The 288,358-nt window shown below is 45.2% G+C and overlaps 3 protein-coding genes, 1 long non-coding RNA gene and 2 pseudogenes across 14 annotated transcripts; 5 read left to right on the top strand and 1 right to left on the bottom strand.

Moving 5' to 3' along the window:
• Positions 1-71,115: 71,115 nt before the first annotated feature.
• Positions 71,116-75,754, bottom strand: LOC119865311. Its single transcript, XR_005376729.1, has 3 exons — positions 75,638-75,754; positions 71,578-71,682; positions 71,116-71,255 (listed from the first exon to the last, which is right to left on the bottom strand). It is a non-coding gene; the product is annotated as an uncharacterized LOC119865311 (long non-coding RNA).
• A 1,615-nt stretch (positions 75,755-77,369) lies between these two features.
• On the top strand, positions 77,370-191,893 carry NMNAT3 (nicotinamide nucleotide adenylyltransferase 3). 11 transcript variants are annotated; one of them, XM_038571043.1, is made up of 8 exons: positions 77,370-77,560; positions 77,704-77,774; positions 127,396-127,545; positions 172,084-172,194; positions 179,419-179,602; positions 179,993-180,028; positions 184,720-184,802; positions 190,700-191,893. In XM_038571043.1, exons 3-8 carry the CDS (start codon positions 127,437-127,439, stop codon positions 191,116-191,118), a joined length of 942 nt encoding a protein of 313 aa, XP_038426971.1. In that variant the 5' UTR covers positions 77,370-77,560; positions 77,704-77,774; positions 127,396-127,436; the 3' UTR covers positions 191,119-191,893. The 11 variants fall into 11 exon arrangements, with proteins under 11 accessions (XP_038426971.1, XP_038426969.1, XP_038426968.1 ...); XM_038571041.1 differs by lacking the exon at positions 77,704-77,774 and having other exon boundaries at positions 127,400-127,545; XM_038571040.1 differs by lacking the exon at positions 77,704-77,774.
• Positions 133,903-134,889, top strand: LOC102153606 (annotated as a pseudogene).
• A 14,940-nt stretch (positions 191,894-206,833) lies between the features above and the next one.
• RBP1 (retinol binding protein 1) lies at positions 206,834-228,175 on the top strand. The gene is made up of 4 exons (XM_038571049.1): positions 206,834-207,020; positions 207,840-208,018; positions 225,830-225,931; positions 227,929-228,175. Exons 1-4 carry the CDS (start codon positions 206,948-206,950, stop codon positions 227,980-227,982), a joined length of 408 nt encoding a protein of 135 aa, XP_038426977.1. The 5' UTR covers positions 206,834-206,947; the 3' UTR covers positions 227,983-228,175.
• Positions 228,176-256,757: 28,582 nt separating this feature from the next.
• On the top strand, positions 256,758-257,437 carry LOC100856756 (annotated as a pseudogene).
• Positions 257,438-264,046: 6,609 nt separating this feature from the next.
• Positions 264,047-287,085, top strand: RBP2 (retinol binding protein 2). Its single transcript, XM_038570189.1, has 4 exons — positions 264,047-264,202; positions 276,747-276,925; positions 285,109-285,210; positions 286,803-287,085. Exons 1-4 carry the CDS (start codon positions 264,130-264,132, stop codon positions 286,851-286,853), a joined length of 405 nt encoding a protein of 134 aa, XP_038426117.1. The 5' UTR covers positions 264,047-264,129; the 3' UTR covers positions 286,854-287,085.
• Positions 287,086-288,358: the final 1,273 nt, after the last annotated feature.

The following is a 288,358-nucleotide window of genomic DNA, read 5'->3' as shown; positions in this document are numbered from 1 at the left end:
TCTGCTTGCAGACCCGACCAGACTCGGGAGTCAACCGAAGCCTGCAGGACGCGGGCTCTCCATCTCTCAGCTCTGCCTTCCTCCCTGGGCCCACTTTCACTTGGTCTCCCTGCATGAGGGCTCCCCCAACAGCTCCAGATTTCCAACCTGGCAGTTGGGTAATTCTGGAAGATAAGAGGGCCCTCATGCCCAAGAGTGTCCGCACAAATTCCAGGACTGACTCTGATTGGGCAGCTTGGGATCATCGGCAAAGCAGGATGACAGGGCCAGCGCAAGCCCACCACCTGGCGTAAGAATTTGGTTCCTCCGAGAAGGTGGTTCCTCAGAGAAAATCACAGCAATGCTAGACAAGGGGAATGGGAAAAGTTAGCAAAAGCATCAGATGTCCACCATGTTGGAAAAACCACTGTGCCTTCCTGGGACTCAGTTTCCTCACCTATAACACATGTGATTGGCCGCATCTGAGCAATCTCTAAAATCTCTAAAATTCTTTAAAATACTGATATGAGCTGAAAGTTGAAACAGAGTCTTAAAAATGTTTTACCTGGGTCTGTTTAGGTATCAGGGAAGAGGTAGAGGGAAAGGTCAGGATGGGCAACCACTCCTCCCCGCCGCAGAGCCAAACCCTGCCTAAATGGTAACTTCTGGGGCAAAGTGGTGCATGATCCTCCCTCCCCTGCCACCCCTGCCTCCCTGAGGGCCCTTCCTAACTCATTGCCACTGGGCCTACAGCAGGGTTCTCACTGGGGGTGATGTGTACCCCCACCCCACACGAAGACATCCGGCAATGTCTGGAGACAGTTTTAACTGTCATGATATGCAAGAGAGAGGATGCGGGTTGCTAGTGTCCTTTAGAAAATAAAGCAAATTATCTAGATACTTAGATGTTGCTCAATATCTCACAGTGCATAGGACAACCTCCCACAACAAGGAATTATCTGGCCCAACATGTCTATAGTGCTGAGGCTAAGAAACAGGTCTAGAGGGAACAGTCTAGAGCACCTACTGTGTTTACCTAGGCCTTCACTCCTTAGAGCTGTGGAGCCACACACTGACTCCCCCTCATGCACGGTCACTGTGGCTGCAGGTTTGAGAATGGCTTGAAGACGTGGCGAGAGGGGGGAGGCAGGGAGACCAGTCAGCAGGCAGTTGTTGTAGCCCAGGACAGAGCTGGCCGCCATCACACAGACCCCATGCTTGGAAAGGACCACGCTTGGGTTAGTGCTCTGCTGTCACTGTCTGGAAATGCTCAGCAATTGTTGAACGAGAGGTCTCGCATTTTCGTTTTACCCTGTGTCTTGCAAATTACACAGCCAGTCCTGGGTGAGAAGTAATGGAGCCTGAACCGGGGCATTGGCAATGTGAACAGAAGGGCCTTCCTCCCTGGGAAAGCCCTGCCCACTTTCCCAGCAACCCAGTGTGCTGGGCACTGGCTAAAGTCAGGGATTGGGGTTGCTAAGAATTGACTGTTGCCGGTCTAGCACCAAACAAGGCTGACTGTGTGAAGGGGTCAGAGGTGGAAGGATACACCGCCTACCTCTAGGCAGCTGGAAGGATACTGCCAACGAGGAAGGGGTGGGTCTTGTCCACTTGGCTATGGGAGAGAGACAGATGGCACCTGAGCAGGACCTGTAGGCAATGAGAAGCCATTTCAGGGTTTAACATCCAGAAACGAGAACCCATTTCTCCCCCAGGGGCCATGCACAGGCTGAATGCTGGGCTGCAGCCCCAGAGCTGGATTGACCCCTGTCAGCATCTCAGGTTTTCCAGGGGAGCCAACCAGCTAGTTATGCGTACAGACTCCAGAATCAAAGGCCCCTGAGTACCTATTCACTCCGTCACCATTAGCTCTGTGACTCAGTGGTTTACTTAACCTCTCTGAGCCCCCATTTCTACCAAATGGAAAACCAATAGCCCTAACCTCACGATAGCTGGGTGGATCACCTGAGACACTGTAAAGTCCTTAACTGAGTGCCTGGCCTGGAGCAAGCTGTTTACCTCCCGAAATGTAGCCCCTACGTCGCTGTACTGTGAGGATTAAAATGGATGACTCGCAGGGTACGTGGTGTGTCCAATTGCATTGTTCTCACCATTGCCTGGGCTCACCAACTCGGAACCATGTGCCAGGAAACCTGTCTCTGAAAAAAAAAAAAAAAAAAGAACTGCTCCCGTGGGGAGTATTGAACCTCCGGCCCAGACCCTGAGATCTGGAAACTGTGTCCCCACCCCTACCCCCTCACCCCTGCATCTGCACCTCACTATGAGGAGATGGATGATTTCCTCCATATTTCCCCTGGTGGTGCCCAAAGGAACCCTCAGTTTGTATTTATAACCCTCTTCTTGATAGTGAGATCAGCACTCCTGACCCTATGGGGCTTGGCAGTCCGGCTGTGTGTGTGTGTGTGTGTGTGTGTGTGTGTGCACATGAAATGACCAAGGGGTGATCGCACAGATTCCCGAGAAGCTTCTGTCACTGGCAGGTGACCCACCAGGGACACATGTGTCCTCTCTTACGCTCCGAGTCCACAGTGACCAGCAGCGCTATTGACTGTTTCTATTCTTTGGGGAATGGGTCGATCTGAATGGGTTTAGAAACTTGGGGCTAAATGCTGTAAAATAACGAATGCCCTATGGGAGCTAAGGGGGTCATTATTTCACTGAGAAGGCACTTTTCAGTGTTCTCACCAGAGAAACAGGTAAAGGTGGAAGCTGCTGGCAGTAGGGAGGCGAGCCAGAGGAGCAGCCCGGGAGCCCTCCACCCTAGTTCTCCCAGAGGTGCTAGAGGAGGCCTGGAAAACCAGCTAGTGTGACATTATTGTTTATAACGGTTTCGGCAGGCATCACTTTCGAGCATCGTTTTGAGAGTTTAACATCCAGAAATAAGAACACGTTTCTCCCCCAGAGGCCATGCACAGGCTGAAACCCGGCACATCAGTTTGTGTGCCCGGCAACATGCCACGTTGTGCGTGATCCTCGTAGCAGTGCCATAGTGGAGTGAAGCAGAAGGAACGCAGGCCGTGGAGGTGGACCCCCTGAGTGAGAGTCACCACCTGGGGGAGCTCAGGCAGGTCACATAAGCCTCCGGGGCTCAGTCTCCTCACCCACAGAACAGGGATGACTGCACCTTCCTCTCTCTGTCTCTCTCCCTCCCTCCCGAGGTCTGTTGGATACCAGCTCTCACGGTTTGTGGGGGTTGATCGTGCACCTCTCTTCCCCCAGCTCTGGGATCGATGATGTCAAGCTGGCAGCTTGGAATTAGCCGCAGTGAAAATGTGTACACCGCAGACACTGGCAAACCACACATCAAGGCTCGCCCTTTGTAGAGAGTCCGTTGTTAAACATCCACCAGCACACCACTGCCTACTTCATATGCAGAGACTTAGGAAAATAATGTCTTTCCAGCACTTTGCACCACGCTTGGCACATAATATGTCCTTAACAGTTGATAACAGTAATTACAATTCACATTTTCATATAATAAAACTGATGCTCAGAGCCGTTGCATAATCTGCCCTTGGCCGCAGGACTGATGTGTGGCAGGTGGTCTGGTTCTGGTTCTGTTTGGTACCGCTGCTCGTCCCACTTCTCTGCCCAGCTTCTCACGCAGAGGTGCAGGGACAGTGGCAGAGGGAGGAGGAAACCACGTTGACCTACTTGATGACTCCTTGGTGGAGAGGCAGGGGTAGGAGCGTGAAGAGCAGATCGGGAAGGAAAATGGGACTCAGAGAGGCCAAGAAGCCACTCCACACTGGGCATGACCCAAGCAGAGACACATGATAGGAAGGTGGCCCACGAGCAGAGTGAGGGGCCTGGTGTCTGCCTCCCTCCTGCAGCAAGGACCCAACCCAAGCCAAACTCAGAGCCCTTCTTAGTTCTCTCAATGTTGGCAGAACTTTGAGGTCTGTTGCATTCGGCCTTTGGGCCTTGGGTTTACAGCACCTCCCACTTGGCAATGCGGTCCTCCCCAAAGCCACTGCAACGTCCTCGTCCTTTCTGCAGCCTCCCGGACAGGCCGCTCCAACAGGATCCAAGCTGTGCCCTTTCGTTCCACATCCTCACTATTCAGTTATGTGTTCAGAATTAAATATTACCCAGTTATATTTAAAAGCAATTATTAAGGTGGTTTTTTTTTTTCAAATAAAGCCATCACTGTCATTAGTCATCGCAGCACATGTATGCAGCGTCCTCATCATGTTGTTTAATTCTGTCCGTGAGGTTGGTGTCATCACGCCCATTTGACACATGAGGAAATGGGAGGCTCCGAAGGATTCAGTGACTTGATCAAGGAACCTCAGCTGGGAGGCGGCTAAGGCAAAACTCAGACCCAAGTCTGTCTGCCACCGAAGTTCCTATTCTTCACACCAAGTCACCCACTCTTTTTCTGTGGGCTGTTTTACAACACATTCAGCTTCCTGGCAACCGCCTCTACTGCTGCTTTCCCCAGACAACCTCGCAAAAAAAAAAAAAAAAAATCCAGAATGCACGTTCTGATCAAGTGTTGCTCAAACAAGTAGCTGGTTTTGGAAGGCACCCCAGGGCCTGCAGAATCACCCCCAGCATGACCAGGGGGCTGCTGGGAACACACATTACCTGTTCTGCGCTCCTGCGTGGGGATGATTTCATCTCAGTGAACCTGGGGACAGTGCACCCGCGAATGCTGCCAGCCCCGCGCCGCCCAGGGCCCCCGCGATGCCAAGCAGCTGGTGCTGAGACATACGGGGAGCTGCACGTGAGCAACGCAGCCCCGCCAGGGGCGAGCGTCCCAGGCGGGCTTCCACCCAGCCACTCCAGATAAACAATCAGAGGCTGAGGGCCGGGAGATGCCAGCAGCTGCCCATGGGCTCCTCCTGTCACCAGGCAGCTGGGCCTAATGAAAAACCCACGTGCCCAGAATGGGGACGTGGGCTCGCATCCTGACTACTAATGCTGGTGAGTGACCTTGAGCAAGCATCACCCACAGGTCTCGGGCTCCCCAGCTGTCGAGTGGGAACAGCAGCACCTGCCTGGCCTACCTCCTTCAGGACCACTGGTCATGTAACACAACGCCTTTCTCGAGTAGGTGCTCTTTTGGGGGATTTTCTGATGACACCGGGCCAGCACTTCCCCCCCACCCCCCATCCCTGCACTGCTGAAGGATTTGCTCAACTATTCTGGTTATAAACACAATATCTAATCACTGTAGAAAACCTGGAAAATACATTTAAAAACCAAAAATTACTCATAGTCCTGCCATTTGTAAGTACATGTTCTTAATATTTTATTAGCTTCCATGCTATCCTACACAGATGGTTAAGATAATTCCCTGCCGCTTTGCACTTTTCATTTAATGCTATATCAAAACAAATTCATGTCATTCAAGCATCTTTGTAGCCATCATTTTTATAGTCTGTAAAATATTCTATTGTATGAAAGGGTCGATCTGCTTAATCCTTTCCCTATTCTTGAACATTTAGAAGTCTTCTGATATTTTGGCATTATAAATTGTATTCCATGAACACCTTTGTTCGTGAAGCTTTTTCTTCTCCACTTCTGATCATTCCCTTAGACAGATTTCTAGAAGGGAAACCATCTGGTCAAAAGGTAGCAGCAACATTTTGAAGGCTCTTGCAGCACACAGAAATGTCACAGCAATGTTCGTGCCCATCAGTGGCATGGGACAGGGCCAACCTTCTGCAGCCTTTCCATCATTTATTTTCCTCTCTAGAAGTCTTGCTACTCTGATCCAGATAAAATAGATTCTCGTTGCTGCTTCATTCAGATTTTTTAAATGACTTGTTAGGTGTTTTGCTCATTTTCTCAGTGGGTTTAATTCTGCTTTGCAGATTTGCTTCTTTTCCATTACATAACCTGTACCTTATATCTAATCTTCTGAGAGATAAGGCCTGAACCTACCGTGGTGAACTGAACCAAAATTCTTTCTCTGGCCCTTGTTTAAAGGTTGCAATATGCTCTGTCACTTTCCTGTCTTGACTGTCCATCTTGTGGCTCAGTCTGGCTTCTCCTTTGCTGACTCATGATCTTAAAAGACCTCTGGGACAGCATCACATATCAGAGGTAGGCAGCCAGGAAAGAGTGTTGTGACAGCTTACCAGTCTTTAGCCCCCGTTCCCCCGAGATGGTCCATTTTTTGAGGCACTCTCTGTATCTTTGACCCGTAATAGGAATATCTAACCCCAAACCCCAACCAGAAGCACTACTTAGAGGTGTGTATCCTTCCTCCAGTTCCCAGTCACTCCTGTCAATATATGTGATGAGAGAGACTGGCAAGAAGGGCTAGGTGCATCCAGAGCACAAGCCGACCTCTAGCACTTTCTCCAGTGGGGCTGCCTGCCTTCAAGATGCCCATGCTTCTCCACCAGGAGAAGGGAAACAGGACCTCAGCTGCAGAGACCTCTCTCTGCCATCCCACCTCATCATCCACAATGCTGGTGTTGAGGTCCCTCCCTAAACTACCAGGACTTATCCAGAGGAGGAAAGAATTCTTGGCACCCCAAACTCTGCAACACTCACAAAGGTGGTTTTGTGTAGGGAAAGGCTGTACCAGTGCTCTTGCTGCCCTCTTCTAGAACCAGGTGAGAGGACAGAGGGTTAACAAGTAATTTCTAAAATCCATGAAATTGACTTTTTCTCTTAGACCATTATTTTCCAAATCTGTTTCGAAATTTTGCGGGATATGGTTGGGGGTATAATTGTAAAAAAACATTCTGTGATCAATTTCCATTAGAAAAACGTTGTTAAACAAAGTAAATAGGTTTGTTACCCACCAGACTTCCGGAGTCTTTAGTAAACTAATATATGTTAATGACTTTTCAGGAGGAGGTTAAGGAATGTGTTTCTCAAACTTCCTTGATTTGGTTTTGGCATTATAAATTGTATAATTTACAATGGTGCAGTTGGTTAAATGTTCAACTCTTGGTTTAGGCTCAGGTCATGATCTCAGGGTCTTGGGTCTTGAGATCGAGGTCTGCATCGGGCTCTACACTCAACATGGAATTTGCTTGAGGTTCTCTCTCCCTGTCCTTCTGCCCCTCCTGCTCATTCTCTCTCCCTCTCTCTCTCTCTCTCTCTCTCTCAGATAATAAATAAAAATAAAATTGACCTTTAAGAAACATCCTTGATTTCTAAACTCTCTATCTGGGAGCATCTTACAGGACATGCCCTGGACAACCTGCATTATGCAGCCTAAGATGTCCCATTACCCTACTGCCCAGGAAGAGGGGCCTCTTGTCCAAAAGGAAGCTCTGACCAGTCTCATCCTCTCCTTGTCCCAGTGTATGGTCTGATACTCAATCTGCCTAGATGGTATAGGGAGGAGGTAGGCAAACTTTTTCTGTAAAGAGCTAGATTGTAAATATTTTAGGTTTCGCAGCCATATGGTATCTGTTGCAACTACTCTGCTCTGCTGTCATAGCTTGAAAGCAGCCATAGACAAGATGTAAACAAATGGGCATGGCTGTGTTCTAATAAAACTTTATTTACAAAAACAGGTGGTAGGCTACATTTGGCCCTTAGGGTAAGTTTTCTGACCCTTGGTGTGGGGCATCTCAGAGCCCGAAACTGAGTGTGAATTAGGTTAGAGAGAGCAAAGTCATGACAATCTTCCAGAGGGTAACCCACTCTCAGATGAGGAAGCTTCACCTATAGGCTGCCATAGGTCAACAGATGGGGAAATGCTGCGTGCCCTTCCAGCTTTGGGGCTCTGAGGACATAGCCACCCTCAATAGTGCTGCCATCCTGTGCTTCTAGGGAGACTCTAAACCTCAAAGCCTCAAGGGAAGCCATGTGAGACCTGTGTGAAATCCCCAGCATTCCTGAGGACGTGCATTTACTTGGGTGAACTGAGGGTCAGTGGCCTCATCCAAACCAGATACTTCATTGGAGAGCAGCTGCTGCAGAGCTCAGGGCAGGAGAGTAGAGCTGAATTCAGCTCGCATTCCCCCATGGTATTCTTCTCCTGGGCCGACTGTGGGGAAATGTGAAGGGAATCTCAGGACTGCCAGCAATGTAAACCCCACAACGTTGGACCACGTGGGCTGGACAGGCTTCAGAGACATCAAAACAAGCACTTTTCTCTGTAAATTGGGGCCTCATCCTCCAGCCCATGATGGAGGAAGCCTCTTAGCCTTGCCATTCAGAAATCAAACGTTTTGTCCACAGTGTGAGGGGCCAGACTGGGAGGGGTGTGGCTGCAGACAAAACCAGCCCAGAAAATTTTACCCAGAAATGGAAGCCTGTATGTCTATTGAGAACTTACGATGCATTGGGCATCTTTCATACAACAACCCGGATTCTTGTCTGCAGGGTAGATATAACCCCAACTTACAATAGAAAGCTAAAAATTTTTATGTGAGTTGTCAAAGTTTACGGAGCTAGTAGGGGTCGGAGGTGGGATTTGGGCCCAGATCTGCATGACCCCATTGGTTTTCCACATGCCTCAAGCTGTCAATCTTCTCTCCTTCACTAGTCCTCTCCATATGCTAATGCCGCTTCTAGAGTTATGGTCCTGAGTTGAGTTAGGGGCTCTCCACAGCTCTGTCCATTCCCACCTGTACTTTTTAAGCCATCCTATTCTTGGAAAGGCTAGTGCAGGTGGTCTAATTAATAGGATGTGAGGCTTTACCAGATTCTGAAGTTTCCATGTATAGACATCACATCATGGCATAACAAGAAGTCACTGGCAAAGCTCTGAAAGCCCCCTCTGGAAACACAGGCTCTCCCAATAGTTGCCCTGTTCCATGTTCCCAACTTCCCTGACCTGTGCAGCCCACACATGCACAGTATACACCCTGTCAGTAGGCATTGGGCAGCCAGGGCCCTCTAGGGCTCTAAAGCTTGGAAAGGTCAGCAGCCACCTGCATAGCCTCCTGGCCAAAGGGATTCTATACCCTGGTAATCCTTCTGATGCTACAGCTTTAAACTGGGGACATGCTCTGCTCTATTTTTACCATGAGTCCTAATTTGTAACTCTGAAAATGCACACAGTGACCATATTTGGGGAAATAACTATGGTAACCTAAGGTTGACAATGAATTTGGGAGCTAGTTCTACATGGAGGAGGCTGCCTGGGAGGGTCAGGCTGGAAGATGTAGAAATATTGAACTTCCTGGGTCATCTCCAGAATTAAGGGACTCCAGGGATAAGATGTCTAAAATGGGATTTTGCTAGAAAGACTCATATGGGGGTTGACAAGGCCTTCTTTCTCATTGAACCTTCCACGGATCCTAGCCCAGAACTAGCAACACAGGAGGCTGAATAGACCCCCCCCCCTTTTTTTTTCTCTGATGAATGAAATTAAGAGTCAAATGAGAATCAAATACAAACATCACTGTTGTCTTGGAGTACGCTCCCTAGAAACAGAACTGGAGATGGGATCTATACTAGGGTTGTGCACTCAGGGAAAAGGGAGTGAGGAAAGCACATGGAGCAGAAGAAATGCTGAGCACACTGTGGTCTCAGCCTGATCCCATGGGGATCTCTGAAGTGCAGATTGAACTGAAAAGTCAGTTCCTGCTACAGTCAAGGGGCCCAGCCTTTCATATACCCATCTCCCAAATCAGAGTTGTCTTTGGTAGACAGTCCCTGGTGTAACCTCCTGAACAGGATGGTTCCCTTTCAGCTGAGGGCAGTTCTCTGGGAAACAGGGACTATGACCCATGAGCAGCCAATACACACAGCACTTGGGGTGTACCTACCTGGTAAAGTGGGATTCAGTAGGGACCAACAGCATCCATCATAAATGTCAAAATTAGAAGTTAAATATGCAGGCCAGAACCAATGGGGTGTCAAATGCTTCACAATTAACCAGTCAGAGAAAACTAAATGAAAGCAAAGAGGCCTTTCTGCAGTGTTTTCAACAGGCCTCTATTAAAGACCATCTGTGTAGGAAGCCATCTAGGGAATGTAGGGCAACTAGAGAACTTGCCCTCCAGAAGCTATAATCTACTTAAAGAGTCAAATGGTTAAATAAGAAAATTACACAATTATGGAAAAGTCCAATTATATATCTGAATAAAACCAGATCATTAGGCAGTATTTTGTACCTGGGAATGGGCCTGAATAAGAGAAACAAGCGGACAAACTTTATGAGTTAAAAAAACATTGGGGGGAGAGAAGAATGTGTTCTGGCCAAGTCAGGGAAAGTTTCATGGAGGTTGTCCATAGGCCTGAGCTGGAAGAGACCTTCAAAACTACCCAACCAAGGAAATAATTATTAGACATGAGCCTCTCCTTCAGCCATAGCAGCACTTCTAATCAACCATGGGACTCTTTTCAGCTAAGCCCAGAAATACACTGCTCCAAAGAGAGCATAGCCCATCAATCCAAAATGGCACCCAAAATGAAAGCTGCCGTCATTGGCCATCAACAAGAGAGGAAATGGACATAGCACATCCAGCCACCAAGTTCTCACCCAGGGGCTGAACAAAGGACCAATACTAGAGCCCAAGACCCTGGCACCCAATCCTGGTCTTTCCCTAGCCTTGGGTGGAAACCCTGGGGCCTCCCCAGAATGTATCACATGCTTGGAACCCCAGACCCCAATGGGAGGATCTCCTTTCCTGTGGCAGCTGGAATTCCTCCTTAGCAGAAACCCAGATCTTGAGCAGTCCAGGGAAGTTCTCAGAAATCAAGATGGAACCTCCCCCTGAAGGGTGAGAGCTCTATCCTACCACCCTGAGTGATGAGTGTAGTTCCACAGGGGACAGAGAGGGGTCCCCCTTTTCTGCAGATGTAGGGATATGGAGTATAAAAGGTAAAACAACCATATCTGGCTTTTGTCAATGGGGTTGAATTAGCTCCAGGAGGCGGAAGGCTGAGCCCATCTCCCAGCTTCAGTGAGTGTGGGCTGCTGATGGCTCCTATGGCCCCATTCTCTCCAGGATTGCCCTGGGCTCTGTCCCAGAGGTTACACACCCTCACCTACCAGGAGATGGGTCCCATGATTCTTTGGTAGTCCCTTGGTGGAGCCTAAGTAGAATTAACTAGGCTCAGTTAGCAATGTCACATATATTAAGTCAATGGTCCCAAACTTGAGAACACAGGAGAATCACCTGGGAGCAGGGGCTCTTTTACAAATTGGCTCTCAGGCCTCCTGAATGATGGCCACAAGGGATCACAGTGAGAGCAAACAGTCTAGCCCTGCACGGAACGCCTTCAGCGACAGAACTGGCTGATGGTGGTTTCTATGGTAAAAACCAAACTCCTAGTCTCTGACCTTCAAGATCATTCAAGGTATAGCCCCCACCTACCAACTGCATGTCTCCCCATTCCTCCCCCGTCTGCTCCTGCCACAAGGAACTGACAGGAGCCCTACTTCTTGCCACCTGAGGACCTTCACAAGAGGTGTTTCCTCCACAGGGAGAGCTCTGACCCCACTCTCAACCCAGTTGATCCTCACTTCATATTTCATTTCAAAGCTCATGTCCTTGGGGGCCTTCCTTAATACCCTCTCCCCAAACCAAACTAGATTCCCACCCTGAAAAACTGCACTACTGCCTGCCTTCCTCTCTGGGCTGTAAGCTGCCTGAAGGTGTGAATATAATCGGGTTTTGTTCAGATATGTCGGGCTTTAGCCCAGTGCCTGGAGCAACGTAGGTGCCAATCACAAGTGTTTGGCCAAATAGGCCTTGCCATTAGGCTTTTGTTCATAAATGGTTAGAGCACCCTCCACCAGTCCTCACAAATGTTCACTGAGTATCTACTGTGTGCCAGGAATCAGACTTCTGGTGCCCACCTTCTAGCTGGTATGTGGATGTTTAGCTTGTGGGTACCAAGGCCTTTAGACGTGACCTCTCTGGGATGAATGTCAAAGATTAGAATAAATCCAACCTTTGAGCCTCACCAAGAAACAGGCAGAAACTTTCAGTCTGAGGCAAGGGAATATATCCAGCCCCACCTGACGTTCCCCCCTCCAACATCCCTGTCATTTCATAGGGTGGCTTGGGCAGATCTCTCGTTATGCTGGGAATGTAGTGAGAGAGAACCAGCAAATTTAGTTCAGAATAACTTGGTGAAATGCTCTCTCTCTGCCGGGTTCAGATGAGGGCTTGATACATGTGACATATCCAAATCCTGGTTCTGAAAATTTTCCCCAAGCCTCTTGTTTGTTGGTTTGTTCTCATTTTAAGCCGCCCTAGACCACCACCACTCACAAGGTATTTGTGGCATCCCATGATGCTGGCCTAATCCAAGTCATCTTCCTACTGGGGAATGTCTAAAACACTGTCCACATGTCACTCTGTGGCTCTGGACCATTTGGCCTAAACTCACTCTGTTCTTCTAAAACCAGAAATGAAGCATCATGGCTAAGTCTGTAAAGGAGAAACAAAGGGAGCAGTGCCTCTCTCCCTAGGGCACGGCGAGGATGGGCAGCTGGAAAGAAGAGACTTGGCAAGGCCACGGGAAGGCCAGTGGACATCGATGTGTGAGCACCTCCTGACCCCAGGGATCAGTGCGCATGCAAGGTTGCTGCTCAGGCCGCCGGAAAGATCAATCCAAGGCAGCTAGGGAACGTGAGTGTGGGCAGGGGGTCAAGCATCCCATCAGCCTCACATGCCTCAGCCAAGGCTGGCCTTCTGGGAAAGCAGAGGAATCCACTCCCTTTGGGGTTAGGGTGGGGGTGCAGTGGGGGCCCCCTGTTACCAAACACCTGTCTCTCCAGCTTACTTCGGAGCCCAAAGCTTTCCCTTACATGCTTCTCTGGGCTGGGATTCCCCAGGTCCTTATTCAGACATCAGAGAGCACACCAGGGGAGGTCATTCTTTACTCTGGCAAACCAGTGATGCTTCACATTGACTGCACAGTAAAAACACCTAGGCTAGGGAGATTTTAAAAATCCAGGACAGGCCACACCAGGCCAATTACATCAGAACCTGCAGGACAGGGATCAGGCGTGAGCATTTTAACTCTTAGGTGTTTCCAGTGTGTGGTCAGGTGAGCACACCTACATCCACACCTTGGTGAGGATGCACTTCTCAGGGAAGCCCAGTCTGAGAGCAAGAGGACAACACACAGGTGCGGATGCGGCTGTAAGGTGCCAGCCACCCCACTGATGTAGTCCAACCCCATCTGCATCCCCACAGCAGATGCAGGAGGGGCTTTATCATCCTCAGGACCTCAGTGACGAGTCCAGAGCTCAGGGAAGAGGAGCAGCAGAGTGGGAGGCTCTAGCAGTGGGGTCCCAGAGCCTTCATTCTTCTCAAGATACCACCTGCCACCGGGGTGGCTGACAAGGAGCAATAAGTAACTGGGGACACTCAAGGACACTGTATCAGTCTTGTCATCTGAGGGCTACCAAGGACCTTGGCCAGGCTGGGCTTAGCACTCCTACAGCCTAATGAACAAGGTGAGCAGCAGCATGTTTTCTGCCTCAGAAAAGTCATGATTTGTCTGGAACCCCTCTTTATACACATTGTGCATTTCTTTTGGGTAACACTGACCACCCCCACCAGCTTTTTACAGACACAGAACAGAGGACCTCCTGAACATTGTAACCTGAGAAACAGCAGAAGCCTTCCCATCCCCCTTCCCCACTGTGTGAAGGTCCACCATTAGTAGCACCATGCCTAACAGGTTAAACCACTGGCTCCCAAGCTTTGCTGCACATTAGAATCACTTGGGGAGTTTTAAAACTCCCATCGCTCAGGACACACCCCATATCAACGAAATCAGAATGTCTGGAGGTGGGAGTCAGGCATTGGTAGTTTTAAAGGTCCCCAGGTGATTCCGGCATATGACAAAGTTTGAGAGCCAGTGGGTTAGGCAAGGCTCTGGAAGGGCCCCCTTAGAGCGAAGAGGCCAAGGGACCCTTTACTGCCCCAGTCTGTCACCACCCCCCACCTGATGTCACGGCATCAGGGACATCAGTGGGTCAATCTGTCTGTCCCCTCCCCACTGCCTAGGTAGGTCATGGTTGCTCAAAACACGTTTTTCTCCATCACTTAGCTGAGGCCAGTTCTGAAAATGCTTGTTAGGCTGACATCTATGTCTCTCTCCCCCTCTTTTCTGGAGCAGTGGTTTTCAAGCCCCAACAAACATCAGAAGCCCCTGGAGGGCTTGTTATACACAGATCACCGTGGGCCCTCCCTGAATTCCTGATCTAGTGTGTCTGGGCTGGGGCCTGGGCATTTGCATTTGGAAGGGTTCCCAAGTAATCCTGAGGCTGCTGGCAGGGGGACCACATACTGACAACTGCTCAGAAGAAAGGAAAGGAAATGGGTTAACAGCATAATGGTCACAGGGGCCTGACACAGGAGACCCCTGGGGTACTCCAAGAAATGCACAATGATTCTTTTTTTTTTTTTAAAGACTTTATTTATTTATTCATGAGGGACACACACAGAGAGAGAGAGAGAGAGAGGCAGAGACACAGGCAGAGGGAGAAGCAGGCTCCATGCAGGGAGCCCGAGGTGGGACCCGATCCCGGGTCTCCAGGATCACGCCCTGAGCCGAAGGCAGGTGCTAAACCGCTGAGCCACCCGGGCTGCCCCCAGTGTACAATGATTCCTAATGAAACCTCCTATCTCCAGCTCCTTCAAAGATCAGGAGGGGGAGGCTGAAAAGAGGTGCCAAGTGAGAGATGGCTGGTGCAGGGCGGATCTGTGTGGCCACGGCTCTATGTGATGTGACTTGACACAGGGAAGGGGCCCCTCCTAGGGTGTGAGGATAGACTTTTAGATCTCTTTCGTTCAGAGCAAAACCTCAGTGTAGATCTGGTCTTCCCGGCAGAGGAGGTGCATTAAGCAAGGGGTTCTTTAATTTCCTCTCTGAAGGCAGAGTCTCTCTTGTACGATCAACTTTGTTTTCTGTCACTTGGAGAGGCAGCAATGAAATAGTGCTCAGAAAAATTACATTCCCAGCAATTTCAGAGCGTGCCTGGCTCGTGAAGCATGCACATAATTGCTACTTCATAAAAGTTTGATAAATGAGATGCAAAATATACAGCTACTTTCTCTGAGCAGTGTAGGGGGCCTTATTCCAGGGGTCATTTTAGATAATGAAAAATACAACTAATGAGTTTGATTAAAGGATTCATTAATGGAAGAGAATGTTTAGAAACCAAAAACAAGCTTCTTTTCCTAGGAGTGCCAAGCAAGTCACATCAGCTCAAAGCTTGACTGGCCAAGCTTTTGGAGGAGCCAACTTCCAGGCTGTGCTCAGCCGCCTCCCTCACTGGATGACCTTGGGCAAGTCCCAGCCCTTTGTTCTTCCTCACTCTCCCCAGCTAGGGAGCAGAGAATATGCCCTGTTGATTCTCAGACATTGTTTCTGGGGCTAGAGTTTGCTACAAAAACCAGGCTCTTGGGTTTACCAAAGAGAGCCTGCCGCCCAGTAGGACACTCAGGACAAAGTTAGTGGCAATAGGTGACTTTCCATCCAGATGTCTTGTTTCTGAACACAGTGAAAGAGATAGCCCTGGGAAAATGGAACAGCTTCCATATTAAATGACCATTTTAAATTTCTATAATGATGAAAAATGGCCTAAGAGTATGTGTTTAGGGATGCCTGGGTAGCTCAGCAGTCGAGCGTCTGCCTTCGGCCCAGGGTGTGATCCCAGAGTCCCAGGATCGAATCCCGCATCGGGCTCCCTGCATGGAGCCTGCTTCTCCCTCTGCCTATGTCTCTGCCTCTCTCTCTCTCTCTCATGAATAAATAAATAAAATCTAAAAAAAAAAAAAAGAGTGTTTATCTGAACCTGTGTGGGAATGTGTGTGCATGTATATAAGTGTGTTTCATGACTGTCTGAGTGTGCATGAGTGCGTGAGTGGCTAGATGTGTGTGAATGTGCATGTCTCCGTATACATGTATCAGCGACTGTATACGGGAGCATACAGAAGTGTATGTGTATAAGTTGAGTGTGTGTACAAGCGTGTGAACATGTGCATGTAAAGGACATGAATATGTGTGTGTACACACTTGAGAATGTGTTATGTGAGTGCATCCACGTGCATGTGCGTGTGTCCACGAGACTATGTGTGTAAGGGCATGCATATGAGGTCCTGCCTCTCCCCCTCACAGTGGGTATTGCTTCCTGCTGGTCTTCATGTCCTGTCCTTGGTCACACCCTCACAGTAACCCCAAAAGGCAGTTCAATAATGCAGGCTGAAGGTGCGTGTAAAGCAATTTGTAACTGCCTTTAAAAGCAAATTGTTTTAAGTGAAGACTACAGCATTATAATGGCAGCCCTGATGCCAGCAGGCTGGGTCTGGGAACCCAGAGGGGGTCTTGCAGGACCAGCCAAGAGGGTACCTGGCTGTGCACAGGATAGAAATCAAACGTGAGCCAGCAGGAGGTGAAAGCAGAGTTTATTGAAGGTATAGAGGGAGTACAGGTACAGAGTGTCTGGGAGACTCAGAAGGGAAAGAGAGAGTCCCATCTTTCTTCAGGACCTGGGAGTTTTTATTGAGGATGATAGTCTGGTGTGTGTGTCCTCTCAGGCATCTGGGAATTGGTTAGAACAAAGACAAGGGCCCAAGTGTTATTCCTAGGGGGTAGGGAATTCCCTGTCTCCCTAACCTATTTATATTTTGTTGAAAAAAGAGTTGGTTCTGCGGAGGACAAGGCAGACTGTGGCCCAGAACTGAAGACCCTGTCAGCTGTGAGAAAACAGAGCAGAGTTTATAATTTAGAAAAAGGCCAATTATGTTCATGCCACAAACAGCTACATTATTAATGCTTAACCAATAAAAGCTTTCATTTTTAAAAATGCCTAAGTCTTTTATTAAGACCTGGTCTATTTGACCTGAGTTCATTCAAGATTTAACTATGAGAAATAAAGAGCTGCTTTCAGCACGATGAACTGAAGGCAAATAACCGACCGAAGGCATCCAGACGCAAGGATATTACCCTTACATCTGAGCAAGGTTTGCAGATGTGAGCCAGTCCTCACCGCCTGCCTGGGTTTCAACATGCTCTTTATTAGCATCTGGGACCAAGAATGGACAGATCATACAGGAATGTTCTAGAAAAATGAGGAAAGATGCCCATGAGCTCAGAGGAGGAAGGCAAACTCCCTCAGTTCCAATTTCCAACAGGGCATCTGGATGTAGTAGATGCACACACACAAAAACTGTTTCATAAATTGTGAACACATGAATGGATGAATCAATCAATCAATCAAATAAAGCTAAGGAAGAAAATAAATGAGCCCTTCCTGATTTACAGAACAACCCTTCATTAAGATGAATCCTACCAAATGATGTTTTTTTTTATCTTTAAGCCTGCATGATCCCCAGAAATGACAGGTTTTCCAGAAGAAATTCTAATAGCAAAATAATGATTTTTCAGACACCAATGTCATTGCCAGCCTGAGAGACCAAATGCCATGGATAAATCTACAGCAAATGTTGTAGCTCTTATTGTCACAGTGACTGTTCTGATCATTGCAAAATGGCCTAAAACGTCTTGAAGCAGTTTGATTCTACTAATTTTTATTAAGTAACAAATGTACTGAAGGCTTGGCAGTTCTAATACCTGCCAAAAAGACCAGACCCATTCCTAACTATAGAGCTTCATGGGTCCTTACTTGGCATCTGTTAACTTTTAGTTACCACACAATGCTTGTAAGCCAGGAGATCTGCATTCCAAGGCACAAAAACTCAATACTTTAAGGCAGAAGGTAGATTGCTTAAAGACAGGCATGGTGATGCTGATAAGAAATGGAATCATATATGAAAAAGTTAGAGGGATAAATCTGTATACTACTAGTGAGAAATTTCTAAGATAAGTATAAAATGCAAGGTAAAGAAAATGTACACTATTCTACCAATTATTTACAAGATGAAGATACATGGATTTATATATATATAATATATAAAAATGTATATGCATATATAAATGTATTTGCATATATATATAAATGTATTTGCTTATATTAAAAGTATATCAGGGCTAGATTTTTTTAAAACATACCTTGCTTTACAGATTTAATTTTGGAACCACGTGAATAGTTTACATAAATAGAAAACAAAATTAAATTTTTGAAAAGTAATTCCCTTAAAATCAAAAGCAAAATGAAATAAGTGAATCTAATTCTATACTTAGTTGGTAGCATAACCAACGGAGAGGAATTAATCAGTGCAATTTTAAGGCAGCAATTTGATTCTACATCCATTCTTAGTGGAATATATCCTAAGGACAAAAAGAACTGCAAAAAATTCTTAAACCCATGCTTAATGTTTAAATCCTAATGTTCGCGGTCATGTTTGTATTATTATTCTTAGACTATTGTGTGTACGTTGTACAAGAAAGCACACGAGTGACATTGAGGAATGATATTTTCACAATAAGAAAAAGCATATAGACATAAGATCAATGAGTTTAAGTATAATTCCATCATCCTAAATCTGAATTGGTAGCAACAATATTAACTCACAGAATGTTTCAGCTTATATACACACACACATTTTTCTTATTGTCCACTAAAAAACCCTAGAAACAAGGACTAAACCAGCAACACAAAGCAAACCTCATATCCATTTCCCACTAAAAGAAGCCAAGAATTCTTGTAGAAATGTTCGGTTAAAAGTTCGGGCAGGAATTACATGGGTCTAGGACATCTTGTCATACTTAAACAAAGAAACTCTCAGAGTCTTCTAGGATCACATCAGAAGGACTCAGGAGCAAACTTGAAGAGGCTTCCACTGGGTGGGGTGGCGAAGGGAGGCAATTTGAGTTTCAAAAATGATAAAAATTGAAATAAATTAATAGACCTCAAATAGGTTTCAACCCATGAGCTCATAAAAATCGAAAATAAATGATTTAGTCATCATTGGAAGGCACAAATGAACCAACTAATTATCCTAAAAATTGGTGAAGAGAAGAGGAAACAATCAAGCATCTATCTTGCTTTTTCTAAATGAACCATCCCTCAGGGTAACTGCAGAGTTGATGAAGAGAAGGATCTATTTATAGACATTTCCAGCTAATAAACAAAGATGGAATGATAGAATTGGTGTAGTAACATTTTGCCACTGCCAATGAATGAACAGATCTAGGCAATGAGCATCCCTGTCTTCCACCATGACAGAGAGAGACAGCCAGACACCGTGACTCCTGATGGAAGTACACAGCACCACCTATGAAGGGGTCATATAAACTGAACCTGACTATAATCAAGCCTCTACATCTGACTACCACCTTACAAGACATACAGGCAGCAGAGGAACTTGTTAAACTATGCACATGAATCCACAAAATCCAAAGCTTGATAAACTCTGCAGGACAAATGATCCAGATCAGCCTCTCCAATAAATAAACTGTAAGGGACAAAAATACAGGGGAACCTGTAGACAGAAAGTTCTATCAATCCATCACAATGGATGGACATTATTTATATCATGATTCAAACTATTTAAAAAGGTATGAACCACTCAGGGAAATTTGAGCACAAGTTGGTTATTTGATGAAATTAAGGACCTACTATCGACTTTTATAATGTGATAATGGTATTGTGGCTATGATTTTTTTTTTAGTCCTTATTGTACAGAGGTATAACATGAAACATTTAGGGATGAAATGATACAATATCTGGAATTCACTCTAAAATAGCCTGGAGTGGAGGGGAAGGAAGTGGGTAGAGAGTACAGAGGGAAAAAAGACTAGCTATGAATCGATAATTACAAAGCTGGACGAGGGGCAAATGAGAGTTCACTATGCTATGTCTTGTACTTTTGTATATGTTTGAAATTTTCTGTAATGAAAAGTAAAAGAAAAAAACCCAGCTGACAACCCCATAGTGAAGAGAAGCAAACAAACAAACAAATAAAGAGCAATAAGCAGTAGGCAGTATCTAAGAAGGCAGAGGCATGAAAGCTATTGTGAAAAGAGCCTTCTCAATAAAAGAATAAATCACAAAAGCCACACGAGTGCCATCTAACTGAAAATTTTCATTTCTGGGAGACTTGATCCCCTAACACCACCAAAGGGGATGTTTCACTAATTTTTTGTTTATTATAAACATGCCATTTATATGGCACCCCCTTGGTCTCAAGTAACTTCTGTACATACTCTCTAATTTCATATTTCCAACACCTCTGAGATGATGCCATTAATATTCTTACTTCACAGTTAAGAATACTGAATCTCAGACATAAGTGACTTGTCCAAGGCCACAAAGCTGGTTGGTGCTGGAGCTGGGACCACAGACTGAGTCTCTTACCTTCCTTGCAGAGAAGTTGGTTTTCCACCTACCTATGTTGGCTCCTCTTTGGGAAGGGCGCCAGTGGCCTTTGACGGACACACGGGGTCTCTCCCTTGGAGAAGTGACACCCCCCTCTCTAAAATGGCACACCTGCATGAAGCTAGCAAGCCTTCTGCATCCAATCCATTGGTTCTCGCATTCCCAGAGCACCCACTTTTTCATCAGCATGCCATTGCTGCCCAATTTATTCTAATCTTATTATTAATGTTGAAGGATGTTTTCATTAGTGTTTTAAGCTTCATTGTGCTCGTGAGATAAGAATACTTAGTTGCAGGTGGCAGCTTTCAGCTCCTAAGGGGTCTTGTTGCAGCTCAACACAATCTGGTGCCATGAGGCCTTATTTCTGCAGTGGGAGGTGCAGGATGTCCCCCCGATGTGGACTAAGTTAAAATCACTCTTCTGGCCTTCACTCCTCAGAAAGGAAGTGCTCCTTTAGTTTAGTGGATGTTGGAGCTAGAGAATTTGCACCAAAGGCAGCCAAACTGGCTTAGTTTCTTGATGCAAAGCAGAAAAACCAAAGCCGTCAGCTGAGAAAATTTGCCGCATTGTGTCACCCTACATGCCCAGTGATGTGACACAGGGGTCCCATCAGACCAGGTGTTTGGGGGCTTGTGTAGCATTCTGAGTCACTCCCTTCATCCTCTAGACTTTACATTCCCCCAGCTGAGGGTGATAATCTCCACCAAACTAAGCATATTGGGAGTGGAGAGAGTCATTCAAATGGGTGTCCTCAGATCCCTGATGTGATTATGACACCACGACAGAAACCAGCTCTCAGAGCAAGAACCCCAGTAATAGCAGCCTGCATTCAGCAAGTGCTGGCCACATGCTAGGTGTGGGTTTTCCCACAGTTCATCCTCACAGAGACATGTGAGGAAGTTAGCATTATGGTTCCAATTTACAGATGAGGACACTGAGACACACGCAGAAGGCAAATAAATTGTCCAGTTACCCAGCCAGCAGGTGGCAGAGCTAGGGTTAGACACCAGGTCTTGCTGATGCAAAGCCACACCCTTAATTGTTTGCTTCACTGCCTTTATATCTTTGAATCCTAGACTGGAGGTAATACATGCTGAATATCCAATCAATGCTTCAAGTGAACGAATAAATAAATGAAAGAAAGAATGAGTGATCAGTAGCCTCCTGGTCCCGGATAGAACAGAATAGCATGCATGCTGGTGGGGAAGTGATTGAACTTGAGGCTTGTGTACTGTCATATTGGAGACGCTCAGGGCTTTATAAATAGCATTTTTCTGCTTATAATGGTGATAATACATGTTTGCAGTAGAAAATTAGGGAAGTGCAGAGAAGTATAAAAGAGAAAATAAAACTCATCCATAATCCACCCCTCAGAAGGTAGGTGCTATGACATTTGGGCATATTTCACTCCAGGAAAAGAGAAAATCTTAACTAGTCCAGAGCTGTGGCAGCCCTTGCTGTCACCACTGTGTTCTAGCAAAGAGATTGCACCTCAAGCAAAGGAGTTCGGCCCAATTCCTATTCCCCCCCAACCCCCCACACAGACACCCATAATGATAATAACAAGCTTTTCTGTAGCACTTAACATGTTGCAGACCTTATTCCAAACACTTCGTGTATTAACTCATTTAATAGTTGAAGAAAGAGACATTACACGTGTTAGTTTCCAAGATTTTACAGCATCATAAAATTCAGCCCAATAACCTCAAACTCTTTCTTTTCTCTTCCCTGCCCCTGCCACTCACAGGGAAAAAAAAAAAGAAATCTTTCTTAGTTACTATATGACCAATGACTTATTAAGCAGCTGTTTTTACCACAAGAGTGGTAGGTCAGTGCCCTCATGATGGTTAGGGTCCTCTGCTCCCACAGGCTCCTGCTGGGTCACTAAGGAAATGGCAGGAGCCCACTGAGCAATAATTATCATTTTAGACCAATAGCATCAGCAGCATGGAGGGAACTTGTCAGAAATACAAATTCTCCAGCCTCATCTGGGACCTACTGAATCAGAGACACCAGCGTGGGACCCAGAAGTCTGTGGTTCAACAAGCCCCCCCGGTGATGTGATGCCCACTAAGTTTGGGAACCTCTGCCTGGAGATAACCTAGTCCTGGCATTGAAGGGTTGACGCTGATCACACCAGCTGTCAGACTTCAGCGAGGAGAAGATGCTATTGTAGGCTAGAGCAGTCGGGGAAGCCTTTCTGGAAGAGGTGATGGTGTCCTTACCTGGACATCAAAGAGGCCCTCTTTAGAAAAAGAAATGGGAAGTGAGGGAGCGCTAGGCTTGGATGAAAGGTGGATGAGAGATAAGCGCCTCGCTTTGTTGCATCTGGGGCAAAACAGCCAGAACGTGCGGAAATTGCCCACTCCTGCACCTTCAGATCCAGCCGGTCACCATCAGTCGATGGCTGTCAATGGTGATTACTGTGAAGAGATAGGGAAATGCTGACGGGGCAGAAAGAGAGTGAGAGGTGTGGGCGATGAGGAGCCCAGAGGTGGTGGAAGGTGAGGCCTGGAGCCCACAGGCAGGCCTCATTGATGGTTATATCCCAGGAGGGATCACCCCCCTCCTCCATGTGCTCTGTTACCACCAGGCTGCCGAGGCCAGGACCCCATGGACTCCAGGATGGCACACGAGGACCAGAGCACAAGAGCCAGGATACTCCAGGAGAGTCTATCCTATGGCCAGCCTTAGGCTGGGGTGGGGGCCCATGATGGCTCTTCTCCCTCTCCATTCTGGAGGACAGAGGGGCTGACCCCTCCCTCAGGGCTCCATTTCCCAAGCTCCTGGCTCCACCAGTGAGGAAGGCAGGGGGAAGAGAGAAGCCCGGGTGTGTGTCACCTGCCCTCTCTGCCTCGGCTGGCATCCCCAGCCTAACTGCATAACCTCCGCACCCAGAAGGGGGTGGGCTAACAAGCTTCTCCCCTGTGTCCCGCACCCCACCCTACCTGTGCTCACAGCTGCCACTGCTGCTACAGCTGTTACCATATTCAATTTGCTGCCCCCAACTGGGTGGGGTGGGCTTTCTTTCCCTCCCAGACTGTCAGACCCAGTGCCCCACCATTTCGCCCTCCCACAACACCCCCCAAGGAGTCAGAGCTCTTCCGAGGCTCTCAGTCTTCACACAATGATGCCCAGACTCCTCAGCAGTCCCCAGACCCCACTTCAGTTCATCCCCTTCTCTCCTCTGGCCAAAGAGAAAACCTTGCTAATTTCAGCCATATTTTATGCCCTAGGCCTTGCCCTTTCCCGCATCATCCTGGCCTGCTCCGTCTTACCTGTATTGACCCGTCAGGGCCTCCTCCTTCATCCCGTGCCCGCTGTGAGTGCTCCCTTTTGCAGGAAGCCTTCCCACTCACTCTCCTCTGATCTGGATGGGAGGTTTCTTCCCACCCTCCCTACTCTCCTGGCCTATCTCAACTGCGATATTAGAACACCCATCAGGATTCGCACAGGTCTGCTTCTCCAGCTCTGTGAGGATGGAACCGAGCCACTCCAAGCCTGTTTCCATCTAGTGGTCTTCCTAAAACCATCACGTTCACTGCCTGTCCCTCCTGAGAATGCTTCAACACGCTTGCTGCCCTCAGGATAGTCTTCGTGCTTAGCATGGCCCATAGGCCCTCCCTCATATGGCTAGGCCTGGGGCACGTGGCCCAGATGGCTTGCCTGGTCTTCTCCTCCTTCTGACCTAGTCCCCACCCCACCTGATCCCCTTTATGTTCAGCACCAGACACTTAGGTGCCAACAATATAATAAACAGAACCTGATTCTTCAGTAGGTTTGTTGACCTGACCAAGTCCCATGGGGATTCTAATAATGCTTTAAATCCTTTCTGACTTGCTGCTGGTCTTGAAGAGCACAGGAAGGAGACTGGGGCTGACCCAGACTGTACCCCAGCTCCACCACCCACTGGTCCTCTCACTTCTCGGAGTTTAACTTCCTTTCTGCAACATATGGATACCTCCCTGGAAGGACAGCAAAAGAATCCCAGCATGCTGCCGGTGCCCTGGACGCACTGGGCACTGCATTTTAGTGACTGAGGTATGCCTTCCACCTGACTCGCTGACTCGCTTTGCCCTTGGGGTGTTTGGGTGTATCCTTCTCATAGGAAAACAGATCCTCAGATCCTCACCCATGCACATTGTTGTGAGGGGGCTAGGTCTCTGCTGCTCTCTGTCAGACACCCTGTTTTAAATCTTCCTGCTTTCTTCTTCCCTGAATAGCACGAAGTCATTCAGCAACCCTCCCCCCACCAGTTCAGCCCATCAATAGTTTTTCTACCTGGCAGATTAGAGCACCAAGAGTAAAAATTGCAGTCCTGATGGAGCACTCAGGCATTCCAGAAGCCTCTGTACTTTGGGAATATACCCCACGGCTTGATTCTCTGAGATTCTGGGGTCCTTGCTCCATGTCCCACTGGTCACTCATCCCTGACGGCAGAAGACCCCAGAGTATGGAGTAGAAGCTCAGTGGTTTCTGTGAACCAAGTGATGAAGAGATGTCAAGGACTCATCCTCAGAGAGTCAAAAATGTCTCCTCAGCAGAAACCTCAATTCAGGTTGACAAATAATTAGGAACTGGCTATGATATGCCAAGAACCAGAGAAGCTAAGACTGTAGGGTTTGGGGGACAATGTTTTTCAACTCTGTTATGTCCAGTCCTTGCATAGTATCTGTTCTCAGCAATGTCTTAAGGAATTAAAAAGGGAAGAGGGAAGGAGGAAGCAGAGTTCCCTGTGTGCTGGGATCTGGGATTCAGAGATGAACAGGAAGTGGTCCCTACTCCTGTGGGACCTGAAGAATCCTTATTTAACAGACATCACACACACACACACACACACACACACACACACACACAAAAAAAAAAAACAGACATGACAGCCCTTCAGATGGTCTGTCTCCCACCGCCGCATCACTCGGCACTCTGAGGAAAGACTCTCCCATCAGCTCTTCTCAGCTGGGTCTCTGAGTGCACCTCTGGAGTCAGGAGGCTACCTGAGTGAGATCCAAGGGGATATGAATTCAGCCAAGGGAGAGGACTTGATGGCCAAGGCTGTTGCACCCCTAGACAGAAGGGAAGGTATTCACGTAGTAAATAGAGCAAAAGTATCTCCCAGATGGCTTCCTGGAGGAAGTAAACCCAAAGAAGAGCCTTGGAGGATAGGCTTGCTTCATCTGAGTGGAGAGGGGGAGCAGGGCGTGTGAGCAAATAAATAGACAGGGCAGGAATACACATGGATGCATCAGGGAACACAGAGCAGGGAGGCCATGTTAGCCAACGAGTATGCCAAGTGGAGGTTCCATATAGAAAAATATTAGTAAGTTCCAATACAACTGTTAGCAAAACTGACAGCACTGTTGCTTTTAGCTCTTGAGCACTTGCTTTCATCCACATAACTTCCTTCAATTGTCCCAGTGATCCTCTTGGCCACCATTTGGCCATCTCTGGTTGATTGTTTCTCATATTCTCCTTGTCAACCATTTCACACCCTTCCCATCCTCCTTAAGTTCCTACCACTTCTCATACCCATTTGCTCTCAGCTCTTGTGCCCTGTTCCATACAGAAATGGAGACCCCTCAGGAAGCTTCTTTCACAGCCTCTCCAGCTGAGTTAGATGCCCACTGCTGGCTGCCATGAAGCCCTATGCATGAACACCTATTTGGTGGCTGCCTTTCCTGCTAGACTAGGAGTTCCTTTTGGGCCTGCCTTATTTATCCCCCATCTCTTGGTCGCAGAACATAGTCTGAGCTAGAGTAAGTGCTTAGGAAATATTTGCTGAAAGAATGAATAACTCACTTGTAAGGTGGGCATTATTATTTCCATTTACAGTGAAGGGAAATCAAGTCAGAAAGGTCCATTGAACTGCCTGAGGTTACCCTTCCAGTAAGGGGCAGAACTAACTCCTAAATCCAGCACTTCTGATTGCAGGGTCTGTGCTCATTCAACCCTAAAATTACCAAAAGGAGAGCCCTTAAACCCTCCTGAGATGGGTCATCCTTCCTGCCTGAGCAAGAGACTGCCATATGCACTACTGTCCAAGGTGGCACAGACAGCAGCAATGGGGCCACGGTGACAGCAGTCACTGTAGAGTTGATCTATCTCCTCATTTCCAATCCGTGTGTATGCTTCCCTGCCAGTCATCCTCAGACGGCTCTGGATGAACGGCCAGCTTCTGGGGAAGCTATGTGGGTGGAGAGCGGCCAACATATGGCTCCTATGCCTTCCTGTTTATGCATGTTGATATTTCCCCACTCCGTTTGCAGAGCCCATATCTTCTGTTTGTTTTGAAGTTGGTATAATTAGTGAACTGGGCTTGACTTCTCTCTCTGTGCCAGCTCTTGGCTCCCTTCTAAATGGCTCCACTAGAGGTTTTTCCTGGTGTATATATCAATGCTGTGACACCATCTGCCCTTCCAGAGACATGCCAGCCAACTGCCTCGTCCACCCAGAGAGTGGGCATGACAAGTCAATAGTGGCAGGGCCAACATGATGCAGTGCTTCCCTTCATTTCAGCCTCTCTCTACAACTACAGTTGCCAGAACACAGGACCCCAAAGGGAGTGTTTTTAGGGGCCTTTCAGCACACACAGGCAGCAGTAGTACTTCATGTGACCGTGCCACATCTTGGCTTAAACTAACCCTCAGAGACCCATTTTGACAGGTTCAGATGATATCTCCTTGCTGTTTTGATTTGCATTTCCCTGATGATGAGTACTGTTGAGTGTCTTTTCACGTGCCTGTTGATGGTCTATGTGTCTTCTTTGGAAGAGTATCTATTCAGGTCCTCCATCAGAATGGCTAAAATCAAAAACACAAGAAATAACAAGTGTTGGCAAGGATGTGGAGAAAAAAGAATCCTCATGCATTGTCGGTTGGAATGTAAATTGGTGCAGCCACTCTGGAAAACGGTATGAAGATTCCTCCAAAAGTTAAATATAGAAATACCATATGATCCAGTCATTCTACTACTGTGTATTCACCCAAAGAAAATGAAAACACTAATTCAAAAAGATACGTTCACCCTTATGTTTTTTGCAACATTATTTACGATAACCATGATATGGAAGCAATACAAGTGTCCATCGAAGGTGAATGATAAAGATGTGATATATTATATATATATAATGGATATATATAATATATATATAATTGTATATATAATGGAATATTACTCAGTCATGAAGAGAATGAAATCTTGCCATTATCAACAATATGGATGGACCAAGAGTGTATAAAGCTAAGTGAAATTAGTCAAAGAAAGACAAATACCATATGATCTCATATGTGGAATTTAAGAAAAAGAACAAATGAACAAAGACAAAAAGAGACAAACAAAATAGCATTGGATGTTATTCTGTATGTTGGCAAATTGAACACCAATAAAAAATAAATTTATGATTAAAAAAAACAAAAAAAACAGACTCTTAACTATAGAGAACAAACAGATGGGGGATGGGGGAAATAATTGATGGGGATTAGGAGTACACTTACCCTGATGAGCACTAACTAATGCACAGAATTATTGAATCATTATAGTGTACACCTGAAACTAATATGACACTATTAATATGACAGCTGTCCTGAAGTGCTGTCCATTGCCCTATTGCTCACCCACACTCCGGCCCTTCCCATAGCAGGTGTGACTTTCTGCTCTGCCCACACCTGAGTCATAGTGTAAGCTACCACGTAAAGAGAACTATTATTATATTACTACAAAGTGTGGTTTATTTTTTTTTTAAGATTTTATTTATTTATTCAAGACAGACGCACAGAGAGAGAGAAAGGCAGAGACACAGGCAGAGGGAGAAGCAGGCTCCATGCCGGGAGCCCGACGTGGGACTCAGTCCCCGGTCTCCAGGATCATACCCCGGGCTGAAGGCGACGCCAAACCGCTGGGTCACCGGGGCTGCCCCAGAGTGTGGCTTATTGTTCCCATTCCACAGAGGAGGAACTCGAGGAGTAGAGAAATTGAGTCATCTGTCCATGGTCATGCAGCTAAGTGGCAGAGCTAAGATTTTGGCCTGAGATCCCTTTGACCACAGACCCTTTGCTCTTAAAACCTGAGTATTTCAAGGCTGGCCTCTCATCACTCAGGACTCAGTTCCTGTTTCCCCTCTTTCCCAAGCTCTCTCCTGACCCCTGTTGACTCTGACAGGAGATTCTCCTCTCCCTCCCCACAGCCACCCAGGCAGACTCAGAACGGAGCTCCTAAAAGGGTGTGCAGCACTCTGTCTCTCTCCGCTGAGTGTGCACAGCTCAGCAGCATCCCCACACTTCCAAGGAGTGCTGACGCGCCTGTAGGTGGCCACTACATTCTTTTTAAATGGGCTAATTAATGGGTGATGAAGAAAGCCAAAGCGTTAGCACAGGCAAAGGGTGGAGGACACTAAAACTTTGCCTTCTCGGAGTGACACATCCCTCTCTGGTCATCACAATACCAGAGGTGCTTTTTGAGTTTCCCAGCTTTCTACTCAAAAGGCTTCCAACTTTCCCTTGGATGTCTGTCCTGCACTGCAGTGGGATAACCTCATGTGACATGGGGTACCCCTGTCAGAGGCTGGCTGATGGTTGCTCTGAGCGCAGGCTAGACCATGCATCCCTCCCTCTCCCGCAGTTAGGTGTGGCCATGTGACGGAGAGGCAGGTGGCCATCATGGGTCACCTTCTAGGCTGCAAACACCATATTTAAATCCTATTCCTTAGGGAGAGACTTGCAGAGAACACAGAGTCTGGGGCAGAGTTCTGTCTCTCTCATCGGTGCCTACTTGAATGCTCTCTGCCCTCACGCGAGAGGAGGTCCATGACCCTTCTCTGTCTAGGCCTTGTACAGCTCCTTCACCTAGAAGCCGACCTTGCTAGACTTCCTTTTACTGGGGCCATCCTTCTTAATTTTGCTTATGACTCTTCTTACATATCCCAGGAAGACAACTTCCCGATAATGCTCTTTCTCATCCTTCATCTGCTTGCTGGCAAAGGCAAGAGACACTATGGAGTAGCCCCAGGGGCTGCGAAAAGCCTGATTGAGTGCACCTGGTCCAAGGTCCTTCCCATTTCTCAGAAGATAATTCACGTAGAGTGAAGCCCCCCTGCCCCACAAAATCTGCCCTTCTGGCAGAGGGAAGGCAGGGAGGATGGCAGACATGGGCTGAGTGATCATTTCCTGCTGTCTGCTGCTCCTCTTCCTCACACTTCCCTATAAGGGTGTCACTATCCTATAGCCTAGTTGTCTGGATCCCTACTCCTCCCCACTGTGGTATAAGATTCTGGAGGAGGGGATTTTCTTCTCATCCCCACATCCCCTGTTCTTAAATATCACCACTGTTCAGCAAAAGTTTGCTGAATGAATGAATAAATAAATGTATAAATAAGAAAATGGGTCACTGGGGGCCATGAGTCATTGTCCCATAAGATTTCACTTATAAAAGACAAATTCAAAGATTATTATGAATTTCAAAACAGCGGTCATAGAGCATTAAACCCCTAGTGTGGGACCTTCTAAACAGAGGGCCCTATGTTACTACACCCAGGAAGCTGGCCCTGGGCTGGATGGAGGGTCACCAACCATAGGATCTCTGCAGAAAAGAAAAACAGGAGAAACAGCTTACCAGAGGAAACACCAGGAGGAGGTGAGATCTGGGAAGCCCTGCATAAGCAAGAGGAGGAGAAAGACTGTTACAGCTCACCCCATGCTAGATATAAGAGAGGATGAGCCTGTTCTATACCTATAGTTCTCAAGGTAAGGTCCCTAAACAAGCACCATCAGCATCACCTGGGAGCTTACTAGAAAAGGACATGCTGAGGTCTCACCTCAGACCCACTGGATCAGAAATTCTAGGGTGGGGGCAGCAATCTGTATCACAAGACGACCTCCAAGAAATACTGGTACGTGTTCAAGTCTAGACCAGGCAACGCTTGTAGACCATCAACGCCTAGTGACCCCAGAGGCAGCAAACCGCAAACCTAACAACAGAGGCAGCACAGAGCAGTGGTTCAGAGCAGAGGCTCTGGAGTGAGACTACTTGGGTTTGAGCCCCAGCTCTGCCACTCTCCTAGTTGTATGACTTTGAGCCACTCGGTTAACCACTCTGTGCCTTCACCTCTGTCTGTAAGACAATAAAGATCCTGGGGCACCTGGTGGCTCAGTCAGTTAAGCACTGACCTTTGGTTTCAGCTCAAGTCCTGATCTCAGGGTCGTGGGATCAAGCCCCACATCAAGTTCCATGCTCAGCCCAGAGTCTGCTTGTCCCCCTCCCTCCCTCTCTGCCCCTGTCCCTGCCCTCTCTCTCTCTCATACAAATAATTTTTTTAAAAAAAGCTAATAAAGATCCCACTTCATAGGGTTATTCTCATGATCAAATTATTGTGATCAAGTGCTTGCAAGAGTGCCCAGCACATAAGTGCACAGTAAGTGTCTTTAATAATAATAATAATAATAATAATAATAATAATAATAATAAAAAGAAGAAGAAGAAGAAGAAGGAGAAGGAGAAGAAGAAGGAGGGAAGAAGGTCATTGTGATGGGAGTTAACACTGGTCAAACGTATACTATGTGCCTTGCACTGGGCTCTACTTAGGTGATGATTTATGACATAGTCAGGGAGGGGGGGCGTGTTATTTGCAGGATGAGGTTTCTCTGCCACAATCTCAGCACACAGATGCCAGAGAGTGCTTAAATGCCACATCTCTGTCCCAGCCTCATGAGAAAAAGAGAAAGCTCCCTCCTGTCGTTCCCAAACCTTTCCCTTTGAAGCAGCTGGGGGTGGCAGCCTGGGCTTTCCCCTTGTTTTGGCCATTTCTGCCGTTTTCTCCTCAGAGAAGGTCTATAAATATTCAAAGAACATTGGCATTTAGATGCCCTACAATTTAAGGATGTATTTAAAATTAAGCATGCTAAATAAAAGTCCTTTATGAGGTGTTCTAAACCCCTATAAAATACCAACGCCGACACCTCGGTAAGCGGGTTATTTGCAGCTTCATAAACAGGGCGAGTGGTGGGTGTCTCAGGCACACTTGCCTCTTCCTTGGCTCCCTCTCATAAATGTGGTTCAGGCCCTCGGAACTCTATGTTTATGAGCCTAAGCAGAAGGCTCCAAGCCCAGCCTAGGATTGGGGGTCCATTGAAGAATTATGTCCCGGGACACGGTTAATCTGTGAGCCAAGGGAAAAGCAAACTGAGACAGGGTTTAGAAAAGCCAGCACACAAATCCCAAGGGCTGAAATGTCCTTCCTCCTCCACACCTGCTTTTCTGCCTAGCTGGTGGTGGGGAGCCTGGACGGCCTGCAAGCGCCTTCATCTATCTCCTGCAGGGCTGTGGATGTGGAAGCTGAGACACCCTCACTTCAGGGGCTCTTTGGCCAATGCCTACTCCGGGGCCTTTGGCTGTCTCCACTGAAGCTTTCTCCCTGATTTCTTGGTTAAAACAAAGTCACAGTTCAGAGGGAGAACTATACACACATATTGTACCATCAGAATTTGTTTGGTGCCCATATTGTACCATACTGACAGAAAAAATGTAACCATTAGGGGACACAAAGTGAACATGGGGGACATGAGACATCTTTGTATTTCTTTGCAACTTTCTGTGAATCTATAATTATTTCAAAATAAAAAGCTTCTTAGAAATCAAGGGAGAGCTGGAATGCCAGTGGTTGAGCATCTGCCTTTGGCTTACGTTGTGATCCTGGGGTCCTGGGATTGAGTCCTGCATCAGGTTCCCCGCATGGAGCCTGCTTCTCCCTCTGCCTATGTCTCTGCCTCTCTCTCTGGGTCTCTCATGAATAAATAAATATAATCTTTAAAAAAAAATCAAAAGAGAGGCACCGGTAGTTCAGTTGGTTATGTGTCTGACTCTTAATATCCACTCAGGTTGTGTGATCTCAGGGTCCTGGTATCGAGCCCCACCTTGGGCTCCCCACTCAGCGGGAAGTCCACTTGTCTCCCTTTCCTTCTGCCCCTCCTCCTGCGCCCTCTCTGTTCTCTGTCTCTCTCTCTCTCAAATAAATAAATCTTTTTTAAAAATCAAAGGAGACACCAGTTTTTAAGGTACCAGTAACTTCTCTGCTGCCCAGGGAGTGGCACACAACATGATGGAGCTATCACCATCTGCCATAGGGAACTGTTTCCTAAAAGCATTTGAGTGACTCTGTTTTTTTTAATAAATTGATCCTTTTACTTTAAACTGAAAGAAAATTTAATTCATTACACATTTGCCTAAATGTGAAGTATCCTGCTCTGTGCTGGACTTTGAGTTTAGTTCTTTAAGGAATTTATTAACTGTCATTAAACACCAATACAAAGTGACAGAGAGTATTACATCTTATACTATACTAAGGCCTACAAATCCACACGTAGGCTAGTCCCTTGGTCAGCACTTAAGAAAATTTTCATTGACTAGTTGGCCAATCCAATGCTATTTCTCCTGTATTAGTCTTGATTAATTCCAACTCAATAAACGATTCAACAAATGCCTATTGAGCACCTATGATGTAAAGTCTGGAATTCAACAAATACCTACTTAAACCGATTATGTGCTCAGTGCAATGGACTCACATAAGTAGTTCTTTTTTTTTTTTTTAAGTTTTATTTATTTATTTATTTATTCATGATAGACATAGAGAGAAAGAGAGAGAGGCAGAGACACAGGCAGAGGGAGAAGCAGGCTCCATGCCGGGAGCCTGACACGGGACTAGATCCCAGGACTCCAGGATCCTGGCCCAAGCCAAAGGCAGGCGCTAAACCAGAGCCACCCAGGGATCCCCTCACATGAGTAGTTCTAATTGTGGCCCAACTGTGTCAATCATAGTGATGGTGGTCACAGGGCACTTCGCATGTGTTGTTCATTGCAGTGGCTCTGGGTCATAGGTGGTATCATCATCATCATCATCATCATCATCATCTCCATTTCATAAATAAAGTCAAGAGGTGGAGTAACTTGCCCGAGTCAGGGTTCAAACTCAGCAGCATGATTGCAGAGTTCAAGTTCTTGACCCTATGCTACACCACCCCCTCCTGAAAGATAGAGCTAAAAAGTGCTATGGGATCACCCAGACAGGAAGAACTCACTCTGAGTTGAAGGATAAGAAATGATCTCCTGGAGAAGATGACATCATAGCTGAGTTTTGAAGAATGAGAGTTTGGTCAGCAGACCTGGAAGACAAAGAAAGTGAACCTGAATGTGCTGAGTAGCATCTCTGGTGTGTCCTCCTCAGCCCTGTGTACCAAGCTGTGCTTCCCTTAGCATTGCCTGGTGAGGTCCCAAGACAGCCCTTGGGACCAGGTAGGCCCACCATCAATGCAGCCCGGCCCCGCAGTCCTTCTCTTCGGGAGAACTTCCTCTCATCATCTGGAATGCAGGGCTGTCTGACCTCTAGCAGAATCCCCTGTCTTAGTTCTCTAGGTGGCAATGGCTTGTTGGTGCCCAAATATGGCAATGGTACTTTTAAGTGCTCAGATAAGAATTTGTTTTATTGTGATAAAAAAGCACATGAGATCTAGTTTCTTAATCAACTTTTTCGTGTGCAGCCCAAATGCAGCAACAGAAAAAGAACCTCAGCCACTGTCTTATTCAGCTATCTTCCCAGTGTTGAAAATGAGATATAAACCAAGAGGATAAAGGCAGAAAGTGAAAGATTTTCCTTAAATAAAATAAACTAGCAAAATATACTACGGACACAAGGCCACTTTGGAATCTACAGTGTCACAAAGGTGGGCTGTTTTTCAAAGAGAACACTGTGACTCTGGTCTAATGAGCACTGGACTGGGAGTCCACTGAACCCAAGCCCAAATCCCAGTTCTGCTCCTCAAGTAGTAATATCTGCCATTCCAAGCTCACAAAGATCAACAATAAAAATGAGATACTGCATGAGAAGCCACTTTTGTATCACAGAAGCATTAACACATAAGATATTGTTATTGCTAGTAAAGTAATAAATAGTGCAGCAAGCATTGCCAGGTTAGACGGATTTATTCCTACCAAATAAAATCTCTTAGGGTTCTGATTCTCTCACAAATACTATAGAGTAAAGCTCTAAGTCCTCTTTTTATGGAATCAGCCAAGCCTGTTAATAAAAAGGAGGCCAGCTCTCTTTTGAAGAACACTCCTCCCTGACATATCCTGAGTGATAAGCAGGACGTTGGACAATAACCTAATGGCAGGACAGGAAATTTGCCTTCTCTGGGACAGATAGTAATGTGTCAGAACAAGCAGAGAGGTCTCAGGCCAGACCCTGTTAATCTGTACAACAGGCCCTGAGATGATGTTCGGTGGGAGGTTATGTTAAACACCCCCAAGCTAAAAATATACTCACCTCACATGCAAGAGCATCAAAACATGTTTATTCATTCAACAAACACTATGGAGTCCCTGCATTCCCTGGTCTCCAGCATCCAGTAATTTAATGCAAAGGATGGCAGGAGTGAGGTTAGGAGCTTTCAACTGAGGGCTTTAAATATCATCCCCAAAATTTGCCTGGAGAATTTAAATAGAAGAATGGAAAAGACCAGTCTTGGTTTTCAGAAAGATAGTGGGACTCCCACTGAGATGGGTAGAGCCATCAAGGGCAAGTATCTCAGCAGGAGAGAATGAATTCTAAACTAATAGTGAAGAGAGATGGAAAGAAAGGTGTAGCTTCGAGAAGTAATTTGATAGGAGACTCTGCTGGGTCTGTGTCTGGTAAGACAGGGGTAGAAAAAGGAATTCTATGTTACCAAGATTCCCGGATTGCCATCCTGGGTTGACACTGGTGCCACTGAGCAGGCTGTAGAATACAGAAGGAGGAGCAGGTGGTGAGGATGACCAGTTTTGTTTGGCTTGTGGTAAGTTTGGAGGTCCTGGGGTCAGTGCAGTCCTGGTAGAGACAGGTCTGGGATGCAGGACTTAGCTGGACTGAGAGTTTGCAGCAAGTGAGTGGTAGCTAAAGCTACGGGGTGAGAACTTCTGGCCGCGCAGCAAACAGACAGTGAAGAGACCACAGATCCAAGGCCAAAATCCTGGGGCCACCTGGCCATATGGAAGCAGGAAAGGTGTCATGGGAGACCAAGAAGGACCAACAAAGGAAATGGGAGGAAACCCAGGAGAGTGTGGTGCCAGGCGGTACCCTGCGATCCAGAAGCCCAGAGGTGAGAGTTCAAATTCACCTGGAATAGCAACACCAGCTCTTCATGTTGATGTTGTGAAATCCCAAAAGACGTAAGTAATAGAACGTTTGCTGAGTACAGCCATTTCCTAAACGTCTTCGGGGAGACTAGAGGGTTATAAAACAGAACTCCGCCCTCAAAGCACCTCAGTCCATTGATAAAAATTAGGTTATTACCAAAAGGAGGGCGTGGCCCCTGGGGGTTATGAGGAGTCTGAGAGGGGGCTGAGAACTTGGCAGAACTTAGGAGAGCTCTGTGGACGGGGGGCTTGACGCTTGAAGGGCGGCAACGTATCGGAAGGTAGACAGGGGGCCCACAACACAGGAACAAGGGCCAGGATGGAAAGGAACAAGGATCCGTTTCTTAGTCTAGGGTGCGTGCTGTGTCTCCCCCACACTCCACCTTGCAACCACCCTGACTGACAGGCAGTTCCTCGAAAACTGCTGCAGTTCTGTCGTGCGTCCAGGTTAGACACCTGCTGTGACCAACGGACTGTGACCTCCTTGAAGGCAGAGACTGTATCTTGTCTACATACCTCTAGCTCCAAACGTAATGCTGTTAAATTTGCAATATCACGTTTGTCAAAGAAGTAATTTGCGATATCACATTTGTCAAATAAGTAAATGAATGCTAAGAAACAGCGTGGAATGGGCTGGAAGAGGCAGGGAAGGTGCTCCGAGAAGCAATGTGTTTTTCACCGATTTACCAGGTGTTAGAGTTTATGAATTTACTTTACATTATTTCAATGTGAGATGAACTGACAGATCAATAGATTTTATAGTGGCGGTGCGAGCCTGAATTAGATTTGGAGAGAAGCAAATATCATCTCCAGATTTAGATTTTCTTTTTTTTTTTTTTTTTTTGCCTATCAACTTTTTAACCACAAAATGCATTTTGATCCAAAGCAGACTGGATAATCACTTCTGAAATATTGCAATGTATCAACAACAGCTACTCTGGAGCCTGAGAGCCTGGCTTTATAGAAAGATAAATGTTTCTCTCTTTGACTCCTTGATGTTCAGAGTTACTGGCTTGGGAGAATTCAAGTTGACCAGTTGCCACTTCCTTACGTGCTGGGCTGTGCCCTGCTACCAGCCCCTGCTACCCAGCCCCACCTGAGTGTGCTGACAGGGAAAGGCTTCTGGGAGGCAGGAAGCTCACCAGCCGCTTCTCCTCGCATCCTGGCTGGAACCACTTCTATTTCCCCCACTCATCCAGACACAGGCTTCACAGCCAGACTGCTAGGGTTCAAAATCTGTTTGCTATACCTCCTAGCTAAGGGATCCTGGGCAAGTCCCTAAACTTCCCTGAGACTCAATTTCCTCAATTGCAAAGTGGGGATTACAACACGGCGACCTCAAAGGGCAAAGGTTCTCAACTGGAAGTGATTTTTTGGGGGGCCCTCAGGGGACATTTGACAATGTCTGGAGACATTTTTGATTGTCATGAATTTTGGGGAGTGCTATTGGCCTCTAGTAGGTAAGAGCCAGGGATACTGCTAACCACCCAGCACTGGACACCTTCCTCAACAGAGAAATACCCAGCCCTAACTGCTGAGATTGAGAAACCCTGCTCTCAGGGTTATTAGGAAGCATTCTGTAAACATTAGCCCCCCACCCCCCATCATTCTCCTAGCCTCTAGCCCGTTGTTCGAAAGCTTTCCTCACCTGTGCTCCTTCCCGTCACCACCCACAAATATCCTGATGAAAGCCCACATTTTCTCACACCTGCAACTTCCTTCCTAATTAATTTTCCTTGGCTCCCACCTTGGACCAAAACTCCCCCGTGACGCCGTGAGCTCCTCATGGCCAGGACTTCGAACTTTCCTGTTTGTGTCTTCAGCACCAACCTCAGCCCCTGGCACATGCTATGTGCATGTTTGCTAAGCCTGATGCAAAATGAATGACCTTGCTGAAAGATCAGATCATTTGTTTCACTACCCCCCAGATGCTAGCCCCCAAAAGATAAAATGCAAACATAAAGTCATCTCCTCCAAAGTCCTAACCCCCACTTATAACTTCATTTCCCACCACCTACATGAACCTTTCTTTAAACCCAGACTGTCGTGTTCACTGTCTATGCAGTATGTCTTACCTTGCCTTGTTTCTACACATTTGCTCAATCCATGTCCTCCACCTCGGCACCTTCTCCTTGCTCTTCATGTGATCAAATTCTACCCATCCTTCAAATCAAAACCCAAACCCACCTCCTCCTAAAAAGCTTCCCTGATTACCCCAACCACTCTTATTACTTCTTACAGTTTGAGCCCTTCCTCTGGCCATGTTCACTTTCTGAGACTCCGTTTGTTCATCTGTGAATGAGGCCCTGACGGAGTCTTTTATGGAACCCAAAATTCACACTTTTTCTCCAACCAAGTATTAAAACCATTGAGAAATAAGGCAAAGTCTGAAAAATAACTCTGAATTCTACGTCCACAGATATTATTAAATATTATTCGAGTAGATCACCTAGCTTGCTATTGATTTTTTTCTCATTTAAATTGTCCAATCCTTCCTCATAAATTAAGAAGAGCTCTTTTTATTTAATTATTTGAGGGAAAGGAGGATCAGGAAACACCAAATGGTTATTAAAACCCCAGGCTCTCGCCTCCCTGTGCTCTTCAGCTCCAGGCTCTCTGAATGGAAGTTTGACCATATGTTCCAATAAGCTTCACCCTCAGAAGCTCTTAGCTTCCATTAATAAGTGTAATTGAGAGCAATGAAACATTTGGATCTCACTTTAATAAGTCGACCAAATGTAAATGAAGACTTTGGTTGGCAGGCGCCTTTTGTCCTGGAAAAGGAGGTATCTCCTCTCCCTGCAGTCTGCTATTTAGGGAGATGCTCAGGATGGAAGCTAAGACCTGGGGAGCCTATGTGTGGACAGCCATCTGTAGATGAGATCTGAGGGCCACTGAGAAGCCCCCACACCCCACGCATCTCTGCCATTCATCTGATACTATACCTGAGATCTCATCAATATGGCTCAGTTCATTCCTACCCACAGCAGCTTCTCTCTCAGGGTTCACTCCTAACTCTCACTTTGAGACTGATTCTGTTCCTGATTTGGGATAATTTAATAAGGTTGAGTGAAGAGTAGAAAAAGCACCAGAAACTTTCACATTCTTCAGAGAGCCTGATAAAGTTATCTTCTCTAGCTGTCTTTTTCTTACCTAAGGTGGGAGACAACCCTACAAGGCAAAACCATCAGAGAGAAGCGAAGGAATAGTCAGGGTGCTGCGGGGCTGGTAGCTGCCACAGCAACCCCCGGCCAAAGGGAGTGGTTCTTTCATTCACACATTCAACACCACGTACCAAGCCTTGGGATGATGGTGACTATTTCAATTCTCTGAGATCTAATGCCTCCTAGATTATCTATGGTTGTCCCACTGATTTTATTAATGGAAGGCAGCTTGGAAATATTTAGAGCTTCAGATGTGCACATCCTTGACCCAGAAATCTTACTTTCAGATATTTATCAGACAGACACACTTGCACATGTGCAGGGTGGCACAGATACAGGGATATTTAAGGCAGCATTATTTATAATAGCAAATAATTGGAAATAACCTAAGTGTCCATCAAAAAAGGGATGATAATAGTACAGCTGTGAAAAAGACACTTTTGTGTATACCTAAATGAGAAGCTACCCAACATGTTTTGTTAAATTAAGAAAACAAGACGCAGGACAGTGTGGGGGCGGGGAGAATAATATTCTGAATATCTATCTATGTTTGTAAATACACAGTCTCTGGAAGGACACTCAAGTTGCTGGTAATGATGGTTGGCTCTGGGAGAGAAGAACTGGGTGGAAGGGGAGGTGGAAGGATGGCTTACTCTTTCTTCTTGTTTCCTATGTGAATCCTTTCAAATCTGTGCCAAATGCATGTTTTCAAAAAATAAGTAACTTGACAAAAGGAAAGAAAAGCAGGAGTTTTATATGAGGGTATGAATCCCAGCCTTTCCACCTATCGAGTATCTGGGGTGGGCTAACTCTGCTGAGCTTTAGTTTGCTCAGTTTTTAAGCAGGGATAATATTATCCCCCATATCAGATTATCATGAGGACTGGAGGAGATAATGGTCCATGGTAGGGGCTGAGTAAGTGGTACCCACAGCCACCAGTCACCAACATCACAGCGAAGGAAGAGCACCGAGTGTCAGCAAAAAGGCTGGTCAGTGCCTGGATCAGAAGATGGACTTGTTCTCTCCTGGGCCACAGACTGATCCCTAACACTGGCCAGGACTACCTCCAGCCTTGAGCTCATTGTACTCCTAAGTCCCATTCAGATAGCTCCCAAACTGTGATCGTAGTCATGACTAGGGCAAGGTGTTACCTACACTAAGGGGAGCCTGCAGGAGAGGCAGAAAAATACTGGAGAGTCAGATTATAGGTGTGGCCATGACAATCTTGGTTTAAAAGCTCTCCAGTATAATTCCCCTCACTGCTGGCAGGAGTGGAAATTGGTTCAACACTTTACAAAACTGTTGGGCAATATTGACTAACGCTAAGCATAAACCTACCCTATAACCAGCAATTCCCTTTCTCAACATACTCCCAACAGAAATGATTGCATATGTCCACACAAAGACTTGTACAGGAATGTATGTTCATAGCAGCTTTATTTACAATAGTCAAAACTGATAACCAGAGTGTCCATCGTTGGAAGAACAGGTAAATAGACTGTGGTATATTCATGCAACGGGATGCTACCTGGCATTAGGAAAGAATGAATTACTGGTGGCAAACACAACATGGGCAAATCACAAAGCTATCATACTGGGTTAAAGAAAATCCAGACACAAGAGTAAACATACTGTATGCATGTAACAGCTGGGGGAATTTATCAATGGTGACAAAGTCGAAATAGTCATTATCTTTGGAGGGTAGGTACTAATGGGAAATGGTACAAAGGAACCCCCCCTGGGTGTTAGGCATGTTTAATATCTTGATCTGGATGCTGTTACAGGGGTGTCCACAAAGGGAAAAAAACACCAAGCTATGCACTTTGAGATGTGTGCGCATCCTATGCATGTTATGATAGTTATATCATACCTCAAATAAAAGGGAAAAATGTAATAGAAAACTAAATTAAGCTCTCTCATTAAGTTTTCCCAAGCTTCTCCCCGGACCCACCGATCCAGGCTGGGCAGAAAGTCCTTCCAGTGAACGAACCTGTCATCCCTCCCATGAAAATGGAGCCTTTCCCACCTGGCTCTGGTCACACTGGATCTGGAAGACGTGTCTACCTGGAACGGCCTCCTTTTCGAGTGGCCACCGTGTCCCTGGGGCGTCTGGTGGCAGAGGCACCCTGCCTGTGCCGCGGGCCTGGAGCCCAGGGGGGCCCGCGCCTCCCAGCCACCGAGGAGCGCAAATCCACCTACAACTTCAGGAGTCCTTTGTGTCTGGGGAGTTGTGGAAGCCCGGAGAGAAACAGATGGAAGGAAATCGGAGTTGCTAAGGCTCCCATCTGAGGCCCTGGGAGGCGGTTGGCTGCCACTCGAAGCTCCCTCTGCTGGCTCTTGGGGAAATGCGGCCGCTTGGCAGGAATCTCCGCTGGCACTGGCCTGGGGACGGGGTTCGTACTGGAAAGCTAGCTTCCGCCCTGCCTTCTCCTTTTCCATCTCTCCCCTGGAGCCCCCGAGGTGGCCATCACAGATGTCCTGACCAGTGTCTGGACAGCAGTGCCAGGAGGGCACCACTGCCTTCCCAGGCCCTGAAATACCCAGACTTGAAGGGTGGAGAAGAAGTGGCCTTCCAGTCCCCAGTTACAAGTTACTTAAAATAGGTGCCTCTATTTTCCATCTCTGGGCCCCCCTCCAGGGGATCTTGTCCCTCAGGAATTCTCAGGACTGTTTTTATCTGGAGAAAGCTAGGAGATTTGTGAACTATGCCCAACCGAACATAGGCCTCTGCTTTTGTTCTAACCTAAGGTTTCAGAATTCCCTCCGTGACCTTAAAAACACTGGAGGTGTAATTATAGCGCCTCCACCCACTGACCCCTGGGAGTGGGGTGCGGAGGGAGAACCGGAATGTTCTCTTTTTAGACTCTTCGGCTGGACCCCAATAACAGCTATTTAAAGCCCAGTCAAGCTAACCAGTTGCTATAGTCTTGTCAGAAATACGTCTGTCTTTTTATTTTCATTTCTCCAATCCCTAACTGTGATTAAGTTTAGGTAAAATTTAGTTTTAAAGTCCTCAATGAGGGCAGCCCCAGTGGCTCAGGGGTTTAGCGCTGCCTTTGGCCCAGGGCGTGATCCTGGAGACCCGGGATCGGGTCCCACTTTGGGCTCCCTGCATGGAGCCTGCTTCTCCCTCTGCCTATGTCTCTGCCCCCCTCTCTCTCTCTTTCTCTGTGTGGGTCTCTCATGCATAAATAAATAAAATCTTTGAAAATAAATAAATAAAGTCCTCAATGAATGTTTGAATTGATAGGGGCATCCACATGAAGCGCAAAGCTGGCCCCGGCTCCCCTCTCTGTCTGGCTGATGGGGGCGTTTGCGGCACCTCTGACGTTGGAGAATGCATTTGTTCCGTTCCACAGGACCTGGTAGGACAAAGTGTAAACATGACATCAACCTGGACCCCGAGGCAATATATTTGGAAACATCTGGTTGACTGTTTAAAGTGGTATCCAAATGATAATCCCTATCACTTGTCTAAAACAGCTGGGCTTCATGTTGTCTGCACTTGGACCCACATGATAGGAGTCACATGTGGGCCACATTCCGGGGCAGTTCCCTAGGCCACGTGGGAGTCCATTCCTGACTCCACTGCAAACGATGGCCATCCCCTCCCACTCAAGGAAGCATCTTGCATGCAAGGGAGTGAGTGAGCATGATGCTGTTATGCGGACAGCAAGAAATCTGCTCTAATCTGTTCAAAAGTGAATCTGTCACAAATACAATTTTCAGGGACAGGCTGTGTTGAATACTGGGCAGCCAGAAACCCACCAGTCAAGCCCTTCAGAGACCATCCACATGTATGATCCACCTGACGGGCTCATGGACTCGAGGTTAGTATTGCTCAGCTCCATCTCATTCATCATGCTGACTGTGGCTGGGGGAGAGCCTGCGGGGCTCCATGCTAGGGTGAACGCTGTGGGGCCCCAGGGGCAGGACAGGAACTGGCAAGAGGAGACAGAGGAGGACCCCTTGGGCAGAAGGGCCATCTGAGGAAGAAACTATCTGGGAGGTGGGCATGGCCAAGAAAGGGATGGAGCATGAGGGTAGAAAACTGCCCAACATCCTTTCATCCAGAGCACCCGGGCCGTCCGTGGTTGCTATGCCCAGGAGAAGAGAAGGTTGAGTGGCCAAAGAATGCTTGATTAAAATTAAAATTGCTTCTTTTCAGCAAGACTTGAGGAAGCCTTTAATGTTCCTCTGATGAGGGTTGTAGTTTTTGGTACTTAACACAGCCTGTTAGGTCTCAGATTCCTTTTCTTTGTTTTCCAGAGCATCTGTATAGTGCAATCAAATGCACCATTCTTTTGTTGATTAGGTCAAGTTGGAAGCTGTGTTTCCCAGAATCTCCTCTCTACGGTTCCAAGTTCAAGTTGGCTAAAAGTGGAACTTGCACGAGATTTGGGAAGTAGAAGTGAAGCAGTAACCGTTTCTCTCTGAAAGGTTTCTGAGGTCAGAGAAGGTGACAGATGACACAGAGGTGCCTGATGGGTTCCAACTTGTCATTCCTCGTGAACTCTGTGCCCAGCTCTGCTTCCTCATTTCTACCCTAATCACCAACGGTGACCCCAGGCCCACCATGAGATTCTTGGCAACCACAGGGGTGGCAGCTACAGGTGAAACAGCTGTCCCTAGACCTCTCCATGAGTTCCCCCTTCACATTTCCACTTTAGCAGTGGGACCTGACTGGATTCTCAGATTTTTCCTGCAGGCTCCTGCTTTCTTACCCATATCAGGGCCTCCAGAGGATGGATAGTGACTCTTTATAATCTTCTGACTTCCCTTCCAGACTATATTAGTTTGCTCAGGCTACTGTAACAGGCTGGCTGACTTAGAAAGTTATTTTCTCACAGTTCTGGAGACTGGAAATCTCAGATCACCATGTTGGCAGGGCTGTTCTCCTCTGAAGTCTCTTTCCCTGGCTTGTAGATACGATCTTCCTTCTCTGTTTTCAGACGCTCTTCCCTCTGTGTGTCTCTGTCCTAATCTCCACTTCTTGTAAGAACACAGGTCGTATCAGGTAAGAGTCCACCCTAGTAACTTTATTTAACTTTAATTACCACTCTTTCCAGATACAGTCATACTCTTAGGTACCGGGGATTAGGATTTCGATGTATGATTTTGGGGAATGTAACTCAGCTCATGACACAGACTTTCACTTCCTAGTTCCCCCACAATGGTGGAAGTTTAAGTCTTACAGTAAACCCCCTATTTGAGGACATGCACGCTTCCTAAGTCCTGACACAGAAATTGGTAATAGAATTGTGATGCTATTATAGAGGAACACAGAAACGAGTGGCATTGGCTTGGAGGGTAAATGACAGGCAGTAGCTGAAAAAGTATGGGGTCCAAGGGTTCCCCAAACTGCATCCTGCCTCCAGCCTGCAGAAAGGCAGCAAGGGCTCTAGCCAGGGGTGGGCTGGGGTCCCTCACAGCCAAGCATTCAGGGCATGACCACAGACCAAGACTTCCAAAGCATCCTTGCCAGCCCAGCCATGACTTGCTTTGCTGATGGCTAAACCCAGAATCTGAAGAGGCAGTCCTTGTCAGGGACGTCCAGACTGATCCTGTTGTCGAGTAGAACACCCGACAGGAGCCTCCAACCCGTAGCAAGAGCCATCTTCACCAGATGACAGACTCACATGCAAAGCAATTAGACAACCACCTAAGACCATCTGTAATTATCTATGTGTACACCACAGACAATGCATGTCCCTCCTCACCCCTACACTATGCTCCAGTCAAACCAAACCACTTACAGTTTCCTGAAATGTCAGACTATTTCATGCCTCAAGGCCTTTGTTCTACTGCTCCCTCCTGCCCGGAAGCCCTGCCTACACAGCTGCCTCACAAACATCTATTCATCTTTCAAACATCACCTTTTCTATGAAGCTTAACTTTAGGTATCCAGGTGTCTATCATTTATTAAGCACTTGTCATGTACCAAGGAATGTGCAAAGTACTTCATTTGATCTTCTTGATAGTCCTATGAAATAGGTATTCTTAACCTCTCATTTGCAGGTGATTTAACTAAGATCCAGAGAAATGAAGCGATTTGCCCAAGTTCACCCAGTTTATAGGTGGTGTAGCTGAGTTTCAAACTCAGGCCATTGTGATCTAAGTCTGGCTCTGCATGTACCCATATATACAATATAGTCTGCTCCTTTGCAGGCAGGTTTGAGCTAGAGGCTGAGGCCATCCCGGGTCCTTACTATCATCCTGTTGTGTGTATTACAGCAGTCTAGAGGTCAGCAACCCCATCTGAGAGCAGTCTTGCCAAGCATAGCACCTGTCAGTGTGCAGATCTCTCCTGAACTGCCTGGACAGGACAAAGAAACGCTGGTCTACATCAGAAGGGACACTCTGTGCCAAGGGGCAGCTCCCATGTATGTATGGGAACTTTATAGATGATCTAGGTGGAACCACAGATAAAGAGAGAAAGAAAAGATTGTTTAGTCAGTGATGTTAAGACACTAGCTGGTCATAAGGAGGCAGAGAATGCTACATGGCTGCTTTATGCCAAAAGATTCCTGATAGAATAAACACCTAAGCATGAGGGGCATGTGGGTGGCTCAGTGGTTGAGCATCTGCCTTTGCTTCAGGGCATGATCGCAGGTTCTGGGATCAAGTCCCACATCAGGTTCCCCATAGGGAGCCTGCTTCTCCCCCTGCCTATGTCTCTGCCTCTCTCTCTGTGTCTCTCATGAATAAATAAATAATTTTTTTAAAACACCTAAGCATGAAAAGTGAAACTATAAACCTCATAGAAGAAAATGTTGAATATCTACAATCACATACCCAAAAGCACAAACCATAGGGCTAAAGAGACAAAAATAGGGAGCTATCACAACTTGGTAGTCATGGGGTTTAACGAAAGCACCACAGCCAGAAATAACAAATCAATGACAGACTGGAAGAAGGTATTCCAATATCTAATACAAATAATGGATTAACATCCACTCTAGACTCTACCAGGAACTCCAAGTGATCAAGAAAAAAAGACAGGAAACCCAATATTTTTAAAGAAGCGAGGATATGAATAGACAATTCACAGAAAATGAATAATGAGGTGATGCTCTTATTCCCTAGTAATCACAGATATGCAAATTAAATTATGAATGAGACAGTGCTTTGCAGCCCTCGCAGTAGCAGAAGCGGGGAAAGTGGGTAATTCATAGTTCAGGTGAGGACGTGAGGAGCTGGGAATACTTGTGCACTGCTTGCTGGGAGTTCTAAGATGGTACAGCTGTTTTGGAAAGCAATTTAACAGAATTTAGTAAAATTACGGGTATTTATGTCCTATGATCTGGCAATTCCATTCCCATTATACAACCTAGAGATTTTCCACAGATCTAATAAGAGAACCAGTATAAGGATGTTTGTCAACAGCGTTATTATTTCTAGTAGCAGGAACTTAAACTTGGAGGTCCATCACTGAAGGGATAATTAAGTGAAATGTGCTGGAGAATAAAATACCAAGTAGCAATGAGAAGCTGTGGACTAGATGCCCGTAAATCAATATGCATGCATTAAAAGCATGCATTTGAATGGGCAGAGTCAGAACCAGAATGGGCTTTACACCACAGCACCTTTTATGAATTAAAAACCAAATATGCATAAGACAGACATTTTACAAGGAGACATACAGATTAAAATTTTTATATAAGACTTATTATAGTAAGAACTTCTGGGGGTTGGGGCAGGGGGATGGGTGTAGGGGTCAGAGATGGGAGAGGAAATAAACAGATCTGGAAAGGGTCCCTGTGTGGATAGATGGCGATGGTGAGGTATGAATCCAAGGGCAGGGCAGCCCGGGTGACTCAGCGGTTTAGCGCTGGCTTCCGCCCAGGGCGTGATCCTGGAGACCCGGGATCGGGTCCCATGTCAGGCTCCCTGCATGGAGCCTGCTTCTCCCTCTGCCTGTCTCTCTCTCTCTCTCTCTCTCTCTCTCTCTCTCTCTCTGTCTCTCATGAATAAATAAATAAAATCTTTAAAAGAAAAATTTAACCCAACGGCATAAGGAGCTCACCTCGGGAGCCAACCTCCTAACTGAGGAGGAGAGAGGGAAGCCTCCTGGAGGGAAGGCACAGGAGCACAAGAACCAACTTGCTAGTGATGGCCCTGCAGTGAACTGCCCGGCTTCTAATCCTGGCTCTGCCACTTAATAGACTTGACCTTGAGCAAGTGAGTTCACTGGACTCCGCCTCAGCCTCTTCAGTGTAAAATGGAAATGCTAGCCATACCTGCTTCAAAGGATCGTTTGAACAAAAGCTTAGATGGTGTCTGTGCACAGCGCCCGATAAGTAGCGGGGGCTTGGTGGACATTAGCCATGACTGTTTCTACATCAATTCTGGGTTCCATAGTCCTGCCATGTACTTTAAAGTCCTAAAGTGATGTGACAATGAGGACACATACGGGCTCTTTAATCAGCCCTTGCATGGATCATTTCATTTCACCAGCAGGATAGTCTTTCAACCCTGGACGTTGTTACAACCACGTTCTCCCTGGAAACCACAGTGGCCTCCACTGCTACCATTTTTGTATCAGACAAGATGCTGGCAATGCTGAGAGAGCTGGACAGGAGAGCACAGGAAGGCTCACACTCCTCCCTGGTTTTGTGTCCTGGATCTGCACTCACCGTGCCCATAACCTGTGTCTTATTGTCTTGATCCCTAAATACAGATAGAAATAGTATCCCCACAAAGATGCAGTGAGCATTAAAATGTGATAATTGGGATCCCTGGGTGGTTCAGTGGTTTAGTGTGCCTTCAGCCCAGGGCATGATCCTGGAGTCCTGGGATCGAGTTCCACATCGGGCTCCCTGAATGGAGCCTGCTTCTCCCTCTGTCTGTGTCTCTGCCCCCCTCTCTCTGTGTCTCTCATGAATAAATAAATAAATAAATAAATAAATAAATAAATAAATAAATAAAATCTTTTTTAAAATTAAAAAAGAGTAATAATGTTCAGAAATAATGTCCAGAAAGCTCTTAGAACATATCAAGTGCTTTATTAACTAATAGTTACTGTTACTAGTGCTGCCCAGTTAGCACTCCCAGGAGAGGAGAGGCGAGGCCAGTCTGGATTAGGTGAGAGCACCCTAGCAAAGATGGAAAGATGAGGGACTAGTGTGTGTACAGTCTACTAAAGGGCCCTTAGCTCTGCCTGTAAGTTACTAGCTGGGGTGTGCAGTGGGCTTCCAGGGCAGAAAGAACCCTAATGCTTAAAGGAAAGCATCTGTTAGCAAACAGAGCCCTGGGGATCAGCACCTGCTTCATAGCAGAGCATGCCGGAAAGCAGACACTGTCAGATTGGGGAAATGATTTTATTATTCTTATAAATGATTATTTTACTTCCCTTGGGAACTCAAGAGGAGCTTATAAGAGAGAAACTCAGCTTCCCAATGACGGGGCTGTTTTCAAATCAGAGTTGGCATTTGCATCAATTTTGCTGAGGGTGAGCAATTCTTTTTTTCCCACTCCAGCATGATGGAGTGGGATAAAAGAGCTGGGTCCCTTACACTAGAGGAAAATATGGCTGAAGCTACAGCCCTGGGGAAAAGAAGAAAGTTTGTTGGCCGTGCTGGTGTAATGGGAAGGATGGCTGTCATGAGGAACAGCGTGTGGGGCCGATGGGCTCCAACAGGATATGATCAACTGGTGACTTTGACCAGAACCCCCAGCTTCCTCCCCAAGGCAGCAGTAGGGAGGGCAGATGGCTGGCTGGGGCCACTGTGGCAAGTGCTTCCCAAAACCCATTGGAGGCATCACCTGTTTACTAGCTGGGCAAGTTTCCATCCATTTTTTGTTTTATTGACCTAAGGTTTGCTCTGAGTTTGCTAATTTCTCTGATTTCTCTTCTGAGCCTCCCACTCACAGATATCAGAAATCGTCACAGGGCTCTTGGCTGCATTTGATGGTCCATGGCTAGATACTTCCAGTGTTCCCCTGTGGCCTCAGGATCAGTTTACATTTCCCAGACAGTTCCTGCCTGAAGTCCACTTGCCCAAGAGTGGCTCTATCTTTGCTGGATTTTATTCCTCTCTTTCATTCAAGGACCTCCCTCCACAATCTTCCTCTCTGACCTAGACTCCCTCTCAATCCTCTGCAGACCCCCTGTTCATTCCTGCTGCCATGATTATGTCCATATACCACCCTGAGCTGCCCTCTCCACTCCTTTCTGCCTCTTATCAACAACTCCATTCAGCCTAAGTTCATTGAGCTCCATCCCTGGGCCAGATCATGGGCTGGGGTCCAGGGTCACAGAGAAGACCAAGTCGGAGCTTCTGCTCTCATAGAGCTAGTAAGGGGGAGAGATGACAAGGGAGAGACCAGCCACAAGGACTGGGAATACAGTGTGGTCAGCAAAATAGTGAGAGAGAGCACACAGCACAGTGGGGCACAAAGAGGGGAACAGTCAGCGGAGGCCCAGGATATCCCCTTTCGAGTGCCAAACCTGGCTCCATCCACCACCTCCAAAGAACCACCCCTGGCCCTGCCTGCCTGACCCTCCACAATGCATCCGAACATCTGAGAGACAGTCAGTGTCTAAGAGCACACTTTGAAGGCTGGCTGCCCGAGTCTTGAATCCCAGCTCTATTACATGCTAGCTGTGTGACTTGGGCAAGTTACTTAACCTCTCTGAGACTCCATTTCCTTATCTGTAAAATGAAGATAATAATAGTACCGACCTACCAGTGTGATTATAAGGATTAAGTGATATATATATGTAAAGCACTAAACTTAGAACAGTACCTGGCACAGTGTTAGTGCTACAAAAACGTCTGCCACCATGATCTAGGGCCTTCACGGCACTGTAGGTCTTCTTTAGCACACCATCGCTGCCCCATAAATGCTGCTGGAAGGTGGCATTCAGCTAGGGCTTGGCTTTCATCTCTATCAATACATATATGTCACCATAACACTCTGCTTTTATCTCCATAATGACAGTTCTTCTGTTGATCATAATCTACCTCATTGGCTCACAGATTACCCATTGACTCCCAAAGAGTGAAAATCACATTGTACGTTGATTGGCATTTAAAAAAAAATAATAGAGAAAGAAACTTCTGTCTTGAACGTCTAAGAATAGACTCTGCAGTAAGTCTTCCAGCTTCAGGCCTCGGACAGAATTGGAAGAGGAAGTGATCATTTGTCGTCTTTCTTTATAAGCTGCATTTCTGGCATCACTTCGATGCTAAATGGGACTTTTTAAAAATAGTCTTAACAAGTATTTTGACAGACTCCATTATGGATACCGGAGAATGTAGCCACGGGGAGTGAGCATGTGTGAAATCTGACCCAGCTCCAGCCAAATGGCCAGTGACTGCCAGGGGATGTGCCCGGTGGCAGCAGGGACACTCACTGGCTCAAGAAGACCCATTGGGAATATGGTATTGTTTGACACTAGAGCCCTACATGTCACAATCCAACAGCTGACACTTATTCCCCAGAGTCTGAGGTGGTACCAGCCAGATGAGAGGCCGTTCATCCTGCAGTGCCCACCGCTCTGTTGGGAACTATGAATGAGACCCCTTGGGAATACACCCTAGGGTGGTTCTTTTTTGGAGCCTTGTCTCTTTGGGATCAAGTCCAGGTCAAACTTTCAAATGTCAGTGAATACTGCCCAAGAGACTTGTCCACAGGCAGTGGGCTTGGCAGGAAGGAGGGCCTGTCCAGAGAGGAAAGAGCCCAGCTGGGCAATTGAAGCACAGCATCACGGGTGGAAAGAGCTGGGTCTGCAAAGGCAGATGTGTGGAGCTTTCACAGGGGCCCTTAATCTTGGTACACTCTGCTTCACCATCTGTGGAGTGGAGGTGATGATAATTGCCTCTTGGGGATATGGTAAGGAAGTTGCAGTACCCAGTACGGAAAATGTGGTAGTGATTGCTCTTAGGAGATCACTGGGAGAGGAGCCCCTGTGGAGGCAGGTGAAGTCAATGCGCACCAAGGCCACCTCAGCCAGGTGGGAAGATGTTTCACTCTGGGGAGAAAGACAGGGATGTGCTGGCAGCCAGCATCCCAAAGTAGACACGGCCGTGGCATCACCCCAAAGTGACTACAAGGATAGCTGACTGATGCCCACAGTTTTATGCCTTGTCTTCCCCTCTGACCTCCCTGTAATCCTTCGCCAGATATTGCTGCCAATTCCAGACCCTGTGCTCCACTCCTCTGCAGCCCTGTCCATTAGGGCCTTCTCTTTTTTCTCCTCCCCTTCTCCTCCCCTTCCTCTTCTTCTTCCACCTCCCCCTCCTTCTTGGTTTGCTCTAATCACACCACTCTATCTTGTCTTCTTTCGGCCAGAGGGAAAGTAAAAAATCAAGTTGGGATCAGGGAATGGAAGGGAACATCCTTGACTCAAGTCATGGTGGCCACCAACAGATGAGGGCCCAAGGTCTCCATCTGAGTATGCTCCCATCTGGAAGCTTACCGCTGGAAGAAGACAGAGAGTCCCCAGCACCCAACCTAAATTAGCGCATATGGGAAATGACTGCCCGGAGAAGGAAAGGGATTTGAACTCTTGAAAGCCTGTGGCAAAGCTAATATTCCAGACTCCAAATCAGGATCTTTCCCCTAGCCTCGGGCATATGATGTGCAGGTTGTAAGGCATCTTTGGGATTTAACCTCCAGCCCCTTCCTCCACAGATAAGCAGCTGAGTCCCAGAATCCAAGCCACGGGCCAGGTTATCAACTGAGCTCGAATGAAAACACAGGTCCCTCCATTCCTCACTGCCCTCTTCTCCTTCCCCACCCACTGGCCCATCCGCTTTAGAAGGACCACAGAGGTGGGAACATCTCCCAAACAGTCTGTTTCTTGTTCCAGCGCGTGTGCCCCCCTCCACCCCACCCCACCCACTAGACACAGGCACACCTGTTGATAATGACAGATGTGGGGGATTGTCTCTTTTCTCTCTGCATTTTAAGAGACATGTATCAATTTCTCAATATTTATCAATCAAAGTGAACTTTCTGGTGCTCAGCACTGTGTTTGCTTCGATGGCCGAATGGAAGCAGAAGGTTACCAGATTTACCCTCAAAGAACTCACAATTGGGTGGGAGAGACTAGCCTAGTACCTGACATGAGTCCCAGCAGCAGATGCGCCCTTGCTCGGGAGAAGCCCCTGTGTGAATTCAGTGGCAAGGGAGGCTGTGGAATCAGGACAGACTGCAGTTCTTATTTTTTTATGATAGATTTATTGAGATACAATTTGCATACTATACAATCCACCCACTTAAGGTGTACACTTCAGTGGTTTTTTTTAGCATATTCATGGAGTTGTGCAAACCTTACCACAATCACTCCAGAAAGAAGTCTTGTACCCACTAGCAGTCACTCACTATCCCCCGCTTCCCCAGCTCTAGGCAACCACTTATCTACTTTCTATCTCTATAAATTTGTCTACTTGGATGTGTCATACAAATGACATCATACAGTGGGTGATCTTTAGTGACCGTCTCCTTTCACTTAGCATCATGTTCCATGTGATAGCGTCCATCAGCACTTCATTCCCAGTTATGGCCAAATACCATGCCATTGTATGGATCTACCGCGTGTTGTGTACCCATTCATCAGTTGAGGAACATTTGAGTTGCTTCCACTTTCTAGCTATTATGAATAATGCTGCTGTGAATCTTTGAACACAGGTTTTTGTACAGACGTGTTTTCATTCGTGTTGGTCATATACCCAGGAGAGAACTTGCTGGAGGAACTGTCAGATGGTTTCCAAAGGGGCTGTACCAGTTTATATTTTTACCAGCGGTGTATGAGAGTTCCAGTTTCTCCACATCCTTGCCAACGTTGATCTGCCTTTGTGATTACAGCTCTCCTAGTGGGTGGGAAGTGGTATCTCAACGTGGTTTTGATCTGCATCTTCCTAAAGACTAATTATGTTGAACATCTTTTCGTGTGTTTATTGGCCATTTGAATATTTTCTTTGGGAAGCTGTCTATTCAGATTCTTTGCCCGTTTTTAAATTAGGCTATTTGCCTGCTTGGATTTTAACCCTTTGTCTATTAAATAGACTTTCAGTTCCATCAGGATTAATAAATATTTCAATCCATCAAGTCTAGAAATACTCATTTTAAAACATTTTTGACTCCCACGCCCCAATTGTATTACATTTTTCACATTATTCCAGAGTTTTGTTGGAAAGCAACAGATCGGCAGACAGCTGGGGAACAGACATGAACCGTGAGGAAGACAAACTTAAGCTTCAATCCTGCAAACCAGAGTTTCTGGGTGCCCATTTCTCACCAGACATATGAGGGGGATCAGTGCTGGCCATCTTTCTTACAGCCCTACGAGCAAAGGGGGAACCAGCCTTAGAGCAAGGAGAAGCAGTGCCTGCCTGTGGGACAGAGGCCCAACTTGGTCTAAAGGCAACAAAATTGGAAATGACTCATACCTGGGGGGAGCTTCTATATCCCGCCCCATTCTCCACCCACCTGCCTAGTCCCTCATCCTCAGACAGCTTGAAGGAGGTCAGTTATATGTGCAAGAGCAGGGGTTTAGACTGTGCCCTGTTCTGTGTAAGAAGCTTCCTCTGAGCATCTACCATGTGCTAAGTTCTGGTCTGAGCACCACGGTATTCCAAGCATTCCCTGACCTTTGTTAAATCACAGTCTGATGGGGAAACAGGCTCTGTCCCATGTGATCCGTGCTTTTATAGGGGGCCTCATAAGAGGCATGGGGGCACAGTGGGAGAACTTGGGTCAACCTGGAAGTCCTGGGAATCTTCCTGGAGGAAGGACCTCAGGCTGGCTCTGAATGATTTAACAGAAGTCATTGAGGCACCCCTGGCTCAGGACACAGTCAATATATACCCCCAGGAGCAAGGGAAATTGCAGTGCCTACGAGTTCAAGTTTTTTTTTTTTTTTTATCAGTAATGCTCATAATACCTCTGTACTTGATATTTTCTCATTTGTTTGTAAATTCAACAAATCTTGGTCAAAGAAAAAGGACAACATCCTTGTCTACAAGAAATTCTTCCATTACAGGCACTTCATCCATCTTCTCTGCATTCCATTTCACCCGGTTCCAGATTTAACCAGGTATGCTTTGTGTTCACCTTTGGACTGTAGCTCTCTCAGAAGCAGGGACAACTTAGCAAGGACAAGAAAATGACCTCCCAGAGGTCAGAAGCTGCATCTTTTCTCTCTGCATGTGACTCCCCCACTCTGAGAACAGGATCTGGCCCATCACAAGGGTCCTCTGAATATTGGAAAGTGGAAGGCAGCTTCAAAGCTGAGCTGTACTGGCCAAGTCTGGGTCCTGGGTCACAGACTCCCTAAGGGCAAGGCCAGGTGGTGCTCACATGGGAGTCCCTCCAGTTCTCGTTTTGGGGTCCCTCCAGCAAAGAGCCTTGCACAGTGCCCTGTATGCAGCTGATGTTCAATGCATAGTTGTTGAATGTGGCTAAAATGTTCAGAATAATCAAATACAGCTGAACCCTTTTTACAGAATGACAGCCTTCTTTTTGGATGACTTTGGGGGGCTGGGAAGAGTGCTCAGGGGGAGTCTCTGTCCCACCCACATTTTCAGCCATCTGATGCCTCCTTCCTGCCTGCTACCTTGACTTCTGGTCTGACCCCTGCCAACTGAAACAGAGCATCTGAGGTACCAATTGAGCTTTCCTCTGGAACAAGGATTTCTGTTCCTCAGGGGAATTAGTCCAACAGGTGTGGTGGCTGTTAGGGCTAAGGAGAGTTGTCCTCGTGTCAAGGAGCCTTGCATACGTGAACCTTGGGCACAGGACAGGTGAGAGAGGGGGACAAATTTTGTTTTAGCATATTAGAGCTAGGGCTCTTGGCTAAACAAGCAAGCACACAGCTTTATAAGAAAATTCACATTGGGGCACCTGGGTGGTTCAGTTGGTTAAGCATCCAACTCTTGATTTATGCTCAGGTCATTATCTCAGGGTCTTAGAATCGAGCCCTGCATTGGGCTCTATGCTCAGTGGGGAGTCGGCTTGAGGATTTTCTCTCTCTCTCTCCCTCTGCCCCTCCTTCCACTCATGTGCTCTCTCACAAATGAAATAAATAAGTCTTGAAAAGTGGAAGGCAGTAGAAGTCTCTAAATAAATGAAGTCTTTAAAAAAATTTTCACTTTAAAACTTCTGAAATGGAAGAGGAAGGACTTCATGCACCATGCAATGCAAAGAGCTGAGCAAGTGTGGACAGGCTTAGCAGCACTCTGTGAAGCCAAGTAAAAATGGTTTCATTCAAGTGACATCATAAGTTGGGTTTTAGCAAGTGTTCATTGTTTCTCTTTTTCTAAAAGTGTATACAAAATAATAGATACAATACATGATTTTAAGCAATAAATAATGACCTAAAGCTTACAGTGACAAATAGCATCTCCTGACCTCTGAAGGGCAGCTGTACCTTGAAGCCACGATTGATGCCTCATCTTCCGAGACCCTTATTTTGACACATCCCTCCCAAATCTTCACTCCTAATTTTATATTTACAATTATTTTTCTTAGAACACCGCAAAATTGTGAGTTTCGGGTTCTACCCCTCTCTGCCTTCCTCACTATCCTTCATACCCCAGCCCTGCCCCTCAGAGGAAAAATAATTTCAGCTCTTTCTGCATGTTTCCTCTGGTCTGTGTCTTCCTCTTGCTAAGTAAGACACTCATAAGGCTAGTCCTTGATCTGTTTTAGGGAACATCCATCAACTCCTACTAGGAAGGGTGAGGATTGAGCCCTCTCCCCCTCCCTCGACCCTACCATCCCACCACCTTTCCTCCCTCAATCCTCCTGATTGAATTACATCACAATTTATGGATGAATTACTATAGTGTGTATATTTCTAGAACCACATAAATATTGTTCACGACTGAGACAAATAGCATATTATAATTACATGTATTTTCTTGTACACATTGTCATTTTTCCTGAAGTTGAAATTGCCTTACCTTTTTGTTTGCTTGTTTTCTGGGCATCAATCACTAATTCATGCTAAACACTGACCCTGTTGTAAAACAATTCTCAGTTAAATATATGAGGCAATCTCTACTTTTTTTTTTTTCTGGTAACATCTTTCCTGGATCCCTCGATTCTCTTGCATTGGTCTGAAAAGCTGCTCTCTAGAGCTGCTGCACATCTGTCACCAGCACATCCTTTGTCACCAGCTTGCAAATCCCCTTCACCTCTCTGCGTTGGCTCCTCTATCTCCTGGATCTCATGGTTTTTGTTTTGGTTTGGTTTGTGAGTCCTTTATTTTTATGGAGCACCCCTTTCTAAAAAAATAAGTGCATGAGAGGTCATTATTCCATCCTTGACAGTTTGGCCACACAGAGAATTCTAGACTGGAAAACATTTTTCCTAAGGATTTTTGGAGGATTGCTCCTTATATAGCTAGCAACCTGGGTTGCTGCTAAGAGGTCTGATGCCATTTTGATTCACACTTTTGTGTGATGCATTCTGTCTCCCTCCCCCCCCCCCAAAAAAAGATTTTAGGATCTTTGCTTCATCTTTAATACTTTGGCCTTGGCATGGGTCATTTTTCATCCACTGTGCTGTGCATGCGATAAAACCTTTCTATCTGAAACTCAAGTCCTTTGGTCTGGGAAATGTACTCTTATTATGTCGTTGATCATTCTCCACCACCACCACCAATCTTCTCTGTTCTCTCTTTCTGGAACTCCTATTAGTTAGATTTAGGCCTTTTAATTGAGTGAGTCCATAATTTTCTTTTTCTTTTTTCCTTCCATCCTTCCTTCCTTCTTTTCTTCACACCTTCCCTCCTTCCTTTCCTTTCCTTTCCTTTCCTTTCCTTTCTTTTCCCTTCTTTTCTCTTCCCTTCCTCTTCTTTCTTTCATTCTTTGTTTGTTTGGTTGGTTTTTTGGTCCTATTTCTTCTTTCTTTTTTTTCTCCATTCTGGAATACTTATACTGACTTCTGCATGGGTGTTATAAGCTAGGAAGTCAGCATGCTTCTGGGAGCTGAGCAAAGGAAGGGAGCTGTACTCTCCCCAGTCAATTATGGACTATGTCTTGATTCTCCGTTTTCAGCACCATTTCCAGAGCCCCTTCCCTCTGTGTCAGATGGCCTGATTTCAGGGCCTACCTAGTAGTTTCTGCAGAGCCATCTCCCATAGTCAACCAAAGAAAAGGAGGTCTGGGGGTCGGCCTCCTCCTTACATGGACTTGTATTCTGTCTACCTGTCTTGAGTCTTCCTCTTGTGTTGAGAGGTACCTAGGCCTTCCCATCCCTGAAACTTCTGGCTCTGAGTGTGACTTAGCCTCTCACAGGCATCCTGGCTACAGACATGTGCACTCAGCTACCTCACCACTGACCTTCTATCTTCCCAAATTCCTTGACCTCTCCTGTCCCCTGTCTTCTTTACTCTTTGTCTTGGCAAATTTATACTATTTTTATTCCTTTTTCTGCCTTTTTATTAATATTTCAAGAGGCAGCAGGGATAAATGCATGTGTGCAAACTACCCTATTTAACTCAAAGCTTCTATTTTTATTTCTTTTGTTTCAAAAATTGCAATTTTATATTGTTTCATACCAAACAGAGCTGTGATTTGTAGTTCACAATTTAAAATGCCAAATTTCTTACATTTTACAGCTCTAACACATTTTCAAGAGCCTAAAAAAATTCTCTTCTGGGAATTTCAAGGAAGGATATATTCACTCCACCTCAAATTCTATATGCCCTGGTTAGGATGCAATCATCAAGTGTTGAGTGGGAGTGACTGGGTTATTACTACATTATTAAATTGGATACTCAGGGCCCTGAAAGACCCAAGATGGTGGTAGTGAGCACTGAAAGACAGGTTCCAGACAAATGGTGAAGAGCAGCCTGGACAGGAGATGGGAGAGAGGATGGAGAAGAAGGTCCAAGAGGAATAATTTCATTAGTGAAATCCAATGCCGGACCATTGGATGGGTCAACCACACCTGTAGGGCACAGGTGAGGCCCAGAATCTTACTGAACCTGGATTCTCCAACTAGACAGTGCAGGGAAGAAGCAGACCTTCACTCCTTAGAAAGATGTTGAAGGAGTGAACTAAGATGATAAATCTGAAAGCTCCTGGAAAATAAAAGGGCTATATAAATGCTGTGTCATTATCAGATCTAGTGTGGCTCAGACAAGTCTGGTCTTAACTCATTGTAACATTATTGGGCAAGTATATTACCATAATCTATAGTGGAGATAGAAATATCCCTTGCATATGACAAATGTCTGGAATACCTGTAAAGAAGAAATGCAGCATTCATTAAGGAAATTAAAGCCCAGGCCATCCAAGATTGACTCAGAAAGAACCCTGCTCTATTCCTCTCTTCTTGTGCCATAAAGATCTCGGGAAGATATGTGTTAGGTGGCATCCCAAATGGAGGGAGTCTGGGGCCCCGAGTCACCAAGTGGAGGCTAGTTCTTGCTGACAGACTTGATCTAAGTGAGAAATAAACTCTTGTTGCACTAATCCACTGAGATTTGGGGGTTTATTTGTTACCACAGTGTGGTAGCTTGCAGAAGCTAGAGGTCATCTGGTGACCAATGGCCCAAGTAAGACCGTGATCCATGTCCCACTTAGAAAGGGATTAACATAGACTATGGATGAAATAAAGACTTCTGGAGAAGTCTTCAGCTGGGGGAAGCTGAACCCTGCCCCCAAAGCCTGTGTATACCATCGATGTGGGGACCATCATATCAGCCCCCATCCAGAGTTAGTCCTGCACCAAACCTCAGTGAGGCCAGCAGCACCTCCCCCCTTCCACTGACCAGTTATCAGGGTTGAGGGAAGACTTCTGCTCCCTCCTTTTCTCCCCTTGTCTTTAGCCCCAGACCCAAGGAGTGGAGAGGAGCAGGTGTCTGAAGGGCAAACTCCATGCCCTCAACTCTCAGGTGCCAGGAAGAGGGTAAACCATACCTCTTCCCCTCTACAACTTCCCAGAGTCATGGTATCTTAGTCTATCAGGATGCTATGAGAAAACACCACAGACCGAGGCTTAGACACAACTGACATTTATTTCTCTTAGTTCTGGAGGCTGGTGATCGGAGATCATGGTGCCAGCATGGTTGGGTGAGGACCCTCTTCTGGGTTGCAGACAGCCCGTTGCATATTCATGGAATGGAAGGGGTGAGGGAGCTCCTTGGGGCATCTTATTATAAGGGACTAATTCCATTCATAGGCTCCACCCTCACGACTCGAGCACCTCCCAAGGGCCCCACCTACTAATACCATCACCTTTGGGGGTTAGGATTTCAATACATGACTTCTGGGAGGGCAAAAGCATTCATACTGCAGCATGTGTGTAAAGTCTGTATGAGGGAGGAGAGGAGATCTTCTAAATGGAGTTTCAGATTGAAACTTTAAAATGGACTCAATTTCTAATAACTCAACATGACAGAAAAATGGTAGAATTTGCCCAAGATGTTGCCAAGGACAGAAAAGAGTCTGCATATCACAGTTGAGGGCAGTAATTAGAGAAAACTGAAATAATCTCATGTTTCTACCCCAAGTAAGACTATTCCATAAACCATACACGCATCCAAACCTTGGCATCCGATTTTAAATGTGTATATGAACAACCAAAGTTTTTCTTTTTTTTTAATCATCCACCCATTTTACAGATGGGTAAAACCAAAGACGGGAGGTATTTTGTTTAAAGACACATAGGTTATAACAGAACCTAGAGCAACTGGTGTCCACTGACTCCTGACAGCGTTAAAGGAAGCACCTATACCAGACCTTATCCTTAATCATCCAGCTCAGGCTCCGAGGACAGCCTTCTGAATCCCAACTCCTGAATGGCCTCTCTCATTCCAGGATGGGCTGAGGCAGTGTGGAAACCAGCCTAGATTGGAGAGAATGTTTCGCATCCCTTTAAGGGTTTGAGACCAAGGAGAGGCAAGCTGCAGGAAGATGAGCTATATACGATGCACTGTTTTGCTTGAAGCCCCATGAATTTCAGAACACACACATCCATATTTACACATAAGCTAAATAAAGGCCCCAAATAAACCCAGAACATAAAGATTATTGGATCATATTCCACTTTGGACAATCCACCCTTATTCGTACCCTCCAAGATTGTTGACTATTACATTTTAAGAGTTGATTTCTGTGAAGTCTAATTAAGAGGAGAAGTGGAATAAAGTGTGAGTAATGAACAGAAAGCTCACTCTCACCTCTAAGGAAAGTGATGTGTTTCCAAGTTGGCCTTAAATACCACTGAATTGTTTCATTTTTCAAAAGCTACAAACCACCCTTCCTTTTCTGCTAGAAATTGTGCAAACATGGCACATCTTCAGCACGCCTTGCTAACCACAGATTCCATTATGTGTTTAATAATTGACTATTCAATAGAGCATCGATGCATTTTTGTCTGGAACTAATTCACCTTTGTCTGTGGCTTAGCACGAATGTTCAGAGAATCACAGATGGGATCGTAGATGGGCTTCGAGTGCTGCTGCCCAACACAGAGCCACATCCTTGGGATTATTCATGTCAGGCCCTGTTCTCAGAAATGTTCTAGCATGCTAAAGCCACCTGAAAATGTGATTTATGAAAGCCGTGGAGTGCGGGACTACACCTTTTCCCTTCTAATGAGAACTAACAAATCACAGTCTGCAGGCCGCTTAAGCCAGTGAAGAAATTGTCGGCTGCAAAATTAACAAAAATGAACGCCCTTACAGCTCATTAAGGCTGCAGAGCTACCCAGTTGGAAATTGGGCTGAGATGTGTTGGCTAGGGGAGCAGGTATTAGCAAATGCATATGTCTTGACTTCTCTGTGCTGGAAGGAAAATCCCTACTCCCTCCTAAAGAATTTCCGCCTTGCCTTTATTGGTTTGGATTTATGAATTTGAGCAGCGCGGCAAACAGCACAAATGGTGCATAATTTTGTGATGAACTGGGTACACAGTCCTGCAGGGTGCTCTCCTGGGAAGGACCATCTCTATGCTTGGGCTTATGTGCTGAGCAGGTTTGGCCTGGCATGAATGCCATGAATTTAATAAAAGGGGGTAGGGAAGAACATTCCAAAACCATTCTTAACCCATTGTAATTATTTTGGCTCTTTTTGCACCAGAAGCAGACGACTGGCTGGAGTGGAAGTGCCCTCCAGCAGGAAAAGGCCTAATTCCCTCTCCCCAGCCATGAAATAGTTTTCTAGAATGGGGAAAACACAGACACATGGGAAATATCTCTTCAATCCTTTGTAGAACCTGGGGTATGAGTTGATAGCTAGCCTATTATTTCATAAACACGTCCATTTATTTAAAATTTCCAGCCACAGCATCAATGCCTTCTTGTTGTAACTTGAATTTGTCAATGGAGTCTCCCTTGCTTGGGGATGTGGGGTCAATTTTTTCATTTTAGTGGTTGTCCTAAAGTAATGGATGACTAAATTTACTTATTCTATTAAGGGACTCTACTCTTCTGTTAGACGCAGGGGAGGAAAAATGCTTCTAACTTTCTCTACCATCCTTATTGCTTTGACTTGTTCCATTTTGCTGACTTGAATGCGGGCAGGCAAATTAGCATGGGGCCAGGGGCCAGAGCTGGGGATCACGGGTGCTTCTTGGGCCTGCCAGAGCTTATGATTTTAGCCACAGTCACAATCAAATCTGCACATTGGCAAGGATTGCAAAAGTTTGGCCTGCCGATCAATTCTTTTTTTCACTAAGCAGCGAAGTTGTTAAAATACCCTCAAAACCACTAGCCCAGACCTCAAAGCCTTTTGAATGAACAGGATCCAGCTCATGTTTTCCTTTGTTATTCTTTTCCAGAATAGTCAAGCTGGAGAACGAACACCCTGTATTTTCAGCTATAATAGCAACTGAAACTTATGTAGCGCCTACCAAAATGCAGTCTCTGTTGTGTTTGTACCTATTAACTTACTCAATCCAACGACCGTGTAACTATCTCAAAATTAGAGGTGTGGAAACTGAGGCACAGAGAGGTTAACAACTTGCTGGAGGTCACACAGCCAGTGGTGGAACTGGGCTCAGAATACAGGCATCTGGTGCCACAGTCTGTGCATTTCACCAGGGAGTCGGAATGCAACATACGGTTGTATCCTTCATGACTAAAGACTTTTGACCTTTTTTTCCCATGAATTCCTTCATTGAAGTCCTGGTATATGCACAGCATTGTGATCGACCTTAAGGGAATAATAAAATATAAATCCAGAGCATGGTCTTTGCCTCCCACAATACAAACTGAATGGAAAGGCGAGTACTGCCCAACGGTACAGAGCAGGCTTGGAGGAGAGGGAAATACCAGCTGCACCTCTTGGTGGCTGTGTGAGACAGTAAGCACCACGGCGAGGCATCCCAGCACCTTGCACAGGGCTGCACTCATCCAGGTGAGCAGTCACCCCCGGAGGTGGCTGTGGAGGGGCATGGAGGGCCCAGGTCTGGGGCAGGGAGCATGTGCTGGTACAGCTTCCGTTTGCTTCTAGAGTACACAGAGTCCCAGTGCAGGTGCAGCTGGAAACCGTGCCATGAAAAGTGAGGAGGACCTGGTGGCTCTAGGAAGCCCCTCTCCCACCACCTGTCTGCCCCAGGCCTCAGTGCTGTGACAGGTGGCACCGTGCTACCCAGAGTGAGGAGAGGAGCCCTTGTGAGAAGATGGAGCAAACCCCTGCACGCTTGGCCAAGCCTCCCATCTTCTCTGGGAGCAGATGGGAGCAGCGCACTAGAGGGCAATGGGAAGACCTCCTTCCCAGGATGACTCACTGGACCCATGATCTGCGGCTTCCTATGGTACTCAGTGGGGCAGGCATTGCTGGTGGGGGACAACCAACACCTACTCTGGTCCACGCCTGGGCCTGCTGGGTGCTGCAGGGCACCTGCTTGCCCCTTCAGAGATCTTTTGTTATGGAAAGAGGGTATAAATAAAAGCCATGAACATTCATCCAGCCTGTAAACATCCATTCTTCCTAAAGCAAAGGGCCTCAACCAAGTGGCACACACATCAGACTGGCTGCTGACTGTTACTGCTTCCAGGCTGAACAAACACAGAGGAGCCCCCTGCAGCCTTGCACCCCAAATGAGAGGCTAGAACCTGGAGGCTACTGGGGGACTACAGGTTCTACGGTTCCAGCTACACTGTGACTTTTGAAGGCCTTGGCCACAGATTATTCTACCAGAGAGGGAAGGGTCACTGGCCAGGCACTGGCCTGCCTCTTTTCCTGTCCCACATTCTCCCCAATCCTCACACTTGGGGAAAAGGAAAAGATACCATTTGCTGAGTGTCTAAATGGGCCAGATACAGGTTTGGAGGTTTACCCCTATGAGACAGATGTTAGAATTCCCACTTATGTAGATGAGAAACAGCCTTGAGCATGAGAAAGTGGCCCACAGCTACACAGCTGCTAAACAGCAGAATCAGGATTTAAGGCCATCAGACGTGCCACAGGCCTGACTCAGTCCTCTCACTACGGGCTGGTTTTATAGGATGCTCCATGGCCAGCCCTAGCCAGCCTCTCTGGCTTCACTTTTTCCATTCTTGCCCTATCTACGTGCCACTTCTCCTTCCATTCACACCAAGTTATTTGTATACCCCCAGTGTCAGTGGGCCATTGCCTATGCCCTTTTAAATTCCACCTCTGTCCAACACTCCTCAAAGCTCAGCTCAGACATCATTTGTTCTGGAAGGTTTTCCTGGACACCTCCTCCGCTGCCACCACCACCACCGAGGCTGAGCTCCCCTCAGGGCTCCCATTGCACCTGTGCTTACTTTTATCATGGCTGACCCATGATTATTATTGTCTTTAACTTCTCTGTACCCCTTGGGGCCAGATTGGGTCAGATCCATTTCCTAGTTCAGAGCCTAGACCACAACCTGGCTCAACCGGGACCCAAGAATTATTTGTGGAACTGACGGTTACCAGCGGAGAGGTGGGTGGGGGGATGGGTGAAATAGGTGGTAGAGATGAAGGAGTGCGCTTGTTGTCATGAACACCGGGGATTATATGGAGCTGTTGGGTTGCTGTATTGTACACCTGAAACTAATATCACACTGTATTTTAACTAATGGAATTTAAATAAAGGCTTAAAAAATTATTTGTGGGAAGGGGGGGACCCTGGCCCCCACAGGTCTGCATACCGCCTTTCCAGCCCTACCTGGTCTGACCTCCACTACCACCTGACTCCAGAGCTGGCGATAACACCGATTTCTCTATCCCCAAACCAGGGCACAGATTCCCAGGCTGGGGCAGTAAATTGACACTGCAGTCAATTTTTAGTCTTCCCGAAGGGCACGATTTGTTGGCCGATGATCCACAGTGAATTTTTAATCACAGATCAGCCGTCTCCCTCCCCCTGCCCCTGACAGGTCTGTGCGCTGCGGCCCCGTGGTGAGGGAAGAACGGGATTCTGTTTGACTAGGCTCTGCAGCAAAACTAATCAGGAAGGGGGATTGCTGCCTAAGCCTCTGCCTTGGCTGTTGAGCCTCATGCAAACATTTTCATATGGTAACTGTCCCCTCCGATGTGGGGATAGTTCAGAGCCCAGAGCATTAAGGGGTGTGGGGATGGCTTTCTCAGACCTAGTCATAAGGGCCATGATGACCAGGAGGGCATGGTTGGCTGAATGGCATTTGGGCCCATGTGGATCTTGGCTTCCCAACTCAGAAAGTCTTTTTTGTCTGTGACCTCGAGGAAACTTCACGACAACATAGGAGGCGATATCATTAAAGCTATTATCTCACTAGATGCCTACAAGATGCCAGGCAAAGCACACACTTGCTTTACAAGCCTTCTCTCGTTTACGTCCGCAGCGTCTATGCGATAGGTTCTATTCAGATGCTCATTTCTTTTTTTTTTTTAAAGATTTATTTATTTATTTATTCATGAGAGACACAGAGGGAGAGAGAGAAACAGAGACACAGGCAGAGGGAGAAGCAGGCTCCATGCAGGGAGCCTGATGTGAGACTCGATCTCGGGTCTCCAGGATCACGCTCTGGGCTGAAGGCAGGTGCTAAACCGCTCAGCCACCCAGGGATCCCCCAGGTGCTCATTTCTTAGGTGGAGCCCAGGCATGTTAGGCCCCTTGCCCAAAGCCATACAGCTCGGAGATGGGAGGTCTGGAGCTGGAATTCAGGCCTGATAACAAAGGCCATGCACCTGACCACTTAAACAAGCAACAGACGAAAAATTGGTACACAATGGACCCAGGGCAGGATCTGAGCAAAGGCGCAAAGAAATGAGCGGCGGCCAGAATGGGCTGTAAGTCTCGGCTCTGCCACGTACAAGATGCGTGGCCTTGGGCAAGTTGCTGAGTCTCTGTCTCCTCGAGTGTAAAACAGAGAAACAGCACCTGTCTTGCAAGATTGTTTGCCGCAAAGCTCCTCAATGTGCTGCTTTGAGAAAATCAAAAGCTTTTCACTCTGGCCATCTCCTGGACTCCTGGAGCCGTAAGTCTTCTGAAGCCACTGAGTCATCCTGGGCTCAGGCTCCCTGGGTCTGTGTTAAATGTTCATTCAATCAATGGCCACGGGGCAAAAGGAGTAATGAGTGCCGCTGAGCCCTGACCATGACTCGGGCACTGCGCTGGGCACTTTCCTATGCTGGCGACAGGCTGCAAGATGGGGAGCATCAGGCATTTCACAGGTGAGGAAACTGAGGCACAGAGACGCTAGGGGATGGTGTGGAGGTGTGGTCTGAGGCAGAGCCCAGGGCTGTCCGGCCCCACCCTGCCTCGTGGCCTCTTCCTGCCTGTGGTTTGCTGTGAGGGTCAGTCACCTGCTGGGAAAATACCTTTCCTCCTCTGGGTGCCTGTCCTTTCGGGAAGAAACAAGGCCACAAGTCACCGATGTCAGTTTGGCAGAATTTTAGGAAAGCACAGCTCTGCTAGGACAAAGACTTAATTACGTGGCCTTTTATTTCTTCCCTTTCAGAATAAAATGCATTCATCATGTGGGTAAGAGCTTTTTCCTCCTGTTTGCAAATAATATTATTTAGCCTTCTTTGTACCGAATGGAATTTACTTAGAAGTTAAAAAAGAAAACGAGAGGAAAAAGAGAGAAAAAGAAAGGGAGAGATTTCAGTGAATAGAAGACCTGGGGAATATAATTACAGAAATACTGCAGGTTCTGCATTAGCTGGAAAATTGCAGCCATTTCATTGTGGGAGTAAAGCTATTTTCTTTTATTTTAAAGTGGATCTTTCACCTTCCAAAGGGCTAATTATGGTGCTGCCTACATGTTGTGCTCATAGGCTCCAATTTCATCTTTTCATTAACCACAATGGCAAATAACAAAATTGGGCCTGACTCTGGAAGCATCTCCGTGATGGCTCCTGTAACAGGCAGGAGGGACACGGCAATCACTCATCTCATGACTCAGGCCATGTTTTCCATAATTGAGCCCAACAGGGACCTTGTCAGAGGCCCCTCCTCCAGCTCGGAAAACAAAGCCAGTGGGTGGGAGGAGCTGGGAGGTCCAGGGAGGGGTCAGCAGTGGGAGAGCGACACAACGGCTATAGAAAAGTAAATGCCCGGAGCTGATGTTTATGGAGAGGTTTTCACGGTGTGGAGAATGTTTGAAATATGATGCGTATGAGAAAAAGCAGGATATACGATATGCGGACAGTATTTCAACCAGGTTAAATGTGCATTTGTCAATATAAAGCCATCATGATATTTGACTATATTTGGTGTTTAATATGTATATCAATTAACAGATTTCTAAAATATCTATGTATAACTTGAACCTCACTCTTATCGAAACACAGGAATCCAAATCCTCTTCACCGAGATTTCAAGGACCCTCTGAGAAAAGGGGATTTCATTTTCCTAGGGGTTGCCCCTGACTTCTCATTCCAAAACATCCTCTTGGCTCAGTTGTCAATCCCCTTGATCTCAGCTCAGTCCCACAGTACCCTGCTCCTCTCTCTATGTCACTTTATCCCTCTCAAGACAAGGACCGCTCTCCTGCACTCCCCAGCAACATCAAGCTATTTCTGGAAAGGGATCGTTGTCTTAAAGGTTTGAGGACAGTAAGGGTGGGCTGCTGCAGAGGGTGGCTGAATGCTGAAAGCTAGAAATTTGGCTTCGGCTCCAAAGTTCACTGAGACATGCTGGCCCCAACAAGCAAAAGCAGCCCGGCTCCTGGTCACCTTAAGAGGCAGGGTGACACGGCTGTCCCCGGGCTTCAAGCTCTGCCTGCGTGTGTTCCAGTCCCTTCCTGGCTTTCTCCCTCCGTGGATCTGTCCCCAACAACCTTAGGCTGCTTACTGTCTTCCCACCCTTCCTTTTTCCAATTTCCAGAGCCTCGAAAATGGAACCCCCTTCCTCTCGGCTTTCAACCCAGGCCCAAAAAACTTCTGTTTGCTTAGTATGCAGAAAATTCAGAAAACTTCTTTCAATGCTTCCCTTCCAGACTAGCCAGGGAAAGCAAGGGAGGGGATCTTAGTAAGCCCATTTAGGTGTCTTCCCAAACAAATATCTTCCTTGTCCTTGTGCCCAAATGCAGAAACAGCTGCAGCTTTAAAAATAGCATGTTTTCATCTTTTGAAGGAAATATGCCAAAATTCTAACACTGGCTGCTTTGGGGTGGCAAGAAATGCTTTCGTGTTATTCGTTTCTTCCTATTTTTCTGAGTTTTCCAAATTGTCAGAGGCAAGCATGGACTACTTTATCACAATAAAATCTCCGATGTATTATGCATCTGCCAAATACCTTATTCAATCTTCACAACAGCCATAATAGGTAGATATTAATAGCCCGTTTAGAGGTTCAGAAAGGTTAGGTAATTTGCTCAAGGTCACAAAAGCAGGTAGAAATCAAACTAGACTTTAGGCCCTCGGTCACTAAATCATGCTGCTTGTAGAGGTCCATCACCTACTTCGCCTACAGGTACAGGGCCTTAGGCACACCTGACAGCATACTAGATCATCTGAGCCGCCTCACTAGACTCCGCACTGTGAATGCTAGTGGTTCTGTACATTGTGGTTCACAATATTAGCCTTCCCTGGGGGAGGAGTCTACTTTCTTACATGAGGCCTGTAACTTGTGGGAAAACTATACATCCAGAGCCTGTTGAACTTGGAAATGGCACATGACTTGCTTGGGTTACTGAAAGATGGATTGAAAAGGCCATGTCACTTCTGTAGAAAGAGCCAGCTAATGGTTCTCCATGGCTCTCTCCCCTCTGCCATGAGGCAGTGCCCCCAGGAAGGTCTATGTACAAACATGGAGTGGAGCACAGCTGTAATTGACCCATAACGGACAGGTAGCTCGAGCAAGATGTAGGCCTTCATTTTTGTAAGCCAGTGAGACGTAGGGTTGTTTGTTACCACGGCATAATGTAGCCTAAGCTGATTGACTCAGTCAGCATATGAGAACTGCAAATGCATAGGCAGTTGCTAATGTGTTTCATACTTCTTCCTCTTAGAAAAAATAGGAGGAGTCTTGAGCAAAGCATTAGTGTGAAGTTCCACTTGCCCTTTCTGAGAATGATCTTGGGAAAATGATCTCCTCCTCCAGGGTGTATTCCTGCAGCACGCCTTCCTAATGGAGCAGAGTGTCAGAATCAGTCCCAATTATAGTCTCTGGAACTGCCCAAGGAGAGGCAGGCCAATTAGTGCGTTGCTCTAAGTCATTACAGGACCATGTGGAAGGGAGCGGTCAGTCTGCTCTCCTCGCCTTGAGGGTCACTGAGCTCCGACCAACTGAAGGCTGGAGGCTCAGGTGCCATCTGGGCAAAGTGTGAAGCAATAAAGACTGATGGAAGGAGGGCTCAGGGGTAGTGCAGTCAATTACCACCTTTGGTCTGAGATCCAGGGAGCCACACCGCTCTCATAATTTGCGCTCTCTGTGCATTTAGCAAAGCTGCCTTCAAGGGAAGAATGGTGACTTAACCAAAAAAGCCGAAGACTCAGAGTAAAAAGAATAGCAGTCATTGCTGGGGAATAGGCAAGAGAGAGCAGAGACACTGCCTCTGCCACTGGATGAAATAGTCAAGTGATTTTTTTCAAAGAATCCCTGGGGGCTGGACGTGATCATCTCATCCCTAAGTGACTCAATTGGTAGTTCTGATGCTGAAGTAGCTTTACTCAATTTGCTCTTTTCTCGGGCCTTTTCATCATTCTTGCATCCTTTCATCTGGGCCATCATTCTATTCTTCACTCATTCTGTATTTCATTCATTCCTTCACTCGTTCAGCCAGTGAGACCTCCGAGCACAGCACTGTTCAGATATTAACAGCCTGCATAGCCTAAGAGGAGGTATAGGCAAGGGGACAGGGCAGGGCCCAGCAGGGGAGGGAAAGACACAGAGCCAAGTATCACAGCTGAGCTTTTGATACTAGGGAATGAGAACTCAATGGTAAGGTTTCAGTTCTAGCTGTTATTTCAGGGTCTGGGATATGGACAAAACCTCTCACTTGCTACAGATAGAGTCCTAACTTACTCTGCCCCACTTTGCCAAAAACTTTGGCATAGAGCCATGAGTTGTGTGGGGACCTAGGCCACTCCATGAGCTCCCGTAGACAAATACTGGTTGGGGTAGAAGGTGTGGCAGGCCCAGACTTGCTTCCCTAGCGGCAGAGGCATGGCTTCCTGGAAGTCTTTGGCTTTTCGCTTCTTCAGGATCTGGTCCACTTTTCAAGCCAAGGTAGAGCTTTTCTCAGGGCAGACCCCACCCGATGCCTGGCCATTTCTACCCAACACAGAACTCCTCCAGTGGGCAATCTGAGCTCCAGAGCTGCTTGAGCCTGCGAAGACTGTCAGGTCTTTATCATGTTCTCCGGGCTGCCTGGTCCAGTCCTGCTTCTGACCCTTCTCTTTCATCAGCGTCCCTCCCCTGTAAACTTTTTGCACTTTTAACTCCATCTCAGTGTCTGCTTCATGGAAAACCAAACAGACATGGAAGGGTGGGAAGAATGTGAAAGTGAGGAGAAAATGAACAAGCTCTTTTCAGGCTAGGAGCTCTGCAGCCTGAGTGTTTCTTGCCAGTTCCTTCTCAAATGAGAAACCCAGGTTAAGAGCTGGCTACATCATAAGGAGTCCTATTATCTGTAAAGCTCTCACCAGAGAGGAGTCAGGACCATTTAGGAGACACTAGGTTAGTGAGGAAGGCCAGGACATAGCCCAGCTGGGCAGACTGGCCGTGGACAAGCTACTGTGACTTTGAGTATTGGAGTTAGACTATGAAGGGCCATTGAGTGTTCCAGGCCCCAAGGGGCCATTGGAGGTCAAGGCCTTGCTCAGTAAAGTAGAAAGAACAACATGGCTTGACTGGAAGTATGTGGATCAGGAAAATGCTGCATGGAGGAGGAAGGATATTGGATTTGAGCCTAGAAGAGTGAGCTCCCTGAGGACACAGGTAGAAACCAGGCCCATGATCTGCTCTGCATAAGTGAATTTAAAGATCTGAGCATAGGCCAAGGTATCACTCAGGCCTCTTTGGGCACCAGCAACAGAAACTCACTCTGGCTAACACAAAAGAAAAGGTTTGTGGGTAGGCCACGGAGGAGCTGAAGAACCAGGCCAAGAATGGACAGAAACCAGGCAGCTCTGAGACCCAGGGCTCCAGGAGCTCTTTAACAATTCCATGAGGGCACCGCCATGGAAATGGAAGAATGCCACCATTTTTAGTGTGAGTTTCTCTGCTCATGATTCAGTTTCTAGAGAGAGGTAGGTACAGGGTCCTCCCGTTAGCTAGGGTGTGCTCTGATGCCTTGATTAGTAGGTCCTGCAAGACAGTGTGCACACTCCAAGAGGTAAGAAGAAAATCAGGAGAATGGAAGGCCTCAGAGCCCAGGGAGGAGGAGGTCTGCAAAGGCAGTGGCCAGTGTTATCAAGGGAAGCACACAGGGCCAGTCGAATAAGGACAAAGATTTACCCATAGGAGTTAATCTGTAGAGCCGTTTCAGTGTGGAGGTAGGGACAGTAACTAGATGCTCTGGGCTGAGGATTAAATGTGAGGAGAGAAGGTGTGGACAGATCCCTCCTCTGAAAAGTTTGGATAAGTAGAGAAGGCAAGAGATTGGCTGTTAGAGAGTTCGTTGATGCTGGGAAAGACTTGAGTCTCCTTATAAGCTAAGAGAAAGAGCAGAGGAGAGGCAAAGGTAAAGATGCAGAAGAGAATGGCAAACCAGTCAGAGCTCAGGGATGGAGCGTGGAGGATGGAGCAAGGGCCTGGGCAGAAGGGCTGGCCTTAAAACTGTCATTACCATTGTTAACTGTTTCTTACTCTTCAGAATGTATTATGCATCACAGGTTCTTGCTCTTTACTTGCTTGAGAATATTATTTTAGCCTCACTTCAGTCCTAAGCTCCTTGAAGGCAGGGATCCTGTCCTTATAAGCAAAATAGGAATGGTGCTACAAGAGACCACAGTTCTAGGACTGATTTGTATTATCAGACTATACAAGTCTGCACATTACTGATACCAAAGTATAGTGGTCTGGTTTTTAATTTTCTTTCTTTATAAAGATTTTATTTATTCATTTGAGAGAGACAGAAAGAGAGAGAGAGAGAATGCACAAGTAGATGGAGAGGCAGAGAAGGGCAGGGAGCAGACTCCTCACTGAGCAGGGAGCCCAATGCAACAAGGGGCTCTATCCCAAGACCCTTGGATCACAATCTGAGCCAAAGGCAGCTGCTTAACTGAGCCACCCAGATGCCCCAGTTTTTAATTTTCTTACAAATAAGAAGTCTACAGGTAGGCAGTTCATAACTGGTATACGTAGCATATCAGATTCCTTCTATGTGTCCACCTAACCATCCTTAGCAAGTGACTTTGGAATTCATGCTTGTCACCTCGTAGACTCAAGATGGCTGCTTGGCCTCCAGGCTCATATCTACATTCCAAGAGAGAAGAAGGAAAGAGAGAAGGGATGAGGAGCTCCTGTAATCCCAAGCCGACTTCTGTTTGCTTTTCATGGCCACCTCTAGCCACACAGGAGTCTACCACTCTAAACTAAATCAGGGTTGCATTGCATCCCGGCTCCCGGCATCCCTGAATTCCTCTAACAGCAACTTCAGGGTTCTTTTTGGGGATCTGCCTTTCTCCACTATGAGAGTCTTAGTGAGAGCGTAAAGTCAGGCACCTCCTCTCAATATCCAAAGTCAAAGGGGTTTGCAGACACCTCCCCCAGGACAGCCAGAGGAATATGTTCTCACCTTGGCCAATCAGATGGTCTCTCCCAGGACTCTGACCCATGCTTGAAGTGGCCAGGATTTAGTCCCCTATCCCTGCAGTGGCATTCTTGACTAGACCAGCAGTTTCTGCGAAGAGATAATTCCTAGGGTTTTCACTTTCAAGCTTCTCAGAACTGCTTTCCTCCCACTGCTTTCTACGAGCCTGGGTCCCCAACTTTCCTGAACGTTCTGAAGGGCCAATCCTCCCAATAAGCTCTTCTACTCAGCAGAGACTGTTTCTGTTGCTTATAACAACAACAAAAAGTCCTAACTGATACTCCAACCCCATCTCTGACTAGTTGTGTGTGATCTTGAGAAAAATCACCTCGCCTCTTCGGATACTCTCTCCTCATCGAAAAATGGTGGCTTATTCCTAAAGTGCTTTTCATCGGGAACAATGTACTACATGACTTTGACCTCCTTCAGAGGCCTTCTTTGTACCAAGTGGGCCCAGACAGACATCAAAGCCTGAATTAGAGTTTTAGCTACAGTGGTAAAATGTAAAAGCTCCATTAGGAGAGATCATTTGTAGCATTGGGGTGCTGGTACTGGAACATATTTAGGCAATTAAGCCTAGGTAGACATTAACCAAAGCCCACTCCACTGCTGGTGACACCAGGGCGCAATGTTTTCATTAGCTAAAACAGGTACCATTTAGTGTCATCTTGCCATAATTTCAATGGTCCACTTATTAATTCTATGACTTCAATTGTTCTCAATTCTAAGACTGCCTAACCGCACCACTTGTAAAACCTGTTTTTAGGAATCTTTGTTTCCCACTTCAAAATGTCTTTGTAGCAGACAAGCATCTGCCTTAAGAAACTTTGGAATACAGGGGGGAGGCCTCTGTAAATTCATAGTCTGCACCTTCAAGGAAAAATTAGTTTGTTAGAACGGCAAAGTGGCCCCAGTTTGGCCTTATGTTCTAGCAAAAGCTCATTGCTTAGCCGCATTTAATAATCCATGAAACATTTCTATTAGCTTTAGTGTGTGATTTGTGCAGCTGCAGAATGGGTAAAAAGAATTGGGACACAGGAATAAAAAAATATGCAGAAAATAAAAATAAGTGAAATCTTAAATATTTGATCAAGATCTCTATTTTCAGGTAAGCAGTTACCATCTTGGGCCCTCAAATGCCAACAGAAGCCACAGAACACCATTCTGAATTATTAAAATGACTAGGGGAACCTTTTTTCTTTTTTCTTCTTCATACTTTTAAACGAGTATGTAGCCTTTAAATTAACCTTTTCTTAAATATTTAGCACAGACATGGTGTCAAAGACAAAGTAGCAAAGGTACTCAGTCCAAAACTCATCTGTAATTATGAATCTGATTATATAATGCGTCTCAACCACTTCATTTTATTTTTTCTCACTCTGCTCCAACAATTCTCTGAGAGGAATCTAATCTGGGTTAGTTGAAAGTCCACATTCTGGAGTATTTTTTAACTATATATTTAATTGATTTTTTAAAATATTTTTTGTTCACTCAATTCAATTGATTGATTCATTTAACAAATATTTATTAAGTACCTACTAGGCATCAGGTACTGTTTGCTCTAAGTGTGGGGATATATCAGGGAACAAAATATATAAAGAGTCAGCCCTTTTTGGACCTTATACTTATTTATTACACACATAATAATCAAAAACTTATTCCGGTGACAGATAATAAGTGCTATGAATGGGACAGTATGGGAGTGTTTTTTGTTTGTTAGATAGTGAGATAGTGGTCTATTAGAGAGCTGATGAATTCGGCAAATTCCCTTAAGAATTGAGGGAGGTAGTATTTTAATGAGAACAGGAGTACAGTAACTCTGGGGCTACTGCAGACCCAATGTGTTCAAGGGACAACAGCAAAGCCAAGGAGACTAGAGGCGAGGAACACCCAGGGGTCAGTGTCAGGAGACAATGTCAAGAAGATCTTGTCAAGGCAGATCTCACGAGGGCCTTGGAGGCCAATGAGGAGCACTTGGGATTTGACCCTAATTGTGGCAAAAGCCACTGAGAGCTTTTGAGCCAGGGGAACTGTTTCATGTTTTAAAAGGATCATTTTAGTCCAATAGCAAGTATGGCTAATGAAGCCAGGGTTGACAAAATGACAGCTTTCTCATGGAAGCCTGTCTGAAAGGCCATATAAGACAGACTCGACATTGGCATTATCTGTTCTCTGCTGTGAGAAAACATCCATCTTCTGAAGTACTTACAGTGATTGAAAAGTTTGCCCTCATTGGACATTTTAAAAGTCCACCAGCCTCTTTTTTTTACGTGTTAGTTTTACTCAGCCAAAGTATGCCATTTCTTGTGAGAGAGTTCAGAAGTCAAGATTATTGGCTCATCCAAATGCAGAGGGTGACCCAGCTGAAGTCCTATCATGATCTGTCTGAGAGCGGGTTTTCCAGAATATCCTCAGGACACAATTCTAGGCCTGAGACACTGACTCTCAACCATCTGCACATTGGTCACTGCCCAAAATTCTCCTACTGAAACTTTGCCCGAACACCATTGTTAGGTGATAGGAAGAAAATGTAGTGTTGCAGCTTGATCTCACTGGCTGACCATATTTTTATGCCTGGAAATAATTTGAAAAATGTTCAAAAATGAGCTGATCTGTCCGTACAGTTTTTTCCCATTAGACCTCCCATCTAGAGTCTTTTCTTGGATAGAATAATTCTGTGGCATGCTCTTTACAATGTCTAGAGTCTTCCTACAGAATTAAGCTCCCATCTAGTAGCTGGCTTAACAATGCATCCTTTACTGGATTGCCTTTTCTTCCCTCCATTCTTCATCCTTCTCCATTCTTTCACTGGTGTTCCCCTATCTTCCAAATAAACTACTCATACTTGAATCCTTGTCTCAGGATCTGCTTCCAAAGAACCCAAACTGAGATACCCTCTATGTGAAATCCTCCTCCATCCTGAACCATCATGGTGATAGGATTTGGGAGAAATGAAACTTACCAAAAGTTTTATCTCCAGTAAATCCATAATGCAGTAGCCCTTCATGTCCCCAACCAAAGGACACGACTCTCATCCAGATATGTATTCCCCCTTCTAATATATTAGTTGTTTCTCCAGAATGGATTTCTCATCTACTGCTCCTTCTCCGCTTAGGTTATGGTAAGGGAGGTTATTGTGTGAGGTTCTTACCTCCCACCACTAGGAGCCACTATTTCCTGTCTACAAGACAGACTTCTTACCTACCCCAGGGAAAGAGGAGTCCCTTGCACTGTCCAGTGTCCCTCTTGCTCTTTCTGTCCAGGGTCAAGACTCAGCATGACTTACCCCTTGTTTTTTGTTTTTTGTTTTTTGTTTTTTGTTTTTAAGTAATCTCTACACCCAACATAGGGCTCAAATTTAAGACCCCAAGATCAGGAGTCACATACCCCACTGACTGGGCCAGCCAGGCGCCCCGATTTAGCTCTTCATTTAAGTCCAACCTATGGTACCAACATGCTACACACAGATTCTTAGAAGTCCCTAGCCTTTCTCATGAGCCTCCCACTCTGCTGGAAGACAAACTGAGTTATGAAGAAGAGGACATCCAATGGTAATTTTACTTGAATTTTTGAAAAAAAATCTTAGAATAGAGGGGTGTCTGGGTGGCTCGGTCAGTTAAGCATCTGTCTTCAGCTCAGGTCATGATCCCAGGGTCCCAAGATGGAGCCCCACATTGGGCTCTGGTCAGTGGGGGAGTCTGCTTCTCCCTTTTCCTCTGCCTGCCACTCTCCCTGCTTGTGCTGTTCCTCCCTCTTTCTGTCAAATAAACAAATGATAGCTTAAGAAAAAAAGTCTTAGAGTGGGAACGGCATTTCTAAGTATGACAGAAGCAAAAAAAATCCAGAAGCAATAAAAAGAGAAGAGCAAAATCCAGAAGCAATAAAAAGAGAAGAGCAATTAATTTTCATATGTGATAAGTTTAATTTAATATTTAACATTTGTGAGTTAGAAAAACAAAGTTTTAAAAAATGAACAAAATCCTGTACACATGGGTATTATGCCACTTAATCCTCCCCTAAAACTGAATGCGGTAGAGATTCTTACCTCCAATGTCAGAGAACAAGACAGGCTTGAATTGGAAAAGTGACTTTGCCCAAGGTCACCGTGTAGAGCCACATTTCACGCCCTCATTTGGAGTTACTCCCAAGTCCTCTACCATCAGGAACTAGATAAGGGAAAGAGGGGAGTGAGCAGAAGAGAAGAAAGAGCAGAGGAAGGGGAAAGGCTGAACTCTGAAGTGAGAAGTGGTGTCAGGGAGGGTGGGGACACTGTTTCTTCCATCTAAGTGAGGAGGGGGAACCAAGCCCCTTCACCTGGGCATTTACTCGGGGACTAACTGCTACAAGAGGGATAAGTATGAGCCCTCCTAGAGTGAGGACAGTGAACAGGTCCAGCCAACCTCATGTGAGCACTGCCAGGATCTGGGGCAGGGAGGGGCACAGAGCCAGCTTATAAAACACTCTTCCTACTAAGGTTAAGAACTTGTCACTGATGCTAGGAAAAGCTGTGCAGCAATCACAAAACCTTGACATCATCCTTGACGTCTCTCTTTTTTGCACTCTCTAGTTCACTCCATTAAGAAATCCTATTGCCAGAAACTGATGAATCTTGACCTTCACCTCATAACCCCTGAGAGGGTTGGGCTTTTTATGGAAGATTCTGCATGGGCAGAAGACCCACCACACTGGGGAAGCAAATTCAGGAAGTAAATTATCAAAGAAGGTCTCAGTGGATAGAGCCCTGAGTTTCCAAGGTCTCAGGATTTTGCTCCTTCCAAATAAATGTTCATTTGCAAGCCTTAATTCTGCAGGCCTTTCTAAAATAGCTTTCCCTTCTCCCTGCCCCCACAACTGTATTGGCTGTAGGTCCAGAAAACCTCCTCTCCTCCTGCCTCGAGGTCTCAGAGCTCACCAGGCCAAGACTTAAGAATAGAGGTGTAAATTTGTCAGGAGAAGGGAAGCAGGGGCACAGTAAGAAAGTAAATCCTCATCTAACATGGCAGAAAGTCAATAGATAAATCAAGAAATCGCTATGTAAGCTTATTTTTTTTTTAGCGACAAGGGGGTGACCACCAGAAGAGCTAAACGGAGGAACTGATATAAAAGACTGTGCGTGGGGAGCAAGGGAGAAGGGCCTGTTGCCTTCATTATAAGAACATTTAGATAACTTTATTTTGTAAAGAGTGTTCATGCATTGCTTTGCTCTATCTTTTAATTCGATCTTTTAAGAACAGGGACATAGAAAGAAGAAATAAAACGGAATACAAAGCAGGAAAATTAAAAAGCGAAGAGGCCCCACAACACAAAAGGGTCCCCGGGGGAGGGGGAGGGTGGGCGGGGCTGGGAGCGAAAAGGCGGGGCGTAGGGCCCGGTCTCCTTAGGGACCGCCCACAAGGGGGCGGGGCGTAGGGCTGGTTTCCTTAGGGACCGCCCCCGAGAGGGGCGGGGCGTAGGGCCCAGTCTCCTTAGGGACCGCCCCCCAGGGGGCGGGGCTCAGGCTGGTTTCCTTAGGGACCGCCCACAAGGGGGCGGGGCGTAGGGCTGGTTTCCTTAGAGCTCGCCCCCAAGGGGGCGGGGCGCAGGGTTTCCTTAGGGACCGCCCCCGAGAGGGGCGGGGCGTAGGCCCCAGTCTCCTTAGGGACCGCCCCCGAGGGGGCGTGGCGTCGGGCCCAGTCTCCTTAGGGACCGCCCCCAGGGGGCGGGGCGCAGGGCTGGTTTCCTCTGGCTCCGCCCACGGCGGGGCGCCCCGGGAGCGCGGGGTCAGGTTCGCCTTAGGCCCGCCCCCCTCTCCGCGCGCGCGGGGGCGGGGCAGGCCGGTCTCCCGGCGGCGGGGCCTCGGAGCTGCGTCGGGAGCAGGCGCAGTCTCACGCCGCCCTCCGGAAGCCGGGGTTCGGCGCGGCAGGTACCCCAGTCCCTGGCAGTCCCCCGAGGCTCACAGAGAGCCTCTGCGGAGCCCCGCCACGCGCAGGTAAGCCCCAGCCCGCCTTGGCCCCCGCGGGCGCCGGCCCTCATCTGGGCGCGGGGGCGACAGGTGGCGGCGGGGTGCGGAGCCCGGCAGCGCTCCGGGGCAGGTCAGCCGAGCGCCCACTGCTCCTTTGGCTCTGACCCCAGGCAGGCAGACACGAGCTCGGATCCCACCTCCCCGCTCTGGCAGCCTGCACTTGCAAGGACGTGGCCAGCAGGTACTCCTCGTGTGCCCCGTGTGCCCGCCACCGGGCCAAGTGCTGGGCGTCCGGACGTGGTGCCCTCGGCGGGGCAGCCCACCAGTCTAGGGGAAAGACCTACAGCCGGTAGATAGTCTACACACACAGTGTAAGCGGTTAGAACTGTGCTAAGAGCTGGGTAGATAGAAAGTGCAGGGTGCCGGACAGCCTCCAACCGCGGTCTCTACCTCTGAAGGGTGCTGGAGCGCAGACTTCAGCGGGGGTCCAGCAGGTCCAGGGTGCAGAACCACAGAGTAAACACATTTTGTTAGGAGACAGTGTGGCTTGTTTGAGGAAAGGAGGGTCTGTGGGGCCTGCCTGCAGAGAGCTAGGAGGAAGCCAGTTCCTGAACTTCCTGCCCTGCAAAAGGGGAGGAAGATTGAGGTGCCTATTCATAGAAGATTGAGGTGTTGAATTTACAGGATTTAGGGGGTGTGCCCTGGGTGAGTAAGGGAAGTACAGGTGAAAACGTTTCTGGATGGAGAAGGATGACGTGGACTCAGGTGTGTGCCTGCCTCTGAGCAGACTCCCTTCCCCTCTCCTGGAGTCTACTTCTCTTGTCTGAGTAGAATCCCTCAAAACAGCCTGTTCTGTTCCCTGAAATGATGCCCGCTTTGGCTCTTTATTCTGGAAGCATTTAACTAGTACTCACTTTCTACTGGCTCTGAGAGTTCAGAGAGAAATCTGCCATGGGCCTGCCCTCCTGGAGCACATGGAGGATGGGCCAGGGGAAGTAAACTGAGTTTCAGCTTGTGGGCTCAGTACTCTGGGAGCCTGGTGGAGGGCTTCCGACCCACTGGCCTTGCTGGGAGTGCCCCTCTGCTTCCAGCCAGGTACCCATTTCCCAGAGAGCCAGTTCCACGAGCCCCCAGAACATAAGGCTCATGTTCCGACCATCAGTTGCTTGCTCATTTTCATTGGTGGTATCACCCCCTACAGCTGGCCAAGCAACTCTCCAGAGGCAGTAACCCCTCAGATCTTGAAACTCCAGGGATTTAGGAGGGGTTGGACACTTCAGGGAAGTGTCCCTTCTTTGTGTCCACCTCTTCATGTATTTTATTGGCTTGAAGGATCCCAGATTTCTAGGCTCTGTTTACACAGTTGCTGTAGACTTGAGGATTTGCTCCATGAAAACTGGCTGGGAGGCCCAGACAGTGGGGGAACACAGTTGACAGAGGAGTCTGGCACAGTTTTTGGGGTAGTGGTAATAAAAACAGAGGACAGGTGTTAACAGAAGCGTGTCTTGGTGCAGCCACTGTTTCCTCTTGCAGACCATGGCAGTGCCAGCCATGCAGAAGGGAAGGGGAACCATAGGCCAGGCAGTTGCAGACCTGGGTCCAGATTCTTATTTCTTACTTCAAATCTCTGTGACAGACCCTGGGCAGGTCACCTATCCTCTGATTGTGCAAGCTTAACAGTGCTTGGTGTACAGTTGGCCCTGAAGAAATATTAACTCCCTCCCTCTTCCCCTAAATGAACTAAAATAGGAATAATAATAGAGCCTAGGTCAGAGGATGATTATGGGATTTAATGAGTTAGTGTACCTAAAATACATCAAGCAGTGCCTAACACGTAGGAAGTTGGTACTGAGATACTATTGTTCTTATTCCTTATTTTGGGCCAAAATTGGTGAAACAGGGCAGGAGGACTGTGGGGGTTGGGGGTGAGGAGGTGGCTCTGAGGGTCTGTGCAGGGCGATTAGCTGAGGAGGGTGGGTTATCTGTGGCCTTGCTTTTACCGGAAAGCTTGGGCCCAGAGGAGAAAGGAATGTTCTGCATGATAAAAGGCCTATGGGGAGCCACACTGTCAGAAGGCCCGGAGTTTGAGGTCTCTGGCCAGAGAAACAGGGCAAAAGCTAAGGGATATATATGGGAGGAGGTGGGGACCAGGGTGAAAAAGATCTAAAATTGTCTTGTTCAGTTTGTATCTCTACCCCACAGCTCAGTGTGGGTGCCCTGTGAGGGTCTGCCCCTGCGTCATACTGCCCTCGACCTTCCTAGGGGTGTGGTAATGGCCTGAGACTGGTCTTAGAGCTGGAGAATGCCATCCTGTAAATCCTGCTTGCAGAGGAGTACTGGGCCCAGAATGAGTGGTGAATGGATGAACCTAAACCCGAGACGGCAAGCTTCTGGGTGTTAAAAGTGTGCTGATTAAAAGAAAGGAGTGTGAAGATAGGCAAAAGAGCTAGTGTTTTCAAGTACTTGCTCATGACCAAGTATTTTCATGTATGTTGCCGTGTTGTGGTGAACACTGCAGCTTTAGAGTCTGATAAAATTGCTTGTGTGACCTCACGTGAATCGTAGAAACTCTAAAGCTCAGCTTTTGCATCATCTGGAAAATGGGAATCATTGTGTAGCTGGGGTACAAAGATGCACGAGTACCTGGCTTGGGAAGGGAGGGGGGGATCCAGCTTCCAGCTACTCACTGCGGACAAAGTCCCAAGGCAGAGGGACCATTGGTAATGAAACAAGGAATTTACTTCAGTGAGGCCAACACCCAGGAGACAGCAGACTAACATCTTAAAGATTGTTGCCAAAGTGTCAAAAACACTCCAGGTTTATATAAGGAAAATGTGGGACAAAGGTCAGTGGGTACAGGCAGGTGGGCAGTAAAGGTCAGGTCGATCAGTGTCTTGGGGTGTGTCATGGGGTCTTGCTGGCTCAGGGCAGTCCGGATGGCTTGAGGGGGTAGTTTCAGTTCCCATCAGGGATGCTTTCCTGCAGGGTCTCTTGCCTAGTTAAGAGATGAGCTGGAAAGAACTAATTAGGGAGCTTGAGGCCCAGAGGGAAGTAGTTGAAGTCCTCTCTCAATTGTATGAACTCCCGGGGCTGTTAGGAGTATTATGTAATGCTTGTAATATGAAGTGCTGTCCTAGTGTGCAGACCGCCGTATGGAGAGTGCTCAGGCCGTTACAGTTGCTGTTATTATTATCATATTTATCAGTCCTCCAAATGATCTCCACTGAGATATGGAAACAGAAGGCCACAGACACAGATGGGTGGCTTTGATTTGGAGCTCAACCCCATCTAGAAGCAAAGACTCTCTGCAGACACTAACCAGACAACTCTTGTGAAATGAAATCAACTTTATGTGCATTTCATTCATTACTTAAAGCATTTGACTATGTGAAATCTTAAAAGGAGAAAAAACCCTGCAAATTGATAATTTATGTGCCTTTCAAGTTCAGGTATTTTATCATCTAGATAAATCTTCCATGCCTCTATGTAAAACCACTTTCAGCTGTCGAAGCTCTTAAATAAAGTGGATTGTCCTGACCAGTGTCTGTCTTTGCTCGTTTATCATAGTTCCCTGGTGAAGACAGACGGATCCCACTTTGCAGGGCAGGCCTCGGGATGGCAGCTCCTACCCCACTGTTTTAGCCGCGCACTTCTGCATGGTGGTGTTTAACCAAGCACAGTGGACTTATGGCTCCCTCATCGTTGTCTCTCTCACATGCCCACAGACCCATAGCCTCAGTCCAGGAAATAGGAATAGAAAGGCATTCGTTCGGTCTTTAGTATGAATCTGGGGAAATCTAAGGTTCTCCGTGATGGGTTTTTGGATGAAAGTGCCTTGGATGAGGGTGGCCGCGACTTCTGGAAGTAAGAACTATCTGTTCTTTCTCCCTAGGAGTGGCATCTCTGGGTCTGGCCTCCTCTCCAGTGTAGGTCTGATCTGCATCGCCATGCCTCCCTGACCAGAACTGCCCCTAAAGCCGGAGTCCTTGGAACAGCTGTAGAGACACAGCCTATTGCAGGGAAGCTTTTCTGAATTGGCCCTTCCTTCCCACAGTCGCAGTGGGCACCCCTGCTGTGCATGCCCTTCTCCAGCTGACCTGGACTTGCTTTTTGCTGGGCTGTGAGCACTTCCATAGCTGTTGGACCAAGTGTTCCTGGTACCCAGCTCTGCGCCTGGCTCCTTGATCCTCCCTCCCTCTCCCTCCCTTCCTTTAGGCAGGGTCCTGGGGATTACAATGCTGAGTCAAAGTGACACAGTCTCAGCCCTCCAGGGGCCCATAGACATCACAAGACAGGTTATTAAGAAAGGTAGAATTAAGCACATAAACACATGACGTCGTGTTATAACCTGGATTAACTGTCAGAAAGGAGAAGCCTGGCGTGCTAGAAGAATGTGAAGAGGTGGGACAGGTACAGAAATCTGGTCAGTATCAGCATAAAGCATGTCCATAAAGGTTGGTTGGAGGCTTATACTCATTCATTTATATGCCTTTGAAGACTGGTGGATGGTATTTTTCTCTAAATTCTGGTGTGTACTTTAAAAAGTAATCATGCTTTAGCTTCAGCCTCAAAATGGCAGAAGAATGCTAATGTTCAATTTACTTAACCCTTTGGAGTTAACAGAGCCTCTCCTTGGATGTTATCTCATTGGATGCTGCAGTCCTCAGCCTCACACATCTACTGGGTAGTGGTGGCAAACAGGCATCCGGCTCGCCTGAGGGTAAATCTGGGGGGTGGGTCCCGGAGCCCTCTCCCTTCTGAGTGATAGGATCGGTCTGAAAGCCTGTTTTCACTTTCTCCGATATCCCTGGGTGCACAGGCTCAGTGAGGTTCCAGCATAGATTCCATCACGTTGGAGCTAGTGACCTGCCACCGAGAGGACAGTGTAAAGCTGACCGCTGTTGTCCAGGAGGGCAGGACTACCCCTGCAGAGCTGGGTGCCCCAGCACCATTTTTCATGAAGAACCAGCAGTCCTCCAGAGAGACACCATGCCTGCCTTCACGCCCATTCAGTTCCAATGAGAACAAGGAGAAAATAACACCAAAAGGCAGGTTTTCGTGTTATTAATAAGACATGATCCAAACAGCCTCAGGAACCATTCTGTCTTCATGACTGAATATTATTAGAGAGTTATTTTGTCTGGCCAGAGCTGACGACAAAATACATCTTCGATCCCCACCAGTCTCAGATGTGGACCTTATTACAAGAGATGAGCTACCATCTTCCCCGAAGCAAAGGGAGCAAAGTAGCATTGCTGTGCGCAAATTGAGAAGGCCAGTCTTGGTGGGTGTGACTGCCGTGTTCTCAGGGTGCAGCTTTAACGGGGCTGTAATCGCGTGGCCCTGAGCCGTGGAGGAAAGAAGCAGCTCTGGAAATCTCCCTCCCATGAGGCTGACACACAGCGACGGTATTTATTCCCCTTTGGAAGTGTGCGTTAAGTGGTAGGTGTTTACGAAAAAAGGTTCTGGGAAGTAAATGTGTCTATCAGTCAACCCATAACTTTTTAGAGCTCCTAAGATGGTTTTAAATTAGAGCCAGTCTTCCTGCCTTTCCACCTTCCATCCGTCCCCCTCCCTTGCTTCCTTCTATGGAAGTGAACTGTCAAGGCAGGACACAGCCCAGGGAGGAGCGTTGGAACTGACTTGCAGAAGCACAGCTAACAATTATTGAAGGCAGACGCTAAGGGTTTAGTGCCTTGATGCTGGTCCTTCCCACCTCGTCACAGTGTTTGACAGAGAAGGGAGTGTGGAGCAAGGCTGACCAAGGCTGACCAACGCAATTCAGCCTAATTGCATCCTAACCGCAGCCATCAGCAGCTCGGCTATCAGCCAGTCTGCTCGCTGAAAAGCGTTGTAAGTGAGGAGGGAAAAGAATGATGAAAACAAGTGATGGAACTCACCCCCACTTGGGCCTGGTGAGCTGCCCGTGGGAGAGAGTGAGTGACAGTGTCAGGAAGGGAATCGCACCAGGCCAGGTAAAGAGCAGGCTTTAAAAGGCTAGGAGTCTCTCTGTGAGCAGGTGATTATTAGGGCAAAATGCCTGTTACGTGAATTAGTGTGTAGGAGTCTAACTTGAAATTACTCTCCACTTTCAAATGTTCATTTGAAAGATCAGAAATGAGTGTTTATTGCACGGACTCTATGCTTAGTATGAAAGACTGCTTTGCTTTTCATTTCTCCCATCTGGTCTCCTCCTATGTAATTTTTACAATGCTGTCGGTCAACCTTGTCTTCCTGTGTGTGTGTGTGTGTGTGTGTGTGTGTGTGTGTGTGTGAGAGAGAGAGAGAGAGAAGAAGGATGCCAGTGTTTTACCCACTTTGTATTTTATGAGCAATCAGAGCACTGCAGATGATACAAGGAGGAAGGCTGCCTGTTTCAGGGGTCCCTGAAATACTACCAAACCGTGGGCTTCTGGGATTCTGTCTTAAAATAATTTGAAAAGTGAAAAAAGCCACTGTGTAAAGATGCATCATTATTTATAATGGTAAAAACTTAGAAGTGACCTGAATACAGAGCATAGGAGAGTATAGTCAAACTACAGATTGATGGAATATTATGTAGTACTTAAAACTATGAAGATCAGTACACATTCAGGAAAACAGTCTGCAAGGATACCTCAGAGCAACCAAGAATTGCTCTAGAACCAAGGAACTAGGGATAACTTTTTTTCACATTTCAAACTTTCTATATTGTATTTTGACTCTCCTTAAAAAAAAAAAAAAAAAAAAATCCTAAGGGCAGCCTGGGTGGCTCAGTGGTTTAGTGCCACCTTCAGCCCAGGGCGTGATCCTGGAGACCCGGGATCAAGTCCTGTGTTGGGCTCCCTGCGTGGAGCCTGCTTCTCCCTCTGCCTGTGTCTCTGTCTCTCTCTCTCTCATTCTGTGTCTTTCATGAATAAATAAGCAAAATCTTAAAAAAAAAAAAAAATCCTAAAACAAGCCAAGTTAAATAATGACCTTTATGTTTGCAGTTTTAAGGGCACTCTATTTATGGCCTTCTCTTGATTAAATCTTTCAATCAAAAATTTCTAAAGTCAGTGTTGGCTCCCTGCCTCCATGTCTCTGGGCAAAGGACTACTCTGGATCCACTAGCTAAGTGGCCTGCAGATGTGCTCACTCTGGCTTGTAGATTCAGATTCTCAGGGGTTTTTATGGTGAAGAAGGCTGCTGCTCCTCCTTGATGTGTAGCTTCGTGTCCTTCTGCTAGCTTCCCTCATTCTCGCTCCTCACTGGTGGGATGGGGATAGGAGATTTGGGTTTATAGTCTTCGAGGGTTTTGTTGGCAAAGTTTCAGCAACCTCTGCCCTCAACACACATGCAGTTCTTAGGTCAGCAGTTATCTGGGGCAGCCCTGCGTCATTGTGGCTTCCTGTCCTGCTCAGGCACTGGTACTCCAGTACCTCTGGGACTAGGTTTTGTTTTCTTAATACCAACTACCCCTTAGTTGGCCCTAAACCCATGTATCCTCTCTGCCTGGCACTGGCAAGGGCCAATGGTAGGTCCTAAAGCAGCAGTTCTCAAACTCATTCAATCGGCTATAGATTGGCACATCATAACATGCGTCGTTATTTGAGACAAGACTTTGAGTCTGGTGATTGATTTGGGAGGAAATCCCATGAAGCACTAGCAGAAAATAGGGAAATGAGCCAGGCGAGCACATTGCTGAGCAGGTCACCGGTGTGGACCATTGGAGTTTGAATCTGCTAGGAATCTCTGGCAGCCATTGTAGAACACCCGTCCCAGAGTTAGCCTGTCCTGGGGTGTGGGGGCTGAATATATAAGCACCACTGCTGTCCATCATTGGGTGAGTATTGCTCCCTTACGTGGAGTTAATTCTCTGGGGCTTCTGGAACTTTCCATTTGCCAGGTGAAGCATCAGAGCAAAGGGATGCAGATGCTAGCACGTGGAAGTCAAGCTGGCTTGCCTTAAAACAGTGAGGTCTGAGGGGCTTCTGGGTGGCTCAGTCAGTTAAGCATCTGACTTCAGCTCAGCTCATGATCTCAGTGTCCTGACATCAGGCTCCCCACTCAGCAGGGAGTCTACTTGTCCCTCTGCCCCTCCCCCCTGCTCATGCTCCCATGCAACACTCTCTCTCAAATAAGTAAAATCTTAAAACAACAACAACACAACAAAAGACAGGCCTGAATGCTCAGGGCACAGCACTGACAGGGTCTGCTGTGACATTCTTCCCTAAGCACCACGAACATTATCAATGTTCTAAACTGAAAATAACCAGATTCATAATTCTGTGCCAAATCAGAGACCCCTTTATACTAAATTGAAGACTGCGTTAAGTGGTAACCAACCCCAGAAGTTTATGAAAAATTGTGGGAAGAAATCTTTAAATAAGAAAACCATTACCATATTTATCCCTGTGAACTGGGATGGCCTATTAATATTTAACACTAGTGGAATGCTAGTGTTCACAGCTGTACAGTTTGAGACTCCACAGTTTATTTATTTTTATTTTTATTTTTTTTGAGACTCCACAGTTTAGAAGAGGGCCTGAGTGTGTAATAAGGTTGATCTTTATCATGGCAATATTTCCACCTCTGTTGTATCTTGACTTTTTTTTCTCTTATTTCTCAAGTACTACGTGAAGATGATCTTAAAAGAAAAACTCATTGGGAGACCACATTTAAACTCGTTTGTCAACCTATGATTCTATCTCCAGTGCCGTGTTTTAATATTAATACTGGATTCACCATACTGACACTAATACCGTAGGGTGGGAGAGAATTTCTCTAGTTATGGCTTTAGGCAGTATGACAGATGTTTTGTGGTCATTGCATTTATGTAGAAATACTCCACCTCCATTAAAGATTTAGTGAGCTCTTCATCAAGATATCTACTCACAACTGAGGCCTACAAAATGGTTATGCTGACATTTCAACTTAATTCACTCTTAAGTTTTGTGGGTCTCCATCCATTTTATATGCTTGGTTTGTTTGTTTCTATGCATGGAGGAGGAATAGTGCCAGAAATTTGGGGGCATAATGCAGATTCTAGAAACATTTTTCATGTACTTATTATTACTAACTCTCTTGGCATATTTGTCACTACAAATGAAGGCCTTATTCCAAGAGATTTAAGATTGTTCATGTCGCAGGCTCAGTAGAGTTTAGTGGCTAAATCCTTTGCTCTGAGTTATAGGCTTTTTAGAATGTGTAGAGAAAAGAGTCAAGATCCCAGTGTTTTAGAGAAATGTGGCCATTTTCTGTTCAGCTATGGTTCAACATGCATTCTGCAAAGGATGAGCTGGTGAGCACCTGGTGCTCATGCCCTGTTCCTGCGTCCTGTGTGGATGCCAGACATGACTCAGTGCATCCTCCTGCATCCTCCTCTGCAGGGCGCTCCTTGCAGCCACGGCACTTCGTCAGTACTGGGTCACTGGGTGAAGCCTGTGCAGTCTCCATGCTCTTGCTCATCCTTGCCATTGCTGTGAACGGCCAACAAAGGAATCTTTCATAGTCTCTCTCAAAAACAAAACAAGGATGAATGCAAGAGGCAGTTGATCACCCTGTGCCTTTTTACTTGTGTCTCTGCCACGCAGGTGGTGGTTATTCAGTTTGCCAACGTTTGTCTCCCTCTTTTCTTCTACCCTGAGCATTTGATGTTTTTCCTTTCTTCTTATTTTTTCCTCCAGTGTTTCTCAGAAGATAAAACAGGAAGCCCCAAATTATTTGCTGATTGGTTGCATAAAGTTCGGTTGAAGCGATTTGTATTAATGGGAATGCATTGCAGGTTTAATTTTTTTTCCCCTCCCACTTCAGGAGGGCTGCTCTGTGGTAGGTTACCAGTGACCTCCACATTGCCAAGTCTTCTGGGCTTTCCCTGTATGTATCTTCTGTACAACATTTGATAACTCTGACCATGCTCAGCTCTTGAACTCTTCTCTCTTGGATTTTCCTCCTTCCTGCACGATTGTTTCTTCTTTGATTTCTCTCCCTGCTGCCTTTCCTCTGCTGGCATTTTTGAGCCCCAGGGTTCTCTCTTTGGCCTTCTCTTGACATGTCCATACACTCCACCTGGATGATTTCATCCATCACCTTTACATAGGTGCCTCCTGCAGCCCCATCTCCATATGCCCCCTCTCTGCCCAGACCTTTGTATCTGGCAGCCTGCTGAATGGTGCCTCTTGTGGTTCCCATAGGCATCCAGAGTCAGCATCTTTCACTTTTTCTAGGTGATTCCTGTTTTCACAGGCCAATCAAATACTTGCCCCTCTCAGGTTGTTTCTGCTACCTCCTTGGGGTCACAGGTAAACTGTTGTAAGTTTGTCCGAAGACTTCCATCTTAGAAAATGAAGTGTAAGACAAAGGCACAAACCAAGAGCTATTCCTCAAAGTTTAGGGGCTTAAAAGAAAACAGAAGAAATAAAACGGAATGCAAAACAGGAAAATCAAAAAGCGAAGAGGCCCCACAACACAAAAGGGTCCCCTTTTAATTTAATTAGCATCTCTCACAGTTCCAGGGGTTGACTGGATTCAGCTGGGCAGGTCTCACTCTGGATCTCTCATTCAGTGGCAGTTAGATGGTAGCAGGGTGGGGGTGGGGGGCCGGGACCTGGGCCAGGCTGTTGGCTGGAATGCGTCATCATGCAGCCTGCGTTCCTCACAGCATGGCAGCTGGATTCTAAGAATAGATATCCTAGGGGACCAACCTGAGAAGTCTCCTGGTGTCACTTTTGCCCTATTTACCATCCTGCCCAGCTTCAGGGGGATGGAACATAGACCAACCTCTTAATGGAAGGCAGGTCACATTGTGGCTGTGCTGGAAAATACATCCTGTCATAGTCCCCACATATGTCTGACTGTTCCTTTGAGAACTGCCTGGAAGGCCACAGCTTTCTGTTTTGTTTTAAATTTCTCTTTTTATTTTTCTTGAGTCGGTGACATATTTACCTGATTAGAAAGTTAAGAAGAAATAAGTATAAATGTATACTGTGAAAATGTTCTTTCTCATCCCCTACGCCTGTCTCCTCATAGACAACCACTGTTATGTTTCTTTACATTTTTTTCAGTTTATAGGTATTTTTATATTTCTGTTCTGTGCTTTTCTTTTTCTTTTCTTTTTTTTTTTTTTTTGATTAACAATATATCTGGGAGAAATTTCCTTATCAGTACATAAAGGGTTCTCTTGTTCTCTCTCCTTCCCTCCCTCTCCCTCCCTCTCACACTTTCACTCAGATGCAGAGTATTCTATTGTGTGCCTTTACCTTAGTTTACTTAATTAGTTCTCTACGGGTGGCACCAGACTGTTGCAGACACTACTGCAGTGAATAGCATTTATGTGCCGTCTTTCATGGGATAGAATACACTGGAAGCCTTCCTTGAGAGCTGTAGTTAATTGTGAGCATCCTCTTCCCGTATACCTCACCTCCCATCCCATCCTGGCATTTCCCCTGCCTCCTCTCATTGGACCCACGGCCACCCAGAGGTTGCACACTGTGGCATTGTAGCTCAAGGAGCTCTGTGTCCACAGCATACAGAGGAGGCCTGTACTGAGGAGGGGGGAAGGAGGGAGAGATTTCTGGCTGCCCTGTGTTCCCCGTCCTCTAATTTCATTTGTGACTACATCTCCTAATTCTAGTTACTGAGCATGTCACCACTTGAGCGTGTTGCCAAAACTGGAATCAGGTCCTACCCTGTTCTGCTTGGTCTCGTAAGTTCAGGCCCAAGCCCAGTTTTTGTGCAGTCCCCCTGGTCAGCCCAGAACCACTCTCTGGCAGCTTGTCTTATCCAAAAGTAGCACCACATTGGGGGTCATTGGGGGAAAGTGTGGATGGTAGTCATCATATAGTACTATGATATCATCAATGAGTTGTTATCCTATAAAAAAAAAACAGCAAAATAGAATTCTTCCCTTGTTGAGGAAATATTCTGAAATCACACACTTTTTCTGTTTCCAATAGGAAATGTAGTCCCTGAGGAATACACATTGTTTTTGTTAAGAAGGTCAAACTTGACCCTCCCCAAGAAAGATTGACAGTTGTGCTTATTGCTTTAAAGAAAGCTCTCTGGGGGTGCCTGGTGGCTCAGTCGGTGAGGGGTCTGCCTTTAGCTCAGGTCATGATGCAGGGGCCTGGAATCAAGGTCCTCCTTGGGCATCTCACTCACTCAGCGGGGAGCCTGCTTCTCCCTCTCCCTCTGCCTCTCCCCTGCTCGTGCTCCCTCTTACTCTCACTCTCTCTCAAATAAATAAATAAATCTTTAGAAAAACAAAAACAAGAGGAGCAGGGTGCCTGGGTGGCTCAGTAAGTTGAGTGTCTAACTCTTGATTTTGGCTCAAGTCATGATCTCAGGGTCCTGAGATTCAGCCCTGCATTGGGCTCCAAGCTCAGCAGAGAGTCTGCATGAGATTCTCTCTCTCTCCCCTTCTCTTGCATACGTGCCCATACTTTCTCCCAAATAAATAAATAAATCTCTAAAAAAAAAAAGAGCTTTTTTTTCTATTTTATTTTTTATTTTACTCATGAGAGTCACAGAGGAAGAGAGAAGGAGAGAGAAAGAGAGAGGCAGAGACATAGGCAGAGGGAGAAGCAGGCTCTGCAGGGAGCCGGATGTGGGACTCAATCCTGGATCTCCAGGATCACAACCTGGACTAAAGGCAGCACTAACCGCTGAGCCACCCAGGCTACCCAAGAGCATTTTTTTCTGCCTTGGTTTGGGAACTCTCAACAAATAATCCTGTATGTCCCTATATGTTTGCTATTTGATTTCCCTACTGTTTTTCTTTTCATTGTACAAAGAAACCTTAATCTTTATTCCCTTCTAAGCTGGGAATTGGTAGGAAAACACAATAGTTGACTGAAGGCTTGTGTGGTTGCTAGGAAGGGGGGTTTGATATAAGTCAGTGGGTGCCCTTAAGTCCATGTCTCCATGGTTCCCAGGACAAAAACCTTAGAAAATTCCAGCCAGAAGACAGAAGGATGTCCATCCGTGACCAAGCCAACATCTCTTCCTCTCATGGTCAGTACTTGAGTCTTCGTCAGGGCAGACAGACCAGGTGTGGGTTTCATGGGGTCCTTAACTTTATGATCCATATATGTTGTGAGGGGAAGGCCCAGATCCTCTGCTGGAAGAAATCTTAGCATTTATTTATTTTTATTTTTTTAAAGGTTTTATTTATTCATGAGAGATACAGAGAGAGAGAGAGGAGAGGCAGACATAGGCAGAGGGAGAAGCAGGCTCCATGTAAGTAGCCTGATGTGGGACTCGATCCCGGGACTCTGGGATCACGCCCTGAGCCAAAGGCAGACACTCAACCACTGAGCCACCCAGGCATCCTGAAATCTTAGCATTTAGATAGACTTTTCATTTTATAGATGAGGAAACAGGCCAGAGGAGTTAAGTGACTTGCCCGAGGTCACACAGCAAAGTAGTGAGAGCAGGAGCTAGATTGGAGTCCACATAATCTCACTCCTGAGTCTGATATTCCTTACTAGCTGTGTGACGTTGAGTAAGCCCCATTATCTCTCAGAGCTTCAGTCTCCTCACCTGTGAGGATAGACACAATAATGGCCTTCCAGAAATTTCTGGAACCTGTGAGTATGTTAGGTAGGTTACATGGCATGGGGAATTTGGGTTGCAGATGAAATTAAGGTTGCTAATCAGCTGATCTTACACTTATCTTGGGTTGTCCAGATGGGTCGATGTGGTCACAAACATTCTTGTAAGTGAAAGCAGAAGACAGGAGAGTCAGATTCGTGCAGTGCGAGAAGGACTGGGTCAGCCATGACTGGCTTGCCAGAGGGAAGAGGGCATGAGCTAAGGAATGTGACAGACCCTGACAGCTGGAAAAGGCAAGCAGCAGATTCTCCCCTGGAGCTCCAGAAAGGAGTGCACCCCTGCTGACACCCTCATCTTAAAGTGAGACTCTTTGGACTTTTGACCGCTAGCACTGTAAAATAATAAAATGTGTGTTGTGTTAAGCCACTATGTTTGGGGGTAATTTGTTATAGCAGCAACAGAAAACTACTACATCTATAAAGGCAGATAGTCACACCTGCCTCAAAAAATGGCAGCATGGAGGCAGGGAGATAAGGTTTGAAAATGATCCAGCAGAGCTCCCAGAACATAGTGGATGCTTGCTAAACAGTCGTGTTGGTAGTGGACGGTGGTGGTGGTGCTGGTGCTGGTGCTGGGCAGTGGTGATCATTAATAAAGAGTAAAGGCGGAGTAGCCAATGGCTGGTAACTCTGAAGAGCCAAGGTTGGTGCCTCTGAGGTGAGGTTCAGGGCTATTAGGAGGTTAGTAGGAGACACCAGCTGGCCCAGGTAGGTGACCAGAGGCCCCTTGACAGAGAACCTTTCTACTCTTGTAGTCCACAGGCCTTCCTCCAGTTCTTCAGCACTCCATTTGGCAGTGCCATCCTACACTGAGGGAGCAGGAGCTAGGAAAGGGCTGACCCTGACCCTACGACCTGTTCCATTTGGTAGAGACCTGCCTCAGAGATGTGGTAGGATGAGGCCTCTCTCTTGGCCCAACACTGGCTCATTCTAATGCCTTTGGTTGCCCTATGGCCTTAAAGATAATTTTTTTTAATATTTTATTTTTTTAAAGATTTTATTTATTTATTCATGAGAAACACACACACACAGAGAGAGAGAGAGAGAGGCAGAGACATAGGCAGAGGGAGAAGCAGGCTCCATGCAGGGAGCCCGATGTGGGACTTGATCCCGGGTCTCCAGGATCACACCCTGGGCCAAAGGCAGGTACTAAACCCTTGAGCCACCCAGGGATCCCCGGCCTTAAAGATAATTACTGCTGCAGTGTCAGCATCTGAACTTGGGTGAGCTCATTATAGCCTGGGCAGTATGCTGGGTGCTCCCTGACAGGGCCTGGGCCACGGTCTCCTTCAGTCTTCATGGCAGCCCTCTGAAGTGGCCTTATTTCCTTATTTCCCATATTACAGAGGAGCAAACAGAGGTTACGCCACTTGCTCAAGGTCAGATAGCCTATCAGTGACAGAGCTGGGACTACAAGCTAGGTTCATTTGACTCCAGCTCCAGCTTCCTGTGCACAACTGGTCACTGAGTAGAAGAGAGATGACCCACCCACGGGCTGACGGACAGAGCATAGGAGTGCTGTGTTTGGATGGGGTGGCCTGTGGGAACAAGGTCCCTAGGGTCTCTGGAAGGAGGCTCCACTCGAGGGAATGCTTTCCATGCCCTCCTGCACCCCTGGGAATGGTGGAGCGCCCGGGTGGACAGAGGTGGCACATGTTTGCTTCCTGGGCCCTGTGGTGGGTCCCTCAGGGTTACCGCAACCGCGTCCACCTTTACTTTCTTCAGAAGGCATATACTGACCTTCAGACTGCTGTTAGATGATAGCAGATTTTTAATTACTGTTAATTTTATCAGGCGTGATCATATTACGGATAAATAAGAAACTCTCCTATTTTTAGTAGGAAATTATTTTTGAAGCATTATTTATTTTTGAAGCATTTAGAGGTGAAATGTCATGAAGCATTTAGAGGTGAAATGTCATGGTTTTTATAATGTGCTTTAATATGCTTCCAGGGGAAAAAAGATGAAGTAAACATGGAAATGTGTTAATGACCATTTGGAGACCTCTGTGTCGCAGTTCATTATGCTGTTCCGTCTACTTCTCTGTATGTGGTAATTTTGTATAAAAAAAAAAAAAGTTGTTTTTTTTTTTGTTTTGTTTTGTTTTGGTTTTTTTCCATAAAAATCATTCACAGAGCCCTTAGGATGTACTCAGTCTCAAGCTAAATTAGACATAGCTTTGCACTCTGGAGACCCACAGATAAATGACCCACAGTGGTAGGGACAAGCTTGGGGGCAGAGGTAGAGAGGCGTGACAGGGCCTGGTGGGGACAGTCCTTGGAGGAGGAGCCAGCTTGGAGAGGAAGTCCTATTATAGGACCTGGTTCTGACCCTCCCAGTTGTGCAGTTGCTTTGGTCGAGCTGTTTATAGTCAGTGCTGAGTCAAGTAACTAAGAGACAGCTGGCCGAGGCTTCTTTAATGCGTGATCACTGAAGGACTCCCCGCAGTGTGTGACTGTCCTTCCACAGGCAGGGTGATTTTTCCTTCATAGTGGCGTTATCCCTTCGCTGTGTTATCCTACAGAAAAGGACTGTGGTGTTTTGTCAAGCATGTTCTCATGGTACATGCTACTTACTAGGAATTCCATTGTCACTGCACATTCCCTAGCACATTTTCTTTGGCAAATTCTGTAATCTTTTGGGTTCTACATGAAAGTTCATTTTTCAAACTTAGCGTTGGAATAGATAATCAGGTTCCTGATCTCCTGTTAGCCTCCTCTTTCTTTTTATTTTTTCCTTATCAAAACAGCCAGCCGGTGAAGAGGAGCAGCCCCCGGAGTGTCTTATCTTCTCAATGTTTATGTTTCCAAGGACTTTGCCAAATCTGTGGAACTGTGTTGGGCATCTTTTAATACAGACCTCACTGCTAACCTACTGGTTAGCAGTCTTGCTACTAACCTACTGAGCAGTCTTGGCCAAGCACTGCTCTCGCTCTCTAAATACAGTGTTATTCTTCAACTAAAACTCGATTTCTTTCCTGTAAGCCTTTGGACATATGAACACATAATAGGTGACCTCTGAGTGGTAATTTCATAAATTCTTGGTGAAATGAATTGTATCAGATCAATATATCCGTGGACTCATCACATTTTTTGAGCTGCAAGGGACTTTAAGGTGAATCTGGTACAGCTCTGTTAGTGGAGGAAACATTCATTTTAACTGCATAGTCAATTCTCAATTAACAAGGGTAATGGAGTGGAAGGAGGTCAGTGATAATCAAAAATCATGGTGAAAATAAAATTATAGTCAACACTGGATTTTCTGGGGGCTGATTAACTGGCTTGTGGATTAATTGAGGTTAAGACACGGTGGGCGCCAGGATGTCATCCCCTTGGTAATTGGTCAACAGCTGCTTACCACCTGGCCTCTGCCCACCCCACTCTATCTGTCTCAGGGAAGAGAAGGGCTTCCTGGGAGCTAAGTCTAGCAGAGCTGGCTAACCTTGGCTGCACTGGTACCATGACAGCATAGACGTCGGTCTCGGGAGCTAGGTGAGGGCTGCTTTTAGGGTTTGTCCCACCATTGAGCTGTAGTTCTCAAACTTGAGCTGTATCACACCGACCTGGAGGACTTGTGAAGAACCAGGTTGCTGGACCCCAGCTCCAGTTAATGATTCAGGAGGTCTGGAGTGGGGTCTAAGAATTTGCATGTCCAATAGGTACCCAAGTGATGCTGATACTGCCAGCCCAGGGACCGCACTTGGAGAACGGCAGCTTTCCAGATCATTCTTTCCATCCCAGCTGCATGTGAGCATTGACTGCGGAGCTTCTTAAACCTACCAATGCTCGCGTACACCTCAGCCAATTATATGAGAGGCTCTGGAGGTGGGACCTATGCGTGAGTGTTTTTAAAAGTCCCAGGTGATTTTGATGTGCATCCAGGATCGACTGTATCCTGCTCTCGGGACTGTTTCCTACACCTCAGGAATCTGTATACAAGGGTCATGATTTTGTCCATATCTTAACTCCTTGTATATTTAATACTGATTTAAATGAAGTTTTGTCATGTAAATTCATTCATTTAAAAAGCAAACTATATGTCGCCTTCCTATGGGAAAACTAGTTTCACAGGCTGGATAAGGGACATGCCTGTAAACACATAACAAGTTCTTGCCTGCACTCCTCTTACATCCCATCACACTTTGGAGTCTCTGTTCTGGAACTGTACTTTTTACATTTTTCATAAGGGTGATGGAATGTATTATTTCTGTCCTTCACCCTCTCTTAGGTCAGGTAGGGTTGTGCCACCTCTGAATACACCTGATCTTCTGGCCACAAGAATACAAATGTGACTGACTTCACAACAGAGTCATTTCAACTAGGAGATCATCTAGAAGAATCCATAAACCATGGTGTAGCCCAGGAATGGAATACTGCTCAGCAAAGAAAAGAAACAAACTACTATTGCACACAGCCACTTGGGTGAATCTCAGACATTATCCTGAGCCAAAACCAGCCAAGACTAGACACTATATGATCCCATTTATATTTAGAGTTCTAACACATAGATGAGCAAGACTCATCTATGGTGGAAAAATTCAGAATTGGAGTTGCTTAGGGGAAGGGGGACAGGGAGATTGAGTGCGAAGGGACAGGAGAGGAGGGCTTTCTAAGGTGATAGGATGTTCTGTATCTTCCTAAGCCTTGAAGTTATGTGAGTGCATGCACGTGTCAAAATTTGTTGAATGGTGACCTTCAGGATGTGTGCATTTATTTGATTGTATGTTCAAAAAGAAAAAAAGAACACTGAGCAAATTAATGAACTCCAGTTAATCATATGCATGCCAGAGCATTTAGGGAGCCGTGCACTGCTGTCTGCATCTTACTTTGAAAGGCATCAAAAAATTAAGGTGGATTGACGAATGGATAGAGGGGTAGACATGTGGCAAAGCAAGCATCATAAGACATTAATGGTAGACTCTAGGTGGGGGATATCCAGGTGTTCATTTTAAAATTCTCTCAACTTTGCAGCATGCTTGAAAAGCTTTCACATTAAAGACTGGGGGGAAATGGGCATATACCTTCAGAACAATAAACAAGCGTTCCTCCCACATGCCTGAGCTTTCTAACAATTGCCACTCTGGTGGGTCTTGCCAAGGAGGCTCCTGTGGAAGACAGGCTGGAGGACCAGAGGGGGAACCAGGAGGGAAGGACTGCGGTCCTTAAGAGAGGCTGCTGGATTAGGAAAGCAGTGTGGCTCCCCTGTGCTGGGCCCAGATAAGAGGTGAAAGCAGAGGGCCTTTCCTTCCTTCACCCGTGCTGTGACCTGGAGGGTCCTCAGGAGCATTGCCTTGACTGGGAGCCCTGGGGGGAGGGGCCGTGCAGAGGCTGTGGAGATGTGACCTGCAAACACCAGCTGGACCCTGCCACCAAAGGTTGGTAGGAGTGAGTGAGGAAGAGAAGGGGCTTCCTGGGCTCCTGTTAATGCCCCAGTATCTCACTGGATATCCTGAGCCCAGATGTGGCTGGGGGAAAATTGGGATGCTGGGGCATGAGCTTACCATCATGGGAATCAGGTAGGGGCAGTGGCAAGGGCAGCCTTCTCAGGCCTGGTAGTGGGTTCTCTAGGGGGCCCCCAGCACTGACCAGGGACCTGCTGAGTCCTCCATACCCTCAGCACACCCCCATGATACAGCACAGCTCACCTGTGACACAGCTCCACAGCCCCTCGCCCCCACGCTGTAATCCCGCAGCACAATCCCAACACCACGCCCAGGTCACACCTCACAGTATACCCTCATGGCCCATCTCATGATATACCCCCACAGCATCACCCCCCTGAAACATCCCCCCCACCAACATGATTTCCACCACACACCATGCAGTACATCTCTATCACCTACGCTTGACCCTCCCCACATCCACAGCACACCTCCCTCTGAGACACACCAGAGACCCACCTCCACGGCAGACTCCCCACCACAGAAGCGCCCACAGATCCTCTGTAGCATATGCTCCTGTATAACACCCCCTGCTACCCACCCCACTCCTCATGGAGCACACACACGCACCCTTATGATGCACCCTTGCTTGAGTGGAAGCCCCCTTGCCTTTGCTGTGGAGGGAAGAGCACCTGCACGCTAATCTGCTCTTACCTTTCCTTACTCATGCAAGGATCTTGAGAGACACAGAAAGGAGGAGAGCAATTTACTTACTCTTGAGGGAAGAATTTATGATTGATGTCTAAAGGATGGTTAATATGCTGATTACATCTATTGTTTCCTGCAAAAGTGAATGAGCCCATCTTGAATACCAAAGAGCCTGGGGCTTGCATGGAAGGGCAGTCTGAGCCCCTCTTGGTTTCTGAGCCTTCAAAGGCAGTGGGGAGTGAGATGACCTGGACTTTGTGATCAGACAGGAGCTTGTCCTTGCTCTGCTTCTTCCAGCCTCACATCTTTGGCCAAGCCCTGAGCCTCAGAGCCCCAGGTTTCAGTGTCCTCATCAGAAACAAAATGGTAATACTTCTCTGTACAGTGTTGGCGAAGATTAAAGATACACAAAAGGCAGTGTAGTAGCAGGCACAGTAGATGTGCTGCGAAAATAGGAGTTAGTAGACCTAAAAAGTGCCTAGTGCATAAAAAATGCCTCAAACAGTAACTTTTAGCTATTTTCATTGTTACTGTTATTGATTTACTGCGATAGTTAATTATTGTCATCTATGAGGATTTAAAATGTGAAGAGAGCACAATATTTAGAACTTCCACAGCTACAATGATAAGAGTTTTTGCTTTGACCACAAATGGCATTCTGAACATTTAAGTATCTACTTGTTGGTTTTTTCCCATGCCTGACCCCCCTCTAGAGTGAGTGCCTTGAGAGCAGGCATTGTCCATACCCTTGTCCCCAAGACTGAGCACAGTTGCTCATGGAAGATGTTAGGAATTTGGATGATGGCATGGTTTTTCTTTTTCTTTTTTTTTTTTTTAAGATTTTATTCATTTTTCATGAGAGGCAGAGACATAGGCAGAGGGAGAAGCAGGCTCCCCGTGGGGAGCCTGATTGCAGGACTTGATCCCAGGACCGCGGGATCACAACCTGAGCTAAAGGCAGATGCTCAACCACTGAGCCACCCAAGGATTGGCACAGTTTCTTGATGAGCAAGTCATTGCAATATTAAAACTTTTTAGCTCATCCAAGCTATGCTTTTAAAACAAAGTCACCAACAGCACCTTCCAAGCTACAAAGCCACTGGTCGCGTTCTCATTTACATGCTACTCTGTCAATTAATGTTACATGCCAATTAAATGGGACATTAAGCTGCCAGTAGGCATGCAACTTTGCGTGCTAGCATCCTCTTCACCTCAGTTAGTGACCTGAATTCATTGCCTCCCACCCATTGCCAAGATGCTTCCTCATCCCCGTCCCAGCCAGCCCAGGCCGGAACACAAAGACAGCCAGACAAAGCTCTGTGCTGCATCTGGTTTGGGAGAGGGGTCAGCGATGCCAGTGACTGTGGCTGCATCCTTGTGAATTCCAGTCATAGTATGGCCATAGTCACTCGAATGCATCTGACTAGTGACAATCCCATCTTTTAAAAATTCCTCCTAGAAGCAGAAAAAGCAAGTGTTTGTGCCCGAGAGTACAGGGGCTGTGCCTGTCACCTAAAGCATGCAGTCTTCAAGAAATCATTGCGGAGAGCCCTTGGGGCAGCAGGTCTGCCCCAGCTGAGCTCTCCCCTAGTTTGCTGCAGTCTGGGCCCGGTTTTAGGTAAACTGCTCATGGTGAGCAAATGTACCTCTCCAGAAGGTCTGGTCTGACACAGCCCACCAACTTGCGTTCCATTTTTCAAACTCTTGCTATTATATTGCCATTGGCAAAAGCTGCAGCAGTGCTTAATTCTTCCCTCCCTCTGTGGCTCAGGCACTTCAGTAATTTAAAAGTGCTTCTTTTCCTTCTTCATCCAGAGAAGTAAAAATAATTATAATAGAAAATGGGTAATTTGCAGCTACAATGCCAGGCTGATAATCAAAAACTTGTAAATGGAAACATGAGCATATGTTTATCACTTCTTGAAATTAGAATGCAGTTGAAAGTAGCTGTGGCCTCAAAGAGGGCATTATGGAAGGCAAAGAGGCTTAGTTGTTTGTTGGGAGACCTGCCTGCTAATGAGGCTTTTAAGTTCTGTTGCCTCAAGAGCAGCAAATAAAGGAAGACGTCCCTGGATGCTGCTCAGCTGTTCAGGGGCCCTTAGGTGATCGTTTGTGGATTGATCACTCCCCTGTGTAAAATCATGTTGGGGCTCCCCAGCCACCACCATCAGGATCAGGTTTGATCTTGTCAATATAGAATACAAGGCCCTTGGCAACCTGGCGGTGGTGAACCTTGTCATACCCTCCCTCCGTCCATCTTGGCTACTCTTTTGACCTTCTTGCAGCCCATCCACACACACACACACACACACACACCCATGGCCTCCCACAGGCTGAGGCTTTGCAGATGCTGTTATCTCTTCCCAGCTGATTTACCTGCCTAACCTCCTGTTCATCTTTCAAAACCCAAAACACCTATTGCCTCTTCCTGGAACACTTTCATACTCCTTTTGCATCCTTCCCCAGCCTGGCTGGGCGGGAGATACTCCTCTGTGCACACAGGCTCCCTCTCTTTTTATCTATGCCAGTTCTTACTTACCACGTTGGGCTGTGAACGTTGGTCAACCCATCCGCCTCCTTACCAAAAATAGGTGAAATCTATAGGCAGTGGGTAGCTTATCCTGCTGTCTCCTTGGTTCCTGGCATACTCTTAGGTATATAGCAGGTGCCGACTGATGTTTACAGAAGGAAGGGATTATTAATGGCAGTGGAGTTTGGAACAGTTTTTTTTTTTTTTTTTTTTTTAAGATTCTATTTATTTGATAAAGCGTGAGCGAAAGCAGAGGGAACAGCAGGCAGAGGGAGATGGAGAAGCCTCGATCCCAGGACCTTGGGATCATGACCTGAGCGAAAGTCAGACCCTTAACTGATGGAGCCACCCAGGTACCCCAGAACAGTTTTCAAATTTGTCTTAAAAAAGCACAGTTATGGGACGCCTGGGTGGCTCAGCGGTTTGAGCATATGCCTTCGGCTCAGGTCATGATCCTGGGATCCGGGATCGAGTCCCACATTGGGCTCCCTGCATGGAGCCTGCTTCTCCCTCTGCCTGTGTCTCTGCCTCTCTCTCTGTGTTTCTTATGAATAAATAAATAAAATCTTTTTTTAAAAAAAAACACACAGTTATCACATAGCCATGGGTAAAATAAATCCCACAGTGCATTGCACAGCCCGCGGGAATGTTTGGATCCTCTCTGTCCATGTTCATTTTGGTGATAAACGAAGGGGCAGATCAGGAGGTGGGCCTGCCCGGTTTTCAAGTCAAAAGGAAAACTGGCCTGAGAGACCTCATGGTTTCTCTTCTGTCTTACATTCTGCGTGCCTCGGTACCACAATCAGGACAGCAGTACGTTCACTGCTTTGCATCTTATTTCTGTGATGGAATTGCAAGGATTGAAGACCACACAAATGCTTTCAGCATGAAAAAGAGGTCAGTCTTTTTAACGAAATGTCTGTGAGCCCAGGAAGCAAGTTTATGTCCGTTTATGCCGTGGCTCTGTAAGCCGGAGTCCGGCTCTCTGCCTAGTGAGTGGGCACGTCGGCCAGCGGGGGGCTTTCTCATCACCGCACTTATTCTGAGTCAGTTCCAGACTCCTGGGTCAGTAGGAGTGCAAGGTTTACATTTAAATTAGGTCCGTGGTTTGAAGTTGACTTAATTCTTATCTGCACGTTAACTTGCTGAAGCTAATCAGGTATCTCGCATGCCCCAAGCCAGGAGGAAGAAGGGGCAGGTGTGATTGCCACCCTAAGGGTCTCACCTATAAGCCACTGAGGCAGAGTGGGGATGTTCCAGAGCCATCCTTGGCTGGGCTATGCCATCATGGGACTCTGCGTGTGCCATGTGCTTTGCCAGCCCCTGGGACCCAGGAACAAGAGAGGAAAGGAGCCCAAACTGGGAGGTGGGGGGAGAAGTGCCGGTCACACATGCCCCTGGCCAGATCTCTTAGCTTGTCTCCATCTCCCTGACCTGAGAACCGTGAGGCTGGACTGGAGAGTGCCCCTGGTCCCCTGCATCTGGGTCTGAGTTAGGCCACACGGCTGACTATGTGATGGGCGGTGAGTGAGTCCGAGTAGGGAGGGGAAGTATCTGGCAGCTGGGATTTGCTAGAAGAGTCTCTGGAGCTGGGGAAGGGCTGGTGTGTGAGGGGCCTCACTTCTCCATTCAGCCAGCCTTTCCCAAGGCCAGATTATGCTCCGGTCCTGTGCTAGACTGAGGTCATAAACACAGGGAGCTGGGCCGGGCTCTCTGGGCCTGGAGTTCGTAATCTGGTGGGGGTGGCAGGTGTGTACGCTGCCCACATGCGCTCAGCTGTCCGCATGGCCCAGCCCCGCAGGCCCGGGAGTCCGTGCTCTGCCGACCGGTCAGCCGTGTTGCTTCTCGAATGTGTCTGAGCCCATTGTACTTAGTAAGTACACCTAACTTTATTAAACATTAAATATTACAAACACTGATGGATTGTGAGTATAAAAGGGAAGAGTGGGGTTTCTTGAGTCATGGGTGCTTTGAAGAGACTTGAAAAGGTGACAGTGCCCCACCCCCCCCCACCCCTGCATCCTGTGGGGTGTTGAGGAAAGAACTGGACTCAAGATTGGTGGTGGCAGAGGCAGGGGAGTCTGAAAGTCAAGACCGATTCCATCCTCGTGGTCTTCCTGTACACCTTCAGGTGCCCTCCACCTAAAAGACCTGGAATGGGGAATTGTCACCACCCGATAGGGTTTGTGAAGTGCTGGTCCCTGCTCCAAAAACAAAGCGTAGGTCCTGCATCAAATCACTTACCTGTATAGGTTTAATTTAAAGCAAAAGTTTGCCTAGACCTTTTTTGATTGACTCCCTGCTTTGACCATTGGTTTCTGCTCTACCAGCCAGCCAGGGTTGGGCAAGAGAGCTTCTGTGGCACCTGGGTGCCAGGTGACTGCTGGGCTGGGGCCGAAGACTCACTCCTAGGAGCAAAAGCTTATGGGGCAACCTTTCTGCCTTAACAGAAAGCCAGAGGACAGAGGGGAGCCAGGGAGGGACGAGTTGCAGTGTGCAGCCAGACCAGGCTACACCAGGGAGTGGGGAGCAGGACACCTCTGTGAGGACGTGGCCCCACAGGTGGGAGGAAGGCCAGGGTCCTGCATTACAGAGAGGATGAGAAGGGAGGTCAGAGAAAGAGCGAGGAAGCAGAGTGTATAGGATTCAGTGCTACATGAGTTTTAGGACATCCTCTCCTAAAGGGGGCCAGACTCACTACCACACAACCAACTGGACAATGGTGCTGTTCATTTATGGAGAATTGGAGGAGACGATATGGATGGGAGCATTCCAGGTAGAGAGAAGAGGTCCAGGGACGGGAAGGAAGCAAGTGGCTCCTGGCCAGATGCCTGGATTTATTCAGCAAACATTTATTAAGCTCCTCCTGGGTACTTAGAAGAAGGATGTTGGTCTCAGGCATAGAGGAGGAAGATCCTATTCAGAAAGTGCTTCCACTCCATGGTGACACTGACTGGGTTGAAAACATGGGGTGAGGAGCCACTTTTGTGGAGAAACAGTGCATCATGGCAGGCTGAGTTTCAGGAGGTGGTGAACGGGGGTACCGGGGTGCCAGGCCCCAGACAGAGGCCAGAAACTCACCTTAGGAAGTAGAGGCGAGGAAGGGAGTAGAGGGAGAGGTCAGGCTGAAAAGAGGATTCTCTCAGGGGTGCGGATACAGAAGGAGAAAGGGTTTTGGGGTCATAAGTGCGGCCTGCCTTTATTGCACGCAGGATTCTGATTGAGGAAAACGGAATCCGAGAACCTGCTGATAAATGATCCGTTTGATTGCTCAGAAAATAATGGCTTCAACTCCAATGAGCATTTTATATTTTCTGAGCATTTTATGGTTTTCTATTATTTTTGAATTAAACAAGCTTCTTTTTTTTAAAATGAGGTTTTTAACCATATCACTTACCTTTTGCATTATTCCATGACCCATTGGAAGGTGTGAGGTTTTTTGTGACATTTTTTTTTCAGCCGTCCCTAAGTCTCATTTACAGGATCACCTCTTAGGAACCTTTTAATCCAAGCGTAAGTATTTTTATAAAATGGAATAGACATAGGAAATGCTAGAAAAACACTAATATGGTGACATTTATGAAATAGTGATTCCTTACATGGCACATGTGGCATTTCTTCCCCCTGTAAGTGTCCATTCCTTTAATATTTCCATTGTTTCAATAAAATAGGGGAAAACTGCTTATCATGAAAGTCATTTTCTACTTTGAATTCTTTTTACTCCTCTCTTGAGTGAATGTGCATCTCTCACTGGTTAAGCACATCAAGCTCAGGTTTTTCTTTCATGGCATTTGCTTGTGGACTTCTACAGCTGGAGCCAAAGCTGTTTGCAGTTGGAGAGGCAGAGCTGCATTTGCTTCCACAGTGGTTCTCACCCTCTCTCAAGGGTGGGAAGGGTTGGCAATTTATTGGATCTCGATCCCCTCTCCTAGGAAAAGGGACTGCTGGGCATCTGTTCACTTTTGCTTTCAATATTAAAGGGAATTTAATTTGGTTTTGAGAAGTTTGCAGTCCCACTTAAACCTTGTGCTGTTGGGGACCTGAGAATGCCAGCTGTGCCACTCCCCTAAGCATGTGCTCCCAGTCCCTTGCAGAAATGAGAAGTGCTGTTGTCACCTGGTGCACTCCCAGGCAAGACAGGTTGAGAACCTGTGGTGTGGGGTCAAATTCTAGCTCACTCCTCCTTGCTGTGTAACCTTGAACAAATTAAAATTAGTTCATTTTTCTAGCCCCAGCCTCCTCCTAATCTGCAAAATGGGAATAACAGCATCAAAATGAAATAATATGTCAGGACGCCTGGGTGGCTCAGCAGTTGAGCATCTGCCTTTGGCTCAGGGCATGATCCTGGAGTTCCAGTATCGAGTCCCACATCGGGCTCCCTGCACGGAGCCTGCTTCTCCCAACACCTGTGTCTCTGCCTCTCTCTCTCTCTGTGTCTCTCATGAGTAAATAAAATCTTTTTTTAAAAAAAAAGAATATGTATAAAGCAAGAGCATCCATGCCACCATAAATGTTTAGTACTGATAATGTCCTGCTCAAGTGCTTTCCTTGGCTCCTGTACTCAGAGCCATTGAACCTCACTCCTGGGTTCCCTTGCATTCTTTTTTTTTTTTTTTGAGTTCTTTTTTTTTTTTTTAGTTTCCTTGCATTCTGTGAGTACCCATACTTCACTCTTCACTGGGTTACGGCTGTTGGCTCAGGTGCTCTTCCAGTAGCCATGGCCTGCCTCTGGGCTGAGATGCTACTGAATCTCCCATGGCCCCACACCAGGGCTGGGCACTAGCTGGTGGGGGCAGAGCCCATGGTGCCCATCTTCTCCAGGTATGGTTCCTCCCAGCATTGCTTCCAGCCTGGGCTTTCGGGGCTCTAACTGAGGCCCTTGACCTTTCTCCCTCTGACCTGGAGCTGGGTGGAAGGTGAGGGTTGGACACAGATCCAGGATTGGCCTCCATATCCAGGTCCAGATCGGGCTGCAGAGGGCTCTGTTCCTCTGTTCTGTGAAGAACAGAAGATGTGGCCTCTAGCCCATCAGTCACTGGATGGGTAATTCCTGAATACCAGGGGAGGGTTGGGGCTGGGGGTATTCAGAGAAACAATTGCTTTGGAACAGCGGATGAGAAATGCCTGGAACAAGAGCACTGAGGCATGGCTATGAGAAGATTTAATAGGCCATTAGGAGGATGGTGTCATGGGGACCAGGAGAGGGGTTAAGGAAGGGCATTTTGCACCATTGCCCAGAGCCTGAGACCCTGAGGCTGGTGGTCACAGTCCGCAGACCTGCCAGGTCCCCGCACAGACAGCCTGCTCTGAGCCACAGACTTGGGCCACCTTATCTCCAGCAGCTGCCTTGGAAGTACACCCCTTTAGTACATTCTCAGGAGAAAGTACATTCTCAGGAGCCCAGAATCCCATCATCACTCATCAAAAAGCAGTCCAAAGCCACTGGCAATGGGTCAGCAGGTTTGTCTTCAGATGAAGTGCCACACGTTATTAGCTTTCCCTCTCTTAATATCACGGATGTTAGGCAGACTTCCTCCTCTCAGAATAACCTCTGGCTTTTGGATCATTTGGCAGGAATATGTGTGGAATTATTGATAGAGTTTTTAATCTATTTTGTTTTTATTTTTTTTCCCCTTCACATTACTTAGAAATGTACTTTCTTGATCTAAGGCTTGCTGTAAAAACTGCTTTGCAAAAAAAAATGGGACTTTTTACAAAGCTTAGAGGTGCCAGTCATACAGTAGGAGCCGTTACATGGTTTCTAACTCAGATACTTTCATGTTAAAAATGTTCTCTGCTCTGCTGGCCTCTATATATTATCATTTCTGTCAAAGTTCTTCATGCAACCAGGCCTGAGTGAGTCTCCAATGTTCTTACAAATTCCTACAAAAAGCATATGTAGGGTTTCATGGTATCCCTATGATCTTCCTATTTTCCAAAATGTTTTCCTGTCACAATAGAAATGTTTAAGTAGGACTAAATTGGAAGGTGATTTTATTTTTATTTTTTATTTTTTTAAAGGATTTTATTTATTTTAGAAAGAGAGAGCAGGGAGGAGGAGCAGGAGAGGGAGAGTCTTAAGCAGACTCTGTGCTAACTGCAGAGCCTGACTTGGGGCTCAGTCTCATGACCCTGAGATCTTGACCTGAGCTGAAACCAAGAGTTAGATGCTTAACCAGCTCTGCCATCCAGGTGCCTCTGGAGGGTGATTTTAAATAATCACTTCTGAGGCATTGGGGTGAGGAGCATTTTATGTTTTTTTGTGTAAGAGCCTATGCAGTGGTTTTATATGGTTACTTCTTGGATCCTGCTATTGAGAGGAAATCAGATATTCCTTTTTGTAAGTTGAAATTATGAAATCTTCCCTGAAGGCTTTTAGAAATAAGATACTTCTCTCCTGGAATGATGTCAGTGACTTCTGCCTCTAGGAAGGGAAATGGAGTAAGAAAGTGGCTCCAGGTTCCTTCCAACCTTATTTCTCTGAATTTATTATCTCCCGCATCCTCTGCACTTGTCCCATGGTGCCAGTCTCATTAGGCCTAGTGATGCAGCTTATGTGTCACAATGCATTCCTCGGACAAAACTTAAAAATCTCTATAACCAAAGAGCTTGGTTTATAAGGCAGTGTCACAGTGTGATTGAAGTCTCAGCCCAAGCTCCCAATTCTAGCTCTGTTATTATCTTCCTGTGTGACTTTGAATAAGTGACTTCACCTCTCTGGTCCTCTGTTTCCTCAATTATAAAATGGGGGTGGGGGTTGACCAGATGTTAACACTCTGCACATGGAAACACAAAACCAACAGGACGCAATATTTTGATTAAGCATAGGCTGTCTAGATATGGCATTCCCTCTGCTTAAGGAAAAATCCAGCTTCCAATCTTCGTTTTTGCAACAGTTTCTTTAAAATACAGGAGATGAAAGTCTTTCTTGAAATTTGTAATAAGGAATCATAAAATGTCATGACTTTTAAAGATTTGCAGCAAATCTTGGAGAAGCATACCTTGAAAAATAAGCACTTCATGTTACGTGGGGGAGAAAGAGGCTTAATTCCTTTCATTCCGCCAAAAGCAGTAATTTCACTTAAGAGCCATCCCTTAACAAGTCTTTGCAGAGACCTGTTTCCTTCAAGGTCCCATAGCATGTGTTTGAGATAGAAGTGACCCACGCCCCTGCTTTTATCTGAAAGAGAATTGTGCTTGTCATTTCTTATCTGGAAACTTCATCTTTGCTTTGGGGTTCTGAGACCACTCCCATTCATCTCTTCAGTACCCCTGATTCGAATAGTGTGAGACCCGTGTATATTTCCCCTAACTGTAGTAATGCCATTTTGGTGCACAGCCTGATGGTACATGAATCCAAAACAACATTTCCAGTACACAGGTACCTGGGAGACTCTCTTGATCCAAGAGCTAGCTCTGCCTTCATATGTGATGGAACGTGGCTGGGTGTACTCTGGGGTGTACTCTGATGGGGGAGGCTCAGAGGGTCCTTTTTCAAGGCCTAGGGCCTGCCATCTTGCTGGGCGGCTCACCAGCACGAGGAGAGCTGTGCTCAGTAGCAAGCACAGGGATTGTGTGCTCGCCTGGTGAGAAAACTACCATTCCAGGAGACATGAAAACCTTTAGAAACAGCCTCATGCAGAATTTCACAGAAAAAGTGTTCAAAAGACAGATTTCCCTTGGCTTTGGTGTAAACCACTGAGTTGGTGAACAGTGGCCTGGTCCTACTCCTGTGGAAGAGACAAAAGACACCCTTGCTGGGGACTTTGGTCTACTTACTGTGCCTTTCTTGTTTTCTTTAAATAAAAACATGGAAGCCCCACTAGGGCGCCTGGTATAAAAGGTTTTTGCCTCTGGCCCTGCAACATTAGCTGGCTTCCAGGCAGCCTCCAGAAGCTCCAGCCAATGTCTGAAGACCGCCTGCAGCACACCGCTCCTAGGGCATGCGGTTCCTCAGAGCCTTCGCTGTTTACCGGACACTGGCAAGGTTCTCGGAGTCCACTTTTTCTTTCTTAAAACTACAAAGGGAGGGACGCCTGGGTGGCTCAGTGGTTGAGCATCTGCCTTAGGCTCAGGGTGTGATCCCGGTGTCCAGGGATCGAGTCCCACATCAGGCTCCCTGCCAGGAGCCTGCTTCTCCCTCTGCCTGTGTCTCTGCTTCTCTCTCTGTGTCTCTCATGAATAAATAAATAAAATCTTTAAAAAAAAAAAAAAAGGGAGTACACGCTTAGAGAGAAAGCTCATTCATTAAAGAAGTCCTAGTCTGGCCATTCCTCCCGCTGTCCCTGCAACAACCCTCCCCTTTCTCAGAGGTGTAAACCTTCTATTTGCAGTGTACATCCAGGGGATGTACACATGTACAGAGGGGCTTTTATCATATATAAATATATTATAAAAATATATAATTATATAATTATATACATATAATTATATATTTACATATAATTGGAAATTATGTATTATACATTGTATTATAGATTTTTGTGTATTACAGCAACATAGATAGCTTTGTTTAACCAAAATGAGAACACCATAATACTGTCTGCAACTTGCCCTTTTTTCTTATGTAACATTTACTCATTCATAACCTCTAATGTCAGTATGTGTAGAATTATGTTATTCTTTAATTGCTGCGTAGTATCATTGGAGACTTAACCATTCTCCTGTTGGTAGACATTTGGGTCTCTAATTTTTCACTATTACAGATAAACCCTCAGAGAACAGCATTGTAACATATGCTTGCAGGCATCTGGCCATGTTTATTAATAATTACAATGCATTTGTTTAAAGATGTGCTCCCCTGACATATACACACCAGCACAGCCCTCTCTGAGCTCTGAGGCTAATTTATAGGAAATCTCTTAAATCCTTGGTACCCCCTTCACACTTCCCCATTCACATTTTTGCTTTAAGAACTAGACATGTTTTCTTCATGTACTTAGCACCCTGCTTTGGGAAGGGACATTGCCTAGAACTGTCCCCAAGGATGCAGAAGCAAGGCTACCGCTTTTCCTAACTCATGCTTCAGGGGGGACCTGAGTTCTGAGTTCCAGCAGTCTCTTGCCCTGCTTGCTGGAGACAGGAAGTTCAATTCTGCCAAATGCCATTGAAAAAACCATTGAGTGTTTGGGATGGTTTTTGTAAAGACTGAAACTCTCCCTCTAGCCCCTCTGTGAGTGTGTTTAATTTTCTAGGGCTACTGTAACAAATTATCACCAATGTGGTGGCTTAAAACAGCAGCAGTGTATTCTTTCACAGTTCTGGAGACCAAAATCAGAAATCAGTTTAAAGGCCCAAATCAAGGTGCCAACAGGACTGCATTCCCTTCACAGGGGACCTGTTCAGAGCGATCTGTTCTTTGCCTCTTCCAGCTTCTGATGGCTGCTCATACTCCTGGGCCTGTGCATCACTCCAGTTTTCAAGGGCAGCATCTCCAAATCCCTCTCTGTTCCATCTTCACGTGGCCTTCTCTGTGTGTGTTCATAATCTCCCTTTTCCTCCCTCGGAAGGATCCATGTGCTTGCATTCAGGGCCCTCTAAACAATCCAGGATAATCTCTCCATCTCACAAGCCTTAGTCAAACATCTGCAAAGACCCTTTCCCAAATGAGGCAATATCCACAGGATCCAGGGATTAGGAGGAGGTATCTTTGGGTGACATTATTCAGCCAATTGCAGTGGGATTTCCAACCTGTTTTCCAACATACTTAACTGCTGGAGTACACTTGGTATTTCCTTTAGATTCTTTAGAATCATGTCTTTTCATTCATAAGGAAGACAGAAATCAATATTATTTTATTCTGTGCACTGAAAAAGGCTAGAAGGTCAAGGTCAGACAAAATCTCTTGACTGATGAGCTCCTTTAACTGGAGAATACATGACACGAACTGCATGTACAACTGCTATGAGTTAAATTACAAATGTGCCTGTCTTTCTGTTTTAATTTGGAAATATTTCTCTGTATAATAGTTTGCATGCCCTAGCTAGAAGGAAGTTGAGAAGCCGTCTGTTCTCCCTTCCCCCCTGTAGATCGAACCGTATCCAGACCATGAAATTCATCTTTTAAATCTGCTCAGGGGCATCTGGGTGTCTCAGTGGGTTAAGCATCTGCCTTCGGCTTAGGTCATAGTCTCAGGGTCCTGGGATCGAGCCTCACGTCGGACTCCCTGCTGAGCTTCTCCCTCTCCCTGTGCTGCTCCCCCTGCTTGTGCTCCCTCGCTTGCTCGCTCACTCTCTCAAATAAATAAAATCTTAAAAAAATAAAATAGGGCGCCTGGGTGGCTCAGACAATTAAGCATCTGCCTTCGGCTCAGGTCATGATCCCAGGGTCCTGGGATTGAGTCTTGCATCAGGTTCCCTGCTCAGTGGGGAGTCTGCTTCTCCCTCTACCCCCCCACTTGTGATCTCTCTCTCTCTCTCTCTCTCTCACACACACACACACACAGTCTCTCTCAAATAAATAAAATCTTTAAATTAAATTAAATTAAATCTGCCCAGACAAGGTGCATATGAGTGTTCTACTGTTGTTAAAAACAATGGAGGGTGTTGGACAATATTAAGGACATACAGCCTGTAGGAGCACATTCCTCTCAGGTGGTTGGTGGCATTAAAATACAAGGATGAGGTTCATTAGCACACTTTTATTTTATTTTATTTTATTTTATTTTATTTTATTTATTTTATTTTTTTATTGGAGTTCAATTTGCCAACATATAGCATAACAACCAGTGCTCATCCTGCCAAGTGCCCCCCTCAGTGCCTGCCACCCAGTCACCCCATTTAACTTACAGTGTGGCTGCTCTTTCAAACTCTCCAGTCCTCCCTGTGAAAGGTGTATTACCATTTTGGACTTGGCCCTGCCCTTGCCATGTGAATGCTAATGTCTCATACTTCCATTTCCCAATTTCACAGCAGACCTGCATGCTCATAAATTAAACTGCATTGCTCAGCATTATCGTGTGCATTCTAGGATTTTGTCCAAAAAGGCCCAAACTACTGCCTATTTCAGCAGAACTCCCTTTGGCCACCGCCTGTTAATATATTATAGAGACATTAGGACAGCGATTTGAGAGTGCAGGCAGGCAGGTAGAGCACACACATCCCTGCACAGAGGTCCGGAGCAGACAGGAGTGGCCCGGAAGATGTTCAGACAGAGGGTGGGGCATAGGTGGACCTTCCCCACCAGAAACAGAAGAGGTGATATGTCTGCCAAGCCAGTCCATCTTCTCAGAAAGAATCTTTTTTTTTCTTTTTTTTTTTTTTTCAGAAAGAATCTTGAATGTGAACGGCTAGAGTTTAAAAAATAACACATCAATTGAAAGAAGTGAAAAAAAAAATGGTTGATTTTTGTCACTTTCTAAGTCAGTGAGGGGAGTTTCAAAACATACCAAAATGCCTGCCACCACTGACCCAGGTTGCCAGGGTTAAAGGAAATATAGGGATGTTCTACTTCCCAAAAGAATAGACCCTGGTAACTTTTATAATCAAAATAATAAGTGCACATGGCTTTTTAAAAATTCAGCTAATTCAGCCTCTCTGGCCTCTCCTCTCTTTTTTTTTAGAGCCCCATGCTCTGTTGTCTTGCCCAGTGCTCTCTAGCCTATACAACTCTCATCCTAGTTTCACCATCCTCCTAGTTTGGATGCTTGTGTTCCACTTTGTTTTCCTTCCTTGTTTTGCTGGAACATACCATCAAAGAACTACCCAAGTAAAAGTACCTGAGAGCTAAACTTTGAGTCCATTCATATATAAAAATATGTTTCTTCTATCCCCATACTTAATTATCTAGCCAGATAGAGAATTCTAGGTAGATTCAAAGTCCTCTTTTCTCAGAAGTATGCAGGCATCGCAAGTTGTCTTTTGCATCTACTGTTGCAAATGAGGGGTTAAATGCCAGTCTTATTTTCAGCTTTTGTCTATGAACTTTCTTTTGTTTATTCCCTAGAAATCTTGAGGGTCTTTTTTTAATTCTTAGTGTTCTGGTATTTCAAATCAAGTATAATCTCAATTAGGCTGATTTTGGTTGCAAGTCACAGGACACCAACGCAAACTAGCTTAATGTTAGAAAGGGAATTTATTGGTTCATGTAATTGAAATGCCTTAGGAAATATAGGCTTTAGGAGCAATTCAGTCAAGGCTCAGGCTCTTCTCTCTGTGGTTATTTTGGCTTAGCAACTGGGTAGGTCTCAAAACAATCCTGAAAGAACAGAAAAGAGGGCATCAAGGCAGATGGATAAACAATGTAGTGCAATCAGAGCCTGCTATCAGAGAAGACTTAACAAAGGAGACCTTTATTTTAAACTTACAGCTGTGGTAAAGTAATATAACAAAGAATTTACCATCTTAACAACTTTTAAGTGTATACTTCAGTAGTGTTAAGTACATTCATACTGTTGTGCAACCATTTCCAAAACTCTTTCATGTTGCAAAACTGAAACTATGCCCACTACACAACTCCCCATTCCCTCCTCCCTCCGTCCCCTGGCAACCACCATTATACCGTCTCTATGAATTTGACTACTCCAGGTGGTAGTCAAATATATATGGAATTATACAGTAGTTATCTTTTTTTGCAACTGAGTTATTTAATGGAGCATAATGTCCTCGTGTTGTAACTTATGTCAGATTTTTTCCTTTTATTTTTTACTTTTTAAAAGATTTTATTTATTCATGAGAGATATACAGAGAGAGGCAGAGAAATAGGCAGAGGGAGAAGCAGGCTCCCTCTGAGGAGCCTGATTTGGGACTCAATCCCAGGACCCCAGGATCATGACCTGAGCTGAAGGCAGATGCTCAACCACTGAGCCACTCAGGTGTCCCAGATTTTTTTCCTTTTAAAGACTGAATAATATGCCACTGTATGTGAATTTTATGTGTGTGTGTGTGTGTGTGTGTGTGTTTGTGTGTGTGTGAAAAATATGTATGATATATATAAGCATTTTGTTTATCCATCTGTGGACAGTTGGGTTGCTTACACCTTTTGGCTACTATGAGTAATTGCTGCTATGCACATGAATCTGTTCATGTGGCTGCTTTCAGTTCTTTTGGGTATATGCTCAGAAGTAGGATTGCTGGACCATAGAGTAGTTCCGTTTTTAATCTTTGAAGGAACCTCCATGCTGTTTTCCACAGGGGCTTCACCAGTTTGTATTCCACTGTTCACAAGCAGTGCACAAAGGTTCCAATTTCTGACAACACTTATTTTCTATTTTTTTTATAATAGTCATCATAATGTATGTGAAGTGGTATCTCATAGTAGTTTTGATTTGCATTTCCCTAGTGATTAGTGATGTTGATCTTTTCATGTGCTTATTGGTCATTTGTGTGTCTTCTGGGGAGAAATGTCTATTCAAGTCCTTTGCCCATTTTTTAGTTGGGTTATTTTTTGTCATTATCAAGTTAAGGAGACCTTATGCGGTTGGCCTAATGTGTGCTAAGTGCTGGAGGAGCAAAGTCTGATAGGTAGAAATGGGTAGACAGGGCATTCTAGGCAGAGAGACCAGTAGGAACAAAACAGAGATGGCGTGTGGGTGTGTTCAGGCTTCCTCAAGTCAGCAGGCTGTGTTGGACCACAGACACCTTAGGCACTGTAGGCAAGTAGCCAGCACTGAAACTAGGAAGGCACAGCTGTCTCCACCTGTGGAGAGGAGCGAGGAGGCTACACCAAAGGCAGTCTCCCTGCGGAGCCATTGAGGGTGTTAAAAGTCCCAGGAGATACAGAGCTACCCTCAGAAAGGTCCTGCATTTGGTGCCATGGGAACAGTGAATGCAATTGAGAGGGGTATGTTAAGAGGCTCAGGAGGCAGCTTCCCCTGAGGCAAGGATCTGAGGTCACAGTGTCAACCAAAAATTGTGTTTGTTGAAAACGGTCCCTGGAAGATTCCCAGTATAGCTCCACATTGGAGTTCAACATGCCATCCCTCCCAACGTCCCACAGAGCGGATATCTTCCAACACAGATGCAGTCTCTCATCAGTGACAACCCAGGTGAAGCAGCCGCCTTGACCTTAGAGGCCATGGGATGTAGAAGTACCTGTCTTTATACACTGGAATCACATGAAAGTGCTCACGCTCTGAGGGGAAGCAAGAACTAAAGCCTCCTGAGATGTTCTGTTTAGATGCTTGAGGACACAAGCAGTTGAATAAATGGCCAGCAGTAGCTATGGCAATAAAGATATTTTAGCAGTTCACATAATAAAGTCTAGAGAGAGCCTGTACTAGGTTATTGCAGCGACTTAATGAGACCAAGTCTCTGGGTTGTCCTTCCCTGCGGCAGTTCTCTAGGCCTTCCCTTCGTGGTCACAGGAGGGCTGTGGCAGGCCCAGGTGTCACATCTCGACACCACAGCATCCAGGCCAGGAAAGGGCAGTAAAAGGACTGCTGTTATGGCATTTTCAAAATCTTTCCCATGGGCCTCCAGGCACTGCCTCTTGGATCTTATTGGTCAGGACTGGGTCACATAATCGTGCTGACCAATCAGGGGCAAAGGAAGTGGCCTGCCTCGGTGGCTGTGATGCTATGGTTTCTATCTGGATCTGTGCCCCTTGTCTCTGAAGCCAAATGAAATCAGGTTTGGTGGTTTTTTGGGTTTTTTTTGGTTTTATATTTTGGTCAAGATTTACTTATTTTAGAGAGAATGTGTGTGTGTGAGTGGGGGAAGAGGCAGAAAGGGAGAGAAGCAGACTCCCTGCTGAGCATGGAGCCCCACGTGGGGCTTGATTTCAATACCTTGAGATCATGACCTGAGCCAAAAATCAAGAGTCCAAGGCTTAATGGACTGAGCCACCCAGGTGTCCCCAAAATCAGGTTTCTTAGCAAGGAGAAAGGGGAGTTGCCGCGCTGCAGGAAGGACCAGCAGATTCTTTGCCACATCACACTCCCTCTGGAACATCTGCTCATGGAAGACAGTGAGCTTAAATCATTTCATTTTGGCTATATTTTATTTTACACTTAAATTATTATTTTACTGATTTAGTGAGGCCAGCACGTGTAAGAGAATTCACATGAGCTAAAAGCCTGTGGGATGAAGCTTCACTGTCTTAATTTTAGAGTTGATAGCTCCAGATGTCTGCATCTGGCTTCACCCCCACCTCTGGGCATCTAGTACTCTTTAGTTCTTCTGGCCTGATTGGATTCTAGCTCTGCCCATTGACCTTGAGGCCCTGGGAACCCACCCATTCCCCTGGGGCCGGGACCCTCTTTGTTTGGACCTCTGGGCAGGCTCTCTGCTCCAGCCACATGCTGTGACATGCACACTCATGGATCACAGGAGCCTATAAGAGACATCAGCCAAAGTGTGTCCCAGATAAATACATTACTTCTTCAGAAATCTTAGAAGCATATTAATGCCTTTGCTGGTTTTTAAATTCATACATAGTAAAGTAAATCAACAAGTCTTGACTTTGTGGGAGGGGGCCTGATGCAGGTCAGCTGGAGTGTTTGTAAGACCTGGTGGGCTGCTTCAACTGCCCCAACCCAGGCCTGAGTTGGCCAGAAATCTGTGATTTTTGTACTGTGCAGGGGTGGATGCACTCAAATAGCAGCTTCACTTGTCCCGTTCCTGCAGGAACTCAAGAATTTGCCATGGACATTGGTGTCTTTACGCAGGGTTGGCACATACGAATCCTGTTCCCTAACTCCGCGATGGAAAAGTTTCACCCTCCTGTGAAGGCAGCGTAAGAGATGTAGTCCTAATGTGTCTCTTTAGTTCATCTTCACAGCCTCTGTGGATGAGCTTGGGTTAGCCTCATTCTATAGAAAACGGAAGGGGGCTTGTTCAAGGTTGCAGAGTTTATAAGTGCCAAGCCTTTTCCATTGCAGAGGTCCCCCAACTGCAAGCACAGGCAACCTCAGTTCAAGGCTAGATGAAGTGCCCCACGCCCTTCACTGTTTGCACATATTCTCATGTGCAGGAGAAATGCATGGGCTTTAGTGGGGACACGGGCAGGGAATGATCTGATAGTCCTGCTAGTGGATTCTGAAGCAGTAACTAAAAGAAGAAACAAAATAAGGTTTGTCCGTTTAAGAATCCCGGGGACTGTGGTATTTCGGTGCACTGCCCACTCTTTGGGCCTAATTTCCAACCAACACAAAAGCACCTATGCATAACATTAAATATATGTGGGATGAACTTGGTTAAAAATTTTAATTAATCACATCCCTAAACCCAGGTCTGTTCTGATTTCATAGATCACTGCCCAGATTTGCAGTTATCTGCTCATGACTCTGGCAGTCTGCTTATAGCTCAATAAAGAAGGGAAGATGAGCTGCTTGGCTTATCGTTTCTGGAGGAAATTCTATTACATGAAATGGGAAAGGATCACTCTGGACGTGGTTGTGTTGTGCCCAATGAAATTCCCAAGTGAACGCGTGTTCTTGAGCAGCAAGCCTCCTGCCTGTTTGTTCCCTGCTGTGGCTCACTGGGCCTCCACTGGTTGGTTCTGCCTTCGTGGAGAGCATGGACAGCTTCCTACCTTTCCACGCATTTTGGGATCTTCTTGTCACCTCCTGTTGCCTTGAGGAACTTGATGGCAGCTTATTTTCTTTTTTAGTGAAGGAGCAAGCAAGCTAAACAAAGTTGCCTTGTTTGTTAGAAGTTTTTTTTATTTGAATTTAAGGCTGGCCCTAAAATTCCATTCAAGGGTACTTAGGATGGAATGGAAAGCAGTTAGATGGAGCAGACCCAGGGAGGGAGTTGGAAGGTAAGTGATGAGGCTGATGAAACAGGTCATAGGCAGACTATAAGGCACATGCATGCTACACTGAGTTTCATTACCCACAATGCAGCTGGGTGCCAGGGGAAGCAGGAACCATATATGCAGTTAAAAGATCCATTGGGGGGATCCCTGGGTGGCGCAGCGGTTTGGCGCCTGCCTTTGGCCCAGGGCGCGATCCTGGAGACCCGGGATCGAATCCCACGTCAGGCTCCCGGTGCATGGAGCCTGCTTCTCCCTCTGCCTGTGTCTCTGCGCGCCTCTCTCTCTCTCTCTGTGACTATCATAAATAAAAAAAAAAAAAAAAAAAAAAAGATCCATTGGGCAACTGAGCAGAGATGGGCAGAGGAGGTGACACTGGGGGCAGGTTAGGAGTTCAGTCAGGTCCAACTGAGAAATAATGAGTCCCAATCCAAGGCAGGGATTGTGGAGTTTGAGAGAGGGATGGATAATAAAGATATTGCAAAGGTGGAACTGACAGGCTGTCAAGGCAAGGGAGAGAGAAGAGCCCAGATGGCTGCCAGTTTTGTTCTTTGAGCACAAGAAGGGCCATGGTGCCATCCCCTGCCATCATTATGGACAGCTCTGCATTTTTCTGCCATACAGGGAATCTCCGAGGTCTGTAGAGGTTGTGGGACTGCTTTTCCAACACTAACTGTGGCTCATTGCCCACTGCTGACTGGAGCAGGGCCCTGGACATGAACCCTGGCTTTGGCAGGGGCAGAGGCAGGGAATGGACAGAGGAATCAAATGCTGCCTCTAAGGTGCAAATCAGGATCCTGCCTGGAGCCCAGCCAAGGCAGCAGACACAATTTATGGGGTGAGAGCACAATTCAAGTCCAGAAGAGAGCTGATGCTCCAGATAAGGAGACAAATCTGCATCAGGTAAAGCAAATAGGAAAAGCCAAGAAGTGTTAGGTATTGGAAGCAAGATTGGAGGTGCTTCGGCCTAGACCATGCCAGGGGTGACCAGTGCTCTCTGGCTCTCTTTTTGATCTACCTTTCATTTCTACCTTGTTCCCCAGAGACTAAGGTGAATATTCCGTATCTGTTCCACTCTGTGTTACACCCCGTGAGATCCCTGCCCTCGGGGATTTATAATCTGTTAGGCAAGAAAAGAGTAGGGACTCAATAATATAGACAGAGTGTCACCTTTAAGAGGTCAGAGGATGGGGACACCTGGGTGGCTCAGAGGTTGAGCGTCCACCTTCAGCTCAGGGCATGATCCCGAGATCCTGGGATTGAGTCCCGCATTGGGCTCCCTGTAGGGAGCCTGCTTCTCCCTCTGCCTATGTCTCTGCCTCTCTCTGTGTCTTTCATGCATAAATAAATAAAATCTTAAAAAAAAAAAAGTTCAGAGGATGGAACAGTGACTTCTAGGTGGGCTACTATAGGAAGCTCAGAAGACCCATCAGAGAACAGCAGGTGGTCTCAGCTTGGGGAGGACAAGGAGCATGTGTAGGGAATAGAAAGGGTGATCAGGAAGCAATTAGGAGAGGCCAAGGGGGCTAAAATCTCCAATGTTCTAATGCCAGATGAAGGATGTGGTTGAGCAAATAAATGCCAGTGGAGAACAAATTACTGGAGATTTTATCCCTGGCTTGGAATCAAGGTCCTGGTTTGTTTTTTTGTTTTTTAGATTTTATTTATTTGACAGAGAATGAGCATACAAGCAGGGAGAGCCTGTGGGTGAGGGAGAAGGAGAAGCAGCGAGAAGGAGGGAGAGGGAGAAGCAGGCTCCCTGCAGAGTGGGGAACCCAACACGGGGCTCAAATTCAGGACCCTGGGGTCATGACCTGAGCCAAAGGCAGATGCTTAACTGACTGAGCCACCCAGGTGCCCCAAGGCCCAGGTTTTATACAGTGTTTGGTGCATGGTAGACACTCAGTAGTTTATCACAGTGACTTAACCCAAACTTTAGGACTAATCTGTTTAGCATATTGAGAAAGGGTTAGATTGGGGCGAAAGTGGTGGGGGAAGATGATTCCAGAGTTTCTCTCACCAGATGTGGAAGCTATCAGTGGGGCGGGGGGATGTCCAGCCCACATCAGTGGCCCCTCTCCCGGAACAACATTGTACACTGGTGTGATGAGCCTCACTGACCATGTCTGTACCATAGGACTGTGTCCAGACTGAGCTGTGGCACTACCCTGTCCCTTGTCCACCTTGAGATCTCATGTTCAGCTCTTCCTTTACTCTATGTGATGGCCTGGTGGCCTTCTGATGATTCCATGCTCCTTTACTGCTTTGCCTTTGGTGGGGAAGGGGACTAGGATGACCAGAGTTCATTTCTCTTGTTTGCAGTTTTTAAAAATCCTAACTTATACAATATGATAATAAAATCTGGTAGTAGGGTGAGTCTCAGTGATGGAAAGTGAAGACTTCATGTGGGGAATATTGGTCATACTTGGAGGTTCACTATATTGCGGGGGACATGAAGAAGAGACGTCATAGCTAATTGGCATGTTTTGATTGAAAGTGACTAGAAAAATAGTGGAATCTTCTTCAGACAAAGGGTTGGGGCAGCTGGAAGCAGGTGTGGGAGATTGAGATTTCTGTTTTGAGGGCAAGGAAAGGAGCAGGTATTTCCAGAGAACTTTCTCCTCTGCCAGCCACTGTTCTAAGTGCTCTGCGTGGGTCAACTCTGATTAACCTTTGTAACAATCTGAGGAGGTGTGTGTAATTATCCCCATTTTCCAGATGGGTCACTGAAGCTCAGAGTGGTTGATTAATTCACTGGAGTAGGCACAAGGCTATTCTCCAGATATTTCTGTGTCCTGAAGGTGGAGAGCTAGAGTTGGACTATATTTTCTAACTCACTGAAGTTGGGTGAGGTTGTTAGCAGTGACATGTGCCAGTTCGAGCCAGCTATACAATATAGTTGCTGGTGAAGAACGTTCTGGGTCCCTTTTATTTCCCTCTGCTACAAACTGACCATATTCCAGGTAGTGGCTACTCCATCAGCTTGAGTCCTGGACTGAGGGAGAAAGAGAACAGAGCCCCAACCAGCATGGGATGTTCACATAAATAGGAGTAGGAAACAAACTTTTATTGTTTTAAGTCCCTGTGATTTGGGGATTGTCAGTGTACCTCATCTGGACTCTCCAGACTGATAAACTCAAGGTCACTCAGGAAGTCTTGTTGGATGGCTTTCAATCCAAGTTTGTGTGCCTTGTTTTCAAGCCAATGCCAGGTGGACATCCCTGGACCTGTCGGGGCCCATAAGCAAGGTCAGGGCTAGAGCTGTAGATTTGGTATCATCTGTACAGCATGGCAGGGAGTAGAGAGAAAGGCATAGGGATTTGATCTGCGGGCTTTAGGATGCAGCTTCCTTCCCTCGTGTTCTTTCTCTCCCGAGGGTTTGTGGTCGGCAGCACATGTCCTGCTGCTAAGTAGGACATCCCTACTGCCTGCGGAATCTGGTGGTTGAGAGACTTTGGCTTGAGTTTGTTGACAGCTGCACACTCATAACATTGCTAAAAACTTCATAAACTCTGAAGCCTGGAAATAGCCCAAGTGATTTGAGGTTTTGCTCACTTGTAAATGTTTGAGTATTGTGTCCACAAATTGCAATTTGAGTAACTCAATTTTGAGGCACAGCTGTTATTTGGAAAAGGCCCATCTAGGAACACAAACTCCTTGCAAAATGATTGTGCTTCATTTTTGTCAAGTATCAGAAAACCATTAAACTGCCAAGCCATATGGCAAATGCCCACTCAAAGCAGAGTGCAACAGCACACCATAATGAATCTGTTTTTTTTGGGGGGGGGAAGGAGATAGGACAGAGGAGCCTGGTTTTTGTGATCTACAGAAAAGCTCAGATTCACTGCTGCACATTTTAGCCTTCTAGAGTCCTGAGTAAGGATTTTTCCTCCCATGAAAAATTCATATAAAAAATTAAGTTATGGTAGATTTTTTTTCCTAAGGTGTATTTTCCCTTTCAACCAATACCCATTTGAGTTTCTGCATATAAAACAGGTTTAACTGGGGCAGTAGAAACTTCTAAAAGTTGACACACTTTTTCATTTCTTTATACACTAGTTCAATAAACATTCATTAGGTATCAGTCTATCAGTTAGAATTAGGTTTAGCTGCATATAACTGAAAAATAGAAAATGATGGTGACTTAGAAGATTATTTCTCCCCCAGGATAGAGAAACCTAGGCAGCTTGGGACTGGTATGGTAGCTTCCTGGTCGTTAAGGTCCCGGCTTTCTCTTGGCTTATTCTCTGCCAAACTCGGAGTTGGTCCAGTATAGCTACCATGCTCCAGCCTTCACATTCTAGACAGCAGGACTGCAGAAGAGAAGCACAAACCTTTCCCATTTCAAGAGGGTTCTGGAAGTATCACACGGCATTTCTGTTCCCAGATCTTTGGCCAGACCTTAGGCACATGGATGGCCTTACCCTACTGCAGAGACTGGGGAATGTGGTAACCTGCCAGCTAAAGACAGAGACTGTTACTAAAGAGAAAAGGGCAGAAATGGATATTGGGAGGTTCCCAGCAGACTCTGTCCCACCTGGGCTCCTCATGGTTTGTTCTTCCTGCCAGACTATAACCTTCTTGAGCATAGGGGCCAGGTTTGATTTAGCCCTGTGCCTCGAAGACACTGGTGGGTTGTGATTTTATTTATCTGCTACTTCGCACTCCTCACAGGAGATGCCAGGCACTTCTTCTCATCTTCTGTTCCCTCTCCTACCTTTTCTGTTCCTTCAATGTGACCTGGAGCATATTTACTCATCAGATGTTATTTCTACCAGCATGACACTAAACTACCCATTTCTCACGATCGAGTCTTAACTCCAGGGACAAGTGATGCTCAGAGCTGAGTTGTTACACTTGGAGCTAGGTGGAAGACAAAGCAGCAGTGTGTGTGGGTGGCCTCCTCGGGAGCGTTCTGCTGTGGGAACAGCTCCCAGGCCAGGCTGGTCTGGAAGAGATGCCTTATAGGCAGGTGGGTGCTGACGTGGTTCCCAAGGCTGCCAGGTGTGATCACGGGTGACTGCAGGAACAGTGAACAAGCAGGTGGAGGTGGGGATGGTGAGTTCTGCTTTAAACATAATGAAAGGAAAGAGGAGCTAAAATTTCTGGAGAACCCCCTATGGGCCAAGTACTGTGCTCCGTGGGGCAACTCCGGTAACCCCCACGCCTGACCTAGGAGGTAGGTGATTTACCTCTGTCTTGCGTGTGGCTCGCTGAGGCTCAGAGACGTTGATTAGGCTCTTGACCAGAACGCAGGCCCGGACCCTTTCCTTCTAAGCCTGTTTAAAGAACCAGCACCGAGGTGTGTAAAGTTTAGCACCACGCCTAGCCTTTCACTCGGTAAACCCAGTAGCTGTGGCTCCCTTCCACCTTCGTGCAGCAATCGGAATTCACCCCAACTCCTGAGTGTGGGGTTGCAAGAGACCTCATTCCTTCCGTTCCTCGTGCTCCTTCAGATCTTTTGAAAGTTCTCAAAACCGAAGAGCCAGGCTGCTTGCTTTCCTGGGAGTCTCATAATTAGGACGAGTGCTTAATTGGCATGTTTGTTTCCGTGGAGAGGTGGCTGGCGGAGGATCCTTGCAGGGACAGAGAAGGCTCGCTTTGCTTTTGTTCCTCGCAGCACCGTGTGCCCATAGCAACGGCGGGTGAATCCAACAAAGTTGAAAAGAAAAAGTGCCCAGAGTTCGCGTGAAGGTTGATTGCCCTGGAGAAGTTGACATGCCCGTGCAGATGGAAATGATTTCCCTAGGTCCTGAAAAATGTGCTCGTCAACCCCAGAAATACAAACCGCATCTCTTGTTTTCTTTAAGATGAGGAGTCCGGTCAAGAGGTCTGTGTAATGAAAGATGTTTGTAGAATCCATTTCCATTCTGCCTGAAGCCATCTGCTTTATGTCTATAATAAACAGGGATGTTTGCAGCCACTTTCCCGGGCCGGGTCCTGTTAGAGGCGCTCACCGCAGGGAAAGGTAAATTGACTGCCTCCCAAGCGATGAGCATTAGCACATTGCATCTGCAGCGACGGCACTTAACCTTCCTGGCTCGCCTTTCCTTTCTGTGTCTCAGTGATGGCCTGTGACAAATGGGCCGAAGGGTGCACACTTAGTTAGAATTTGGTGCATGCGGGGCATCGGCTGGCATCACGTTGCTGGGTGATTGGAGTGAAATGTAGGCAGCAGGAAAGGCCGTCCTGGGGGCAGGGGTGCTGCGGAATTGCCTGCCCTTCCCCAGGGTCCTGGAAGTAGCCACCCCGGGGCTTCCCGGACGCACTCTCCGGGGAGCACCTGAGAGCTGTTTCTGAAACAGAAATAGGAGTAAGACACACCCTCGTTTACAATCTTCAGAGGTTTCTCATTGCCTGAGGAATAAAATCAAGTCTCAGGAGACCCCCTAGGGGCCTGCAGGATCCTTACACCCTCTGCAGCCTGGATCCTGAGTCACCCACACCGCGTGGCTGTGCTTTTTTAGTTCATCACCCACCCTAGTGGTGGTTTCTGGGCCTTTGCCATGCTGGTCCCTCTGCCTGATGCCCCCTTCAGTACCCTCATCGCTGGCTCAGTTCTTCACTTTCCTTGCCCCCGGCTTGAGGTCACTGGAGAGAGCCTGCCCCCACATAGGTGAGTGTATTCGTTTCCTATGGCTGCTACAACAAATTGCCATTAATTGCTAGTTTAAAGCAACACGGTTTTATTTTCTTACAGTTCTAGAAGCAGAAGTCTGAAAGCAAGGTGTCAGAAGGGGCTGCATTCCCTCTGAAGCTCTGGGGGAGAATCTGTTCCCTTGCCAATTCCAGCTTCTGGAGGCCACTTGCACTGCTTGGTGCACAGCCCCTTCCTCTTTCAAAGTCAGCAGCATAGAACCTTCCTTTCTGATTGTCACTTTGGCCCTTCCATCTTTCTATATCTGACCCCCCCCCTTCCTCCTCCTTATTTACCCTCATGATAAAACTGGGTCCACCTGGATAATCCAGGCAAACCTCCCTCTTTCAAGATCCCGAGTTTAATCACACCAGCAAAGCCTCTCCCTGTCAAAGCAGCAGCTGGTGGCTTCCAGCTCTCCAGAGCAGAGGGATGGATGCCCTTGGTGCCAGCAGGCAGGAAGTCGGTGTATCCCTGCCGATGGGATCCTGACTGACGAAGGCACCCCAGGGCAGGAATGTCTTGTTTGACTTAGGTGTTCAGCGGAAGTGGGATGTTGGCAAGGGGTCTCAAGTGCCTCTTGGAAGCCAGAAAGGTCAGTTTCGATCTGTGGAAGGCCCAGTGCATTGGGCCTTGTCTCTGGTTTAATGATAAATTCCGAGAAGGCCACGTATGCCTCCTTCTCAACTTGTTAAGTCCTTCAGCAGCAATTATTGCTCACTCTGTGGGCCACTACCCCCGCCCCCCGCGCCCCCAGTTAAATGCTTATTGATGAGAAGCCTTTCCTGATAGCAAAAGTCTCCCACACTTGCTTTGTCTCACTAGATAGTGCTAGATGGCAGGGCAGATGAGTCACTCGCGTGCATCTGTCCTCGTGTCTGACGAGAGAGACCTGCACTCAAATCAGAGCCTGGTTTATTCTCCTGGTGGCCCCTGGAGTTAGTCCATTCTAAGGCCGACACTGTATCTCTCTGGGTTTGGGTTTGAGAGGGTGTTTAGTTGAGGCAAGAGTATACAAGTGAGGCAGGAACCCCGATATCATTCCTGAGCCTGGAAACAAGCTCTCATTGCCTCCTCCCGCCGCGGCTGCGGTTGTCAGGCTAAGCCACTCTGGAGCAGTGTGGCTCGGTGGGCTGCTGGCAAGGAAAGAAAAGACAGACACCTATTAAATGTCACTTCTTCCCAACATCACAATTCATTGCTGTTGATGCCACCATTCAAACAAATGATCTAATTTACAGTTTCTGGGAACTTTTGAAAAACGAATCAAAACCCCAGGTTACCTAAGATGCTGCAGTTACATGTTTTAATGGCTCTACAAAATTATATTTTGTCAAAATGAAATAGAACTTTGAAAGGCTTCATAATAGTTGTGAACAACAGCCAGCCTCTTCAGATACACTCATCACAAGGCTGCTCTTGTGAATAGCTAAGCATACTCTGCAAATAATATCTCATTAAACCATCCAACCTCCCTGGGAAGAAGCTAGCAGCAGTAGCTTGCAGACCGCTTTCTTCTCACGCAGTAGGGGGTGTTCCTGCTGCCTTAAAGGAAGCTTGAAGAAACCATAGCCCCCCCTAGGTTGAGAGGTTTTTTATCTATATGCTCTACCTCAGAATACATCCAGAACAACTTCTCTATATTAGGAGGGTGCATTAGGCCTTTCCCCTACCAGGACACATGTCCCCTCTGCAGCTAGCCAGTACCCTTTTTAGTCTTCACTGAGCCCTATTCTGGGCCAGGCACTGTGCTTGAAGCTGGGATCTAGAGATGAAGGAAACACCACTCCTGTTCCCAATGAGCTTGTTGTCTGGTGGGTAGGAAAGAAACAAAAGCAATTTTTTCAATAGGATGTGCTATATGATTTACTGAGGGTAGGACATAGATCAGCTGACCTGAGCTAGCTGTCAGAAAAGCCACCTCGGCAGCCTTGTACACAGTCAGCTCCATGTCTCCATGTATCCCCAACTCTGTGGCAGACCCTGTACATGAGCTAATCCTATTTCCAATTCCCTTTTCCTTGCTGCTTCCCACGGGAGAGCATGTAAAGCTACATACTTGCTTTTCCTGCCTCTCTGGCAGCAAGAGGAGCCATGTGTGATCTAGTTGGGGCGAATAAGAAGCAAAATCTACAGGGTGGTTCTGAAAAAGCCCTTCTGTTTTGGATTAAGAGGGACAACCAGTCTAGTAGAGCTCTTTGCTCCTTCTTGCCTTGTACATTTTCATGATGGCTGCAGCTACAGCAGCAATCTTGTGACCATGAGGGAAAAGCTGAGAGAATTGCAGGTCCTTGTTGAGCCAGTGACCTAATAGCAGCTGCCTACTTAGACTTCTTGTCATGCGAGAAACAAATAACCTCTGTTTGTTCAAGCCACTAAAGTTTTAGGCTTCTGGGACTTGTAGCCAAATGCATCCCTAACTGATACAGGCACCTAGCAGGCAGTCAAAAAATAGTGATTGAAGTCACAAATAATGTGATTACCCGAGTTGAATCTTAACAGATTGGGGTGTGCTGGGGATATTTTAGTTGGAGGAAAGTGAAATAACATGTACAAAGGCTTGAAGCAAGAAGCCATGAGGAGCTTACAAAGAAACCACTGACAAGTACTTCAGTGTTGCTAGAGTATAAAGTTTGAGGCAGGCAGTGGTTGGATGTAAGTCCCAGCCTTTGTAGCATTTGGCTAAAAGTCCCAGAAGCCTAACTTCAGTGGCTTAAACAAATAGAGGATATTTGTTTCTTGCATGACAAAGAGTCTAAAAGTAGGCAGCTGCATTGGATTTGGAGAAGCAGACGACAAAGGCCAGATTAAAACAGTTTCCTTAGATAAAAAGAGTTCAGGTTCCAGTGAATGAGAACTCTCCACATTTACCCCTGCAACTGCAGAATTACAGCGAAAGACACCATAGCTAGAATGAAAGGAAGAAAGTGAATGCGTTTTCCCTGTTGGCCACCATATTAGTTACCCCCTTGCCACTTAACAAATTAACCCAAAATTTAGCAGGTTAAAATATTACACATTTATTATCTCATAGTTTCTGTGGGTCAGGCTCAGAGTCTCTCAAAAGGCTGCGATGAAGATGCTCACAGGCCTGCAGCCTCATCTGAACATTTGATTGGGGAATGACCCACTTGCACATTCACTAATGTGCTTGTTAGCAAGATTTAATTCCTTACAGGCTCTTGGCACCAGAGGTCTCCTTTAGTTCCTTGCCCCGTGGGTCTCCCTGTGAGGCAACTCACAACAAGATAGCTGGCTTCATCAGGGTGAGCAAGCAGGAAAAAAGGAGGGAAGCCAGAGAACTTTCTGTAACCTCTCCAAAGTAAAAGTCCGCTCTTTTCCTGTATTCTATTTAGTTACTAGGCCCAGCCCACACTCAAGGGGAGGGGACTGCAGGTGAGTACTAGGTGATGAGGATCACCGGAGGCCACCTCCTCTCTCCCTTCCACCCTCCCCCTCCTCCCTTGTCATGGTCAGCAGCTGCAGCACCCATTTCATTATGGGCATGATCATCACCACAGCCACAGTAATCTACTAAACGCTTCTTCTACACCAGACTTCCCATACATAGCTCATTTATCCTCACAACTACCCTGTAAGGGGAAATATTATCCTCATCTTGCATGTGAGGGGACTGCAGCTCACAGAGGGACCGATTTGCTCTACATCACACAGCTAGTAAGAGGTAAAACTAGGAGTCAGAAAAGGGCCTAACTCTCCAGTGGAGCTTCTCACTCCAGAAGGCAGCATCTCAGAGGCAGGAGAGCCATGTCTGCCAGTGTGCCCTGGAGTGTGCTGTTTTCTGCTTCCCTTTAATCTCACCCTGGCCCTGAAATCCCCTGTGTGGAGACAAGAGGGTGGACCAGACCCTCAAAATGCTTCTGCCCTAGATAAAGGACAATAGGTAAAATCTTTAAAAATAAATGAAAATAAAAGTGCCGGTCTACTCTGGGACCTAGTAAGTTTCACTTGGACTATCAGAGATGATGTATGGGAGTCTTCCATACTTCCTTTTGTTTCCAAGGTGACCCATCAGAGCCCAGGGAGGGTATAGAAGTTACAGGAAGAACAGTCTCTGCAGTCAGGTGTCTGGTTCCAGTCCTGCAGCTTCTAAGGGTCCCTGGGCTGGGTAGGTGATCACTCAGGGTTGTTGAAAGGATTCAGTGAAACAAGGGAGATACTGTGACATAGTGTTGAACACAGGTAAATCCTCCATAAATGTTATTACTGCCCCTTCAGTCACCTTATAAGTGAGAAATGAGAATAGCCTCTGTATGCTTTAGGGACACTGATCTGGATGGTGGTCTGGTGCCAACTCTGACCTGAGTTTCTGTCCCCATGAAGGCAGGGTGGCCACTACCGTGGGCGTGGATGTGCCCGACAAGATGAAGAGCCGAATCCCAGTGGTTCTCCTGGCCTGTGGCTCCTTCAATCCCATTACCAACATGCACCTGCGCTTGTTTGAGGTGGCCAGAGACCACCTACACCAAACAGGTCAGTTGGGGGTGCCAGGGCCAATGTACAAACTGATGGATTGGGCCCCTTGGGGTTCTTCTGGCTGTTGTCATCATCACTATGATTAAAACTGCTTAGTTTATAAATTCACAGAATAACTGGTGGCATGCATTCCTCCATCATATTGAGAGCTAACCACACCCCTTAGCCCTGTGACCTGTGTACAAGTCATATTCCTGGCCAAAAAGCTGAACATTTCCCAGGGTCCACCATCCCCTGCCACCTCATGTTGCCTATGAAGGCTAAAAAGACACTGGGCACTTTACAGAAACTGCATCTCTAGGCATTCATCCTAATGCTCCCAGGAAGCAGTTACCTGCACAGCCAGATGAATAGGTAGCATGTGCCTTGCTCCTCTTGTTGATGTTTATGAGAGCCCTTGCTGCTCTTCAGTGGGTAAGCAAACACACTGTAATGGGAATTTTGACATTTTCTCCTTTGAATAGATCTTAGACAATTACAAATTAACAATCTTGCATATAGGGCATTTCCAATCCAGATGAGATGGCTTGGCCAGAAATATTTAATCAGCTGGGAATATTTAATCTAGAAATGTTTCATCTCTTTGACTTTCCATTTCATTATTTAGAGAGTAAAATGGCATTTGGAATCTGCATAATTATTTCTAAAGGATGTAAGTCCTTTATATGGTCATGTCAGATATATATGAAACTATTTATATATGTATACTTTGTGTTCATATATGTATTTTTATATTAAAAAATATTTGCCTTTAAGGGCATTGTTGTTAAACCAGAATCCATTCCTATTTATTTTTAATGTAGAAAAAGAAGTATTTGAGCAACATGCAGATCATTTCTTCAAAGAAATTATGTACAGTGTTAGTTTATTTTAAAGGAAATGTCTTTGTACCACAGAATTTTTTTTAATAATAAATTTTTTATTGGTGTTCAATTTGCCAACATACAGAATAACACCCAGTGCTCATCCTGTCAAGTGTCCCCCTCAGTGCCCGTCACCCATTCACCCCCACCCCCCGTCCTCCTCCCCTTCCACCACCCCTAGTTCTTTTCCAGAGTTAGGAGTCTATATGTTCTGTCTCCCTTTCTGATATTTCCTACCCATTTCTTCTCCCTTCCCTTCTCTTCCCTTTCACTATTATTTATATTCCCCAAATGAATGAGAACATATAATGTTTGTCCTTCTCCGATTGACTCATTTCACTCAGCATAATACCCTCCAGTTCCAGAAGTTTTTTTATTCAAAAGATGAAAGTTGGTTAAGTATCTGACTCTTGATTTAGCTCAGGTCATGTCCTCTTGGGTTGATCGAGCTCCACATCGGACTTTGCATTCAGCAGGGAGTCTGGTTGAGATTCTCTCTCTACTTCTGCTCCTTCCCCAACTTGTGCACACGCTCTCTCAAAAAAACAAAAAAAAAGTGAATGTGGGTATCTATCCTTAATAAATATGTAGCTCTTACAAAGGAATAAAAACATCCAAACAATCCAGTGAACATTAGTAGCACTATACCAAAAAAGAAATAGAAGTGACCAACAAACTTGGGAAAAGATGCTCAGTGTCACTGATAATCAATGAAAAAACATGGTAAACACCACAAAGTTATAAAGCACCATGAGGACAGCTACTGTGGTTGCTTGGTCGTCACAGAATTGCTGCCATCTATCAGTAGGCTTATAGTCAGTGCTCAATAAATATCTGTTGTAGTAGCAAATAGCTTTAGTCTGTGTGATTGGCAAAGATTAAAGACTGACAAAATTTGGTACTGGCAGGATAGGAAGGGAAACAGACACTCATCCATTGGTAGTGATAGGATAAATGATAAAACATTTTTGGAGGGCAATTTGGTGTTCTGTGACAAAAAATTTAAAGTCTGTACTCATACCCATAATGAGGAGAAAAATCAATCAATTGAAACTGAAACAGAACTCACACAGATGTTAGAATTAGTAGATTGCATTAAAACAGTTACTATAATTATGTGCCATATGCTCAAAAAGTAGAGACCTGGAAAACATAAAAAGGTTTCAAAACAAATATTAGATGAAAACTACAATACATGGGATAAAAAATATACTGGAAAGGATTAACAGATTAGATATTGCAGAAGAATAGGTTAGTAGACTTAAAATTAGAACAGTAGAAATGACCTAAAATGAAACACTGAGGGGAAAAAATGGAATTCTAAAAAAAAAAAAAAAAAAGAATATAAATAAGATGTCACGTAACTTTAAAGAATCTTGACATAATTGGAATTGTAATCATAGAAGGAAAAATAGAGGAAAAACAGGAAATAACTGAAAAATTAACAGATTTGATGAAAACAGATTTTATCAAGTAGCTCAACAAATTCTAAACGTAAGAAACATGAAGAAAACAATACTGAGGTATATGATAACAAAATTTCTCAAAACCAATAAAAAATCTTAAAGGACAGTACATTTTCCATTACTGAATTCATCAAAAGGGAATTTAGTGGAACAGCATCTTTAAAGTACTGAAAGAAAAAAAACTGTCAACCTAGGATTCTGTATCCAGTAAATATACATCTTTCAGAAGCAAAGGAAAAAAAACTTTTTAGCTTTAACAAACAAAGATTTCACCATCAGATTTTCACTACTGAAATGCTAAAATCCTTTAGGAAGAAGGAAATGATACCAAATGGAAATATGGATCTACACAAAGGAATCCAGGGTACTGATAACCACATGGGCAATTACGCATGTTTTTCTCTAATTATTTAAACTTCTTTAAAAGATAATTATTTAAACAAAAATAATAGGAATGTATTGTGGGGTTTATAAAATGTCAAAGTAAAATATATGACAAGTATATAAGACATAAAATATATATAAGACATAAAATATGATATGATTCCATTCTTCTAGGGAAAAATGGAAGATGACTATTGTAAGAGTCTTATATGTGAAATGGTATACTATCACCTAAAAGTAGATTGTGACAAGTTAAAGATACATAAATATAAAGTGATTTATAACATGTATATATAAAGATTATATATATATACACACACACCTCTTTCCCTCTTTATATATATATATATATATAATATATGTTATAAACCCTAATACAACCACTAAGAAAAAAAGATAAAGCTAATAAGCATACAAAGGAGATAAAATAGAATATACTAAGTTAATTTGAAAGAGGAAAGGGGACCGAAGAATAGGTGGGACAAATAGAAAGCAAATAACAAAATGACAGACTTAGATCTAACCATATCAATAATCACATAATATATAAGTACAGTTGATCCTTGAACAACACAGATTTGAACTATGTAGGTTCACTTGTACAGATTTTTTTCAATGAATACAGTACAATTCTGGGAATGTATTTTATGATTTTCTTCATAACATTTTTTTCTCTAGCTTGCTTTGTTGTAAGAATATGATATATAATTCCTACAACATATGTGTTAATGATTACTTATGTTATCATTAAGGCTTCTGGTCAGCAGTAGGCTATTAGTAGTTAAGTGTGAGGGAGTCAAGTGTTATTTGTGGATTTTCAACTGCATGAGGGGTTGGCACCCCTAATGGTCAATTGTAGCCTAACTATTCCTACTATAGGGCAGACACTGTCCGATTGGATGAAATAAGCAACACCCAAGTACAATTATATGATGCCTACAAGAAAAACAGTAAATATAAAGACACAAATAGGTTCAAAATAAAAGGATGGAAAACTACTCCATGCTAACGCTCATTAAAAGAAAGCTGAAATGGCTATAGTAATATCAGAAAGGAGATTTCAGAGGAAAGAATATTACCTGGGATAAAGAAAGTCACTTCATAGTTATAAAAAAGGCCAATATTTAAGAGGAAATAAATATTTTAAGGTTTATGATTATTATATCAATAAGAAAAATAGATAAATCTGCAATTACAGTCAGATACTTCAGTTCTCACTAATTGATAGAATAAATACACAGAAAATAATGAAGGATGTAAAAAATCTGAACAACATTATTAACCAATTCGACCTAGTTGACATTTAAAAAATACTCAACCAGGCATCATCAGAACACGTTTCTTTCAAGAACACAGAGAATATTTACCAAGATAGACTATTTTCTGGGCCATAAAAGAAATCTCAATAAAGGTAAAAGGATTGAAATGCTACAAAGTGCATTCTGGAAACACAATAGAATTAAGTGATAAATCACTCACAGACCTCTGGAAGATCCCCAAATATGAAAATGAACTAATACACTTCTAAAAACCCATGAGTCACAAAAAGAAATGCAAATGGAAACTAGAAAATATTTTGAACTGAATGGAGATGAAAACAATATATCAAAAATTTTGGGATGTCACTAGAGCAGTACTTAGGGGAATTTTATAGCACTAAACACCATATTAGAGGGGGAAAATCAATGACTTCACCTCCTACTTTAAGAATTTAGGAATAGAGGAGCAGCTACAAAACAAGCATAAGAAAGGAAACAAGATTAGAGCAGACATCAGTGACATAGAAAACAGAAACATATTAGAGAAAATTAAGAAACCAATACTCTTTGAGAATATCAATAAAATTGAGACCCCTCTAGACAGACTATCAAGGAAGAAAAAAGGAAAGACACAAACTACCATAATCAGGAATGAGAGAGGTGACACAACTATAGAGTCTACTGATATGAAAAAGAGACAGGAAAATTATAAATAACTTTATGCCTATAAATTTGACAACTTAATTAGAATAGACATATCCCTTGAAATACACACTGCCAAAGCTCATTCAAGAATTAATTTTTAAAAAAGATTTTACTTATTTATTTATGAAAGACACACAGAGAGAGAGAGAGAGAGAGAGAGGCAGAGACACAGGCAGAGAGAGGAGCAGGCTCCATGCAGGAAGCCTAATGTGGGGCTCAATACTGGGACTCTGGGATCATGTCCTGAGCCAAAGGCAGACGCTCAACTGCTGAGCCACACAGGCATCCCAAGAATAGATTAAAAAATAAAAAGAAGTAAAAATAACCTAAATAGCTCTATATCAATTAAAAAAATTTCATTTGTAGTTTAAAACTATCCCACAGAGGATTCTGGGAAAATTGTGGACTAGGAAACACCAGCAATCCATCTCCCCACCTAAACAGCAATTGCACTGGCAAAATTTGTCTGATGTAACTATTTTAGAACTCTGGAGTCTGTTAAAGGCTTGCAAACTTCTAGGGGAGGATTTGGACAGGTAAATTACAGCTAACTTCAATCAATTTTCAGTGCTCAGGACAGTAACAGCTCCCCATCCTCCCCGCCACACACACATAGCAAGCAGCTATGCACATGTTCCTGATGCAGCCTGCACACAGCCTATGGGAGCCAAGGGGGGCAAAAAAGGACCCTGTCCCCCAAATATCAGGGATCTGTGCTCTGATCTCTTGTTGCATTTCCCCCAGCCCCCAGGAATTGTTGCAAGCCTCTCCCCCTCTGGTTGAAGAGATTTCCAGGGGATTGAAAGGGCCAGTGCCTTCTCCCTCTCCCCACATTTTCCTTTTTCCCTTTTAGGAGCCAAACATTTAAAAAAAAAAAATGCATGTACATGGAAAAGAATTAGAAATTGGCCACACATGTCCAGGGAAAGACTGAGACCTTAAGTGTATACCTCAGGCTGATCCTCAGCACAGGGAGAACTTAAAAATGTAAAAACAAAATAATAAACAATAACAAAAAACACACCCTGGAGAAGGAAGATAATCTGATTTTCAGAGCTACCACATCATTAGATTCAAATGTTCAGTTTTCTACAAAAAAGTTAAAAGACATACAAAGAAACAGGAAAGTAGGTCCACTCAAAGGAAAAAGACCAATCAACAGACACTGTCTGTGAAAGAGACCTGTGGGCAGATTTACTAGACAAAGACCTTAAAGCAACTGTCTTAAAGATACTCAAAGAAGATACAGAGAAAGTCAAGAAACCCTGTGTGAACAAAATGGAAATATCAACAAAGAGAAAACCTAAAAAAGACTAAAAGAGAAACTGGAGCTGAAAATTACAATAACTGAAATTACAAATTCACTAGAAAGATTCAAAGACAGATTTGAGCAGGCAAAACAAAGAATCAGCAAATTTAAAGAGAGAATAATGGAAATTATCAAGTCTGAGGAAAGGAAAGAAACAAGATTAAAGAAGACTGAACAGAGCATAAGAAACCAGTGGTACCCCATCAAATACACCAACATAGACATTGTGGGAGTCAAGATGAAGAGGAATATAGGAGTAGAGAGAATATTTGAAGAAATAATGGCTGAAAACTTTTCAAATTTGCTGAAAGATGTGAATATAAACATCCAAAAACCTCAATGAATGCCAAGTAAGAAGAAATCAAAGAGATGTCCACTGAGACATTATAATCAGACTTATAAAGGATAAACACAAGCATCTTGAGAGCAATGAGCAAATCATCACATACAGGGGATCCTCAAAAAGATTTTCATCAGATTTCTCATCAGAAACTGTGGAGGCTGAAGGCAGTGGACTGATATATTCAGAGTGCTAAAAGAAAAAATAAAAAAACTTATCAACCAAGAATTCCATATCTGGCAAAACTGTCTGTCAAAAGTGAGGGAGAGAGCTAAGTATTGTGGGACAGATCAGATGGGTCATAACAATGCCTGAGATAGACACTGGCAACCTCTGTAAGCAGCAGGTTCAACTCCTGGCTGAGATGTGTATTATCCTTACTGATGAAAATGATAATACAGTTGGGGCTGAGATCAACAAGAATTGTCACCTGAATGAAAGGATTATTGCATTGAGCTTTTAGGATCTCATTCAATGCTGAAAATGAGCTCATGCTACAACACAGACCAGATGCTCAGATGCTAAAATTATCTTTCCAGGTGGTTTTACCAATACTTGTTGTAGTCATCCATTAAGTAATACAGGAGAGCTAGAAGAAAATGATGCAGTTGGAGTAAGAAGAGCAGCAGAGAGATATTTAAAGGCTGAATTAGGAATCCCCATGAAAGAGGTTCCTCCAGAAGAAATTAATTATCTAACACAAATTCACTACAAGGCTCAATCAGATGGTATTGGGGGGGGGGGGCGGATGGGGGGGGGGGCAAGAAATTGATTCATTTTGTTTGTGAGGAAGAACATAATTTTGAATCCAGAGCCCAATGAGGTTAAGAGCTATTTCTGTGTGTCAAAGGAAGAGTTAAAAGAACTTCTGATAAAGGCAGCCAGTGGTGAAATTAAGATAACTCCATGATTTCAAATTATCGTGGAGACTTTCCTCTTTAAATGATGGGATAACTTAAATTATGTGAATCAGTTTGTTAACGATGAAAAAATACAGAATGAGATGAATGGTTAGTAAAATACTGAAAAATTTCTCTACTTAGTAAACTTAACATGATTTTTTAAAAATTTAGTTCCCTAAGAACTCTCACTTGAAACATTGATACTTTTCAATGAGTATTTGTGTGGAAAATACAACCAACTTCTTAATTTTATATCACACACCCCATATGAATGCTATTTGTAAAAGACATTTGTGAGAGGCTATTGTCAAAAAAAGAGAGATTAACTTAACTGTCTAAGCACATGGTCCTAACAAACTTGAACAAGTAAGTGAAGCTTTTCATTTTTGATACGTTGTGATAAACATTGTCAGCACACTTGTAGAGCAATTTGCTCTTTGCCAAATGCTTTATAAATCATTAGATTTTTATCATAATCCAGGGAAAAAAGTGAGGGAGAAATTAAGACATAGCCAGATAAACAAAAACTGTGAAGAAGTTTGTTACCACTAGACCTACCCTGCACAAAATGCTCAGGGAGTTCTGGAAGGTGAAATGAAAGGAAACTAGACAGTAACTTGAATCTGTATGGAGAAATGAAGATCTCAGTAAAGGTAAATGCATTAAAAATGATAAAATCTAGTATTATTGTAACCGTGGTCTGTAATTGCACTTTTTGGTTCCTACACATTTTAAGAGATTAAATTTGTAAGTTCAAAGAAAAAAGTCTATTCATCTAAAAGCTAGTGTTGTTGTAACTTTGGTTTGTAATTCCAAATCTTGTTTATTTTATTTTTTTTACATAATTTAAGAGACTAATGCATTATAAAAGAATTATAAGAGGAGTGCCTGAGTGGCTCAGTCGGTTTAAGCATCTGCCTTTAGCTCAGGTCCTGGGATCAGGCCCTGAATCAGGCTCCCTGCTGAGCAGGGAGTCTGCTTCCTCTTCTGCCCCTTCCCCTGCTCATGCTCACTTCTCTCTCAAATATATATATAAAATCTTTTAAAAGAACTATAAGTTTATGTTTTTGAGCACACAGTGTATGAAGATGTTATCTTGTGACATCAGCAACCAAAAGGGGGTGGGGACAGAGGTTTAAAGGAGCAGAGATTTTGTATGCCATTGAAGTTACACTCGTGTAAACTCAAAGTGTTTTAACTTTTGGGTGTTAAATGTAATCCCCATGGTAACCATAAAGAAAATAGAAATAGAATATACACAAAAGTAAATGAGAAGGAATTTAAACATTCTACTACAAAAAAAAACCCAACTAAACACAAAAGAAGACAGTAATGAAAGAAATAAGGTGGGGAGGAACTATAAGGCATATAAGAAACAAAGAGCACTACTTGGGAGAGTAGTAGATAAGTAGTAGATGAGGAGGAGAAATTCCTCCTTATCAAGAATTACCTTAACTATAAATGGATTAAATTCTCTAATAACAGAGATCAGCTGATGGAAAAAATACATGATCCAATTATATGCTATGTACAAGAGACACTTTAGATCCAAAGACAAAAACAGATTGAAAATGACAGGTTGGAAAAAGATACTCCATGCAAATAATAACCAAAAGACAGCAGGGGTGGTTATATTAATATCAAACAAAATAGACTTTAAAACAAAAACAGTTACAAGAGAGAAAGAAGGACATTATAGGGATGCCTGGGTTGCCCAGTGGTTTGAGCATCTACCTTTGGCTCAGGGTGTGATCCCAGAGTCCTGGGATTGAGTCCTATATCAAGCTCCCCACTGGGAGCCTGCTTCTCCCTCTGCCTATGTCTCTGCCTCTCTTTTTGTGTCTCTCATAAATAAAATCTTTTTTTAAAAAGTACATTATATAATAATAAAGAGGACAGAAAATCAGCAATGAAATAGTGGCTGTGAATGATACATTGGACCAGATGGATCTAAAAGATTTAGAATATTCCATCCTAAAGCAGTAGAATACAGATTCTTTTTAAGTGCACATGGAACGTTCTGCAGAGTAGATCACATAGTAGGCCACAAAACAAGCCTCAACAAATTCAAAAAGATTGAAAACATGCATGCATCTTTTCTGACCACAACACTATGAAACTATAAATCAACCACAAGGAAAAATCTGGAAAAAACACAAATACATGGAGGTTGAATAACCTGCTGCTAAAATATGAATGGGTCAACCAAGAAATGAAAGAGGAAATCAAAACATACATGAAGACAAATGAAAATGAAAACACAATGGTCCAAATTCTTGAGATGCAGCAAAAGCTGTTCTAATAGAAGATTATAGCAATACAAGCCTACCTCAGGAAGCAAGAAAGATGCCAAACAAGAAGCAAGCAAAATATCAAATAACCTAACCTTACACCTAAAACAGCTAGAAAAACAAAGAACAAAAGCCCAAAATCAGTAGAAGGAAGGAAACAATATAGATTAGAATAGAAATAAGTAAAATAGGGGGAAAAAAAAAAAACACAGAACAAATCAAGGAAACCATGAGATGGTTCTTTCAACAAATCAACAAGATTGATAAACCTCTAGCCAGACTCAAAAAAAAAAAAAAAAAAAAAAAAAAAACCTCAAGCAAAACCAGAAATGAAAGAGGAAAAATAACACCACAGAAATAGAGAATATTATGAAATATTATATGCCAACAAATTAGACAACCTAGAAGAAATGGATAAATTCCTAGAAACATAACCTCCTAAAAACTGAACCAGAAAGAAATAGAAAATTTGCACAGACCAATTACTAGCAATGAGATTTAATCAGTAATCAAAAATCTCCAACAAAGTCCAGGACAGATGGCTTCACAGGTGAATTCCACCAAACATTTGAAGAGTTGATAACTATTTTTCTCAAAGTATTCTAAAAAAATGGAAGAGGAAGAAAAGCTTCCAAATTCATTCTATGAGGCCAGCATTACCCTGATCCCAAAACCAGATAAAGATACTACCAAAAAAGAAAATTATAGGTCAGTATCTCTGATGAGCATAGAGACAAAAATCCTCCACAAAATATTGGCAAACCAAATTCAACAATACATTTTTTAAAAATCATTTGCTGTGATTAAATGGAATTTATTCCTGAGATGCAAGACTGTTTGAATATTCACAAATCAGTGTGATACATCACATCAATAAGAGAAAGAATAAAAACCATATCATTTCACTGGCTGCAGAATATACATTTGAAATAAAAATCCTCAACAAAGAAGGTTTAGAGGGAACATACTTCAACATAATAAAGGCCATATGTGAAAAACCTATAGTTAACATCATACTCAATGGTGAAAAACTGAGAGCTTTTCCCCTAAGATCAAGAACCAGACAGGAATGCCCACTGTCACCACTTTTATTCGGCATAGTGCTATAAGATCTAGCCACAGCAATCAGACAACAAAAAGAAATAAAAGACATCCAAACTTTCACTATGGCAGATGACATATTATATATAGAAAATCTTAAAGGCTCCTCAAAAAAGCTACTAGAACTGATAAAGGAATTCAGTAAGTTTGCAGGTTACAAGATCAATATACAGAAATCTGTTGCATTTCTATACATCAATAATGAAGCAATAGAAAGAGATTAAGAAAACAATCCTATTTATAGTTGCCCCCAAAATAATAAAATACCTAGGAATAAACTTAACCAAGGAGGTGAAAGACCTGTACTCTGAAAACTCTAAAACATTGACAAAAGAAATTAAAGATGACACAAACAAATGGAAAGATATTCCATGTTCAGGGTTGGGAAAACAAATATTGTTATAATGTTCATATTACCCAAAGCAATCTACACATTTAATGCAATCCCTACCAAAATACCAACAACATTTTACACAGAACTAGAACAAACAATCCTAAAATTTGTGTGAAACTACAGAAGACCCAGAATATCCAAGGCAATTTTGAAAAAGAAGAACAAAACTGAAGGTATCCAAATCCCAGATTTTAAGATCTATTACCAAAGCTATAATCAAAATAGTATGGTACTGGCACAAAAACAGACACATGTCAGTACAGAGCACCAAGAAATAAATCCACAGTGATATGGTCAATTAATCTTTGACAGAGGAGGCAAAAATATGCAATAGGAAAAAGTCTTTTCAACAAATAATGTTGAGACAACTGGACAGCTACATGCAAAAGAATGAAACCAGACCACTTTCTTAAACCATACACAAAAATAAATTCAAAATGGATTAAAGACCTAAATGGGAAAACTGAAACCATAAAATCCTAGAAGAGAGCAAAGGCAGTAATTTCTCTGGCATTGGCCATAACAATAACAACATTTTTTCTACATATGTCTCCTACAGCAAGGTACTAGAAGTTTTTTTTTTTTAAGACTTTATTTATTCTTGAGAGACACAAGAATGAGAAAGAGAGGCAGAGAGAGAAGCAGGCTCCATGCAGGGAGCCCGATGTGGGACTCAATCCCCGGTCTCCAGGATCACACCTTGGGTTGAAGGCAGTGCTAAACCTCTGAGCCACCCGGGCTGCCCGCAAGGTACTAGAAGTTATAGCCAGACCAATTAGGCAAGAAAAAGAAAACACATCCAAATTGAAAAGGAAAAGGTAAAATGATCTCTGTTTGCAATTGATATGCTCTTATATGTAGAAAACCCTAAAAATCACACACACAACTATTAATGAATTCAGCAATATAGCAGGATACAAAGTCAACACAGAACTCAGTTACATCTATACAGTAACAATGAACAATCTGAAAATTAACTTACGAAAACAGTTCCATTTAATAGCATCAAATGGATTAAGATGCTTTGGAATTATCTTAACCAAGAAAGTGAAAATTTGGACAAAGAAAACTACAAACCAATTGCTGAAAGAAATTATAAATAAATGGAAACATATCCCATGGTCATGGATTCAAAAAAGTTATTGTTAAAAATAGGTTAAGATTTTTAACTTACTGTTAAAAAGTCAATGCTACAAAGAGATCTACAGATTCAATGTAGGCCCTACCACAATCCTACTGGGATGTTTTGCAGAAATAAAAAGACCCTAAAAGTCTTACGAAATCTCAAGAGACCCCAAATAACCAAAACAATCTTTAAGAACAAAACTGGAGGGCTTATACTTACTGATTTCAAATTGAACTACAATACTACAATAAAACAGGGTGGTCCTGGCATAAATACAGACATATATAAACCAACAGAGTAAAATAAAGAGCCCAGAAATGAACCCTTGCATATATGATCAATGATTTTTAATGATAGTACCAAGATCGTGCCATAGTGAAAGGACAGTCATTTCAACAAACAGTATTGGGAAACTAGACATCCACATGCAAAAGAATGAAGTTGGACTCTCGCCTAACACCAAATACAAAATTAACTCAAAATGGATCAAAGACCTAAATATAAGAAAAAGAATAAAACTCCTAGAAGAAAACATAGGATTAAAGCTTCACAGGATTGGATTTGTTAGTGTTTTCTTGGATATGACAACAAAGGCACAAGTAACCGAGGAAAAAATAGACCAGTTGGACTTTGTTTTGATGCACAAAATTTTAAAAATTTGTGCATCAAAAGACAGCAAAAAGGTAATCCATAGAATGAGGGAAAATATTTGCAAATTATGTACCTAATAAGAAATTAACATCCAGAAAAATCAAGAACTATTAAAACTTAACAATAGAAAATAAATGAATTAAAAATGGACAAAGACTTGAATAGACATTTCTCCAAAGAAGATGAACAAATGTCAAAGAAGCACCTGAAAAGATGCTCCACATCACTAATCATTAGGGAAATACAAATCGAAACTATAATAAGATTCTACTTCACATCCATTAAGATGGTACCATAAAAAAAAAAAAAAAAAAAAAAAAACACCAGAAAACAGCTGTTGGTGAGGATGTGAAGAGATTGAAACCTTTGTGCATTATTGTTGGAAATGTAAAATGGTATTGCCACTGTGGAAAACAGTATGGTAGTTCCTGAAAAAGTTAAAATAGAATTTCCATATGATCCAGCAATTCCACTTCTGGTTATATGCCCAAAATAATTGAAAGCAGAGTCTCAAAGAGACATCTGTACACACTTGTTCATAGCAGCATTATTCACAATAGCTAACTGTGGAAGCAACCCAAGTGTGTCCATTGATAGATGAATAGATAAGCAAAATGTGGTATATACATACAATAGACTATTATTTGGTCCTCAAACGAAAGGAAATTCTGTAATCTGCTGTAACTTGGATGAATCCTGAGGACATTACATACTAAGTGAGATAAGCCAATCAGAAAAAAGAAAAGTCTGTATTATTACATTTATAGGGCTACTTAATAGTCTAATTCATAGAGATTAAAAGTAGAATGGCGGTTGCAAGGGAATGGAGGAGGAGGAAATGAGGAAGTATTATTTAATGGATATAGAGTTTCAGGTTTACAAAATGAAAAGAGCTATGGAGACGGATAGTGGTGCTGGTTGTACAACATTATGAATCTATTTAATATCACCAAACTGTTAAAAATGGTTACGATGGCAAATTTTGTTATGTATATTTTACCACAATTTTTAAAAACTGTTCCCCACCATATCTACATAAATTAATAAATTCATTGATGAATTCTACCAAACATTTAAGGATGAAATAATAAGAGTTGTATACAATCTCTTCTAGAAAATCAGAGGAGAGACTATTTTACAATTCCATCTGTGAGGCTAGCACAATCCTGATATCAAAACCAAGCAAAGACATTACAAGAAAAGAAATCTATGTGCTAACATCCCTCATGAGCAGAGATCAAAATCGTAAACAAAATATTTCCCCAAAAAATCTAACAATACATATACAGGATAATATATCAGTACCAACCCCATCTCTTGGTTGTCCCAAAGATGTGTACTTAGTTTAACACCTAAAAATCAGTTCATGTAATTCATTGCTTTAACTAAAAATATAACTATATATAACTATATATATATATATATATATAACATTTAACTATTATATATATAAATATACATATGATTATCTCTGTAAAGACAATTGTCAAAAGCCAACATCCACCCCTGGTATTTATAAAAAAGAAAGAAAATACAAAGCAGCATATTAGAAATAGAAAAGAATTTCCTCAACCCAATAAAAAAAAAAGTATCTGTGAAAAACCCACAGTTAACATCTTAGTGGTGAAGGCTAAATGTTTTACCCTTAAGAACAAGAATAAGAATAAGGATCTCAAAAAAAAAAAAAAAAAAAAAAGAATAAGGATCTCTATTCTTGCCACTTCTATTCAACACTGTACTGGAGGTTTTAGCCCAAACAATAAGGCGGGAAAAAGAAATAAAATGCAAAGGCAATGCAGAAGAGAAAGAGTAGTCTTTTCAAAAAATGGCGCTGAAACTGGATATCGGTAATATGCAAAAATAAGAGGGGGAGGCACTTCAAATCATAGCACACACTGTATGCAAAAACTAACTCAAATTGTACCATAAACTTTAATGTAAAGCCTAAAACTATAAAATTTCTAGAAGAAAACATAGGAGAAAATCTTATGGTCTTATGTTAAGAATTCTCAGATAAAACACCACAAAAAGCATAATCCAAAATAGGAGAAAAATGGACAAATTAGACTTCATTAAAATTAAAAGCTTCTGTTCTTCAAAAAACACTATGAGAATGAAAAAACAAGCCAAATATTGGGAGAAAAGATTTTTCAAAGCCTATATCTGATAAAAGACTTGTGTCCACAATATATAAGGACCTTTTAATTCAGTAATTAAAAGAAAACACAATAAGAAATTGGGCAAAATATCTGAACAGGCTCTTCACCAAAGAAGATACAGGGATGGCAAATAAGCACATGGAGGGATGCTCAGCTGAATAAAGGAAATGTAGAATAAGACCACAGTGAGCTACCATGGCACCCATGTTAGAATGTCTAAACCTGAAAAGACCAACCTAGAACTATGGCCAAAGATGTGGAGCAATTGGACGTCTCAGACACTACTGGTAGGAACCTGAATATGCAACGGCTATGGAAAACAGCTTGACAATTTCTTACAAGTTAAATATTTACCTACCATATGATTCAGCTGTTCCATTCCTAGGTATTTACCCAAAAGAAATTAAAGCATATGCTCATGCACAAATATTCAGAGCAGCTTTAATTATGATAGCCCCAAACTGCAGACAATCCAAGATTCTATCAACATGTGAATAAACAGATGGTGGTTTATCCACACAGTGGAATAGTACTCAGCAACAAAAAAGAACGAACCAAAACCACAGATGAATCTCAAAGTAATTATGCTGAGTGAAAGAAGCCAGACCAAAAAAGAGTACATACTTTATGTATTGCGTATATATAAAATTTTAGAAGTCACAAGCTAATCTACGGTGACAGCAAACAGATTAATATCTGAGGCTGGAGGACTAACATGGGGTGGGAGAGATGGATTACAGAACGGAACAAGAAAACAGTGGAGGGCTGATGCCGTGTTTGTTATCTTGATTGTGGTGTTGGTTTCCTGGGTATATACATGTCAAAACGTATTAATTATACCCTTTTAGTATGTTTGGTTTATTGTATGCCAATTATACCTTGGAAAAACAAACACACACAAGATTCCACAAGGTTGCTTCAGTTATATAAAAAATGTGGTACATTCTATAGGACATACCCAATTTCTTCAACAAACAGCTAGAAAGAAAGAATTGGAAACTGTATCATTTAAGAGATTTAAGACACACATAAAACAATACCATGTATGGACTTTATTTGAATCCTGATTCAAATCAACTATAAAATGATATTCATGCGAGAGTTGGGAAAAATCTGAAGACCAACCAACTGAATAAATGTATTAAAGAATTATTAATTTTTAAGGTCAATAATTGCCGTTGTGTTAAAATAAAAAGTGTCCTTATCTCTTAGAAAGTATATACTTTTGGTCTGCAATTCCACTTCACAAAATTTATCCTATAGCAAGTGTATAGCAAGTGTATAGAAAAAGAACATTTCTATTTGGGAGAAAGAAGAAATTTATTTCCCTATAAATCTTAAAACACTGGGTGGAATAATGTTCTTTTTAGGATATATACCCTCTACTTGATATAAACATCTGCTTGGCTCTTAGCCACTAAGTGGCTTTTCCTGCCAACCTTGACTCATCAGAACTGCCCCTGGCTTCATGACGTTGTATTTGCTGTGAGGTCTATCAGGATAGAGTATGTACCCTGCGTTGGAGGACATGCCACTTCACAGACAGCTAACTACATCTGTACTGTTTGGGGGACATAAGAATCCCTTGATATAATTGCAGATGCTCTTTTTGCTGCAGGGGAAGGCTCTGGCATGGCCCAGCAAGGTGTCAGAGTGTTCCTGATCTCCAGAAGTCATGGTAACCACAGAATGCATGGATAATCAATCATGGAGACATTATATATTTATATATGATTTCTATCAATTTGGGGTGTTAGTAAGTGGAAGGCCCTTGGTCATGAATGACCTCAAGCACTTTCTTGCCTTTATTCTCAGTTATTCTTCTATGCAAAGTACTTGGTCCAGAATGGATTCCCCTGCTTGTGTGTTTGAATTTTAATACATTGGGTTGACACCTTTCAACATCCCACAGATACTTACTGCATCTTCTCCAGGCCAGGCACTGTTGCTGGAAATAGAGTTGATTAAATTGCATCCCCTGCCCAACAGGAATGCATGAGTAGCATAGGTCACCTGGGGAGTTTCACTTCTGTTGGATTTGACTGTCTGCCTCCCTTGGACAGTAAGAGACACATAGTAGCAGACGACTTTGGTGCTGGGTACAAAGGAGGGGTGTTTCCCACCTGGCAGGTAGGGAGAGCTTCCTGGGGGAGGTGACATCCAAGGCATCAAGAATGTGAAAGACAGCCAGGTACAGTTTAGGAGGCATTATGGGTAGAGAAAGAAACATAGAGGTGGAAGAGAATCGCATCCTAGCACATGGCAGGGAGATGAGATGAGGCTGATAATATAGGGAGGAGCCAGGTCATGGGGAAAGGAATTCTCTTGCCACCGTGAGGGGTATGTGGTGTATTCCTTTCTTTGTTTGGTTAGGCATCATCTCCTCCTCCCCACAGCTCCAGTCACTGGCAGCAGCCCCCAAAAGCCAACACATCTATGCAGCGAGCCATAACCTGTCCCCCGTCATCTCTCCAGGGACAAGATATTTAAGCAGTGCCTTTTCTGCTCATCAGAATCAGCTCACAATTAAAGCTGGATGAAAATCCGGCCCCCCAGCTGATGCCTTTTTTCATGAAGAAAACCAAATCTCCCTTTTGTTGGTGTATTTTCACCAAGACAACTCACAATTGTAATTTGATACTGCGTGCATATAAATTGAATTAAACCAGCTGAAGCATTTATTGAGTACTTTTACGGAGGAATGAACAGGGTCTCCCTACTTCACCGCAGCAGCTCTAAGGGCTTTCTGCTTAGAGCTCTTTCCCTTTTCACAAACATCCCATCTCAAACCGCAACTGTCCTTCCTTTGCTTCCTCCTTCCCCTTTCTCCCAAAACCACAAAACCTCTCAAACCGACAGAGGCCAATATTTCAAAACTTTTAACTGTCCTTGGTCCTGTGATAACACACTGCTTTCCAGTGAAAAACTTGTACATGAGATGAAACTTAGCTCTGTAGATTTTCAGTGTGAGTACATAGACAGTCACACGAGCTCAGAGGAGAAAATATTGAACGGGCTTTTTTTTTTCCCCACACTCCTTCACTTGAGAGAATGTTCAGGAATAAGACAGGCTAGCAGGAATGTGTGAGGCCGGTGGGTATGCAGACATTATAGTGCGGTCCCTGTTACAGACTCTTTCTGCTCTGTACTGCATGCCACAAGGGGCTCTCACAGAGAAGGTTCTCAAAGGCTTGATGGATGAATTTGTGTGGTGGGTGTAGGTGGTTTTAAAAAGTTCATTTGGGATTTTTATTCCCAGTTTGCTGATTTTTTACAGAAGTGATTCAGCACAACATATGACTAGTCAACAGCATAAGCCATACCTACAGCATTCATTGAATATATTAAGAATTCGAGTCTGCATTTATTTTGAGATGTTGGATGTATTCCCAATTGTTAGTTGTTGTTTTCCCAACATGTAGTCACAAATTTACTAATGGAGGATGAATTAAATTTAAAGCCTGTTTTCTGTTACTTCGAAGGTCTATTTCTAGGCAATATGATTTGGCCATTGGCCTGTATTTCAACAGCAGTCACTTATATATCTCTTTTCAAATCAGTCTCTTTCAGTTTAATACTTATTCATTTAGCAAACATTCACCTGTTTGCTTTATGTATTTAATAAACGTGTATCTTCTTTACTATCTGCCAGGTAGTAGGTGCATCACATGAGCTCATTTAACCTTCATTACAATCTTGCAAGGTGGGTACTGTTACTCTCCCTGTTTTACAGATGAGGAAGCTGAGGCTCAGAGAGATCGTGTCACTTGCCCAAGGTCACGCAGCCAGTAAGCAATAGAGCCAGTCTGCCCCACAGTCTGTGCCTGTAACCACCACACCATGCTGCCTCCTTCATTCCACACATTTCTTATCAAGCCCCAGTCCATGCTGGGAACTGTGCTAGATGCAGTGACAGCATGGGAGCAGAAGCAGTCCCTGTGCTCCGGCGGGGAGTGCCTTAGTCATTCAGACTGCTATAAGCAAAAACGTCATAGATGGGGTGGTTTGCAAGCAAACCAAATACATTTATATCTATAGTTTTAAAAGCTGGAAGTCTGAGATCGGGATGCCATCAGGGTCAGGTTCTGGTGAGAGCCTCTTCCAGGTTGCAGACTGCTGACTTCTCATTGTACCTGCATAGGGTAGGCAGCAGAGAGAGGAAGCAAGCTCTCCTCTGACTCCTAGAAGAGCACTAATCCCATTTGTGAGAGCTCCCACCCCCATGACCATATCTAACTCTGGTCACCTCTGCCTCCTAATACCATCATATCAGGAGTTCTGGTCTCAACACATGAACTGGGGAGGGGGAGTCACAAACATTCAGTCCATAACAGGGAGGCAAACATTAATCAAATCCCACAGATATACAATTACACAGATGAAAAAAAAAAAAAAAAAAAAAAAAAAAAAAAAAAAAAACAATTACACAGATGACTGAGGGGAAGCTCTGATGCTTTCAGCGTGAACCATGAGCAATTCAACATCATCAGAATCCAGGAAAAGTGCTTCTAGGAATGTAAGGGCCAAGCTAGAGAGAATAATGAGGCACTTTTTAGGTTAAAAATGAGGTTGTCCGGGGATCAGAGGATACAGGGCATTCTTGGCCCAGAAAAATGCATGTGCAAAGACCCTGAGGTAGAAGAGAACATGGTTACCAAGGACAGAACAGGTTGTGATGATTGCAAAGCAGGGAGCAAAGGGGAATGTTGTGAGAGATGACACAAGGGGAGAGGAGAAGGGGCAGGCCAGGATGGCCTTGCAGGTCATTGTTAAGGAATGAATGTGTTTTTCATCCTAAATGCTGTGAGAAGATCTGCATTTCCCTCCTTCCCTTACCTTCTCTCCAAAACGCGCACTAAGGAGTAGATGGAGGGAAGCCAGTTAAGCGGCAGCTGAAACAATACTTTTGATAAGAGGGTGACACGAAGGCCATAAAGAGAAGGTGACAGATGTGGAAGGTGACTAGAAGGTCAAGCTGACCTGACAATGGATTGGATCTGATAGGGAGAGTGTGCCACTCACTGAGAGAGAGTCCTGGATGGGGACCAGACTTGGACAAGGGACAAGTTCAGCTTCAGATACGTTGGGCGAACGAACATCTGTGGGAGGGTGGTGATTAGAGTCAGAGCCAGGCCTGGAGATGGGCATTCGCAAGCCACTTGTAGATAAAACAAGATGGCCAGAGGGGTAACTGAGACCAAAGAGAGGGAGAGAATTACAGAGGGAGGGAAGCCCCAAGGGACAGCAACTTTTTACAACCCCATGGAGGAGGATGAGCTTGCAAGGGACCCCGAGAAGGCTGAGAAGTGGGAAGGAACCAGAGCGTTTTCTATCACAGAGGGCAGTGAAGACAAGGGGTCTCGGCACTTAATGCTGCTAAGAGGTCGTCATGTTAGATGAAGAGTGGAAAAGCACATCTTTGAGGTTTAGTAGTGTGGATCAGTTCTCTGTGAGAATGCTCTACAAAACAGTAGCATTGACAACCAGATTGGAGAGAATAAGAAAAAAAAACTGGAGATGCTGGTAGACAAAGTCCTTGCAGGAATGGCCAGCTCCAGGTGAAGTGGGGTTTAAGTGTACAAGAACAAGAAGGGATTATTTATAGTTAAAATCAGAGAGAACAAGCAGACTAGCGGCCCAGGGGGAGCATGTGTGCTACATCCAAAGGGAGGAATAGCCCTACCTTCTGAATTCATAAGGGAAACTGCAAATATGTATGTTCATGTGTGAAAGATTATTGGTTACTGCATTGCTTGTGATTGCAAAATATGGGAAACTAAGTATTCACATGTAAACGAATATTCAACTCTAGTAAATAGGTTTCTTTTTCCCAGAGTCTTGGACTAGCAATTCTGAAACTACTTTCTTTGTATATTAGCACTAAGTGATAAATACCTTGGGGAAAATCAAAACCAGGCTTCTCACTGTTGCAAGACAAAGGAGTTACAAATATAGACAGAGGGAACATAGAAATACCCTAGTGATGTGAGATTGAAATTGAAGGTATGAGTGTGAGGAGTTCACAGATAGAAAAGATAAGAGAGTTGGACAGACAGACGTGTCTGTCAGTATGTATGCAGACACACATACATTTTATCTTATCCCTGTCTGCTGAAAGGGTCTAGAAACAATTATACCCCAGTAGCAATAGTAATCTAGCATTCTAATATTGGTTTCTAAATACCATTCTGTATCAAAAAGGGCTCTTTGGGGGAAAATGGTTGATTCTGGGGCCAGGGCAAGGAAAGTAAGTATAAGATGAACTTGGATTATCTTGCAGAGCCAAAAACTAAGAAAGTGTTCACATATGGGGACATAGCAGAAGCACAGAGGAGCTGGTTTGAAGGAGTTACCACTGATAAAATCTAGGACAATTTAGCACAAAAATAAATAAGGATTATAACTCATTAAATAAAGTAACAGTCTATTAATCTAAACTGATATAAATCAACTAAGTTAGTTAAACGAACAAACAGATAAAGAGAAACAAGATAGCTCTTCCTTACAGTTGAAAGCCAACTAATAAATGTAGAAGGAATGATAGAGCTAGAAAATCACCATTTGGCAACCACATAATAACTGAAGAATCCTTAATGGGTTCTAACACTAGTGGGTTGAAATAAGATATTTATATGCTCAGAAAATAACTCCCGATAATAGACTTATTAATCATAAAGGAGAAGATCCCAACTTTGCAGCAGAGAAACCCAGCAGACAGCACCTTAACCAAATGATCAAAGCTGACATCCACAGGATGGGAGGTAAAGACACAGGTGTTCCCTGACCTAATGTATGGAGAAGGTCATACCATCACCACTGCTTCCTGCCCACCAGGAACGCACACGCTGAATCTTTTCCTAAGGAAACATCAGATAAAGCTAGGGCAAGAGACAGTCTACGAAACAGTTGGCCTGTATAAAATGTCAGTGCCATGAAGAACAGACTATAGAGCTATTCTAGATGAAGAAAGAGCTAAAGAGAAATGACCCCTGAATGCAGTCTACTGATCATGGATTATTACTATAAGAGACCTCAATGGAAATTTGGTGGAAAGCGAATTGGATCTGTAAGTTAGTGAACAGTATTGTATCAGTGTTAACCTCTTAGTTTGATTATTTTATAGTAGTTATGCAAAATATTGTTTTTGTTTAAAGGAAACATGGGGATCCCTGGGTGGCGCAGCGGTTTGGCGCCTGCCTTTGGCCCAGGGCGCGATCCTGGAGACCCAGGATCGAATCCCATGTTGGGCTCTCGGTGCATGGAGCCTGCTTCTCCCTCTGCCTGTGTCTCTACCTCTCTGTGTGTAACTATCATAAATAAATAAAAATTAAAAAAAAATAAAGGAAACATGGTGGGCAGCCTGGGTGGCTCAGTGGTTTAGCACCACCTTCGGCCCAGGGCATGATCCTGGAGACCCGGGATCGAGTCTCACGTGGGGTTGGGCTCCCTGCATGGAGCCTGCTTCTCCCTCTGCCTATGTCTCTGCCTCTCTCTCTCCCTCTGTGTCTCTCATGAATAAATATTTATAAAGATTTATAATATTATAAATAAATTATATATAGGGAACATGCTAAAAAAAAATATATATATATATATATATAGGGAACATGCTAAAAAAAGTATTTGGGAACACAGGGACATCATGTCTGTAATTTATTCATCTGGTTCAGAAAAAAAAAGTGTGTATGCGGCCAGAGAGAGAAGGATAAAGCGCTTGTGATAAATATTGCCATTGGGGAATCTGGGTGAAGTATATATGAAAATTCTTTGTAATATTCTTGATATTTTTCCTTAAGCCTGAAATTACATCAAAATTAATTTTTTTAAACAAAGCTCTAATATATTAAATATTGGCTCACTAAATATAAAAAATGTTTAGACTCTATGAACCAAGCAAGACATGCCTGCCATGAGCAGATTCAGGCTGCAGTTGACTGATTTTTAGTCTGTGATGGTGTTTCTGTGGGGTAAGGAAGGACTAAAAGTTCAAGCCCAAGCGGATGGATTGGCTCTAGGCTGCTGCTCTTGTAACTGGGCATCAAACGGGCCCAGGACAAAGGACAAAGGTGGAGGGTGGGGATACTCCTCCGTGTGGCTTCTCTTGCCTTCTAAGACAGGTGGCATGGTCCTCAGCTGGAAGTGACAGTTGCCAGGAGTTCAGAGGCTTGAGGAGGGAAGCTGGTGGGTGTGCACTAGGAGACCACTTGGGCCAGAACTTCACCTTCGTGCAGGGCGTATGGCTAGTGCATGTGGAGTCAGCACTGCAAGAGGCCCCAGGGATGGTTTTTCCCAGCAGTTTTGGTCGCTCTGCGGCAGCCGCAAAGAAAGAAGGTAGCTGTGTTTGGCAAGGGAAGGAATTCGCTAGCTGAATGTAATGGAAGTATGCAGGGGCATGGGACTTTGGGTATTGCCATGTGCATCCTTGAAAGGACTGACCTGGAATCTCCCAGGTGATCAAAAGTGAAGTACAGAGGGAGAGGTGGTGGGCAGGGCAGGATCAAGAGTGACTAGAGACCCTAGCAAGGTGGATGCACAGTTTTATCAGGCAGGATAGAATGGTTGGCTGCCAACAGCTGAAGGAATGGATTAGTGCCTGTAGCAGGGGGAACAGGGTCCAGTGCATAAAGGAATCCATGAGTGGCTTCAGGACACAGAGGAGAGCATTTTGCTAATGAGGGGACCGAGAACCAATGTGTTGGGCTGCCTGTGTGGACTTGGAAATTGCACCCCAGTAATGGCCAGATCGTAGGTGGACAGGATCACAGTGTGCCAACACGACTGGTTTCACGGATTGGTAGACAGAAGCTAAGCAGGTACGGGAGGCGGGGCAGAGTGGGGCACAAACCCTTGGTGAAGGAGGAGATGCTGGCGGATGTGCCATTACGGAGAGCAGAGTGGAAGAGTCTGGGCGGGGTGGGGGGGAGGACAGCTGAGTCAGGGCAGCGAGGTAAAGAAGAGCCATATAATATGCAAACCTCCGAGTACAGAAGGATTTTACAAAGATGAAGGTACTTTGAGTCCCACTCCTGAGACCTTGCGAATCTAATGGGACCATCGGGGAAGTTGGGTTGAGAAGGAATGATCTGGAGCACAAGAATAACAGTGTTGTGTGTCGTGATGAAAGGAGGTGTGCAAGCACAAGAACTGGAATGCAGGGGCTGTTCCGGGGCCAGGGGGTGGTGTTATCCCTCCCTGTAGAGACAGGGAGACCGAGGCCTGGAGAGGTTGTCAGTGCCACAGCTACTACCTGGGGAGCCGGAGCCTGAACCCAGGCCTCAGACCCCGAGGCTAGTGCTCTCTCCTCCCCATGCTGCAGAGATGCAACGGCAGGCTTTTGTGAGGCCTCAGGAATGGCAGGCCTCAAACTCAGATTTGGTGAGAGCAGAAAGTCTGCGTGGCCCCCTGGAAGTGGGGAAGTGGCTGGGGCTTGAAATGCCAGGGAAGGAATGTGGACTTTAAAGTGGAGGGACTCATTCGGAGTCTTAACCAGGTGGCCAGCAGATGTCTAGTAGGTGAAGTCTCAGCCACGGAGGGAGCCTTGGCACGGGGCTTCCCAGAGAGCCTCAGGTGGCTCCGACCACCATCCAGTGCCAGCGCTGCTGATGGAGTTCAGGCCTCCTTCGCCCGCAGGACTGGGCCTTGGGCACAAGGCGCCCTGTACGCCTCCCGGCAGCAAGCTGGCCCAGGGTGCACTTCTCACCTCGTTGTGAGGCCTTGTCAGGTGCCTGGATAAGGTTCCTCCCTCATCGACTGTTTCTTTCCTGCTCATCTGGAAACTATCCAGTAGGGAAATGACTTCTTCTCAGTGAACTCTTGCTGAGTCTGAGCAGACATTTCTTTTTCTTAGGGCTCAGAAACAGTTTTAGGCTCTGTTCCCTGATTTTGCTTTGATTTGAATTCAAGGTTCCAAACTATAGCCCAGAGTTTACCCTTTGTGCTTCTCCTATAACTAAACAGATGCCTCCAGAAGGAAGAACACTACTTTTTTAGGCACGTGTAGCAGAAACGTGTCTCTGCCCGAGCCTAGGCAGGATCCAGGAGGCCGTGCCTGTGCCTGGCTACCAGCCTGCTACCCAGCCACACTTGGCCTTGGTCTGGTTCTGGGTGCTGGGATTCTCATCTCTATTTTTCCTTTCTCTGGGATGCCACAACCCACAAGAGAAAGCACTGCAGAGCAGTGAGCCATAGATGGGGCATTCATTGCTACCTTCCCTGTGACCATAAGATCACAGAGAGAGCACCGGCTCTGGAGTCAGCCTTGGTAGCAAACCCACTCACTAGTGCATGACCTTGAGCAGCTTATTTTGCCCCTCCAACCTGTGTGTCCTCAACTGCAACAGGAGAATAACATCTCCTAACTTTGCAAGGTTATTTCTTATAAGGCTTCAATGCGAGATGTCCATCCAGCATCTGGCTTGCATGACACATTCCAGGGCATATTTGGTCTCCCTCCTTGCATCGTGAGCAGGCCTCAACCTAGGGCTGGCTTACAGCAGTTCCTGTGGCCACGGCCCGACAGGTTCACATAATATTCTCATATCTATGCATGGGGTGAGAAAACCACAAAACAGTTTCCCCTGTTTTCTTTAGCCCTTTCTTGATACTTTATGATGTTATTTCCTAACGATCCTGCCCCACATGTTTGTGGCATCCCAGATTAAATTGCATCGTAAAGATAACAACCCAGTTGAAAGCCTTGTCTTTTTTTTCCCTTTGGACAACCTTGAGGAGGGGAAGAGTATTTTATGGCTCCCAGGTTTTCCTCTCAGCGACTTGCATTTTAAATTGAAGCATATTTATTGCAATATCACTTACACCAGCAGCTTTCTGTGTTAAATAAAAATATCTGATCAGTGTCCAGTGCCGTGCACATCACTTTTGCTACCCCTGTGACTTTAATTTTGATTCTCTATTACACAGTGAATATAGAGAGAATTAAATGCATCATGATAAGGTGGTACAGTACAATCTGAGATAAGGGGGGAAATTAAGCTTTAATAATTCTATTTAAGGCAGTGACAGCTCCAGTTTTAGGTCTTCTGGGCTTTAGGAGATACCATGAGAGCAGGAGTAAATATTATATAAGCTCAGCATGTTGCTTTAATCTTGGGCTCACACAGACGTTTATTAATCAAATAGAGTGATTTTAATATATATTCATGGGCAATTCTCCAGCCTGGCCTGAAAAACTGTTTATTTTCACATTTCTAATTTAAAAGATTTTTCTGGAGGAGATAGATTTAAGAATGTGGAATTACTTTGGCAATTGTTTTGAGCCAAGATAATTTTTTCTTTCTCATGTGAGGCTTCAAGGGCTTCAGGCCACACAAGTGTTACATTCCAGAGTCTTTCAAAAGGAGGTACTTTCCTGATGTAGTAACAAATCAGCATTTTCTTTCCCTTTACATGTCTGCCTGGAGATGTGGCTTACATGAGACAGATCTGAGAAGGGCCTCCGAGAGGCCAGTTTCCGTAAGTAGGCGCTCTCCCACAGATTCGGCTGGGCCAGGTTAGGGGTGAACAGCCCTTCAGCAGTAAATGTGCTTTGTATCAAGGCCCTCAGACATTTTTCTGGTTTCCATTCTGTCTTACTACTGCGCATATACAGAATGCTGTGAACAATGGGAACCATTACTCATGTCTTCATAAACTACAAGATGCCTCTTCGCATCTTTCCATCCTCTTCCCCCAACCAGATACAAAATGAAAACAAATCAGTGGCTTTTGTTTAATTTTTGGCTTATTTAAGTGTGACTCCATCCTATTACTCAAAGAGTTGAAGTTGCAAAGCACACATCCAACAGAGAACTACTATCTAAACTATATAAAGAACTCTCAAAATGTAACAATAAAAATGCAAACAGTCCAGTCAGGAAATGGGCACAAGACATCAAAGAGATATTTCACTGAAGAGGATATCCAGATGGTGGATAAGCACATGAAAAGGTCTTCTTTAAAACCTTTAGAGATTGCAACTTTAATGCCACAAAATAAGGTATTACTGCACACCCATTACAATGGCTAAAAGAAAAATAATGGCACTGAATGCTAGAAAGGATGCAGAGAAATTGGACCACTCATGATTGCTGGTGGGAATGCAAAATGGCATAGCCACTCTAGAAAACAGGTGATTTCTAGAAAACTAAACATGCAACTACCATATACCCAACAATTGCACTTTATCCCAGAAAAAGGAAGACTTATTTTCCACACAAAAACCTGTACACAAGTGTTCACTACAGCTTCATTTATAATAGCAAAGCACTGGAAAAAAAAAATCCAGATGTCCTTCAAGGGGTGAATAGTTAAACTGTGACACATCCGTACCAGAGAATATTACTCAGTAATAAAAAGAAACCATATACACACAACAACTTTGATGAATCTCCAGGGAGTAATGCTGAAATGAAAAAGCTAGTCCCCTAAAAGTTTACAGATTATAGGACTCCATTTACACAACATTCTTGAAATGACTAAATTATACAAATGAGGATATATTAGTGGTTGCCAGGGGGTAGGGATGGGGCTTGAGAGGACAGAAAGGGATGTGCTTATAAAGGGGGTGTGGTTATAAAGGGACAACCGAGAAACTATCATGTAGCTCAACTGTGGTGGTGGTGGATAAATGCAGCTGCAGGTGTGATGGAATTTCATGGAGCTAAATACACATGTTCAGATGAATGCTTGTAAAGTTGGTGAAATGTGAGTAAGATGGTTGCATTCTCTCAATTGCAATGTCCTGGTTGATACTGTACTATAAGAGTGCAAGATGTTACCACTGCAGGAAACTGGATGAAGGGCAGATGGGATCACTCTGTACTATTATTCCTTAAACTACATATAAATCTACAGTTACCTTGGGGCACCTGGGTGGTGCAGTCAGTTAAGCGTCCAACTCTTGGTTTCTTCTCAGGTCATGATCTCAGGGTTATGAGATCGAGCCCCACATCAGGCTCCGAGCTGAGCACAGAATTTACTTGAGGGTCTCTCTCCCTCTCCCTACACTTCCTGCTTGCTTTGCACTCTCTCTCTCTCTAATAAATAAATGAATCTTTGAAAAAAAATCTAATCTATTATCTCAAAATAAAAATTTTAATTAAAAATTTAGAAAAGGAATTGAAATAACATACACATTAATAAAAGGATGGGGGGGGGGAGGTGAGGAAGGATGCTGTCCTTCAGTGCACAGTGGTTTGGGGATTCAAATAGTCACATCATCCTCAAAACATTGCTGTGACTAAGTCTTAATATTCCCATTTAAAGGATACAGAAGCCTGAGGCCTGGTGAAGTAACACATTTTGCATATAAGACCCCCAAGAAAGTAAAAGACTTAGAATGAAAAGGCAGCACTCTTACCATCTCACCACGGGGACACCCCCATCTCTGTAGCAAACCCTATTGTCTCTGCCTGCTGCTGCTGCTATGCCAACCAGTCAGGCCTAACCTTCAACACCCTCTGGAGACAGCTCCCGGGCTAATATGCCAGGACCTGCCACCATCTTTGTCTTCCAAACAGGAAGCAAAGATTATTCAGAGACAGGATCATTTGCCTTCTTTGCTAAGCAGATCATAAAGAGAACTCATGCAAAGAACATACAGAAAACCCAGGCCAACATCAGATAAAACAGTTAAGGGAAACTCCCAACAGTACAAAGGGCATTAATTAAAACAAATTGAAAAAATACGTCTGTATAAACATTTTTGAAGCCAAGGTTGTCGAGCAAAGAGTTAGGCCTTGGGGAGATTTATGAGTTACTGATAATTATAGGGAAAATAAATGGTAGGAAGACAAAATCATTTAAGAATAGATTTTGTAAACTAATGAGATTGGTTCCTTCCAGCAGGTGGATAGGAAAAGAGTGGAAAGACTGGGAGGATGGGAAGAAGGTAGAAGCTAGGAAGTACACATTAGTACTGTTCTCTAGTTAGAACACTTATTTTCCACAGGGCTAAAGGCGAGCAATTTTGAAGCTGCTTCATGTAAACCCTGGGAACAAGCAAATGTGTAAATTCCTGTGGATGGTAGAGCCGGGTTTCTCACTGTTGAAGAAAGAAGTTACAGTAAGGAAAGGAAGGGAGTCTGGAATGAACTGGTGTTGGATTGGAACTGTCAGTATGAACTCAGGGTTCTTAAGGTATACACAGAGAGATTATTATGGAAGGAAACACAGAGGGGTGTGTGTACGTGTGCATTACATAATTATGTGATCTATGATTATAATGTCTAACATATAATTTCCTAGTTCTGTCTTCTAAGAGATGCCTAGAAACCACAAAACCCCAGTAGCGTTGAGCACAATTAGCCCTCTTGGTTTCTAAATGCCATTCTTCAATTAAAAAAAAAAAAAATCCAAGGTTTTTTGGAGAAATGTTGGATTCCCAAGCTGGGGCAGAGAACAAACAAGATGAGCCTGAATATCCTACGGTGCCAGAGAGCAAGGAATTGTTTAATAAATGATGGGATCATGTCAAAAAGACACCAGAGCCAATTTAAAGAAGCTTTCCATTGGGCAAATCTGGGATAATTTGAGAAACAATATAGATGATAATGGATTACACCCCATAGAATAAAATAAATATCCATGAGTCCATATTAATATAAATAAATGATTGAATGAATAAATGAATGAACACAGGAGAAAGGACAGTTCTTCCTTAGAGTAGAATTCTAATTAATGCTGGGGAAGGAATGTTGGAAATAAAAAATCACCACTTGGCAAACATCACAGTAACGGTTGTTGCACACCAGCATCATCAATGTATGCTAAAGGATGGTGGGCAAAAGGATGATGAGAAACAGGATATTGGCATACTCTCGAAGTATTTTCCCATAAGAGGCTTATTATTTACAGATACACGGGAAGATAGTACCTTAACAGTAGAGAACACTGACAGACACCTCGGTTGAGGTGTCAACTGAGTATCAAATGTCACCAGAATCAAGACAAAGCGATGGCTGGCACCCCAGACCTGCATTGGGAAGTAGGACAACATCGTCTCTGAGGTATTCTTGCTGACAAGCATAAATTCCATCTAATGGAGAGAAAGTCTCAGATAAACAAACCAAGGGATGTTTCACAAAAAAAACTGGCCAGTACTTTTCTCAAGTGTCCAGGTCATGAAAGACAGAGGAACTGTCCCCAGGCCGAGGAGTATAAAGATACAGGACAGTTACATACAGTGTGGGATCCCGGACAGGACTCTAGACCAGGAAAAGGTGACCCAGGGGCAATATGACCATGGTCTGTAGATTCGTGAGGAGAATTAATGTTAACTTCCTTACATGTGCTGTGGTCATATGAGATGTTAACATTAGAAGCTGAGTGAAGTATATCAAAACTCCTTGTACTGCCCTTGCTAAGTACATAAGTTACTTTTGTAACTCTGTTGAGTCTAAAATTATTTCAAAATAAAAAGTGAAAATAGATCAAACTACAAAGGAAGTTATATTGAGATCATTATCTAAATAGCGAAACGGATTTGTTATGTTTAATTTTGTCAGACGAAACCTAAATAACAGTAATATTATTACATGGAATGGCTCTTTACATTTTACAAAACGTTTTTACATGCATTCTGTTATTTAAGCCTCAAAACATGCCCCTGAGTAGCATTATTTCCACCCACCCCCATTTTTGACACCAAGAATCTTAATCTAAGAGGTACTTGATGTAGTTAAAACAAGCACAGAGCACATAAACAAGCAAAACTTCAAAGCCAGACAAACAAACAATGCTTCCATCCCAGCACTGCCATTTCCATCCCATGTGATGTTGGCCAGGCCAGCAAAACAACCTCAGGGGAATGATGGTAGCTGTCTTTTTATATATATATATATATATATATATATATATATATATATATATATATATATATAAATTTATTTTTTATTGTGTTCAATTTACCAACATATAGAATAACACCCAGTGCTCATCCCATCAAGTGCCCCCCTCAGTGCCATCACCCAGTCACCCCCACCCCCCGCCCACCTCCCCTTCTACCACCCCTAGTTCGTTTCCCAGAATTAGGAGTCTCTCACGTTCTGCCTTTTGAGACTGTTGTGAGGATCTAAACCCTATAAACACTCTACACAGAGCCTGGCACATCCTTGGCACTTACTAAGCAGCAGATGACAAGCATGATGATGGTGACAATGGTGGGATTTTAGAGCTGGGAGCACTTTCATATCCAGCCCAGCAACCTTTCCCACCCAATATAGGAGTCAGAGCATCACCGACTATGGTTCTGGCCCCACTGTGGACACTGGGAGTGGGGTACAGCTTAATGCTATCTGAGGGAATCCATCTCTTTTTTGTAAAACAAAAAAAACTGTGTATGTCTGTATTGTGTAGAATTATCCAGAGAAGCGTGCATATATTTATATATTTTGAAAAGTTAACAATAGGTACGTTTGCAAAGCAATTATTTCTAAAATGGGTATGTCTAGTGAATGAGCTAGGATGAGGAGGAAAGACAGATGCCCTGGCAGGCATCCTTTGCACCACCCTCAGAATCATGCCCAATCTTCCCTAGTGCTCTTGCTGTCTGTGAAGTGCTTGGAAACTTAAGCTATTTGAGCCTAGGATATCTTCTTCTGAGGTCCACTTGGGACTTCAACATACATGACAAGCTATGGACTAAGGGGTAGGAGCCATGGCATTGCCTTGCCTTGCCTAATGCCCTGCACACGGGCTGCTCATTGCATACTTATGTGAACTTAGCCTAGAGAGTAGTCCTCATCACTATATTTTACACCAAATTGCTTTGCACTTGATCTTTTGTGTCTCTCTTTCGACTGTGTGTGATTCAGTTGACTTAAATCTCTTCTTAAAAATTAGCACATGGGGGAATCCCTGGGTGGCTCAGCGGTTTAGCACCTGCCTTCAGCCCGGGGCGTGATCCTGGAGACCCAGGATCAAGTCCCACATCAGGCTCCCTGCATGGAGCCTGCTTCTCCCTCTGCCTATGTCTCTGCCTCCCTGTCTCTCTCATGAATAAATAAATAAAATCTTTTAAAAAATTAGCACATGAGGAATGCCTGGGTGGCTCAGTGGTTGAGTGTCTGCCTGTGGCCCAGGGTGTGATCCCAGAGTCCTGGGATCAAATCCCACACTGGGTTCCCTGCATGAAGCCTTCTGCCTATGTCTCTGCCTCGTTCTCTGGGTCTCTCATAAATAAATAAATAAAATCTTTAAAAAAAAATTAGCACATGAGACAAATCACATGTAATCAGCAACGTCCTTGAACATCCCTTAAATCACTCCATGCAGGCTGACGTGTAGACAGCTGAAGTTATTATACTGCATATGTGTGCAGACGATGTGCAAGCAGGGTGTAAACAGTGTACGATTTTGATTAAGATCATGGGACCTGGACCAGACTACCTAGGTTCATACCACAGTGCTACAGTTAATTCACTTTATGACCTTGGGCCAGTTACTTAACTCCTCTATTTCACAGTTTGTTCATCAGGAAAATGCGACTAACAGTCACACTTCTTTCATACAGGAGCCCTGAGAATTAAAGAGATAATACGTGTAAAGCCTTTAGCACAGTTCCCAACACTTTGTTAGCACTCGATACATGCCATCCACCATCATCATCATCAGTATTACACATTCATATGTGTATAATCTATACAACATACATACATACTTTTTTTTTTTAAGATTTATTTATTATGAGAGAGAGAGAGAGAGAGGGAGAGGCAGAGACACAGGAGGAGGGAAAAGCAGGCTCCATGCAGGGAGCCCGACATGGGACTTGATCCCAGGACTCCAGGATCGCACCCTGGGCCAAAGGCAGGCACCAAACCGCTGAGCCACCCAGGGATCCCCAAATACCACTTTAAAGTAACTTAATTACATAAACTGTAACATATGGTTAAGTTTTTTTCTGCTGTGACCCCTCCTGCTCACCACTACCCACCAGACTGGGTCCTCAAGCAGTAACAAGTCTCATTTTGTGCTGGTTTTAAAGTCCCTCTGTGGTCGCCACAGAGGAACAGGCTAGCACTGTTCCTAAACTAGCTAAAAGTCCAGCTTCCACATTTCTGAAATCAGGTTGGGGCTGAATCTTCCCATCAAAGGAGCTTATGTGGCCAGTGTATGTGACATGTTTTACTCCTGTCACAGAGGTAATTGAGGTACCCCTATCTTGGATTGAAGATCCTGTTTACACTCTAGATCCTGCTGTGACACCATGTCTGGTTCCACTTGATGATTACTGAGATGCCACAGTAACTCAGGATGAATATGTGCAATTATATCAAGCATTCCAACCTTTGAGTGCAACCTGAAATAATAACACTGTTGTTTATCTCCTCGAGTGCGGTGGTAGTGGCTGCTCTGAAGCAGTTCGAGTGGCTGCAGTGGTGTTGACTGGTTGCACTAGTGGTGGTGGTGGTTGTAGATCATGGCATGATAATGGAAGTGGTGTTAATTGCTCACAGTGTGGTGTTGGTGAGGGCAGTGATCTTGGTCCTGGTATGATGGTGGTGACACTACCAAAGTGGTGGTAGTGGTAGGGATTATGATGTTAGTCAAAAATGCTAATCATGATCTAATGATGATAGCAGTGGTAGTGATGATCAAGGTTGTGATTCCATAATTTACATCAGTGCTCAGACCTAATGTCAAGGTGGCAAGGTCTGTATTTGAGGAAGCTCCCCCACAAAGTGATCTAATATATATACCTCCAGTTGTAGAACACTTCCTAGGCCTGGGTCTTGTGAACAGTTCATCTAAATAGCCTAATCCCCATGATATAACTTGCCAGTGGAGTTAACAGAGTATCTCACAAGGTGTGCTCCTCTCCATACTCATCCAGCAAAATGTTCCATGAAACCTAAATGAGCTTGGTAAACCCTGAGATTTCTGTACCCTTCTTGGAGAGTTAACTATGCACATCCCCATATTAGAGGCTCTCAGGGGATCTGCAGTCTGCAATCAGACCTGTTTCACTTAGTCTACTTTGGTATTTTCAAAGCTTATTTGATGACTGAACCCTTTTGGGGGTTGAGGGTTGCTGGTAGATGCCTATAAATCATTACACAGAACGGCTAGAGAACCACTAATCGAAACAATGTTTGGAATGGAAAGAAAAATAAAACTTTTAGGAAAAATGTTCCCCCAGAGGGACTAATTTTTTAGTGCTTGGTAAGAATGGTTAGCTTTTGGTTGGTTCTGCAACTCTAAATTATGCCTTACATGGCAAACGGAAGATGATCATCTACAATTTACAAAATCAGAATTGACCGATGAGTACATTAACCAGGTAAATTAAGGGTATTATTAGAAACCAACCTCAAAAATGAAACTGTATTAAGTTCTATAAAACATTTACAACCTAGGAAACCCAATCCTTCTTTTTGTCACTAAATATTTTTCATTGAGATGCAATTGACTTTATCCTTTTATTCCATACTCATAACATAGGTCATTTGGCCCTTACAGCAAAGTGGTCCTTCTTCACTTCAGAGCCCAGTGGTGGGCTAATAAAAGATCCTGTGTAACTGAAAGGGAGTGTTTCCTCTACAGTCAGTGCTGCCCCACAGATCTCCATGGGCATCTCACAACCGCCCGGGATGCTTGGGAAGAATCTAAGTTCCCAACCTTCCTGCCAGAGAGCAGGTCCAGGCGCAGTCCAGAATATGCATTTTTAGCAATGACATCAATCAGTGCAGACTCACTTCAAGAAATAATCAGGAAAAAGGCTGGTGTTAACATGCTGTCTTCCTCCTCTTCCCCCCACTGTCAGTCTTAGGAACAATTCCAGCTTCAGGCTCCTTGTTCCTGTAGCAGCTGGTAGAGGTGGGCTAACAGGCTACTCAAGGTCTCTTCCCTAATGCAGCGACTGTTAACCTCAAGAGCAAAGTCCACAACCCCACCAGGTATGCTTCTAGAATTAGGAAAATGGCTTCCTCACTCTTACAGTGATCCATTCCCATTCACTGAGTGATCCTTAGTCTTAACACGAATAATGCAAAAAGGCAGCCAAGCAATTTATATTTTATCCATAAAATTAAACCCTGTGTTTCACCACAGCATTTAACTCTGTGACCTATTTTATTGAATCCCTTAGCAGATCTTGGACAGTTTCCTTGAGTGTAAATTACCATGAAGGTAAATTGAAAACGTATCAAGAAATGGGCAAGGATATTAGTGCAGAATCAAGGAGTCATCAAGCTTCGGTTGTTCTGAAGACTTTTTTTAAAAGTCTCTATTCAATATAGTTAGAGTAGAAAGAATGGATTTGATTAATAAGGCTTTGCCTTTTTTTTTTTTTTAAGATTTTATTTATTCATGAGAGATACAGAGAGAGAGAGAGAGGCAGAGACACAGGCAGAGGGAGAAGCAGGCTCCATGGAGGGAGCCCAACGTGGGACTTGATCCCGGGACTCCAGGATCACACCCTGGCCGAAAGCAGGTGCTAAACCGCTGAGCCACCCAGGGATCCCCTAAGGCTTTACCTTTCTTAGGTTACCATATATACTTTCTGCATCATACGTAACTCAGTTTAGGGGTCTCTTCTTCCAAAAAAAATCTCCACCTGTTTAGAGCCTCTTCTGGGCTCCTTGTGCACCTCTGCCCTCCACTGACCACCTGTGGTGACTGTCTGTCTCCCCCAGGACTGAACACCCCCCCCCCATGAGGACAGGGCTCGCACAGTATTCATTTCCGAGTTTATCATGCTGATACACTACCTAGCTTAAAGTGCATGCCAAGCTGCCAGCTAAATAAATGTGTGGGGCCCTCTCTTATTTTAAGACACATGGTGTTTGTGGTAAAAACAAGGAATAGGTAGGGGAAATTCAGGTTCAATGGATATTTCTAATATACCCTTCCAAACAACCAGCGTTTGCTCTGAACTGGGCTTTGTCTCCTACGTTAGCTCATTGGACTCAGGTAAAGAGACTGAAAACAGAGAGGTTAAGTAATTTGCCCCAGCTAACACAGCTCTTAAGCAGCAGAACGGAGGAGCCTTGAGCGCTGAGTCTTGAGGTATGCCTCTGCCTACCCGCCCTGAAGCTCCTGCCACTACAAAACCTGTCTTAAGAGCACAGTTGTGGCATATTGCCCAGGAGCAGTAACTCATCAGTGGGAAATGAGGCTGCTTTGCACATCCAGAGATGCCATGTATAGAGGCTGCCCACCGCAGTGTTGTGGGCTGCTTTCCCATGACTCCTTCAGCAGACTACACATCAAGCCAGAAGTGCCTGATTACAACCTGCCCCCCCCTCCACCGCCTCCTTTCCTATATACAGTTACTGCTAGATCTAAGGCCCCCAAAGAGAAAGTAATGAGTTTCTGAGGAGCCTCAAGACTCTAGCATTTGGGAGTTCTGGCAAGATCTTTTTTAAAATCTACCTAGTCTGAAAGGAGACTCATTCTGTTCACCAGGCAGAGAGACGTAGCCAGGAGTTAAATGTTGGAAAACAGAAGCACACATAAGAAAGAGGTTCTGATACCCTGAAAGCACATGGGACCCCAAGGAGCCAGCCACCCCATCAGAGGCTTCGTCAGCACTCCCAGAAAATGGACCAAGCGCCTGAGACTCTGGAAAACCAGTTGTAGAGAATGAATGGAGCAGGAGAGAGGAAATCAAAATGGCCTTGCTCTCCAGGACCAGAAAGGAAGTTTAAATCCTATGAAATATTGCTGCTTTGTTGTTTACCTCGCCAAGTTTTTAAGAAGTCGCACACAAAGAAAGCATGACCTTTGGAACCGAAAGAAAGAGAAACCTCACACTGACAAGCTCAGGCATTGAAGGATTCTGGAAACCAGAGGGGGCTTTGTAGTGTGCAGGAAGAGCATGCTGGTTGAAAGAAAGCTGTGAGGGACACGAGGGCAGACAGAGCCGCTTAGTCCACAGGCACTGAAGGGGGAGGGAGGGTGGTCACACTTCCGTGGCACCCACTGCACTGCCAGAGGACCGCAGCTCTGCTTGGGATGCCCCAAACTTCTGGATCTGTACCCCCCTACCCCCGCCGCCCCAGGCTTCCTTGATCCAGACATTTAGTGGCCTCTGAAAGTGAGGGGTGCTTCTGGCCAGCAGCACGCAGAGCAGAGCAAGAAACAGGCCGTCTCAAGTTCATCTGGACCATGAGCACTAGGAGCCATCTGGCTAAAGGAGCGGACAACCACAAAGCAGAACGTGATGAAGAGAATAAACAGGAGTGTGCCAAAATGGCCTTAAAGCCTCAACATCCTCATGTTTTCCAAATCATGTTTCCCAGACTTACTTTGGAGGCCAAGTTTAATCACAAGAAGCTCTTTGTAAAACTTGCAGAGCCATTTGGTTGAGATCTTGGTCTTTTTTTTTTTTTTTTTTTTTTTTTTTTTTTCCCCTCAACCTGCTCATCGTCACTGTGGCTTCCTTTTCCTTGTTTACCTGGGTCCTTGCAGCACTTGCAACACTTGTTCCTGATATGTCTTAAGAGTCCTTTGCCTTCCAAAGGCCCTGTTTCCCGAAGGTGCTTTTCAGCCAGCACAACCAAAGAAAGAAGAAAAGGGCCAGAAGGGTCCACGAAGTGGGTAAGGGTTGGACCGTGCCTGCGCACACAGGGATGCTGGGTTTCTCTGAGCAGGGGTGGAGCGTGCCAGGGGCCAGGGGTGCAGTAGGAGCCAGCCAAACCATCACCTAACGCTTCTCTCAGTTGTTTGGACTAGTATAGTTTTAAGTACATATGGTAATTCTTAATAAAATGCTGATAAATGTGCCAAAACATTCTTTGTGCTAATAATGAGGTCTTTCTTTACACTTTGGAATGCTATTAAGACTTGCTTTGCGGTTTGTGAGGCTGCTAGCATTTTAAGAAGCAGTAACATTTTATGGAAGCCCAGTCTTGCTTGGGGACATGGTCAGCTCTAGAGGGGGTGGAAATCTCTGTCATACCCCCAGAGTGATCTAATTTGGGGCCACATACACACAGAGGTGGAGCTACCGAGTGGTGCCCTCCTTAGTTCTGGCTGGCTTAGGGATCTCTGAACCTCAGTGTCAGTCACCGGTTCAATGCAACAGAAAAAGTATAGACAGACCCGATTCGGATTCCAGTCCTGCCATTTGCTGGTAGTATAACCACAGGAAAATGATACAATTTTTCTGAATCTCAATTCCTGTTCCCAGTTATTATTACTACATAACAAGCCACCCCAAACTCAGTGACGTCAATTGACCATTGTATTACACTCACAGATTCAGTAGGTCAGGAATTTGGACACAAGAACAGTGCGAATGACCCGTCTCTGCCCCACAGTATTTGGGGACTCAGCTAAGAAGACCTCAAAGACCAGGAGTGACTAGACAGCTGGGGCCAGGAGTCATCCGGAGACTTGTTTACCCACACATCTGGCCATTGATGCCAGGTATTGGCAGGGATATTGACCATGGCATGTACAGGTGGCTTCACAGCCTCATTATGGAGGTCTCTGCATGGGCTAGCTTGGGCTTTCACAGCCTGGCAGCTGGGCCCCCAAACCGAGTGTCCCCAGATCTTAAGGTGGACGTGCATGACATCTTTTTTTTTTATTGCAGTTCAATTTGCCAACATATAGCATAACACCCAGTGCTCATCCCGTCAGGTGTGCATGGCATTTTTATGACCTTGCCTCAGCAATGACATAGTATCACCTCTGCTTCTGGGTTCAACATTCACCAGTGCTCACCCAGGTCCAAGGGGGAAAGGCACAGACGTTCAATGGAGAAGTGGTTGGGCCCTGGAAGAGCATGCATGCCAGGAGGTAATGTAGTGGCCATAGTAGGAGAACATGACCCACTGCAATTCCCTCCTCTGCTGATGCACCAGGCAAGGGGGTGGAGGGGGTGACAATTGCTGAGCACCAGCTAAGTGCCACAAACTATATGTTATCAAATTCTCACTGGTTAATTTAAGTAACTCTGGGTCTAGGAAAATAGAAGAGGGTAGTGACTACCTCACATAACCTTCTCCTGGAGATGGCACAGGCACGGGATTGCAAGTCCCACCCAGCAAGCAAGTTTTGAATTTTCGTTCATCTCACATATGCTAGTTTGCTATTTTGCTATTAGCCAAAGGGAGTCTCACAGCCAAGCCCAAAGTCAAGGGGTGGGGAAGTACATCCTTTGTGAGGCTGTGGCAGGGGTGTGTGTAATACTCTAATGACAGAGTGAGGAATTAGGACCCATAATTCAATCTACCATAGCCATTTTCTAGAACAAAGAAAATTGGATAAAGATATTGTGGCATTACAGCTGGTGTTTAACAGTATAATCTGGGATGCAAAATACCCATATAAAGTAGTAGGTTATCAAATTGCTAATAAAAGAATAATTCAACATGACCAGGTAGCATTTATCCCAGGTATTCAAGGACAATATACCATAAAGATATCTATTAATATATCGCATTACTAAGACAATATATTTTTATGGAACCTAAATCATCATCTCAATACACACTTAAAAGTCATTCAATAAAATCCAACACCTACTTAGGGATTTTTTTTTAAGCTCTTAGTAAATTAGAACTATAAGGATACTTATCTAGCATGACATATAATGGCATAACACTTCAGAAGCATTCCCACAGAAGCAAGGAAATAGAAAAGAATGCCTGGTCACCACCATTACTTTCTAATGGCATCAGTCAAAAAAATAAATAGACTTACAGATAGGAGACTCAGTTTTCATTATTTGCAAGTGGTATTACTGGATCCCTAGAAAATCCAGGGGAAGCCTTTGAAAGCCAAGCAGAACAAATACATTTAGTAAGGTAGTCCAGATTAAAATAAACCAAAAGAGTTTGCTACATAACAGTTGCAATACAATGTCATGACATACATATAATACATATATAACATATATAAAAATACATATGACCTATATATTATATAAAACATAAGGAAAAAATTATCCCCCAGAGAAACCGTCAAGGACACCTGTCCCCAGGACTAACATGAACTAGAAACGTGAAGGGCATGGAGGGAGTGGCTCTGCCCCTCTGCTGAGAGATTTAACTAAATGCAAATACGAGCAGCTTCTCAGGGGAATGGCCAGTTATTGATGGGCTTTCCGGCAAAAATACCCATGGCTATTTTTCTTTATTTAACTTGAGAAAAGTATCCCCAGGTTCACCTAGAAGGCTAACCAAGTGCTCAGAAAGCTTTATGAGACATTAAAATACAACTTTTAAAAAAGTGATTCAGGAGGGTGATACTGATTTTGTACAGCACAGTGGAACACAAAGTATGTAAAAAGATAATATATAGTAAGAGGAAATCAGTGGTGGGGGAGACACGGTATTTCAAAAAGGAAATAGAACAGTCCCTCAAGTATTTTTTCCCTTAAGTATTTAAGGAAAAAGTCCCTTTGATTTCCTACACTATATATTTACTATTCTTAAGATACTAAAAATAAACCTTGGTGGGAGGGAGATTTCCCATTGATGGATATTTCCTTTGATCTATAGCCCCTTCTACTACACAAGCAAGCGTATTTCTGAGATGCAAAGAAAAATCACAGTAAACCTAAATGTTGCCCTTATCCTTTTGCTGTGAATATAATAATTAATCAGGAACCTACCCAGACTGCAACAGGGCTGCCCAGCAGCCCGTAAGGGACAGATACACCTTTCTGGAGGCAGTGAACTAGTCAGAGAAAAGTAACAGGTCATATGAAAAGGAACTGCCCTTCCAAAGATGGTCCTAGCATTCAGATTCTGGCCAAGGGACTTAGAAAGATAAAATAAATAAATTTCTGGTTCTCAATGAGACTCCAGAGAAAAATGTGATCATAGTAGAAGAGCAGTCTATGGGGGAAAAACAGCAGTCTGAGGACAGTGAAGGACATTTGGGATGAAAAACATTATTGCCAAATTAACGCTTAGTGGAGCTAAGGCAGGAGGGAGGTGATTTCTGGCAACTAAATTGAGAATTAGAACACCAGCTCAAGGTTGGGCACCTACGAGGCTCAGTCTGTGAAGTGTCTGCCTTCAACTCAGGTCATGATCCAAGCATCCTGGAATCAAGCTCTGTTTCGGGCTCCCTACTCAGCGGGGAGCCTGTTTCTCTTTCATTCTCAAAATAAATAAATAAAATCTTAAGGAAAACACACACACACACACACACACACACACACACACACACCAGTCCAAGGGATTTTTCTAGAACTCAAGAAAAAGATAAGGATATGAAAATTACAAAAGGAGATAAAGAATTGATACAAGCAAGTAGGGCAGAGGCACAACACCAGTCAGAGAAATGAGAGAAGCATCCCTGAGAGGACCAATTGAGGCTTTATTTCACTAAGATGTGGGGAGTGTTAGTTGGGTGAAGACCCAGAACAAATTCCCAGCAGCCAGACTAGAGTTGGGGGAGAGGTCTAGAATATGGAAGAGAATCCTCTCTGCGGTGCCAGCAGACCCAACAGGAAAACATTTCTTATACTTGTTAAAAAAGAGTTCATACACATAATAAAAAGACCATGAGTTTGAACAAGTGGTTCACAACCACAGAAATCCATGTCTAATAAGTAATAAAAATCACATAAATAATCTTAAATGCAAATTTTATTTTTAAAGATTTTATTTATTTATGAGAGACAGAGAGGCAGAGACATAGGTAGAGGGAGAAACAGGCTCCCTGTAGGGAGCCCAACATGGGATCCCAGGCAGCAGGGATCATACCCTGAGCCTAAGGCAGAGATGCTCAACCACGGAGCCATCCAGGCATCCCTCAAATGCAAATTTTAAACCACAAAAAGTTCCTGCAGATTGGCAAAGATGTTTCTAAATGAGTAATCCCAGCACTAGCCAGTATGCAGTAAAATGGGTTCTCCTACCATGCTGGTGGTGCTCTCCCCTTATTTAGAATTTCCAAAAAGCAGTTTAGCAAGATGTAGCAAAAAAAAAAAAAAAAGAAAGAAAAAAAAAAAAAGTTCAAGCCACTCATTTTTCTAATTATCTTAATAATGCATCTAAAAATTGCAACTAAGATGTACAAAGATGCTCACAATATATCAATTCAAGTACATTATGTATCTCATATTAGCCATTAAGAGTGATATTTTCAAGAGTGCTAATAGCCAACAAGAATGCTTATGATATAATCTAAATAAAGAAGATACCAAAGTGGAATTTACATTATATGAAGAAAAACATAAAAGAAAAAGACAGTTAACCAAAGTATAAACAATAGTAATTTCTTGGATGTGTTTTGTTCTGTAAACTTTTCAGTATACTGAAGTATTTCTAGAAAGTGCATTCATTTTAAACTTATTTTCTGTGTTTATAAAACATGTATATGATAGAAGTTACGTTGCTATAAGGCTTATGGTAACTTTGTGCCATCCCTCCCTTACCCCTGATTCTTAGTTCCCAAAGCAGTCATATTTGACTTTTTTCAGCAGTTTTCTCTAGTATGTGTCTCCCTAGTTTTATATAATAATCTTACCCTGTGTTTCTCAATTTTTCAGATTTAGATATTATCTGTTGCCTTCCAATTATGAAAGATGAAGATTTAGCTCTCTCACACCTCTACCCTCACACTCACACTTCATCTTCCACCACGTGCTCCCAAATTGACTGGCTCACAACTCTAGGCTAAAGTAATATTGTTGACATTTATGTCTGTGTAAATGTCATTAATTTAGCCACGTAGTATACACTATGATTGCAGCACATCTCGAATAAACTTTGGTTCTTCCTAGAGTTAATAATTGCCTCATTTATTTGTTTCCTTATGTTCCTTATACCTATCACTAGTTCAGTTCCAAATTTTCCAAAAGATCTTCAACCCTCCTCTTAGTGTATACAGAGACTCGTCACATAATCTGTCACATTTTCTTTCTGCTCATACCCTTCCTGGGGTCCTCTGGCCCCTGTCTGGACGGTGAGCTCGCTGTGCTCCTACAGGGTTGTCCTCTGGGATTTCCCTGCCCTGTTTCCCTGGGGATTCCCTTCGCCTCCCCTGGTGTGGAAGGATCTTGGATTTCTCAGATCCTGTGCCTTCTTTTTTTGGTTTACTCCTATTCTGGTGGAGTGCATCCTCCAGCATCTTTCTGAGAAAGGATCGATGGGAGATACAGTTTCTGAGACCTTGCATATATGAACACAACTTTATTCCACCCTCCAGTTCAGAGATCAGTAAACTACAGCCCATGGGCCAACTCTTGTCCACAGTTTGTTTTCCTTCTTTCTGTGAGCTAACAGTGGGTTTTTGGTTTTGGTTTTTTTACATTTTAAAAGAATTGTTTAAAAAAGGGGTGTTTGGGGGGGGGGGAGATCCTGGGTGGCTCAGTGGTTTAGCGCCTGCCTTCAGCCCAGGGCATGATTCTGGAGTCCTGGGATTGAGTCTCGCATGGGCTTCCTGCATGGAGCCTGCTTCTCCCTCTGCCTTTTGTCTCTGCCCCTCTCTGTCTCTCATGAATAAATAAAATCTTAAAAAAGGAGGGGGGGAACAGGGAGGAGGTTGATACTTGACAAAGACTGTAGGCGACTCACAAAGCCTAAACTATTTGCTGTCTCTCTTTTAATAGATAAAGTTTGCTGATCCCTGTTCTAATTGTTCGGTTGTTTGGCTGAATACAGAATTCTAGGTTGGAAATAATTTCTCTTTGACAATGTGAAGGCTTTGCTCCACTGTCTTCCGGATCCCAGAATTGCTGTTGAGAAATCCAGTTCTATTCTGCATCCCAGTCCTGTGTGTTGGACCTCTGGTTGTTGTTTTTTTTTTTTTTTTTTTTTTTCCCGCCCCTCCCCCCCCCTCCGAAACCTTTGGAATCTTTTCTTTAAACCTGATGGTCTGAAGTTTTCTGATGGTTGTGCACTCTCTTTCCTTCAAAGTGCTGAGCTGTCAGAGGATATTCAGCTCTGAAAAGTTAAGCCCTTCTAGTCTGGGAAAACATTATTTCTGTGATGTTTTCCTCCTCCTTTTCTCTTCCAAGAATTTCTGTATTACTTAGCTGTTGGACCTCCTGGGTCAGTCCTCCAGTTTTGTCTTATTGGCACATAATTTCCTCAAATTGACCTTCTGATTCTTCCACAAACTTACTTTATTGCTGCTGTCATCCACCAGAATGTTATGTCCATGAGGACGGAACTCGGTCTGCTTCGTCATCGTTGTATGTCCCCAGCACCTCGCATACTTAGTACCTGGCATGGAACGGGCAGTTGGTAAATACTGTTGAATGAGTGGATGGATATTTTTCAATTTCTAAAAGCTTCTTCCTGTTTTCTGATTGCCCCTTTTAAAGCATCCCATTCATGTTTCACGGATGGGCTTATCTATCCTCCTGACAATAGGATTTGGAGATTTTTGAAATTTCCTTTTGTTCTCTGCATCGACTGCCTTTGTGCAGTATATGCTGGTGGTGGTGGTTTGGGGCTCTTTTTCATGGTTAGCACCTTTCTAAAATTTGTCTCTTCTTAGGCTATCTGCTCATATTCACAGATCAGGCCCTAAATGCTGGCTGGAAGCTTTGAGTAGGTGGGTGAAGCTGGCGGGCCTCATGGCCATATGCTCAGGCCCTGGTTCCAAGACCCCTAAATGTGAGGTAGGTGTCTTCTCTGTCTACTCTGGAAGTCAAAAATTTATCCTTCTGTCTAAAGGATGGTACTTTTCCCTCCTCTCACCTGTGCTGGTCTCCAGGAGGCAAGAGTCTCTCCGGTCCAACCTCAGCAGAAAGCAGACATCCAGCCTCTGCCAGGATGGGGGAATAGGTAGGATCTAAGGGCGCTTTAGGCAAACTCTGAACTGGTCCTCCTGTGTTCAGGCCCTCTGGCACCCCCTTCTCCAGTTCCAGAGGTACTCAGCACTGCTGCCATGCAAGGCACCTTGCCTCTCCCCTCCTTTGCTGCCTGCACACTCCGCTTGCTCGGTTCACCATTGTGCATTGTCTCTATAGCTTCCCAAATTGTGTTGAGCTTTCCCATCCATCGTTGTCTCTTTTCCTACTCTTTTTGCCCTTGTGATTTCATATGTATTGTATTCCTTCATTGCCATTTTATTAGAACAGAGGTGGAGATAAATAAGGAATTCTATCCACCATGTTCAACTCACAGCCATATATCGCTATGGTAACCCCAAAGGACAGGATAGCTTCATCCTAAGAGATGTGCTGGTCAGGTTACCCAGCATTAAAAGTCAGGTTCACATCCTTGGAGAGCTATCTGTCTCATGGGAAAGATGAACGGATCTTTACAAATGCTATAGTGGAGGTGTGTCTGGGCAGCAGTGGGGCCACCGGAGAAGTACCTGCGTCTACATAGGGAGAAGGGGGTCCTGTGAGAAGAGACACAGGGACTGTGGGAAAGTGAAGAGCCTTGAGCTCATGACCATTTGGAGGGCAAGGAGTTTTAGCCCAGATTGTTGTAGCACCCAGGAGAGGACAGTCAATAAAAATAACAAAGCACTGATCTCTCCTTATACCACCCGCCCTGTGAAGAGGAGCTAAACCATCTAAGGCGACACCTGAGTATCCAAGATGCCTGACAGAGCTGCCTGGAGGGCCGCCTGGTGCCAGCCAGAGATTAATGTGAAAGTTAAACATACGTAAATTGCCCAAGAAAGTGAGCATTCTACAGAAGTTGGCCTCTACTTTTTCTAAAGTGGGGGGGAAAAGATCATATTCCATGCATGATCTAGGACTCAGATATACAAAAATAGAACTTACTTTGCTTTCTAGAACACTCACCTTGCTCTTAAGCCACCATTTCCATGAATGGTAAAAAACAAACAAACAAACAAAAAGGTTGCCACTTCAAGATACCTCCTGATCTTAAACTCCTTGTTATAGGTCAATTTTTAATCAAATTAATCTTTTACTGCCTATGTCCCCAAAAGTGAATTAAGCATCATAGGTGGTCTGTCATCCTGGCATCTGAAAAAGGGACATCTGGCCCTGAATGCCCTCCAGCTGAGAGACGTGCCCTGGACCTTGGGCACTGGCCTCTATCCTCTCTGCCTCCGCTACAGAAGTCTCCCCAGCCTCTCCTGACTATGGCATCACCGCACCTGTCTGGGCCCATGCCTGGGCTCTCCCTGGTTCTAACACCACCACTGTCCTTGGCTTTGCACTGTACACCCTGTACCCCTGCCAGCCACCTCGCCCCTCCCCCCAAAGTAGCCCAGCTGACTGTCCACCCTCAGCCTCTCGTGCTCCTCCTCTCAAAGAGCTTTGGGCATTTTCTTTGCATGTCTGCCACTCCCCGCTGAAGGCAGGGGAGGGGATGTTTCCTGAAGCCCTCTCTGCCCGTACATGTCACGCTGCCATTTCTGAGTTGATGCTGTACTGCTGTACTGACACGGAGCACGATGGACCCCCCTCAAACTACAAGTGGGAAGCAAAATACCAGCCCACCTGCTCTGCAGTTTCCAGAATTCACTAAGCCTCTTAACTATGCCGTCCCCCACCCAACACACACAAGGTTTAGTCTCTGAAGGGTAAGAGGGTGTAGGGAGCAGGTCTCGACTTGGGTCTAAATTCTTGGCCACCACTAACCTTTTCTACCAGGTTCTTCCCTATGCCTACTGCTCATTCCTCCCCGCAACCCCACCTTTGATCCAGAAGGGGCTTTTCCTTTCATTTTCATATTCTGTCCTTACCACTCTGTGGATTTTAGTAAAACTGTGTGCTCTGACTCCCCAGACTCTGATTCTTGATATTTTTCAGGGCTAACTTTTAAAACTTAAATCAACAAACCCTGATTCTTACAAACGAAAGGTTTAACCTTCAACAGTGTTCCTCTGAAATGAGTTTTAGGAGCCAGTTCTGGAAGTCAAAAGAGGAACATCTTTCCTTATTCTCATCCCCCTGGTACAGTGGATGGCTCAGCCTCCAGGAAGGAGGGGCCCAGGGCAACCAGGTTCACCAGGGCTGGAAAAAAAAGCATCAGAGAACTCTCAGCTTCCCCGCGAGTGTGGGAGTGGTGGTGGTGGGGGCGGGGGTGATGTCAGGCTGCCTTCTTTGGATCAACTCTCCCACTAAAACAAAAATAAATGGTGAGTAGAACATTTTTAAACCTCACTGTTAAAGCCAAAAGGTGGGGATGTCTCAGACCAGCTGAGAGACAAACCTCTACAACCAACCAGGGAGGGAAGTAAGTAAGCAGGCTATTAGACCGTCAGAGCCCCTGATGCCCTGTGGGCACCTGCCAGTACTGCTCACTTAAGCTTTGAATCAGTGGCCATACAAGCCAAGAGAGAAAGAATTCAATGGCTAGAGCCTATAAACATTGGGGAGCAGGTGTTGTGGTCTTTCACTGCATCTATATCTTTGGGGTAAATCCCCACCAGTGCAATTGCTGGGTCGTAGGGCAGGTCTATTTTTAACTGTTTGAGGAACCTCCACACAGTTTTCCAGAGTGGCTGCACCAGTTCACATTCCCACCAACAGTACAAGAGGCTCCCCTTTCTCCCATCCTCTCCAACAATCGGAGAAGGACAGTCATCACATGGTTTCACTCATACGGGGAATATAAAAAATAGTGAAAGGGATCATAGGGGAAAGGAAAGAAAATGAGTGAGAAAAATCAGAGAGGGTGACAAAACAGGAGAGACTCCTAACTCTGGAAAACAAACAAAGGGGTAGTGGAAGGGGAGGTGGGTGGGGGTCGGGGGACTGAGTGACAGGCACTGAGGGGGCACTTGATGGGATGAGCACTGGGTGTTATACTATATGTTGGCAAATCAAACTCCAATAAAAAAATATATACAAAAAAAAATATATATATATATACAGAAAAACAAAGGCTAGAGCATTCCCAGGCTGAGGGGCCTGGTGGGTAATTTCCCCTATCTTAAGCTGGTCCTCCCAAGGAGCTACACTCTCAGGGTATAGATCTTACCCCTTCTTCCCCTAATCCTAGTGGACTGCAGAGAAGCCTTAGTACCAAGTCAAGCTTAAGAAGAAAAAGGCAAGGATAAATTATCAATGGGAAGAAATGGCCGCACATCAGGCTTTGCTCAGATTTGCAGCCCCTTGCCTGAATTAGTCAAAAAGAAGCTTAAGTCGACAATCTCATTTAAGGTCATCCGTGACTTTTAATAACTCCAGGGACCTGGGAAACACAAACATGAAGCCTCTCTGGAGGAGGGCATATCTGTTTTACACCTGGGGGAGCCCCCCTACCCCCTACAAATGATTAATCAGGGGCGTTGACTGGCAAGTAGTCAAAAATAACACAAAAATCACACCATCGTTTCAAGAGTTGCAGAGAAAACATTCGATAAAATTCATTTATGGCAAAAGCTCCTAAACTGGAAATATCTGGGAATGTCTCTTAAAGTAACATATTTGTCAGGATAGACCAGGTTAGTCTACCATAACAAATCCCCCAATTTCAAGAGCTTAGCACATTAAAGAACTTTTCTCTCTCATCAGATAAATCCCACGTATATCCTGAAGAGCTGCAGGGCAATTCCCTGCCCAGCTGTGTCTCAGGAATCCTAGTAAGCCCCACCCATGGCTTTGCTTCCTTAATTATAGCTTTCAGATTCACTATAAAAGAGTTGGAGGGTCAGCAGAGTTTTTATGGCCAAGTTTAGATGGGGTATACATCACTTCCACCCACATCCCATTGACTTACAGCTCAGTGAGATCACATAAACCCAACCTAATTTCAAGAACAGATATATTAGCTTCCTATGTGCCCAGAAAGAGGGAGAAAGAGTTTTAATGAACACATGGCATGGTCTTTGCTACAACTGAAAAAGGAGATCTACAGAAAACTTGCAGCAGATATCGTATGCAATTCTGAAACTCAAAAGCTTTTCCTCTGATAGTGGCAATAAGGCAAAGAGGCCTGCTAACACCACCTCTATCCGGCATATGCGAGAGGTCTTCAGTGGTGTAGTGAGAAAAACAAAAGCTAGGGATGCCTGGGTGGCTCAGTGGTTGAGCGTTTGCCTTCGGCTCAGGTCGTGGTCCTAGAGTCCCTGGATCGAGTCCCACATTGGGCTCCCTGCATGGAGCCTCCTTCTGCCTCTCTCTCTCTCTGTCTCTCATGAATAAATAAAGTATTTTTAAAAAAAGAAAGAAAAACAAAATCCAGGGATTGGAAATGTGGCAAATTTTCAGTATTTTCAGATAGTACATTTTGAACAGAAGATTCAAAAGACTATACAGATAAACAATTAGAATAAGAGGGCTTAGCAAGGTTACTAGACATGCATCCAAGATGCTTAAATCCTATTTCTATATATTGGCAACAAATATAATGAAAAACTTTTTAAGCTGTTATTTATTCATTCATGAGAGACACAAAGAGGCAGAGACATAGGCAGAGGGAGAAGCAGGCTCCCCATGGGGAGTCCAATGTGGGACTCTATCCCAGGACCCCCGGATCACAACCTGAGCCGAAGGCAGACCCTCAAACACTGAATCACCCAGGTGCCCCATAAAAAAGATTTTTTAAATGCCATTTATAGTGGCATCCAAAAAATCAAGTGTCTAGGAATAAATCTTACAAAAGATGTTTAAGTCCTCTACAAGAAAAACTGTAAAGCTTTATCTAAATATATTTAAGGAAATCTAAACAAGTGGAAAGATATACCGTGCTTGTGGATTATTAAAAGGCTAAAAATTGTAAAGACATGAGTCCTCCCTAAATTGAATTATAAATTCAGTTCGATTCCTATTGAAATTTCTCGGGGTAGGGCAGGGACAAGGGGTAGTGTTTCATTTGTGGAATCTGACAAGCTTGTTGTAAAATTTATACGGAAAATACAAAAAGTCAAGAATTGCCAAGACAGTCTTGAAGAAGAACCAGGTGGGAGGATTTGCTTAACCAGATATCAAGATGTGTAATAAAGCTATATAAAGCAAAGTACAAGGACAGGCAAATAGGACAATGGAACAGGAGAGTAGAGAAGCAGGCCCTTGCACAGATGAAAACTGGGTGTTCGACACAGGTGGCAGTGCACCAGCAGGGTGGATGGGGTCTTCTTGGTAAACACTGCTGGAATAATTGACTATCCAAATGAAAAATAACTTAATAGGATTCACATTGTGCACAAAGACCCAAACGTGAAAAAACAAAACTATAAACCTTTTATGAGATAATATAGGAAAATGTCTTCATAATACAAAATGCCCTAGCAATAAAGGAAAAAACTAATAACCCAACCCAACTACATTAAAATTAAGAACTTTCGTTTTCTTTTTTTCATTTTCAAAGGATTCCATAAAAAAGAAATAAGACAAGCCATAAAACAAGAGGGTATTTATGATTCACATAACCAACAAAAGGCTATAGTATTTGGAATATATAAAGAACTCTACAAATCAATGATAAAAAAGCAGACAACACAAAATATGGGCAAAAGATTTGAATAGGCGCTTCAAAAAAATTTAAGCTTGAATGTTTAATAATATGTATGAATAAATAAATGCTCAGCCTCATTAGTAAGCAGGAAAATGAACTTTAAAACAATGAGATATAACTACATATGTATCAAATTGGGAGATCCTGACCATAACCTTGTATGGCATGGCATGGGGCAAACGAAACTCTCATACATCCCTGGTTGGAGGGTAAATAGCTACAACCACTTTGGAAAACTGTCCAGCATTATCTAGTAAAGATGCAATCACACCTACCCTACGACCTAGCAGATCCACTCTTAGGTGTGTGTCCTAAGAAATGCATGCCTGTGTGCACAGGGAGACTTGTGGAAAAGTGTCCATAGAGGCACTGTTTTTAATTGTCCAAAGCCAGACTCAAACCAAGTCTGTCAACAGTAAAAGAATTCAATTATTTAGTATATAATCTTGCAATGGAAGGCTATGCAGCAATAAAACTGGTTGGAATTTTATTTACATAAAGTGAAAAAGGCTAAACAAAAATATTCAGTATGATTCCATTTATAAAAGTTTCAGAAGGTAAATGAATCTGTTTTTTTAAGGCTACATAAATACATGGTAAAGCTATAAGGGAAAGAATTAATTTTATAAAAGTAAGAATGATTAACTTCCGTCAGAGTGGGACCTGTGGTAGGGAACATCTGGTGTGCCAGAAGTGCTTATATCTTAATCTAGGTGATGATGAAAGCAGGATATACTTTATAACTATCAGGCCATATGTGTTTTGTGTTCATTTATGTGCATATTTTATAATTTTAAAAAATATATCATATACTTAAAATATCATCTTACTATATAAGGATTCCCTAATAGGTCTCCTTAGCACAAGGTCCCGCCCAGCATGTATGATCCCATTTCACATTCAGGAAAACTGAAGTGCAAATGATTAAGTATTTTATTTTTCCAGATAGGTTGGTAATTGCCTCGGGTGGACTAGAGAGTGATGAAGCTGGAGCCCCCACCCAAGGCTCTTGGAGTCCTGTTCTACTCTTTCCTGGTTCTCCGTGGCTTTCCACAATGTCACCCTAGCTCCAAACTTAAAGCGTCCCATTCTCCAGTCCCTGAGCCATACAGCATCACTTACCTACACAACACACGTCTTTCCCAAAGTAGGCCTTCCCATGCCTCCTAGAGCCACCACTTCCCATCTCCTTCCCACCTCCCACCTACCTGGTCCATGCTCACCCCATCTCTTCATCTTTGATTCACAAGCCCCCTGTTGGGACTAAGAAACTGCATCTAACTATCATCCCAGACCTGATTAGAGGAGGTAGTGCCTCTGTTAAGTCCTATGCAGGAGGACGTCATGATGTTCCTCCAGCATATTCTTACCCTAACTGTCCACACTGCTATCTAGGAGTCTTGTCTGGCCACATCCTCACAGCCTTGCTCTCCAAAGTATGACTCTGTGCTGTAGAAAGCTGGAGAAGCATGCGGCCCCTGAGGGAGCTGGCCTACCAGGGGAGAATGCCTGGTCTGCTCCCACTCGGGATGAGGCACAGAGAGTTCTGCGCCTGCCTGGATTCAGGCCACCAGGCAGTCAGTGTCGGCACATACCACACCACTGCTCTCCTTTGCCTAGGACTGTACCAGGTGATCGGCGGTATCATCTCCCCTGTCAACGACAACTACAGGAAGAAAGACCTCGTGTCTGCCCACCACCGGGTGGCCATGGCCCGGCTGGCCCTGCAGACGTCCGACTGGGTCCGGGTGGACCCCTGGGAGAGTGAGCAGGTGCAGTGGATGGAGACAGTGAAGGTGCTGAGGTAATAGTGGACATGCTTGTGCGTGATGACCAGCGGCTGTGGGACACATCTGCAGAGCCCAGTGGGTGGAAGTAGGGACCAGGTATTAAGTGGGGCTTCAGCCAGGCTTTCTCAGCCAAAATCCCAGAAGTGCTTCCTCTCAGAGGGAGAGCGACCAACAGACACACTCTCAAAGAGGTCCTGAGTATAAAAATCACAACCCACTGACTGCCCTTCAGGACGCACTTTCTGGAAACACCCAATCTTGTTTCAGAGGGCTCCAGTGATGCCACCTAGTAGCTGTGAGGCTAGACACTTATGATCTCTGAGACGTATTTCTCACTTGCAAAATGGGGACAATAAAACCTAATGAGGGTTTTTTTGTTTTGTTTTGTTTTGTTTTATGTAAAGAACTTCCCTGACCCAGATGTCCCGGAAGACTGTTCAGTAAGTGGGACACATCATTGACTAGTTTGAAACCTGCATCTACATAATAAGCCATCTTTTCTAATTGTACAAATCCTGGGTTCTGTAAATCTAAACTTTTATGTGAAATAGGAAAAAAGGCTATAAATCTAGAAAGTTGCTCAGGATATTTTTTTTTTTTTCCTTTTGTAACTGTTTTTAGCATCCAGCATAGGTAAATTGCTGTTTCAAAGCCCTGGGAGCACTGGATTTTGGGACAGCGGGTCACTGATGTGTGTCTGACGTGTGTCTGAGAGCTGGTCCTGGGAGTTTGCTGGAGAAGCAGGAAGCCCCACCCAGCCTGGCTATCAAGGGGGACAGGGAGGTGGGCCTGCCTGTCACTAGTAACAGCCATCTCTGCTGGAAGGGATTGCAAATGGAGGGTGTGTCTTTTATCTATTTGGAAGCACTAAGATTGTCAGGAAATAGGAAGCACAAGGGACAGGGTCAAATAATTGGCAGGCCTGTTCACCATAAATCTATTTAGGTCTTCATTTTTTACTCTGCTTCAGAGTCACTTGGTTGAAAACTTTTAGTCAAGGTAAACATTTAGTTACATATCCTGGTTCTGATACTTTGCCTTTTTCTTGGGAAAGAACCAGCTAGAACCATTCAGCAATTCAGTGCTGCTTCAGAACCTACTGCCAAATTAAACGAAGAGCAAATATGAAATAATTGTTAGGATATATGCTCTTTTTTTAACATAAAGCATAAATTTATACCTAGATCATCCCTTCAGAACAAGCAGTATAAAAAAATTTTTTTAATTAAAAAAATTAAAAAAAAAAAAAGAACAAGCAGTATAGCCAGCTCTCATCTCTGGAGGATAGCAGAGGGAAATACTAAAAAAAAAAAAAAAAAAAAAAAAAAGAGTAGATAATCCAGCAAATCATTTAGCTTTAACATGTAGTCACAGAGACGCTTCCCTCCTCGACCCTGTGAAGGGCAGTATGGCTTAGGGCCCAGATTTTGGAGACCAGTTTACTAGCTCAGTGACTTGATAGAAGTGAGTTAGCCTCTCTGAGCCTCAGTTCCTCACCTAATAAGACGGGGATGACACTGCCTACCTCTCTGGGGTACTGTGTGAATTAAATGGGACGATGTGGGCAAAATACCTAGTTTATGGTAGGTGCTTAATAATGTTAGCTACCTTCCCTGCATCCCTAACACTGGCCCGTAATTTATCTTCAACACACATAAGCCATTCCTGGATAAATAGCAACTGACCACAGAACTACATAATATTGTCACTCCTTCTGCTGCAAAATGCAGGTATGAGCTAAGATTTTATGGAACATATTCTTTTTCTTTTTTTTTTTCTTTTTTTTTTTCTTTTTTTAATTTATTTATGATAGTCACAGAGAGAGAGAGAGAGAGAGGCAGACACACAGGCAGAGGGAGAAGCAGGCTCCATGCACCGGGAGCCCGACGTGGGATTCGATCCCGGGTCTCCAGGATCGCGCCCTGGGCCAAAGGCAGGCGCTAAACCGCTGCGCCACCCAGGGATCCCCTTTTTCTTTTTTTTTTTACTCTGTTCTTTAGTCCAGTGCTTTTCAGCCCTGGCTGCACACTGAATCACCTAGGGAGCTTTCAAAAGTACCAAACCCCAAGAGTTGTCCCAGAGACCAGGATGTATGTCATCAGTCTGGGGTGGGGCACTGGAATATTTAAGGGCCCCCTGGTGATTCTAATGTGTGGGCAGGATTGAGGCCACAGCCTCAGTCACGAAGTAGGTTAATCAGGTTTATGATCACTACCAAGATCCATCCAAACTAGTGGACCTTAGCTGTAGGAATCACCTGGGAAGCTTTTTTAAAATGCTCATCCCCCTGCCCCAACCCAGGCCCTCAGAGATTAAGATTTTTTGGTGGGGTCTAGGCAGGAGTATTTTTTTAGAAGGTCTCCAAATGATATATTTTGTACAGCCAGGGTTGAAAATTCACTGATATAAATAGACAACACAGTTTTTATCAGATAGCTGATTACATTTTTTTCCCCCAATATTTAGAGCGTGCTTCATTAGGAAATTTGATTGCTCATGTTTTCCTACAATTACTAAAAACAGTTTTTTTTTTAAAGATTGAAAATCTGGTCATTATAAAGTTAGGTGATTTTAGAAGCATAGGAGAAATCACCTTTTGCTCCATTTAGTATCTTCCTGATAGAGTCAACTGTGAATTTACATAGTGACGTCACTATGATGGAAGTTCATAGGGTTCATTGAGGATTCTTTTCTCTCCTTATTGGGCTTCTTATTTTTACTCTAATTTTTTTTTAATCTAGGTCAGCTTTCAAGCTTTTAGGACATTTGATAACTTCTTTTGCTCACCTTCTCCCCATGTTGTAGGGGGAGGTCCTTAGTCACAATGCCATTTGATGTGGTCCATCATCATCAACATCACTACTGTCATCTCTGGTGCCCCTTTGCAAGCATGATCTTGTGCTATCCTCGTTTTATAGATGAAGAAACAGGTTCAGAGAGGCTAAGTTAATCACAGTCACAAAACAAATAAGCTAGTGGTGGAGCCCAATCTGACTCTGAAGCTATGCTTATGGTCATCTTCAAACCAATGATCTATGGGTGGGGACACAATGGGACTGACTTTGTTCCTGCCACAATGACTCTCTAATCGGGCATCCATGGAGACCTGTGGGGCTGCAGAGGACACAGAGAATGAGGTCCCAGGGTCAGCCCTCAGGCCCAGGGCCCGGCACCCCAGAGCACCACTCAGGCAGGCAACAAGAGGAAGCCATGGCCACTGCCCACACAGGCAGAGTAGAGGTCTGTGAGGAAAATAATTATTCATATGTCAGAGTTCAGAGATCATATTCAAGGTAGGGTCAACTTGAACTAGGAGCTTCAAGGTAAGTAAAATAAGATGACAGTCACCACCACCTTTACTGATCACTATTGTATGGCAAGCTTTTTCAGGTAGGTAATATCTAGTCACCTCAACAACTCTGAAAAGTAGGTGAATTTAGTCCCACTTTACAGATGGGGAAGTGAAGGCTCTTAAAGGATCAGTAACATCCATAGAGTCCTAGCGTTAGAAAGTAGAGGTGAGACTCATGCCAACTTCAGTCTGATGGGCGATTCCAGACCAACTCAGGAGTGAATCCTCAGACTTGAAGCTTACCAAAACCAAAGCAGACAATAACAGAGACACAGAGTCCAGCTAGGCCCTAAGAAGACTCAACTGAGTCTCCGAGATCATCAGGAAGGACCTTGGACCAGAATTAAACGTATTTATTTGTCTACTCCTTCCATCATTCCTGACTTTAGGTAAGCAGTTCCTGAGGATTAAGAACATAAGAATGAATGAAATGGGCTCAGCGTTCACAGGCGAACAGCCAGTGTTGATTGGGCACTCTCTGTGGATGGGCCAGTGCTAAGCCTCTTCATGAATCCAAGGCGCGGCTCACAGGGGTGGGTGCAGTCATCTCCCCCCTCCCCGCCCCATTCTACAGACTGGAGGCAGATTGCTTAGGGAACCCACCAAGATTCCACAGCTACTAGTTGGAAGCAGAATTCCAAGCAAGCAGTCTAATTCTAAAGCTCCACCTTTACGCTGTGCCTTCCCCTAGTGATAATCAGCACCGAGCTGCTAGGCCAGCGTCTGGCAGGCTAGAAGCGCTCTCTCTCACGGTCTGGTGATGCTCCGCAGAGAGACGGTCAGCATTAACTTCCATGATGACCAACAAACAGATGAGGTCACTGAGGCTCTGAGAGTGTCAGGGACTCATCCAAGGTCATACAAGCAAGAAAATCTAAACTCGAACCCCCCCGCCTCCCCAGTCTGGCTTCAAAGCACCTGTTTTCCCACCAGGCACTTTCTCCTCCCAAACACAGCTCTCATAAATATATATAATCTTGCATTGATACAACGTGTTTGATCAGCTATGTCTTGATTTGCACGCTGGTTGCTAAAGCTGGTTGCTAAAGACGCCAGGCATGCTGAGCTGGTGTAAGTCCAATCAGATCTGAAATGCGAACACAAAATGAGACCGTCCTGCACACTGCTCAGTGCGCTCTGCGTAACTCCTTCAGTCCTCATGACCACCCACGAGAGATCACTATTCCTCGTTACCATGCACAGGGAGACCTGTTGGTCAGGGTCACCCAGCTGGCCCGTGGGGTGCTGGGATGCAGCCCAGGCCGTGTGACTCTAAGCCAGATTCTTAGTCTTCACCCTGTGCAGTTCTGAATGGCAGTTTATGACAAGAGTGAGCTGTGGGCCAACACTGTGCCAGTGCATACTGCACAGTAGCTCATTTACCTTCACAAAAGCCTAAAAGGCAGGCGTTGTTATATCCTGGCTTTACAAATGACAGTGTCTATTTTGAACTCCGGTCTGATTCTAATAGCCTGTGTCCTCAGTCCCCACCCAGCTTTTAAGTGAGGTATTGAAAAACAGTGTTTAAAAAGTAGAAATATGCTCACTTCCCCCCTTTCACTGAAGCTCACAGAAGGCAGTGGATGGTCAGGACCCACTCACATCTGCTTCCCACCCAAGCACCTGGCACAGGCATGGCACCTAGTAGGCCTTCCACGAATATGTGTGGAACCAGCTACCTACCCAAAAGGGGCAAAAGCAGGCTGAGACTTCAACACTGAGACCCCTGGGTGGCTTTGGGGGATGGACATGCCCTGAGCCTGTGTGTTTGCAATGCAGGCATCATCACAGTGAACTGCTCAGATCTCTGCCCCAAACGGAAGGCCTGGACCATGGCAGGGCTGGCTCGACAGCCCGGACAGGTGGGTGCAGACCCTCTTGTCCCTGAGAGGGAAGACATGTCAGGGATCTACCCCCCACCCTCCTTCCCCGGGACCAACTCCCAAGCACGGCTAAGGATTCTGAGGCTCCCCTGGGTGTGGTGACCCTTCCCAGATTGAAAGGTCAAATTAAACCCTTGGCCACCATCCCTTGTAAATCATTATGCTGATTTAGGATTTTCTGCCCCAAAGGAGTTTACCTACCCTTGTGACTTGTGCTTGTGACAAGGATTACAGTCAAGGCAACACGGGGATAAACTGGTGAGTGGTGCTGAGTCCTTTTAAAAGCCTCAGCCTTTCTGAGTACAGATGTGCTGCTCTAACACTTAAAACTGCAAGAACGATACTTGTGGCCATGTTCCTCAAAGGCTTACTCAGAAGAGGAAACCTATTTTTAGGGGAATTTCAGATATGGATTGTCCTATCAGTTTGTAACCCTGGGTCTCTACCCGGTTGTCAACTCCTGGTATTTGATAGAACCTTGTCAGTTGTGACTTCAAAGCATCCTCCCTCTCTAATGGCAGCCCTGGTCCTAGGGGTCAAATGCATAGGCCCCTCATGCAAACAAAGAGAAGCACCTGATGATGGAAGGGCCAGATGTGGAGTGAGTAGGGAATCCCTGGCCCCGCTGGGCTGAGTGCCCAGCAGACCCATCTTGGGGTTTCCTACTGTCCAGTCTCCCAACCATGGGTGGTGGGACACTAGTTCCAGATCAGAAGGGCTCAGGAATGTCACAGTTAAACCAACCTAAAATGGCTTCTTTCCTGCAGGACTTTTCAGAGCCTTTACTATGATCACGTGCATTGCGACTATAAGGAAGAGAACTAGCTCGTCACCATTATCACTTTTTGGTCATGGGACCCTTTTCAACACACACTGGCGCCACCCTGCACCTTCTCCCCACCCCCGGAACGCAGACTGGGAAATGCTCTTCTAAAAGAAATAGAAAATGCCACCAACCTCTAAAGGTTGCATGCCCCAGTCCCCAAATGCTGGTCAAAGGATCACTCACAGCAGAATCACCTGTGAGGGGTCTAATAATTCTCAGGCCACACCCCAGACCTCCTACTAGAGTAGGAGTCTAAGAAAGGAGGAGTTACAGCTTCTCCTGTGTCCTCAGCTTTACAGTGTTCATTGTATTCCTCTGGTCTGTCTGCCTCTCTCCACCCCCACTCCCACCCCCACCCCCAACCCCCGGTGGGAGCACAGGCAGTGTTAATTGTCAGCCTCCGTCTTCTTTCAGAAGCCTCTCTGGCTCAGCAACTACTCCTACCAGAGTCAAGAGACACTGGCTGAGCACCTCCCCAGGCCAGGCTCTGGACTCAGGTGGAAAACAAAGCCCGCCTCACATCTGACCTTAGGCTAGAGACAGGCTGCGAATGGTGGGGAGTCCAGGCATGGACTGGAGAAGCTGCCCTGGAGGAGGAGACACTAGTACCAAGACTCATGGGATCAGTAGGTTATCTGGGGTTAGAGGCCTTTCCGGGCAGAAGGGCAGCTGAGCAAGGCACAAAGGCAGGAAACAGCATGGGTGCCTGACATTCCTTGCTGCGGTGGAATGCTAGAGCTTCCAGTGACAGGCAGAGGACCCTCTAGTGACATGGGCAGGATGCCACGCGGAAGCTTCCAGCCTCTCCTGCTCCAACTCTCTGCACATACTTCCAGAATCCTGTCTCCGCTCTTTCAGGACTGCTCCTCCACCCCTTCCCTTTGACTCCCTTTTTGAAAAACCTCTCTCTCCTGTTAGGCCCAGGTTGGACCCATCGTCCCTGTGAAACCAGGCTGCTTTCATTGGAGATGGGCTCTCCCCCTCCCGACACCAAAGCACACCCACATTCTTTTCAAATATACTTTTCTAGGCGCTACTCTGCTTGGCCCTATGGAATTTGTTCTTTCTGCCCTTTATTGCTATTCAGACAGTAAGTCCTGCTCATCTTCTCCCCTAAAGTAACTGTTAAAAAAGGATGTTTATGTTGAATGAAAAGTGGGCTTTTCAGTTTACCAAAATATCAGGGGCTTTAAAAATGTTCACGTCCTTTGCTTGATAGATTCCCCTTCTAGGAATCGGACTGTGGAAATAATTAGAAATTGGGACAAAGATTTACGTAGAAAGATGTTCATCAGAGCAGTTTTTATAATGGCAGAAAATAAAAGCAACCTCCATGTTTAACTGTAAGGGAATGTTTAAATTATGCTGTATACATAGGATGAACAATTGACAAAAAGGTTTTCGGAGAAAGACTTATGAGGTAAGTGGGAAAAAAATCAGGATATGAAAAAAAATCAGGATAAGAAAGGCTTATGAAGTGGGGGAAAAAAATCAAGATATATATATAAAAACATGCAAATATACTTGCACATCTATCTGCATGTCTAAATCAATGGAAAAAAAAACCAAAATACACAAAAGTATTGATAGTTTTCAGGAGAAGCAGAATTGTTTTCTACCTTAAGTACATATTATCCATATATTTTATAAGCGACACAGAATTCACATTTGTAATGGGGGTGGGGTGGGGACTAGAACAATTAACCAAAGGAAGGTGGATTCCCTCAGCATAAATCTGGCTTCTGATGAGGTGGCTTGTGTGTTATTAGCGACATATTTGTGAAGGACCATTTTGTGTGCTGTGGGTTTTATTGTGTGCTCTTCTGTGGGACTACAGATTACGGGCTGAGCTCAGCACTTTCTGGCAGCCAGAGCCCGGCTTTGCCCCGCACTCCCATGATTTGTGGGTCTCCTTAGGCTGACCCCGTGCCGCAGACTGCCAAGTCCTGGGCTGCTCGGGTGTGACACCTTGGATGGCTGAGGCCTCAGTCTGTCCTCTAACAGCCGGACGGTGTCTGTCTTTTGTGCAGGTGGTCCCTGGCCTTGGCTGATGAGGCTGAGCACAGCTCGGCAACCTTCAGAGGATTCCCTTTCCACACAACCAGAGCAAGCACACCCCCCCCCCCCCCATTCCATCTCATGTCAATTGTTCCGCGGTGGCCTTGTCTGCTTAACTTGGGCGCCGCCCTTTGGTACCTAGCTTCAGCTCTGCTGTCCGGCTTACCCAGAAATCCCACAACTCCCAAGTGTGTCTGCACGGCCATGGCCATACCCTGCACTGGGCCCCAGATTCACACTGCATTCCCTTTCCCTCGGGTCACTCAGTTCCCACAACCTCCACAGGAGGCCATCCCTATCTGACAGCACAAGGAAACCCGCCCATCTGCTAGAACTCTCCCAGGCTTCCAGCAGATCTGGAACTGGAACCCAGGGCTGACTGACCTCAGGGCTGGTGTTCTCGATATAAAGAGTCAGGTCACCTGGACATCCTAAGAAAAGGGTACTGGTGGCACTTCTCTCACTTTGCACGTAAATCTCTGCTTTGTCTGCTTTTCAAAGCCCATGGCTGTTCCAAGAAAGCACACTGCCCCAGAATGCCCACAGACATCTGATTTATGTCACTACATCGTGGTTAGGACGAATCAAATTGGCAGCCTTTATTCAACACCTCAGACTTATGGACTTTGGATCTGGACAGTCAGTCACTCAATCCGAAGAGTCTGTAGCAGTGATGTGAATGGATTGGAGAGAGATATGTAAGGGTCTCTGAGGGCCTGCCCAGACTTCGAGTCTAAGGCACATGTTGCCAGAAGAAGTGATTACCCCACAGACATGCCTTTGATTTGGGGAATGGGAAGGTGTGGGCACTTGTCCCCTGAAGGCAAGAGCTCAGGGTGAATTGTATTCCTGTCACTGTTAATAAATCAAACTGTGTGTAATATCAAAGCCAGTGTGTGGAAATTGCCCCCACAAAAATCCACTGAGATAAGAAGGGATTGTCTTCTGTTCCTTGACCTGTGGGAATGGGGGGTGGTGGTGGTGGGAAGGTGTGCTCCAGGCCTCTAAAGGCCCTACAATTAAATGCCCATCATTTAACCTCCCCCATAGAAGAGCACATGAAAAATCACCCACTTGTTTAAAAGGTCAAAAGATGGTCACCTGCTATATTACAGTGGTTGAATAAATAAGAAATTGGAGTAGAAACTCAGATGCAAAATAATCCAAATCTGCAGATGTTGTGAGCAATGGGACCAGCCCAACGTAGTGAGAAGTGTGAGTTATTGAACAATTTTTAAACTTAGTTTTATTGACTTTAAAAATATTCCCTAAGTGTTGAGTGGATGTGTCGATGAACGGGTTAGTGGATAAGCAGGTAGGTGGATAGACGGAAGTTAACACCTATCACACTTATTCTGTCCCAAGCACTCTTCTAAGTACTTTATAAGCTCATTCAATTCTAAAAATAATCCTATGAGATAAGTACTGTTAGTATCCTTGTTTTAAAGTTGAGGTCACACAGGTGTTGAATGGCAGAGCCAGGATTTGAATCTAAGGTGCCTGGTTTTAAAGTCCTAGTTCTTCACCATGGAGAATTCATGAATGCACGCGTCAGTGAGATGTTTCAGTATCCTTTCATTACACTGATATTCTGCAGCTAGAGTGTTTGAAAAGTCTGCTCTCTGTAATTATATCTGCTCCTTCAAGATTAGGAAACAAGGCCAGTGTTTCATGGATGGGGACACTGAGGCCCAGAGAAGGATGGATCTTGGCTCCAGCCCCACAGCAGCCTGTGGCCAACCGCGGCAGGAATTCAGACCTCTCTGTGGCCCCTCCAGTTTCTCACTTTCTATTCCACAGCCGGTCTGATGCTCCCTTGCATACTCCTCTCTCTGACCTGTATCCAGATTCCTTCCAAGGTTGCACAGTAGAAGAGCCTCAACTGACCATTTACATCTGCTCTCTCCCCAACAGGAGGTATCCCCAGAGACCCTCCCCACTGAGGTTTCACGGTGGCTGAGAGCTGCCAGCACTCTAGGAACACAGCCTTTGCCACTTACTGAAGCAGGAATCACCTTCCAGAAGGACCAGAGATCCTTTGGTTTTCCCCTGTCCACATTAGCCCATTCAGAGGGCCATGAACTTGAACAGTGCCAGGAAAATCCTGGAAGGGCCTCTAGGTTCTGATGCACATACAGTTCCCGCCAGCAGGAGGCAGCAGAGCTCAGCAGTTACAAATACCCCACCCCGAGGCTGGCTGGCGGGTTTGAATCCTGCCTCCACCTAGACGGGTGACCTCAAGCAGGTCACTAGTCCTCTCCAGGCCCGTTTCCCTCTCCACAGACGAGTGACGCCTCCCTCATGAAATTGTTCTGAGGATCAAATGAGATTAAACCCATAAAGCGCTTAGCAATGGTGCTCACAGCGAGCACCCAGCAAACGTTAGGCATCCTTTTATCACCGCAACCATCATTCTGTTAGAACAAATGCCAAAGGATTAGCCACATTGATCAGTTGTTCTAGAGCTTTGCTATATTGAAAACAGATGAAAAGGTCACTAGATGTTGATTATCCGAAGAACCTTTATGACGAGTTTTTACTTATAAGAAGTACCAGGTGTTAGGGCTGAAATAGATTTTGACAAAGGTGGTGACTTGCCTGAGGCCCACAGCTCGTTAGTACCTCGGATTCCACAACCTTACCTTCTATCAGAAGGTTCACAGCCGTCTCTGGACCGCCGTGCCGTGGGGTCCAGCCACCGCAGACACACTTGATATAACACTAGAGGGGAGTAAAAGGAAAGCTGTTGTGTATTTCCTGATATTTGCCAATATCAAAAGATTAAGTCATTACTTACAATAGTATATGTCCCTGAAGCACCTTCAGATTGACTTGCACGCTTTTTCCTCTTTCAGTCATGAACACACAGACATGGAGCTCCCAGTACATTCCAAGAAAAGCAGCTTGTGCAATTTTAAAACGGAATATGATGCTGTCTTTACTGGCCGTGACCCTTCTCTAACCTTGTCGGGATCCACCCTTGTTTTTCCAGCTGGGCCTGAGCTGAAGCTCCTCTGCGGGGCAGATGTCCTGAAGACCTTCCAGACCCCCAACCTCTGGAAAGACGCGCACATCCAGGAAATAGTGGAGAAGTTTGGCATAGTGTGTGTGAGCCGGACAGGTCACAACCCAAAGGAATACATCTCGGGCTCGCCCATCCTGCACAGGTACCGGCACAACATTCACCTGGCCAGGGAGCCCGTGCAGAATGAGCTCAGCTCCACGTACGTCCGGCAGGCCTTGAGCCAAGGGCACAGCGTGAAGTACCTGCTCCCAGATGCTGTCATCGCCTACATCAAGGACCACAACCTCTACACCAGGGACAGCTCCAGAAAAGGCAGTAGCACCCAGAGGAACAAAGGAAAGCCAAGCTGGGGAGAGCCAGCCCCTCCTCCACGGAGCTCCTCCTAAGGGCAGTTAGGGTCTCGGCTCTTTCTTTCTTTCTTTCCCACTTTTCCTTCCTTTTATCTAGGCAATCCGTTTATTTCAGAGGCGTCTCTGTCCCAGGAAGAGATACCTTCTTTTGGGAGAAGCAGGTGCGTACATCTCAAGAATGGACATTTACCAAAGAGGCTAACATGGCACGACAGGTCACCAGAACTAGACCACAGCTCTCGGAACCTCTCGCTGCAGAGGCCTCCTTATTCGATAAATGGGGACTTGGGCACGCGCACTGAAGGCAGTTCTGCGCAAGGCAGGGCCCCCTGAGGGTCAGATCAGAACTGCCCACACGCGCTTTTTAACTAGGACCAGATGCAGCATGCTGGTCTTGATTGGAGAGCCTTGACAGGATGCTAATTACCAAACAGTGGGCTTTGTCAACGCCTTGTTCCAGCAAAATAATACTAATTGAGGAGTCAAAAATTTGGAAGCAGCTCTTTGCCAATTTACATTGAATCTTCCCTCAAGAACCACCGTCTGCCTAGGCTGTAGATAAAATTTAAACTAAAATCTTTCTAAGGAGCGGCCCTCAAGCAATATTTTTGATACAGCAGATATTCTTAACACGACTTTTTTAAAATATATAAATACCAGGGCTCCTGATTTCCAGGTTTCTAAAAAAGGAACTGAGGTAAAACAGATGCCTTGACTATTTTAGAGGATCTTTTTTGAATGTTTTATGACCGCCTGCCTGTTTGAATATTGGCAAAGGGATAAATAATAAATTGACATCAAAAAATACTAATGAAAAGTTTCTCTTTTTTCTTCCTTTGTTATATTATTAATGCCCGATGTACCAGCTGTTGCTCTTCTTTTTAGCTACCCCATGAAATTTGCTACTGTTCCAATGGAACTGACATGAATTTAAAAGTTTCTATTTCCGGGTACCAGCAGTGGAGGAAGCAGGTGCTTCTCAGCACCTTGCAAAGAGTGCTCTAATCTGAAGCTGTGGGTCGATGGCTCTGTTCAGGTGGGCCCTAAAGGATGAGCAGAGGAGCCCACAGGTGTTCAGGATTTGTTATTCCAGGCCTGCTTAAGAACAGGTTTTAATTAGCCTAATTCTGTTGGAATTTATTCTTTACACTTGCTGACCAAATAACTGCATGCACTCAGAATTTGCTTCTCCAGACTTTTACTTTGATTCACCCTTGCTATAGCTGTGTAGTCACGCAGAAAAACACGCACTGAAGGCCAGTCAGGAGGACACTAATACCTCCCCAAACATACTCCAGTGTTTGTGTGCATGTGGTGCTAGAGAGGAATAAAACAGACCATCAGGATTTCCTGGGTCTAAATTAGTGGAGGCCTCCGATTAGGGGGAGAGTCCCTAGATCCCCACCGCTGCAACCTCTAGGGCTGCTGGCCATTCCTCATCCTGAGTTCTGTACCCCAAGGGGTCTCTAAGAACCTTGATAATGCAGGGGAATAGGAACCAAACAGCCTTGTCCGCAGCAAGCTGTGTGACTTTCACCAAGCTCCCTTCCCTACCATGCACCTCGGTTTCCCAAACTCTGAAATGGGGCAGCTCGACTAGATACTCTAGATTCTCTTCTAGCTCTGATTTCCTGAGGCTCTTAGTGCCCTCCTTCAGCCTGTCCGCGCTTTTCCCGGGTCCAATTCACTTCTGGCCATACTGGCAATTCTCCAAGGTCAGAGGGTCTTTGTTTTGTTTGCTGACATATCCTAAGTGCCAAGAACTTTGCTGTCCCAAACACGGTCACGGGATGCAGTGTTTGCATCCCCTGGGAACTGGACAGAAATGCAGACTCTCAGGGTCTACCCCAGACCTACTGACTCAGAATCTGCATTTTAATAAAATTCCCAAGCCAGTCCATGTACTGGCCTACAACAGTGCCTGTTACAACAAATATGAGTTTTATTTCTAGGAGACTGAATACACGATGGAAATGTATGATTGCATCGCGTTTACTCCGGTGAATATCCTCCTTACCCTCTGAACAGCATTTTCCCCACTGTTCTGTATGGAGTATAGAAGGCAAACAGCCAGAGTGTCCAGAAAAAGGGGTAGTGAGGGATCCTGTGGGTTTGAAACAGAGTTTCTCAACTTCAGCAGTATTGACATTCCAGGCAGATCATCCTTTCCTGTGAAGGGCTTCCCTGTGTAGTTAGGATCCTGAGCAGCATCCCGGCCTCTCTCCATTCCATGCTGGGAGTACCCACCACCACCTCTAAGTGTAACAACAAAAATGCCCCCCTAGACCTTGCTAAATGCCACCTGGGGCACAAAATAATCACCCTGGTTGAGACCCTCTGGTTTAAGGATATGGAGAGGGGTGGGGAAATATATGCAAGGAGGGGTTCGTACCTTTCTCAACAGGGAAAATCAGCAGGCAGCAGATTTAGAAAATACCATCCTCTCATGAGGGACTAGTTTGAGAGGTGTCCCCACCATTCACGAAGTCCTATTTGTTCTGGGGGACACAGTGGTATTTACAGTGGGAATTAGAAGCCACACCCTTGACTCAGAGGCACCCCCAGCTTCAGTCTCCTTTACTTCCACATGCCCAGAGTGGCCTTCTCTCCCATGTTTTTACAGGCTGAGACTTCCAGCACACTCTGCACCCTCTGTACTGACATCATAGCCTGGTAAGTGGAGACCCAATGAATGGAAGCTAGAAGTCTTGTGATTACAATTTTTGCGATTCAAATTCAGCGTTCATGTATTCGAGTCATTTATCATGCGCATCTCATGTACCTAGTATCTCAATACTAGGAGTATAATGATGCATAAAGTAGACAGTCTCTCCCCTCGCGAAGCTTACAGTCCAGTAGGAAGGTGAAGAATCAGATATTCACAGGACTAAACATCTGATTACAGACTGGGATGAGGGCTCTGTGCCCTGCAGCCAGAGGCCCAGGTTCACCTGCCCAGACCCTTTCCAACACCCTGGAGGGGCCCTAATCATGTGGATACCTAATTTCACATTCATGATTTTTATTTATTTTTTTCTGACAAGTGGCCTTCAAAATCGTACAACGTAGACTCCATAAAACATCAGGGACTCACCCTGATGACAGAATACAGAGAGAGCAGGGAGGAGAGGATGGATTTGGGACCTGAAAAATGAATTCACGAGACTTAGGGATGGCTGGAGGCAGCTGGCCTTTCAGGCAAAATGATGCAAAGGCCCTGAGGCAGAGGAGGGCAAAATGAGCAGCATGATGAGCTAGATTCATCATCAACTCCTCAAGGAAGGGGTCTCCTACTGCATGTGCATCTCGCAGCAGGCATCCTGCCTCGCCAGCATCTCCCTGTCCTGCCCTGCCATAGGTGTAGGGCACCAGGCCCAACTAGGCCTGGAAGAGATGCCCTCATCTCTCTGCTTCATGGCTGTACCATGTGGCTCCCACCATTTCCCACCATTGCCTTCTTCTAAAATAAAAAAAAAAACACAACAAAACCTACTGTATAATAAGTAGGTAGATACACACACACACACACAGACATACACACACATATATCTTTCTCAATTTCTGGACTCTTACTTTGTCTCATTGATTCATGTAGCCTTCTTTTTTTAGTATCAGAAGGGAAAACATGTATCACCGCTGTGCTCCTGATTTATTGCATTGACATTGCCCTGCATACCTGATCTCACATTCCTTTCCATTCCCTCAGGCCTTCTTTGCATCCAGTGTGCCAAGGTGTTTTGTTTATTTTGCACGAACAGGAAAACAGTGTTTTGGCCTCCTGGGTAAATAGAATTTCTAGCCTTAAATAAAGGTTCTCCCATGATACCAGATGCCGTCCAAATGAGAGGAACTCTGCATCCCAGACCGAGGAAAGGATTTTTCATTTATGATAGTGTCTGTGTCACTTGGGACAGTATGATGCAAAATCCCATTTTAAACCAATAGTGCGCCAGATTGGCAAGGCACGTTTGGTAATTGAGTTAATACACAATCGCGAATTTCCTCATCCCCGTCCTTACACTCCCTTTGCTAACAGTGTTCCTGCCTTCACTTTTGGCAAGGGTCTCTATGCACAAACTATATTCGGTTTCACTCACCAAGTTATTTTCTTGGATCAAAGCTCAGCATTATAGACACACAGGTATGACCAATAAACAATCTATAATAATACACGTAGGAGCACTCCTCAGAGGATTTTAGAATTGTTAAAATAACCTCAGAAAGTCTTGTTCATGGCACCAGAGCCTGTGAAAACCGGAAGGAACCCTAGTGTTCATCTGATCCCACCTTTCTCAAATTATCAGAACACTGAAATTAATGGGAGTTTCACTATTAAAAACAAAAAGAATATGTTGTCCTATGGACCAGTTTGCAGAGCTCAGCTTTCCTTCTGGTGAAATCCACAATGGGTGTTTCCAGGCCCTGCCAGTCTTGTTTTCCATGCATTCCTCACGTGCAGCCTCTCTCTCTCCATCCTTCCTGGCACCCCGTAGCCCAGACCACCATCATCTCTTAGCCAGACTACCATAATGGGCCTCCCCAACCCCTCCCCTTGGCCCTGTGATCCATTCTCCACGTGCAAACCAGCACGGTTTGTGATCACACATAAATCTGATCATAATACCTCCCTGCCCAAACTTCTTCCTCGGACACCATTAAGCAAATGGAAGACAAGTCACAGACTTGGAGAACACATTTACAAAATGTATATCTAATAAACGACTTGTGTCCAGGGTATGTAAACATCTCCAATAATTCAAAAATAAGAAGACAAAAAGTCCGATTAAAAAATGATCCAAAGGGTTAACTAGCCCTGTGTAGGAGGGCTGATGCCGCTATTTAGAAAGGCCTGCTCATGAGAGTGGCCCTTGGCTGGTACCTGAGAATTTGGCTTTTGGAACGCTGCCTGTGATTCTAACCGATAAGGCTGTTTTGTCTACCTGACAGGACTGAGTCCTGCTGTCCCAACCTGCCTAGGCTGGTTCAAACAGTGTGACTTAGAGCGAACACCTGCTCCCCTAGGAGCAGAATTTCAGAAACCATAGCTGGCCTTGTAGGCAAAGGGCTTACAACACTAGCCCACAATAAAACCCTTGGTTTCAGAGTCCCAAACAGACTTCCCTGGACAGAAACACTGCACACTGTTGCTGTATTTCACAGGTGGAAAAAGTGTGTTGTGTGTGGCCCCCATCACAGGAGGAAAACACTGGAAGCCTTCACCTGGACTCCCCCAGACTCTCCCCAAAGTGTCTTTTCCCCGGGCTCGTCCTGCCGTGTGTTCTTTCACTGTAATGACCCACTGCCATGAGGATAACTGCCCCTGAGCCCTGTGAGTCCCTCTAGAGAGTCACCAAATGTGGAATCCCAAAAATAAGACACTTGGCCAGAGAAGATACACGAATGACAGATGAGCACAGGAAGATGCTTGGCACCAATCGCCTTGAGAGACCCACAATGAGATATCACTTTGCACCTCCATGAATGCTTATAATCAGTCAGGAAAATCCCATTCTTAAGAATCTGTCCAAAAAGAGATGCAAACGTGTGTCTGTCCACTCACTTGTGTGTGAATATTTATAGCGGCATTATTTATTACAGCCCCAAACTGGGAGAATTCAGGTGTTTTCAACTGGTAAACGGATAAACAAATGTACTGTATCCATGCAATGGAAAATTATTCAGCAACTCAGAGAAGGAACCAGTGATAGATACCGCAAGAAAACAGATGACTCTCAGAAACACGCTCAGCGAAAGACGCCAGACAATAAAACAACATACTGTATGATTCCATTTACATGAAATTTCTAGAAAAGGCAAAACTATAGATAGAGGCACGGAGCAGACCAGCGGTTGCCTGAAGGTGGGAGTGCGTGACTGCAGGTGGGCACAGGGAACTGGTTGTGGGGAGGGGGTGGTGGTGACAGGAATGTTCTAAAACTGGATTGCAGTGCTGATTGCACAACTCTGTACATTTACTAAAGCTCATCAAACCATGCACGTCAAATGAGTAAATTCTGAGGTATTTAAATTATATTCAATAAAGGCGTTTTTTAAAACATCTGAGCTTCCTTTGCTTGCCCTTGGAGTGGAGACCTGACTCCTCCTGGGGTGGCTGACCCCCCCCAAGCTCCCACGCCCCACAGCTCACTCCTGTGGCTCCAGCCCCGCTTTGCTCAGTGTCCCACACCCACGCCTCTCCTTCTGTCAGCATTTTCCCTATGCGCCCCAACCCATGCGTGCTCTCTCTCTGCATCCCTCCTTTGGGCTCATTCCCATTTCTTCTTCAGTTCCCTGCCTCACCTCGCCTTTTCCAATAAATTAGACTTGTCCACTGTACCTGTACCCCCAACTCCCTGCCCTCCTCGTAAGAGAATTTCATCCCTCTAGAAATGAGTTTGGTGGTGACTTGAAGTTCCCTGAAAGCAAGAATTTGTCTTAATCATTATTCTTTGTCCGGAGCACGACTCCTGGCTCAGGAAATATTTCAGAAAAGAATACCCTAATAAGCATCTTAATAGCTCTGAGAAGCCCGGTAAACACACCTGTTGAATTTTGTATCAATCAGTGTTTCTGAAGCATGTTTACAGGTGTATATACTTAATAATATGTGGAACATGATACTCAAAGTTGCACTTTAGGAAGTTCTTTTTTTTTTTAAGATTTTCTTTATTTGAATTATTTATGAGAGACACACAGACAGAGACATAGGTAGGCTCCCCACGGGGAGCCTGATGCAGGACTCAATCCCAGGACTCCAGGATCATGACCTGAGCCAAAGGCAGACACTCAACCACTGAGCCACCCGGGCATCCCTACGAAGTTCTTATCTAAAGTTTTCCCCCAGTTTTTTCTATTACAAACAGTCTTGCAAGAAATACCCTTATCCATAAGCCCTTACAAACCAGTGCTTTTGTGGGATAGGTTCCCAGGAGTGGTATTGCTGGGTCACATGCTACGTGTACTTTGTATTCTAATCGATGTTACCAGACAGTAGACACTAGATTTTTTTTTTAAGTAAATTGATTTTTTTTTTTTAAGGAGACTCCTAGAGCTGCTGAAATTCTCATTTCCTTATTCCTTTGCAGGGAGTCACCTTCACTACTTTTTATACAAACCGAAGCAATATCCATCTCTTTATTTCTATAGATAATGTGTGATAATGAATTTTAGGAACTCGCTCACCATAGAGAGACACAACAATGTGCAAGCGAACATCGTTCCTGGTATGTTCAATGGGCGGTGAAAAGCAGGTTCTTTGGACCGATGGTGGATTTATGGATGGGTGGGCAGATGGTTTTCACGTCCTAGTCTTATACCTTGGGCCCAGGAGCACAGTAGCACGGCACCAGGACAACTGTGCTTGCCACCATCCAGCTCTTGCAATGTCCTGGCAGGTAGAACAAGTCACTCTGCCCGCTGCACCCGCCCCACACACTCTGCACCTCCAGGCTGGGGGTAGGCAGGTAGGCTCACACAAAGGCTCCCTCCCGGGCCTATTACCATGACCGCCCATGTCCCCTTTACTCCTCTGTGGTGGCATTCCAGTACCAACTCATCAGTGGCTCCCCATTTCCTACAGGGTAGAGTCTACATAGCAGCTAAGGTTCCCCATAGCCTGGCCCTACTTGTTTCTCCACATTTTCTTGCTCTGTGTCAGACCAGGCCATCCCTCCACCCCCACGGCTCCCCCTCAGCCATGCTGTCGCCTGCCACACTGGATCATCCCACTTTCCCTGAAGATGCCAGCCTGTCCTACGCCTCCCTGCTTTTGCAAGTGTCACTCCCTCTTGGGAGTGTCCTCTACCAGCTGGGTCGGGCAAATCTCTACCCCCTCCCCCTTCTAAACTCGGTCCCTGTGCTCAACTGCCAGAGTGTCCAGGACACACTCTGTACAAGCCTCTGCTCGCTGTGCCCTCATCTCCCCTACACCTGCCCTCCTCCGGGCGGTACCTCGCTCAGGGCAGTGTCCTCAGCATCCAGCCCAGTCCCGGGCACCTGCCAGGTGCTTAGTAAGCGTTTGCTAAACATGCAGCTCTGACACTTGCCCCAGTTCTTCTGGTGAGGACCCACTGGGTTCGCGCTCCTGGATGTGCAGCCCATGACCAGGTGAGGAATAGGGAAGGAACTTAAGACACCATCTCTGACCGTGGAGCACAGACAGGCTCGCTGGGGGAGCCGAAGCAGGCATGCCAACTGTGTGCACACGAGAAAGAGCTCTGTCCTCCCGAGGCAATGTGGATGAAACAACACGACGGGGGGAACCCATGGTTCTTAGACTCCAAGAGAAGGGAAAAGGGAGGATACTTGGGCCAGGAGATCTTGGGGAATAAGTGTGGGCTGGGAGACTTTGGGAGATGAAGCCGCTAGTGCCAGGGCAGGAGGACGACATGGGATGACTGGACTGCAGGGGACAGGGTACAGATGGCACTGGGAAAAGATTTTGAGGCCAGATGGTGACAAAGGCCTCAGATGACAAGAAGAGAAGAAACTAGAATTTATTGAGGCTGTGTGTTCCTGAATCCTCAAAACTGCACTATAAGGCGCTGGCTCAGAGACATCAAGTGGCTTGCCCAAGATCACACAGCCAGGAAGTGGTGGGCCTGGAATTCAAAAGCAGTCCGACTCTAAAACCCAGGGCCACCACAAAGGAAGCCCACGGAGAGGAGGGTCTTCACAAAGATTATTAAAATGCAATTTGGAATGAGGTTTTTGTCCCTAAGCCAATGAGCTCCTGGCCTGTTTCTTCCCTTTTTGGAAACAGAAACCTGCCACCAGCTGCCTAAAAAGCGTATTCACCCTCCAGTGCTTCTAAGGAGACAGGTCCTAGACTGAGGCCTTGAGGCCAGCCCTGAACTGATGGGAGAGCTTGGCCCACCCCACCCCTGCCATCCTTCCCTCTGAGGCCACCTCCCCCTTGCCACAGGTCAGCGCAGCCCTGCTCCGGATTCACTCTCTGGGCGGTCCTCCGAGGGCCGGGTCACGGGCTTCCTGGAAATCAGTGTGTGTTTGACCAGCTGCCTCCCTTCCATCCTTCATTGTATAATTCTGCCCCAAGAACACAAAAACATTGGTCCAGCAAGATTTGTTCTTTTTAAATCTGGCCGGAGCCTCACTAGGGTGCATTAATCTTTAACTGTTTATAGATTTTTCTGCTTAGAATATATGCCCTGTGCTTTCATCTCACATGGGGATTCAAGTTCTGCTTCCATATTGATGATGACTTAGGAGACGTATTTTCTCTCTGGGATTTTCTTCTGCGGGCTTATCTATCAGATCCAGCACCCCAAAGCTCCCATAGATCTTTGCCTCATTCGGGGGACAGTAGCTGGTCTTAACCTTGGGCTTCAGGTCAGACAGAGGCAGACACGAATTCAGCTCCCTGCCCTGCCACTCCACCCATGGGACTGCAAGCAAATCACAAAATCTCTCTAAAGTTCATTTTCTTCTGAAAACCAAGACCCAGTGGAGTCATATCTTGCCCAGGGTTCTATAATCAGCACTAAGCACGTATATGGTCATAACGATGACTTCTGAAAGCCCTCAACTCTGCAAGGACTCCCTCTCCTCACCACCCCGCCTGCCCCCCACCCTCTTCCATCTCCCGTCTTCTTCCAAGGCCAGCAGCCTGCTCCTTCTCAGTCCACTAAGTCAGCCTGTGGGGGCTGCCTCCAGCCCTCGCCTTCACCCAGCACCTCTAATTAGCTCCATAAGAAGGCCCAGGGTAAAGCACTGAAAACCAACTTCCTTAAAAGGCGGGGAAATGGGAAAAGTTGTAAATATATATAGTTCATATTTTTTTCAAATTTAATACTGGCCAGAAACATAGAGTTATCATCCAAAGTAAAAACACAAAATCAATGTCCTGTTAAAGTCTCAACTTCTCGAGTTCCTCAAGACTGCTCTGAGATACCCTTTTTCAACCAGCAAAAATCCAAGCTTTTGAAAGCACAGCCTGCTAGTGAGGAAACAGACACTATCAGGGGTCCGTGCTGGTGACACGGTGCGATCCTAGGGAGGAAATCTGCTAACACCGAGCGAGAGTACTTCAAGTATTCATCTTTTGACAGAGCAATCCCACCTCTAGGAATCTAGCCCAGAGAGACACTCATGAAAATATGAAAAGGCTTAACCTGTTCCTTGCAGCGCTGTTTGTTACAGCAAAAGACTGGAAACAACCCTGAGCAGGAGGGGATGGCTTCAGTAAGCTATGGCACAGCCAGGTGGAGCGCGATGCCATGGGAGGGAAGGAGGAGCTCCTGAACTACTGCGAGTGATTTTAAGTTTAGGGGCGCCTGGGTGGCTCAGTTGGTTAAGCATCTGCCTTTGGCTCAGGTCATGATCCCAGGGATCCAGGGATGGAGTCTTGCATTGGGCTTCCTGCTCAGTGGGGGGTCCTCTGCCTCTCCCTCTCCCTCTGCTTGCTGCTCCCCTTCCTGTGCTTTCTCTCTATCTAATACATAAAATCTTAAAAAAAAAAAACAAGAGACAAGGATAGGGGTACCTGGGTGGCTCAGTCAGTTAAGTGTCCTACTCTTGTTTTCAACTCAGGTCATGATCTCAGGGTCCTGGGATTAAGCCCTGTGTCAGGCTCTGTGCTCAGTGGGGGTCTGCTTGTCCCTCTCCCTCTGCTCCTCCCCTGTTCTCTTTTTCTGTCTCTGTCTTTCTCAAATAAATAAATAAATAAATAAATATAATCTTAAAAAATAGCATATAGCGTGCCATTATGTATCTAAGAAGGGAGAGTATGACTGAATGATATATTTATATTTACATTTAAAATTTTTTAAAGTAGGCTCCACACCCATCGTGGAGCCCCAATGTGGGGCTTGAACTCTTGACCCTGAGATCAAGACCTGTGCTGAGATCTATCTAGTTGGATGCTCAACCAACTTAGCCACCCAGGCACCCTGATATTTATATTTTTAAATGAAAAGGTAGATCATAAGATAAAAGATATGTATCAACCAATGGCAACATATGAAACTCATAAAAAAACATATGAAACTCATTTGGATCCTTATTCAAACAAGCTAAAAAAAATGAGATAAGTGAACACTTTCTGGATATTTGATAACATTAAGGAATTGTATTATTGGTTTTTAGTTGTGGTAATAGTGTTGTGTTATTTTTTTTAAGATTTTATTTATTCATTCATGAGACAGAGAGAGAGGCAGAGACACAGGCAGAGGGAGAAGCAGGCTCTCTGCAGGGAGCCTGATGTGGGACTCGATCCCAGGACCCCAGGACCATGCCCTGAGCCAAAGGCAGAAGCTCAACCCCTGAGCCACCCAGGTGCCCCTGTGTTATTGTTTTTAATGAGTCTGTCCTTCAGAGATACCTCTTTAAATGTTTCCAGATGAAATGATATGGACATATGTGGTCTTTGCTTCAAAATAATTTAGAAATGGGTGGGGGGCAGGTGGGAATATAGATGAAATAAGATCAGCCGTGGGTTAATAATTGTTGAATTATGGTGGTGAATCCACAGGAGTTCCATATACAATTCTCTTTATGTTTATGTGCGTTTAAAATTGTCCATAATAAAACAGCTAGGAAAGCAAAAAGAGACAGAAGGAAGGGAAGGGAAGGGAAGGGAAGGGAAGGGAAGGGAAGGGAAGGGAAGGGAAGGGAAGGGAAGGGAAGGGAAGGGAAGGGAAGGGAAGGGAAGGGAAGGGAAGGGTAAGGGTAGGGTTCCCTTGCAGCGTGTGTCACAAGCTGTAGGAACAATTGTCATGTGTCAATGAAGGGTGGCACTGGGCAGAGCCATTTCTGGACAGAAAAAAATCCCCAGGCTAACCCCACAAAGTGGATGTAGGATTCTGTGGCCTGCAGACACGGTGTGTCACTTGCACTTCTGCATATTCATGAACGCATCAAAGAAGACCATCCCCAGGAGACCCGGCGCCCCTCAGCCCCATGGCCTCTTGACAACCCCTCTCACTCCTGAACACAGCCGACACGGAAAGGCAGCCTGGCTGGGCCACTCTCATCCCTTCAAACATTAACCTCGCAGATGGCACCGTGACAGCTCAGGGACTGGAGCAGGGTCGTTCTCCGTAAAATAACTCCAGGGACATATTTGAACACAGGAAAAGGGAAGATTTTTTTTACAAGTCACCAAAATAAAACGAGCCCTTTAGAAGAGAAGCAGGGGGTGTGATGTCAGATGAGGAAGGTTTTCTTTATAAGCACGAGGGAGGAGTATGTGGCCGCCTGTCCCCCGCCAGGAGACTCGAGTCTCTGGGTGGGGGAGACCTGCACCGGGTGGGATGGGGCTGGAGGCCCACTGCGCCCCAGCACCTTGCAGGGAGCAGCATCGGGGGTGGACGGAGACTCAGGGTCTGCTCCAGGGCCTTCTGTTCCACCCCCTTCGCCCCGAGCACCTGGGGACACCCGGCAAGCTGCTTGACCTCTCGGTGACGCGGAGACAATACTGCCCACCACGCAAGGCGATCATAAGGCTCGTGGGCAATCGATGAATCCTCTCGCGGAGACGGCTCCCTCCCTCACTGTAAATTATCCCCTGGAGCAGACTGATCCACTCAAGAGGGGAACACACATCTCCTGCCTAGCTCCTCTGAGCTCTCCTCTCCCCCAGGACTCACCCTGGGGGCCCTTGGCTCTCTCCTGTCCTCCCTCCCTGCACCCCAGGAGTGCTCCCCGGGCTGACCAGTGGCACGACAGACACACAGCCCCGGGCTGGCTCCCCACTGGCCTGCTTCCTCCTCTCCGTGCTCTGGGTGGCTCTTTGTGATTGCTCCTGGGTCTCCGAGGCTCTTCTCTAAGGCTGAGGAATGGAGCAAGCCCAGTGAGGATGTTGTGGAGTGCTTACACCTCTCTCCCTTTCGGTCATTCACAGAGCCTTCCTCAGCACTCCGTTGTGCCCTGCCCCCTCCTCCCTTGGCCTTCCTTTCTACTCCTCCTCAATTCTCAGATCCCGGCAGTTGTTAAGATCCAGCTGGAGCCTCACTTCCTCCAGGAAGCCCTCGCTGATTGCCAACTCCACCGAGACCCTCCTCTCTTCTTTATACACCCTTCTCCCTTACTCTCTTTGCCTTACACATCCCAAGTGATCGCACCCCAGACAAAAAGAAACTCCACTAACTGAATAATGGATTACATCAAGCAGGATGGAGAGGGCTGAGAAGGATAACCATGATGATACCCAATGATTCCGGGACACAGAGCACTTTCACCTCGATTCCTTGGATTGACCTTAAGGCCCCAGAAAGGGGCACAGGCCAGCACCCTCTCTCCCTTGCCTTTCCCCTTACTCATAAGGCTCCCCTGGATCAAACAGCAATGTGCCTGGAGCATACTCTGTGTCATGCTCCTCTTTATGCATTGTCTCCTTTGCTTCTTACCTCCCTAAGAGATAGGTAATCAGGGTGTCCGCATTTTACAGATGGGGGAGCTGAGGCACAGAACGGATAAGCCACTTATCCAAGATCACTCAGCTAGACAGTGACACATTCATTCAGCTTCAAACCAAGCACTCTGCCTCTAAAGCCTACCCTCACAACCAGCGCCCAGCTGCTGGAACAACACCGCCAGCAGGGGCCACACTTTGAAGAGCCCTCCAGGGAGGAGACCCAGAAGGACAGGAGCATACTGACCCACAGAGGGACATATGTAGCACAACCAGGCTGAATTAAGTGCCATGTGTCCAGCCAGCCAGCTCAGAAGAATGAGGTCAGATGAGCAGTAAATGTGGCCAGAGGAGGGAGGAGAAGCCAGATGTTGGTCCTTTGGGATGGATGGGGGAGGACTGGACAGGTGAGGAGGGCATGCCTCTCTGCCCAGAGCATGAAGGGACCACTGAGGCCATGGCAGAGAGCCAGAACTGACTGGGCCCCTGCTGTGTGCCAGACAGTATGCTGGGCACTTGGCATAAGCCATCGCAGGAGACTCAGCACAGAGAGAAAGAAGAAAGAGGGTGAGAAGTCTGGCTAGCTGAGCTGCATGACTCAGGGGAGCAGGAAAAAGAGTTTAGACTCTTTTGGGGGGTGACCAAGAAATGGCCAGTTCACTGTTTAAGTCTCTGGCTGGTTCTCTGTTCTGGTGAGTCAAGCTGACAAGGAAGCCCAAGGCCATGGGGAGCCCCAAGTGAACGCCACGGAGAACCCAATCCATGCCAGGCCCCACTCATCATCCACCTGACTGAGCCACAGGAGTTTCCTCTGGCACCTTCAGTTTGGGCAGGACTGCGATAGGTTGCCCTGGCTGTCCCACTGAGATGCGCCCTGAGCTGCCTGGGGAGAGACACAGAGCCAGGGTCCGTGAGAACAAGAGATGGCCTGAGCATCCCAGAGCCAGGTGGGAAGAGAGAGGAAAGCAGCCGGATAGGGGGACAGCTGTCTAGAGCAATGGTTCTCAACCAGGGGTGATTTGGTATCTCCTTCCCAGGCATTTGGCAATGTCTGGAGACATCCTTGTGGGAGGTGCCAACATGGATCTAGTGGGTAGAAGCCAGGAATGCTGCTAAACACCCTTCAATGCGAACAGCCCTCCACCAAGACCACCCCCAACAGAGAATTATGTGGCCCGACATGGCAACAGTGCCTGGTTGAGAAAGCCCGGTGTAGAGCAAGCTGGGTAAGGGGGGCTTCAAATCCAAGGCTCTCGCTGGGATGGAGCTGCCCCTACCCTGAGGAAGACGCATCCTTCCCTAACTCCGCCAGATGCAGTGTGAGGACTAACAGGAGCCCCAGGCTGGGGGGCGAGGGGGGAGCCACGGCAGTGCTAGGGGAGGAAGAGAACGCACCTGCCGTCACCTACGCTTTGATTCGTGCAGAAGGCAATTTATAAGAGATATTTTGTCTTTAATGGAGGGTCAAAAAGTCAACCCAGATGATTCTGTCATCTCCTTCCTGACAAAGGCAGAGAGGTTTTGCAGCACTCTGACAAGCCCACCAGGTGGGAAATGAAATGTGATCAAAGATCTTCATCGTGGAACCGTTTCTAACCCGCAAAGGACCGGAACCAACAACACAAATGTCCATCAGTGGCGGACAAGCTAGGTCAAACAATGGAAGGCCCTGCGAAACATGACATTTTCTCTGTGCAGAAATAGAAAGGTCCCCGGAATGCATCAAGTGAAAAACGCAGCGCGCAGAGCGCCGTGGGGAAAGGGAAGCCTAGGGGTGTTGGTTAGGGCCTGCACTGGCGGAGAGCAGGAGATCCCAAACCTCGCTGGGCATCAGAACCACCCAGAGGGCTTTTTTTTTTCTTTTTTTTTACACTTTGTTCAGACGACATCAACCTTGCTTTTATTTGAAGGGGGTGGGGGGGTGGGGGGTGGAAAGTCCCCGCTTGCCTGGCCCTGCGCGCAAGCACCCCGACGGCTGCAGACTAAGGCCTGCAGGTGGCCTCTTCCTAACCACCTGGGCGGACGGCAGGAGGCGGCTTCTTGCCCCCCAAGCGCTGGAAGGAATCTCGCAAGAGCCCGGGAGTCGGGGCCCTCCTCCCCCCTCCCCCTCCTCCCCTCCCCCCTCTCTCCCTCCTCCTCCTCCCCCCCTCCCCCTCCTCCCCTCCCCCCTCTCTCCCTCCTCCTCCTCCTCCTCCCCCCCCCCCCCCCCCCCCGTCGGGAAGCGGCCCGGAGGTCGGAAAGCAGGAGCCCGCGGGCCCGGGACGCACCTGCCCCCCCACCCCGGGGCCCACCCCGCCCCGCGAAGGGGCGGAGCGACGGCCTCGAGGGCGCCTCCCGCGGGCTTTGTGCGCCCGGACCCCGCCGCCGCCGCCCCGCCGAGCCCCCGCCCCAGGGCGCACGACTCCGGCCGCCCCCGCCCCGACCGCGCCGCCAGCCGCTCGCCCGCGGAGCCCGCAGCCGCTCCCGCCGCCCCCCGAGTCCCCCGAGCCCCCCGAAATGCCGGTCGACTTCACCGGGTACTGGAAGATGCTGGCCAACGAGAATTTCGAGGAGTACCTGCGCGCGCTCGGTAAGCAGCTGGGCCCGCTCCCCCGAGCCCTCCCGAGGCCCCGGCCCCGGCCCCCGCCCCGGCCCCCGCCCCGGCCCCCGCCCCCGCCCCCGGCCTCCCTCCGCCCCGTGCGGGGCCGCGGCCGCCCGGGCTCCCAGGGGGCCGGCTGGGTGCCCCCGGGGACGGGGAGCGCGGCGGCGCCCGCAGCCCGTAGGTGGCTCGGGACGTGGGGAACTTCATTAAGCAGAGCTGGGTTCAGTTTGCTTTTTGTTTCAAAGGGCAGAAAACTTTGTTGCAAGGAAAAGAGAAAGAAAGAAGGAAGGGAGGGGGGAAGGTGGGAAGGAAGGAAAAGAGGAAGGAAGGAAGGAAGGAAGGAAGGAAGGAAGGAAGGAAGGAAGGAAGGAAGGAAGGAAGGAAGGAAGGAAGGAAGGAAGGAAGGAAGGGATAAGAAGAAGTCAGACGGAATTAAGAAGTAAGAAGGAAGGCATTAATGACGTACGCATTAAGTCCTTCCTACCTTGGATCTCAAAGCCTCCCAGCACCCCCGCCCTCACCGCCCCCACGCCCTACTCTCCCCTCCACCCTCTGCCTAAAAGAGAACGAGCAAGAAAAAGAAGACAGACACAAAAAAAAGAAAGACTTTTTCTCTGCAAAGAGAAGAAAAAGGCACAGACCTGGCTGCTGGCTAAGACAGCGCTAAGCAAGCAGAGCAGGGAACCCCAAAAGTCCTCCCCGCCCCCCCCCCCAGGAGCTGGCTTCTGGGGCCCCACTGCCTTAGGGACCGTTCTCTGGATTTTCCTGCCAACTCTCTGCCCCTCTGTTCCCCGGCACCCCCTGCAGATGTTAATGTGGCCTTGCGCAAAATTGCCAACTTGCTGAAGCCGGACAAAGAGATCGTGCAGGACGGCGACCATATGATCATCCGCACGCTGAGCACTTTCAGGAACTATATCATGGACTTCCAGGTTGGGAAGGAGTTTGAGGAGGATCTGACGGGCATAGATGACCGCAAGTGCATGGTGAGGATTTGCATACACCAGGGCACCTCCTGCCCAGGGCGCCTGACCAAAAAGGCTGGGCTACTTCATCTGGGAGGGGAGCGGGGGCCCTTAAATTCTTAGGGACCAGGGATCTTTGCACTGCCAACCCACAAAGGTGACAGCAGGGACTCATCAAGCATACTCCTCTGTCCAAACAGGATATAATGGTTATGAAAGCTGCAGTTTGCTGAGGCCCTGCGGTGTCCAGGGACTGAGCCAGGTGCTTTATACATTTGACTTCACCTAATCTCACAACCACCCCTGAGGGAGGTAGGAGAATGCCCATTTTACAGATGAGGAAACGGTTTCAATGAGTAACCAGCCCAGAACAGCACAGCGGGGAGGGGCTGGCCTGGAACTCCCCCGCAGGTCTGTTGACTCCCAATCTGTTGGCTCCGTTCTCCTCTGGCTGTACCTTGGCCTGGTGGAGGAAGGAAAGAAACACCGGGAACCCTTCTCAAGTGTAAAACTTTCTCGGTGACCTAGCATGAAGCCACCCTAGGAAGCAGGGGACATCATGATCTCCCAGAAGCCTCTGACCTGTCCCACCTCATTGCCAAACTGAGATCTGGCTCCTGGCCGCCCCCTTCCCCGTCCTGGCCTCCACTGCCCGCTGAGCTGCCTTTGAACTTTGCAGCCTACCCCTACTCGGTGGGTCAGTGCCACTGAGCCCAGGCTAGAGGAAGCCTTCGTGCAGGCGGGGAGGGAAGTACAGCCTAGCCCCAAGGGTGGGAAGCTGACGACCCCGAGACCCCAATTAGCATTAACACAGCAAACTGGAAGGTCAGCCCAAGTCTCCATCAACATTCTCGGGTCGTTGGAAGGTCAGGTTGCTCCTGGAATCCCTTTCACAGTGTTGGGTCCACAGCTAGTGTATGCTCACCCCCAGGGAGCTGCCTTGCGTATTGAGGAGGTGCTCCCCCTCTTTCTCCCCTCCCCCTGGGACAATTTACCAAAGGTCTGCTTTGTGCCCTACACTGTGCTATAGCCCAGTGAGGGAGAGATTCATGACCCCATCGTATACAATGACAAAGGCCCCAAGAGGAAAGGAGACTTGCAAGAGATGGGATTTGAACCCTAGGCCTTTGGACTTTGAGGCCCACCCTCCTGCTCTCTGCTAGGCCCCTCTCTTGCTGGTTGCCTTGGCAGAAACCAGATGGTGGAGGTTTGCTGGGACAGTGGCTATAGGGGTGTCAGTGTGTGAGGATATGAAGCCCCAGGCCTGGACTACTACTCATCCCCCCCACCCCCTTTGTCGATTCATCTGACAGCAGGTAGGAGTTAGTGTCTGAGTCTGTTGTTTGCAATGAGGGCAGAAGGCAGGGTAGCCAGCAGGGAGTGTCTTTGGAGAGGCCAATATTGTTGTAGGAACATGTCAGGCTGTGCCTTTAAAAGGCCCAAGGCCTCTTGATCCTCAGCCGGGCTCACAGTGGGAAAGGAGACCAGCAGACAGGGCTGCTTGGGGGGGTGGGGGGGGGCTGCCTTTCAGATCACTGCCCCCGGGCCTGCTGCACAGCACTGCACTCTAAGAACACTCCTTCTCCCCGGCTCACTCTTAGGGTACCCACAGAGCAGGGCAGGCATCCCTGTTTGTTTTAGATCACTGCAACCTCTGGAATGTGCTAGCTTGTACTTACTTGGCTAATTATCTCCCGCCTTGCTTTCCCTCCCTCATCCAGTAACATGTGAAACATTTACTGACCACCTCCTCATACTCACAGGTGCTCACTACGCACCGAGTACCATTACCAATTAATTTTAACTCCCTCACTCTTCACAATACTGTTTTTTCAACCCCATTTTACAGATTAGAAAACCAAGGCAGGATTTCTTGTTGTGAGGCGCTGGGGAAGTTAAGTGAGCGGCAGAGGGAGGATTTGCACTTTGGCAGCTCCAGAGTCCCTGCGTGAACCACTGCACCGTACCTACTGCCTTCCTTACACGCTAATCCTGGTGCCAGGCACAGGGACGTGGGGCAGGATGTCACAATCCCTGATGGCCAGGAACTCATAACCTTTGTGGTGGAGACAGACACACAGAACAGAGTGTGATCAGTGGTGACAAAAGAAGGTACCCAGAGAAGGACTTCTGGAGGAGGTGACTTCTACACAAAAGGCAAGGGGTAGAAGGAAGGGTTTCAGACCCAAAGGAAGGAGCACATGGCCACCTTCTTTTCTCAGCCTGGCATTAGGACATCAGGACAACCCAGGTGACCAGATCGGGGAGCCCAGCACCTGGGCAAACTAGAAGGGATTGGGCTAGGACTCATGGTCACCTTTGCTGCTACAGGACTCGGGGTGGCCCTCTCTCAAGTGTATGGCACTGGCTTACCTTGCTGTTGCTGTGTGGGTGGGGGAAGTGGGGGGTCGACAGCCCCTCTGCCCTGGCCTCTCTGTGGCCCTTCACATTGCAGAGAAGCCCTTCTCGGGGCTGCCAACTGGATGGAGGCCTACAGTGAAGAGCATGGCCAAGGGAGGGTGGAGCATAATAGAATTACAGCAACTGTCCAGCCGAGGCTTGCAAGTGCAGAGGAGGTGCCTGCAAGGGGCTGCGTTGGCTGAGGTCTCCAGGGCCCCCAGGGGGCCTGGGCGGGGTGGTTGCCACAGATAACTTCCACCACTGCCTCTTCCACTCTACACACTCTGTACCCACCAGCCGGGAGCAGTGGCCAGGAGGACAATCTGTTCTCAGCACCAGGTCGGCTTCATTCTGACGCTTCCTCCCCAACACATTACAACAGTGTCAGTTCCTACCTGGGATCAGTCATTCATCTGTTTTGTTAATTCCTTTCTTGGTCTCACAAGCGTCTCATGGTTCCACAAGCTTACTCTGTCTTTGCAGCCCCCGGGTTAGTGTTACTGAGATGAATCGCACAAGATTCCTGACCTCACGGAGCTCAGTGCGGTGGGGAGGCCAGTCCTGGTGTGATGGCATGTGGGTGGGGGCAGGATGGCCAGAGGACGACCTCCTCCTGGGTCTGGGAGGTCAGGGAAGGTTCCTACAGGAAGTAGCCTGAGTCGTGGCTTGGAGGATAGACAAGAAATAGCGTGGCAAACAGAAAGGGGACAAGAGGAAGGCCAAGGCCAAGAGAAAAGCAGTTGATAAATGCTATTTCAGACCTTCCTTGCCCCCAACACACCCTCCCCCCAGGCTCTGGGTTCTGCCTGGGGACACAGAGGGAGCAAGGCCTCCCTAGCACCCAGGTCAGTGGAGGAGACTGATGCGTCCTCAGGCCGTTTTCTTCAGTGATGGAAGCATAGTGGGTTAGGAGCACAGTGTGGAGGCGTGGGGACGCAGTGGTCAGTGAAGTTACCTGGATGAGGGGGGTCTTAAAAGACAGGTAAGAATCAGGGCATATGTGGAGAAAGGATAAGAATATTCTAGGCGGAGGGAACCACATGCACAAAGGGCCAGGGGGTCAGAAAAGGCTTGATTGGGAGAGAGTTTTGGAAGTGAGAGAGGTGCAGTCCACAAAGACTGGGGTGCAGGATGTGGCTGGGGCAGATGGGAGCGATGAGGACCCAGTAGGGAGCCTCGATGTGGCTCTGAGAGGCTGCAGGGACCTCTCGCTAGGAGATGCACGATCACACTGACCATCCTTCCCGATCACACTGACCATCCTTCCCCAAAGGACCCAGGGGCTTGCTCGCGTGGAGACCTCTGATCCTGCCTCTGTTTATGGGAACATTATCTGTACTCTAGAACAGCGGCCAGGGGGTGAAATCTGGCCTGCAGATGTGTTTTGTTTGACCCGCAGAATGTTTAAAAAACTGCAGAGCCAGTTGCCAATGATTGCCATACACTGTAAGATTTCGTAGAAGGATCCGTATCTCTGGCTGTTCTTAACCCACAAAGTCAAACACTGGGTGCCCCTTTCTCCCTGGGCTGTGTGGAGGCCGGGACGCTGTCGCAGTGCTCCCTTTAAATGGGACGCTCTCCAGCTCACCGCAGGCCTCACCCCACCCGGTTCCAGATGTCTTTGTTTGCACTAGGGGTTCCTTGGGGCCGCGGCTCCCCAGGTGCAGACGTGCGGTGGCCGCAGCAGAACGAGGTAGAGACACAAATTCTGCAGCCGCAGCCCTGGCCTCCTGAACCAGCAACTCCAGGAGTGGGGGCCGGTGGTCACCTGGCTCTGGTGCAGCCGAAGCTGGAGTTCCACTGCCCTGGAGGCCAGAGCCGTCTCGGTGTCCCCAGTGTCCCCGTGGCTCCGCAGACAGTGAGATGCAGGAGCAGCGCTGCAGAGGGCCGCGTGGCGCTGGCCAGGAGTGGCTCTCCGCTCCCTCCCCAGGCCCAGGGCCAGAGCCCTCGGAGCCCTCGGAGCCCTCTGAGCCCTCGGAGCCCTCGGAGCCTGCGCCAGGACTGCTCAGCTCACCCTTCCCGTCGGTGCTAGGAAGGTCCTCGGAAGGTCCGACGTGCCCCGCAAGCAGCCTGGGCTGTCATCTCGGTGGAAGTGCACACAGGGCGCAGCTTTGCCCGGCTGCCTCCTGCGCGCCTTTATCCTTGGAAAGGAAATTTCGGGCCGCTTTGAGACCTGTGTGGTGCATTAGGTCCTGCGCGGGTAGCTTTGGCAGGGTGGGGAAGCGTGAATGAGGAAGATGCCCCTCGACTTTCCAGAGCCCCCACGCCTGGGCCAGGGAACCCCTTGGAAGGAGGAAAGATCGAGCTCTTTGTTCCCGGCTCTCCCCAGCAGGAGCAGCTTTTGCAGAAGAGAGCCCCCTGGGTCAGGAAGCACAGCCATGAGCCTGGCTCCACGTGATGGTGGCAGAAGGGCCATTTGTCATCCCACCCCGCGGACACTGGGTCAGGTTTTCCCTGGAGGGGGCGCCTTTGTTCATTGGGGAGCCTGGCGCCTCCTCCCCACCCCTGGGCTGCTGGCTTCTCCTTCTCCTCCAGCTGTGAACTCAGGGTGACCCCTTCCACAGAGCCTCCCTTCCGCTCACAGCCCTCCCCTCCGCCCCTCCGTGGCTTTCTTTGTTTTTATTGTAAAAGGAAAAAAAGAATTCAAATAGCACAGGAGAGAGTGGACTGCAAAGGAAAGGGCCCCTTCCCCCACTTGGCCTCATTCCCACTCCCCAGAGGTTATCACTGCTACTGTTTCTGTGGATCTGTCGGAAATCTTTGAATATAGAAGCTGTCTATCTATTGATCAGTTTAAAAAAAAAAAAAAAAAGGAGAGAAAGAAATCCACTCCTTGGTGCGTTGTTTTCTCACTCAATGCTACTTCTTAGGCATCTTTCGTGTCAGTGTTTATAGATTTTCTGAATTCTTTCTCTTTTAACCATGTGTTTCCTTCCCTTCCACCCTGACTTCCTTCCTTCCGCCCACCCACCCATCCATCCGTCCATCCATCCATCCATCTAATTATATATGGTAATGCATGAAATCCACCAAACTGCTGTTAACACTTTGGTTTAAACTCTTGCCAGCTTTCTGCTTCTGTCCTTGACTCACTAATGGATTTTTTCTGGTTCGTATTTTAAACAACACAATGCCGATGGCAGAAAATTAACTCCCTGGGCCACAGAGCTATGAATGCCCTCAGATTCGGGAGCCTCCTGAGGGCCTCGGGACCAGGCCCCCAGCCCTTGGCTGGATCCTTTCCACAATGGAAACACGGAGTCTCTTTCATGTGTTAGCTCAAGTTCGCCGACCTTCGGAATCGGCGTCAGCAGCGTGCTTTTGAGGATTACAGAAAGAAGAATTAAAGCAACCCAAGTAAAGTGCACAAAGTAGCTTTCAAGAATCACATTGTCGTGTTAGGTTTTGTGTTTAGGCAGGAACAAAGGAAAATAACATGCACTAAATCCTTACCAAGGGCCATGCCTGCGCCAAATGGTTTTAGCACTTTTCCTCTTTCGGAAGTGGCGTCAGTGTGCCCATTTGGCAGGTGGGACTCTGAGGCTCAGAGAGGTGAAGAATCTTTGTAGCTCCAGGTCACCCAGCCTGTGGTGGCAGAGGAAGGATTCTAACTGGTCTGTTGTTGAAGCTCTCTATTTCAAGGTCTCCCGCGGAGAGGGCCAGCACCCGGGTTCCTTATTTTGAGCCTGGCGCAACCTGGAGGTGAGCCCAGAGTACTGGCAGGGCCTGGGGGTATGGAGAGGAGTGCTGCTATGAGAGTCTGGGTTTGAATCCTCCTCCATTATCCAACTGACAGTGACCTTAAATGTTTGGATCCACTGCCTCTGTCTTCACATCTGCAAAATGGGCATTATGATTGCTGCACTCCCTGTCTCATAAGGCAAATTCTGAGGACCATAGAGATAGTCCAGGGGACGTTGCCTTGGGAAACCACAACACTGTGCACAACAAAGGGCCAGAAGCCCTAGGCTGGGGCCAAAGTAATCACTTATGATGGCCGGGTGGCAGTTCGTGGAGTTAACCACCGTTTGTGTTTTTCTGACCGACATTGCTCCCTAGTCACCCAAAGAAGCACCGCCTGTTCTGCTGCGAGTTATGCCCCTACTCTCCTTGTGGGGTCTGGGGGAGCTGCAAATCATGGTACGCTGTCTCTCGTGGGATGAGTACCTTAAGCCAGGGTGATAACAGTGTCCTATGACCTGTCACATGATTGTACATGTGACCTAATGTCACCCTTCCCTGGCAGAGAGCTGTGTTCTAGTCCCTCTAAAGTTCATAAGCTGGCAGGATGTAAACTTCCACACCACCTCCCATGGCTGCCTGGAGAAATCCAACAGAAGGAAGGGAAAGATAAGATGAGGCCAGCAGAGGAGCAGAAATGAGAGAGAAAGAGAAACTGCAAGGCTGGGGGGTTTGCTGGAGCCCCTGACACTAGCACATCTCCAAGAATCTCCGTGTACTTGAGCCAGCCAGGGCCTTCCCTTCCTTTCGCCTTAAGCTATTTGAACTGGTTTTCTTTTCCTTTTTTTTTATTAAAAGCTTTTTTTTAAATTTTTATTTATTTATGATAGTCACACAGAGAGAGAGAGAGAGAGGCAGAGACACAGGGAGAGGGAGAAGCAGGCTCCATGCACCGGGAGCCCGACATGGGATTCGATCCCGGGTCTCCAGGATCGCGCCCTGGGCCAAAGGCAGGTGCTAAACCACTGCACCACCCAGGCATCCCTGAACTGGTTTTCTGTCACTTGCATCTAAAAACATCCTCAGACCTTCAGAGTTCACAGATCGTGGGTTGAGAACCACCTCAGTAGTTAGAGCAGTAGTTCTCAAACTTGAGCTGCCCACCCCCACTGAAGTTTCCGATTCAGAAGGTCTGGAGTGGACCCAAGAACGGGTCTTTCTACTGAGTTCCCAGCTGCTGCTGCTGCTGCTGCTGCTGCTGGCTCCAAGACCGTGCTTCTGATAACTACTAAGAAAGAAAAATGAGGAAGTGGGCCGGCCCGTGCTGAGGATGCTGTGATGTGCTGGTCATGATTCTGTGCAGTAAGCCTGTACCGGGGTTCTGGGTGCCTGGTTCTGGGGGCTGAATGAGAGTGCAGAGATGCGGCCCAGTCTCAGCGGATGGCGTCTCCTTGGGGATGCCAAACTTCCAGCGGCCCAGGATGGCCCTCCGCTAGTGTGTGCAACAGATACCAATAGTGTGTGGGCAAGTGCGGGCTACAACGGAGCACTTGGGAGCTTTGGCTTAGAGATGAACCTGGATTTGAATCTTGAGTCTACCTTCCAGCTGTGTTTCCTGAGCGAAGGCACTTTCTGGCACCCTCGTCTGTAAGAAGGAGCCAAGGGTAGTGGTACTGATGGGATTATTGTGAAAATTCAGTGTGGTGGTGAATTTATTTCATTTTTCTATTGCTGTCTAACAAACCACTCCAAAATGCAATGCTTCCAAACTCCGAGCCACAGCGGTGGTTCCTTTTGTTCATGAATCTGCAATTTGGGCAGAGCCCAAAGGGGGTGGCTGGGCCTTGCTGCATGTCCTGCTAGCCGGCAGCTGGAGGATTCGTTTTCCCCATGGCCCTCCCTCCCCCAACTGTCTCCTGGCTGCTTGAGCTTCTTCAGATCATGGTAGCCGGGTCCCACAAACGATGGCCAGGAGGACAAGGCAAAGGGAGGGGACGTTGTGATTTGCCTAGCTTCTGAAGTCATAGAGCAATATTTTGCTGTATTCTGTTGGTTGAAGCAGTCACAGGGCCCGGAACAGAAGAGGTGAGGGGGCAGGAAACCCCCTTTGCCTTCCCCTCCAGGCATCTGGAGGCTGAAAGCTGATGACTGACTTTGGGGTCCCTTTGCCCCATGGAAGGCTTCTCTGGTAACCAGCCCCAGCAACTCAGGTCCCATCGCTAACCTTTCACGTGGGCTTGAGGATTTATTCATATTTGACTTGGAATTGATTGAAAACTCTGACAATAGGCACTATGCCTGACTCACAATAGCTTCCTCCCTGGGAAGGATTTTCTTTAAAAGATTTTATTGATTTATTCATGAGAGACAGAGACAAGGCAGAGGGAGAAGCAGGCTCCCTGTGGGGAGCCCGATGTGGTACTTGGTCCTAGGACCCCAGGATCACAACCGGAGCCCAAGGCAGATGCTCAACCACTGAGCCACCCAAGTGCCCCCGCCAAGGAAGCATTTTTATGGCTATCCTCTGTTGTACGAATTGCTAAAGCACGTGTGCATGTGCACACACCTACACATACACACCACCCCCTGTCATCCAGACAGGAACTGCGGGTCTCTGTCATCCTGCCTGAAATTCCAATATTAGAGCACATTTATTCTGGTTAAATATGCCAAGACTTTTCTAGGTGTTTAATAAGCAGATACCTGAGAGTGCCAATTGTCTTTAACACAGGGATACTCACGAGTCTGTCCTTCCTTGTCCCCTTCCCCCCTTCTTTCTTTCCTGACTTGAGGGTCCAAGGACAGCAGAGGAGACTCTGGGGCAGAGCTATATACACAGGATGGACATGAAAGGTGTGAGGGCAGGGGCTGGAGGAGACTCCAGGCTGCAAAACCCACCGTTACCAGCCTTAACAGCATAACTGGCTCTGCACTCAGAAAATGAGGGAGGAGAAATCCTGTCTGATGGTACGCAGTGAGTCAGAAAAATCGTCTTCCTCTTTGACTCAGAGTTCCCACTTAAGTGATTATATTCCAGGAAAATCATTCAAAAGATAAAAAAAGCTGCATCTATCTGTACAAAAGTATTTGTTTGTAGCTGCGTGGTAATAATCCTCACCAGCCCACATTATTATAAGCCCAGCCACCGTCTGGGGGCTTCTGTGCGGCAGGCTGTGCCCTGGCACTGTACAGATATTATTTAATCCACCGATGATCCTGGGGAGGAGGTGCCACTCTTATTTGATAGACAGGGACCCTTGGGTCCTGCCCAGGGTCACATTGCTGGTTAACCATGGCCCTGGGATTCAGCTTCACATCTCTCTGACCCCTGACTCTGTGTGGTTCACAGAGCTGGCTGCTTCCTGCCGGTGTTGCTAAGCGCTGCTTGACCACAGGTGGTTAGAGTGACGGTGGCTTTTTAATTCCACAGACCACTGCATACCCCACATAAATAATCACTGTGAAGATAAGTGAAAAGTGTTTATGGGCAGCCAGTCAACAAGTTCCACAAATTCTGCGTCTTAGCCTCTCTTTCCCCTTCCCCCCCTCCCCACAGCTCTGAACATCTCATGCCTCTAACAATAATAACAACAATAATAATTAACGCCTCTTATGTTTCCTCCTATGCACCAGGCTCAGCACTCTCCGTGAATTATTTCTTCACATTGATCTCCCTTCCACCATCCTCAACATTCCTGCCCATCCTTCACATCCTAAAAAGGGAATCTGGGGGCACCTGGGTGGCTCACTCGGTTGAGCGTCTGCCTTGGGCTCAGGTGAGGATCTCAGGGTCCTGGGATCGAGCCCCACATTGGGCTCCCTGCTCAGTGGGGAGCCTGCTTCTCCCTCTCCCTCTGCTGCTCTCCCTGCTTGTGCTCTCTCTTTCTGTGTCAAATAAATAAAATCTTAAAAAAAAAAAGGGGGGGAATCTGATCAGGTCACTCCTTAGCCTAACCCCCTCCCCCGGGGGCTCCCCAGCGCCGACAGGCAAGGGCCAGAGGGGCTCAGGTTTTCAGGACTTGGCCGCTGCTGCCTCTCCAGTTCCCTTCCCTGCCTCACTCCTTACCTTCGCCCCATCCCGCCACTTATAGGTGCCTTCACTTGCCGTCCCCCTTTGCATCTCTCTGCTCACGTCCCTGGGACAAGTGCCCTGCTTTCTGCCCGGGAGAATTGGTGAAGACCGGTCCAGGATTGACTGTCTCACCAATCTTGTCCTGATTCCCCAACCCACCTCATCCCACTGCCCTTCTCTGCAGCCATTGCTCCCGGGGCACCTGCGACCCTTGTTCATGCATTTGAGATGTGGGACCATGGGGCCCACACTTTGCATGTCCATCCGGTGCCAGGCACAGAGGGCTCCAGTGCATTTGTCGAATGAGTGTTCAGTAGAAATAGAACCTCAAGCAATATAAATGGTGAATGATCTCCCTGCAGATCCATTTGCCCTTTAATCATAGCTAGTGTTTGTGGGGTACTTCCCACGTGCTACGAGCTCTAGGCACTTTCCATGCATGAATTCTTGTAATCTTCACGATTCTAGAATGAAGATGTCAGAATGCTTCCTATATGTTACATAAAGAAAATGAAAAGTGGAACAAGCCCTCACTTGTCTGAGACCAGGTTAGCTGGTGGAACCAGAATTTAGTTCCTGGCAGTCAGACTTCAGATTGTTACCTGGGAGAGGTGGCATCCTTGTTATGTTAAGGGTCACAGCCCTGGGCTAATTTCTCTGTGAGGCTTTTGAAATCTCAAATGCAGCCTCCCTGGTGAAGCAGTGCCGTGTCATGGGATGGAACTGTCAGGTGCAGAGGGGCCAGGTCGGCTCTGCATCTCGTTGTCCTCCACAGTAGAGGCTGTCCAAGGCCCAGCTCCCTCTGAGGCAGGGCCTGGCAGCGGGGCTGAGTCATAACCGGTTCGACTCTGGAGCCGGACCATCGTCTCTGGAGTCCCATCTATGCCACTTCCAGACAGGATGGCCTTACACAGGTTATTTCAAGTCTCTGCACCTCTACTTGTCTGTGAAATGGGGATAATGATGAAGTCAGAAACACTCACTACTTCGTGGGGAGGATTAGAGGCAGGAAAGCCTGCAGTCGTCTACTCCACTGGTAGGGGCTGTTACTATTAATTCTCTCATCTTATGAACTATGCGCTCCAGAAGATGAGTTCTGGAGGCGGTGGCATGTGTGAAGGACACCTGGCTATCCAGACAAGAGCTAGTGGAGTCACGTCGGCGGAGGTACACCTGCAAGGGCATGTGCCTCTCTGCAGCCAAAGAGAACAGGCTGGGCAAGGCCAGCAGCAGAGAGAACTATGCTCACGGAGTGTTTCATGTGTCCGGCGCTCAAATGGGTCCTTGCTACCCCTCATTTCATTTCATCCTGATGGCTCTTGCTCTATAGCAAGACTTATCAGCCCCACTTTGCAAGTGAAGAAATGTAGGCTCAGGAGGTGGGGTGCATTGCAGGATCTCCCTGCTGGAAATAGGGACGGACTGGGGCTCAGGCCTGCATCTCTCCAAGGCTGTCATCGCCACCGTCTCCCCACCCCCCAAAGCCCAGCTCAGGCAGGCATGCTGTCCGCTAGCTGGGCCAGACCCAGGCCCACAGCCTGCCAGGCGCTGTTTGGCAGGAAAAACATCCGTGGCAGCAAGATGCTCATGTGGGAACAGTGGGCAGGCCGTGGGTTCAGAGTTGGGTAGAAGTGGGTTGAAACCATGACTCATACTCGTCCTGGCTTGTGTGGCCCTGGGCGTGATGACTAAGTGCTCCGGGACCCAGAAGCCCTCGCCAGTGTCACACAGTGGCTAACCCATTTCTATAAGGCTAATTTGTGGAAGAATAAATAGCTACGTTGCCTGGGATATTTTGTCTAAAAAAAAAAAATGTGTTCATCGCCCAAAAAATTCTAAAAGTACCCCTAGAATGTTTTCTGCCATTTGTTCATTTGTTCTACAACTGGTAAATGCATGTCCTCGATTCCAAGGTGGCGGCTGGTATCCTGTAGTGAACAAAAGGATCCCAGACCCCAAAGAGCTCTCAGTCAGGAGATCCTGACCTGCTGGCGACTCCTCCTCAGTTACTGAGCTAGCGCCTCTTATCCTGTGGGAGCTGTTTGTTTCTGTTTGCCTTGAAAGATAAAAAGTAGAAGAAGAAGAAAAAAGAAAGATAAAATGTAGAAACCAGAGGCACTGGTGGATGAGATGAGGCCTTGGTGGACTCTGCCCTGCGGAGCCCCTCTGAGCACTCTCCGGTAGGATGGCTCCTCCCTTACTCCTCATCACCCTCTTCCCCCCAGCCCCCTACTCCACGTGGGGGGCGGGGGGGACTTGATAATAAGCTGGTTCCTTGGCCTGGCTCCAGTAGCAGGCCAGCCTGCCTGCCAGATAAGCAAGCATCTGGATTGTCCTTTGCACCAGGTCTGGCTGGTTGGAGCCACAAAGATGTAAAGTACAGGAAAAGAGAGACTGAGTCATCTCCCTGGTAAATTCTGGGGTTAGAGGTGCAGGGTCAGGCTCCACGGGGAGGGTCATGCTGAGAGATCCTGCTGGGCAAAGCTCATTTAGAAGCCTCACTCACTCACGCAGCCCCTGGCCTGCCTGCATTTGTCCAGGCTGTTCCCTCTGCCTGAGATTCCCTCATTCCTCTTCTCCAATTTCTGCTTCTTAACCTCGTTCTCAAGGTGTTTTCTGGTGTCAATTCCAGCATTATTTCCAGCATTACCCACCTCCTCCAGGAAGCCTTCCCTGACGGACCTCTGTCCCTATTGTAGAGACTGATGAGAGGCCTTCCCCTTCCACAACTATGTCACCTGCCTCCACCCAGCACTTGCCATTCTGCTGGAATTCTGGCTTGTTTTCTTCTCTAATAGCCTGTGTGCTTTTGAGAGTAGCGTCCTCGCCTCACCTGCCTCTGTTCCCAGCACCCGAGACTAGTGTGCAGGTGTCGAACCCACGATCGCCACATGTTGCCTTGCGCAGAACCGTGATGGAGAATCCTGCTCACTCAAGGGTCAGCTTAGATCAGATAGCTGCAGAGCACAGTAGCCAAGAACATAGACTCTGGACTCACATCTCATCCCCTTACTATATGGCTGGGTGACCTGAAAGCCCCAGTCTCCATACCTGTAAAATGGGAGACGTGTAACTGCTCCAGGAGGATACGACCCATGTTGTGTTTAATACCCTGCCCAGCACGTGGTAAGTATTTAGCACATGTTGGTAGGGTGATGATGGTGATGGTGACAACCAAGAAGCTTTCCCTGTCCCTCCAGGCTGGGGTGGGTACCCGCCTCACACCCCAACACAGAACGCAGGGGAGTCGATGCCAGTTTACCTATCTGCCTTCCCTCTGGGCTGAGCTGCTCCATGGCACAGCTGGGATCCAGCCCAGCCTTAGGGCCCAAGATTAGGACACTCAGTACTGGGTCCCTGGATTGACCGAGCATAGTTCCATGTGAGCCCTGTGACCTCTTCCCTATCCAAAACCTTGACCTCACAGGGCCTTGAGCTCTCTGAGGGCTTCTTGTTTTAAAATTGATCCTGGGCACTTCCTGGAATGTTAAAGGAATTTTAAAAATGACGTGTCAAGATTAGTCTTAACATTTTAGTGTTTTGTTTGTCCTAAGAATTGTTACCATTTGCTGTTAGCTCCGTCGTGGCATTAGCGTCGCATTCTTTCATGCCCACAAAGGCCTTGTTGTGGCTTTACTGGTTTGTAGTAGTTGCTTTTAACAGCTTTTATGTCTCTAATTACTCGCTCACATTTTAAGGCCTTATTTTTTTAGTTGTAATCTGCTTTTAGAGAGAATTGGCTCCCCCCCCATCCCCCAAATGTGCTGATTTTAGATAATTGCCAGCCTCCTAGGAGTGGGTCAGAAGGAGAGGAGTGAGCATGTCACTCACCCGGCCTCGTCTCATGGGCAGCGAGTGGACTTCTCCGCCAGAAGGAACTGGATCCGAGCAATGCTCAGCCCATAACCCCTAGGAGACGTAGGCTAGGCTGGTTACCTAACTAAGTCTAATACTAAATCTAATTTTTATTGGCTCTAAAGCTTGAAGGTCAAGTGAAACAGAAGTACCTGGCACTCGGCAGGTTCTCTGTTACCTTCTCTGACCTTCTCATCTGCTCACTTATTTAACCCAGGCACCAGAGGCCGAGAACCTTCTTACTGTCCCAGGAACCCTCAAAGGGTGAAGCACACTGTAAAATTAAACTCCAGGAGGAATGGCCAATTTGCATCTTCTAGCAATTCACATCATGTACAGGAAGTGTCTGGTCACTGTCTGGTTTTCCAGTCCCTCACCCCCACCAGAATTTAAAGAGCACAGGCAGGGATCCCCAGGTGGCTCAGCAGTTTAGTCCCGCTTTCAGCCCAGGGCGTAATCCTGGAGTCCCGGGATCTGGTCCCACATCAGGCTACCTGCCTGGAGCCTGCTTCTCCCTCTACCTGTCTCTCTCTCTCTCTCTCTCTCTCTCTCTCTCTGCCTCTCATGAATAAATAGAATTGTTTAAAAAAATAAAGAGCACAGGCTTTGGAGTCAGACCTGGGTCAGTCCTGGCTCTGGCTTCTGCAGACACAAGACCTCCCTTCTGGCCTGGCTCTGGAAGCACAGAGACAGTAAGATTCAGTCCCAGCCATCTCCGGGCTTCCTGGACCTTGTGCGCAAATGTAGTAGGGTCAGTGATCCATCCTTCCCCTGCTCATTGGAATGGGCGTTTGGGGCATGTGGGAGCTTTAACAAATCCTGGGATCACAGATCCCTGGGAGGCAGATTAAATCCCACCATTTGTAGATCATGCCCGGTCACTGCCAAGAGGTGAGTCTACTCAGCAGGTGTGGCCTGTTGCCCCCAGGACGGGTCATCTGCATGGGGCAAGGGGGCCTTGGGCCCCCCGGGACATGCTTCCATAGACTGCCTGCAGGAACCAGGTTTCTGGGTCACTGGCCCCCATGCAGCAGTGCCTGTGGGGGTTTCTAAGTGGTCAGGGGAGCTGGATAATGGCTTTGAAGTGACAGTCCCTTGTCAGAGTGATGCAAAGCGGTCTCCATTCATCTGTTGGTCTTTCTGGGAAAGCTGCTGACAAGGCCAAAGTGTTAGTGGTTATTTGTAACAGAAAAGTTAGACCGGATTCACTCTACCGCCTGCTGCCCTGGGTTCCAGCCCTTTCTGCAGACCTGCACGTGGTCTCTTTGGGGAGGATTACTCAGGAAAGGAACGGAAGGTGGCCAGATACCCCCTGGTCCTTGAAATTGTCTGGGCTTCATTTCTGGGGTGGAGTCCCAGAGCTCCTGGTGGGAGGCGGAGGCAGCCCTGCCCGTCCCCGTGGTTTGTACCCATGTCCACCACGCGCAGCTTGGACAAGCAAATCCCCTCCCTGTCTAAACTCTGGATGTCTTGATTACTATGACTGAGAGCCTCATATGCCAGCCCTCTGCATTGTATGTATTTTTTTTCTCTCATCCTCAGCACAACTTAGTAAAGTAGGTCTTTGGGTTGTCTAAGGCCATGTAGCCGACCACCCCAAACCTGATGACTTAAAAAGGCAATCATGTATTCCCATGATTCTGTGAGCTGATTGGGCAGTTCTTCAGCTCCATGTGACTGCATTTAGCAGGAGGCTTAGCTGGGGTGCCTCAGTTTTCCTGTGGTAACCTCGCAACAACTCTTCCTCTGTAAGTTCATTCTAAGAACATGATGTGTTCAGGGTGCCTGGTGGCTTAGTTGGTTAAGCATCCAACTCTTGATTTCAGCTCAGGTCATGATCTCAGGATCACAGGATCGAGCACCGTGTGAGGCTCCGCATTGCACATGGAGCCTGCTTAGGACTCTCTCTCTCTCTCTCTCTCTCACCCCACTCCCTTCACCCTCTGCTCCTCCACTGCCACCCCCAAAGAACATGATGTGTTCAAAACTGTATACACCAGGCAGTCTTATTTATAATAGCACAGAACAATAAATAACCTAGATGCCCAAGAATACAGAATAAGCTAAATAATAGTATGTATATACAATGAAATACTGACCGGCTTAGCTTCATGGTCCTGTAATCTGTGCCGTCACACAGGCCACAACGCATGAAGGGCCCCTCACATAGTTTAATGCTCTGCTGTCACCATCTTAAAATTCCTAATCATTTTTTAGAGAAGCCCCTCGTTTTCATTTTGTGCTGGGCCCCACAAATTAGCCCTTTCCTGAATATTTTGTAACCATTAAAATAAGGCTTATGTAGAATATTTATTGAAGTAGAAAATTGCTTCTATTAAATGAAGAAACTAGGATACAAAAAAAATAAATGATGTAATCCCAATTCTTTAGAAACATATATATACCTAGTAAAGGAACAAAAGACTGGACATAAATACATCAAAATGTTAGAGTAATTATCTCTGAGGAAGCAAAATTACAGGTTTTCTTTTTATTACCGTGCTCCTCTTGGCCTCTGACTGAGTCTGGAGCCCTTGGTGTGCGGGGTAGACTTCTGGATCCACACACAAAGAGGAGTTCCGTTGATGAGGAAGCCCAGTGTTCTGACAAGCTCCTTGAAGCCGAGGAGTATCTGACTTCTCAGTCCCCACTTCCTTTCACAGGCCGGGCATGGACAAGGTACCCAGAGGATGGGCACCTTGTGGCTCGAGTCATTAGTGGTCTTTACCTGCGACACACCTTCATCATCTTCATTATATTCATCAGCAACTTCATTATGTTCTGATTTGGAGGTGGGACCTTCTCTCTGGCTTCCTGCTGGACGTGAGCCCTGAGTGATCTCTAGACCCCAGAAAGGAACGTCCCTGCCTCCAGTCCCCCTGTGCTCCATCTCCCTCAGGCAACAGGCTCCAGGACCAGAGGTCACCTTGATGCCTGCACCCGGCTGGCCCCCACCTGGTGCCTCTGTGCCGCGCTCCAGTGCAGGCTTCATCCAACAGCAGAGGGCAGCAGTCATCCGCAAGCCCAGGAGGAAGAGGAGGGCTTGGGAGAAGGAGGCAGGCAATCCTCCTATAGGGACTGGCCCCACTCACTCCATACCCATTTCCCAGATTTCTCCTCCTCTCTTAAATCCTGATTAGGCTGTTGCTGACTGTCTGGAACATGCCCTGGAGTACAAGGATCCTACAACCTTCCCTCCATAAAGGCAAGGCCTCTGAGTTCATGGCCTCTGGCCCCCTCCTAGGACAGATGGGAACACTGGGGCCCAGAGAAGGGCTGGACTTGCCTAGAGCCACACAGTGAACAGGGGCAAAGGAAGTTCTAACTGCTGCAGTGGGGAGGCAGGACTCATAATGTGCAACTGCCACACGTGGAAGGGCTGTTCTTGGAGAAGTGGATAGCTGCAAAGATGGGGCATGCTCTCTGCACCGCACATAGGTCCCATCCAGACCATGAGCTCCTGGACTGTCTTGCCTCTAAGTTCTAATACTCAAGCCCTGTCTTTCCGAGTGAGCCCTTGCCACTCCAACAAGACTGTGGAGTCTCCCATGGGCATAGGCTGAGCCCTATGTGGCTTCCCTCCTCCTGCTGTCTTCCCTTCAGCATCCCCAGCACCTGGGCAGGGCCCGGAGTGCTCAGGGACGATAAGACCAGCTGATCCACATACCGTAATAACAGCACATGGTGGACAGAGTTAGGCTGCAGATTTTCTGTAACAAAATTGACTTGAGCGCCCCCTGGGTGATCAAGCTTGGGGCTGCCCCTCGCCCAGCCCCCAGGGGCTGCTTGCTCAAGGTTGACCACCATGTTCTTTTGCTTGGCAGACCACCGTGAGCTGGGACGGGGACAAGCTCGAGTGTGTGCAGAAGGGTGAAAAGGAGGGACGTGGCTGGACCCAGTGGATTGAGGGTGACGAGCTGCACCTGGTAGGTTGCTGGGGTAGGGGGTGGAGGGTGGGGGGCAGAGCTGGGCCCGGAGGCTCTGGTGGCTATTGAGGTCTGATGGACCTTAGAAGAATGCCCTATGGCAGGGCCTGCTCGGAAGCTTCTCTTCCAGGGGCCTGGAAAAGACGCTTGAGTGACTGTAAAAACTGAACAATGTGTTTGCGAGATCTAGGCCGACTCAATTGTCCAGTCAGGAAGTGAGGAGGAACATCTGCTAAGCAGCAGATGTGGAGCTAAGCTCTTTTGCATTTCATACCTCTTTCTATTCCCTTAGTGACCCAGTGGGCCAGGTACTATTGGGGTTCCTATTTTGGAGATGGGGACCTGGAGGGTCACATCCCAGATACACAGCTAGAAACTGGAAGAACTGAAACTTGCTCCCAAATGATGTCTGTGTCACCATGCCAACCTGTGGCAGGCTAGAATCAAGGAGAGTCCTTTAAGCTTCTCTGAGACCTCCCTAGGTCAGGTGAGGAGAAGCCCTTCTCAGGTCAGGCGTGGGCCTCCAGCCTAGGAACTCAGGTCAAAGCCACTTCTGCTCCATCCATTGCCTGGGAAAAGCACACAGAAATCTAGAGTAAGGGGCTTAGCCCCTGGAGGCTAAAATAACACATGTCCTCTGAAAGGAGACCTCCCATCACTCCTGCCCCCTTGGAACTCCCGATTACCTTCCTTCTGAGAAAAAAAAAAAAAAACCTGGTCCAGGTGACCTGGGTTCAACTCCTGACTCACTGGGTACCTTTGAGTAAGTGCCTTCCTTTCCTCAGCCTCATCTACAAGATTCCATCCTACCACATGGCGCTTCTGCAAAGATCAGAGTCCATGGGAGCTCTGGGATGTGTGTGTGCTGAGAAGAGGCAGGAGGGCATGATTTTCAGAGATAGCTTCCGCTGATGCGGAGGGCCTGGGCTGTGCCTGACCTGGAACCATCTTCTCCCGGGGCCTCTCTTCCTCACTTGCCTAGCAATGAGGGTAGATGCTGTGATCTCCACCGCTCTTTCAGCTCAGAGGCTCTATGGCTCTGTGCCAGAGGTTACAAGCTGGGGACCTCGGGCCTCTTTTATTTGGCCATCAGTGAGCTCCAAACTTCTTCAGGCAACGATTTAAAAATTAGGATGTCATAAATATTCAGATTTCCCGCCTCCTTCAGAAAATAAAACAAGGGACGCCTGAGTGGCTCAGCAGGTGAGTGCCTGCCTTCAGCTCAGGGCATGATCCCAGGGTCCTGGGATCGAGTCCTACATCGGGATCGGGCTCCTTAGAGGGAGCCTGCTTCTCCCTCTGCCTATGTCTCTACCTCCCTCTCTCTGTCTCTCATGAATAAGTAAGTAAAATCTTTTAAAAACAAACAGACAACGCTTCCAAGATGTGGTGACCCTGTGCCGTCATTCCTCCCAGCAACTCGGCAGGGGCTGTCCTGTAGGCAGGGCCTGGGCTTTCTGGGCTGCATTTTACTACTACCTGGGAGCTTTCAATAATAGCAATTCCAGGGCTCCACCCACTGAGACACTGATATAACTGGTCTAGCCTGGGACCCAGGCATTTTCCAAACTCCCCAGGTACTCCAATATGCAGCTGAAGCTTGGAATCTCTGTGCTAACTTGCCGCTTTGGCCTGTGACAGCCTACTGAGTCGTCTGGGAGTCAAGCCGTGTGTCTGGGCCTGATTTCTTCCAAGCCTGGGCACAGACTCTGTCCTGGCCTCAGGCCCGGGGTTCTTAAAGCCTTTTGGGCCCCTTGAGCATAGTAGGAGGAGGGGAGCAGCATTTATTTCCCAGCCAACTCTGCCTACAGGGCATAGCAGAGCCCCATCTCCACTGATCCGGTTCAAACGACTTTCCAAGGAATCGGGCTAGTTCAACCCAACTCTTGAGGAAAAATAATAGCCACTGAGTATTTTCAAAGCTCCTGGCCCTGTGCGCACTGAGGCCCAAGTGTGACCTTGCTCTTGCCAGTGACAAGCATCTGCTTTCGTTTCAGGAGATGAGAGTGCAAGGTGTGGTCTGCAAGCAAGTATTCAAGAAGGTACAGTGAAGCCTGAGCACCCCTGGATCTCGAGGAATGAGCAGCATGGACACGTAGGCCAGGATCCCCTTCTTTGTGCAGCATGGGGCCAAAATGTCCAGCCATCCCCCCAGCATCTGTTAGCAGAGGCTTTCCCTTGGCTTTGTCTCTTTTCTTTTCCTTAAAACAAAGCCATCCCAATAAAAGTGATTTCTCCTCAAGACGTCTGTTTTGAAGAAGCTTCAGTACCCGTCTGTGCTCACTCTTTCTCTGGGGCTTCCGAAGCCAGCTTCTCCTGATGCCACCCCTTGGGCAGGGGAGAAATTCATCCACACACCTGCAGATTTGAGCCCATAAAGTCTTTCCTCAGGGGCACAGGCTTGGGGTCAGGATGTGTGACTTCACATTCACCATACATGTAATAAGTACCTACCATGTTACATGTCCATTTGGGATCAAAATGTAGTGAGTGCCACAGAAGCAGCAGAAGATGCCCTCCACCCTGGGAACTTAAAGCCTAGTCAAGGAGATCTGGCCAAGAGAGATCTCCAACTCTGCATTGTACACATAGGAGACGCTCTAAAAATTATTTGTAAATGAGATGGAACTGGATAGAATTATAAGCCAAAGCTAGAATGAAGTGAACCTTAATCAAGGGCAATTACCAGTTGGATTTGATTTCAGAGGCGTCATGAGCACATACTTCACCACCCCAAAACCGTTCCCACCTCATCTATGGGCTGATGTAAAGCATTCCTTTTCAGTATTATAGAAGAGGCATGACTTGCAAATCCTTCTAGAGGAAGGAAAGCAGCCTCCTGTTCAGACTGAAGTGTAAATGACTGCTAGTGTGCTTTTGCATAAAGGAACACAGGGAGAGGGGCAGCTGGGTGGCTCAGTGGTCGAGTGTCTGCCTTTGGCTCAGGTTATGATCCCAGGGTCCTGGGATCGAGTCCTGCATCAGGCTCCCTGCAAGGAGCCTGCTTCTCCCTCTGCCTATGTCTCTGCCTCTCTCTATGTCTCTCATGAGTAAATAAAATCCTAAAAAAAAAAAAAAAAAAAGAAAGAAAGAAAATTTCAGGAAAACTGAAGGGTGAGTGAGGAGATGAAAGACAAGGATAGGGAAGACCACTGGGAAACAGAAGACTTACATCCAGGACCCCTTCAAAGTCATTTCTGCTTAGTCTGTGCCCTGCCCCTTGGAAAGCATACCGAGGTGGGAGTCAGAGGAGCTGAGTTCAAACTCCAACCCCACTACTCACAGGCCAACAGCTCACATCTCTGGATACACTTCACAAATCAGAAAATCACACTAACCATCTACCTCACCTCCCACCTAGGTGGGTTGTGAAGCTTGGTGACACATAAAACTTGTAGACTGGGACACCTGGGTGGCTCAGCAGGTTTAGCGCCTGCCTTTGGCCCAGGGCCTGATCTTGGAGACCCGGGATCGAGTCCTACGTCAGGCTCCCTGCATGGAGCCTGCTTCTCCCTCTGCCTGTGTCTCTGACTCTCTCTCTCTCTCTCTCTCTCCCTGGGTCTCTCATGAATAAATAAATAAAATCTTTTAAAAAACAAACAAACTTGTAGACTGCCAGGCACTAGACCAGTGGCTCTCAGACCTGGCTGAGCACTAGAACCACCTGCGGAGCTTAACGGAATTCCCTACGCCTGGTACACGCCTCAGAACCAGTTACATCAGAGTGTCAACAGGTGGGACCCTGGCACCGGTAGTTTTTAAAGCTCCCCATGTGATTCTAATATGCCAACTCGAGAGTCACCACCCCAGACCATTGTTTCTCACCTGAGGGTAATCCAGCCCCTGCCCCGGGGCATTTGGCAATGTCTGGAGACATTTGACTTAACAACTTGGTTGGGGGTGGGGGCTACTGGCATCTACAGGCCAGGGCTACTGCTAAACATCCTACAAGGCACAGGATAGCTCCCGCACGGAAGAATTGTCTGGCACGATATGGTAACAAAGTTGAGGAACCCTGCCTTAGACACATGTAAGAAAAATTTAATGTTTTTTTATTATCCAGGTCACTTTCCTGCCCTAGGCCAGGGAAATGAAAAACTCGGGATTGTCTAAGATTTTAGAGACCTCTTCACCTATATGCTGGTCTCTGGCCCTGGAAATAGAGCAAAGAACCTTATAAAGGCCATCCAGTCATTACACAAATGTCTAATGAAGGTTTATTCTGTGCCAAACACTGAGTTAGCGTCATAGCTGCTGGGCATCCCAGAGTTCCCATCCCATCGCATCCCATCCCACCTCAGGGATCAAGACCTCCGTCAGATCTCACCCCCAATACGCAAAGGCCTCACCCAACAGTTAGGTTCTGGTAGGGGACACACAGCGTGGCCCTGGTAGCGTGAGTGTGCATGTGACCTAGGCGCCACGGCCCACCCTTGGGAATCTCTGGTCCCAGGGGGAGACGCAGCCCCATTCTGACTGAGGAGCTTGAACACCAGGCCCTATTTTAGCCACCAGCGAGTGGGAGGTGGGAGCCACTTGAGGTCCTTGAGCAGGGCCGTGGCGGCACCAGTCTTTCAGCAGAACTAACCTGGGAGCCCTTGGTAAGAAGAGAAAAGAAGGAAAACTGCCCTTTGGAGCTGAGCACGGGGCAGTGACCTTTAACTTAAAATTCACTTGGCAGGAGATTAATCTTCCCAGAAAAGTTCATGTGAAGTGGGCGGGTTGTTCTTACCGTGTGTAGGCCCCGAACCTCAGAAGCAGACCTTTGGCTTCCGTGCAGCTTTCGGCGGCCCCCGCACCGTCTCCAGTAGTTTGCACAGGCCTTGCTCCTAAATCGGCAGCGGCGGGCATGTGGGATTTTTTTTTTTTAATAAACTTATTTTTTATTGGTGTTCAATTTGCCAACATACAGAATAACACCCAGTGCTCATCCCATCAAGTGCCCCCCTCAGTGCCTGTCACCCAGTCACCCCCACCCCCCACCCACCTCCCCTTCCACCACCCTAGTTCGTTCCTCAGTTAGGAATCTCTCATGTTCTGTCTCCCTCTCTAATATTTCCCACTCATTTTCTCTCCTTTCCCCTTTATTCCCTTTCACTATTATTTATATTCCTCAAATGAATGAGACCATATGTTTGTCCTTCTCTGATTGACTTACTTCACTCAGCATCATACCCTCCAGTTCCAACCACGTCGAAGCAAATGGTGAGTATTCATCATTTCTAATGGCTGAGGAATATTCCATAGTATACATAAACCACATCTTCTTTATCCACTCATCTTTCGATGGACACCGAGGCTCCTTCCACAGTGTGGCTATTGTGGACATTGCTGCTATAAACATCGGGGTGCAGGTGTCTCGGTTTTTCACTGCATCTGTATCTTTGGGGTAAATCCCCAACAGTGCAATTGCTGGGTCGTAGGGCAGGTCTATTTTTAACTCTTTGAACCTCCACACAGTTTTCCAGAGTGGCTGCACCAGTTCACATTCCCACCAACAGTGTAATGAGGGTTCCCTTTTCTCCGCATCCTCTCCAACATTTGTGGTTTCCTGCCTTGTTAATGTTGCCCCATTCTCACTGGTGTGAGGTGGTATCTCATTGTGGTTTTGATTTGTATTTCCCTGATGGCAAGTGATGCGGAGCATTTTCTCATGTGCTTGTTGGCCATGTCTATGTCTTCCTCTGTGATTTCTCTTCATGTCTTTTGCACGTTTCATGTTCGGTATGTGGGATTATTGCAGGGATTATTCGGCCCCCTGCGTGGGCTTTTAGCACCTCTCCCCTCCTGTCCGAAGCTACGGACGTTTGCTCCCTTTGTGGAAGGCTACCTGGAGCCCGGCCACTCACCTGCCCCTCGCTCGCCCTTGCTACAGGGAAGGGAACGATGCCCCTGCCAGGGGCGCTGGCACTGGACCCGCCCAATTTCCCTGGCGTGACAGCAGCCCCGACAGGCCCACGGGACTGACAAAGGATGGAGCGTCGCTCTTTACCAACCTGCCCGGTGCCACTGAGCTTGCAAATCGCTCCAATACATCTTGCCATTCTTCCCTGGGCCAACTTGAAAAGCTGTTTCCTTTGGGGGTTTTTTTTCTTTTCTTTTTTTTTTTTTTTTTTTTACATTTTTTCGAACTGGAGGTTACACTTTTGCAAAATACATGCTGCACTAATCCCACCTTCTTAACATGTTGGCATGCCATAACTTCAGGTTTTCTTTTTTTAATATATTTTTAAATATTTTATTTATTTATTTGTGAAAGACACAGAGAGACAGACACAGGCAGAGGGAGAAGCAGGCCCCATGCAGGGAGCCCGACGTGGGACTTGATCCCAGGACCCCAGGATCATGCCCTGGGCCGAAGGCAGACGCTAAACCGCTGAGCCACCCGGGCTGCCCAGCTTCAGGTGTTCAAAAAGCTAGCCTGGAAACTGGAGGGTATTATGCTGAGTGAAGTAAGTCAGTCGGAGAAGGACAAACATTATATGTTCTCATTCATGTGGGGAATATAAATAATAGTGAAAGGGAATATAAGGGCAGGGAGAAGAAATGTGTGGGAAATATCAGAAAGGGAGACAGAACGTAAAGACTGCTAACTCTGGGAAACGAACTAGGGGTGTTGGAAGGGGAGGAGGGCGGGGGGTGGGAGTGAATGGGTGACGGGCACTGGGGGTTATTCTGTATGTTAGTAAATTGAACACCAATAAAAAAACCAAAAAAAAAGCTAGCCTGGCCCCGCGTGGCCCCTCGGGCAGAAGTGCTGAGGCTGACCCCGGGGCAACAGGCAGGCCCTCCCAGAGGAGGGGGGGAGTGGGGTGAGGTGGCTGAGCTCCCAACTCTGGAGCCATGTGGCCTGGGTTCAAGTTCCATCTGTGCTACTCCCCAGCTCTGTGCAGTTAAGGCAAGTTGCACAACCTCTCTGTGCCTCAGTTTACTCATCTGCAAATCGGGGCTAACAGGTCGTCATAAATTCTTTGGGAGGATTAAATGAATCTAATCTCTGCAAGCAATTTAGAACAGACACAGTAGCCCCCTTACCCTTTGCTTTCAGTTACCAGCCTTCTTCTGGAATCTCCTAGAAGCACAAAGTTCTTCCTCCTGAGGAATCAGCAGGTCAATAGTAGCTTAAGGCTCCATTCCAGCGCCTGTGCCAATCACCTCAGGACATCTCACATAGGCTTTTTATCGTTTCACATCATCACGAAGGGTGAGTAGGTATTATATAATGTTTTGAGAGACCACATTCACATTACTTTTATTATAGTATTGTCATGATTTTTTTATTATTAGTTATTGTTATTAGTTATTAGTCATTATTTTATTATTAGTTATTCGTTATTAATGTCTTCCTCTGCCCAATTTATAAATTAAACTTTATTGTAGGCATGTCTGTATAGGAGAAAATACATAACATATAAAGGGTTTGGTACTATCCACAATTTCAGGCATCCCCTGGGGATCTTGGAACGTATCCCCCACGGATAAAGGGGACTACCGTATATATTTTATTTACAGAGATTTGAACAGTCCCTGGCATACAACAAGCCAATTTATATGTGGGGTTAAAAAACAAAACAAGAGTTCTGAGAAGCACCTCAAGGGTGGAGTCAATGTGACTTGGTTGCTGACCAGTGTGGGTGACAGGAACAGAAGGAACTTGAAGTTCAGGGGGTGCAGGGAAGCAGTGAACACAACTCAAGTAGGGTGGCTCAGCTAGGGCAGAGCAAGGAGCTATAGCAGGGCCTCTCTGATGTTCTCTCTCTCTGTCTCTCTCTCTCTCTCACACACACACCCCGTACCAACAGGGATCCCGGAGCTTGTGATGTACAGACATGTGACCTACCATCCCAGGACTGGCAGGAGGATGGACCTCAGACCCTAAATCCCCCAAGGTCCCTGAAATGTCACTCTCGGGGCAGCCTCCAAAACTCTCCCAGGAGAAAATCCTGACAAGGTGAGCCCCAAGGACCTCTCTGGAAGCCCTCATTTATAACCTCTCTCAATTAATTAGGACAGCACCATTGTTCTTTTCAGGTGCAAATTAAACAGCTCAACACTGCCTGGGTATTTTTTTTTAATTTATTTTTTATTGGTGTTCAATTTACTAACATACAGAATAACCCCCAGTGCCCGTCACCCATTCACTCCCACCCCCCGCCCTCCTCCCCTTCCACCACCCCTAGTTCGTTTCCCAGAGTTAGCAGTCTTTACGTTCTGTCTCCCTTTCTGATATTTCCCACACATTTCTTCTCCCTTCCCTTATATTCCCTTTCACTATTATTTATATTCCCCAAATGAATGAGAACATATAATGTTTGTCCTTCTCCGACTGACTTACTTCACTCAGCATAATACCCTCCAGTTCCATCCACGTTGAAGCAAATGGTGGGTAATTGTCATTTCTAATAGCTGAGTAATATTCCATTGTATACATAAACCACATCTTCTTTATCCACTCATCTTTCGATGGACACCGAGGCTCCTTCCACAGTTTGGCTATCGTGGCCATTGCTGCTATAAACATCGGGGTGCAGGTGTCCCGGCGTTTCATTGCATCTGTATCTTTGGGGTAAATCCCCAACAGTGCAATTGCTGGGTCGTAGGGCAGGTATATTTTTAACTGTTTGAGGAACCTCCACACAGTTTTCCAGAGTGGCTGCCCCAGTTCACATTCCCACCAACAGTGTATGAGGGTTCCCTTTTCTCCGCATCCTCTCCAACATTTGTTGTTTCCTGCCTTGTTAATTTGCCCCATTCTCACTGGTGTGAGGTGGTATCTCATTGTGGTTTTGATTTGTATTTCCCTGATGGCAAGTGATGCTCTCACCACTGCTGTTCAACATAGTACTGGAAGTCCTAGCCTCAGCAATCAGACAACAAAAAGACATTAAAGGCATTCAAATTGGCAAAGAAGAAGTCAAACTCTCCCTCTTCGCCGATGACATGATACTCTACATAGAAAACCCAAAAGTCTCCACCCCAAGATTGCTAGAACTCATACAGCAATTCGGTAGCGTGGCAGGATACAAAATCAATGCCCAGAAGTCAGTGGCATTTCTATACACTAACAATGAGACTGAAGAAAGAGAAATTAAGGAGTCAATCCCATTTACAATTGCACCCAAAAGCATAAGATACCTAGGAATAAACCTCACCAAAGATGTAAAGGATCTATACCCTCAAAACTATAGAACACTTCTGAAAGAAATTGAGGAAGACACAAAGAGATGGAAAAATATTCCATGCTCATGGATTGGCAGAATTAATATTGTGAAAATGTCAATGTTACCCAGGGCAATATACACGTTTAATGCAATCCCTATCAAAATACCATGGACTTTCTTCAGAGAGTTAGAACAAATTATTTTAAGATTTGTGTGGAATCAGAAAAGACCCCGAATAGCCAGGGGAATTTTAAAAAAGAAAACCATAGCTGGGGGCATCACAATGCCAGATTTCAGGTTGTACTACAAAGCTGTGGTCATCAAGACAGTGTGGTACTGGCACAAAAACAGACACATAGATCAGTGGAACAGAATAGAGAATCCAGAAGTGGACCCTGAACTTTATGGGCAACTAATATTCGATAAAGGAGGAAAGACTATCCATTGGAAGAAAGACAGTCTCTTCAATAAATGGTGCTGGGGAAATTGGACATCCACATGCAGAAGAATGAAACTAGACCACTCTCTTTCACCATACACAAAGATAAACTCAAAATGGATGAAAGATCTAAATGTGAGACAAGATTCCATCAAAATCCTAGAGGAGAACACAGGCAACACCCTTTTTGAACTCGGCCATAGTAACTTCTTGCAAGATACATCCACGAAGGCAAAAGAAACAAAAGCAAAAATGAACTATTGGGACTTCATCAAGATAAGAAGCTTTTGCACAGCAAAGGATACAGTCAACAAAACTCAAAGACAACCTACAGAATGGGAGAAGATATTTGCAAATGACATATCAGATAAAGGGCTAGTTTCCAAGATCTATAAAGAACTTATCAAACTCAACAGCAAAGAAACAAACAATCCAATCATGAAATGGGCAAAAGACATGAACAGAAATCTCACAGAGGAAGACATAGACATGGCCAACATGCATATGAGAAAATGCCTGGGTATTTAAACTCCGCTTCATTCCCCTAAATGTCCCTCATCCATGCCAACACTGACAGGACCAGTCCCCCAGCCCACCCCCACCTGCGGAGCTGAGTCTTTCCTAATCTCAGTTCCCAGGGGCTTCACCAATGCAGCCCCAGCCCTGCAACCCACCCTGAGCTGGGGACCCACGGGATTAAGTCAGTATAGGTGGTGGGGACCTGCTAATCACCCATGCTACAGGAAGGGCTTTTGTCTCAAGAGGAGTGGAGGGAAAGGAATGAATATCCCTTTGAGAAAAGGGGTTGATTCACTCTGGGAAGGACACTTCCCCATGATGACATCCCCCACGCACTCAGCAATAATCAAAACCCTACCAATCCTTCAGACACAAAGTTTGGGGCCCTCCTCTCCTCCCTTCACAGCCCACAACCCCCCCCCTCCCATTTTGAATGCTGAGCCACCTAAAGGTGATCCTGGCCATTTCTTCTTAAGATGCCTCCAAAGAAGAATACCAGATTGAAATCAATGAAAGTTGTGGTTTATTTTAAATGACTGCAGGTCATAAGTAGGTTAGTACATAAAAATACAGTATAATTTTGCGGTGCTCATTCTGAATGCATACCTGAGAGAGTCTGGTCCAATCATGGTGCACAGGCTTAAAGGTAGAGAATGAATTCCATTCTGTCCCATTACTGTCTCTCTGTGACCTTCACATATAACTTCATATGGTAATAACATCAAAAGTTGAAAATCCCTTCATGGATGTGACATCTGGGCCCAACGGATCCCTTCCACATGCCCCAGTCAAGGTTCTGTCTGAGTTCCTAACACTTAACTCTCAGTCTGAGCAGTCTTGGACACATACCCCTATGCACATTTGTCACATTTGTGGCTGTCTGTCATCTTGTGAACAAGTCTCTCATATTTAGGGAATTCCTTCATTAAAAATTCCATCTCTCTAAGGTATTCACAGAAGGAAGAAATAGCTTTGCCAGCCTACCTTGCATGCGGGCTCTAGGTGCGAGACCAAGATCCCCTCAATTACACACACCAAGTAAGGAGATCCGGAAAAGGAAGTAGGTGGGGAAGATGGATAATATGAATTCAATTTTTGAAACAGTGGCAATAGAGGAATTGGCTTGGGATGACACCAGTGACAGACTCTGGTTCCCAGTGTCCAGTCGCTATGTAAACTGGCAATGGACACAAAATAAAAGGCAATAAGATCTCTGTGATTCTTCCACAAAGCACCTATCAAGTGGTCTCATAAAAAAGATCAACATAGGGCAGTCCAGGTGGCTCAGCGGTTTAGCGCCACCTTCAGCCCAGGACGGGATCCTGGAGACCTGGGATTGAGTCCCATGTTGGGCTCCCTGTATGGAGCCCGCTTCTCTCTCTGCCTGTGTCTCTGCCTCTCTCTCTCTCTCTCTGTGTGTCTCTCATGAATAAATAAAATCTTTAACAACAACAAACAAAAAGATCAACATAGAATCTGGTCAAGTCTCTGGATCTAACTACATATTTACAGGAAATGCAGGGGACAGAGGGACATATTAAAGGACATTTGAGGGATTCAATCAGCAAAACCTAGACTGTAAGAAATAACAGGACAGGGTGCCTGAGTGGCTCAGTCAGTTAAGCATCTGACTTCAGCTCAGGTTGTGATCTCAGGGTTCTGGGATTCAGCCCTATGTTGGGCTTCCTACTCAGTGGGAGTCTGCTTCTTCCTCTCCCTCTATGTGTGCTCACTCACTATCAAATAAATGAATGAAATATTAAACACACACACACACACACATAACAGGACAAACAACCTGGTTTCTTCAACAAATAAATTGCAAGGAAAAAAAAGATACAGAAAGAGAATTTATAGTCTAAAAGAGACTCAGGACGGGGTGCCTGGATGCCTTAGTGGGTTAAGTGTCTGACTCTTAGTCATAATCTCTTGGGTCATGAGATAGAGCCCTGTGTGGAACTCTGCACTCAGCAGAAAGTCTGCTTGAGGATTTTCTCCCTCTGCCCCTCCTTTCACTCTCTCTCTCTCTCTCTCTCTCTCTCTCACTCTCTCTCTCTCTGATAAATAAAATAAAAAATAAAGGGTATCTGGGTGGTTCAGTCGGTTAACTGTCTGACTTTCAGCTTATGTCATGGTCTCCAGGTCTTGAGATCGAGCCCTGCGTTGGGCTCCCTGCTCAGCAGGGAGTCTGCTTGTCCCTCTCCCTCTGCCCCTCCCCCTGTTTGTGGTCTCTCCCTCTCTTTCTCAAATCTTTTTTAAAAATTAAAAACAAATCAGTATATAAATAATAAAAGAGACTCAGGAGACACATCAACTAATTATACTCGATAGCCTTCATTTGAATCCTAATTCAAATAAATAAATTGTAAAAACAAAATAAACTAAAACAAAAAAGTATATGAGATAATTAGGGAAATTTGTACCCTGACAACATTTGATGATATTGCCAGAAATACTATTAAACTTTTAGGTGTGATAATGGCATTATGGTCAAATATTCTTAGAGTTCTTATCTTTTAAGAAGCATACTGAAATATTTATGGATAAAAAGGCATGATATCTGGGTTTCATTTGAAGATAATTGAAGAGGGGAAGTGTAGTAGGAATGGAGACGAAATAAGACTAGCTATGATCTGATAAGTGTTGAAGCTGGGTGAGGGCATATGGAGTTTATTCAACTATCCTTTTAAGTATTTATTTATTTATTTATGAATGAATGACACACAGAGAAAGAGAGGCAGAGACACAAACAGAGGGAAAAGCAGACTCCATGCAGGGAGCCTGATGTGGGCCTCGATCCCAGGACTCCAGGATCACACCCTGGGCCAAAGGCAGGTGCTAAACCACTGAGCCACCTAGGGATCTCCTTATTCAACTATCCTATCTGCTTCTGTAGATGTTTGGAATATTCCATGATGTTTTAAAACTAATATAAAAATATAAAAGCTTAAACAAATAATGTTGCACAAAATCAAACTCCATAGGGCTTAACTATGAATACCCTTGAAAAGCTGATATTGGGACTCTAGGGTGGCTCAGGTGTTGAGCATCTGCCTTCGGCTCAGGGTGTGATCCTGGGTTGGGGGATTGAGTCCCACATTGGGCTCCCTGCGAGGAACCTACTTCTCCCTCTGCCTATGTCTCTGCCTCCCTCTCTGTGTCTCTCATGAATAAATAAATAAAATCTTAAAAAAAAAAAAAACTGGTATCTCGCAGAGCCCCCTGGCAAGGTTAGCCAGACACTTTCTATTTTAGATCAAAGAATGAAAAGCCATCATTTCTCCTCTGGGGGAGATGGAGGATAGAGCTGCTTGAATGTGGAAGCTAAGAATCTTTAGTGCACTCTGGCCATCTGGTGTCCCTCAGCTTCATGGATGCTGTGGTCTCCAGGGCTGCCTTGGGAACTAATGGTGCCCAGTGCCATGACTACCACGCATCTCCGCTCTACCCCAGCTAGCTAGCTCTACCACCCACCTGCAGCCAGCTTTCTATGCCACAAACTGTCCGTATGCTCTTCTGTAGCCAAGGGGATATTGGAAAGTGTGTGGAGATGATGGATCTTCCAGAGCCAGATTCAGGTTCTGGTACTCGGGAAGAGTTGAAGAGGGGCCAGTGGGATGGTGCTCCAGCCTAGCCCAGGAGAGTGGCAGTGAGAGGCCATAGCAAGGCAGTGGTTTGGAGGAGGAGGAGGAGTTGCAACCAGCAATGCTAAAGGAGAATCTATGGGACTTACCAAATGATTAAATACAGAGAGAGGGAAAAATAGAAGAATCGGAAAAAAAAAATTCCCATCACATGCCAGGTAGTTTATATATTTTATCTCCTTCAGTCTTTACCACAGTATTGCAGACCACAGCTGAGTTGCTTGTTCCAAGTCTGGTCCCTTTTCTTCTGATAGTAACACTCAGTCCATGTGCTTCAGACAGTTCTTACCTCCCTTAGCCCCAGCCAGTTCCAGGATTGGCATACAACACAGGCCTGGCCAATCAAACCCAGGGTCACTAGACCTGGCACAAGTACATAATCTTGGGTTTTTCATTCAAGCTACTGAGGAAGAGATGTTCTCTGTCCTTTGGGGATACTAAAGGGATAGAATGTGAGCCTGGAGCCGCTGAGAGCCATCACGTGGAGGGAGTCTTACTGAAATGAAACTTAAATGGAAAAAAGCAGAGGCAAGAGATAAAGAGATGCTCCATCACTTGAATGTTAAGATCCAGCCCTGCCTGATGTCAGTCCTAACATTGGGCTTTTTAGTTATCAACCAATTTAGTTCCTGTAGTTTGCATTTGAATGTCAGTTTATGTCCACTTTTCAATTTGACCTAAGGAAGCACTACTAGGTTTTGAGTGTTGCCTAGGTGTTTGAGAAGCCTAAAGTCATTAAGATAAAACCTAACGTCAAAAAATTGGAAGCCAAGTAACTTGTGCAGAAGGAATACACAAAACTTGGGGTGCTTCGGTTAGAGTATAATTAGGGGAGGGTGTGCATAAGGTAGATTTTTCTGGTTTTCAGAAATTGAATTGTAATTTTTTTGATGTGCTATTTCAATTTAGTCCTTTGTTTTCCCTAAGTAGTATCACACACACACACACACACACACACACACATACACACACACACCCCACTGTGGCAGAGATCTTGGACTCCAAGTGTAAGGATGAGGGAACAGAGTAGTAAGACCAAGTAGATGACGACAGAGGAGAAAAAGGATGGAGACCTAGTGGAAAAGAGAGCTGTGGTGGTTTTTAAATACTTTGGCAAATTCTTTGACATGCTTCCTTCCCAAAGCCTCATTTCCCTTCTCTTGAATGTAGACTGGTGGTAGAAGTGATGGTATGTGAGTTCTGAGGCTACAAACAGCTGCCTCCTTGGTCTCTGTCTTGGACTACTTGATCTGAGAAAATCCAGCCACCATGTCACAAGGACATTTGAATAGCCCCATGGAGAGGCCCACATGGAAATCAGCTGAGGCATCTCACCAGCAGCCTGCAAGGCACCTTTAAAAGCAGGTCCTCCAGGGATCCCTGGGTGGCGCAGTGGTTTGGCGCCTGCCTTTGGCCCAGGGCGCGATCCTGGAGACCTAGGATCGAATCCCACATCGGGCTCCTGGTGCATGGAGCCTGCTTCTCCCTCTGCCTGTGTCTCTGCCTCTCTCTCTCTCTTTCTCTCTCTCTCTCTGACTATCATAAATAAATAAAAAATTAAAAAAAAAAGCAGGTCCTCCAGTAAAGCTAAGTCACTCTCAAACTCCCGACCCATACAAACTGAGATAATAGATGTTTATGTTATTTAAAGCCACTAAATTTGGAATAATTTGTTACACAGCAATAAAGAACCAATACAGGAACTTTCAGACACATGATCAGGGTGGCCTTTGTGTGACAGTGTCTCAGTGAGACCCATGAAGGATTACTGTGCTCCATGAGTATGACATATCAGCCTGTGGCAAGGCCTTCCTTTCTTCTCTAAAGGCCTTTCAAGACCAAGAGAAAGCGCTGAGATTGGCACCTGGATTTTTGAGATGCCCCAAGACTGCAACCCTTCCTTCCATAAGGTAACATTTCAGAGTCTGGATGCCAAGGAGCTAGAAGATGGGGAGGGAATAGCTAATCAACCTCAGGTTGTTTTTGTTTTGTTTCATTTTGTTTTGTTTTATCCTAGAGAGTTCAGGAATTAGAAGATATAAGAAGATGGTGCTTCTGTTACTAATATAATTACTTCAGTCCCATGGAGATGTGACTAAGGTAGAATCAAGATAAGAGGAAAATCCAGCAAGACTGGCCTCAGAGGAGACAGAAAAGGGCACACACAAAAGAAGGTGGTTAGAATATGGAAGCAGAACATTGGACTGAGGTGCCTCCAAGCCAAAAAATGCCAGGGATCACCAGTAACCACTAGAAACTAAGAGACAGGCACTGAGTGAATTCCTGTTCAAAACCCCAGAAGGAACAAACACCTGGAATTTGGACCTTTGGCTGCCTAAAGTGGGAGAATAAATTTGTCTTTTTAAGTTAAAATAAAACAAAGGTAAGCTACCAATGATATTAAATATTAATGGGTGAGACAGTGTCAGATAATCATTTCAAAATGGCCTGACTGGGTTAAGATGTCCCCTTATTGTCTTTTGTTGCTGCATAAATGTGTACTGATCTTCTGAGCAGGGCCAGGGCCATGCCTGGGCCATTCATGCAGGAAATGTTACACCAGGCCCAGGGGCCACATGAGTGCCTCAGACGCGGTGCTACAGGAGCGCGCTGGCATATTGCGAACAGTGCGTGGTGCAGGACTCTAGAGAGACTCCCTGTAGAGGGGGCTGAGCGAGCCGCCTGCATGTTTGGAGAGGTTAGAGGGGGACGTTTTCTAGCAGGCGAAGAGATGCAGTGCTAGCTGAAGCACTTGAGGTTGGTCTTTGGTGTGTGAGGAATACCAGAGGGAAGAGATATCTTTAGACCGTTTACTTCTAAAAGAAGAATCTGGGCAGCCCAGGGTGGCTCAAGGTTTAGTGCTGCGTTCAGCCCAGGGCCTGATCCTGGAGACCTGGGATCAAGTCCCACGTTGGGCTCCCTGCATGGAGCCTGCTTCTCCCTCTGCCTGTGTCTCTGCCTCTCTCTCTCTCTCTCTCATTCTCTGTGTGTGTGTGTGTGTGTTTCTCATGAATAAATAAATAAAATCTTAAAAAAAAAAAAAAAAGGAGAAGAAGAATCTGAAGGGAACAATGCATTACCCTGAAGAAGTATGCCCTGGACCCTCCTGGACATCTCAGACACCATGACAAGTGGTACAGGAGAGTGTGAGGCACTGCCTGAGCCCACGGGGTGGGGGGCAATTAATTCCTATCCTATGGCATCTGCCCTTCTCATTTTGGTGTCCAAGGCCCCCTCCCGAAGTCTGTTCCCTGAGTCCCAGACACAACCTTTCTGTTTGGGCCTGGTTGGTCTCCTGAAGTGAACAGTGATAGTTCTGGCACTACACTATTGTTTTCCCATTCTCACAGAAAAAATGCCTAGTGCTTCCCTTTCTAGCAAATTCTTATGAACGTCTCTAAGTCCCTCCTCCAAAAAGCCCTCTTTGACTGACTCTTTCCTAACTAGTTCTGCTCAATTTTGATTGGTTTGGTGCTGCTGTGATGTTGGAAGTGAGGGGTCAAATCAGGTTGCACATTCCAAGACTCATTCTTATTGATGACCACATGGCCTCCATCAGACTTTCTCCAGCCAGATAGGACCTGGTTACATGTCATTCTCCTTTTCCTCCTTACTTTGTCCTGTGTTCTCTGAGTTAACTGGGCTGTGCAAGTAAGTTAATTACTGCTCTGAACTTCACACATTGTGGTTATCAGCCCAACTTTGACCACGATTTCATTTATGGCCCTTCTAAGGAGCCCTCCGGACAGTGTTAAGAAATCTTTCTGCCACGCAGCAATATGTAGAGACCTTTGGCCCATCAAAGAGGCCACCTCTGAGAGGATGTTGCTCCTCAGATGAGGTGGCCATTGCAACACCTAATCTAGGATATCAGGATAATGCCTGGATATGTCTTCAGAAAATTTCTGCTAATGCACTTTGGGACTCTATTTTATAGCTCATAATTGATAATCCTCAAGGTTGCTGCAATCAATACAGATTATTTTCCCCCAAGCCCTACCTATTTTTGAAGACTCAGCTAAAGGCCCTACCGAAGCAAGTCACCTTACTTATCAGACTTGGATGGCCCCTCTCCTGACAGACATTGTGTCATTATTAAAATCCACTCTTTTTATGGTATGTTAACTCTCTTAAAAATATTTTTAGATCAAACAGTAAATTGAAACTGGAGTAGCAAAATGGTTAGATAATGATAATAAAAAGGCTACATGGGAGAAAACATACATGATTTATATGTCCAGCAAAGGATCTGTATACAAAATATGTAAAGAATTCTCTACACTCAACAGTAAGAAAGCAACAGTCCAGTTAGAAAATGAAGGAAAGATTGAATATGTCAAGTATGTCACCAGTGAAGACATAAGAGTGGCAAATAAACACATCAAAATATATTCAGGATCATTAGCCACTGGGAAAATGGAAATTAAATCACAATGCTCAGAAAACATGCTAATAAACTTGTTAGAAAGGCTAAAATTAAAAATCCAATAATACCAAGTGTTGGCAACCATCCAGAGAGATACTAGATCACTCATACATTTTTGGTGGAAATGTATGAGCCAAAATGGTAGAGCTACTCTGGAAAAGAGTCTGGCAGTTTCTTAAAAAATTGAACATACATTTATCATACAGCCAGTAATCATACTCCTGGGTATTTTTTCCAGAGAAATAGAACCTTATATTCATGTAAAAACCTGTACATGAATGCTCATAGCTGCTTCATTTCCAATAGCCAAAAACTATTAAAAAAATTCCAATGACCTTCAACAATTGAAGGATTAAACAAACATTCATACAGTGGAATGCTAGTCAGCAACAAAAGGAACAATCTCTTGATACTTAAAATAATTGAATGGATCTTAGGGCATTACACAAAGGGGAATAAAGCCAACCTCAAAAGTTGCATATATTATAGGGCTCCATTTATATGGCATTATCTAAATGACAAAATTATGGAGATGGAGGACACATCAGTGGTTACCAGGAGTTAGGAAGGGACAGAAAGATATGACTACAAAGGGACAGTCTGAGAGTGTTTTTGTGGAGACAGAACAGTTCCATATCTTGACTGTGGCGGTGGCTATATGAATCCATAGTTGTGATTAAATACCATAGAACTGCACACAAAGACAAAAAGTGAGAGCATGCAAAACATGGTGAAATCCAAGTAAGATTTGTAGTCAATTGTATGTATTGTGACAACCAATTTCCTGGTTTTTATAATGCTCTATAGTTATAGGAGATATCACCAGTGGCAGAATCTGGAAGATAGGTACTCAGGTGCTCTCTGTACTATTTTTGCAACTTGTTGTCAGTCTATCATTATATTACAATTAGAAATATTTTTAAATAATACTACATATAAAATCTTAAGGGTTATGATTAAAACAGAGCTTAGAGAAAATAGTCATATCCTTAATTAATAGATTAATATATAAAATACAATTAATATGTATATTAATATTATTCAACAAAGTAAAAATAATCAAATTAATAATTTATTAGAAAAGGAATAGCAAAATAAGTATAAAGATAATAGGAAACAGGACCTGATAAAGCAAAACAAGAAATTAGTGCCATTGAAAATAGACAAATAGGGGCACCTGGGTGGCTCAGTCAGTTAAGTGTCCAACTCTTGGTATCAATTCATCACGATCTTAGGTTGTGAGATTGAGCCCCACGTTGGACTCTGTGCTGAGAATGGAGTCTGGTTAAGATTCTCTCTCTTCCTTTCCTTCTGTCCCTCCTCACCCCAGCCTCCCCCAACATGCATGCATGCACGCACGCTCTCTCTCTCTAAAAAAAAAGAGAGAAGAAAAAAGAAAATAGAGAAATAGAACAAATCTTTAAAAATGAAGTGTTGGATCTTTAAAAATAAAATACAGGACCACTAGCTAATTAATATAAGAAAAATTAAGAATTTTTAAGTATACAAAACTAAAATTACAATGAGGAAATGGCTACTGATATAGAGGAAATAAAAGTATGATGATTTCTCCAAGAAATGGAAGATTTTCAGGTAAATATAAAGGTGAAAACTGATCACAGAATAGAGATCTAGAGAGACCAATGACCTCGGTTGAAATTAAGGAAATTGTCAAAGAATCACCCTTCCTCACATGAGGCCCAGATGATTTTACAGACAAATTTTATTAAATACCAAATAGAAATACTGATACAAATAATGCCCTTGTACTTTTTTTCTTTTAAGGTTTCGTGGAGTTAGGTTTTTGGTATGGGTATATTTTTTTTCTATCTTTGTATTCTCATTCTCTTTTCCCCATAAGCCACCATTTAAAAAAATATTTTATTTTTAAGTAATCTCTACACCAAGTGTGGGCTCAAACTCACAACCCCAAGATCAAGAATTGTATGTTCCACCACTGAGCCAGCCAGGAGCCTCATAAACAACCATTTTAAGGAGTTTAATGTTAACGTATTTTTGCAAGGTACACATTCTTTTCGGCACTATATTCTTAATTTTTGCAAATGATATGTTATATATCTCATTGTTTCCTACCATTTCTGATACTAACTTAAAAATAAAAGCATAGCAAAATAGACTTGGGTGGTTGATTTCTTATTAAGGTATATTAGACTAAAAACCAATCCGTTACTGATAAAACATTAAGAGCATTTCTACTAGGGGCGCCTGGGTGGCTTAGTCAGTTAAGCATCGGACTCTTGGTTTCAGCTCAGGTCTTGATCTCAGGGTTGTGGGATTGGCCCCAAGTGGGGCTCCATGCTCAGCATGGAGTCTGCATGAGATTTTTTCCCTGTCTCTGTCCTTCTCCCTCTGCTCTCCCACCCTGCTCATTTTCTCTCTCTCTCTCTCTCTCTCTGTCTCTCTTTCTCTCTCTCTCTTTTAAATAAATAAATAAATAAATAAATAAATAAATAAATAAATAAATAAATATTTTTAAAGCAGTATTGGGGTGCCTGGGTGGCTCAGTCAGTTAAGCATCCAATTCCTGGTGCCTGAGTTTGGCTCAGGTCATGGTCTCCTGGGTTATGGGGCTCATTCTCAGTGAAGACTTTGCTTGAAAATTCTCTCCTTCTGCCCCTACTCCATTCACATGAGCGTGGGCACTCAGGCACTCTTTCTTTCGTTTCTCTGTCTCTGTCTCTCTTAGATAAATAAATGGTTTTTTAAAAGGCATTCCTACTAAAGTCAAGAATAGGACATGGATACCCACTACTATTCTTCTGTAAGGATTAGCCATTGCCAACATTCCAAAAGGAATAAAAGGGTAAAAATTAGAAACAAGGAAGGAAAGTTATCATTATTTGTAGATGATGTGATTATATACATGAAAATACAGGATTACAAGCAAATCAAGTAAAAAACTATTACAGATAATAAAAGAATGAAAAAGAGTAATTGAGCACAAAATTAATGCCCAAGTCAGTTGCTTTTATATATGCAAACAAAAAGCAACTAGAAAATATAAAGGGAGAAGATATTCCATTTATAATAATGACCGACAAAATATTTAGAAGTAACTAACAAGAAATATGAAAGATATATAGACCAAAACTTTAAATGCAATCTTAATATAAAATAAGATTTGGGTTAATGGAAACCCCTACTCTGTTCTTATATAGGAAAACTCAACATTATAAAAATGTCCATTCTTCCTAAGTTAATACGTAAATTGGATGTGAACATTTTCCCATTCCCATAACAAAATGGAATTTAAAATTTTTAACTTAGTGGGGAAGTGAATTGAAATGGTGCTGGATGGGATGCCTGGGTGGCTCAGTGGTTGAGCGTCTGCCTTCGGCTCAGGGCATGATCCCAGGATCCAGGATCAAGTTCCATATTGGGCTCCCTGCGAGGAGCCTGCTTCCCCCTCTTTGTCTCTGCCTCTCTCTCTCTATCTCTCATGAATAAATAAATAAATCTTTTTTTTTTTAAGTGAAATAGTGCTGAAACAATCAATGACAAATTTTGGAAAATAAGCTAAATCAAAAAGTTTACAGGCTTAAAAGTGAAAGTGTAAAGGTTCTAGAAGTAAATACATGAGGTTTTATTTTTATTTTTTAAATTAACCTTAGGATAGCAAAGACCTTTCTATGACATAAACCTTAGACGTGAAGGGAAAGTTTGATAAATTTAAGTACCTATAAAGTTGAATTGCTGCACAGAACTTTCATTTAAAAATGTGGATTAAATACATAAATTCATCACTACTCTTTCCCAAAATTTCACTACAGTGACAATAAAAATGTTAAAGGACAATTTTTTTAAAGACAATAAAATCATGACCTTCATACAAACATAAAATAAATGCTTGGCAAAGATTTTATTTAATTTATTAATTAATGAAAGAACCACTGAGATGTTACAACTCTTACAAAGAAAGATTTGACTTAGAGATTTATATCCCCCACCTAACAAAATCTACTTGCATTGCCATGATCAGACGTCATTTGCATAGCTCTAGACTGGAGACATTTATGTTATTATCAGTTTTACAGGTTAACTTCTATCTCATAAAGTTAGAAAATAGCCTAGTCAGAAACAATCTATTGATGATGATAATGATAATTAAATATTATTCAAGATTATTATTAAACCTATGCAAATAACTACATTGCCATAAAAAGAGACTCAGAATTTCCAAATTCATGGAATTTGTGGAATTGGGTATCACTTTTAAATGTTTCATTTCGGTTTATAAAAGCAAAGTCTACCCAAATTGCCTTAGGAACAGAAAGAGCTTCCTTATATATATGGAAAATAGTGCATTAAAACAACATCAACAATCTTCCAAACAACCACAATAAAAATTTTCTCATCAGTTCATTCAGTTCTATATAATTAAGTCTTCCTCCATTCCATATCCTAAATTCATAGTCTCATGAAGCCACCTGTTTCTCAACTAAAAAGGGTTCTGGAAATCCTGACTTAGTCTACTGATATGGTCTGAAAGTTGCCTATGTGATTCCAACTCAGATGCCTCTACTTAAGAGTTAATTCTTTGAAAGGTCAGTATTTGGGAGTACTTTTTCTATAAGGCTCTGAGACTTTCTTCATTAACAACACAAATTCTAACCTGTAGCTTATAGGAGAAACTTTGACAAACATCAGAGTAAAACAAAAACTTTTTTTTTTGTTCTTATTCGTTGTTGTTGTTGTTTTTCATTTATTTTATTTTTTCATCATAACAAATGCACTCTTTAATCCCCATCAGCTATAGGGCAGCCCGGATGGCTCAGCGGTTTAATGCCACCTTCAGCTCAGCGTGTGATCCTGGAGTCCTGGGATCGAATCCCACATCAGGCTCCTTGCATGGAGCCTGCTTCTCCCTCTGCCTGTGTCTCTGCCTCTCTCTCTCTCTCTCTCTCTCTCTCTCTCTCATGAATAAATAAATAATACAATCTTTAACAAAAAATCCCCATCAGTTATTTCTCCCATCCATCATCCAGCTTCCCTCTGGTAACCATCCGATTGTTCTCTATAGTTAAGAGTCTGTTTCTTATTTTGTCTCTCCCTGTCTTTTTTGTTTTGTTTTCCTTTGCTCATTTGTTTTATCTCCTAAATCCCACATATGCGTGAGATCATATGATATTTGTCTTTCTCTGACAGACTGATTTCGCTAACCGTTATACACCTTAGCTCTCTCCATAGTAACAAGATTTCAAGATTTCATTCTTTTTTATGACTGAATAATATTCCGTTGTATATATACCACCTCTTCTTTACCCATTCATCTATGGAAGGACACTGAGCTGCTCCCATAGTTTGGCTATTGTAGATAATGCTATTATCAATGTAGAGAGGTATATGTATCCCTTTGAATTAGTGGGTTTTGTGGGCTTTTGGGGGGATTAAATACTCAGTAGAGCAGTTACTGGATCATAAGGTTCAGTTCTATTCTTAACTTTTTGAGGTACCTCCCTACTGTTTTCCAGAGTGGCTGCACCAGCTTGCACTCGCATCAACAGTGCAAGAGGGTTCCCCCTTCTCCACACCCTCGCCAACACCTGCTGTTCCTCATATTGTTGATTTTAGCCATTCTGACAAGTGTGAGGTGATATCTCATTGTAGTTTTGACTTGCATTTCCCTGATAGTAAGTGATGATGAATATCTTTTCATGTGTCTGTCAGCCATCTGGATGTCTTCTTTGGAGAAATGTCAGTTCATGTCTTCTCCCCAATTTTAAATTAGATTATTTGGTTTTTTGGTGTTGAGTTGTGTAAGTTCTTCATACATTTTGGATATTAACTCTTTATTGGATATATCATTTGCAGTATCTTCTTCCAGCCCATAGGTTGTCTTTTGATTACGTTGTTTCATTACTGTGCAGAAGCTTTCTATTTTGATGAAATCCTAGTAATTTATTTTTGCTTTTGTTTCTCTTGCCTCAGGAGACATATCTAGAGTGTTGCTGTGGCCAATGTCAGAGAAACTATTGCCTATGCTCTCTTCTAGGATTTTTATGGTTTCCTGTCTCACATTTAGGTCTTTCATCAATTTTGAGTTTATTTTTATGTATGATGTAAGAAAGTGGTCCAGTTTCAGTTCTTTTGTATCTGTCCAGTTTTCCCAGCACCATTTGTTGAAGAGACTGTCTTTTTCCCATGAGATATTCTTTCCTGCTTTGTTGAAGATTAATAGACCATGTAATTGTGGTTTTATTTCTAGGTTTTCTGTTCTATTCTATTGATCTATGTGTCTATTTTAATCCCAGTACCATATAGTTTTAACTACTACTACTTTGTAACACTACTCAAAGTCTGGAATTGTGATACCTCCAACATTGCTTTTCTTTATCAAGATTACTTTGGCTTTTCAGGGTCTTTTGTGGTTCCATACAAATTTTAGGATTATTTGTTTTGGTTCTGCAAAAAATAATAATAATAATAAAAGCTGTTGGTATTTTGGTAGGGGTTGAATTAGATCTGTATATTGCTTTGGGTGGCATGGATATTTTAACAATACTTGTTCTTCCAACCCATGAGCAAGGAGTATCTCTCCATTTCTTTGTGTCATCTTGAATTTCTTTCATCAGTGTTTTATATTTCTCAGAGTATATGTCTTTCACTTCTTTGGTTACATTTATTCCTAGATATTTTGTTGGTTTTGGTGCATTTGTAAATGAGGTTGTTTTCCTCATTCCTCTTTCTGCTGCTTCATTATTAGTGCATAGAAATGCAACAGATTTCTGTACATTGATTTTGTATCCTGCAAATTAACTGAATTCATTTATCAGTTATAGTAATTTTTGGTAGAATCTTTAGGGCTTTCTATGTATAATGTCATATCATCTGTATGTAATGAGAGTTTTACTTCTTCCTTGCCGATTTCTATGCCTTTTATTTCTTTATGTTGTCTGATTGCTATGGCTAGGACTTCCAATATTATGTCGAATAAAAGTGGTAAGAGTAGATGTCCTTGTCTTGTTCCTGACCTTAGGGGAAAAGCTCTTGGTTTTTCACCATTGAGTATGATGTTGTCTGTGGGTTTTTCATATATGGTCTTTATTATATTAAGATATGTTCCCTCTAGAGTTGCCTTGCAGAGGGTTCCCTCTGCATCCATCCATTCCCATGAATGGATGTTGTACTTTGTCAAATGCTTGTTCTGCATCTATTGAGATGATCATATGGTTCTTATCCTTTCTCTTATTAATGTGAAGTATCATGTTGATTGTTCGGCAAATACTGAACTACCCTTGCATCATAGGAATAAATCTCACTTGACTGTTGTTTGATTTTTTAAATATATTGTTTGATTTGGTTTGTTGAGAATTTCACATCCAAATTCATGAGAGATATTGGCTAGTAATTGTTTTTTGTCTTTTTCGGTAGTGTCTTTATCTGGTTTTGTTGTCAGGGTGATACTAGCTTCATAGAATAAATTTGCAAGTTTTCCTTCCTTTTGTATCTTTTGGAGTAGTTTGAGAAAAATGAGTATTAACTCTTCTTTAAATGTTTGGTAAAATTCACCTGTGACACCACTTGGTCCCAGAATTTTGTTTTTGGAAGCTTTTTTTATATTACTGATTCAATTTTATTGATGGTAATTGGTCTGTTAAAATTTTCCATTTCTTTTTGCTTTAGTTTTCATAGGTTATATGTTTCTAGGAATTTATCCATTTCTTCTAAGTTCTCCAATTTGTTGGTATATAGTTTTTCATAATATTCTGATATAGTTGTTTGTATTTCGGGGTGTTGGTTGTTATTTCTCCTTCATTAGTAATTTTGATTATTTGGAATCTCTTTCTCTCTCTCTTTCTCTCTCTTTTTAATGAGTTTTGCTAGAGGTTTATTCATTTTGTTGATCTTTAAAGAACTAGCTCCTGGTTTAATGGAACTGTTCTTTTGTTTTTTTAGTTTCTACATCATTTATTTTTTGCTCTAATCATTATTTTATGCCTTTTGCTAGGTTTTGGTTTTGTTTCTTTTTTGTTTCTTTTTCTAGCTCCTTTTAGGAATAAGGTTAGGTTTTCTCGCTTCTTGAGGTAGGCCTATATTGCTATAAACTTCCCTCTTAGAAACACTTTTGATGCATATGAAATCTATTTTTAAATGACAGAGCTATGGTTATCTAATTACTGAAAATTTTCAAATGGACTGATGAAAGTTCACAATAATAATAATTCAGGAGTAATTCAAACTGACAAGGATATTTTGTTATTTGGTTAGTGGTATACAAAAGAAATACAATAAACCTATTCTCCCAAAAGAAACTTTAAACAAATGTCTCTCGTTGAGACCCACTGACCTAAAAATTAACTTGATTCAAATTTTTTTTAAAAGACTGTGGCAATGAACATTTTAAACAGTAATTGAAATGTATTGTTGCTCAATGTCATCAGACAAAACACTACTAAGACTCAAATAAATAAGGGAAAGTTCAACAGAACTATTTTTATAAGGCTTTCAGTCAGTGTTTTCCCTGAATGTAAACACATACAGAAAGCAAGGCATTGAAAAATCTCCGGGGACTTCCCATAAAGCATAAAATTTCTGAAATATTTATATTAATAACATCTTACCTATATAAATTTAACCTAGGGAAAGCTGAGCATTTCTTACGATTTAACAACTCTTCCCATGCAGCTCACCAAAACTGATTATTTCTAGCATCCCTTTTTATAAGGTAAAAGAACAAAGCTTTGTGATTTTCCAGGAACCCTCTGGGAAATCTCAAAGACTACTTTAGGTGTAAAAGATTCCCTGCAAGTTTTATTTATTTTCTTCCAAATTTCAGACCTGATTTTTGGAAGACAAAAATCAAGAGTTGTCAGAGGAGATTTAGACACTTGATTAAGACAGGATCATTGGTGCCTGAGAAAAAATACTTGGTTGCTTATTGAATCAAGGTGACAATAAAACATTTAAAAATAAATACATGGAGGAAATAAAATTGTAAAGAAGCTTAGCACTTTCATAAGCAAGGAAACTTTTTTTCTTCTCTTTTTTCTTCTCCTCTTCCTCTTTTCCTTCTTCTCTTTCCTGTTTGGAGTAGAGAGCATAAAGTCAACATGGAGAATATAAGAATATTCAGGCAAGTCACAGAATCTTTGCTTTCTAGGTAGATTACACAGAAAGTAAATAAGGTAGCTAACCCTCTAGGCTTCCCCTGGATGTTCTGATTATAATACTAAAAGTTCCATATCCCAGGAAACCCTCAGTTCTAGACCAAAAAGAAATGTGGGTCACTTTAAAAAGAATAGCCATTTGCATTGTAGGTGAAGACATTAATCAGAAAATCAAGGATGCAAGCCCATCAAGAGTGCAAACTTGGCAAAAATTCTAACACATTTCATAGTTTATAAGACTAAGGATTATGAGCCAAGGTAAGAAAAATATACTTTCCAAGATTTGTCCTTCATTATACTTTTTCATGCTCTGGTTACACTTTTATTCCAATACAGATGTCAAGGGGTTCATAAATTCAAAACTAATTCTATAATAATATTAAGATGCTATTTTGATAGCACGCCATGCATTGACTATCTCCAAATTAATGCATAAATGAGTATTTTAAATATTCTTAGTTTTGATTTTTAATAGAGGTAGATATAAATTGTTGTAACCATATAAATCCCAAGAACCACTGCTTGTGGAAGAGCAACAGCATATTCTAGGTTGTATTTTTCTGTCATTGCTCCTAGCATAGTTGCAACCACTTATATTAATTATAACTTTTCACTGAAGTAATTAACTTCTATTTCGCAGGGAAAACTAGACAGCAGATAATTGAGAACTTTCTGTCATACTGAAGCATTTTAGCAGATTAGCAGAGTTCATAATACAATTTTTTACAGTCACATGCTTTCCTGTGTGGCAAAAATGAGCACATTCATTAACATGACTCATTGCTATAGCTTATGTTTTAGCCTATTAAAAAAGCAAAATTATGCTTAGTAATCAATGTGTGAGTGCTCTATCTCCCTTAGAAAGTACCTAGATATACACTGGTTATATAATAACTAATTTAATTTAATATCGGCTCATGGTTTTTTAAAAAGCTGTTGAAATTAAAAATTTGTCAGAATAATGATTCAATTTAGTCAAACATAAATTTATATTTTTCATAATCTTAAACGTTTTGTAGGAGTAATGTTAACTTATTTCATCAGCAAACCTGTAAATATCCAAGAAAAACATACCTATATAGAGAACACTGTTTATATTATCCTGAACAGTGGTAAATCAGAGAAGACAAAGCTGTTTTTATTAAACTCACATTAGTAAGCTGGTCTTGTTTGCCAAACATTTACTTTAATTATGTGAATTTGGATTCTTAAAAGGTTTCTGACTAGGCTTCATGAAGAATAATTTTAGCATATTTTTATAGCACATTTAAAGTATTCAAAGTTTAATTATCAAAAAAAACCAAAGTTTAATTATCTTATTTGGGGGGATTTTATATAGGCACTTCTTTATTCTATAAACCAATCAGAACAAAACTCCTTTAACTTAAAAGTCTTTGGGATCTAATTTATTGATACCCTCCAGAAATAGGAAAATACACACACACACACACACACACACACATTTAGAGGTAAAATCCTTTCCAAATTACAGAGAGCTTATAGCTTCAATTCTACAATTTTAGTCACAAGTCACATGACACAGACATGGACATTTTTTTGAAAACCACCATTCTGTGTATCAAAGAATAGTGTTCTCCTTCCTAGTGAGCATGATTTTTAAAATTAATTTATGTTCAAAATAGACAAATACATAAGCAAATAACAACAACAAAAACAAATAAAAAGGACTAATAAACTGGATTCTCTGTTATCTCTCACCCAGTTAAGAATATATATCTGTCCTCTACAGAAACCACCAAATGGCCAGACCACCAAGCCAAAATCCCAGTTATTGCTGTCACTAATGAAGTTATAACTGATGGACTGTAAGTGAACAAAACCAAAATGCAAAATTAACGGGGGGAAAAACCCAGAGAATGAAGACTTGGCAAAGTTAAAGTTCTATTGACACTTGGGATTCACCTAGGAGCCAAAAACAAAACAAAACAAAAAAACATGTCTTACTTTAAGCTGCTCATGAAGTATACTTCTCTGGACACACAGTCTACTTACTTCTGTCAGGTGAATCTACAGTGCATCTCAGCAGAAACTTCAAAATTGTTAAAAGATATTTTTTAAAACATGACACTATAACTCTCATACAAATGTAAAATGAACACTTAGCAAAGATTTTAAATTAACTTGTTAATTGATGAGGGAACCAGTAAGATGTTGCAACTGGTTCAAATGATGATTTGATTTACTAATACTTGTTCCTGAGGCCTAGTTCTCCCAAATTCAGAGGGCAGCACTCATAGAATGCAGGGCACTAAGGGGACCAAAAAAGGCTGATGCTTTCTGTGGTCCAACATCTTTGGCCACCCTGGGCTCTCATCTCCATCATCCTCATAGTGACACTTCCTCTCTTGAAGAGTTGCTGAGAGAGTTAAGTGAAACAAGCCAGGAATAGTGCTTGGCATCAACAAAAGACCATGATTGCTATTCTAATCATGGGTTAAACCACTTATTGGAAACAAAACATTGTATAATAAGAGATTTTGAATGGATACATCTTCATTGATTTTAACACATCAAATGGCATTTGATAAATGGTGAGAAAGAATATGGACCAATATCTTATTGATTAGATCACCAATGTTTTCATTTCATTTGAGGTCTTAAAAAGAAAGATTGCTGGTAGCTCACAGCATCACTAGTAGTCAAAATGCTTGTCTTCCCTTCACAGAGTATGCAGAAAATTGGGGCTTCTGCTGCAGAAATACTCCCCCCCCATTTACATTCAAGACCAGCAGACTTCACAAATATTTGCTTATTCTTCATCTATAGTGTGTTAGATACTGAAGATATAGCAGTAAACAAAACAAAGAGAAAGACAGTAAATAAGCCCCTAATCGCAGGAAGAAGGACAATAAATAAATAGATTTTCCCTAATCTGAGAAATCTCAGAAATTCCTTAGGTCTGGTCTGGTGAAAGATATGTTCAGTGAGAAGCAGTTTCCATCTGGTGGGATTTCCAAGGGCATCCCAAGAAACCTTAGAAGAGAGTCAAGGACATCTCCCTTGGGAAGAGGTAGTCTAGAGTGACTCACCCTTGCCAGCTCCCTATATACTCCCAACTGCTGGTAAAAGTATAGTGCAGGGTGGGAAAGACAAGGGGATTGAAAATGGGCCCCTACCTGAGCCAAAGCAATCTGATCCCTGTGGCCCTGGAAAGAATCAGGATTTGAAACTTCCTGCTCTCAGGAGACCTGGTCACAAAAATGGGAAAGGGGAACAATTTACAAAAAAAAAAAAAAAAAATCTAGAGCAAGACCCAGCTATGTGTGGTGGCTGAAGGAACTCCAGGTCTCCTTCCTCTTGGGGACTCTGGTGAAAACAAAGTTGATAGTATCTAGTTCCCATAATAAACAAAGTTAGTAAAGACATTTAAGTTGCAGGGGCATTAACCAAAAGAAGGGGAAGGAGTGGGCCCTGCAGAGAACCTGAGTGAGCATCCAGCTGATGCCATTTGCCTAGTAGAAAGTATGGTGGCTGAACCCACAAAAACAATGGCATCCCATGTGGACGATGGGTTCCTGAGCCCAGACTCACCCATCTATATCCTGTACAGGGACAGAGCAGAATGAGCTGATGTAGATCCAGTGTCACAGAATGATGGGCCCAATTCAGTGGTTTAGATAATTTATTGTGAAAAATTTAGAGATGTTTATGATTACTTATGGGTGTGATAAAAGAAGTAAATGAGCTTTTAAACTAACCAGAGATGCTATTGAGTTAAATACAGCCAATTTTACATGGTGGCATTTTTGGAGAGTTCTCTTAAAATCACTTCAAAAGGATCTACATGAGGAAATGAACTACATCACTGCAATAATTGAGGAACAGCCCAAAAACTATCAAGTTTGGCATCATGGGTGAGTATTAGTAGAATGACTGAAAGATCCAGGAACTTGAGTTTATTGCTGATATTCTCAATCAGGACGCAAAGAATTATCAATGGGTTATTCAGGAATTTAAACTTCGGGATAATGAGCTGTAGTATGTAGACCAACTTCTCAAAGAGGATGTGGGAAAAAATTCTGTCTGGAACTGAAGCTACTTCATAATTTCTAACACCACTGGCTACAGTGATCATACTATACTGGAGAGAGAAGTCCAGTTAGTAATCTCCTTCACTTGTTTGCTTATTAAAAGGACATTTGTGTTTCTGTTATGTATGAGGCATTGAGGACATAACAAAAATCAAAACTGCCCTTGATCCTGCCCTCGTGGAACTAATAGGATAGAATACTTAGATGAACTCTATAATGACAAAGTTACAGACAGTATAGTATACCTCTACTTTTTAGTATCTTAATTTTCTTGAAATATTGTTGCTACTACAGATTGAGAAGGAATCAGATTTCATAGGGTCCAGGAAGCTTTATTTTAAAACTATATTGTTAAATTCTGGTGCCCTTTAGATGATAATCCCCAGAAGCCATATTATCATCACAGGGTTTGGAGCAGGATAAGTCTTTGTGGTAGGATGTTTAGCAACATTCCTGGCCTTTATGCCCTATATCAGTACTAACCACCTGCCCCCCCCACACACGTTATAGTAAGCAAAAATGTCCCCAGACATTCCTAAATGTCCCCAGGGGCAAAACCATCCCTGGTTGAAAAACTACTGCTTTAGCATACAAAAAGCTGTTATAAGTGCTAGAATTTTCTGAAATGGCATGAATTTCTATGTTAGTATCCATAAACATTAATAGCCACCCCTTTTCTGGAAAAAAAAGTCTACTTGGTCTGATATAACTATTATTTTCTTTTTCACTTCCATGTGCATGGTATATGTTTCTTCATCCCTTCACTTTGAATCTGTATATGACTTTAGGTCTGAAGTAAGTCTCTTGTAGGCAGCATATAGGTGGGTCTTGCTTCTTTATCCATTCAGTCATCCTATGTTTTTTGATTGGAGCATTTGGTTCATTTACATTCAAGGTAATTCTTGATAGGTAAGTACTTATTGCCATTTTGTTCATTGTTTTCTAGTTATTTTTGTAGTTCTTCCATTTTTTTCTTTTCTCACTCTTCCTTTTGTTGTCTGATTGCTTTCTCTAGTGTTATGCTTGAATTCTTTTTATTTTTTTCTATCTATATAGGTTTCTGATTTGTGATTATCATGGAGTTCATATATACATATTTTGTGTATAACAGTCTACATTAAGTCAGTTGTATAAGTTTGAACACATTCTAAAAGCACTAAATTTTTACTTCCTCATTCATGGTTTATGTATATAATGTCATATTTTATGTCTTTTTATTTTTTTGTATCCCTTGATTAATTTTTATATAGTTGCTTTTTACTACTTTTACATTTTAACCTTCATATGGCTTTACAAGTGATTAATCTACTACTTTTAACAATACATTTGCTTTTACCAGTGTAATTTTTTCCTTTCATAATTTTCTAACTTCCAGTTATGGGCTTTTTTTTTCCATTTAAAGAATTCCCCTAAACATTTTTTTGTGAAGATGGTATAGTGGTCATGAACTTCTATAATTTTTGTTTGTCTGGGATACTCTATCTCTTCTCCTATTCCGAATGATAACCTTACTGGATAGAGTATTCTTGATTGTAAGTTTTTTTCTTGTCGGCATTTTGAATATATTATGCCACTCTCTTCTGGCCTGCATAGTTTCTGCTGAAAAATTAGCTGATAGCCTCATGGTTTTCTTTGTATGTAACTGTTTTCTTTTCTCTTTTTGCTTTTAAAATTCTTTATTTATCATTACTTTTTGCCATTTTAATTATTATGTGTCTGGTGTGGACCTCCTTGGGTTCATCTTGCTAGGGGTGCCCTGTGCTTCCTAGACCTGGACACCTGTTTCCTTCCCAGATTAGGGAAGGGTTTCAGTGATTATTTCCTTAAATAAGTTTAAGCCCCCTTCTCTTTCTCTCTTCCTTCTGGGATTTCTATAATGTGAATGTTATTACATTTATCTACTCTCATTTTTTATTATTATTTTTCCTGTTCACCTTAGTTGCTTTTTATTACCCTGTCTTCCAGATCACTGATCCATTCTTCTGTATCCTCTAATCTGCTGTTGATTCCTTCTGTGGGTTTTTTTTTTTCTTTCGGTTATTGAGTTCTTCAGCTCTGTTTTGTTATTTTTTATATTTTCCTCTTTGCTGAAGTTCTCACTGAGCTCATCTACTTTTCTGTCAAGTTCAGTGAGTATCTTTATAACTATTACTATAAATTCTTAAAATCAGGAATATTGCTTATGTTGTTTCATTTAGATCTTTGACTATGATTTTTGTCTTGTTCTTTCATTAGGAACCTATTCCTCTGTCAATTCATTTTGCCTCTCTGTGTTTATTTCTAGGTCTTAGGTAGGTCAGCTACATCTCCTGGTCTTGAAAGTATTTGCCTGGTAAAGAAGGGGTCTTGTGGTGCCCTGTAATTCAATCCCCTCTGATTACCAGAACCAGATACTCCAGGGGTATCCCCTATGTGGGCTGCATGCACCCTCTTGTTGTGACTAAGCTGCAATTGCCTTCAGCCCAACTGGCTGCAATGACCTGCTTTGTCTGCTATGGACACACTGGTCAGGGTTTGGTCCCTATGCTGTTGAGAGATCTGTCTGAGGTCACTGAGGTCTTCTTGGTGAGTTGGGCTGGCAGTCAGATTAACTGTTTGCCCTTAGCCTCTCTGCCACAGATGCAGGGATACCAAAGGGCAGGACTTGCTCTCTGGGCAGTCAGGTAATAGCCCCATCTGCTACAACTGCAATGGTGATGTGTAGGATTATCTTCCTCCCTCCCCCGGGCAGGAGTCACTTTGGAGTGGCACTCTTCCTGGCCAGAGCTGCCTATAGAGTATCACAGGGCAGGAACTGCTTTGGAGGGATGCCTGCTGAGGTTGGCAGTTTGAATAGGGTAGGTTCTGCAGGGGAGCACAGGGCCAGGGCTCATATTGCTAGCAAGGTAGATAGAAAGTATTAGTGCTAGCTTCCACAAACATCAGGCTATCTAGGCTGAAAGAATGGAACAGAAACTCTTCTTGGAGATATCTCCTGAAGGTCCTGCCTCTCCAGCACATGTGCTAAGATTAGTCAATAAATCTGCATGTATACCCCCAGGCACTTTTCTAACTGTTTTTTCTATGCTGTGTCCTGGACTGAGTTATTTATTATGCTGGCTTTTTAATAGAGCTCAGTTTCCTATCACCCTCCAATTCTCCCAGAGTTAAGCTCACTAATTTTTAAAATTCCTGAAATTAACCCCTGCTGGTTTTCAAAGCCAGATGTTATGGGACTCATTTTCCCAATGCAGGTCCCTATGCCAGGGTGCCTGGTACTGGGTCTGACACTCTCATTTCTCTGTGCTTGCAGTGTTCTTCCCACTTGAGTTTAGTCTCACTAGGAGAGTTTGGTTCCCAACTGTTTCTCTACCTTTCCTACCCTTTACAACATGGTTTTCTAAGATTAACTGTGGAAGGTCTGTTCTGCCAGAATTCAAATCATTTTCAGAGTTAAATATATAGATGTAGCTGTTATCTCTGTGTGCCCATGGGGCTAACTGAACTCAGTATGCTCCACTGCCATCTTCCTGCCTCCCCTCAACAATCTGTGCTTTAATTATCCTTACAATTAACTCTGGTACTTGCTGGAGTTTAAGAACCACTGCTCTAGAGGTTCCTTTTGTTTTTCAGATAATATTTAAACATATTTCTTACAAATACCTAGTCAAGCAATAATTACAGCCTCCTAAACATCCACATTTACTTCATGTCAATTAGCTAATTTCCCATGCAGGTATAATATGAGATTTTGGTTTGGGCTGCTACTAAGTTTTTTTTTGACAAAAGCCATCATGAATGAATGCATGAATAAAAATGATTTTATTAATTTTTATTGTAATTTAATTTACAAACAATAAAAAGGAACAGATATCAATTGTAGTTTTGGTTTTAACAATTGTCATACAGCCACCATCTGAACTATAGAACATTTCCACTCTACCTCCCCAAGAAATTTTCCTTATGCCCTTTCCTAGCCCAACTTTTCTTCCTGTACTCACCAAATTATTGATCAACTTTATATCACTGTAGATTAGATTTTTTTCTGAAGTTTCCTATGAATGGAACCATGCAGTATATGATCTTTTGTGTCAAGTTTCTTTCCCTCAGCACGATATCTATGAGATTTATTCATATCATTATCAAGAATTTGTTCTTTTTTACTGTTGAATAGTATTCTATTGTGTGAATGTACCACGATTTGTTTATCCATTAATTTTTTAATGAATGTTTGGGTTGTTTCCAGTTTGGGGCTATTATATCTAAAAGTATTTTAGTTTTTAAAAGCCTCATATTTTAATGAAGTTCACTGCCTCTAGAATGCTTAGTCAAAATCATTTCCCCTCATCATTGCAAGATATTGTTCTATTATTGTCTTCCATCAGAACTGTTGAAAAGTCTGATATCAATCTGATTATTGTATTGTTTATTTATAGGTAACCTATGGTTGTTTTTGTTTTCTCTGGAATATTTTACAATTTTATTTTTATTTTGACAATCTAAATTTCCACCAGTGTATTCTGTGTTGCATACATTCAGGATAATTCCCTCAGCTCTATCATCTAGTTACTAAGTCTCTCTTCAGCTGTGTTTAATCAGCTATTTAACCTACCCATTACCTTTTAAATTTCAATGACTATATTTTTAAATTTCTATGAATACTCTCTGGTTATTTTTCAATCTAATTTTTAAATGTCACTTTATCCCTTTTATGTATTTTTAAGTGCTTTTAGACTGTTTTGCTCATTCTAAACATACTTATTTTATAGTTTGTTACTGACCATTTTTATCATCTGAGGCTCTTATTGTTTTTTTTATTTATGATAGTCAGAGAGAGAGAGAGAGAGAGAGAGAGAGAGGCAGAGACATAGGCAGAGGGAGAAGCAGGCTCCATGCACTGGGAGCCTGACATGGGATTTGATCCCGGGTCTCCAGGATTGTGCCCTGGACCAAAGGCAGGCGCTAAATCGCTGCACCACCCAGGGATCCCATCATCTGAGGCTCTTAGACATCCATTCTGACTGTATGTTTCTGCTGATGCTTGCTTTTTGGTGGATTTTCATGTGTATTTTACAATTTTGGATGAGCTCACATTTGGCTGACTTTATCACAGGAAATTCTGGTTAGCCTGGTTTGAAAATATGTTCCTTCAGTTTTCACATTTACTTCTTTCTGGAAGCCTATAACTTTTTCAAGTTTAGGACTCCATTTATCTGATATATTGGCTAGCAGGAAGCATACGCTCAAACACCAAACCAGAGGCAGAGCAAGGTAGAACTTCTTTATAACTCACATAGATCCCAGGCCAAATAGACAAACTTTCTTATTGTCTCTGGGCAGATTTGGATATTTCACACTTTGACTGACAAAGTAGTTTGTCCAGTGTTTTGGTTTTATACAAACATCTTAGTTTCAACTTCCTGCCTGACACAAGGTGAATGTCCCTATCCACCCATTAAAATTCAAATCTCTAGCTTATTGCAATTAGCAACCTCATTTTTGCCCCCAACCGTCTCCCCTCCAGGTCAGCTTTTTATTATTTTTTGCAAGGGAGGCCTATAGGAGATTCAGTTTGGAGTAGGAGGGGCTGTGTGGAAGTTCTTGAATCTGAACCTGGAGAGGAATACCTGCCTTTCCAAACCAGGAGGCTAGTGCTCAGCTTACAGCCACTTTTTGGCTGGACAGCAAATAATGAAGACTGATGCTTTCTCATCTGTCTATTTCTTCTGCCTTCACTCATTTTCTGTTTGTGGGAAGTTGTCCTTTACTCTCCCCCTTTTTTTTAAAGATTTTATTTATTTATTCATGAGAGACACACAGAGAAAGAGGCAGAGACCCAGGCAGAGGGAGAAGCAGGCTCTACGCAGGGAGCCCAACGTGGGACTCAATCCCGGGTCTCCAGGATCAAGCCCTGGGCTGAAGGCAGTGCTAAACCACTGAGCCACCCGGACTGCCCTTTACCCTCCCCTTTATCCCATATTGTTTTTTTGCTAGCAGCTGGACCATTTTTCACTGTGTGTCTTCCTGACTCCAGCATATTTACTAAAAAATAGATGTGCTGCTTTATATCCCCCAAACCACACACAGACAAAACCATTTGCTTAGATTTCACAGCATATGAATACAGATATTAGAACTCCAAAGTGCCATAATCTAAATTGGTCTCACTTTTGGGGATTCATGGTTTATCTATCTCAGCCCACACTTCTATCCTTCAGAGTGTAGTGGCCCCTGCTCAGGCCTCATCTCTCAGAACTATGTATCAGAGCAGTAAACCAACCCAGTTTCTGACAATTGGGATAGCCAATTTGGGGGACAGCCTGAACCAAGAGTCCTTAACCAAATGCCAACTATGCCCCCACTTTGGTCAAGGTGATCCTTAGCTTGCTCCTGGGTTCTTTAAGCAGAGTCCCGTTGCCCTTCTTTCTCCTATCTGGCCTGCATCCAGGTCTGGCTTGCATTTAGTAGATTTGGGCCCACCCAGTGTGGAATGGGCACTGGGTATTTGTTTTCCTCAAGTGCAGAACAGAATTTCAGTATGGGGCTAAGGGGTCTGTGGGAGCCCAGGCTGCCAAATATGAGCTATTCTGGGACTCTGCATGTGGATGAAGTCACTGGGACATCCAGGCTGGCCATGTTGGACTTTGAGTGTGAGTTGCTCATAGTCCTGCTGAACTTTGCAAAAGAAAGGAAAGTTTGTTTGGATTGTGCTTATAACCTTTGAACCTGTTGTCTCAGAGCCATAAACCTGGTCCACTACCCTATAAAAGTAGCTCATTTCAACATGTTCTCTCTGTAGCCTGCTCTTTGACATTCAATACTCATCTACACTGAACCAGAGGCTATCACCATGACAAAGGACCAGAATGGAACCTGGGAGATGGAGAGTAATGACAACTTTGAAGGTTACATGAAGGCTCTAGGTAAGGGGGAGACCAGGGCTGGGGGGAGGAGGGGCATTTTGGGAACTATTGTCCAGCCCTCCAGACCAGTACCACCATGGAGTCCAACAGATCTGTGTGTAAGCCTCACTCTTTATTTGCTAGCTAGGTAATAATAGGTAAGTCATACAAATTCTCCGAAGCTTGGATTCCTCATCTGTAAATTGGGAATAATAGTAAATGGGATAATGTCTGAAATATCCTTAGCATAATACACAGAAAAGATACATGAATGGAGGGTACACACACATACACACACACACACACACACACACGGAGTAAAAACAAACTTGACAGAATAATGCAGTAGCTCTCTTCCCCCCTTTGATCACCATCTCTCAGATCACCAATTGGGACATGATATTATCCATGAATGGCCTCTGCATTGCTCTTGTGTCAGACTTGTGATGGGGAAGCAGACAAGGAGTGGCTTATAAATTTCTCAGCTAGAGAATATCAGACCCACAGAAGGCTAGGAGTGGTTTTTGTCACATGGATCAAACAACTCACTGCTTTACCTGACTTTTGAACTGGACTCTAAGCCAAGAGCTTGATCAGTGTGTCTTGAGTTGACTCTTCTGTGGGATCTCCCATGGGCTGACAGAAATCACATGAAATCTGAAGGAGTAGCTGACTGCGTAGGGCAGCTGCTGTGGGCCAGGCACTGGGCAGGGAGCTTTGGCTGCCTGTGCTCATTTCATCTGGTAACAGCCTCCTCATCACCTTTCCAGCTTTAGAGCTCTTCATGTAAGGAGCTCCTGGTTGGAATCTCCCCACTGCTGGGGCTCCCTGGTGGGGTCAGAGGCCCAATAATTTGGATATGACAACGGGAAGTCTCAAGAATGGGAATTGTGGGATTTTCTGTGCAATAATTTCTAACTTGATGAACATTTCTACCGTGTTCAATAAACAAGAAGAGCTGAGGTATATTGCACAATTTATAGAGGTTGAAACTTTCTTCATGTACTCTAAACATGTTTCCAACATAAAATTGCTTTGTTTTTCCTCCTGGATGTCAGAATTTTACCTCAAATCCTTGGAGAAGGACAGGGGAGGCACAAATCTTCCTACCAGAGCCCCCGCCCTGCTGCGCTGTGTTTAGTGCACTGAGTAGGAAGTAGAATGGAAGATTGATTCTATACATGGGCGGATGGTCTGGAGCTTAGCTCAGAAGTGTAATTCTGACCAAGATCATGCAGGTGAGGAAACCAAACCAGAGGGGTTGGCCCAGTTAAGCCTTGCTTTCTAAACTTGACCAATTTTTTAACCTTCTGGAATCAGTTTCTTCATCTGCCAAATAGGAATTTTCTGGCTCGGGTTTCCTCGTAGGATGCTTGTTATGTCCAAAGAGAGAGGATGCAGAGGCTGAGTGGCCTTTTATAACCCATGCTCAAAAATCATACAGCATCACTTACATTGTATTCCATTGGGTTGAAATAGTCATGAGCCCACCCACATTCAAGGGAAGGACACATAGGCCCCATTTCTCAGTGAGAGGAATATCAAAGTCACATGCAATGAACAGCATGTACAACAAGAAATATTGTTGTAGCCATTTAAGAGAATGTGATCTGTCACCCAGGGAACAGTGGGTGATTCCATCCCTTGGGCCCCTAGCAATAGAACAATAGGAATAAGATACATGTGTGGGGTGGTGGAGGGAGCTACTGTACACAGGTCATTGAAGGCTTCCTAAGTGTTGGGTGAGGTTTTGGAGGATGGAGGGAATTTTTCCACACAGGCTTGGTAGGTGTGTGCAAAGCCCAAGCCAGTAAGAATGTAGTGTGGAACAGGGGAATAGAACAAGGTGTATTGCCAGAAGGTGAAGTGCAAGGAGGGGATGAGAGAGGGTCAGAGTGGTGTCAGGTCATATCTTGAAGGTGGTGTGCCACCATGTGTGGACTTCATCCTACAAGGATCCTACAAGGACAGGAATTGTCTGCACAGTAAAGAGAAGCAAGCCAAGGGCTGTTTGGCAGTTTCAAGCTCTCAGCTGTACTGACAAGCCCGACTTAGGGAAAATGCTCAGAAAGCTATTTTGTGTTCTTTGTTGCATATTCCTAAATAATACAAAATCTTGTGTGGCTTTATGTACAAAACTGAGTCTCAGTTCAGTTTTCAGTTGTGCAGACTGGCCCCTAGTGCCACTCTCTCCAGTCTTCAGGTGAGAAGCAAGCCCTCCTATGACCATCTCCTAGAAGCCGCTGAGGTGGCTTCCCCCACAATTTAATCTGCTAAAAGCAATCCAGCAAATCTGTACAATTTCCCCAAGACCCACCGTACGAGACAGGGATTGCTTTCCCAACACTGACAGGTAGTAAAGTTTGCCTTCTTTGCCCTTTTGAGCGTTTGGCCCTTGGCATTTGGGAAGAACATATGTGGAGATCTCTGGAAATCCCCAGATACGGAAATATTACTAAGTATAACTCCATTTCCTGCTAAAGAACTGTCACTTTCTTATACTTTAATCCCTTGCACCAGAAAAGTGGCTTTCTCTGGGGCCCTAGTGGCTGATTCAGTAGGGAAGGAGAGACTCCTGTTGAAATGTGGGTCTGGGGAGCAAACTGGCTTTGTCACTAGCCAATGATTCACTCTGCACACCAGTGCCCCCACATGACTCAGCTGCCAGCCTCAGTAGCATGACATGTCACAGCAACCTTTGGGTTTGCCACAAATTATCAAAGTTATTAAATGTTTAAAGAGTGCCAAAGGTTAATGGTACCTCCTTTCCTGCCTTCTTAGACACATGATATTTCTTGAGGCTCTAGACTTTCTTGACAGCAAGGAAAGCAGCCGGTAAACTCTTTCACCCCAAGGAGTTTGGGTATTCTGAGGTTCTCCTGCAGGCTGGATCAGGGAGTGGGGGCAGTGGTCTTCAATTTAAAAGAGAGCCTGAGGAGGGCAGATCTGAAAATGAAGTTACAGCATTGTAACAGAATGCTGGTGGAAGGTTCGTTACCTACTGAGGAGTGAGGCCAGTAGCGTATAGACACAGGGAATCACTCAACTTTTCTACCACAGTTGAGGCATTTTCTGTAGGAGCCAGGGACTGTGCCATCTGAGGCAAAAACCAAACCCAGTCTCTGCTTTCAGGGAGCTCAAACTTGGGCAAACAGTTAAATTACAGCCATGCACAAATGGCATTCCTGTTTTCTGCTACAAATGACCCCTAAAACACAGTGGCTTAAAACCTGGGGTAATTTTATTATTGTTTCTCATAGTTCTGTGGGCTGGCCAGGTTTACCTATGAGGTTCTTGCTAGGGGGCTCTCATTCAATTGTAGGTAGATAATAACTATGGCTGGAGCCATCCCAAAGGCTTCCCTGCTTCTCTGTCTAGCAGTTAGTAGTGGCTGGTAGCTGAGACCCTAGCTGGGCTGTCAATATCAATATAACCACTACATGTAGTGTCCCCATGTGACCTGAGTTTCCTCATAGGATGCTTGTTATGTCCAAAGAGAGAGGAGGCAGAGGCTGAGTGGCCTTTTATAACCCACGCTCAAAAATCATACAGCATCACTTACATTATATTCCATTGGGTTGAAATAGTCATGAGCACACCCACATTCAAGGGAAGGACACATAGGCCCCATTTCTCAGTGAGAGGAATATCAAAGTCACATGCAATGAACAGCATTTACAACAAGAAATATTGTTGTAGCCATTTAAGAGAATGCGATCTGTCACCCAGGGAACAGTGGGTGATTCCATCCCTTGGGCCCCTAGCAATAGAACAACAGGAACAAGATATATATGTTGGGTGGTGGAGGGAGCTACTGTACACAGGTCATTGAAGGCTTCCTAAGTGCTGGGTATGGGTTTTGGAGGATGGAGGTAATTGTTCCACACAGGCTTGGTAGACGTGTGCATAGCCTAAGTCAGTAAGAATGTAGAATGGAACGGGGGAACAGAACAAGGTGTATTGCCAGAAGGTGAAGTGCAAGGAGGGGATGAGAGAGGGTCAGAATGGTGTCAGGTCATATCTTGAAGGTGGTGTGCCACCACGTGTGGACTTCTTCCCACACAAGGACAGGAATTGTCTGCACAGGAAAGAGAAGCCACCATGCCCACTTTGACAGCCAAAGGTGAATGGTTCTGCAAGGACTGTCAAAGAAGTGAAAAGGTTGTTGTGATAGCCCTGGAAAGATGGTAATAAGAGTGCCAAGAAGGTGGACAGAGGGATGTCTAGAGTGGGAAATACACTAGATTTGCTGACTGGGTGGGGACAGGGCTGGGAGGGAGCCTAGAAAGTAAAACCCTACCATGTAACTTTAATCAGTGAAGATGTGGACATATAATGGAAGGTGTGTGTTCTAAAACTGCTCAGTTGATGTTCAATGTTCTAGACTTCTAGAAAATCTTTAGCACACAAATTGTAAATATTAAGGAAAATCCAATTCTTCTCTTTATTTGGAAAGGAAGGTGGGGGCCATCTTCTACAAAGACCATCTTCATTTGAATTAACATGCACAGATTTAAAAGAGCAGAGGCCACTGCAAAATGTCCTAGTGGAAAATTCCACTACCAGAAAGGAGGTAGGCTTAGAGGCTGAAGTCAGGTAGCTCCCACCTGAGTGGTCTCTACCAGGAAAGGTTTCCTGAACACTCACAATGTTCCAAATCCTGTCCTATTTAGGAGCCACAGTCCAGCTCCAGAGGCGAGCACATGCTATGATAAGCATTATCAAGCCATGATAAGCATCTTGCCAGAACTTGATATACATTATTTCATTTAATTTATTTAGTTTCAACAAGTGTGCTGAGCACCGATTACATGCCAAGAAATGTTCTAGGTACTGGCAACATGGTGGTAAATGACTTGACAAGTTTCTTGCCCTCCTGGAGTGTACATGCTAGCGTCAGCAAGAGCAAGTAAATAGTTTAAGGTAAGCACTTTAAAGAAAATTAAAAGGACTTCTTGAGTGAAGAGTGATGGGTGGTCAGGGAAAGCTGTCTGAGGAGGTGACAGGTAAGCCAATGTCGAGATGTGGTGTTGCAGGTACAAGAGACAGCAAGTGCAAAAGTTCTGAGTGTGTTCAAGAAACACAAAGACTGGTGTGTTGGGAAGTGGCCAAGAAGGGGAAGATCAGCCCTTACAATGGAAGACTATCTTATTTATATTCTTTAAGGATGAGTATGGCTACAGTGTAGAGAATGAACCATTGGAAGGCAAGACTAGAAGCAGGGAGGCCCAATCTAGGAGGCCACTGTGTTGTTCAGCAAGAAGTGATGGTGGCTTAGGCTAGTAGTACCCAGGGGCCTGGAGAAGAGAGGACAGGTTCAACATATATTTTGGAGATAAAACCAACAGGCTTGCAAAGGAATATAAACCAGAGGATATGGAGGAAACAAAGATGGCTCCAGGCTTAGGGCTGAACAACTGGGACGATGGTGATCCCATAGGCTGAAATAGAGAAGATACAAGGAGGAGTGAGTTTGGAGAGTGGTGCTAGGCAGGGCAAAATGCACCAAGACTTCTGTTTTGCATATTTTCACTTCAGATGCTTATACATCCAGATGGAGTTTGAAATTGGCATGTTGACACCAGGTCTAGAGCTCAGGGTGTGATCAGGGATTGAGATGGAAGGAATGCTTTCCATTTCACAGGATGAGGAATTGAAGCCCAGAGAAATAAAAGGACTTCCCCGGGGTCACCCATGGTTGGGAAATGATGTTGTGTAGGCAGGAGCCCATTCTGCCTGCTTCTGTCACCCAAGCTCTCTCCATAGCCCTACATGCAGGTATGAAGCATGGGGGTAGAGGAAGAAAAGCTTCATTCTGAGCAAATTGGGGTGGTGGACAGCCAGGCCCCTTAGAAACATTGCCAAGAGTCACTCAGAGTCCCTGGGTAGAAATAAATTACCAAGTGAGAAAGAGGGAGAGAGAACAAGAAAAATTGTCTGACGACCCAAAAATTTAGTTTCACAAAATTTGGATTTCTGCTGGTGCTTACAAGTCAGAGAAGTTATAGGTGTTGCCAAAGTCTTTACTTGAACCGCATGGTATCTGGTCGGACTTTTAAACAGGGAAGGTACTGGGGGTGGGGAGTAGAAAACCTCCAATGAAAATAAGTTCAGACGCTTCCTAGCCTATTCCCCTAGGAGAGAGAGAGCCCCTTCTCTCCTAGCTTGTACTGATCACGCCTCTACCCTGCCCCCATCCCGGTGGTGAGCACTAGAGGATGAGTGGGGAGAGAAGATCCTGCAGACGGGGTAGGGAGGCCCCCCAGGGTCTCTAGCCTGCCTCCACTGGCTAGGACAGGCTTTAAACATATTTGAAGATGCCAACGAGAGACAGGAGGAGGCAAGCAGGGGGCCAGTCCAATTTCTCTCTGAATGTGTTATCTGGAGGAAAAGATGCGGAGAAGATTGCTCTTGCACTCTGCGCCTCACAGTTGCCTCCGAGTGCTGATGATTTGCGAATTAAGGAGTCCAGGTTTGAAGCCCGTCAAAGCTGCGCTTGAAATGGCTTTCAGATTTTCCATGATGAATATGTGGGCACCTCTCTCTCTAATGTGCAAAGAGTGCCTGCCCTTTTAGCCTGCAACTTTAGCTTTTTTCACAAGCCTATTACAAAGCATTTTAATGGTGAGTCGTATACTCATATTTCAACTTTATGACTTACATTGTTCAAAATGCAGTTATGGAAAGTATGCTTTAATAAAGTCGCTTCAGTGTTGTTGTTTTCTTCTGCAGTAGCTACAAGCCACATATATTATTCAGAATAGCTTGCCTTTGGACCTTTTTCCTCTGAGATAGAAATTCATTTCACCTGGCTATAAATCAGGCTCGAAGATACCTTTAATCCAGAAAAGCAGATAAAACACACTCGATAACCCTGGTGTTAAAATACCGTATCGGGAAAATAATTTTCTCTGCAAAGTACAAAGAGGAAGTGTTTTTGTAATCTGTGCGTGTGTATATTCGACGGTTGCAGTTAAACCTTTCCTTTTGATTAGAAATATCACGAATCCACCATACAGAACACTTGGCTCCCTTCCCTGGGGTGGAGCAGAGGTGACATGATTAACTAGCCTGTGCAAATGCTAAAGGGTAGCCAAGAGGCCGAGCCATTTTTCAATCCAGAGAAGCAGCAAGCCTTGATTCCATTTGCATAGAGCCCCTAATAAGATTCCCCCGGCACTGGTCAGAAAGATTGACTGGGGGTGGTGTTGCCAGGACAAACCAGTTCTATCAGCAATTGGCATTTTTAGCTGTGATCTACCTTTCTAGGCAACCAGGGACGAGCAATTATTTTCGTTAGGGGAGCCTTAGTTGTGAGTAATAAACAGAATTTATTTCTGGGTAGGCTCTCTGTCAGCAGCTCTGTCCCAGTTGGGTAACTCTGAACCCACCACTTTAAGTCTCTGGCCTTGGTTTGCACACCCTCTTTGAGGAATGCTGCCATTCTAATTTTTTCTGTAATTCCCAGTTCTCTCTTATTTGTTTTGCCTGGAGCCCTCTCCCTTGTCTCACCTGGTTAATATTTGGTTTTCTTTCTCGCCTCCTACCTATGGCTCCAGCACCATGGTTGAAAGCAGCATGGACCTCCGGAGCAGGAGCTAAAGTTGTGTCTACCCAATGGCCAAACTTTGCAGCGAGGAAGCTGGTCCTCGCAGAGAAATGTTTGGTCAGGCTGGATAAAATGCTCATGTGACAGGCCAGGGCTACGCTAGTGAGGGAATAGATCAACCACCATTCTGACTGTTCCTTCAGAGTCCAGAGCCCTTGGAGATGCATAAATATGGACAAGATACTTCATTCTGGACTTAATGCCAATCTGACCACTGTTTCACCTAAACTGAAAAGGTCAAGGGGTGGAGGCCAATGTGCACAGAATACCTGCAAGCTCATTGGTATTTTGTAAAGCATTTTACCATCGTTTTAACTAAATCCTTACATAAATAACACTAGGAGATGAGTATTCTTTCCCCATATTACTGTGAGAACATTTAGGCTCAGAAAGAGAAAGTGACTTCACTGAAGTCACCTAGCCGAGAACTCTGGGACAGGATTTAAACCTGGATCTGACCCTCACTCTTCTATACTGGTGGTTCTAAAACTTTAGCATGCACGGAATCACTTGCAAGGCTTGTGAAAACAAGCAGGGCCCACCCCCCAGATGGAAGGTAAGTTCTAGAACTGACATTTCTAAGAGGTTCCCAGGTGCTGTGATGCTCCTGGCCCAGGGACCTCACTGTGAGAACCACTGCCCTGACCTATGGTGCCCATTAACCAATTTGGAAGTGTTTCTTGAGCACTTGCTCTGTGCCCAACCCTGGGGACACAGAACAAGATGACAGCATTGTCCTTATCCTCATAGAGGTAAGATTTTGGAGGAAAGAACAATCACCGCCCCCCCCCCCCCCATGAAAAAGTCAGAGGAAAGTACCGGGTACTATCTCCTAGGTGGTAAAACTGTGTGGTCTGAAGGCACAGGTGAGGAAGGAGGCAGGAAAGAGCAGAATCTGCTAGAAAAGGCAAGGCTGGGGCTGGGTTTTGTGAGGAGAGCTGAGAGGAGGGTGGCCAGGATTTAGGGGAGAAACACACAGGGCTTATCTGGGAAAATGCGAAGGACTCAGAGCACACCAGCCCGTGAGATCAAGGAGCTTCATAATGATGATTACGATGATGGCAGCAGCTACCATTTATGGGGCCATTACCTCAGGCTGTCAGCCACTGGACAGGACTCTTCACAAACACCATCAAATTTAATCCTCAAAGCAACCTGATGCAGTTAGTAATAGCTCCACTTATGGCCACTGCCCTCTGCTACTTGTAGATGTGGACTCGAGGGCCCAACAACGGGACTGAAACTGAACACACAGGTGTCACCAGACTCACCAGACAGTATTTCTCGGGGTAGGAGAAGAGAAACAGGAGCTGGAGTGTGACATGTTAGCCCTCTGCCTGCCACAGGCATGTGTTTATACCAACTAGCTATGGAAGACTCTTCTGTGGCTTATAGCAATTTTAAGGAAGGATTAATTTCTAAAACAGAAATGCTTGACTACCTGGTCCGGTTTAGTCTTTTCCCTTTCAAATAGGCCAGCAGTTGCCTTAAAGGGAGAAAATGAAACAGGTGATAGTTCTGTGATTGCAGGGCCCGGGTGACTGAGATAAAGCTGAAGGGTGTCGTCCACCCTTTCTGTATCTTGTTCTGTGGAACAGAGCAGCTGGGGGCATGTCCCACCATAAGGTGAGTCTACGGCCACACAAGACTGGGAAAGTCCAGATCCTCTATCCCTGCTGTTGTAGTTGCAAAGCATCTTTCCTAGATTGAAGGCTGTGTGAAGTTTTTCAGTGTAGAAACCAGCTTCTCTTGGTGTTACTTCCTCATTTTCCAAATGTAGTTTATCATGAGCTACATTTTGAGATCACCCAATGACCCATGAAGCTCAGCACCGTGGCAAACACAGCAAGGTACCCCAGGCTCTGAGAATGCTGCCCTAGAAGTGTTCACAGCACAAAGGGCAGCAGGGAGAGGCTTTGATTCCACATCCTGTGGCCTCATTGCAGGCTATGTGGCTTGGTTGTCCCTGGGTCCGATTCCATAAGCCATGGAGCAGAAGTTAAATGAGGTACCATAAAAAGGCCAGGGGTTAGAGAGTGATTGGTCCAGCTCAGCCTGGACCCTATAGTACCCTGAGCCCAGAAAACAATTGCTGTGTGGTGAAGACGGTACAGTAGAGCTCCAGGAAACATAAACTGCCCCAAACAGGGAGGTGTCATCCAGCTGGATCTAGCAGTCCCTGTGGGCCCAGGGAAATTGTAAAGATGACTCACTCAGAAGTATTTGGGCGGCCACAGAAAGTGCACAAACTCGAGTGGTCTGACCTTTTGACAAGAAGAAGCTGTGTTGCTTTCCTTAGGTTATACAGTGAGGGAGTGATAAAGGTGGAATATGAACTCAGAATGGCCTGTCTCCGGGTCAGCCCAGAGCTTGTGGAGTGCTGTGCTGGCCCCGGAGACAGGCCATTCAGAGTTCATATTCCACCTTTATCACTTCCTCACTGTATAACCTAAGGAAAGCAACACAGCTTCTCTGAGCCAGTTTCCTCATTGATAAAATGGAGATAATATAATATTTATCTCATGGGTTTGTTGGGTGAGGTTTCCCAAAGGAGTTTCCAGGGGCACCATTCCTGGTTGGTTCCAAGGCTTGTCTTAATTTTCACCTCAAATATTATCAAGGTTCCACATAGAGTAACCCCCAGATCATCTAACCTAAAATTCAGTTCCTCTCTTCTTCATAAGATTAATTCTCTCTCCAACTTTCCTGTATCTCATCTTGACTCCCAAGCTCAAAACCACTGTCTTCTCCTCCCAACCTGGTCCCTTCACACATATCCATCCAGTTATCAAACCTCGTGATTGCATCTTCATGCTTAGACAAGTTACTTAACCTCTTTGGGCCTCCATGTCATCATCTATGGCTTGAGGAGTAGGTCTTAAATCATGGCTTTCAAATTTCTTAAACCATAGAAGTCTCTTTAAACACCCCCTGGAAAAAAAAAAACACCCCCTGATGAGGAAATCTAGACCTAAAACCACCCAGAGATTCTGGGTCTAGGATAAGACCCAGAAATCTCTAGTTTTTACATCTCCCCATGTGATCCTGATGGGCAGTGAGCTTTGGGACTCACTGGTGAATTCTTAGAAATGACAGGTTCTCAACCAATAGTCATGAATGATATTAGAGCAAGGCACTGGCATTCATGTGCTAGCTCATGCCAACTGCAACCTGTTTTTCCTTTCAACTTAGGATATAGGCATAAAATCCTTTTACCTTGGAGGCTGCCTGATGTTACTTGAAATTATTTCCTTTATGATAAAGGCTGACTATACAATTTCAGGTCCAAAGGCCCAGCTGGGGCCCTTCCCCATGCAGGTGTTATACTGTTGTGGGTTCCTACCTGTGGCCAAACTGCTGACCCACAGTGAAGTCTAACCAGTCAGCTTTAGTTTCTTCTTGGCCCTTTAGGAGAAGAGTGATAGTCACTAAAGATCCAGAAGGAAATGAGTCAGAAAGTAATGGGAAGCGAGGACAAAGGAAGTGATACTTGGATGCCATGAAAGGGTAGCAGAAAGGGTGGGGGTAGGGCCAGTGGAGGTGTTAATTCTCCATATTGCCAGGAGCTTCCTAAACTGTTGGTAACTGCTGGTCTTCCTCATGGGCACAATAGTATTCATCCCCCACCAGACAGCCCACAATGTGAAGTTTAATTTCTGACCTACCATAGAGATGGGGCTGGGATTCTCAGAGAAAGAGCACTCAATGAATCTGAATTATTCTTACTCTTGAGGCCATTATTACCTGGAAGTTCTCAAAAAGACCAATATCAGTGTTTTTGAAAACTTCCAGGTGGAATTTCTGGGGAAAAAAAATGTTAAAGATTTAGGTTAGCATCCAAAAATATCTGGAGAATTCACAGACATAAAGGAGACCCAATTTAGATACTAAGATACTAAGAGCTTAATAATGTTTATAACAAGTTCCAGAATTACCCTCTGTTTCTAAATCTATTCTACAGGACAGTGACATTTTACACTCAACCAGAGGTTAACAAGAAGTTTGGCTCTATACTTAGCTTCATACTGTCAAAATCAAAGCTTAGTAAATGAAACACCCCACTGAAAAGCACACTCCTTTCTTTTTCTCTCTCTCAAATAAATAAATAAAAATTTTTCAAAAAAGAGAACTACTATAGAATTTGATGGAAAAAAAATCAAGGCAAAGAAAAGATATAAATGGAGTAAATGTGGCAAAATCTTGATAATGGCTGAATCTGGGTAATGGATGTGTGCGCTCCTTGTACTTTACTCTCTGGTTTGTTTTAAACTTTTCACAGTAATAAAAATATAAACAATTATTCATCTCTTCCTCAAAAGCAACAAAAGAAATCTTTGCTCAAGTATTTACTGCCTGGCATATGCTTAAAATTGTCCTGGGGGCCATGACTGAGCCTATCTAAGTACACCCCAATCTGCTTTAAAAACAGGAGTTTATATGTATCTTACTTGCCGTGGACATTAACAAAAGGTCTGCTTTTACCCATGATCTAGCCTGGTTATTTTTAAGTGGTCTTTTTTTCTTTTAAAACATGAAGTCTTTTATTCAGCAACTCTTAGAAGGAAATCCAGTATGTCAGATAGAATGGAGCCTCTCTGCAGGAGGGATGCGTGTGTATGCATGTACTTGCATGTGTGTGTGTGTGTGTGTGTGTGTGTGTGTGTGTGTATGAACACACCTGCGCACTGGGAATTGCAGCTTAGGGGTGAGCCCTGCCTGCTACCTGCCCCCCCAACCATCAGAGCTCCTGAGAAAGCTCCAAGACCCTAGGTTTCCAGACGATTGACTGAGATGCACAAACTGGCCAAGTGTGAGACAACTCTTGTTTCCCATTTGAGCAAAGAAATGTGGGCTGCCCATGGTCTGTGTCTCTGGTCCTGAATGTTTGGCCTTGTTAAAGAAATGAATGAGTCTGGCTGAGCACATCATAACCTCCACAACTGCCTTTGCCAACAGATATTGATTTTGCCACCCGCAAGATCGCAGTGCGTCTGACTCAGACGAAAATCATTGATCAAGACGGCGATAACTTCAAAACGAAAACCAACAGCACGTTCCGCAACTATGAGCTGGATTTCACTGTAGGAGTGGAGTTTGAGGAGTACACAAAGGGCCTGGACAATCGGACTGTGAAGGTGAGGACCCAGCCTGGCAGTTTCTACTCAAATAGTCTGAGTGCAGGCACCAGCTATCTGGCTTCACGATGAAAATACAACAGAAACAACTAGGGAGGGATCAGGAGAGGGAACCAGAGTGGACTTAATGATGCTGGCAATAAGCAATTATTGGAAGCTCAGCAGGAAAGGCAAACTGGCTTCTACAGTAAGATTATAAGCAAAGGAGAGAGGGGAGGCTGCCGACCTCTCCAGGACCTGAGGAGGAGGCCAGCTCCTATGCCAACATGGGCCTGGTGGGCAAGGGGGATACCATAGGGACTGACAGTGATTTCCAGAGCTGGGTAGCACAGCTTCATCGGGGCAGCCCTACTCAGCAGCAGCCAAGCATTGCCATGGAGCACTGGGGCCTCCTGTTGCTAGACTTCCTTTTTCTTTTCTAGAGATGTTGAGAATTCACACATTTTTATATGAAATACCTCAATCTTGGATGATCTCAACTAATTTGATTTTCTTAAGGAAAATGCAGTGTTAATCAAAAAAAGTCAGTAGACTAAAGAAGTCAAGGTTTTCCCAGTGCTAGTCACTTAGAGAAACCTCTGGCACTATCCGGATGACTTCTGTCCCAGCATCACCTTAACTCACAGAACATAATCGAGGAAATCCTTGCGCATCGGAAGGCCAGACCTCCAGCCACTTGAACTGCTCAGATACAGGTAGGGCCCTGAAAGTGAGCAGACAACTTTGAGTGTACAAGGGGGGAGTTATCTCAAAGCCTGAGAACTGGACTCTGCAGAGAAAGCGGGCCCTCGCCCAGAGGAGCTGTCTGTAAATAAAGCAGAGAATGACAGCAGCAGAGAGAAGTGGGGTTGAGGGCAGGAAGCAGGGGGAGGCAGGGTCACAGCAGGTCCCCCTCTCCTTCTGCATCACCCTGTGGTATCACAGCCACATGGTTCCTGCAGTGTTCCAACCGCTGCAGTGCTCACACTCATACTCAGGGCACCTGTCTTTGGTTCTCCAAATCCAATTATACCTGTGCAGTCCCCACAAACAGGAATGGGGAGAAATGCAATCTCAGTCATACTTAAGGATTCCCCCATTCCAATCTTTTTAAGAAGATTTTATTTATTTATTTATTATTTATTTGAGAGGGTGCATGCACGAAAGAAAGTGCGAGCAAGAGGGAGCATGAGTTGGGGGAGGAGCAGAGGGAGAGGGAGAAGTGGATTCCCCACTGAGCAGGAAGCCTGATGCAGAGCTTGATCCCAGGACCCTGAGATCATGACCTGAACCTAAGGCAGATGCTTTAAGCAACTGAGCCACCCATGTAGCACTCCTCCCCACCCCCCACCTCATTCCAATCTTAGCATCATGCAAAAACCTTGTGGTTTACACAGTCCAGGAAACTGGGAAGGATTTCTGGTTTGTCATTTAGCATGGTTGCCACTGACCACTCACTGTCCAGGCTCATGCAGTTTATACAAGGGTGGGAAGCTTGCATATTTATAGCACCCACTCCCTCCATGCCAGTGGAGCCACCAGGACCTCTGCTCTGGTTCCCAAAGTAAGGGAGGGCAGTCCTGAGGATCCTATCCCCAGCTATCTGTGCCCCCACCTCAAGAGTGGGCCAGCCCTTCAGAGTGCCGCAAGGAAGCAGGACCTTTCACCCTGCCCTTCCCCTTTCTCTCTCCAGTCCCACTCTTCTCTGGTGCTCCCAGGAGCTCTTTAAAAGTCAGGGATCTCAACTCTCCCCCCAAAGCAAGGGATGTGAGCTTTGGCTGCTCTCCTGGGGCGGGGAGAAAAAGCTGTCATCATTCTTTGGCGATGACTCTAAAGCCAAGAGAGCAGGACACATTTTATTTCTCCATCAAGTTGTCCTGCAGCATTGATAATCTCAGCCATCAAGTCAAGGTTGAATTATATTTAGTGCTCCTTGCTAAAGAAAAGTGGGAAATGAAAAGCACTTTGGAACTGCTTCCATCAGAGCAGTCTTGGCATAAGAGCCTAAGCTTCCGGGCTTGGAACAGCTTCTGTAGAATCCCTCCCTGAGGGGTTGATGGATCGACAAGACTTCTCTGAACTGTGTGGCTAGGAGGCCAATTCCTCAGACACCAGAACTGATGGGAAATTTGTCTCTGAATTTTTGCATCACTCTGCTGTTCCAGCCTAATCTGTTCACAATGATTCATTTCCCCTTGCCTTTCCATTCTGGATGTGGGCTGCTGAAAAGCAGGCCTGTTGTCTCTGACTTGTTCTTTCATCACCTTTGATAGTAGAGAACTCACTTTTCCTAAAATAAGTCACGTCCTTTCAACCCTTCCTGATCATTAGAGGATTTTGGCTCTCAATACCCACTGTTGTGCCTCTTCGCCTTCCATTCTCCCTGCCTTCCCTCCTGCCCTGGGAGCCCCATCATGTCCCCAGGATCAGCTCTTGTCCTGCAAAGAGAGAGAGTGAATCCCCCCTTCCCATTTCTTATCTCTGCTTTGTCCACAACAAAAAGTTAGGGCACACGCACACGCACATGCACACACGGGATGGGTTGGGGCTGAGAAGTCGCCAGAACAGAATTTGCCCAGTCTCCAGCAAAAGGCTGTTCCCATAAGAATCACAATCCAGAGCAGATACCCTCAGGACTACATACTTCCTATAATTTGACCAAAACCCTTCAGCTGGAAAGGGATCACAGGGAGCAAGTGAGTCAATCTCTGATTATTTTCCGTTGCCGCATGTGGTGACATGCCTGAGTGCACACAACACTGTGTCTGTGTGCATGTGCACACATGTGCATGTGTGTGTCTGCTTGTGTGCAAATGTGTCCTGTGCACATGTGCATGTATCTGTGTGTGTGCATGCGTGTGTGAGCCTGCACATGTGTGCATGCATCTGCACGTGCCTATGTGCAGGTGTTGCAGTAGTACTCATGCTCTGATTCTTCAGGGCTCTAATTCTGAATTCCTACATCACCCTCATGAGAATCTCCCCATTTGGAAGTTTGGGGGAGAGATGTGTGTGGGGTGGGGTTCTAGCAGAGGTGGAATAGAGTCCTAAAGTGCCCAGATCTATGCCATCCCAGAGCAGGAATGGTGGCATCACTTTAACTGTGAGGTCAACTCTTTGTGGGACCCAGGAACCCCCACCTTTTTTCCTTCCTGTAGATCATATATATTCTTCACTTACTGCCTTAATTTGTTTCTAAGAGGATTTAAAGCCCCTTTCAAAAATACACAGGCTACTCAGAATAAAATTTAAAAGAAGTAACTGATCCTCCTGTAATGGAATAGCATGCAGGCGTAATAAGGAATGGATCACCCATTTATACTGCCACCCGCATGAACTCGGGAAACATCCTGCTAGATGAGGGAAGTCAGACACAAAGCCCACATATTGTGTGACTTATATGAAATGTCCATGTTAGGCAAATCCCTAGACACAGAAAGTGGTTGCCAGGGGCAGAGAGAATGAGGAGTGATGGCTGATTGGTGAGGGGTTTCTTTGGGGGGCAATAAAAATGTTCTGGATTTGGACAGTGGTGATGGTTTTATAACCTTGCAAATATACTAAAAATGACTGAATTGTACTTTAAAAAGGTAAATTTTGGGATCCCTGGGTGGCTCAGCAGTTTAGCAGCTGCCTTTGGCCCAGGGCATGATCTTGGAGGCCCAGGATCGAGTCCCACGTCAGGTTCCCTGCATGGAGCCTGCTTCTCCCTCTGCCTGTGTCTCTGACTCTCTCTCTCTCTCTCTCTCTTTCTCTCAGGAATAAATAAAAGCTTTTTTTTTTTTTTAAAAAAGGCAAATTTTATTGTATGCGAATTATGTCTCAAAAACAATAAGTAGGGGTGCCTGGGTGGCTCAGTCGGTTAAGTATCTGCCTTCGGCTCAGGTCATGATCCCAGGGTCCTGGAATCAAGCGCTACATCGGGCTCCTGCTCAGTGGGGAGTCTGCTTCTCTCTCTCCTTCTGCCCCTGCTGATGTTCTCTCTCACAAGCTCACTCTCACTCTCTCTCAAATAAATAAATAAAATCTTAAAAAAGGACAATAAGGATTTGGGGTGGATACTCAGGATAGGGAAAAGCACAGATGATAGCAGTTGGAACAAATGATGTCTGCGAGGGCCCAGGGGAAGCAGGTTTCTCTGGGAGGTCCCTACTTGGGGGAATTGCAGGAGGGGAGCTTGGGGGCTGCCAAAATAGCTCTTGCACAAAGGCAGGTGCGCTGGGAGGGCTTAAAGACGTTCATAGTGCCTTTCGTCAGGCTTGATTTAAAAAGCTGTTATTTTCCTTAAAAAAACAAAAACAACAAAAATCTTTGAAAACTGATTCAAATCTACAGGAAAGTTGCATGAAAGTAGCAAAGAACATCTGTGTATTCTTTGCCGAGAGCTACCTATTGTCAATATTTTGCCCCATTGGCTTTATCTTTTGTACTTGCTTTCTTGCCATTGTATACATATTCTTTTCTGAACAATCTGATGTGTTACCTCTAAGTAACTCAGTGTTTCCTATGAATCAGGATATTATCTTATAAAATCACAGTACAGTTATCCACCTCTATAAATTTAACAGTAAGACAAGACAGTACCTTATCTAATTTCCCATACAGGGCTGTTTTTAACACCGTTAATTTGGACACAGAGGGCGATTGCAGCGTGGGCTCAGTTTTCTTCTTTAATTCAATGCAAGCACGTCTTCTTCATCCTCTGGCTCAGTAGCAATGGTTTTCCTCATTTATATCCATCTCCTCAACCTCAAAATCTTTTAAGGCAATTGAGCCTCTTTCAAAAACCTCCTCTGAATTGTGGAATTTTAGTTCTTTAACTGCTCTCTCTTCTTACTGTCTGTTTTACGTAGGAGTAAGGCTATGATATTGTAAGTATTACCATAATTCATTGGTAACCAATTTACTTAGGGTCAGAATAACTTTTAATCTTGCTGCCTACTAAGATTTATTAAAAGAAAACATGAAGACAGGCCCTCGTGCACCAACATTTTTCTTTTTTCTTCCTTCTACAAATTTGCCAAGCCCCTACTATGCGTGAGACCTAAGTCAGGGGCTATGGGTAATGTAATGAATCAGAGCCCTTTCTGCCCTGAAAGATCTCACAGCCTCATGAGGAAGCAGACAAGTAGATGGACAGTTACCATCCAGTGTCCATAGTGATGGTCATATGCACACACCAGGGGGACCATAGAAACCAAGGCAAGGAAGCAGACTGGCTGAGTCGTTGTCAAGAATCATCATCAGTGAAGAATACATACGCTCATTTATTCTCCCACATGGATTTATCTCAAGATTCCATTTCAACAAAATAACTCAATCACAGATCTTCATTCAACACTGCTCACCAAGCACCTTTTCTGCACTAGTGACTAGGCCGAATCTGAATTTGCAGAAATGAACAGCTGACGTGGCCTCTTCTTTCATGGAGCTTACTATCTACTGGGGGAGAAAGACACTAGTTCAATCAACATGTTTTAGGTGTCCTTGATGTGGAAGGCAATGTGGGTTGGGGGAGGTTGTTTAGAAGACATAGTCTTTGCCCAAATAGAAGACAAGAGTCCTTTCCCATCCTTTTGGGAGAGAACTGAGTCCCAAGTCTGATGATGGGCAACAACACATGAATATCCCTTTCTCATCTATTTGAGAGGGAATTCTGGAATATTCCAGACAACATCTCCCTCCCAGGAGAGCAACCTGTGATTTAAGCTTCTCTAAGACATTCAAGGAGGTGAGGCTTAGGGTGGCCCCAAAGAAGAAGACATATTTTCTTTAAAAAACATGCAGAGTTTTATTGTTAAATTAATTTAGGGAATATTAATACATGCAGATGGTTTTTAAAAATTTAAATAGTAAAAAGTGAAATTTCCTTCCTATCCTGGCCCCCAATCTCTCCATTCCTTCCCTAGGGACAGTCACTATTAAGGGATCTTTTGCTTCCTTGCAGAGAACATGTGCAAGCATATGCATGCATACACGGTCTTCCCTGGTTTTATGCACATGGACCTGCTCCTTGCTTTTTTAACTTAAGTATACACTATGGAAACTGCCCTCCTCCATAAGTATAGAATTGCGTCCTCCTTTCAAGGGCTGCACAGCATGGATGAACTACACGTATTTGACCAGCCACCCACTGACGGAATCTGTGAGGCTTCTAGTCCTTTGCCATAACAAACAACAGTGCGATGTGTTGAGGAGTAAAATGCGGAGGAATAGAATTGTACATAAAATACATAATATGAGGCAGTCTGGGTGGCTCAGCGGTTTAGTGCCGTCTTCAGCCCAGGGTGATCCTGGAGACCTGGGATCGAGTCCCACATCGGGCTCCCTGCATGGAGCCTGCTTCTCCCTCTGCCTGTGTCTTCTGCCTCTCTCTCTCTTTCTCTGTCTCTGTGTCTCTCATGAATAAATAAATAAAATCTTTTTAAAAAAATACATAATATGGTCAAGACCAAGTCCTATTTTAGAACTAGGTAGACTTAATAATCTGTAGAAAACAAATTTGTCCCCCAAAATAGACATGAATATGCAAGGACAGTGAATAAAGAAACACAGGTCAGTTTGTCACCAGCTAGGTTTAAAAGAGAGAAAAGCGAACGTCTGTTCCTTAGCATAATATTGTTCATAGAGGAGCAATATGCTTTGCACATACTTGGAAGAAAGCCAGCTGGCATCAGGGTCATCCCTGGGAAAGAACAGTACTGACACAAAACCACAGCCTGGATGGGGAGTGACATCATCCTTCAGGAGGTGAATACGCAGTCATAATCTGGGCTCAGAGGCAGGTGGCCCTGGAGAACCACCTCGAGATAGTACAAATGGTCCTGAGGCAGGTACTAGAAGAAATAAAAGGAGAAACAGAAGGCAAAGGAGTTGGGGGTATATAATTTGTAAGTATGCGCACAGAATTTTGAGCGTCTTGGGGTTCAGCAGGTTTATGGCTCCTTTAAACCTGCTGGTCAGCTCAGCCTGGCTGGCCAGCATGAGCTCTGCACCTCCGCTGCCGCCCCCATGCTACTAACCAGTCTGCATTGCTGCCTGGAGGAACCCCAGGACCCGGAGAAGGGCCACCCTCCTGGTTCTGGATGATGAGGATGGCACTAGAGCCATCTGTTGAGGTCCCCTGCTAGTTAGTTAGGTAGCTTTCTCTGCCTGTGTTATTGCCCCACAATAGGCAGTCCTACAATGGGGTTCCTGGAGGGAATGTCCCAGGAGCGGAATTTCTAGGTCAGAGAGTATACACAGCATTATGTGTCAAGAGGCACTATAAAATTGCCCTGCAAAAGGATTCATCCGATTTATATACCTACCAGCCATTTATGGAGGTGCCAGCTTCTCCACACTTCCTCCAACTCAGTGTGTTATCAGACTCTTTGATCTTTGACCATATGATGAATTGTATCGGAAAAACAGCCTTAATTTGCATTTCTCCTTTTAGGACTAAGGTTGAATATCTTTTCTTATGTTTAAAAGCCATCTGCTGGGTTTTAGTTTTTTGGGCTTTTTTTTTCCCCCTTGTAAGCTGTTAGCTGGATCCTTTTTAAAATTTCCTATTAGGTTAATGGTCTCTCTCTTATTGATTTACGGGAACCCTTTATATATAAGGAAGTCAGGTCTTTGATATGTGTTACAATTATCTTTTGCAGTTTGTTCTTCATCTGTTGACATTATGCTATTTTGCCCGTCCAGAAATTTTCTATCATTTATAGTCAAATGCGTCGTCTTTTTCCCCCACTGATTTGGAATGCTATCTTCACCATATGGTAAAATGGGAGAGTAGAATTCTTTTTTTTTTTTTTAAGATTTATTTACTTATTTGAGAGAGAGCAGGGGCAGAGGGAGAGGAAGAGAGAGACTCTCAAGCAGACTCCCTGCTGAGCATGGAGCTGGAAGCGGGACTTGAGCTTACGACCCTGTGATCGTGACCTGAGCCAAAATCAAGAGTCAGACACGTAACCAACTGAGCTACCTGGGCACCCCTAGAATGCTTTAAAAGAGAACAGAACCAGCCACAATAAGCTGATTTGGCAGGAGTGGAGGATAGATGCAGAAAGTGAGTCTGGCAGACCTTGGCTGGGCAGAGGCTGAGGCCTCTGCCCTGTGGGGGCCTGGCGATGGCCACAGGAACCGCAGCTGCAGCCTTAGGTTTATTCAGTCCCAATCAAGACAATACATCTGATTTGCCTGGGAACCTGTCATTGCAGACGCTGATCACCTGGGAAGGTGATGTCCTTGTGTGCGTGCAGAAGGGGGAGAAGGAGAACCGCGGATGGAGGCAGTGGGTTGAGGGGGACAAGCTACACCTGGTAAGTCCCAGGGTCTGCCCAGCTGCCTTCCACGGTGCTTACACAAGCTGCAGGTTCACCCAGCCAGGTGCCTTGACAAGAAAAATGGCCCTGCACTCCTCCCCTGAGCTCCAGCCAAATGCGTGTGGTCATATAGTCAGAAAGCCATTCCCATCTGGCTCAGGGGACTCCAGGAAGGAATCTATATGGCTGTTTCTGTGAACAGCTGCAATTAAAATGAAAGTTCAAAATGCTGAGTTAGGAAGCCGAGATCCAAGGAGAAATACAGGGAACCTGTGAAAGATCAGCCAAAGAGAAATGTGAGGCACAGAATGAAGATGCCCCAGAAGAGGGTGGGTCCCGGCCTCCTCACCATTATGTGAGCCTGGAGGAAGAGGGCTGGGAGTGGGGTGGATAGGGACAGGTGGGCTTGGGAACCACCTTACAGACCACAGGTGTTGGCCTGTCGTCACCAGGTATGTCCACTTAATCCTGAAATATTTTCGGTTAACTCAGTATTAGAACAGAACAGTAGGAATGATGGCTGGTCTCCTGAAATAAATTATATGTGTCTAGATAGCTGAATTTTTCAGTCTTCAATCTTCAAGGCAATTTATGTGTCCAGCATTCAAATAGAAATCTCTCTCTCCTACATGCATTCAGGCACTCATTTATTAAATAGCTCTTCATTCATTCAATCATTCATTCACCTATGGAGTCGGGCAGCTACTTGGCTTACTTGGCTCCAGTGTCAGTATTCAGGTCACCACGGTGCCCTTCAGAACCAGGCTTGCCTCACCTGAGATCTTTATTTTGGAGGCAGTGTCAACTGGTGATAAATGGGAAGCACTCACCGTGTTTTCCATTGACGATTTTCCCTACCTGCACTGGTTTGGATGATGGATTTTTTTAATTGTAGTACAATCCTCAGTGGTCCCTGTGGCTAAGACAATGGATTCATTGTCAACCGCAATGATTTTGTGGCCATCCACACACTCATATTTCTCCCTCCTCCCTCAAGGAGTCATGAGGTGTGGATAAGGCCTGGGGCCTCCCTCTGTCTGGATGAAAAGCAGCATCTTGTCTGCACAGGCAGGCCTGGGGGGTGCCCTTCTGCAACCCATGCCCTGTCACCCTGCCATTACCCAGGATGCCAGCAACCAACATTCTAATCACCAGAGACCAGCAAGTCCACAGCATGAAGTGAGAGCCCACCAGCCAGCATATTCCCAGGCCCTTGCTTTCCAAATGCTACTCCCCACTAGATCCTTGCCTTCTCCATGGCTTCACTGCCTTTTATAAATTAGGAGATGTTGCTTTAATCGCGGGAGTAGGAAAAAAATCCCACCCAAGAGGGTAATTTCTTTGCATTTTTCATTTTTATAGTTGTTCAAGCTCAATTCAAGTGTCAAAATCAAATTACTGCTACCTGCAGGGCATGCCAGCTGATTGGGTCTATGAGATGCACTTTGCCCAGAATGACTAAGTGTCCTCTGGATTCCAGCTTCCCTCCTTCAACTCAACTCACAGACACCAAGAGGGGCGGGGGGCGGGGATGGGGGACAGAGGAAGACTTGGCTTGCTAGTCACTCACCTACTTTCTGACCTTGCAGGAGCTGACCTGCGGTGACCAGGTGTGCCATCAAGTGTTCAAAAAGAAGTAATGGCCACAAGGCGGCCTGCCGAGCATGTGCTTCACACTCCCCACCAAGGGTTGTCTGCGGGCTTTGGGAAGCGGCTGTGGGGACCCTCTCACTCCTGACAGAGCCCATTAAGGCATCTGGATGGGTTGTAAACAGAACAAATGTGTAACAGTTGCCAGACATACTCTTCCTTCTTTGAAACCTGACATTAAATGAATAAACAAAAATCACTCCCATACTTTGAAACTCTTTATATCTATCTCCCTTTATTTCTAGAACTGTCAGTTTTATCCACAGGCAAATGTGGTGATTGCCTGCGCGGTGGTTCTCTGTGAAGTTTTGTTGCGGTGGTTGTTGTTTAGTTTTTGGTGTAGTTTTGCTTGTTTTTTGTTAATTAGTTTGTTTGAGGGATTACTTTACCTAGAAACATTCTCTGGCTAAGACAGCATCCCCTCCTCATTCTTAAACATTGCCCTTTGATATTCATTCCTTTGGATAACACATTCATTTTTCCAAGATTCTATTTTAAGATGCACATGGCTTCCAGTTTGTGCCTTCAGCAGCATGGGAAGAGCTACTTGTAAAGGTCTCTGCGGGTCTGCAGTACCAGCTGCTCTCAGTCCAGGATAGCCCTTTGCCCTTCAGCCCTGGGCAGAGTGGCACCCCTGCAGAGGACTTCCAAGCTCTGCCAAGGAAGCCTGACTTCCAATCTTGCTGCTCCACTTCTTAGGTGGGTAGCCATGGACACGTCACTTGGCCTCTCTCTCCTTGTTTTTCTCATTTATAAAATGGAAAAGACAAAAAGAGCATCTCCTCCACTGGATCGTCATGAGGGATAGGCAAGTCAGCACATACAGAGTGCTTGGAGTTGGGCCTGGCCCCATGGCAGGAGCAAGGTCCCTGCTAGCTGGTTATTAGGTAGAGTTACACCCTCCACATCCCAGGGGTTCAGATGAGCGGAAGCCAGGTAGTGATGGCTCAGTACCCCCTGAGGCTTCCTGGTGATTCCAGGACATTATGTTTATTATTCTGAGCAGAATTATATTTTCCTGCTGGATACACAAATGTAATGGTGCATCTGGAAGAGCAGAGTGGTCAACAGGGACAGATTTATGGTGGATCACTCATGGGGTACCCTGCAGGTCAAAGCCATTTCCTTTCCTCCCTGTAGCAGTGCCCAGAACCCCACCATTAGGCAAGCATTACCTTTGAAAAGCAGATTTATCCCCAGGGAGGTAGCACATGGTGTCAGCACACTGGGGGGGTGGGGGATGGGACTTGAATGAACAGATCATTCATTGATCCTGAGCATCCTAAATGGAATCAAGGATGGAGAATAAAGTTGTAATCTGTCCATGTGGACCAGGGCCAGGCTTGGCCTAAGCCCTTGTGACCAGACAGCCATGCCATGGGCCTCCTGGCAAGCTGCTGTCCCCAACAGCCATACCTACCTTCCTGCAGCAAGAAAGCCAGGGAAGTGCTGGGATGGAGTCCCACACTGGCAGGGGGAGGTGTCTGCCTGTGGA

This window comes from Canis lupus, chromosome 23, assembly GCF_011100685.1.
Source record: "Canis lupus familiaris isolate Mischka breed German Shepherd chromosome 23, alternate assembly UU_Cfam_GSD_1.0, whole genome shotgun sequence".
In the NCBI taxonomy this organism is placed as follows: domain Eukaryota; kingdom Metazoa; phylum Chordata; class Mammalia; order Carnivora; family Canidae; genus Canis; species Canis lupus.
This window is presented reverse-complemented; position numbering and strand designations above follow the sequence as displayed.

Coding starts and splice junctions, on each gene's coding strand:
- NMNAT3 (XM_038571038.1), top strand. Junction 127,546..172,083: donor AGACCACCTACACCAAACAG/GTCAGTTGGGGG, acceptor TTCTGTCTAAAG/GATGGTACTTTTCCCTCCTC. Junction 172,195..179,418: donor CTGCCAGGATGGGGGAATAG/GTAGGATCTAAG, acceptor TCCTTTGCCTAG/GACTGTACCAGGTGATCGGC.
- RBP2 (XM_038570189.1), top strand. CDS start 264,130: ATGACAAAGGACCAGAATGGAACCTGGGAGATGGAGAGTAATGACAAC. Junction 264,203..276,746: donor AGGTTACATGAAGGCTCTAG/GTAAGGGGGAGA, acceptor CTTTGCCAACAG/ATATTGATTTTGCCACCCGC. Junction 276,926..285,108: donor TGGACAATCGGACTGTGAAG/GTGAGGACCCAG, acceptor CTGTCATTGCAG/ACGCTGATCACCTGGGAAGG.
- RBP1 (XM_038571049.1), top strand. CDS start 206,948: ATGCCGGTCGACTTCACCGGGTACTGGAAGATGCTGGCCAACGAGAAT. Junction 207,021..207,839: donor GGAGTACCTGCGCGCGCTCG/GTAAGCAGCTGG, acceptor CACCCCCTGCAG/ATGTTAATGTGGCCTTGCGC. Junction 208,019..225,829: donor TAGATGACCGCAAGTGCATG/GTGAGGATTTGC, acceptor TTTGCTTGGCAG/ACCACCGTGAGCTGGGACGG.